Genomic DNA, 288,358 nt, shown 5'->3' with positions numbered 1-288,358 from the left:
ATATTTAATTTTATTTTTGTGTATATATATATATATATATATATATATATGGTTTTTTTTTTTTCTTTGCAATTTTGAGATGTAGTTTCTTCTAACAAACTGACCAAAATACACTCAGGATACAGTGTATTACTCTCTTCTGTTCACCTGTCTGTTTATATCCTTTTTTTTTCTTTTTCTCTTTTAATTTTCATTTTTACAGTTACATTCTATCATCTCATTGTATTTAATTTTATTTTTGTACACATATAAGTTTTTCTTTCATTACAACTTTGGGATCTAGTTTTCCAACAAACAGACCAAAATACACACAGGATCCAGTGTAGTGCTCTATTCTGTTCACCTGTCTGATTAAATTCTCTCCTTTTAAAAAATGTTTTTAAAAAAATTTATTTATTTATTTATTTTCAGTTTCAGGTCTCTTCTGATTTGTTTAGTGTATATTTCTCTGGGGTCCTTGTTGCCATTTTACTATTTTGTTCTCTCATTCATCTATTCTTCTCTGAACAGAAAGACAAGATGGAAAAACTCACCTCAAGAAAGAGAACATGAGTATCATGTCATATATTGACTGCCAGGGACCTAATCAGTATGGACATAAGTAAGATGTCAGAACTAGAGTTCAGAATAATGATTATAAAGATAATAGCTGTGCTTGAAAAAAAGCATAGAAGACACTAGAGAATCCCTTTCTGGAGAAATAAAATAACTAAAATCTAATCAAGTTGAAATCTAAAAGGTTTTTAATGAGATACAATAAAAAATGGAGGCTCTAACTGCTAGGATAAATGAGACAGAAGAGAGAATTAGTAATACAGAAGACAAAACTATGGAGAATAAAGAAGCTGAGAAAAAGAAAGATAAACAACTACTGGATCACGAGGGGAGAATGCGAGAGATAAGTGATACCATAAAGTGAAACAATATTAGAATAACTGGGATCCCAGAAGAAGAGGAAAGAGAGAGAGGGGCAGAAGGTATATTGGAGCAAATTATAGCACAGAACTTCCCTAATCTGAGGAATAAACAGGGATTCAAGTCCAGGAGGCACAGAGAACCCACCCTCAAAATCAATAAAAATAGGTCAACACCCCGACATATAATAGTGAAACTTGCAAATCTCAGAGACAAAAAAAAAATCCTGAGAGCAGCTCGGGACAAGAGGTCATAACCTACAAGTGTTGAAACGTTAGACTGGCAGCAGACCTAGCCACAGAGACCTGACAGGCCAGAAAAGATTGGCATGATATATTCAGGGTGCTAAATGAGAAAAATATGCTGCCAAGGATACTTTATCCAGCTAGGATGTCATTCAAAATAGAAGAGTGATAAAGAGCTTCCAGGTCAAACAGAAGCTAAAAGAATTTGTGATCACCAAACCAGCCTGACAAGAAATATTAAAAGGGATCCTTTAAGTGAAGAGAGAGCCCAAAAGTAACACAAACCACAAAGGAACAGAGACAATATAACAGAAACAGTGACTACAGGTAATACAACAGCACTAAATTCATATTTTTCAATAGTTACTCTGACTGTAAATGGGCTAAATGCCCCAATCCAAAGACACAGGGTATCAGATTAGATAAAAAAGCAAGACCCATTGATATGCTTTCTGCGAAATACTCATTTTAGATCCAAAGACACCTCCAGATTTAAAGTGAGGGGGTGGAAAACCATTTATCATGCTAATGGACATCAAAAGAAAGCTGGGGTGGCAATCCTTATAACAGACAAATTAGATTTTAAACCAAAGACAGTAATAAGAGATGAAGAAGGACACTATATCATAATTAAATGGTCTACAAGAAGACCTAACAATTGTAAATATTTATGCCCCTAACATGGGAGCAGCCAATTATATAACCCAATTAATAATAAAATTAAAGAAACACATTGATAATAATACAATAATAGGGGACTTTAACACCCCCCTCACTGCAATGAACAGATCATCTAAGGAGAAGATCAACAAGGAAACTAGGGCTTTGAATGACACACTGGACCAGATGGACTTAAAAGATATATTCAGAGCATTCCATCCAAAAGCAATAGAATACACATTCTTCTCAAGTGCACATGGAACATTCTCCAGAATAGATCACATACTGGGTCACAAATCAGGTCTCAACCAGTACCAAAAGATTGGGACCATTCTCTGCATATTTTCAGAGCACAGTGCTTTGAAACTGGAACTCAATCACAAGAGGAAATTTGGAAATAACTCAAATTCATGGAGGCTAAAGAGCATCTTACTAAAGAATGAATGGGTCAACCAGGAAATTAAGAATTTAAAAAATTCATGGAAACAAATGAAAATGAAACACAACTGTTCAAAACCTTTGGGATGCAGCAAAGATGATACTAAGAGGGAAGTATATAGCAATACAAGACTTTCTCAAGAAACAAGAAAGTTCTCAAATACACAACCTAACCTTACATCTAAAGGAACTGGAGAAAGAAGAGCAAATAAAGCCTAAACCCAGCAGGAGAAGAGAATTAATAAAGATGAGAGCAGAAATCAATGAAATAGAAACCAATAAAACAGTAGAACAGAGCAGTGAAACGAGGAGCTGGTCCTTTGGAAGAATTAATAAGATTGATAAACCCCTGGCCAGACTTATCAAAAAGAAAAGAGAAAGGACCCAAATAAATAAAATCATGAGTGAAAGAGGAGAGATCACAATGAATATCGAAGAAATACAACTGTAAGAACATATTATGAGCAACTATGTGCCAACAAATTAGGCAATCTGGAAGAAATGGATGCATTCCTAGAGATGTATAAACTACCAAAACTGAACCAGGAAGAAATAGAAAATCTGAACAGACCCATAACCAGCAAGGAAATTGAAGCAGTAATAAAAAATCTCCCAACAAACAGGAGTCCAAGGCTGGATGACTTTCAGGGGAATTCTATCAAACATTTGAAGAAGAATTAATACCTACTCTTCTGAAACTGTTTCAAAAAATAGAAATGGAAGGAAAACTTCCAAACTCTTTCTATGAGGCCAGCATTACCTTGATCCCAAAACCAAAGACCCAGCCAAAATTACAGACCAATATCCCTGATGAATATGAATGCAAAAATTCTCAGTACATTAAAAGGATTACTCACCTTGACCACGTGGGATTTATTCCTGGGCTGCAAAGATGGTTCAACATCTGCAAATCAATCAACGTGATACACTACATAAATAAAAGAAAGGACAAGAACCATATGATCCTCTCAATATATGCAGAAAAAGCATTTGACGAAGCACAGCATCCTTTCTTGATTAAAACTCTTCACTGTGTAAGGATAGAGGAAACATGCCTCAATATCATAAAAGCCATATATGAAAAGCCTACAGTGAATATCATTCTCAATGGGAAAAAACTGAGAGCTTTTCCCCTTAGGTCAGGAACATGGCGGGGATGTCCATTATCACCACTGCTGTTCAACATAGTACTAGAAGTCCTAGCCTCAGCAATCAGACAACAAAAAGAAATAAAAGACACCTAAATCAGCAAAGAAGAAGTCAAACTCTCACTCTTTGCAGATGAAATAATACTCTATGTGGAAAACCCAAAAGACCCCACCCCAAAACTGCTAGAACTCATATAGGAATTCAGCAAAATGGCAGGATATAAAATCAATGCACAGAAATCAATTGCATTTCTATACACCAACAATGAGACAGAAGAAAGAGAAATTAAGGAGTCTATCCCATTTACAACTGCACCCAAACCATAAGATACCTAGGAATAAACCTAACCAAAGAGGCAAAGGATCTGTACTCAGAAAACTACAGAATACTCATGAAAGAAATTGAGGAAGACACAAACAGAAAAACGTTCCATGCTCATGGATTGGAAGAACAAATATTGTGAAGATGTCAATGCTACCTAAAGCAATCTATACATTCAATGCAATCTCTATCAAAATACCATCAACTTTTTTCACAGAGTGGAACAAATAATCCTAAAATTTGTATGGAACCAGAAAATACACTGAATAGCCAAAGGAATGTTGAAAAAGAAAACCAAAGCTGATGGCATCACAATTCCGGACTTCAAGCTCTATTACAAAGCTGTGATCATCAAGACAGTATGGTACTGGCACAAAAACAGACACATAGATCAATGGAACAGAATAGAGAGCCCAGAAATGGACACTCAACTCTATGCTTAACTGACTGAGCCACCCAGGCGTCCCCTCAACTCTATGCTTAACTAATCTTCAACAAAGCAGGAAAGAATACCCAATAAAAAAAGACAGTATCTTCAACAAATGGTGTTGGGAAAATTGGACAGCCACATGCAGAAGAATGAAACTGGACTATTTCCTTGCACCATGCACAAAAATAGACTCAAAATGGATAAAAGACCTAAATGTGAGACAGGAATCTATCAAAATCCCAGAGAACACAGGCAGCAACCTCTGTTACCTTGACCACAGCAACTTCTTGCTAGACACATCTCCAAAAGCAAGGGAAACAAAGGCAAAAATGAACTATTTGGACTTCATCAAGATAAAAAGCTTTTGCACAGCAAAGGAAATATTCAACAAAACCAAAAGACAACTGACAGAATGGGAGAAGATATTTGCAAATGTCTTATCAGTTAAAGGGCTAGTATCCAAAATCTACAAAGAACTTATCAAACTCAAAACCCAAAGAATGAATAATCCAATCAAGAAATGGGCAGAAGACATGAACAGACGTTTCTCCAAAGAAGACATCCAAATGGCCAATAGACACATGAAAAAGTGCTCAACATCACTGGGCATCAGGGAAATACAAATAAAAACCTCAATGAGATACCACCTCACACCAGTCAGAATGGCTAAAATTAACAAGTCAGGAAACGACAGATGTTGGCAAGGATGTGGAGAAAGGGGAACCCTCCTACACTGTTGGTGGGAATGCAAGCTGGTGCAGCCACTCTGGAAAACAGTATGGTGGTTCCTCAAAAAGTTGAAAATATAGCTACCCTATAACCCAGCAATTGTACTACTGAATACTTACCCCAAAGATAAAAATGTAGTGATCAGAAGGGGCGCATGCACCCCAATATTTATAGCAGCAATGTCCACAACAGCCAAACTTTGGAAAGAGCCCAGGTGTCCTTTGACAGATGAATGAATAAAGAAGATGTGGTATATATATACAATGGAATACTACTCAGCCATCAAAGAAAATGAAATCTTGCCATTTGCAATGACATGGATAGAACTAGAGGGTATTATGCTAAGCAAAACAAGTCAATCAGAGAAAGACAAATTTATGATCTCACTCATATGTGGAATTTAAGAAACAAAACAGAGGATCATAGGGGAAAAGAGGAAAAAATAAAACAAGACGAAATCAGAGAGGGAGACAAAACATAAGAGACTCTTAACCATAGGAAACAAATTGAGGGTTGCTGGAGGGGAGGAGGGTGCGTGGATGAGGTAACTGGGTGATGGACATGAAGGAGGGCACGTGATATAATGAGCACTGGGTGTTATACGCAACTGATGAATCATTGATCTCTACCTCTGAAACCAATAATACATTATATGTTAATTAATTGAATTTAAATTAAAAAAATAAAAAAAGGAATAAATCCACTTGTCCACATCCAAAAGCTTTGAAGAGTGACCCACACATTGTGTGTGTGTGTGTGTGTGTGTGTGTGTGCGTAATTGTTACAGGTGACTATGATGATGATCTTTTCATGTAATAGCCCATGGCCCTTGTGCAGAATCCTCATGAATCATCAAGAAACACATTCCAGGAGACTATCTCATCTACTACTTCTGGTGGGAATAATGTAGATTCATCTGAGAAAAAGAAATGAGCTGAGAAAACATAGCCTAACATTTAGAAGATTCAGGAATTCAAGATAAAGTGACAAACTTGAGATAACATAGCAAATATTTCCTTTTAGAAAACGTCCCCAACCAAAAGGAGAAAACTTAAAAAAATCTCCAATTCATGTTCTCTGCAAGTTTCTAGAAGATGTCGAGGTCATGAAAAGGGAAAACATTTTTTTTTTTTTTAAGTAGGCTCTTACCTATTAATAAGGAAAAGTGGAATATCCCAAAAGGAAAATGGGCAAAAGACAAAAACAGTCATTCCATAATAAAAAGAAAATTGCCAATAAACAAGAAAACGGGGTCACCCCCACTACTGACAGAAACGTGGGTAAGACAGCTATGAGATACCATCTTTTGTTGGTCAGCTTTGCAAAGCTGTGTGGGCGGGCAGTGCACGTGTGGGTGGGGAGAGGGGTCTGTGTGTGACAAGGATGCAGAAGAGCTACACTCTGGCAGTGTGTTGGTGGAATTAATTTGTAACATATTCTAAAGGGCAATTTGAAGTACATAGCAAAAGTCTTAAAATGTGCTGGCTAATGGAAAGATCTCTCCAATCTCCACACTATTCATGCTCTTAACCTCCTCCCTCTGCCACCTCAGAAGCTGATTGCAGAGGTGCCAGTGGTAAAGACAACGGGTCCATCTGTCAGGCCTTCCTGATGTCTCTGTGACACGGTCTGACCCCCTCACCTACTCTCTTATCCACCACAGCGCAGGGATTTACCTAGTTTGTTCTGTTTAAGAATCTGTGTAATCGGGATGCCTGGGTGGCTCAGTCGGCTAAGCGTCTGCCTTCAGCTCTGATCATGATCCCAGCGTCCTGGGATCGAGCCCCACGGCGTGCTCCCTGCTCAGTGGGGACCCTGCTTCTCCCTCTCCCTCTGCTGTGCTCTCTCTCTCTCTCTCTCTGACAAATACATAAATAAAGTCTTAAAAAAAAAAGAACCTGTGTAATTGGTTTAATGGGACTTCATTTCATGAGGGACACTTGGCCTTTATTAATCCCTCCTTCTCCGGGATGCTTTAGAAAGAGTTGCTCCCAGAGCCAAATTTAAAGGAAGGGAGGGGGAAATCTCTTCAGAGCTTCCCTGGGTCCTCTCATTAAGTTAATTATTATACCTGCTGCATTTCCCATTGAGCAGCCTTCTCTTATCCCTAAAACAGAGAAAACCTTTATTTTAAAATGTGTTTGAGCGGAGGTAATGACGTGTCAGTATCTGGCACAGGGCGGTCATTTCCTACTTAGGAAAATCAGAGGTGGCCAGGCTTGGCCTTGAGGGAGTCCCCTGAAAGCATCAGGGGCTGATTTCTCTTGAAGACCCACGCATGGATGTTTTCCTGGCCTCCCAACTCACCGTGGCTAAAAGGAAAAAGTGACCTGCACTGTTGGCTTCAAGAAAACCTTTTTGTGCATTTTATGCCAACCCATGTTGGTAAGGGCCCTGAACTGAGACCCTGTGGGGCTGGGTAGAGCATTGGGACTCTCTCTCCCACTAAGTCCTGAGTCTGAGGAGCCCAGCCAAGGGACATGGGACATCGGGAACCCTTCCCAGGGTGGGACCAGTCTCCCAGACGAGAGTTAACCAACATCATGGTCACATATCATGGTTGGTGCTTAGAGTCTAGATGGTTTTTGCCCAAGGACCATTGCAAAACACATCTACACTATAAAATAAAATAATGAGCATGTTTGTGGCTTCTATTGGTATGACTAGACAACTGAAGAAAAATATGATTTATTAAAAAATTTTAAAATAAAAGTCTGCCTTTTCTGGATTGTGTTCCTTGATGATACAAAATGATTCTGTACAAGGTGTGTGAGCTATTAAATAAAAAGTTTATCACCTCAGTCATACACACAAAAATATGGCCATCTAGAAGCTGGACCCTTGTGCGTTATTGGTGGGAATGCACCACAGCACAGCTACTGTGGAAAACAGTGAGTCTTCCAAAAAGTAAACGTAGAATTACCATAAGATCCAGCAATTCCACTTCTGGGTATATATTCCAGAGAATTGAAAGCAGGGTCTTGAAGAGATATTTGCACACTCACGTTCATAGCAACATTATTCACAAACAATATTTGGTTGGATATTGTTTAGCCAAAAATGGAAACAACTCAAGTGTCTATTGATGGATGAATGGATACACAAAATGTGATATACGTATATAGTGGAATATTATTCTGACTTAAAAAGGAAGGAAATTATGGCATTTGTGACAACACGGATGGACCTTGAGGACATTATGCTAAGCAAAATAAACCAGTCACAACAAGACAAATACTCTACGATTGCACTCACATGAGGTGCCTAGGGTCGTCAAATTTACAGAGACAAAAAGGAGAAAGGTGGGCACCAGGGGTGGGGGGATGGAGAACGGGGAGTTCGCGTTTAGTGGGTATGGAGTTTCAGTTTGGCAAGCTGGAAAGAGTTCTGGAGACGGATGGTGGTGGCTGCACAGCAGTGGGAATGTACTCCGTGACTCTGAACTTACAAATGCTGAAGATGGTAAGCATTTTGTGTATTTTACCACAATTTTAAAAAAGCGTGTCCAGTAAATACACCATGCACAGGTGTCTTTTCTCCACCTAGGGCAAAATAGTCCCAAGTGACCCAAGTGCTGGATGGAGTTAGGTTGTCTTGCACACATTTGACTCCTGTCTGGGCATTTTGCATTCACCCTTGATCTCAGCGGAAGTCCCTCTGGGCTCCCAGACTAGGTCAGACCGCTCTGTGACGCTGGTGCCTCCCTCTGGGCTACCCTTCGTTAAGAACATTCTCTGTTCAAATCACCGAGCTAAGCTAGATGAGTGTGTTGGGTGACAACGTTGTAACCTGGGACTGTAACTCCCTGCTAAATGTTGTCTCTTCTGCTACAACATGAATTCCATGATCTAAGAATAGCATCTCTTGTTGCACGTAGCATCTGCCAGGACAGAACTTGCACGTAGCAGACACCCCATAAGTGTGGGTCAAATAAACACGACTGAATGCCAGTAAAATGTCTATTATTGCTTTTACCTTGTAGCTTTTAATACTTTTTTTCTTGTGCATTGTGATTGGCAGATGCTTTTCAAAAATTCCTAGAGACCACATTGAGAGTAGCAGTCCCCACACCAGAAGCTGTTAAAATTATTCATGACAAATTGGGGCGCCTGGGTGGCTCAGTCGTTAAGCGTCTGCCTTCAGCTCAGGTCACGATCCCAGGGTCCTGGGATCGAGTCCCACATCGGGCTCCCTGCTCTGCGGGAAGCCTGCTTCTCCCTCTGCCGCTCCCTGCCTCTCTGCCTGCTTGTGATTCCTCTCTCTCTCCCTCTGTGTCAAATAAATAAATAAAATCTTTTAAAATTATTCATGACAAATCCCATTTAGCCACTCTTGGTACCTGCTGGAATCCCCAACGTGCATCTCTTGTAGGTTCTAGTGTTTTTAAGCATTGGCCCTGCTGTGTTTCCTCCAGGCTTCCCAGGACCTAAATAAATAGCAAATGACCACTGATGTCCTTCCAGATGTTTTGTTACAATATCCCTCTCCAAGGAGAGAAAAGGCTCAAATCTTGGATTTCATGATAGCCAAAGGTCGGTTGTGTTAATTTAGATTGATCCCTAGAGAGTGCCGTGAAGTCTGGGGTTCACCAAAGGTCTATAAATTAGGCAGACTTGATGTTTCTCCCTGTGTATTTCTTTCACTTTACTCTTGTACCTACTCCATCAGATCCCATTCAGATGACAGCTTACTCTCCCCCCACAGAGCAGCGCTGCAATGCATCTAGTATTTAAGGGAGTTTATCTTCTTGTGGCTTTCACCCCACAGTCAGCTGTCAAAATATTTATTAGTTTAGTCCATCAAAGCCGGCGATTTAAAACTTTGTTGGCTAATGCTTGTTTTTTTTAAGAGTTTCTGAGGTTAGGGAGAAACATTCTTACCCTCTGGTTTAATCTCGCTGACGTGGTTAGGTTGCAACATATACAAGAGATAGTTCCTTTCTATTCTAGATACTAGAACTTTTGTTTTTTAAAAGCATGTCAAAAAAATCAGATATTATTCAAAGCCACATTTTCAAGTAATTATTACCAGATTTTTATTGTCATCATCCGGTCTGAATGAATAAAAACAAATAGTCCACTTAATCTGATTGCTTTCAAATTTTTAAGGATTACTGGGTCAAATGAATTAACATTGTTTGAATCTTCAATGACCAAAGAAACCTCAAGTACACCCATGCGTTTCTGTTTCCAGATTAACATTAAGTTACCATGGTTTATTTGTTTTTATAGAACAGAGACTTGTAAGATCTTTCCTTGGCTACCACCTGGCTCGATTAGTAACTAAATCATATTTTATCCTGGTTAAGAAAGTACATTTTCCTTTAACAGAATGGATTGGCAGCTACTTGCCATAATTACTGGATCAAATATGGTCAAGAAAGGCTCGCAGCTATGTATAAATACGGTTACATATGAGCTACAAAGTATACAACTTGAGAAATAGTGCTTTAGGGATTTAAAACTCCACGTGATGAATTCTAATGGAAAGATAAATTTTGTAAGTATTAGAGCTATTGAATTAAAAATGAAATCTTTTTCTTTTGCAACGTGTTCTATTTTTCTGATCATAAATAAATGATACACAGGAAGACTTCCACTTCTGTTTGGAGTAGAGAGTTAGAAAGGAACCACAGAATAAACCCACATAAGAAAAATGGAGATAACAGAAGAGCAGAAAATAATTAAATATAAAACAGAAATGAAAACAAAGTAGAGGTGCACACTTGTATACTTGAGTGTGTGTGTTAAACATAAAGGCAAGGAAATGAGATAGACAAAAGGGAGCCCTCATGCACTGTTGGTGGGAGTATAAATTGGTGGGGCCACTGTGGAGAATAGAGTGGAGGTTTCCTTTAAAAGTTAAAACTAGAAGGGCACCTGGGTGGCTCAGTTGTTAAGCGTCTGCCTTTGGCTCAGGTCATGATCCCGGGCTCCTGGGATCGAGCCCCGCGTCGGGCTCCCTGCTCAGCGGGAAGCTTGCTTCTCCCTCTCCCACTCCCCCTGCTTGTGTTCCCTCTCTTGCTGTGTCTCTCTCTGTCAAATAAATAAATAAAATCTTAAAAAAAAAAAAGTTAAAACTAGAACTACCATGCTTTCCAGCAACTTCACTTCTAGATATTTATCTGAAGAAAACAAAAACACCAATTCAAAGAGATCTGTGTGCCCACTCTGTTCGTTGTAGCACTGAAACTGTCAGGACACGGAGGCAAACTGTGTCTATTGATAGATGAGAGGCTGTGGAAGCTGTGGTTCACACGCACACACACACACGCGGGAATATTACTCATCCTTAAAAAAGAATGAAATCTTGCCATTTGTGACAACATAGAGGGCATTAGGCTAAGGGAAATCACTCACAGAAAGACAAATACCGTATGATTACACTTAATGTGGAATCTAAAAAACAAAACAAATGAACAAACATAACAAAAAGGAAACAGACTCAGATACAGGAAACAAAATGCTGGTTACTAGAGTGGGGGAGTGGTTGGGGCGGGTGAAACTGGTGAAGGGGATTAAGAGGTACAAACATCCAGTTATAAAGTAAGTAAGTCAAGGAGATGTAATGTATAGCATAAGAAATACAGTCAATGATACTGTAATAACTTTGTGTAGTTACAGATGGTAATAATGAGACTTATTGTGGGGACCATTTCATAATGTACAAAAATGTTGAAACATTGTGATGTACCTGAAACTAATCAGATATTGTATGTCAATTATACTCCAATTTAAAAACAAGAAAAATATCACACACACATACACACACACACACACACACACACACACACAAAACAAACCTGGAATAGTTGTTGCCTTTGGTGTGGTGGAGGTGGACCAGGGAGTAATTAAGGAAAGAAGGCTTACAGATGACTCCTATACCACCTCTGTGCCTTTGTATGCACCAAATATTGCCTAACAAATATATATGATGTATTTATTTACTTATTTGAGAGACGGAGTGTGAGCCCGGGGGGTGGGATGGGGGGAGGGACAGAGGGAGAGAGAGTCTCAAGTAGACTCTCCACTGAGCATGAAGCCAGACGTGGGGCTCAATCTCACACCTGAGCTGAAATCAAGAGTTTTGATGTTTAACCGACTGAGCCACCCAGGTTCCCCTTAACAAATACATTTTTAAAAATATGTGCATTACAGAAAATTGGGGAAATGCTAAAATTATGAAGAAGAAAATTAAAAATTACTCCTGCTCTCAATTGTCACTCTGTTTCTCTTAACCATTTTGGGTGAAACTATTTCTGAAATGTCTTTTTTTTTTTCTTTCTGAAAGGACTTTTAATGTACTCAAAACTGGTTTAATGAATTTGGGTTATTTTGTGTACAAAAACTACTGTTTTGTGCTTGAAGTTACTGATGGTCTCAGGACCCCTATAACCGCCCCTTGATATTTGCCCCCATGTGAAATATGACGGCTGAGGATTTGATGAGTTTCTAGTTTGTTTTCTTTTAGATTGTTACAGGACAATTCTCCTTGCTATACGCACTTTAGATTCCTCCCTTACCCTAAGGCCCCACATCGAATCAGTCTCTATATTGTTTCTCTCCCTAAATCCCCCTCTCATCCCCTTCTCATGGCCCATTGAGGCTCAGCCTGGGCTACTCTTCATCTCCTGCTGCCCGTCCCGCCCTTCCCAGCCCTCTTCCCACAATGTCAAGGGTCAAGGCCGTGCACCTGATGCTCTCCCTGACTTTCCCCCTCCTGCGTATGCAGTACCTCAACCACACAGTAGCTCCCAAACCTGCTGCGATCTCCACTCTCCCTCCTCTGTCTAGCGAATCCTGCTGATTCCTAGAATTGTAGCTAAGTAGCAGCTCCCCAGGGAAAATGGTCTCCGCTCAGCAAGCAGGACCCAGTGACTGTGAGGCCAGCGGCTTCCTTCCTATTCCCAGGCTCACTTTTCACACTGTGCTGTCATTGCGTCCTTTACCTCCTGTGACAACAAAACCCACATCCGTCTTATTCACCGTGTCCCAATGCCTAGCGTGATGCTGACATTATTAGTCAGTAGCCAATAGTTACTGAGTAGAGAAGGTCCTACACGCTCGGCTCTATGGCTAGTGGCGTGGGAGACATTGCACGCACACCCCAGTCTAGTGACACACCCCAGTCTGTGTGTCACTATGTTACCATGCAGGTAGCTTGATGTGATCAACTGTGGCAACAGTTAGATTGTGAGCTCCAGGGGCTCAGGGACTGGGCTTTACTCTTCCTGGTGTCCCTGACCCTAGTAGTTCTGCCTGACATGGAAATAGTCACGAATGGTGACATTCCTCAAGTTCTCCTGGGGACGAGAGATGGCTTAGGAAACAGGCACACAGGATATGAATATGGGTTTTTCCAGAATTCTTCTTCTCAAGATCTAAAGATAATATCATTTCAGTACTGGCAGAAAAATCTCAGTAAGAATTGCTGTCTACAAGAAGCCCTCCGGACGAGTAAGTGGCAATGTCTGGAGCTGGCAGAGAGGTCTGGGCTGGAGCCATTGACGTGGGAGTCCTAGCTGGTCCCTGGTGGTGGGAGCCAGTGCTGTTAGGAGCCTCTGGGTACACAAGCACTTAAGTGATTGAAGGCCGGGCACAGGGATGGAGGGGTTCCCAGAGCACAGCCAGACTGGTTTCCAGGACTGATGTCCTCTGCCCCCACACATCATTCAGTAGCTGAGTCCTAAGATTCTGGGTCATAGAGTGGGTTTCTCCAGATGGGGGACCAGGAGAGGAGATTGCTTGGTTTCAAGGGACCCTGGATTAGCCAGTAGTGGGGTGGTGGGGAGAAGAGAGGCAGCCCAGGGACAGGGGAACCTGGAAGGTAGAGCTTCAGTTTTGCCAGGACTAGTCCTGATAGAAGGCAATCCTTGTGTGCTCTACACTTGAGGAAAAGCGTTCATGGTATAGGATTTGTTATATTCTAGGCTTGGCAGGGAGGACATGGAGTGAGGGCACACTGATTCATACAATCATGTCATACATGGATATCATACATCAATACCTTGCTCTACATCTTCCTGCCTTGAAGAAATTGTTGCTCGAGATGTCTAAATGTGAACTTGAGCCCAAGACCTATTTGTCTGTTGACATAAAGTAGAGTTATTGCCACAAAGAGGTCTTGGCCAAGTCACTTTGGATTCCAGAACTTAATGGGGGTCACTCAGGCTCCCAGTTTTATAGTCCTTGTTATAGAGCTTATGCTAAGATTTACCAAACAAGGAAAAGGGAAGAGTTTTATTCTTGGCATTTGCTCAGGGTGGTTCTTACACTCATCGTCTTATTCATTGAGGCTTGTGTGAGAAAAATAAAGATAATTCTATGTTTTCTTTAAAATATCAGCCTTTGGGCTTAGGAGAAGCTTGAAACCAGCCTCTACTTAACTGGCTCACAGGATTTCACCTCCATGATGATGGTTAATTTTGTGCATCAGATTGACAGGGCCCTGGGATGCCCAGATTACACATTATTTCTGATTGTGTCTGCGAGGGTGTTTCTGGGTGACATTAGCATGTGAATCAGTGAACTCAGTAGACTGCCCCCTCCCCAACATGGGTGGGCATCATCCAATCTGTCAGGGGCCTGAAGAGAACAAAAAGTGGAGGAAGGGAGCATTCTTTCCTTCCTGTCATCTTCTTCCTGCCTGCAGGAGCTGAGACATGTCTTCTTCCGCTATCGTGCCAGGAGGGACACCATCAGCTCCCCTCATTCTCAGACCAGCAGACTTGGACTGAATAAATGACATGGACTTTTCTGGGCCTCTTGTTTGCAGACAGCAGGTCGTGGGACTTCTCAGACTCCCTAATGGTATGAGGCCATGTTTCCTTTTCTGTATGGACACATACATATATAATCTTACTGGTTTATCCTACATGCATGCATCCTATTGGTTCTGTTTCTCTGCAGAACATTTCCTGCAGATACATTTCCCTCTGTAAAACCAGCTGACGACCCCTCAACTCTGGCTAGGTGGCAACATTCTAGAATGTTCACCCATCTGCATCTATCAGCTGAGTTATAGGCTCACCAAGGGTCAGTTACATTTGTTCCTACCTCTGTTTTTTGTCATTGAACTTGGTATTATAATTACCTAATTTGATGACATCATGCAACTTGATAAAATAGGAGTGTAAAAAATGAATTATATTTTTATTATAATTTGATTAAAGTAAGTCAATGCTTTCTGGATATTCAATAAAAATGAGTCACTAAAAATGGCTAAATGTGGTGATTTAAATGTAAAAGAAAAAATATGGTAAAAATCCTGGACTTTGGATTCAGATTGTTTCAAAGTGTTCTGAGCGTTGGCTCTACTTTAAAGAAATCAGAACTGCAAATTATAAACAAATATAAAATGTGATTTATGCAAGAAGAGCATGGGGAACTCCCATCAGGAGACATACTTTTAAAGAACAGTTTTTCACTCTTCATTAAAGAGATGTAAATATATTCTTTTTATTAAAGGCTAAATTAAATAAAATTTCTTTTTACTAAATAGGCATTAGGTAATGGAGATTCTACTGAGCATAGACACTGAGCGTGTCTTGAACAATATGGATAGAGGCGTCTGCCAGCCCTCCATTTGCAAGTCGCCTCTCAGAGTCTGCATAGCCAACCCCTTTCTTTTCTTGAGTGTTGGGGCCTGAAGGCGTCACCATGCCCTGAGCACACCCTGAGGCCCCTGGTCCTAGAAGGTGGCAGCCCAGCCACACAAGAGGGAGGAATCCACACAAGAGGCCATGTCCCCAAGAGTGCTGAGCACAGCCCACACACAAAGGTGCTCCATAAATGTTAGCTGTTCTTCCTTCCAAATCACTACCTTTCTATCTGACTACTTGTCTGACTGCCTACAGAAAATGGGGTTTAATTCCAGGCACACAGAAAAAGAAACACAGAGTCTGGAGTGTTAATAGTATTGCCTTCTCTGTGCTCTTATTATTTTTTTCTTCCAATATTCCTTCTGGCTTCCAGAGGTGGAGTTCCACCCAGAGGTCACCAAACTTTCTCCATAAAGGGCCAGGTAGTAAATATTTTAAGATTTGTGGGCCAGAGAATATGGCAACTATTCACTCTGTTACAATGGCTATGAAGCAGCCACAGACAGTATAGAAATGAATGGGCTTGGTTGTATGTCAATAAAACTTTACTTAAAAAATGGGCTGCAGGCTGGATCTGCCTATAGACCATAGTTGGCTGAACCTTGTGTCTATGACAAGAGTTCTGAACTGAATGAGGGATCAGTAAAACCTCGGAAAGCGTATGCAGATTTTGGTAATGTGTTTTTCTGGACAGAGGAATCGTAATTTTCTTCCGATTTCAAAAGCATTTTGATCAATCTTTAAGAAACATTGCTATAAAGAAATGGTCTCTTCTAAGCCCCCATGGCATTTACTTTTTAAAACACTGTAATTTTCATGACCTATTTTTAAAACTTTATTTTGAAATAACTATAGATTCACAAAAAGTTGCAAAGTTAGTACAGAGAGGTCCTGGGTCCCCTTCACCTAGTTTCTCCCATGGTTACGTCTTACATAATTATAGTATATTATTGAGACCAGGAAATTGACGTTGGTACAATATGTGAGTATAGTTCTCTTACATTTTATAACATGTGTAGATTTATGTAACCACTACTGTAATCAACCACTAATCTATTTTCCATCTCTATAGATATTTTTCCTTTCATGAATGACCTTTCATCACTCTGCATAGTACCCTTGAGATCAGCTCAAATTGTGTATCCTTAATTTGTTTCTTTTTCTTGCTGAGTCATATTCCTTGGTATGGATACACCACACAGGTTGTTTAACCATTCACTCATTGAGGAACGTTTTGGTTATTTCCAGATTTTGGCGATTATACATAAAGCTGCCATGAACAATTGTGTATAAGATTTTGTGTAGACATATATTTTCCTACCACTGGGATAAATGCCTAGGAGTACAATTGCTGGGTCATATGGTAATTGCATATTTAGCTTTTTAAGAAAGTGTTGAAGTGTTTTCCAGAGTTAATAATTTATTTTTAAAAAATGGCATGAACATATGCCATGAACATGCATAAGAAAACATGCATAAGAAAACATAAAAATGCAAGAACTACAAAAAAATCTAAAATCTCTCCTTATGCACTGCCCAGTCCCAGACTTCCTCCTCCTAGGTCATTAGTTAGGTGTACCTCCATTATTCCTACATTATTATTCCAAAAGTCCTTGGTTGTGGGGGTCTTTCTATGGAGTAGCTATAAATTGTTTTCAGTCCTTTTTAACTGATGAGTAGATACACCATAATTTATTTAAGCATTCCTCATATTTAAAGACTCTGGTTATTTCCAATTTTCACTGTCATCAAGAAATGATGAAACAAGTATCTCTCAGATGCTTCTGTGTATGCATTTATATTTCTCAAAGACATACATTTCTGATATTTATGGACACTACCAAATTGCCTTCCTAAAGAATGTATCAATCAATACTCCTGCCAGCAATGTATCAGTTTCTTCACACCCACATCCAACTTGATATTGACTTTATTAATTTTATTGATTAATCTGAGTGCAAATATTTTATTGTTATTTGTATTTCCCTGGTTAACAACGAGGCTGCACAGTTTTTCTTTATAACTTAATCAACCATTTTTATGTTACTTCTGTAAATAACTATTTGTATTCTTAGACCATTATTTTTTCTCTTTTACTATCTTTTTCTTATTGATTTTTAGTAGCTCTTTATTTCTTTTGGATATTAACCTTTTGGAAATTTTATATATATTGCAAATATTTCCCCAAATCTGTCACTCATTTATTGAATTTGCTTTTGGGGTGTGTGTGTGTGTGTTTGAGTTACACAGCTAGCAACATTTAGTTTAGTCTTGTGTTGTGTAGTCACATTGATCAATCTTTCACTTTATGTCTCTTAGATTTTATTTTTGCCTAAGAAGTCCTTATTTCAAATTATGGAAATAGTCTCTTATATCTTTTCTAATGTTTCTGGTCTGCAAACTACTGGAACTAATGCTAGGTGTTTCACCTGGCACATTAAATCTGGAATCTTAGATTAGAACACTGATCTCGACAAATTGGACCTGATTCAACATGTTTCATCCTCCTGGGCCTAGTATCATTACAATTCATTCCTAAATTACTCCCCATATTTATGCAGATATGTTACAAATCTTGAAATTCTTTTCATGTGTAAGGTGTCTCTTCCCCAAACTTCTTATTTCTCCCCTTGAGACATGCTGGAATCTACTCTAGGCATACCTGGGTACAACATGGGGGGTGGGTCTTAAGGAGTCTTATCATTCCCTCTTAAGTAACTGTGTAAGATGAGGTCATTAAAACTCTTCAAACAAGGGAAAGTGTTTTTGTTTTTGTTTTACAAAAAGGAAGAGAAGGGCTGCTTCTTTTGGCCAAGGAGGTTCAGGGGATTTGGGGTTCAGGATTTTCAGATTCATCTGAGTCCACTTACAGTCTCCATTTCATTTCTCAGGAGTCCACTCCTTCCCATCCATTCTGTAATTTAAATTTCAGAGGCATGGCTAGGCTATGAGTTTAATCTATGATGTAATTCTTAACCCATAGGTTCAAATTTGAGCCTGCTTTTCAGTGGTAGCAGCCTTGCTTCCACAAAACTGAAGGTCTTTTAGGGCCGTCACAAGGAGCTCTCAGTTCTCCAGCAGTACCTCAACCCGACACTTGAAAGCCTAAAGCTTTTATGTTCTTTTTGTAATTTCTCCAATGGAGTCAGAAGCAGTGAGCTCTACACCAGAGATTCTGTGGCCATAGTTTCCACTGCGGCGATCAAATTCAACAGTCCCTTGGCCTCCCAAAGCCTTGCTTTATTTTTTATTTTATTTTATTTTTTTTAAAGATTTTATTTATTTATTTGACAGAGAGAGACACAGCAGAAGAGGGAACAGAAGCAGGGGAAGCGGGAGAGGGAGAAGCAGGCTTCCTGCAGAGCAGGGAGCCTGATGCGGGACTCGATCCCAGGACCCTGGGATCATGACCTGAGCCGAAGGCAGATGCTTAACGACTGAGCCACCCAGGCGCCCCCCCAAAGTCTTGCTTTAAATAGATACTTCATTTCAGGTAGTCACAGCTTAAATTTAAGTAACTGTTTTGTGACTGAATGTCATAGGGAGATACTGTTAGTATCTCACTTATCCCTGGCAATAATGTCATCAATGTGTTCAATCCCAATCACATCGTTTAACAAAGTGCACATTTTCCTATTTGGGCATCTATTCCCTGGGTGTGGTCCCAAGTATGAATTCATGTTAATATTAATTCATGTTGAATCAGCAAAACAAAAACCACTGTAGGTATTTCAGAGAGAGGCAATTTAATACAGGCACTCGTTTACAAAACTGTTGAGCAAAAGGGAGAAAGGTATGCTAGAGAGAGAAGAGGGTGTTTACATAAGACCAGGAAACAGCGATTGCTCCTGGCTGGGGCCTGAGATCCTGTTCTTGCCGTGAAGTCAATGAGCCATTGATGTTGCTGCTGCTACTGCTGTTAAAACTGCACCCATGCCATCGAGCAGTGACCAGGAACCCGCATTCCTTTGGTTCAGGTTGCCAGCAACTGTTACTGCCGCTGCCCAAGACACCTTCATGATACAGGGGAAAAGAAACGTCTCTCTTGCTCCTATCTTCCTATCTGGCCAATGCTACCCATTGGTAGAGCCTTATAAGAAGCCAGGTGGCAAAGGGCCGGGAATGTGTAGTTGTAACTCCTGGTGTTACAGAAGAGAATTTAGAAGGACAAGTATGTGCTCTTTCTCAGGACAATACTGGGAGATGTGCTTCTTCAAAATGAGGGAGAAAGCCAAGAATGAGGAAGACTTCTGACCTACGAGACAGGGAATCCCTCACAAGAAAGAGGCACTGGAATGCTCAGGAAGGTGGAGAAAGGAGAGCCCAGGGCAACCACTGTGCCATAGGCCTTAATATCAGCCAGGCTACACTGGACCAGGAAGGCTGCAGGCTCCAGGTTGGAGGGCTCCCTGGAAGAAGGAGCTGTGTTTGAATGCAGTGAGAGACTTCTTGTTTTATCAGAGAGTTGGGGGAAAATTGATGGTGCATATATAGAAAACAAGCAATAAAAACCAAGGCTCAAGAGAAACAAAATGCTGTGAAAGAGTAAAAGTGTGATCATAGTACACTATGTGGCTTAGCTGTTAAAAATAGTTACACAGCCATAACAATGTGAATGTCAACTTTTGATTGAATAAAAATGTGATAACACGGAGTCTGAAGAGAAGAGAGAAGTTGTGGTTTGGGATGAGGAGAGAGTTGAAGAGAGCTAAATCTTTATATTTTATATCAAAAAGTCAACAGGTAATGAAAAAGTCAAGAAGTGTCCATTTAAAGCAAGTTATTCAGCTATATAAAGATAAATCACAAGGGGAAAAAAAATCCAGCTAAAATAGTTGAAAATTATTCCAGAGGCACTGATAGAAGTGGAATGGGGTAAGGAACTTTTGTTTTTCATTATAGGCTTTGAGATATTTAGCTTCTAAAAGCTTTTATTTACTATATTAACATGGTAAAATATTAATATAATTTTTAAACCACAAATTTAGAGCAATTTTTGTTGGAGTGAAACATTACCATGTTGGGTTTATTAAGCCAACTTCAATACTGCTCTTTATCAACTCTTCTCAAGATTTTTTGTAAAAAGTACACATTTGTTCTCATTCAGTCTAAATAGGGGAGATTTAGTGATTAATCAGGTTGTAGTTCTGATTCTTTTATTTTAGGTTCCTTTAAAGTCTAACCCAGATAATAATGAAGGTATTTAAAATTTTTTTCACATATGACACTGAAAGGCCAATTTAAAGTTCCTGACATACATTCCAGACACCTTGATCTTGTTTAACTGTAGTATATCTTTAAGAAAACAGGGTCTCTGCTCCCACTTAATTGTTTTTCAGATCTTTTCTATTTTGTTTCCCTGGCCCACAATTCCCCTATGTATTTTGGTTTGATATCATTGTGGAGAAAGGAATAAAATAAAGAAATACAAAGATGAAAACAATTCCCAGCACACCAATAGCATTGTCCTAGGAATGCTGGGAATGGAGTGAGCTGGTGGGCTTTGGTGGGATCTGGTCCCATGGGAAGATTTTAATACAGTAGGACAACAAACTCTATTTGGCTATAGATTTAAGTTTGTAGGGTTCAAAGGGGAGTGAAGTTGAGTTGCATGGGCTTTGTGGTGGATGGAGGAATCTCTGGTCTGGACTTGTATCATCACAGCAAGGCCGTGGCAAGAGTGGTCTCTCTTCTTAGTTTAAGGGACTGTCTAGTTTCTTGACTTGGAGGTAAATCATCTTTTCTTTATTTTTTCTTGGTCTGCAGTAATAAAAAACATGGAGAGGGGATAAAGTGTGAGGAGGCTGAAAACCAAAATCAAGTGGGTAAGAAATAAATGGAACAATGAATGGATGTAAGCTTTGACCAGGCACAGTCTTGCAGTGTGTTCTGAGTGGTGATTCCTAAAAAGAAAATTGACAGAGCTTGGTGAATAACTTATGTGATGGAACAGTTCCAAAAATGCTCTTCTGGGAATGGGACTTGCCTATGTTCCTTATTTAAGGTGGTCACTTTTCTATGTAATAGAGGATGCGGGTAATGATGACATTAATCTTGTATCAATTAAAAATGATGATTGCAAAATCTAGACACCATTGTCATTAGTTCTTGTAAATACAATTTTAGAAATTATTCTTACCAATGCTTATTTATTTTTCAACAGTTGGGCAAGTGAAAAATCAAATTGCAAATTTTCTCAATCATCCTATCTTTATGAATACTGGGAAGTTGCTGATACTCATGATAGAAATTCTGCTTTCTTCATCCTGCTGTTCCCAGACATGCCTTTTGGACATGCTCTGTCTGATAATAATATTGAAATCTGGAGTGGGGCTGCCCCCGTGTCCCCCAGCTCCTCACAAAATTTCCCTCGCCTCGGGGTGTTTAGTCCTGCCTCAGCTTCTGGGCCAGTCTGAGACAGGGAGTATAGCAGAAGCCCACCTGAACCCCCTGGCGGTGCTGGGGTTCTCTCAGCCTCCAGATGTAGGGGCCCAAGGAAGTCGGTGGTGCTCCCAGGGTCTCTATGCCAACAACAGTAACAACAAAAGCAGCAGCAGCAACAACAGAAACAACAATAGCAATAGGAACACCAGCAACAACAGGAATAACACCAACAGCAATAATAGTAACAACAGCAACAACAGCAGCAGCAATAGTAACAATGGCAACAACAGCAACAACAACAGTAACCACAGAAACAACAGGAAAAACAACAGCAACAATAATAATAACACCAGGAACCACAGCAGCAACAACAGGAACAACAGCAGCAACAATAGTGACAACTACAGGAACCACAGCCGCAGCAGCAGTAACAACAGCAGCAGCAGTAACAAGAGCAACAACAGCAACAACAGCAGCAATAATAGTAACAACAGTAGCAGCAACAATAGTAACCACAGCAACAACAGCAGCAACAACAATAACAACAGCAATGACAATAGTAACCACAGCAACAACAACAGCAGCAACAATAGTAACAACAGCAACAACAGGAACAGTGGCAGCAGTAATAGTAATAACAGCAACCACAGCAGCAACAACAGTAACAACAGCAACACCAGCAGCAGCAACAATAGCAACAATAGCAATAGCAACCATAGTAACCCCAGCAACAACATCAGCAGCAACAGTAACAACAATAGCAACAGCAGCAGCAGTAATAGTAACAACAGCAACAGCAACAACAGCAACAGCAGTAGTCATAGTAACAACCTCAACAATACCAACAACAGCAACAATAGCAGCAACAACAGCAATAATAGCAGCATCAACAACAATAGCAGCAGCAACCATAGTAACCACAGCAGCAACAACAGCAGCAGCAACAGTAACAACAATAGCAAGAACAGCAACAATAGAAACAACAGCAACAATAGTAACCATAGTAACAGCAGGAGGAGCAATGACAGTAACCATAGCAACAGCAGGAGGAGCAATGACAGTAACCACAGCAACAACAGGAGCAGCAGCAGCAACAATAGTAACCGCAGCAACAGCAGCAGCAGCAACAATAGTAACAACAACAGCAACAGCAGCAAGGATAGCAACAGCAACAATAGTAACCGCAGCAACAGCAGCAGCAGCAACAGTAATCGCAGCAACAGCAGCAGCAGCAGCAGTCGTAAGGACAGCCTGATGGGAAGCCTCTTACAAGTAGACGTTTATGTGTCTATCACGGAGCTGCGCTTCCCTATCTCAAAAGCATTCAGAATATATTTTAAAATTTGATTTCCACTCAGTTGCCTAGTTACCTGGTTTACAAAGCAGCTATGAAAACTATGGATAACACGGTGGCTATTGGGCATTTCCAAAGTGCCAGGCACGTTCCATGCATGTATCTCATTACAAAAATCCAGTGAGTAGAAACCATTGTCCCCATTTACAGATGAAAAAACCAAGGCTTACAAGAGTTAAGGCCGCATGATGGGAAATGTCCAGACCTGGCCTATCAGACTCTAGAGCTCATGCCCCTGCCCACCACACCTTACCGCCTTCCCAGCAGGGGAGCTGGCTGCACAAGCCTGGAGAGCCCATGATTAGCGATGCTGTAGAAGGAACTCAGCATTTAGTCCACAGCTATATGGGGAGCACCCGGTCTGTGCGTGCCAGGTACTGTGCTGAGTCCTGGGGAGACGGCAGTAAATGGGGCACAGTCTGTCTTCAAGGGGAGGCTCGTGTGCATGGGAAGCTTCCCTGAGATAGGGGTACGGGGGGGCAGTTGGTCTAGACCAAGGATCTCAAGCTCAAATGTCTGCATGCACCAGGCAGAAAAAACAAATGTGCTAGGCACGAGATAACGGGGAATGTGGCACTGTGGCCTCCTCCAGCAGCCACGCCCTTCCAAACCCTCAGCCCCCTCTCAGCTCCTGCAAGCCATCAGCAAGAGGAAATGCCTGTGCCGGTTACCAAATCCTCTGAATTGTTTTTTCTTTAAGAAATCCTGGAAATCCAGTTTATGTGAAATTTCCCACTTTAAAAATACCACGTGGGTCAAGCAAAGCCCTTGAGGCCCTGATATCCTGTGGCTCGCCAGTTAGTGACCTCTGGCTGAGCTCAAAGGCCTCTTGTAACGCTGAGCTCCAAGCTCTAGGACAAGCCTCAGACCACGGCGATTCTTCTGTAGCCACATCTGCTCGGGTGCTGAGTATGTTAAATGGGAACAATGTGTAGAACGGATAAAATTCAGCTCAGCTCATGGTGCCAGTAGGCTGGAACTGGAGTATAAATAAAATGAATAAAAACATCTAGGCATACTGCATAAAGAAACTTGTGGACAGTGTGTCCTATGTTTCTCTTCATTAGACTTTCTTAGGTTTAATTTTTGAATAGGTTCATATGGTCCAAAGTTTGGAAAGTAGAAAAAGGTATGCACTGGAAATCCCTCCCACCTGTGTTCCAAAGCCTCTCATTCCACAAACAGCCAATGTTCTGGTTCTTGCATATTCTTCCAGAGATACAGGTAAAGATAAATATATATATTTACATACATATATTTATATATATATTTACATATATATATTTATATATATATTTACACATATATATTTATGTATATATATTTACATTTATTTATGTATATGTATTTACATTTAACACATATATATATTTTCATTCCTTTTATAGAAATGGCAGAATATATACTTTCTATATTTTCCTTTTTTTAAATTTTTTAATTTATTTATAAAGTAGGCTCCATACCCAGCATGGAGCCCAACGTAGGGCTTGAACTCATGACCCCAAGATCAAGACCTGAACTGAGATCAAGAGTCAGATGCTTAACAGACTGAGCCACTCAGGCGTCCCCCTTTTTTAAATTAGTAATGTATCTTAGAGGACTTTCCTTATCAGTGTGTATAAAGCTGCCTCATTCTTTTTAATGGCTATATGGTATTTTATTGAATGACATACCATAATTTATATAACTGGTCTCCCAATCCATGGGTATTTAGGTTGTTTCCAATCTTTTGTTACATAAAAAATTGTCTTAAATGGTAATCCTGTACATATGTCATTTTGTACGTGTAAATTCCTGGAAGCGTGGAATTGCTAGGTAAAAAGAAATACACAGGGGCACCTGGATGGCTCAGTTGGTTAAGCGTATACCTTCAGCTCAGGTCATGATCCTGCGGTCCAGGGATCAAGCCCTGCACCAGGCTCCCTGCTCAGCGGGGAAACTGCTTCTCCCTCTCCTTCTGCCCCTTCCCCTGCTCGTGCTCTTTCTCTATCTCTCAAATAAATAAAGTAAAATCTTTAAAAAAAAATAAAAATAAATAGCCATTTCTGATACTCTTGTCATCTTGCCATCATAGAGATTTCAGATGTGTACTCCCATTGGCAACGTAGGACGCTGTTTACCTACATTCTTCCCCAACACAATGTTACCAAGTGGTTTGATCTTCAACAATCTAAGTTGTGAGTAGTACAGTGTTCGTTGGTACTTCTCTCACTATGTAGGAAATGAGAATATTTTCATCTTTAAGAGCTCTTTTTATTTTCCTTTCACTGAATTATGTGTTCAAGTCCTTAACCCATTTTTTCTTTTGTGCGGTTCCTCTTATGGATTTGTTAGAGCTCCTTATATATTCAGAAAATTAGCCCCTTGTAGAGGAGCAAAAATTTTCTCCATGTTTGTTATTATTACTTTTTTTTTTTTTAGCTTATGTTAGTTTTTCAATAGAATTCTTTATTTTTATAAAGGCAAACTTATTGATCTTTTTAAAAATGGGTCCTGGATTTTTTTTGCCGTACTTACAGAGAGACCTTCCCCACTATGAAAGTATAAGGGTATTCTTCTATGGTATGTTCATTATTTTACTGTTTCTTTGTATTTTCTAGTCTTTGATTTTGTGTGACTTGATCTCAATGGATGGTATGAGGTATAAATTCAACCTCATGTTTTTTCCAACTGGCTACAGAATTGGTGCAGACCTGTATGGAGGAATTTCAGTTTCCTACCTCTGCATGTTTTCAGCTTCGTCAATAGTCTCAGGCAAAGCCTTCCCTTTGGTCTCTGGGAGCAGCAACACCAGTCCCCCAGCAACCAAGCCAACCACCGCTGGAAGCCAAACAGATGCAAATTACATTAGGAACTAAAACAGGCAGGCTTTATAATCACAACTCCCCTTACTTCTTAAAAAAAAAAAAAATTATTTTTTGTGATATTCTATACTTACAGATTTCTTTGCTATCTCTGACTGTCCTATAAATATTTTGCTGATTCCAAACTCCGTTGGATTACAACTCCTTATAGGGAGATGAAATACTCAACATTTTGAGTCAAGGTTATTCTAAGCTAGAGAACATTGCCATAATATTAAGATACATTGGAGTTAGAAAATAACTCTGAAAAAAAAAATCAACTCTTAGGAAAGGAAGAACATAACCCTGCCAATATAAAGCACTTAGTAATGAGAATGAGTCAGAAACTTGGAACATGACTAGCACCCGGAAGTAGTGAATCATATATCACTGCATCACAGCATTTAAAAAGTATAGCCAGGCCTACACTTTTAGTGTTTGAGAAATTCCTTTTGTTCCTTTTTCCTTTGTCTCCAGCTGTAATTTTTTGCACATGCTGGGGAGTCATAGTAAACATTAGAGTGTTTATATGTCTTTAAATTCCCATTTACGGTTTGGGATTTTAAGGTTACGTTTTATGTTTTGCGATAATCGAATGCAGGAAGTAGATGTGGGGTCTTCATTGGTTTTGGAGTTCCAAAAAAATGCACACTGGCCTCTGTTTTTACATCTTTACAAAATGACAGGAATCGAGGCCACACAGCTCAGTGGTTCAGGACGCTGGTTGTAGCTCTGGGTGCCTGGGATCCGGTTCTGAGCCCCCACTCACTGGTCTCAGAGCCCTGGGAAGTTCGGTTCCAGACTCTTGGCCATAAAGTGGGGTGATATTCCCACCTCACACGCTTGTTCTGAGACTGAAATGCATTCCTGCTTGTTACGTGGCAGAGTCTGCCACAGAGTTAGGAACAAAGTAGCCACCTTCAGAGTCTCTCTGAACATCTAGAGATTCACTTGGCTGTAACTCACGCAAATAATAACACATATTCCTCTGGCTTTGATTCTCTGCAGTGAGTGAATTAGGAAGAGAATATAATGGATTCATCAAATGATCATCTCTTTAGCTTTTTATATTTGCAAAGATAAGCCTCATTAACCAGGGTATTTCTTATCAGTTTTTTTCCAGTGCTCTTTCAAATGTTCACTTGTTGATTTTCAGCCTCTAGATAATCGCTTCTGGCTATTTCAAGACCACAATCAGTACACCATTATTGCGGGCAAAAGAAAGGGAAAGGAGTAAAAATGGAAAAGTATTTGTTTTGTTTCCTGCTAGCTACTCAGATTGGTAAGAACAGAAGACGGAACTACAAGCATCGATAACAGTGGGAGTAGTCTTTGAGTTTACTTGAAACAGTGAAATGCAATTAAAATCCTTGATCTTTCCCAGGGGAAGGTGAATCCCTGAGGGAGGGTCCACAGAGAGGCTCATCTAGGTCTGGACTTGGCATTGCATTGTTCAATGGTCCTTAGAGAAACACGAAGTCTCTGTTTTCCACCCAGAAATGTCTCACTGACCCATCGATCACTCACTGCCTACCTAAGGGAATGACCAAGGTTGAGGTGTCTCCACCTTCCCCCTTGGAAGGAAGGAGTCCAGAGGGTGTTGTGGTATTTCCCCAGGATGGAAAGAAGGCTCTGCGCAGGTCCCTCAGCCAGTGTTGGGAGAGGAAGATGCCCGGGGTCCCCGAAGTGGTACCAGCCACCCTGTTGCCAAATCATGCTTCTGCCAGGATAAAGAGCTTGTGTTCTATCAACTTTGGCCATCTCGCTGTTGCTAAGTCGCAGCATAGAGAAATTCACTGGGTCTGTTTTGAGGGTGAGTTTTATCAGCAGTGTGGAACATTTGCTGGCTCATCTACAGAAGTGGAAAATTTCCCCCTCACAAATCCCTTGAGAAGAGGAATGAGCAGAGGTACTTGTGTGTGGCAATGAGCGGCATTAGGAGAAAAGCCATCTGGGTGCGCCCCCGGTGTGCAGAGCGTCTTGTCATCCCTCCCCTCAAATTAAGTAAGGGTTGTAGGCCCATGGGGAAAACTGCTATATTTTTGTCAAATTAAAAGCGGCTCCCAGTGGGTCTAAAAGAAGACTGAGCTGGGTGCGTTGAGGCCTTCTGGCTAACACGAGGAGGCGAACGCTGTGTGCATGAATCTGGTCACCCCTCTGCACCCCTCTGTGTGGCGCACAGGAGAGGGTCTGTCCCATCGTCCACAGCTATGGGGAAAGGAATGGACACGAATGAATGGGAATGTCCACGATTCCCGGACCCCTTTCACGGTCTATAGTAGTCATGTTCAACATTGGCCTCTGTGTGTTAATTGCTGATAGTTAGATTTGTCCCTGTCACCTTCCATGCTGCAGGCTGGGCGGTGGGGGGAGGGAGCGGGCTCCGCATTGGTACATTACTTCAGGGTTGGAGGGAAGGGCTGTACCAATCCTCCTTAAATCTAATAGCCCAAGGGATTTGGGGAAGGGGTGCGCGACATTAGCGCCATGACGCTAATGCATTTCCTTAATGATGGTCTTTGTTTCCCCTGAGTTTTGAAATCGCTCTTTGCAACATTTTAACTGCCTTTCTTTGAAGTAATGAAGTGAAAAGTTTTGTATTTTCCCACGTTTGGCCGTCAAGGAGGCAGAAAGAGTGAGCTCCGTGACAAAGAGACCCAAGGAGGGGTGGAGATCGGTGAGGAGAGAGTTAGGGGTGTTCTTCAGGCAAACGGCTTTCCACCTCACTCCTTCTTGAACTTTGTACCGCTAAGGCCAGGAGTCTTAGTGGCTCCCATACTTGGGTCTTAGTAGCTACTAACAGTATTACGTATGCTAGTATTACTAACGCTGAGAGTAGTACTAATTACTAGCTGCATTCGGTAGTTGCCAGTAGGCATGATACCTATTTTGAGATGTAACAAAGGAGGTCCCTAGAAAAATAGGTTTTTGTTCAAAGGTGTGTCTGAGGGTTTCTCACCAAAAACCACCAGCGGAAGCTCATGCCAGATGTCGGTGAGCCGGTAGACCAGGAATGGCGTGATGATACCCCCGATGTCACACAGGGAGGAGCAGACGAGGACACCAAGATTCCTGAAATGCAGGGAACTGCTTTAACTTCCAGCTTCTCACGGTACAGTACTTATCCCCTACCCCACCCAAATAAATCCTTCCCCGAGTCACTGAAACGTCTGCAAACTGAAAAAAAACGGCGTTCACGTTGTTTTCAACACACACAAATGGTGTATGAGTCATAATTCCACTCATATTCTTGTTGTACTTGTTTTATATTAGCTTTTTGGAGGATTTTTAATGGGGGGGCAATTTTCACTTTTTACTTTGGTCATCTGGCTTCCCTGCAGTGTTCTATGTATGGTCTTGTTCGTACGGTTTCCTTTATTTATTTATTTATTTATTTATTTATTTTTTAATTTATTTGAGAGAGAGTGAGTTAAAGAGAGAAAGAGACAGAATGAGCTGGGGGGAGGGAGGGCCCGAGGGAGAGGGAGAAGCAGGGTCCCCGCCAAGCAAGGAGCCCGATGCAGGACTTGATCCCAGGACCAGGGGATCATGACCTGAGCAGAAGGCAGACACCTAACCGACTGAGCCACCAAGGCGCCCCCCTGTTCATACTGTTTCTGATCACTCTGTCCCATGGCCATTTGGTAATCCCTCTCTTGTAATCAGTGTCTTCTGTTCTCACTACACAGTGACTGTATTTCACCCCAGCCTGTAACTGTGAGATGTGGTCTGGCTACTGCCTTTAAATGTTCTTATCCTCTCTCGTCCTGTGGTTTGTTTTGGTTTTTGGTTTTTCTTGCCCCATGTTTTGAAAAGGAAGGTGCCCTCTGCTGGTGCTTGTGGTAGTTCTAGCCCGTAAGCAAATGTCCCACCCACCCTCTTCATGGTGCGGAAAACGTGCTCACCTGATGAATGTGGGGTACAGCTCCGCACTGACCAGGCAAACCATTTCATAGGCCATTGTAATCCCCATTCTACCCAAGCACGCGGCTGTGACTCTTAGCCACCGGAGATCTGTGGGGCAAAAACGCACCACTTACGTTGTACATACTCCCTGGTCTACACAGTGCTCCAGAGGGGAAAGTCCACGTTCCAGAATGGGATGAGAATCAACATTCTTCTTCTCTAAACTCAAGACTTCAGAGCAAAATTTCCCATGTTTGTTAGTTTTAACCTTAGGCATGATTCTAACACTCTCTTTAGAACTCAGTCATTAATGACAACAGGATTGTACCAAAGCTGGGCCAACTCTAGTTTATACAGGCCACCCAAAAGAAACAGCAAAATATGGGCATATTTTAAATAACTGCTAATGACTAAAGGGTTCAAAGAAAGCTTCATGTTGCCAATAGGATTCTGTTGTACAGGTTTTTCTCCTCCTCATTGAGAAAGCACTTGAAAAGGAAAGAAAGGAACTGAATAATTGTGCATTGGTTGCATTTACCTAAGCTTTCTTATTTGTTCTGCAGGATGATGCAGGGAACTCAAGGGAGTTGCCTAAACAGTATCTGGAAAATGCTGGAATAAGACTTCAAGCCTGGGCCGGCTCCACCCCAAAGCCCATGCTCTCTGTTCTGGGCCAGCTCCATGGCCTGTGGCACGTGTCCTCTTAGTCTCTTGTTATAGTACATTAGAGAACAATCAGGTGTGATTATGTTACAGCCGACAACCCTTGGGTACAATTGTTCTTAAAGAGAGCGTGGCCATATGGGTTTGCTCAGGAAGGTCCCAGATACTGTGTTCATTCTTTCCAAATTGACTTGGATGATGAATTACACCGTTTTACTATCAGAGGGTTGTGACATCCCTCTTCGTGCAGCCTTGGCAGACAAGACCCCAGCATGGCTCGACACTCACCCTCAGGGATGAAAGCCGAGGTGAGGCAGGCTGCTCCGGCCACCAGATTTGACACAGCCCATGGAAACCGACGACCTATACGGTCAATGGTGAGGATGATGATGAGCGCGGCTGGGAATTCCACCAGGGCAGAGTAGAAGAAATCCAAGTAGATATTGCTCCCCGCAAGGCCCATGTGCATGATGAGGCCTTGGTAGAGAACAGAGCTTGTGAACCTGAGCAAAGAGGAGAAGCTCAGGTCAAGCCAAGCACCAGAAGCAAGTCATCAAAAAGGAGAGGCTTCTGGAAAAAGAAGAGTTGATCGTGGGTCATCTTTCTTTGTCATCTTCTTATTGCTTTTCCCTTCATTCTACTGCTTTTCCATGATCTGAACCACGGCAGTGGCTGACTGTGACCCCAGAACCAGGAAAGGAGAAGAAAGGAGGACTGCGCTCCCTGGCCAAATTGGAAAGTAGAAAGAAATGTCTTTCTAGGGTGACTTATTTGGTAAAACTGTATCAGGTTATTAGTGATTGTTAATTATTTCTCTCTTTGTGATCCTCTAATGGAATTGGGATCAAAGGGATTGACTACTTAATTCAAATTTTAGGAAACCAGAGACCCAAATGGGTACAGCCTCCCTTCCTGCTGATTTCTCTTCTGACACAATATAGACAACATTCTGACGATGTTTTTTGGTTATGTTTTGTTGACCAGAAGTTATCTGCAATGGCAAATAAGAGGATGCTTGGCAACAGTCACAACTATTCAGAAAAGGAAAGAAGGGTACGAAGCCAACTTTCCCGGCTGTATTTCACAGGTAGTATTGTCAGGGTTGCTAAATGAGTTCCTGAGGAGCCTTGCTTCTGTCCGTGATTCCAAATCTTCGCGTGGCTGGCGTGAACCCCGGGACACACTGAAAGGAAAGTGAGCTGCACTAAGGAAGGCTCGGTGCAGGGTGAACGGCTCACAGCTCTAGGAGCAGGCTGCAGACCGTGGAAACAATCGTGCGTCAGCCACCGGACTGTGGAGCCAGTGGATTATTCCTTGTGGTTTATTCTCCTTCATAAGTTTATTTCTTTCTCCAGTAGACAAGAAAGGGAAAAGACCCTTCCCTTGCTAGCCCCGTACAATAAGGAGAGATCTATACTCATCATAGGTATAGAACCGGTAGTTCTCAGGTTGGGCTATATGTCAGACTCACCTGGAGAATGTTAAAATATTGGTGCCTAGACTTTCCCTGGGCCAATTCCATCAGTATTTTCTGGGGCCAGGGTGGGGGTCCTGGCGTTGTTATTTTATAATCTCACAGGACGTTTTAAGGCAATGCCAAGGTTGAGGACATACTTATCTATGCTTTGAGACTGTAGGCTGACTTCAAACACCTGCCTGAAAAAATGGTATCAGAAAACGCGGCTATAAATGAGTCCCCTTGCTGCCCACTGTCCGTACTTATACTGGAGCTAGGCTGTGACAGTGCTGTCTTGGTCCCTCCCCTAATGTGGATGACGGGGATAAAAAAAAATATACAACAAAAAAAAACGTGGGGCGATTTTAAAGTGAAAAACATTCCTTACCAATTGTACATCAAGATCAAAGTGTGTTTCCTTATCTGAGGGGTTCTGACCAAGTCAAGAAATGAAGGATTCAGCTTCTCGTCAACTTCCTCTTCAGGTCTGAGGCTCTAGGAATGGAAACAGGAGGAACAGCTTTGTGTGGTGAAAGACAGTGTCCCCAGGTAAGACAGGGAATCCCGACAGTACCTGACACCTGCTGAGGGCTTCTAATGAGCCTTTCACACTTATTAGCTCATTTAACCTTGGCTATCCGGGTAGTTCGGTTCCATCTTTTTCAGCCCCTTTCACAGAAGGGGAAGCTGGGCTAGGGGGAGTTAGGTCACTCATGGGCATATGTCCAGTGGCACTGGAGGTCAAGCACAGGGGAGCAGAAGAAGGCCCAGCCCAGGGGCCCTGAGGGCTGGGGGCACCGGGCGTGCTCCCTGCCGGACCAGGTGCGGCCCATTGCTCAGGAGGCTCTGCTCCGGGACCTTGGGACTTGGAGCAGCTCGGTATTGCCTGGAACTTGTTGGAATGAAAGACCCAGGGCCCCTGTCCAGACACGTTGAACTGGAATCTGCATTTCGGCAAGGTCCCCAGGGGCATCCTGGGCACAGGTATTAATTAACGTTTGGGAAGCCCTGCGCTAGAAGAGAACAGTAGGTGGTGGAGTTGAGATTCAATCTCCAGGGCTCAGGAAGCAGAACCTTTGCAAAAACCACTTCTTCCTACAGCCACACGGGAGGGTGTCGCAAGCCCGAGGAACAGGGGAAGAACCTCCTGCAGACTCACCGCTCTCATGTGAATGAACTCTGTACTTTGGCCAGACTGTGACTCACGTGTGCTTTAATCCCTGACCAATTTCTGAAAGGATCTGAAACTTAAGAATCAGTGCTATGCTGGTTATCCGTGGAAAAGGGGATCTACCCCAACCACCCAGAAACCGGAGAGGAAGTGAAAAAAAAAAGGCCTCCGAGTCCCCAAATGCTCACTCTAAAGTCATGTAAATCATAAATGCTTACAGGTAACCTATCTTAGATCCTGGAGCAGAGACGATTACTCTTATTTTTTTTTTTTAAAGATTTTATTTATTTATTTGAGAGAGAGAGAATGAGAGAGAGAGCACATGAGAGGCGGGAGGGTCAGAGGGAGAAGCAGGCTCCCTGCTTGGAGCAGGGAGCCCGATGCGGGACTGGATCCAGCGACTCCAGGATCATGACCTGAGCCGAAGGCAGTCGCTTAACCAACGGACACCCCTGTGTTGTGTTTTATTTTAAAAGACAGGAGACTGCTCACAATGTTTTGGGACAATTTTCTATCCAAAATGTTTAAAATTCTAAGAAATGATTTGTGTCTGAAGACTCTTCCCTCCGGGGAAAAGCCCCCTCCCTGAGCGTGCAGATGGACACCCGGGGAAGGAAAACAGCGGGTACCTGGGTACCAATGCCCGCCACAGCCTGGGTTGCACACGATAGAAGCTTCTCGTTTGCCTTTAAATGATTTTTGGTCTCCTTTTAGTTTTATGTTTTTGATTGATTTAGAATTTTCTTTACCAGGGACCATGAGTCCTAGCACGACAGAAATATCCTGTTACATATGGTGAGCCCCTTCTGCGACTCCCTATTGAGAATGCATGGCTTTCCCAGATCCTCCTGTTCCCTGATCTGATAGTTCAGCTGCTTGCTTACCTGAAGGGAGGCCGGCAGAGATTTTCCATTTTTCTTTGCGATGTACTTAATGACTCTCATGGCTTTAGCACTTTTGTTCTGGGAGATCAGCCACCTTGGAGACTCAGGTATGCACCTAGGGTATAGCAAAATGTTATCAGTGCTGTTCAGTACGGGATGAGGGCGTCTTCCTGAGCCTCCGTCCCCAGTGGTCGTAATCAAATTTCTGCAAGGGATCTTACACAGTGAAGTTCGGTTGGATCTACAAAGGAGATAAAATTGTGCAGGGGCTGCCCAGCAAAAGAAATCAACAAAATGAGAAAGCAGCCTACTGGATGGGAGAAAATATTTACAAATCATATATCAGGTGAGGGATGAATGCCCAAAATATACAAAGAACTCATACAACTCAACTGCAAAAAAAAAAAAAAAAAAAAAAAAAATCTGATTTAAAAATGGGCAGAGACTCTTAATATAAATTTTCCCAAAAAAGACATTCAGATGGCCAATAGGTACATGAAAAGATGCTCAACATCACTCATCACCAGGGAAACACAAATTGAAGCCACAAGGAGATGTCACTTCACATCTGTTAGGATGGCTAGAATCAACAAGATAAGAAATAACATATGCTGACCAGGTGTAGGGAAAGGGAATGCAAACTGGTGCAGCCACTGTGGGAAACAGTGTGGAGGGTCCTCAAAAGATTAAAAATAAAACTACCCTATGATCCAGCCATTCCACTTCTGGGTATTTATTAGAAGGAAAGAGAAATTCTTTTCAAAGAATTCAAATTCTTTGAGTACTAATTCAAAAAGATATACACACCCCTATGTTTCTTGCAGCATTATCTACAAGAGCCAAGTCATGGAAACAACCTAAGGGTGTGTGTATATATATATATATATATATAATGGAATATTATTCAGCCATATAAGAGAATGACGTCTTATCATCTGTGACAACATGGGTGGGCCTAGAAGGTATTATGCTAAGTGAAATAAGTCAGAGAAAGACAAATACCGTACGATCTCACTTATACGTGGAACCTAAAACAAACAAAGCTCATAGATACAGGGAACAGATTGGTGGGGGAGGAGGTGGACAAAATGGGTGAAGGGGTCAAAAGGCACAAACTTCCAGTTACAAAATAAATAAGTCCTGAGGAATTAATATTTAGTATGGTGACTATAGTTAATAATACCATATTTCATGGGGCACCTGGGCAGCTCAGTCAGTTGGATATCTGCCTTCAGCTCAGGTCATGAACCTGGGATCCTGGGATCGAGCCCCGCTTCGGGCTCCCTGCTCCACGGGGAGGGGTTATGGTATATGGGTTTTTCCTCCTTCACCCGCTGACTTCTATTCAGCCTTGTGCAGGAACCTGGCAGGTCCCCTCTTCAGAGAGTTCCCAGTGGGACTCTGCAAAGCAGGGGTCAGCTGAATATCCAGCCAGCCCTGTGCTAGAGGGACGAGAAGCAGGTTGGCTGGGGCTGGGCACGTGCTGAGAGCTGACAGCTGGGCTGTAGGGCTGCTGGTGGCAGGATGCGGTTCCGTCATGGGGGAATGCAAGAACTTTATGTGTATTATTCTGACAGCTGATTTCTCAAAGAAGGAGGTAAGAGTTTGAGGCAAGCTGGTGGATCTGGGCGGACACAGGGAGCCCCTGGAGCTCCTTGAGCAGGACTCCAGCCACTTGGATCTGTGTTTGGAGACCACTCTTGGAGCGGCTGGCTCAGGGTTGATGGGAGGAAGAGGGACTGGCAGGATGGAGGTAGCAGGGCTGGCCTGGTGGGAGCTCTGGCCTAGAGTCATGTGGGCCATCACTCTGGGAGAGAAGGTTGCTCTGAGAGGTGGGGCTTAAAGGAACTCGGGACAGAAGTTTGTGGGAGTGCAATGGAGAGAGGAATCAATGACAACTGATTAAGATTTGACATTAAGAATGGAAATGTGGTGAGCTCAGCCATAATCAATCCACAACTCACAGAGCGCATCCCTTCTGCTATGATACCATAGGGCGATTTTTCTAGATCACATTTGGTGCACAGGTTGAGCCCCGTCACCCACACCTCAGGAAGCAGGGTCAGTTCAGCCAGGTGTCGCATGAGCTGAAGGGCCAAGAAGGTGAAGGACTTGGGAACCAGATCAGAGAAGACAGGAACCATAAATGGCTAGCCTACAGGTGGAAAGTCTGGATGGACTCTCAGAAGCATATCTAGATAGTTCAAGAATTGCCCGGGAGAATAGAAATTAATTTTTTGAAGCTCTAAGTGCAGAATTGGGAGCCCTGGGTACACTTGCCGGGAATGTAAATTCTGGCTCAATGAGAAGTCTCTGGAACGTGAGCTTTGGGTTCTACAGTAAAGTGGCTTGCTTGATGATGAAGTAGGAGATAGCCATTAACAGTGTTCAAGCAGAAGCTGAATAATCATCCCCTGGGGGCGTTGCTATGGGGCTCTGGCCCTGGACAGGAAGCTGAGCCAGAGGGCCCCTAATGGTACCTGCCCTCAAACAGCTGACAGCCTACTGGGACAGACGGACAAGTCCCTCAGTGTCAGGTGAACAGCTGATCTCAACAAGCAGTAAGATGTGAGGGTTACAGAGACGTGTGCGTAATGCCACGGGGCAGGGGACAGTGGCCCCACCAGGGCAGGCTGATCAAGGCCAGCCTGCACAGAGTGCCTCCTCCGGTGACTGCCACATCCCCTCTGCCCCCATAGCTCCTGCCTTCTAATCATGGCACCCCCTCTCTCTTCTTCTGTCCTGGCTCCTCATCCTTAGCTTGCCTTTTCAGATTTGGTGTTTTCTTGTGATCTACCCCATTTCCTTCCTCTCCTGACTCTGCTCATTTTCTCTGAGTGATTGCCTCCATCCCGTAGCTACAACAAAGACGGGAATTTTACTTGAATTCCTGATCCTTACATTCAACCACGCCTGGCTATGCGCACGTTCATGTCCTTTCCGAATCTCCAACTTCGGCATGTCCCAAGCTCGCCTCATCCTCCCACCTTTCAAACCCACTCCTCCTCCTGTGTTCCTTACCTCTGAACGGTGCCCCCAGCACATACGCACAAACCTCTGCTCCACCCACGAGGCACCTCCTCTCTCTAAACCTTCACATTAAGTCTCCACCAACCTCTGTCATTGCTACCTGATGCAATGTGTTTACAGTTTCCTTCATTTGTCTTATTTCAGGCCCTGTCCTCTCTTGCAAGGATTATGGCAATAGTTCCTTGCCTAATCTCTTTATCCCCACTCTTCCCCCCAAACACCTGTTTTCTACTCTACATTGCCAGTGATCTTTTAATGATGGTGGTTGCATCATGGAGGTTATAGATTTGTAAGTAAATAAATTTGATTCTATTGAGTAAAAATGGCAAGAAGGAGGGCTCCAGAGGTGGTCAGAACTTGGATAATAGGTGTGTCTTTTCCGTTGTGCTAAAGCATCAGGGAAACAAAACTTTTGAAAGATTTTGAGGCAGGGGAGGAACACGGTGGAACTGGATTTTAGAAATGAAACTTGGATTGGAGGATGGAAGAGCAAATGTTGAAGAAACCAGGAAGAGTCTATTGCAGGTGTGGCGTCAGAGACATAAAAGAGGAAGAATGGATATGGGAGGGGGGTTAGGGTTAGTCTCAGAGTTTGACCAGCTTTTGGAGGAGAGACAGGCTTCCTGGGAAGGGTTGAGATGCTTAATTCTTAGACAAGACGACTATGGAAAGAACAGATGGATACATCCAGAAAGTGGTTTGTTGCATGGTAGAGGGATTTGCTTGATAACTCAGCATTCCTCTTGCTTTATTTCGGGTAACCTCACATTAGGGATTTCTGATAGTTTCTTCTGTTTCCACTGCTTCCATGGTTCCCTCGGCAGGGGTGACAAACATATTTCGCATGCCCTGGAGACTCTGATTTGCATGGTCTGTCTGGGGTGTCCTATTGGCCTGATCTGGGAATAGGACTGATGGGATTGATTGGAGATACCTGCCTTGGGCAGGGACATGGAGAAGTGGTGACACAGTGCTACACTCCATCTTCTCTTACACTAAAGTCTCCTCTGAGCAGGGAGAGAATAAGAATACTAATATTGTCAATCTCTGCCAAGGGCACCACAGTCACTAGAAGTTAATTTAAACACCACATAAATTGGGGTGCCTGGGTGGCTCAGTGGGGTGAGGGTCAGACTCTTGATTTCGGCTCCAGTGGTGACCTCAGGGTCATGAGATCCAGCCCCTCATTGGGCTCCGAGCTCAGCAGGGAGTCTGCTTGAGATTCTCTCTCTCCTTCTCCCTCTGCCCCTCCCCCACCTCACATGGCCTCTCTCTCTCTCTCTCAAAAATGAATCAATAGATCTTAAAAAAAAATAATAAACACCACATAAATAATGTGAAAAGACATAAATCTAAAACTCTTAAGCCCAAAGTAAAAGGACATTTGATTTCTAGAGAAGAAGACAGATCGAAGCTCATGTTTTTTTTTTTTTTAATCTTGAAACATGGACCTGGACTTTTCATGAAAGGAAAGAGTGAAGGACACCTTGGAATTTGGAAGGATAGTGTGCATTAGGGGAGGCAGCCTTTTCAGAGAAATGAAATAGTTCAAGTTATTTCTTTTTTTGTTCCAAATGGACTTACCAGTAATAGAGCAAGAAGCAGACGTTGGGCAGAGTAACAGTGAGCTGTAGCCACCTCCACTGAGGAAGCACATAGGCCAGCCCAGCCAACGCCAGGAGCCCCGCGGTGAAGGCCACTTGGTAAACAATGCCCACCGTTCTCCGATAGCTTAGCCCGACAAATTCTGTAACTGCAGAGAGAACCCAAATGGTCAATGCAAGTCGGTAGGACGATGGCTTGGCTGTCCAACTTTGGGGAAACGAGCATGCCAACCTTGAAAAAGAGGCCAAATTCTAGAAGTTTTTTAAATAGCTTTCTGAAAGATTCTAAACGTTCCTTAGGGCCTATTTTGTTATAATTATTGCTGTCACATTAATTAATCTAAGATCTTGTAATTCCACATTGGGTGGGGTGAGAGGCCCGCCAGTGTGAGCAAAATGTGTGATTTAGAGAATAATTTCAAGGGCAAATGCAACTGGATTTCAGATACATGCAAAAAATTTTTTGAAGCAATCCAAAGTTGTTTTTATTTTTTTAAATTGTTTTTGCCTTTAAAAAAAAATCCAGTTGTTTTTATTTGCAAAATTTTGATCTAGAGTAGTAAGGCAATGGTAATTTAAGTCCTGAATAAATGGATCAAAGATTAACTTGAGACTGTAGGTGGTTTTTATGTAAATGAACATCTCAATACAGCTCGTTCTCTTATATGAGTTAAATATTTTCTTGGCAATCCCGATAATGTGTGTAAATGGCTTGGAAACCTGGTAGTGGGTTTAGTGGGTTTCCATACTGATTGGTTAACTAGTACTGGCTTGCAAGAACTGATTTTTAAATTTCCAAGAATTTTGCAAGGTGGTTATTAAACCCATTGGTATCTTAAAGTCAGTCATGGTGGGAGTATTTACAATTTAGAAATCAGACAACAGCAAAAATCAGGGCTTTTTGTTTTCTAAAAGCAGGTTATCAGCACACCACTGTATGTGGTAGAATCATCAGCTTTCTCCCATCCCATGACTGCATCTTGACAGATGTGTGAAGTCTGTGGTACATGGATTTAGGGGATAGTCATTTCTATATCACAAACATACTAGAATTTAAATTCCAGCTATTCCATGAGCCACAGACCTTTGGCTTTAAATGTTTAGTAATCATGTTAAAGACTTCAACTATTTATAAACCATATAGAAATGCCCTCAAAAGATATTTCTATATATTACTGCAAATGATCAAAAAGTATTTAAAACAAAGTTAAACGAAAGTCTGTAAGTGCTCAATAAATAGAAATATTTCGAAGTGGCTGGGGTCACGGACGGGGTCTGGGGGTCATGGGGCAGAAAGAGGTCAAGCAGCAAGGTGTACCTCAAGGACAGTCAGAGGGACTGGAGAAGAAATTAATGGGCAGAAGGCTGAAATTTAAATTTATACAATTAAATTATACATATTTCTACATATCATGTGTTCTAAAAACCAAATTACTGATTGAATAACAGTACATTAATAAATTACTTCACTGCCCACATATAGATTAAATGTCTACCAGGACAGCACATAATAGCATCCAGCATCTTTCTTCTGAGTTGCAAATTAACTTTACCAGGTACAATTTTAAACACACATATTCTAGCTCCCATGGGTAACCAGGGTTTTATGATGGTGATGGTTTCAATTTCAAAGCATCCATTTCCTTTCATTGGATGCTATTTGACTGTTGCCAAGGGAAAAGAAAGATGGAGTTCATTCCCAAGATCTGATTAGGATGCTAATTTTTCTTAATATGGCTTTAAAGATGCTATGCTGTTAGGATTCAAATATTCTCCTATACTTCATGGATCTTCCGCATAACTCTGGCTGCTAATGAGTGGGATGGAAAGATATTCCTCGTCAGACAAGTGGCTGGGGAACTTAGAGTCTCCACAGTGCTCATGTTCTCCCTTTCCATGTATATACATTGAGGATAACAAGAGATTTCCTAGAATCCATTTATGCAAAGCAGTAAAGTCCCTTATAAGTCTAACATATCTGTCACCACTGAATTTTCCACGTGTAGGCCTGGTAGGCTAGATCTTCTCTGTGTGTAACACCCCAGGGTACAGAAAACTTTTTCTTAAGAAGTTATATTAGAATCTGGATGGCTTGATGTTTACCCTCATTTCTGTCTTCACTGTTTTCTTTAGAGGAAGAATACAGAATGAGTGGACTGAAAAGATGTTAGAAATCCTTTTGATACAGAAAAAAAAAAAATCTCGCAACATTTTCTTGAAGCTGGGTCCATTTTTTGGCACAGCCCCCTCCCGTCTCCTGAGGATTTTGGCAGCAACGTGGCTTTGTTCTCACAGCCATAGCCACGAGCAATTCTTACTCAGGATGTAGCCTATTAACCAGCCTGCCTTGCTGACCAGCCCCTGGATCAAGCGGAAAATTAACACCCATGTATAGTTTGGGGAAACAGCCATGAGAACTCCAGATGCAGCATTTATGAGGATCGTCACCAAGAGGCAGAGCTTACGGCCAAACCTGCAAGGAGAGAAACAAAGAGAAAACATAGAATAGATTAGATTCATGAAGGTTGTAGAAAATGGCGCGGGAGTTACAGAAATCTTAAGGGGAGGTTAGCTCTGAATTATGCAAACTCAGGAGGCTCGGATTGATGCCCACCAAAAGAATCCCTGACTTCAGGTTAGTTTGCTTCAGCACTTTTCCCCAGGGCACTCTGTGAAAATTCTATGCACAATGAGCCCCATTCACCCCAGGGCTAGAGAACCTTCTCAGTCCCACACTGTGGAGGGTATTCAGGCAGGGGGTGATTCTTCCAGGCCACCCAGTGCTGAATGCCCTAGGGGCCCGTCTGGGTCTTCCATCATCGTAGGAGCAGGGGCCTTTGCACTAACAGTCTCAACCAACTGCCCACCCAAGAGTTTTTGCTTTAGGAAAAAAAATTCAGTGTTTAATGTACTCCCCCATCCATTTTCAACACTGCTTTTGGACTTTGTGGTATTTGCATGTCTCCATGGAAAAGGTCTCTGGTGTCAGCTGTGGGTGGGGGTGGGGCATCTTTGTCCTGGAGTATCCCAGCAAGGTAGCTTCCACACCTTTGGTCTGAGGGACTTGGTTTTCATCAGCTGAGGGACCTAGAGAGTGTCCCAGGACACAGAGGAGGGGAAAACTTAGAGACCTGGTTGAATTTTGGCTTTATCACTTAGTATAATGTCAGCCAGTTACTCAACCTTTCTCAGTTTCCTCATCTGGTAAAGACCTATCTATCTGACCCAGTTGACAAGAGGATTAAATGAGATATTACACGTAAAGAGCTAGACACTTGGTCATCCCCATTTCCTGCCTTCTGTTTGTAAGGCAGGCTCTCTGAAAGTTGACTTGGGACAACTCGTTCATATCGTCATCATGTCATCATGTCCACCTTGTTTTGTTCTAAGAGACACCCTAATTGGCCGTTAATGGGTATTTTAAAGATTCTTCATAGAAAGTAGTGTTTTATTTAATCTTTTCGTATCTACTTCAAACTGAAGAGTCATGAGCACTTTATGTCATTCACTTTGCACATTCGATGGTGGATGAACATTTTTTACCAGCCGTTCTGCTTGTAGGCATCTGTGTTCTAGTGTCCATTTCAATATTAACTGACCATGTAAAAATAATCTGCAACATCATTAACAATTATTTGGGATGTGAATGTTTTAAATCTGAAATTTAGAGATTAAGCAGTCTCATGAGTAATTAATGTAAACTGGTAAAATTCTTAAAACCCTCTTTTGGCTATTCAGTTCTTTTTTTTTTTTTTAAGATTATTTATTTATTTATTTATTTGAGAGAGAGAGAGCATGAGAGCGGGGGGGGGGGGGAGGTCAGAGGGAGAAGCAGACTCCCTGCTGAGCAGGGAGCCCGATGCAGGACTTGATCCTGGGACTTCAGGATCATGACCTGAGCCGAAGGCACTCACTTAACCAACTGAGCCATCCAGGCACCTCTGGCTATTCAGTTCTTAATTCTCAGTTAATGGTTCCCCACTGTAAATATCTGCTTCCTTGGCCTTTTTTTAGAGATAGAAAGAGAGAGAGAGAGAGCGCAAGTGGGGAGAGGAGCAGAGGGAGAGGGACAAGCAGACTCTGCGCTGAGCACAGAGCCCAATGTGGGACTCCATCTTACGACCCTGAGAACATGACCTGAGTCGAAACCAAGAGTTGGATGCTTAACTGACTGAGTCACCCAGACACCCCTACCTCCTTGGCCTTTTATTCAAAGTCTTCTAAAGTCACATCTCAACAAAGTATTTTAGCCTTTCTTCCCATGTTCTCCCACCAAATCCCTTTCTTTACCCCCGAGGAGTTTATAAACATTTGCTCAGGGGATAGCTCTCTAGCTTCCAAAGTTGACTTGGGCATACCATAGTAGTCCTGCTCCTGTAGATGGATAAAATCCTGTGGATAAGAGAGTATATTTACCTTTGGAAACTCAGAGCATGGAAACCTTCAGAAAATCAAAGCTATGATGCAAAAAAACTTCAGTGGGGGATATGTTCCAAATAAGGACATAATGTTATTACAAAAATATGGCATGGCTGGAAGAAGTTTGGGAGATCTAGGATAGTGGTTTGAGACTTCTCCCTGCAACAGAATCATGTAAGTGATTAAATGAAAAATAAAGAGCTAAAACAGCAGAGTTGGGTGGACTCCAGCACTGCTAGCTTCATAAATCCGTTAGCTACTTACTACTCAATGTGGCCCAAGCCTCATCAGCATCACCTGGGAGTGGTTAGAAATGCAGGGCTCACTCTAGGCCCCACTGGATCAGAATCAGAGTTCTAACAAAATCCGGGTGGTTTATATGCACATTAACATTGGGAAGCACTACTTTCATTTCACTGAGTTTCCTCATCTGCAAATTGGGGATAAGAAAATCATTTTTAAAAGGCTGTTTTGAACCTAAATGACATATAACACATCTGGATGCCCAATATGATGCCTGGCTCATAGTTGGTAGTAGAGAGCTTGTTTTGGAAAGTTTCACATAGTTGGGTAAGTTTGACAATGACCCACTGGGACTTTGATTCTGCTCTGATCTAGTTCCATCATGAAATATAGACAGTGGGTGCTGGCACTTGAGAGCTGATTATTAGGCTTTCAGAAAATTTTCGAGCTAATTGTTGAACACAGTCATTGTTAAAAATTACATCATACACTTAAGTAAATTATATTAAAAAGAAGTGTAATAAATATGCAAAAACATTGTTTCCTAATTATTTCACCATGTTTGATGATTATCTATGCTCGTGAGATTATTTACTTGTGTCCTTTGTATCTGTACAGTGGAAATACTGGAAAATGGTGCATATTTCTAGCCAACTCTGTGTTCAGTGACCTCATTTTTTGGTAGCTTGAAATGACCATAGTGGGAGTATGTACACCACAGAAATCAGCAAATGCTATATATCAAGGCTTTATCCCTCAGAAAGCCAGTCATTGAACTTTTATAAGCATGCCACTAAATACAGAGCTTATAATTACTGATCAGTGGAGTAACAAATCTGGAATTGGTGAGAGATTACTTTTTCGTGTCAGGTGATACTAAAAAACATTCTTTAGGAGGTCTGAATGATGACATAAATTAGACATATTATAAAAAGTTTATTTTCAAATTCTCTAACACATGCCCATCCTTCCTTCCTCCAGTCCATTTACAAACTGACCTTCGGAAAGCTGACATGGTGTAAACCTCCGTATCCTCATTTACAACCTTTTCATAATATCCTTCTGGTCTTCTTCTAAAAGCTACCTTAATCAACCGCTGGTTCATATTTTTCAAAAGCATCATAGAAGACAATCTATTTTATTTAATGTTGGTTTAATCTGTAGCATAAAATGAGTTTCCTTGAGATTCTTGTACCCTTGTATAAGATCTGAATATTGTCCAGAAATAGGCACCAAGTATACAAAGATAACTTGCCTTTTCTTTTTCTCCCACTGGCTGTTGTCTTATTACCCACTCTCACATGCATGCCTGAGTAGAACAGAAAGGAAGAGACAACAACCACCCAAACTTCAGACAACTTAAGAAAAAGAAATGGAGGTTTGGATATCGTTTTTGTGGGGAAGAATAATGAGTAATCAACTTTGCATAGGAGATTTCAACAATAGGAACAAAACAATGAGGTCATCCAAGAAGGTGGATAATTGACTCAGGATTATAAATCAGGAATGCACTGTCAGTGGGGAATTATAACCGGTCTCCTACTCCTTGAGTGGGATGAGAGTAATTAACTCATTTATTTAACCAGCTGTGAAGCTCAGCCACCTATTTGCTCACTTCCAGCTGAGTGTTAGTATCTCTGCCTTACAGGGAACGAGGGAGCAGAGAGGGGGTAAGGAGCCGATGGGCCAGACAGACACACTGGAGCAAGGCAGACTCCAGACTGTCCCTTGCCGGCAGCTCTCCTGACTTACAGGGTCTTCTCCAAACCACAGACCTCACTTGTGGGGCAAGAAAAATAAAAGCTGATGACCTTCCTCTTTACCTCACAAGCCTCCCACACAAAGGAAGAACCTTTAAAGGAAGACTAAGCGGACAGTTACGGAAGTGGCGTGAAGGACGGAGCTGCCCTGTGGCTCAGTGGCCTCAACTGCCCTGCCCCCCTCCCTCCTGCTGCCACAGTGGGGGCCCAGGCTATGAAACTGCAGATGCCCCTGGGAGAGGATAGATTAAGTTATTGTTATTAATCTCTAACTCACTTGCAGGTTTTCCTCCAGCCTGACAATACAGCATAGTCAAAGAAAATATTCGATTTACATTTAATATAATGCTCATGGGTTTGGGTTTATTTGCATCACAGATATAGTTGGGGAGGGCAACAAGCATAAAGTGTATTTGGCATTTATTTCAGAATTAAATATGTATTTATATTTTGTAATAAATATAAATTTATTTTGTAATAAACATAAATATAAATTTATTAAACAGATTAGACTACATATATTTATTCTATAGTTCTATATCCTGAGCTCATGGGTGACTGGTTATTAAAGAGAATGATACTGTCCGAACAGTTAAGCATGGTGCCTGGCACATGGACAATACCCAATAAATAGTATTATGAGTGCTAAAGTATCAACTATAAAGCAAATTTTTCTGTTCATTTCCCTTTTGAGGACTCCTGAAAACATCTAATTGGCCATCAACCTGGTAAAGATGCTTGTTATATAGAACTTTCAGCACTGCGAATCTGGGATTACAAAGTGATGGATAAATAAGACATACAGGCACCACTGGATTCATACAACTCCCTGAAGACTAGCTCCCTGAAGACACAGACCATCTAAGAGGACCATTTGCTATATGTTCTATACAGAGAGGTCTTTTCTCTTCTCTCTCCAGGGACACTGACATTATGGAAGTGGATATTTACATCTGTCAGTGTAGATGGACCCAGTTTCCCTTTTACCAGATCATATCCTGGGTTCCACACCTATAATTACATCTGGCCCCAGGACCCCAATTCAGTACTCCTACAATGCCGAGGACCAGACAGGGACAGCCACAGGGAGAGTCTACACTGGTTCTGGGTGTAGGAGAGGCAGGCAGAGGAGGGAGAGCTCAGGGCCCTGCAGGCTCACAGACAGGGGAATGATGATGAGGCCAACGAACTGGGAATCACAAAAAGGATCAAGTCATCTATGACTCTCCCTTCTGACCCTAACCCACAAGGAAAAACTGCTGCCTAAGGTAGAAATGTTCCTCTATGGCCCCAGGGAATTGGAAAATAGTCACATCGGTCGTGCTCATCAAAGCAGCAGAAGAAATCTCAAATTGTCAAAACAACTGACATGAGGCCAGGAAATTGTGGTCTTTGTGCCTGGGGAAAGGTTGCTATTCAAGCAGGGGCAGGTGAATCCAAGTGCTTCCCGGACCTGCAGGACTTCTTAAATTCCACCACATTCGCACGGCACCTACCTGTCTGCTAGGTAGCCGATACTCACAGCACCGATAAAAAATCCTACATTCACAGCCGACTGAAACAGGTCCAGCATCCAGGAATCAGCACACACTAGGTTAAACTGCAGAGAGGCAAAAGGTTTCCCAGGTCAGGAGAGAAAACAACATCCTATTAGACACAACTCAACCCAGGGAAACTCATTGAATATTCCTTGCGTTGAACTGATGTGGCTGAATGGCATGGCGATAAACCAACTGTTTCTTGCTTATATGAATTTTCTTTACACAACTGGAAGACTTGTCCCATAATCTATTTAGCATTCCCTCTGGAAGTATGTCATTAAGCCAAATTCTGTTGTTGGCTAAATCAGCTGAAATCAGGTTTCCCTTTCTTCTTAAATATATATATTTTTAAAAGATTTTATTTATTTGAGAGAGAGAGAGAAGGGGAGCAGAGGCAGAGGGACAAGCAGACTCCCCACTGAGCAGGGAGCGCGATGTGGGCTCTATCCCAGGACCCCGGGATCATGAGCCAAGTGGAAGGCAGACGCTTAACCCACTAAGCCACCCAGTGCACCCCCCTACTTTCCTTTCTAGCTTTAATACACAGAAGCAAATGGGTGTGTAAATAGGATATAAATGCTGCCCCAAGGTAGTTGGGCTGTTTAGCTTCTCTTTGCTGTCTCTTTAACAGTAGGGGAAGCAGGAATGTCTTCGTAGGCTGTTACATTTGCTCTCATTTGGAACAAGAGGCAATGTTGAAGGAAGAACAGGTGCTGGCCTGGAAGTTGGGGTATCTGATTTCCAGAGCGAACTGCTAACTCTCTCACTCTGTGGCCTTGGGCAAAATTTTTCTCAGTTCTGGGCCTCAGCTTCCTCATCTCTGTATGAAGGGATGAGATTAAGCCATGCTATATAGCCTCTTAAAATTGTACGGTGTTATATCTATGACCTGGATCTACGGTTTCACGTAACTATTAGACCATTGGAGAAAAGCTCCTCTGCCTAAAAGTCTGTTCATACAGAATGTCTTCACATTATCCAAGCCGTCCTTTTAAATTAAGCCAGGCAGCTGGCTTTCTCTGGAGTTTTAGAATAATTGCATCCTCCCATTTTGCTTTGTCCCCAATAAAAGCAGGTCTCCACTTTTTTTTGTTTTGTTTTGTTTTCTCTATATTCATTAAGATGAGTCTTCATAATTAGATGCTAATGTCGGAATTTTTAATAAAGGAATAGTGCCTTAACAAAAGCTCCAGCCCCAGAAGGTTTTATGCAAATGTTTTGAGCAAATCAAAGAGAGAAAAACAGCCATCAAGAGAAAAACATATCCTATCACAGTGAGGCAACGTTCAGGTGAGTTCCATGAGCTCCCAGCTGTCCGTCCGTTATGCAGCTGCCAGAATGGAGGGCTTTCAGGAAAAAAGAGGAGGCTTGAAAATTTTCCTTTTCCTGGAATTATTTCGAGGAATCTGCTATGCTTTTGCTTGTTTCTTACCACTGAAACTTGTGTGCATTGGAATCATTCTTGTCAGAATTTGATGAGGTTTAACTACTTCACTCATATTCCAGACAAATAAGAGGCTGCATGTTTTTGTTGGAAACTAGGATTTTATAAGATTCTCTGAGTCCAAAGAGCATGTCCAGACAGTGTAAGAACTGGGCCTTACCGGCTTCTTCCTTAAGAAAAGCTACTCTATTGGCTTTTTCCTAATGCAAGTCTTGCACTCACTTACCTCGGTCACGATGGACGAGCCCTGCGTGTCGTACACCCAGCCGTGGCGACAGGGCCCCAGCGGCAGGTGGCTCCTGTTGGTGGCCAGGCCTGCCAGCGGGTCCACGCAGCTGAGGGCGCTCCGGTTCCAGTCCACCTCGTAGCCGCGGCACTGGCGGGGGAAGGCCTCGCCCATGGCCCCCGGGCCGGGCACCGTGTAGTTCAGCTCGTCCGCCAGGCTCCAGCCACATCGCCGGCTCAGCTCGGCCACCCCGGGGCTCAGGCAGCGGTGATCCGGGGTGAAGCCCAGGAAGACGATGCCCACGTAGATGGGGGTGAATGCTGCAGAGAGTAGAGCTAAGAGGAAAAACGTCTGTTTCTGGAAGAAGTCAAATTCCCCTATGTGCTCTAGAATGTCATCCATGGTTGGCATTATTACGAGAGGCAGGAGGAGTCCCGATGCTTTTCCCTGTGCTGGTACGAGTGTCCCTGAGCCAGGCCGTGGCCAGCTCAGCACAGCTCTTGACCAAGAGTCAAAGGGTGGGAGGGAGTTGACTTTAGAAAGTGACCAGCCTTTGATCCAGACCTTTACTTGCTCGGGCTAATTTCCAACCATGCCCTCCTCCGGGGGATGTGTGTCCCGCTGCTCTCCTGAAATGCCCGGAGCAAGTAACAGGGCCAGATGTTGTGTTCGTTGTAACCCCACTCTCGGCGAATTTGTGCTAGCTCACACCAGCCCCACAAACAAGCCCTGCTCTGTATCACACGGGGAGAAATCGGAGAGCGTTCACGTATCGCAGACCTGCTAATCTCTCCCTAGTTAACTCAGTGTCCAGGAAATTAATATATTCGTATCTCACCCACGCAGCCAACCTTTTCTCTAAGGTGCTATAGAGAACGCACACGCACTTGGCTTTGCTGCCCAGTGCAACGTGAATCATGGTCTTGGGTCAGAGCTCTTGTCTGGATTCAAAACGGTTTGCAAATTCTACCCCTGGCCTCATTCTACAAACAACAGCAAGTTTTTACATTGGGGATCCCATGTTGTGGCTGCTTGTTTTGATTTTTTTTTTTTCTCTAGATTTCGTAATTCTGCTTTTTAAAGATTTTAAAGAATGCCAATCTGGCATTCTTGCTTTACAACCCTGAAGTGTCCTTCCTTGACTGATTTGTGAGGAAAGAAGAAAATGTTCACCCCGCACGTACAGGTCAAGTGCAAATGCAGGCAGGAGTATCTTCATTCTTCTTTGGTCCTAGATATTTCTGCCCGTGGTCAGAGATGCCTCTTTAGAATGGGGTTGGGTGCATCTAAACACAAGACAAACAGCCCGTCTTTCCTGGTGTGCAAAAGGATCCTTACTACAGCGGGAAGCTGCCCAATAGAGAAGGTGACCTGTGGATATACCTGCAAATTAAAATACCAGAAATTTAATCCAGTTTTCTTTCTTCCTTTTCTTCCATTGACCAGCCAGTGGGTATGATAGCCCGGGTCTAAAAGTAGTAGCTCCTAAGGATCCTCTTCCTTGCTGCAGCTTCAAGCCTCTTATTTTCTTGAAAAAGCAAGAAGCAGGTGCCCGTTGGCCTCCTGTCATCCTCTCCTGCACCTTCATTGGCTCACAGGGGTGCTCTGCTTGGTGGCATCAAGCTGGGAGGATCTCTGTCTCCCCCAGCCCCAGTTTGCCACTGGCTAAGGGAGTGGGTTCAGACTCTGTAGAACCAAGAGTTTGGGGGAGTATTTCTGGCACAAAGGTATAATGACAAAGCTTATCCGCAATTACACCCACTGGCTATTCTATAGAAAACAAAACAAAACCAACAAGAAATGGATGACATATCCAAGGCCAGGGGTAGGCTGCAGGGAGCAGGGATCTCATCTTCTGGAAACACGAGACTTCTGGAAAGCTGTGGCTCATTCTGTGGCCATTATAGGTGCCAGGAAGCATTTATTAGAGATGAGGCTGTGGCCCAGTGTGGCCATGAATCTAAGATGTGTTCCAGTCCGTGCCTGAGGAGCTCCCCGGATGCAGAGATAGTTTTCAAATAAAAATTAAAAATCATTGATAAAATAAAGGAAAGATAAAGAAATAGTGCCAACCAGCAAAAAGATAAGGCAATGTTAAACAAGAAAAATGTACATTTAACTTTTGCTTCCATGGAAAATAGAGTACGTGTACTTTTCTTTATTCTTCCCACTGAGTCCAATGAAAATCCCAGGATACTATTTATGAAACAGTTGTAAGAGACGGAGCAGTGGAAAGAAGGCTGACTGGCTAGGGATCTCTGGGACCAAAGACGCAGTGGTGAGTTTCCTCCCTGGGTTTTCTTTCTGCTTCACATAAACCGACTGGGCGCTGGAGAAGCCGGCAAGCCAGAACTACCCATGGGCATGGACATCAAGAGCCCTAGCTAAAGCCTGCTCTAGCTAGATTCCCAGGAATAAGTTCGAGCTTTTTTATGACCACTGTGGGCATCTCGTCCCTCTTTTAAGTGTTAACTTAAAGTTAGTCTCTTGTTAACTTCAAATCCTGTTTGTCTCCTAAATGTCTCTTAAAATCATCTTAAAAGAATGTCAGAACTCCATGCAACACAACATTGCATTAAAAGTTGCTGTCTGCAATCCTGCAGTGTGATCTAGTCATCTGAACAAGGATGCGGAGCACCAAGAACATAATTCCCTAGCTGGGAAGAATAGGCAGGGACCAGCTACCACCTAGACCAGCCTCCGTCAAATGTATGGATCCCTCAATAAGATCTTCAATACACACAGCCACTCAGCCTTGGAGGCTGCCAGCTTCCCTGTCCAACATTTCTAGTTAATAGAAAAGTTCCATCTTAGATAACACTGGTGCCTGTCCCTGTACAACCTCTCCCTACTCAACCTACTTGTCCCCTCCAGGATGACCAGAACCAGGACTCCTTCCTCTTCGAGGTGACACCCATCACATGGCAGAGGTCTGCACTATTGCTATGCCTGATGTGAAGAGGGTGAGGTGGTCTGTGGTTCCTCCTAGGAGTCAAACATGACCAGCTGTGGCTTTGGTCTTAGCATCACGACTTCTGCCTCCGGCCTCTTCTCTGATCCCAGGGAACTGATGACGGAAACCAGAAGTGGACTTATCGAGTGCCATTGCGCGTGGCCGCCAGCATGGCATGGAGGAGGGGGACAAGGGAACTCCATCTCCGGAGCACATGCTCTGCTCCAGGACATCTTTGAGGGACTGTGTTCACGTGACTTCTCTCCTGTGATCCGAAGAACATCTCTGTGTGCTGGATGTGAATGCTCCTTTTTCACAGATGCGGATACTGGGGATCAGAGCATTATAGGAACTTCCTCAGTGTCAGCTAGCCAGTTAAGGATGAGTCAGACCCTGAGGCTAGGGTGCTCCCTTCCTCTGCCTCCCCTCATTCACCAGAAAAGCTGATAGAGTGAACTCTTAAAAAGTGACCAAGGTCATGACACTCGACTCCAATCCCAGGAACCCAGAGGTGGTCCTGACTGCCTCTTACTAGGACATTTTACAAACACCTGCACCCTGGGTTTAACTCATTGACATGATCCACTTCAAGACACCAGATCTTTATGCCCTGAGCAAGAGGGCATCAGGTGAGAGGCAAGATGAGTGTTGTTTGTCAAGGAGAAATGATGTTGAAATTCACTACGAATTACTTACAGTAAACAATCAGATAAGGAGAAGGTAAGAGCTCAGATCCCTTACAGCAATCGGTTTGCCTGTCATCAACAATTTTCCATCGACTATGAGCACAGGGGCAAAGCCCACAGCATGGCCGCCATAACAGTCATCCTTGGCAGGTGACAGGCTAGACTCCTCAGCAAAGACATAGGCAGTTGAACAACTAGATGAGAGAAACCACAGAGGGGGATGTGGGGGCATAAGATAGAGCTAACTCAGAATTTACAATTTGAATCTGGTCTCTTGTGACCCTATCACTTCTGTTTGGGGGGAGTTGGTGCTTACATACTCACAAGTATGATAAAGGCTAATCTGATCCTATGGTGAATGATCATCTAATCCACATGATCTGATGATTATCATAATTAATATCGGAAGTATTTCTCAATCTTTATCAGGTTCCTTTGCAATGTAAATAAATATTGTCCCCAGGCTGCTATTTTCAGGAGGCACAGAGAAAGGTGGTTGTGTCTAGACTAACTTTCTCAGCTCTCCCCACTGGAGGACAAGAACTGGTTCAGGTTAGACTCCTACCCAGCAACAAGCCAGGCCTCCGGTCTTGGAGGATGACAGGGCAGAAGCAGGTAACCCATCAGCAAGGGAGAGGGGTGTCTTTGGTCCCGTGCTACGCAGGATGGCTTTGACATTAGATGTCTGATACAGTGAAAAAGCAGGATGTGGTCTTGGGTCAGTGCTTCCCTTGGGTACGTTGAAGTCTACCCGAGACAAGGATGACTGAAGGCAGATTGTCTCACAGTGACGCGTGTTGTGTGTTCTCTATGTGGCTCACGGGGATAATGGCAGGAGGCCAGGTGGGGCCAGGAGGGGCGAGTCCACATAGCCCGGACTATGGTCTAGCCTTGGCCTAGAGCATCTGTGTCATCTGGGCAGGCTCCTAATTTATAAACTGGTGACTGTACCCATGTCAGAGAGCTGATGAGGAACACACAGGACTACCCAGCATAGTGGCTCACACTGGTCTGTGGTCACTCGTGAGACCTTCCTCCCCATCTCTGTCCCTCCCTTCTCCCTTCTTTCTCTCCTCCTTGTGCCCCACCTTGTCTTGCACTTGCTGGTGTCTTCTGCAATTCCCTGCTTCCCATCTACATCACTGCCAGCTGGTTAGGCAGAGGGCCCTGTGGCTAGGCGTGGTGGCAAAAGATCTGCCTTGACCCAGAACATCCAGGTGGAAAGGACCTCAGAGGACATCAGAACAGCACCATGCTTACATTCCTCACAGACATCTGTCCCAAATAGTTCCACATAAATGCTTCCTATGTCAGGTGAGCCTGGTCTATTATTGGATATTATGGAGAGCTGGAAAGATCTTCCTCATACTGTATCAGAATTTGTCTTCCAGAATCTCCCACGTACTTGGACATTATTCTCCCTTTTGGAGTCAGGTAGGTTAAGTTAAAACTTTCCTACATAGAACTTCAGAGATTTAAAGATAACTTTCTTTGACCTTGGCCTCTTCTCTCTTCTGGAGTAGATCACCCCATTCCCACAGAGCAGGTATTCAATTCTCCCCGCTCCCAGGGACAGCCCTGAAGTGCACTATAGCTCCTTTCTTTCCTTAACATGCTGCCTCAAGGACCCTGCACACAACTCAGTTGGTGGCCGCCTAGTGTGCTACACAGCCAGGTGGTTGCTTTCCAAGCACGGATGGGGCTGATGCCAGCAGAGGAGGTCATTCTTCAATCAACCCACTGTAGTTACCTTCCTGTTGAGGCTGGCTATAGGAGGGCTGGTAGGAATTCCCTTTGGGCTTCCTTCATTGATGACATCTTTTATTTTGTTTACCTTTATTGGTTGTCTTCCCTACAAAATGATGGCCCTGTGCTTACTTCTTTTAAGCACGGAAGTCAGAGTCAGACGGGCATGAGATCAGGAGGACTTTGCCAGGAGGGCTCCCTTCCTCCGGTAGCACCTTCTCGCTCCCCTTGCAGGCTCAGCCTCCACACCCACGCTAGGAGCTGTTGGCTTCACAAAAGGCCTGGACCCTGTGCTCTAAAATATAAGACATACGCTTGACGCCGAGTCACAAAGGCAACCCAACAGACTTCACCGACTTAATTTGAAGAGCCACAGGGAAACTCATTTTTTAAAACACCCAGACAGTTAAGTACTCAGTTTCCTTCCTCACAGACAACACTTGTCTTTAAAGGTTGTTTTATTTCTTGTGTAAAATTAAATGCAGGGTGCTGATTTGGCCTTAGGCTTCCAAGTCAGGTTGAACATGCAGCTTCACGTTTGGGCCTTCAGGATTCAGAGCTCTTTGATCTGGCAGCTCAGGACTCTCACACAGTTTTGTTTGCCAAAGCAAACACCTGATTAATATGCAAATACAATTAAAACTTTCACGGGTGTTTAACCTCTCCAAAATCCAGGAAAGTGTGAACTTGGTTGGACTGCTTTCTTCAAAGAGATAGTGAAACCTGTTGAGATAGAAGGAACACCCTTTAAATGTTACATGGAATACTACTAGAGAATGAGAAGAGGCTTTAAGATTTCATTTCCATAATTCTCAGCTTTTATTTTTTTAAACTTTGGGTTAGTGACAAGTTTCCTCCTTGACCAAGTTATTGTTGCTTAAAACCATTTAACCAGAGCACTGAGGATAACAGCTTTTGTAACCTCTCATTTGCTTATGATGGGGGAATTTGGACACAGATGTACATGCAGAGTCAAAGGGCATACATAATGCTAATGTCAATTAATCCCAAACTGATTAAAAAAACGAACAAACAACACTTCTCAGAAACATCTCTTAACTCAGAGCGAAGCCATAAGCTTTGACCCCGGTGCCTGAGGTCAAAGAAATCTGGTTAGAGAGGACAATATAATGAGTTAAGGTGAGGCATACTGGAGTAAGGGTAGGCCCTTAATCCAATATGACTGATGTCCTCGTAAGAAAAGGAGACCCAGGGAGAAGGCCACCTGGAGTCAGAGGCAGAGACTGGGTGCTGCCGTTGCCAGCCAAGACTGTTAGCTGCCTCCAGAAGCTAGAAGAGGCGAAAAGAATTTTCTCTTACAGGTTTCAGAGACAGCATGACGCTGTTGACACCTTGATTTCAGACTTCTCATCTTCAGGGCTGTGAGGGAATCCATTTCTGTTGGTTCAAGCCACCCAATTTGTGGTACTTTGTTATATTGGCCCTAGCAAACTCATACAGCTAGCCAAAGGGGAGGTATGGGATCCATATGGCAGTTATTCTCGGTCTATTTCATGTACACGAGGACCTGATGGGTTTCTCAGAAGTCTTCTGTACCCTCACAATTACACTGTCTCTGTTTCCAGTGATGGAGCCCAAACTCTTTCCTCCTTGGCTTGCCCCACCGCTTCCCTTAGTCGTGTCTCTGGTTAAAGAATGGAAAGAAACTAGTGGTGCCCAGTGGCCTAGACTGACACAGATGACATATACGTCAGGGGACTTCCTGGGTCATGCTCTCCAGTGTCCTCCAGCACCATGCAGGCCTGCTCTGCCCCACTGTCCTCAGTCTTTCTCCTCCACCGTCCTCCACCTGACCCCCACCCTTACCCCAGAGCATGGAAATGCTCTCCTTCTTTCATTGTACCCAAACCAGTCCTGATGATAACCAGTTTGTTTTGTTTTAAGGAAAGAACTTCCAATGTAGTGTGGAGTGTGGACCTTTCTGATATGTACACTCCATACTCATCAAAGTATCTAATCTCATAGAATTAGGTTGTGAGTCAAAAAGCACAATAATGTTTGGGAGAGGTGACATATCTTATTAGAAAGTGTCGAATGAAACCACAAAAGACTTGAGAATAAGAAAAATAAAAGCCATAGGATCCGTTGACATTTCTTGAAGAACTTCTGTAATTTGTGTTTTTTTTTAAGATTTTATTTATTTATTTGAGTGGGGGTGCAGAGCACAGAGGGAGAGGGAGAAGCAGACTCTCCGCTGAGCAGAGAATTCAATCCTGGGATCCTGAGATCATGACCTGAGCCGAAGGCAGACGCTTAACCAACTGAGCCACTCAGGCACCCCAAGAACTTACATAATTTGGTGTCAACAGTGGGAAGCTAGTCATACTCATTTTCATTTTCCCTGAACCATTCATCTAACTGTTTCATAATGGTAGATTTTGAGAGCAAAAAAGGTTTTACCAAAGCACTTTTATTCTCCAGCATTTCCCAAGGTTTATTAACAACATTTTAAAAACTTCTCTGTGTATTTTTCACTCTGCTGTTTGGTATTCTTGCTAATTTTGCAATCTTGAATTCACTGAATTCTCCAATATAAAAAAAATTCTACAAATTCATAGATCTAATATGATAACTTTATTGCAAAATTAATGAGAGAGACTTTTGCAAAATACATTATCTTTATGTGAGGTCATGTACATAACCCAAGGGTCATACAGTAAGGGTTCAGTAAATGTTTATTGACTGACTAACTGAATAAAAGCCCAAAGTCCAGAGAGCTTGAACACAAAGCCACCAGTTGGAGAGCACATGCTAAATGTGGGACTTTAATTTCCAGCTAGTGGGGCACCTGGGTGGCTCAGTCGTTAAGCATCTGTCTTCGGTTCAGGTCATGATCCCGGGTCCTGGGATCGAGCCTCGCATGGAGCTCTCTGCTCAGTGGGAGACCTGCTTCTCCCTCTTCCACTCCTCCTGGTTGTGTTCCCTCTCTCGCTGTCTCTCTCTCTGTCAAATGAATAAATAAAATCTTAAAAAAAAAAAAAATTTCCAGCTAGTGTTCTCTCCACTATAGCATAGTGCTCTTGCTCTCAGACACCTTTTGGTATTAAAACAGAATCTGAAATGGCCAAACATATGCAAGTTAGAAAGATTTTGAGAAGAAGGTCTTTATGGAAACATATTTAAGGTCTTTATAGAAACATATTTATGAGGGTGAGAGCACAAGTGTAAATAGACATTACCCAGGACTCTGAAGCTATGGCAGAGAGGCTGAGACCACAGGTCATTCTTCATTGCCCATGTCTGTCTTCTTGGATAGTAATAGAACTCTTAACTTTTAGCTGGGAACATGGCCGTCTAGAACGTAGACTACACTTGCAGCCACTCTTTCAGCTAAGTGTGGCCCCATGATTAAAGATGGCCAATGAGATCTCTAGGAAATACCAGCTTCTGAGAAGCTTTTATAAAAGACAACTTGTGACAGATGGGGACTACACTCATGGTGACGAGCATGGAGTAATGTATAGACTTGTTGAATCACTATGTTGTACACCTGAAACTAAGATAACATTGTATGTCAGCCATACTTCAATAATAAATAAATAAAAATTCACACATGAAACAAGTCTGTGAAAGAAAGAAAGAAAGAGAGAGAGAAAGAAAGAGAAAGAAAAAGGGGTACCTGGGTGGCTCAGTCAGTTAAGCATCTGCCTTTGGCTCAGGTCATGATCTCAGGGTCCTGGGCTCCCTGCTCAGTGGGGAGTCTGTTTGTCCCTCTCCCTCTGCCCTTCACCCCACTCAATGCTCTCTCTCTCTCACTCTGCTCTCTCTCTCTCTCTCAAATAAATAAAGTCTAGAAAGGAAGGAAGGAAGGAAGGAAGGAAGGAAGGAAGGAAGGAAGGCAGGCAGGAAGGAAGACAACTGGTGCATGTCCTCCTTTGCCCCTTTCTTCTTTATCCTTTCTTGCTTCCTCTCCCCACAGCATTCTGATGCTTTCGCCTCCACTCTGGACCATGAAGTTGAAGGTGAGGGATGCCTGATTCCAAACCAAAGGGGACAAGTTCATGGTGGCTTCGTGGCATAGAGCCATCATGCAGGGCCTGCAATGGCGCCTTTAGGCTTTTTCATGAGAAAATAACATGTCTATTTAAACCATTGTTATTTTGGATCCATGTTACCTTGCCGCCTATCACTTAGAAAATTCCAAATGACTCAGCTACTCATTTATCACGTAAATACCAATTCAGCAGCCCATAGTCTGAATGGCCATTTGAGAAAAAAATTTAAATCAGGTATCAGAGTAATTCATTATAAAGTTTGGGCAATAGGATAAAATTCCACTGGGTTTTGAAGTTATAGAAATGATTTGCTGATGTCCAAATTAGGGATATGAAAGTCAGTACCCAGCTTTGGAGCCAAAAGGAGCCCAGTGAGCATTGTGTGGTACAATAGAACATGTACTAGATGAGAAAAGAATCTGTACTTTGTCTCAGATGGGCTATAACTCAACCAGGTACTTTAATGAGTCTCAATTTCCTCATCCATAAATAGAAGGGAGTGAACCAAATCTCTAGGGATCCTATGAATGCCATAATTTAAGGACTTTGTGATTTGCTAGTGGTAAATCCAGTCTTTTATGTCATGCACAGATAAAGAGCCTTATAACGCTTATTATGCCATAGACCTAACAGCACAGCATAAATATATCTAAATATTTCCCTCTTTCTCTCAAACTTCCACTTTAACATAAGTAGAGCCAAGCTGGTTTGGGCAAGGTGTATGGATCAACAGCTACTCATATCCTCTTCGTTTCCTTGGATTATCACCCTCACTAATTAAGAGAAAAAATTATCAAGCATATCACCGATAAAATTACTTCCTCCAGTAACTCTTCGTTTTTTTTTTAAGAAAGACAAATTCAAGTAGAAGGCTAGGAAAGATCTGTGGACTTCCAGTTGAAACAAGAGAGGATGGCAAGTGATTGCAGTGTTTTGTTTTTATTTGAGATTCCCTCAAGATCAGGTCTCAGAGCTTAGGTTTCTTTGATTCAGAAATAGAAAGAATAGAGAGCCTAAGGCTGTAGTTTTCATAGGATTGGAAGCAAATTAGGGGACCAGCAAGCCAAATTCATTTACCCAGAGCAAGCAAGAAAGGAATACAATGTGAAGTGTATAATTGAGATTTTAAAACATTTTTAATTTTACATCTTTTCTTCATATTAATGGGTAAAATAATTCATTCTTTAAAGAATTAATTTGTAATTGGGGCAAGTGTGAAAATGAACAAAAAACACCCAAATGGGAAGAAGCAAAGGCTATTGATTCAGTGCTTGCTGTAGCAAGGGAGTCAGCCACCATCACTTGCGATTTGGTCCAAAGGCAGGCAGGGTGGGAAGGCTTCTTAGGGAAGAAAGGACCAGCTTCCGGTGTGCACTGATAGAGGCTGTGGGCACGGGGGAGCTGGAAGCAGCTAACTTGGAGCAGGGCATCCATGTGATGGCTTATGGGTGCGTATTTGGCTTTTCCTAAATTGGAAGCAGGGACAAACATTAAGAAAGCTTTCAATTATTAATCAGGTCCTGGCCATTTAGTTTGATTGCTACAGGTTGTTATTTGGCTTCCTGGACTGATGGCTGCAGTCAGAGTCTGTTTGTCCGTCTGTTTGCCTACTCTGTCTTTCACAACTTGTCATTTGTTAGAATAAGCTTTAGTTATTCTACGCAAAGAAATCAAACCAGCATTGGTTGGGGAGACAGAACAATGTGATGGGGTTGTGGTCACAGAAAATAACCTATGATGTCATGTTTGGGGGTGTGGTCATTAGACCTCTTCAGAAAAAGCATCAGGAAAAATATAGATCTCAGAGCAGAGAGAATTTGCATGGAAGCAACTTTCTTCCAGTCTCTCCCAGACTTTAGGTCTCTGAGATTGTAATAATGCAATCAGCAATCAAATTTTCCTGTTTCACTGAAAAAAAGCAGCCCTATCAACATGAGGGGAGAAGTCTGGGAGGGGTCCTTATTCCAGAAAATTCTCTACCCTTTTTCCCTTCAAATATTACTTCTTTTTTCCCCCTTCAAATATTATTTCCATTCCATCTCTCAACTGGAGTCTTTTCATAAATAAGTTGGAGTTTTCATTCTTTCCTTCATTTAAAAAAATTTTTGTTTATTTTTTCTATCTTCTTATTTCTCTGTATTAAAGTCTGTTATGTTCTCAGATATATTTTCTTCTGATTAGTTTCCTCTTCTGCTGTGTTTATTCTACAGTTTAACTTGTGTATGGAATTTTATTTTAATGGCTGAATTTCTGTTTGGTACCTTTTCAATCTCCTTGTTCTTTTTAATGTAATTTTGCATTCTTGCATTATGTATTCAACTATATATATATATATTCACATATTCAAAATTTTAAAACATACTCATTTAAAAATATTTTCCCCTTATTTTTGTGTTTCTGGGGGTGAATTATCTCCCATCTTTAGCTTTATTTTGGGAACTCAGTTTCAGCTGCTCATCACATACATGGCTTAAGTCCACGACTTGTGTTCTTCCTTAGGCAGTAAATTCCAGTGCCAAGGGGTTTATGGCACCTGATGCACTCAATTCATGTTGAAACTCAAGAGCCACCTCTTTGATTTCGAATTCCTTCTGTGACTCAGGCCTCTAAGGATATCCTTTCCTTGCTTTTGAGTTTGGCTTTCTATCCAACAATTCTATCCAACATTTCTCTGTGCGAGGAGCAGTGAGATCCACTAAGTCTGCCATATTGACCACTGTCAACTAATATTTATGCTGTGTCTGCCATATATCTACTGTCGCTAGGTGCAGAGGATGAGAAATAACAAAGCACAGGCTTCTTCCTCGGGGTAAGTAGAGTCCAGAGAGCCAGACAGACAAATGAAGCATTTATAATAAATACAGGAAGTTTAATGCTGCAAATATCCTGGGGTACACCTGGGTGACTTGGGCTTTAGGGGAAGGGCGGGGGTCAGCAAAGAAAATGCATATTCTTCTAAACAAAGCCTCCATTGGAAAAGATGAATGTGTAGGACATTTGGTGGGGAAAACATTTTGGGCTTTATTTTATTTTAGAATCTCTGTATGGGCCCAACACCCACAATCACAGACAGAAGGTCTTGCCTCCCTCAATCCCACAGTCTGGATGTTCACAAACTTCCTGTTTCTTTCAGCACCAAAGATATTATTTGATGAATCATTTATTTGGCAAACATCATCTCAACAACTATTAAGGTTACTTCCCAAAAGATTAATTTTACTGCTGGGATATAGATTGTATCCTGGAAGACTTTGAATCATTGCCAACTGTCATTGTAAATATTTATTAGGAGGATGTTCCCAGTGATTAGGAAGCTTTATTCTGTTGTTGTTAAACATCAAAAAAGCACTTTTTATGCACACATTTTTGGTAATATGTGAAATGTATCATTTATATTGAAGATAAAGAATTTGGGACAATTTAAAAATAAGGGGTCTGGAATGAAAGAAATATATTGAACTGTCTCTAGAACCATGGGATGTTTGCACTGGATATTACTTTGTTGGAAAATCCAGTCCAGTCTGGTGGAAACCAGGGTTTCTCAGTCTAGCAGCACCCCTGGGCTCTTACCCACTTGATGCCCTTAGCGCCACCCCCACCCTACGTCACGACAAAATGTTCCAGGCATTGCTGTATGTCTCCAGATGTCCCTAGAATCCCAATTCTCTATTTTAGAGATGAGAAATGGAGGCCCAGAGAGGGTAAGTGGTGAGCCTTAGATCTTGCAGCTAGTTGGGAACAGACCCTGGGAGAGCCACCCTGGTCTTCCACTGCCTCTCCTCAGGCTGTTACCACAGAAATTGCAACAAGAGCTGCTGTCTAATATTTTGTTAACCAAGCCATTCTGTCTGTATCAGAGCCTTGGGTTTAGACCCTCAAAATAATGTCACTTCTATTAAAAAACTCAGGCTTGGCAAGTTTGTACTATGTGAGTTGTCTCTGATTCACTTAAGAACCAAGATTTTTGTGAAGTTTCAATGATACTCATTGAGTTGATTCTAAGTAACCAGGATGTTCCTTCCAAGTTTACATTTTCTTTGTGACAAAGGATCTCTTCCCTCCTCCTTTACTTGTGAAAAAACAAATGCCCCGAGCCCGTCTCAGAGGACTTTTGTGTACCTGATCATTTTCCGCGGGACTGGTGATTGGGTGACCCTTTGCTTGCCAAACAGTAAATAAATGCATACACAGCTTTTGTTCATCTGATAACTGGTTGTAATAAATGCAAAGTTAAAGTTTGCTTCATGAAAACATCCAGTTTTACTTGAGGTCTTTTCTTCTAGTCAGTACATTCAGATGCCTAGGAAAAAAAAAACAACCACCCCCAAATTCACATTTTGAAACCCTGTGGTCCTGTCATTTGCCTCTTAGTCACCATATTGACAAATAAGGAAAGGAGACGGCAAAGGGTGAATGAAAGCAGGCTCCAGAATGTTCTTCCTTATCCTTAGAGATTGTGAGAAGCTCACTCACTTATAGGTTTCTCCGGGTCACTTGGCACGCCTGGCTTGGATTCTGACACCACAGAGCTGTTGTCATCGACTCCAGAGGCTTGTGGCTGGAAAACACCAGCAGTGAAGTTCTAGCTCCACTCCAGTTTATGTCAGTGTGCCAGTAACAAAATTCACAACTTTTCCTGAGCGCTGCCGGGTATCTGTCTGACAGGGCAAATGCCCACTGACAGTTGGGGCCAGTGGCCGCAGCAGGTGCTTCTTGCCCTTAGCTGAAATGGCCCGCAGCTCTGGGAGACAGTTCAGGAATGCTGCTGACGCCATCCGGGGCTCAGCACCCTTACCTGCTTACACTGCAACTCTGCCCGTCAGTAAGAGGAACTGTGTTTCCATATTGTGAGATGTCCTCATTGCACCAGATGATGACTTCTGTGCTGGCTTTGTGCAGAACCCAGAAATATCCATAGTCAAATTGAAGTCTGGGGGTGGAAACACAATCAGGACAGTGCTGCATGGTCAGCACGTCTAGAGGCCCTACAGAGCACTGATCTCCTTTCCCTGAATTACTACAACTTTGGTGTTGTTTACAGAATCGTGTTGTGTTTTTTAAGTCCGGGTAGGCAAGGTCTCTCTTCATGCATAGCACAATCCCTGATGTGGCAATGTGGCACCGTGGGAGAGCAGAAAGATCACTAATTGAGTCTAAAGATCTGGACTCCATTCATGCTCTGACAGTTTTTATGAGCTTGGGTAAGAAGCTCAGTTGCTGAGGGCCGTGTTTCCTCTCAACTGTCTGGAACTGTGGTTTCTCACTGCTTTTGAAAGTCAAGTGTGCGAGCTCACGGAGCTGTGCACTTCCCTCTAAGAATCTGGCCAACAATTAAAGTCACTTACTTGGCTTCTGAAAATGTGGTTAGTTCAGACATTCCAGTTCCTAAGATTGTAATTTAGCTGCTTTATTTTATGTCCACTCAGGGTCACATCACAAATCTCATGAAGGGCCAGCTCTGCTGTTCCCAGTCCTGCGCCACAGAGCCTTTCCATTTGTACATGACATATACACATATGTATATGTGCATATAGATACGTTAGTAGTGTAGAAACATGAAAATTCTTTGTAATAAAAACTTCATTGTGAACCAAGATTTAGAAAATGTAAACATTTTGGCAAAATGATGTATTTTCTGGGGACTCGTGAGCAGGACTCCTGCCGTGATTTCCGTGAACGTAGGGTGAGGACAATGAGGCCCTGATTGGTAATCTCTTTGATACTCTGGAATTCTCCCTGCATATCCATTGTGATGATGGGTCTTGGCTTGGAGAGCACCTGATCAGATGTCACTGAGGTCACTTAAAAATATGGGGGAGCTGGTCTCTGCCCCATGGAAATTTTTGCAATGACTAAAGTGTTCTGTGTGTTCACACTGTCCAGGATGCTAGCAAATGGCCACCAGTAGCTATCGAGCTTTGAGATGTGACAAATGCAATTGAGGTACTGCACTTTAAATTTTACTTAATTTTAATTAATTTAAATTTAAAGCTATACAGACATGAGTGGTTAGCGATGACCGTATTGGACATGTCTATTATCTTTACTGTTTTCTATTTCATTGATTTTTTGTTCTGATTTGTAGTATTTGCTTTCTTTGGCTTACTTTGGGTTTAGTCTGCTCTATTTTTCCTAGTTTCTTAGGATGAGATCTGACGTTATTGACTTGAGACCTTTAGTCCTTTCATATATAGGCATTTAGTGTTATAAATTTCCCTTTAAGTACAGCATTGGTGTTATTCCACAGAATTTGGTCTGTGATGTTTTCATTTTCATGAAGTTCAAAATAATTTCTAATTTTCCTTTCAATTTCCTTACTGATTCATGGGTTATTGAGAAATATCTTATTTAATTTCCAAATATTTGAGGATTTTTCAGTGATCTTTCTGTTATTGATTTCCAATTTAATTTCATTGTGGTCAAAGAACATACTTTGTGTGAATTGAATCCTTTTAAGTTTACTGAGACATATTTTATGGCCCAGAATATGACTGTCTTGGTAAATGCTTGGTAAACACTTGACAGGAATGTGTATTCCACTATTGTTGTTTAGAGTATTCAATAAATGGTAATTAGGGCAACTTGGCTGTTAGAGTTTTCATGTCTCATATATTCTTTACTTTCTGACTGCTTGTTTAATCAATTATTGAGAAAGTGGTATTTAAATCTCTGACTATAGTTATAGATTTGTCCATTTCTCCTTCTACATCTACCAGATTTTGCTTCATGCTTTTTGAAGTTCTGCTGTCAGGTGTATAAACTTTTAGGATTGTTATATCCTCTTGATAAATTAATCCTTTATCATATTGAAATAACCTTTTAATCTCTGGCAATATTATTTTCTGTATATAAATTTACTTTGTTTGATATTAGTATCCACTCTAGCTTTCTTTTGACTAGTGTTAGCAAGTCATACCCTTTTCTTTTCACCTACTGTTTCTTTATATATAAAGTATACTTCTTGTAAGAGCATTTAGTTGGATGCTGCTTTATTTATGTACTCTGACAGTATGAGCCTTTTAAAACTTTTAACTGAGCTCTTTATATCATTTACACTTAATTTGATTACTTCATAGCTAGATTTAAGTCTATCATCTTGCTATTTATCTCATCTTTTTGTTCTTTTTCCCTATATTCTTTCTTCTTTTGGATTATTTATTATTTTTCAATTTAATCTATTTTGTTGACTTTTTAGCTAAAACTTCTTGTTTTACTATATTAGTGTTTGCTTTAGAGTTTACCGTATACATACTTCAAGAGATATTATGTGACTTCCATATAAGTATATACAGTAGTATACACAGAACTCTATTTTCCCCTTCCTGCTTTCATGATATTGTTGACATATATTTTTACTTAAACCCCACAAACATAAAAGCCACATTTTTTTATGTTTTTGTTGCTATTAAAATGTTAAAAATATTTTTTTTTGTTTTAAAAGTTGAAAACTTAAAATTTAAATTATTTTTGCCTAAAAAGTTAGCTATCTTTTAGAATGATTCTTTTTATTTTAAGTAATCTCTATGACTAACATAGGGTTCAAACTCACAACCCCAAGATCAAGAGTCTCATGCTCTTCCAACTGAGCCAGCTGGGCAACCCCCCAAATTAGCTATCTTTAAAATAGATTTAAATAATAAGAAAAAATCTGACATATTTACCAATGTAATAGCATTTATAGTGCCTCTCATTTTTTTGTGTAAATCAGTGTTCTCAACTGGATGTGATTCTCAACTGGGTGTAATTTTGCCCACTGGGGACATTCAACAATGTCTGGATAAAGAATTATCCAGCCCCAAATGTCACCAGTACCAAGCTTGAAAAAACACTGGTATGAATCCATATTTTCATTTTGTTTCACTTTCCTTTAGCCTGAAGGGCTTCCTTTAACATCTCTTATAATGTGGATCTGCTGGTAAAGAATTCTTTCAACTTGTTCAGAATTTGGTTTTTATTTTGCCTTCATTTTTGAAAAGTCCTGGGTATAGAATTTTAGATTAAGGTGTTTTTTTTTTTTTCCTTTTAGTACCTTAAAGATATTGTTCCACTATTTTCTTGTTTACATTGTTTCCAAAAAGAAATCTGCTGTCATCCTAATCTTTGCGTCTGTGAATCCATTGTGTCTTTTTTCTTTGGCTGCTCTCCAGATTTTATCAGTGGTTTGTGCAATTTGAATATGAAGTGACTTTGTATGATCTTTAAATATTTCTCATTCTCAGGATGAGATAAACATCTTGAATCTGTGAATTTATACTTTTCACCAAATTAGGAAAATTTTCATCTATTACTCTTTGAAATAGTTTTCCTGTTCTCCCCTTCTCTACTTTTCTTTAGGAACTCTAAATATATGTATATTAAGCTATTTGAAATTGTCCATAGTTCAGTGATTTTATAATTTTTTCAAGTTCTTTTTTTCTTTGTATTTTATTTTAGATAGTGTCTATTGCTATGTTTTCAAAGTCACTTATCTTTTCCCTTTGCAATATCTAATCAGCTGTTAATCTCATCCAGTATATTTTTCATTTGATAATTTGTAGTTTTCATCTCTAGAAGTTTGATTTGGGTCTACTTAACTTCTTGAACATCTAGAATGCAGTTATGTAGTTATAATAACTGTTTCGTGTCCTTGTCTCCTAGTTTTAACATTTAATCAGTTCTTGGTTGGTTTGGACTGGTTGGCTTTTCTCCTCATTAAAGATATCTTCCTGTTTCTTTGCCTGCTTGGTGAATTTTACTTTGGTGCTGAGTATTTTTGTCTATCTATAAACATTCTTAAGCTTTGTTTTGGGATGCATTTAAATCACTTGGGAAAAGTTTGATCCTTTTAGATCTTGCTTTTAAGAATTTAGTTGGAACAGAGCAGCATTCAGTCTTAGGCTAATTATTCCACACTATTGATACAAGACTACTTTGAGTAGCCTATCCAATAACCATTAATTATGACGCTTCCAGTCTTGCTGTGGGGACAGGCACTTTTTCTGGCCCTGGGTGAGTGCTTGGCACCCTTCCCTCGAACTCTCTCAGACAGTTCTTTCTCCCACCTCAGAGTTTCCCCATGTGCATGAACCTATCAGTACTCTGTTGTATTCTTGAGGGGTTCCCTCCACAGATCTCAAGAATTCTCTCTCTCTGCAGCTCTCTCCTCTCTGGCACTTTATCCTGCCAACTCAAGACACCTTGGTCTCTTACACTTTCAGCTCCGTTTAGTCAGTAGAGCTGTGTTTACCCCGGGAGTCCACTGGGCACCACCTGGATTCCCCATCGCTGCACTGTGGCCTGCAGACTCTCATAGCAGTGAGCTGGGGTGATCATAGGACTCACCTTTTCTATTTCCCATCCCTCAGAATCACTCCCCTTCATTGTCTGATGTCCAGTGCCTTGAAAACTGCTGCTTGATATATTTCATTTGATTGTTTCAGGAGGCAATCTGGTCTCTGTTACTTCATCTTTGTCAGAAGCAGAAGATGCAAATGAACCAGTTTTTATTTCCTTCTAACAAACATGTATGCATGTGGCTATGATTTTACATTGTACATGTATTTAATAGATATTTTCTTAAGCAAAATTGATCCTAGTTTTTTACTGGAACTGAGCAGTTGAATAATTCTTGGGGTTTGTCTGCTAGGTAAATCACACCTGCCAGGTACTGAATACATTAGAGACTTCCTGCCCTCATGTATCTTCCTGTTGCTATTTGCATTCAGAAACCTCTTTTCCCATGAAGGGAATTATTCTCTTCTCAATGAAATTCTTTGTTCTTATTAACTACCCACTTGAAATTTAGTTAAGTTCACTCTTTAAAATTCCAATTTTCGTTCTCTTGAGAATTTTATGAACTGACTTCTCCTAAAGGGACAAGAGCACATTTCTAGTTTTAAAAATCTAAGCCTAAAGTAGTACAACTTCTCAAAATATACCTACTGTGATAAAATCCTCAGGCAAGGAAATGTCTAGATATTTTACATAGATATTCAGTAAGTAAATGGTTCATATGTAAATGGTGGGATTTCCATGCAAGGTGTTCCTATGTCTCCAGGGGGTACATGGGCACAGAGATCTTGAAAGCAGAAATAGGAGCAGGACAGCCCATACGAACACAGAAATAGTCTGCTCTTTGCAGGAATGGAGAGCAAGGCAAAGCCAGTACATTTTAGGAAGTTGCAGATTTATGCCAATGATTTTTTCCCAGCTTATTTTTGGCCTTTTTATTTTAAGGATCTTTAACTTACAAAGGTGATTAAAATTTAAATAGATTATTTTATTTCTTCCATTGCTTTTGTGCCTTGATGTTCTTTTATTAGGGGTGTGTGATAAGAAAACAATATTTTATTTTCCAAAATGTCAAGAAAATTTCCCAGCACCGTTACTTTAAAAATACTCATCTCCATTAATTTGTGATGCCGTTTTTGTAAAACGTATACTTCTTGGATATACTAAGATCTGTCATATTCTCATTCCTTCAATCTATTTTCCAGGTACAATTTATGTTTAGCTTTTTTAGGTTCGAAAAAGAACCCAATGTTAATATTTTCTTTGGGATTAAATAAAATATCTCATCTCTTTGGGAGAAGAACATTCTTATAATACTTTAATCTTCTCAATCTTCCTATTCAGAAATTTGTGCAACTTGGTTATGTAAATATCTAAAAATGTCTTTATATTTACTGAGATCAGTGTATATTTCCTGTGCATTTCTTACCAGCTTTTTCCCCCTGCGTCGTTTTTGTTATTATTGATATTGCTGCTGGGAACTTTGGGTTTTAAACTGATTTTTGCTGGTTGATAGGAAAGATGTTGATGTCTGTATGTTTTCCATCAGATCACTTTAATCATTTCCTATAGTTTTCAGTAGTTGCTGTATGGTGTTTTCTTTAATCAACAGGCAACTTGAAACTCTTAATATTCTCTTGATTTAGGTTCTGGGTAATGACACCAGGAAGCTCTATGAAATGCTGAGCAGGACAGCAGGGAGCATTAACAGCAAACTTCTGAAACATTGTCACTCTGTGATGCATTTTGCTACAAAATCCTGGACTTCCTCAGGGATGAGTAGAACTTTAGGTATAACGAATGTGTAACAAATGTAACACTTATATTTTCAGAGAATGAAACAGTCACTGATATGTAGCTGTTGTAATGCCAGATGCTGGGGAGGGGGGCATGTTGGAGAAAGAAACATTAGCAACCACCTTATAATGAGCCATCATCACAATTCCAGTACATCCTAGTATGGTTACACTTTTAATGTTACCTGTATTTTTCTCCTTAAGTGATTTCAGCAGAGCCCCCTTTTGTCTCAAAATGACGCACTTTATTTCAGAGCAGAGGCAGAAAGGAAGGTTCCACTAGCCGTTTTTTCTAGGCTGTTTTCTTAGTCCACAGCACGCCCTGGGAAATCCTACTGCACTGGCCTATCTCAGGGAGTGTCTGTAACGGCCAGTACAAACAAACTGAACCTTCAAATAGAAACTCCGTGCTCTAGAGTCACGTTTGTCTGGGGGTTTGTGGAGGGGGGTGCCCCGAACTCAGGGCAGCTCCACAAGAATAGACCCCAATGGAACTTGTATCGTTAAAACCACTAAAAATGCTTTAAGGAGCTCTGCAGGCACATACCCTGAAGGATGTGGTGATTCAGATCCCCTGGAGGGAGCCACTTCGCATAGCGGTTGCTGAGAGCCCTGAGATCTCGCAGACAGATACCAGATACGAAAGACTTTTCTCACAATAATCCTGTCCTCCTCACATCATCTTTGCTCCTGTTGTGGCTTGAAAGGCCTCTGAAGAAAAATTCCCTGGGGGGAGAAATGAGCTGGACCTCAGAGGTCAGGTGCAGCCAGTCTCCCTAGTTGTTCCCGAGGACAACCCATTTTTGCAGCATAACTTCCAAAGTTCACAAAAAAGGGGACAGGAACGGGTTCTCTAGCTTCATAGAAAACATTCATTAACTTATTAATGGATACAGAGTGAATGTGTTAGGTGCCCAAGACTTTGAGTTACACAGGATGCAGAAGACCCGGTGTGGCCAGGAAGTAGGGAGAGATCCGCATTCAACTTCGGAGACTTTATTACTTTGCCCTGTAAGTGTCAAGCACTGAGTTAGGTGTGAAACATGTGGAATAGTTAGAAGGGTGTAGGTTACCCAGGAGTACAGGGGTCCTTGTGTATGCATATCCCATGGGGTGGTTATAACTAGTGGGATCTATCAGAACAACAGGGCTGAAATCTGTCCTCTTATCACTCCTGTGATCTGGAACACACTGAACGTCAGTTTCCTCTTCTGTAAAATGGAATAATTGTATCTATGTCATAAAGTTCTGGAGACGTTTGTTGAGAAAATGTGTGGGTAAGAGTTTTGTAAACAGAAGCTCCCTCACAAATACAAGTCCGAGTGGTAGGTTCTGGCTGAAATAGCTTAGTTCACATACACCAACATTTGCTGTCCCAGAGCTAACAGCAGAGCGAAACTCGTGGAAGTGTATAATGAGCAATTAGTATTACAAGTATTTGTGACAATCTATTTTTCCAACCACAGGGTAAGATTATGATTTAAATGTATGTTTATTTTACGAGCCTACAGAGCCTGTATGTATAACCTCTATTGTGCCAGGCTTAATAAAACTGCCCCCCAAACAGCACACAACAGTTGGGCAAACCTTTGGTTTAAGGGTTTAGAGGGAAGACTGATTATTTTGGTGGCTGGTGGACCTCTGTGAAAGCGTATACAAACCATACGCATGTGTGCCAAGAGGCTCCCAAGTGGGTTATGTAAGGCAGGATGACTCAGGAGACTTGCTGGGAGAGGCGGTTTCAGTGTAGCTGGGGGGGTGCGGGGTGCGGGCAGAGCCAGGAGGGAGCCTGAGACACAGACTCTCACCAGGAGCCTTTCTACTTTTTTCCTGGGGTGGCGGAGCAAGCCGTTGGCACTCTAAGACGGGGTCAGTGTCCTGGTGATGGAGTCATTCCTTAGGCATTCGGCACACAGATTCCCCTTAAAGGTACAGGTACGTGGCCATCTGTGCTGTTGCCATCTTCAATTATTAAGCAGGAAAAAAAGTGTTTTCCAATGAAAACAAAGAATCCATAGTGTGGTTATTAGCCACAACCAGTACTCAGCCCTTCCTACTTACAAACTTGAAAACTTGAGCACATTGTTTCATGGATTATCAGAGACCTGGCCTTGAGCGCTCAAAATCAAGAATTGTCTCCTTCTATGGATCCATTAGATCGGACCATTCTGTAGCCAGTACCGCAAAATACTTTTTTTTTTTTAAGATTTTATTTATTTATTTGACAGAGAGAGACACAGCGAGAGAGGGAACACAAGCAGGGGGAGTGGGAGAGGGAGAAGCAGGCTTCCCGCGGAGCAGGGAGCCCGATGTGGGGCTCGATCCCAGGACCCTGGGATCATGACCTGAGCCGAAGGCAGACGCTTAACGACTGAGCCACGCGGGCGCCCCTGCAAAATATTTTTGATGAATAAGTTAATATTCCACATTAGTGGGGAGGAGCATCTACTGGTTTTATATGTATAAACGCATCAAGTATCTGTTGAAGGTCCATGTCTCCTGTGTGTTCTCCTCTCACTAGGTCATGAGCTGTGCGAGAGCGGGCAAGGGTGATGCTGTTCATGTGTGTGCTCGGTCCGGAGCACTGTGCCCGGAGCAGGGTAGGTTTCAATAAAGGCATGAATGAGTGAATGAAGAGAATGTAAAAGAAACACAGGGCTCATTCCCTGTCCACTGTGAGCTGGTGGGGACTGGGCGGTGCTCGATGTGACAGCTTCACCATGTGGTCTGGGCTGCTGGGGGAGCAGGGCGGGCCTCCCTGCCACCCCACTTCCTGCAGGGTGCTTGAGGGAGGTGATCACACTTGGCAGGGAGACTGCCCTCTGATGAGGGGCAGAGCTGCAAAGCGCTCCTCTTTCTGAGGGAGGCTGAGCTGTTGACTCCACCTTGTGGTGTTTGCAGCAGAGTCTTCGAGGACTCGACGGGAAGCGAAGAGAAGACAGCTGCTGAGCCAGCAACAGAGCAAGAGGCCACCTGGGGACATACTTCCCAGGAAGGAAGAGACCCTCAAGGAGGAGCTGGGGGGCCAAGTGGGATCTGGTTTCAAAAAGCCAGGATCCAAAGCTCCCAGGAGCTGTGGGCTCTGCTCCCCTGATCTCACCTCAGAGAACAGTGTCCCTGGGGAGATGGCCAAACAGGCTAGTAAAGCGTCCTGGGATAATGCTGTCTGATGTCCCCTGGAGAGTCCAGCTGTGGAACCGACAGTCGTGAGGGTGGCTCTTGTATCCTTGTTTTCCCAGGGAGTAAGCTGAGGTTCAGAAGAAAGTGCCGAGGGAGAGACCTGCACCCGGATCCCTGCCCCGCAGCCAGCCCCCACCTCGCCATCACACTAACGCGCCTCTCACCTCCGGTTTGCATGGGGCTCTGCCATCGTCGGGCACATTGGTGTGCGATCCACAGCCTAGCTGGTCGTCCAGTGAAGACTTAAGCGGGAGTGCCCTTGTCCGTGACACAGGTGAGGAGCTGGACAGGTGAGGTCATCCAGCCAGTGAAGAGCTGAGCGGGGCTAGAGCAGGACCAGCACTCTTTGTGCGGCCCCAGAGGCTAAGTGTTCAGAATCCATCCGTTCCTGTGACTGTGTGCCCTTGCAAATCGTCCACACTCCCAACCCGCCATTTGGTTTGAAGAATGAAACAACATGTAACTGATACAACTTGGTCTGCTTAGCAGAGCTATGGGAGGGACTGTATTTCCGTCTACTTTGTGGGTCGCACATCCCATTGGAGAGACTGGAGAAGGGAAAAGGGGAGATCTGCAGGTTCATTGGAGACGTTTCTGGGGTAAGCAAAACACTTCCCACATTTCTGCGGATATGACAAGACAGGGAATTGAGATGCCGTAACACCAAATCCACAATGAGCATTCCAAAATAACGCAGATGTTTTTTGGTTTTTAAATAAATCAGGCTCTGGAAACTGTGTATTTTCTTTCTTTGGGTTGTGTTGGACTATTCATTCAGCTTGGGGGCTTGTAGGACTTCGTTGTGGGAGAAGATAGTTCCAAAGGCATGGAACTGAACTAGGTGAAACCAGAAAGGGCAGTGGAAAGAAATGTAAGTGGGGATGGGGAGCATGAAGTTGTCTTGAAGATAACACGGAGAGATATACAAGACAAAGACATGATAGGAGCGAAGGTATAAACTTCAGGACAAATCGCACCGTTATTGAGTGGCTGGATTGTGATCTCCCACCATTCTGCCCGAACAGAAGAGGACTCTGAGTGTAGTTTCATAAACATCCTGTTAACAGAGAGGACTACCCTAACCCTCATCATTTACTTAGTCTGGATTTACCTAAAATGAAGTAAGAGTCACTGTTGCTTTCAACTGGAATTAAGAAAACTCAGGAAACAACCCTATAAAAATATTTTTTTTAAGACCAAAAGTCACCAAATCTTTTTCAACAAGAAATCCAGACCAAGTCATAATGGATGCTTGCTTGGACTAGGAACACATGGGTTGATCAGGGTCAAGGCTTTTGTGTGAGCGCGTGTGCGCCCACACTCACACGCTCACACATATTTGTACTGATTTGGGCTGGGTCCTGTCCCTCCCAAACTTGTCTGTGGAAGTGCAAACCCTCAGTACCTCAGAATGTGATTGTATTTGGACTTAAAGAAGTAATTAAGTTAGAAAGAGGCTGTTAGGGGTGCCTGGGTGGCTCAGATGGTTAAGCGTCTGCCTTCGGCTCAGGTCATGATCCCAGGGTCCTGGGATCAAGCCTTGCATTGGGCTCCCTGCTTGGCGGGGAGCCTGCTTCTACCTCTCCCTCTACTGTTCCCCCTACTTGTGCTCTCTTGCTCTCTCTGTCAAATAAACAAATAAATAAAAATAGAAAGAGGCTGTTAGGGCGGTGTTTTTATAAGGAGGAAATTTAGACACATACAGAGACCCCGGGGATGCACATGTGTGTGAGGAAGGATGCGTGAGGGGGGACAAGGAGAAGGCAAATATCTGCAGGTCCAGGAGAGCCCTTTGAATGAAACCAACCCTGCCGACACCTCGATCTTGGACTTCCGACTTCCAGAACTATGAGAAAATATGTCCATGTTCAAGCCACTCAGTCTGTGGTGTTTTATTTTGGCAGTAGACAAATATACACACATTATTGTACATTAAGTGCAAGATAACGATGGCTTTACATGGCACATTTTAAATTTTTAATGTAGTCTTTTTTAACTCTTCTTATGCTTGAATCCTTCTCTCTCTGCTCCTGCCTCTACCCAAGGTCACCTGTGTACAACTTATCACGTAGGAGTCTGCATTTCTCTGTATTGTCATGTAATCAAAGAAACACATAGCTATACACAACACACATACTTGTGTCTATTATGTGAGGGCGGGTCATTGTTTTATACAATTAGGATCATATTTCACAGGGTTTTCAACATCTTGCTTTGGATTACTTTTTACAGCTTTTATATTTTGAAACAATTTCAAACTTACCGAAAGTTGCAAGTACAATACAAAATACCTGTCGTATTTTTTGAGCCCTGATCCGTTAGGACTAAGGTGCGGATGTGATGCCTCGTCACCTCTGATTATTTTGGTGCGAACTTCCTGCAAACAGGTTGGTGTCATTGGCAGGAAGATTACAGAAATGATGCGGACTCTTCTTGTGGACCCCGTCTGTGGTGCACAGGTGCACTTACCGTTACTGATGACATTCACTTTGCTTGATTGAGATTGTATCTGCCAGTATATATATATATTTTTTACCACACACTTTTTCCCTTTATAATTAATACTTTGTGGGGAGGCATCTTGACTCTATGTAAATATCTTGTTCCTCATCAAATGTTTAGTTTACTCATGTATATCACAGGGATTCATAGTTTCCTTTTGTATTTAATAGGTTATAATCTGTTAGCTATTGTTATATATTTTGATGTTCCTGTCTGTGTCCATTTGGCATATCCTATCATTATCTGAATACCTTCTTGTTTTCTCATGCAAGGTGTTTCAGGCCCATCTTGCACTTTCCCTGCCCCAGCGTGGAATTCACCATTTCTCTAAGGATCCTCGCTTCCTTTTGCAGAGAAGCCAAGATCTGGGGATGCCTGGGTGGCTCAGTCGGTTAAGCAACCGACTCCTGATTTCAGCTTAGGTCATGATCTCACTGTTGTAAGATTGAGCCCCCCCCCACTGAGCTCTAGGCACTGGGCATGGAAACTGTTTAAGATTCTCTCTCTCCCTCTGCACCTCCCTGCTTGCATGCTCTCTCTCTCTAAAACAAACAAACAAACAAAAACGAAATTAAACAAAAAATAAAAATAAATAAATAAAAGCCAAGATCGGGGTGCTAGATGGTCTTTGCTATGGGTCGATGGCTGTCCGCAGTCAGTAGAGTTAGAGATAGACATGCATACACACATATGTATCTACACATACACACTTTGGAATCCATATTTATCATGTATATTGACAACCATGAACTCACATTGATACCTCTGCTTCCAATTTAAAACTGCTGGGTTTATTCTAGTTTTTGAGTATTCCTATCTGTAAGTCCCATCTCTTACAGGGAGGAATACTCTCAATATGTCTGCTTGTATGACGGATCCCCTTGCATGTTAGCAGTCTCCCATTGTGCCTCTACATCTTCTCCTGTGTGGATGCTCTCCTCACTCACCACCTCCACATTATGCCCCTGCCCCCTCCCCAGCTGGGGCTCCAGCACCTACACGCTGGTCTGTTCCCCCAGGCAGAGTCCCTCTTATCCCACACTGGGACACCTCCATGTGAGCACTTCCTCACCCTTCTGGGGCTCTGAGACCCCAGGCCAAGCTCCCCCTGCTGCAGAACCTCTCTTTTCCACTGAGTCTCTGAAAACACGTTGCCAGGGCAGCCCTGTAAATAGACGTTCTTCTCACTCCCTCAGGCTCTGACCCTCCCATTGGCCCACCCCCTTATGTTTTCACCCTCCTCTCTCTGCTTAGGGTTGCTGGTGCATGGACACCCTCCATGCCCTGTTCAGAATCTGACTTGTCCTACAACGAAGCTCTCCTCCCTCTGACCAGCCCACCCAAGACTTAAGGGCTGAGTTGCTCTGGAAGGGACGAGAGGGACAAGGGAAGGGAGAAGCACATCTTACTACTCTCACTCGGCAAGACATCAGGCAAATCATTCCCAATCACTTCGTGGAGATGGGCAGTCCTCTTCCCAAAAGCACGTGCACTCCATGGTGTGGGTACGTCACAACTGTTCTGCGTGTGCCCCTCGATGGCGTTCTTGTTGTCTCCAGTGTTTTACCACCACGAACAAAGCTGCAACAAACATCCTTGTATATGATCTATGCATTGTTATATACTTTTATTTCTATGGGACAGATTCCCAGGAATGGGATTTCTGGATCAAAGGTAAAGATTTTAATAACATCTGGAGATCCTGTGACAGTCTCTGAGAAGCTGAGTTTTTGGTTCTGCTTGTGGGGACACTGCAGTGCTGAGAGGCGTCCGAGATCGTTAGTAGTCAGTGAGCCTTGGCAGGTGCATAAGGCCAGAGATGTTGGAACTTGTAGCCATGCCAGCCAAAGAGGGTTTGCTCTGACCCTTGTAGGTCCCTATTAGGGGGCAGAGTGTACCCCCTCATGCCTGCAGCATTCAGCAGACTGTGACCCGAAGGCTGACTGAACGCTGGGCATGGAGCCAGGCACTGGGGGGACAAACCTACAGGCTCACTGCCTACTGGGGAGGTTGACCAGCAAGCTAATCTTTGTCCCCACATGTGCCAAGGCTGTGGGGACACAGGACAGGGTTGGCTGGGATACAGATGCTGGCAGCGAGGCCGGCAAGGGCTTCCCAGAAGACTGACACATGATCCTGGCCTTGAAGGTTGGATAAGTGCCAGCTGGGCAAAGGTAGAGGCAGGCTTATGTTCCTTGGAGGAAACAGGTGAGAGGGAGTGGGGGCCCATGGGGTAAACACAGGGCACACACCCTCCACTGAGGTGCCAGGGCCTCGACCTCCTTCTCTATCTCCCTCCACCTGGCCCCTGCTCCTCAATGACCCCCAAAAGCAGCAGCGGGCTCCCCCTAGCCTCAGGTCTTGACTCCCGCCTTTCTTCCCAAGCAAAGCCACTTCCCAAACACTTGGTTCCCCTCTCACATGTGAAGCCTTTCCTGGCTGCTGCAGGTCACACTTATCTCCTGGCCCTGGAACGGCGAGCCCAGTGCTCAGCACATGGTGTTTATCAAATCCCTGCAGCATTTATCGTTGGGAACGCTCCCGTGCTTGAGGTTTCCTGCTCCCCAACTAGACGGCAGCTCATTGAGAGGCCGGCCCTCGCTGTGCACAGATGGGGCTCAGCTGGTTGGGTGCTGAGAAGGAGCAGCCCGGTTCATCAACGTAAACATTACAGAGGCCTCATCTGCTGAGAACCCTCCACATTGTTGGAGCCTTGGCTAGGAATGTGGGCGCACAGGCAAGATCCTCCTCCAGCTTCTGTTGTTTGCAAAGCGGTCCAATGTCCACCTTTCCACCCAGAGGGCTGGGGAGGGGAAGCAGTGTGGCAGCCATGGAAAGAGAAGAGCAGTTTTCCTTCATGGTTTCTCTTCCCACCAAGGCACAAAGAGACCAGATGTTGGTGAGCTGAGGAATCCCTATGTCTTGTGAGCTTGTTAGGGTTTAGCTTAAGTATTTGGCTCAGGGAACTTTCAGGTAGATCAGGAGCATGTTGTGAATACAGCTTGTCAAGGCAGCGCAGCTCCCAACTGGTGGGTGGAAGAAGCCGGGGTCATGAGCAACCCCACTGCTGAGCTCCTCTGGGTTCCAGAGACTTCCCTGTGCTGTGCGGGCAGCCACTGTGCTTCTAACATCTCTTCGTTGTCTGACCAGCCGCTGACCACCTCCCGGCCAGTGATAGCTGAGGACATCTGAGACCTACTCCCACCGCTGAGACAGAGCCTGTCCGGCAGTTTTGAGGTCTTCCCTTTGAAAGAGTTACTAAACTCATCAGTAAAGCTGATTTCTAAAGGCCACTTTCTGTGGTCAGTATTTTATGGTTTAAACAAAAGTCTTAAATTGAAATAACGAAAATAAAGGCCAATTTGGTGGTGGAAGTCATAGCATAATAAGGAATAAGGTGTTTATGCTAAGAAGTACATGCAGCTGGGGCACTGTGGTTTGAAATAAGTGTGTTGGGCTGCTCAAAAGGATTAATGAGCTTTCTGAAATTATTAGACATCGAAGGCCTATTCTATCCATAGGGTAGACCATTTGCAGGTGCAAAGTGTGTGTGTGTGTGTGTGTGTGTGTGTGTGTGTGTGGAGGGGGCTGTGATTTCAAGGATCCAACCAAGGACCTGCCTTAGAAATGGCTAGCTCATGGGGTGCCTGGGTAGCTCAGTCGATTAAGCATCTGCCTTCAGCTCAGGTCATGATCCCAGGGTCTTGGGATTGAGCCCTGCATCCAGATCTCTGCTGAGCAGGGAGACTGCTTCTCCCTCTCCCTCTGCCTGATGCTTCCCTTGCTTGTGCTCTCTCTGTCAAATAAATAAATAAAATCTTTTAAAAAGAGAGAGAGAGAGAAATGGCTAGCTCAGAGAATTTTGATGAGTTCTGGGAAGAAGCAATTTGCAGGAAGCTGCTACGCCTGGTAGCCAATCTCTACGAGGACCCTTTATCTAGAGGTGGCACCTGATTAGATTCTGAAAACACACAGTAGAGGTTAAGTTGGTGCATTGAAACCAGCGGGAGGTTCTCCTGGAAATCGTGATGGGAGAGTGGCATGCCCAACGTCACCAACACTGGCAGGAAGAGATAGGTGGCTGGGTCTAGTCCCTACTCTTCCCTGAACCAGCTTTGCAACCTTGGGCATGTCATTTAGCCTCCAAGACTTTTTTCCAGTCCTAACTGTTCTGATTCATTAACTTTTTGGAGGGGGTTACAGTGGATGGGGTAGGGAAAGGTATTGCTGATGAGAAAAAGAGAAATGCATGTTCAGCACAGGTTTTGCTTTCTATCGTGAGCTGGTCCCATTTCTCTGCATTAATGTTATCAGGCTGTAATCACTTAGATTATGGTGAGTGCAACAGGGTGGAGCAATTCAGGAAAGGTTTGTGATAATAAGCAAATCTTCACTTGAATTTAGAGAGAAGGGAGGAGCCTAGCCTGGAATGGGAGGGATGTTCCAGGAGGGGATTAGCTTATCTGGTGCCTTGGAGAAGCAGTGGCTGGAATGAGGAGTGGGTGCTGGGGTTTGAGTGACAAGAGAAAGATCGAGGGATTGAGATCATAGTAAAAGGGCTTTAATTAATGTGCTGAAATAGATAGCTCACAGACTTGCTGGCAACAGAACAATGGACTTGAATGAGAAATCCACACTCTTATCAGCTCCAGTTGGTTGTACTTATGGACCAGGAAAATACATTTAAAACCTGTAATGACTGAGAAGGGGCTGCTAGCAAGATACTCAAAAGCGAGAAACAAACCCCAGCAACAACAACAAATTTTCTTCTATTGCCCTGATTTATAAAAAGGACACCTGGATACTAGAAACTGTAGGCATCATTTCAAAATTTAGAAAAAGAATGAATGTAGCTTCAAAAAAGTTGAATGATGTTTTTCATATCTTCTCCCTATTTTGACAGAAGTCAGCAAAATTTGTCGGAGGCCAGCACCATGATTCAGCTGACCCGTTTTACAGACGAACTGAGCCTGAGAGATAGAATCCCCCACGACGTACCTTAACTTTCATGGGTTCTCCAACTTACAAAGCAAGATCTCTGAAAAGAAAGGATGTGTCTGGCTTTCATGTGCAGGGGATTGTGGGCGTGGGGGTACTTAGCAAGAGACCTAGACTCCATACTGTCTTGTTAGCTCTAAATCCTGAAGTATCCGATAAAGTTGGAACTTTTACAGTTAGAACTGTATAATTATGGAAATACACAAGCCTCACAGGCTTGGTTTGTCCTCTCATTTAGCGGATGAGTTGATAGAGCCTGTAGAGATGGACTCGTGATTGCTTCCGCTTGGCCAGACCCAGGGCTGGACACGCAGGCCCACACCAGGCCTCAGAAGCCACGTGCTGTCCGCCAGCATTACATTAAAGCGATTACGATTAATAGTTGTGGGGAAGGGGAGCATATCAGATTGGAACTTTTCTATGTGAATGTTTATTGTAGGAACACATTGAATAGGGGATAATTTAAAATCATTACAGCAGCACATTAATATCTGTGGAAGAACTCTTAAGTAAATGTCCCACAATATCGATGTGCTACACTAACTCCCTTTTTAAAAAATAATGTTTAAGAATCTTATTTATTTATTTATTTGAGACACAGAGAGAGAGTGCACAAGCAGGTGGGGGGCAGCGGCAGAAGGAGAAGCAGGATCCCTGCTCAGCAGGGAACCCGAAGTGGGACTCGATCCCAGGACCCCAGGATCATGACCTGAGCTGAAGGCAGATGCTTACCGACTGAGCCACCCAGGTGCCCCAACTTCCTAATGGAGTTGGCTGAGGACTACAGTGAGCGGCTCAAGGGAGCCGGGACACTCTCCAGCTCACCTGCTGTGTGTTCCCTGGGGACAGGACAGGGGCACTGGACAGTAGGGGTGGGCAGGTTGCTCCACCAGGATGCCAGGCTGGATCTGTGCCAGCTCACAGTCAGCCAGACAACACAGTGGGGCTGTTGAGCTTTCATAAGAATGGAATGCAGAAGGATCATTCTAGGTCTCCCCCATGGACTGGAAATCGTTATTCACACCACATGTTGCTAAAGGAAGCCTTGCCTTTAAATAGGAATGCTTTAAAAATAGCAGTCGTACCTCGTGCGTGGAGAGTACCTCTGCTGTACCAGAGGTACCTGCCTTCTTACTTGATCCCCACGATGATCCAACAGAGTTGACGGGGGTGTAGACGCTATCTAGGAGAGCAACTAACTCATTTCTGGGTCACGTATCTGGCAGGAGTTCAGCTAATGCTTGAATAAAGGAAGAAAAGATGGGAGGAAGTGAGGAAGGGAGGGATGGAGGCTGAGGCTGGTGTCTTGATTTTACAGAGGAGGAAACAGCTCAGGGAGAGAGTGATCTACCTGATGTGACACCACTGATTATATGGGGAGGGGGGAGGGGCTGTGGACTCCTGGTCTAGTGCTCCTCCTTCCCAGGACCCCTCCAGGGCCTCTCAGCAATTTGTTGACAGATGCATTTGGGGTGATCTTTTAAAAGTGAATTAGCCCACAGGGTTCCAGGTCTGGCACTGATGGCTGTAAAGGGGTTAAAGCTACCCCACTGTAAAGCACACAGGGGCACAGCAGCTCCCAGGAAATGTCTGAGAGAGAGCAGCAGGGTGGCTGCGTGATGTGACCAAAGGATATTGGGTTATGTCCACTCTATAATATAAGCGCACAGTGTGTCTTGCCAATCTCTGCCCCTCTCCGGACCACAGTTTTCTCAGGGATACAATCAGGGTCTTCATGACCACCATATTCTTTCTTGTATCCATCCTCTGCATCTAAAGTTCATCCTGCGTGCCTTCCAGAAGTTTTCTATCTTGCTGATGGCTGAGTCTCCTTCACTCTGCCCAGCACTGACCTGTGGGGGTGGGGGAGGTGCTGGGGAGAAAAGGCTGCAGGATCCCTGGGGTGCATATCTCCATCACCCCAGAATTGTCCTGCTGCCCTTCCCTCCCCTGTGGCCTTGTTGGCATAGAAGAAGAGATTCTGCAGCCAACAATCAACATCAGTGGTCCCCACAATAAGACTGCTTAGTGTTGGGTTTTTTTTTTTTTTAAAGATTTTATTTATTTATTTGACAGAGAGAGGCACAGCGAGAGAGGGAACACAAGCAGGGGGAGTGGGAGAGAGAGAAGCAGGCTTCCCGCCGAGCAGGGAGCCCAATGTGGGGCTCGATCCCAGGACCCTGAGATCATGACCTGAGCCGAAGGCAGATGCTTAACGACTGAGCCACCCAGGCACCCCAAGACTGCTTAGTGTTTTGTCCTTTTGAGTAGGAAAATGATTCCTTATGACCTTATTGTTTTTATTTTAAATACTATCCTTTCAGAAATCATTCCACAGTAGAGAATTTTTTCTAGGACTCAAGATATTGTGAGGAAAGAGAGGAAGGAGGGATGAATGGAAGGAGATGTCTAAAGCAAGTGGAGAAGAAACTTGCTACTGGTAACTGGGTCAGCCCTGAGCGTCTAATTAATGTAAATCAAGTGTATCCACTCAATAAATCTTTCCTGGAAACTCATTGCATGCAGGGCTCTGGATGGACCCACAGGAAGCCGACATGCATGTGGCAGCCTTCACCCTTACAGAGTCATGAAGACTGTGACCAAACAATAACTTGCTTATGAACAGAGTAGAATCTATCAGGTTAGAGTATGGGCTACTCTAGACTCATCTTAATAAAGTTTCAAATCAAGCCTCATAAGAATCAGCCTGATCTACCAATAAATTAACTGCCTGTTGGCACAAAAATAGATGGTTGCTAGGTGAAGACATCAAAATTTGGAGTCTTAACAATGCAGCATTCATAATTCTAGCATAAAGTCTTAAATCGATGGACATGTGATAAGCAGGAAAATGTGACCCATAATCAAGACAAGAAACGCCAATAGAAAATTAACCTGAAATAACCCAAATGTGATAACTAGAAGGAGACAAGGAATTTTTAAAAGCCATTATAAATATATTAAGGAATTAAAGGAAAAATGCTTAAAATAAAAAGACAGTTATAATGTTTCAGGAGAGTAATGGGAACTGCAAAAAGAACCAAATGGGCATTTTACAACTAAAAAGTAAAATATCCAAAATGAAAATTTAACAGCATATTATGTAAAACAAAATAAATTGTCAATGAACTTGCCAATTGATTAATGAAAATAATCAATTCTAAAAACAATTGAAAAGATACTGACTTGTGAGATGACATCAAGCAATCTAAAAGTGTGTAAGTCCTAGAAGGAGAAAAGTGGGGCAAAAAATATTATTTGAAAAACTAACAATTTAAATTTTTCCAAATTTGATAAAAACCATTACCTTATAGATCCAAATAGTTCAGTGAACCAAAGATGGATAAATACAAAGAAAGCCACACCTCAGCATGTCGTAGTCAAACTGCTGAAAATCAAAGATAAACAGAAAATCTTGGAAATGGTAAAACAAACACAAAAACCAAATAAGCCCACAATAGCTATAGGGAAGCAAAAATATGAATAATGACTGACCTCACAGCAGAAAAAATGGAGACGAGAGTACAATGGAGCAACATCTGGAAAGTACAGAATAAAAATACCTGTCAACCAAGAATGAATGAGTTAATTAATTAATACCCTTCAAAAATGAAAGCAAAGACATTTTCAGATATCTGACAATTGACAGAATCTGTTACCAGCAGATCCACATTATAAGAAATAAAAGACGTTCTTCGGGCAGAGGAGAATTGACCCCAAATAGGAATTTAGAGTTACAGGGAAGAGAGAGAGAGAGAAAGAGAGAGCACTAAGAATAGTAAACATGTCGGCAAGTATAAAGGAATACATAGTTTTTATTCTCTTAATTTCTTTAAAAGACTTAATATGTATAACCCTGTGTGGGGGTTATAAAGGATGTAGCTATGACAAAAATAGAACCAAGGATGGTGACAAATGGAACCGTATTGCTACAAGGTTCTTACATGTTCTAAGAAGTAGTGGAATAGGAACTCTGAGTAGATTGTGAGGAGTTTAGGATTGTATTGTAATCCCTAGGGGAACAGCTGGAAGAGTCAAAACCAATGCAGGACTGGACAGATGCCAAGCTGTGCCTCCTACATGCTCCTTCGATGAGAGACTCATTGCCCCAGGGGCTGGGAGTGCCGTTGGCAGATGTTACCTACAGAGAGCTGACTTGCCCTCCCCTTCCTTGGGCAGCGTACATGAAATGACTGATCAATTGAAAAGTATAAACATCTGGCTATTTTGGCCCAATGAGGACAACTCTGAAGGACCAGTGTAGTTCTAGAAGTTTTTGTGAGGTCTTCTAAGGCTATTGTTGGACCAGCAGTGCAGCTCAGCCTCTCCCTCTGCCCCATTTTCCTTCTTTCTCTTCTCTTCCCCAGCATTGCTGTCAAGGGCATTCCTGGAAAAGCACGGTGCATGCTAAATTTCATCTCAGAGACTTTTCCAGGGAATCCAATCTTCAACAATCGGTAGCAGGAATATACTGAGAAAGCAGGTGGGAAAAAAAATGGAGTTTTGACGTGGGCACACTCACTTGTCTGGCTGGTAATGAGGATCCCATCATAGCCCCTGGCCAAAGACAATAGTCTAATGGTTTAAACCTTCTCTGGTGGTGAACTAGGTTGGGATAACAGGGGAAGAGATGTGCTATAATATAGCTGATGTGATATATCAGGTATTTAAGAGAAAAATACAGCCTGAGATTGCTTAACAAGCAACTGAAAGCTCCCTTGGGTAACATACCAAGATGCCCCCATCTCCTGCAGCAGCAGGGAACACAAAGCTGTGGATGAGTCCCAAACTTAATTATCAGAGTAGCCAAGCTCCAGAGGTTAAATGCAAACCAAGGCAGGATGTAAAGCCAGAGTTGGGATGCTGGAAAGAATATGACCAGGACTCATGGAGTAAGGACAAGAAGTCAATGTTCCTCCAAGTATTTTTTTAAAAATTTTTTGAGATAAAATTCACCATCATAATGATTTTAAGTGTGCAATTCAGCAGTTTTTAGTATATTCAAAATGTGCAACCATCACCACTATCTAATTCCAGAACATTGTCATCAAACCCAAAAGAAACCATGTCCCTCCCTCCCCGCCCCCCATTTCCTCTTCTCCCATGCCCTGGAAACCACTAATTTTCTTTCTGTCTCTATAAATTTGCCTATTCTGGATATTTCATACAAACGGAGTCTTATGAAATGTGGTGTTTTGTATCCAGCTTCTGTCACATAGCATAATGTTTTATAGGCTCATCCATGTTGTGGCATGCATCAGGTCACTAAAAATTACACCTACGTTTCCTTCTAAGAAGTTTATGGTTTTAGGTCTATCATTGAGGTCTCTGATTCATTTTGAGTTAATTTTGTATATGGTGTGAGGTGAGGCTCCAAATCCATTCTTTTGCAAGTAGATATCCAGTTGTTCTAGCACCATGTATTAAAAGATTCTTTTCTCCTTTGAATGGTCTTGGCACCCTTGACAAAAATCAATTAATCAGATGTATGGGCTAATTTCTGGACTTTCACTTCTATTCCATTGGTTTATGCATTTATTTGAAGCCAGTACCACACTGTTTTGAAACTGTAACTTTTTAGTATGTTTTAAAATTGGGAAGTGTGAGTCTTGCTACTTTGTTCTTTTTTTAAACTTCTTTTGGGTAATTGGGGTCACTTGCATTTTCCACGTGAATTTTAGGATCATCCTGTCCATTTCTGCAAAAAAAAAAACATATTGGAATTTTGATAAGGATTGAGTGGAATCTGTAGATCAATTTGAAGAATATTGCCATTCTAACAATATTAAGTCTTCCAATCCACAAAAGAGATATGTTTCCATTTATTTAGTTCTCCTTTAGTATTTTGCAATAATGTTTTACAGTCCTTGATGTACAAGTGTTTTGCACTTTGTTGATTAAATTTATTTCTAAATATTTTATTATTTTTGCTGCTATTGTAAGCAGAATTTTTTAAACTTCATTTTCGGGTTGTTGATTGTTAGTGTATAGAAATACAACCAATAGTTGCATATTGATCTTGTATCCTGCAACTTTTCTGAACTCATTTATTACCTCTTAATTTTTTTTTTTTTTACATTTGCCTGTAAATGTTTTTGACAAATGCTCCTAGAGAGTGGAGGCAAGTTAGGCACCATAAAGGCAAGCGTTTTGAGCTGGTCTTCCAGGGATCCTGCAGACTGATCAAAACAAATAATAAAATTCTTTGTGAATAAGTCTGTTCTGCTCCCTCTGGACTGGTGGCAGGGATACAGGATGGGGTTTTCAAGGCTATCACTGACCTGGGGCATGGTGGTTGGGATTAGTCTAAATTAAAAAGCCAAAAAGCTTGCTTTTCTTACTGAGATTGAACTGTTTTTCTTGAATAAGTGTTCCCATGGTTACTGCAAGCTTTTGGTTAGTTTCCAGAGTTCTGAAAAGCTGATTCTGCTAGTTTTTGCCAGTTTTTTTTCATTGCTTTTATGAAGGGATGGACTTTTGGATGTTTCTGCTCCACCATTTTTTGCAAACATCAATCTCCCGGCCACCCCCCTATTGTCCCCCATCTTGAATCTGGATTCCTGTGGTTTCCTCTGAATTCCTTTGAGCCTATGGAAGTGGCTTACCCCTCCCTCTTATTTGCAAACAATGCGGAGGCTGCTGCCTCATAAGACAACATGAGGCCCCTCAGCTCCACAGCCACCTCCCCTCCTAGCACCAGGTCTATAGCTAAGGTTCAATTACAGGGGACCCAGCCAGGGGTGCACTGATTCTGACAAGGGAGGAAAGGGATTACCCCAAAGAAGAGTGATCAGCCCTGTAAGCATGGGAGCTGGAAGGGGACACATAAGACTGGATTCTGAGGGTGCTGTTTTGAACAAAGAGGCCAAAACATAAGGTTGGTTAAAGGGGAGTTTATTGATTTGAGAGCAGTTTTCCAGGTCACAAGATTTAAGATTCTGGCAAGGACCTCAGAGTATAGTGTGAACTCCCTACTATGGGGGCTCCCAGAAGTCTGGAAATAGTGATGGTCCATGCCAGGTGAGGGGGGCTAGAAATGCCAGAATTACCATGGCTGGTGTTGGAGAAGATGAAAAAGCTCAGAGAAGTGGGTATGCTGGGGTGGACAGACTCAGTAAGACGGGGAACCCACTAAATGCAGTTGTGCCTTGAGGATTTGTCAGGGCCACGAGGAGTGCACTGATGAGGAGCACCAGCATCACTGAGAAACTAGTGATGGATCTCCTCTGCAAGCCAGGGCTGATCTGGGGAGAGGCTGTGACAGAATTTGGCTCTCTGATATCAGTGGGGTAAGACCCAAAACCCAAAAGCCTGTGGAGGTACTTAATCACCCAAAGCCAGATGGGTACAGTCACCACAATAAATGGCAAAGTTGGAGGGTCAGTCAGGGGACCTGACTGTCTGAGAGTTACAGAGATGGTTTGTATACTACAGCATTCTTAGGGGAAAACTAAATGTGCTGCCAACAAGTTTCACTCACTCTATGCATGAATGACTGATCAGGAGATTGAGGGCAATTACTTCAATAAAGTGCCATGATTCTTTAAGAAGTTGCTGAACCTGAGCAAATTTTTTAACCTGAAACTCATCTATTAAAAAGTGATTGGGTCTCCAGGAGGAAGGATTCTGCAACCTCACAGCAAGTGTACACGATGATGATTACCCCAGTCTTTCCCCAAAGGGGCATATGGCCATTTACTCAAGTAACTGTGCACTGGAGAAGGAGAATATCCAACATTTCAAGGATTGTTGAACATTGGGTCAAAGCTGACATAGATATACAATAACTCAAAGCATTATCATGGCCTCCATGCTAGAGAGTGGGCATATTGGGGGTGGGTAATAAATTGAGTCATGGCTAAGATTAGGTTCACAGAGTCCAATGACCATTTCCCTGGTCCCCAAATATATAATTGGGATGGACATCCTTGATGGTTGGTATGACCTCCACATTAGGTCCTTGAGCTATTGGGATAAGAGCCCAAGTGAAAGCCTTCAGAAAGTGGTCTTCCCCCACCTCTTGTCTCCATGAAGATAGTAAATAAAAAACAATAGTTCATCCTCAGAGGGGAGGTGATGGTAATTAGTGTCCCCCTTAAAGATCTGAGGGGTGTAATGATGGTGTTTTCCAACACATCTTTATTTAATTCACCCCTTTGGGCCCTGAAAAAACCTGGGTGAGCCCTGGGAAATGACAGTAGAATACCAAAAACTTAACTGAGGAGTAGTCTGACGTACAGCTCATGCCAAATGTATTATCTTTGATATAATTTGCTAGAACAGATTAACACAGCCACAATGCATGACATGTGGCCACTTACTTGGCAAATATGTTCTCCTTCATCCTATGCAAAAAAGAGGATCAGGAAGATTGTGCATTCACAAGAAATGGTCCATAGTATAAATTTGCAGTTTGTCTCAGACCTAGCTAATTCTCCTACTCTCTGTCATAATATAGTCCAAGGAGATCTGGACTGTTTGAACACCCTGCACATTGATTTTCTTTATCAATGGCATCATGCTAATGGGACTGGATGACAAGACGTCTCAAGCACTTTGAAATCTTTGATAAGGCACGTGTATTCCAGAGGGTGTCACATAAACTCCATGAAGATTCAGGGGCTGGCCCTATCAGTAAAATTTTTAGGGATCCAGTGGCCAGGGATATAAAATCCCATCAAAAGAATAGGACAAATGATCACATGTTATATCGCCCACCATAAAGAAAGAAGCATAATGTCAACCCACATACTGGATGGCACAAAGACTGCCATGTTGGAGTGTCATCTACAGCAGGAGAGGGCTCTAGAGCTGGTCCAAGCTTTGATGCAAGCAGCCCTGCCAGGTGGGCCATACAACCTGACTGATATTGTGGGATTAGGGTTGTCAGTGGTGGGAAAAAGTGCCATGAAGAGTTTAAAACCCATGTCCTAACATCCTAAAGGTCAGTAACACTGACCGCTAAGTTTCTGGGGCGTGGTCATGCCATCTGTAATAAGAACTAGATGCCTTTTGGAGAACAACCAGCATACTCCTGAGCCCTGACCATGAGGTACGAAACGATGGCATGACAATAGTTGCCTACCACAAGCTGGGTTCTGTCAGACCAACCAAGTCATGAGATCGGGCAGCGAGCCCTTGTGTGATGGAGTTAGTACACTTGGGGTTGAATAAGAGCGGAGCCAGAAGACACAAGTAAGCTTACAAGTGTGTGGCCATGTCGATACATAACATTATAGGAACTCTTCACTCCTTTCCTCCTCTGACTTTCAGTTCTGTTCAGGAGAAGCTAAAAGCTTTCTCAGGTCATTTGTGACCATACCTCAAAGCAGACTAATACAAAAGTGAATGATGAGATAACAGTAACTGAAGGTAGAATAAGAGAGTCATCATTTTCAAATGCTAGCAGCCCATTGAAAGATTCGAGTGACAATGGACTTGTGAGGGTGCACACCTCTGAGAGTCAGCGAGATTTATTCCTCACTTAGGAGTTGTCCATGTCATTGTTCACATTGGAGGTCTTTATCACTCTTGACAGAGGGTGGTAAAAAAGGTGGAAAATTAGGGAGGGAGGGATGCCAATATTCTGTGGTTGAGCCAGGAAATGCTGTTTAGGATTCTAGGACAAGAAATAGAGATGAATAACTTTTTTAAATAGGGAAAACTATAAATTATTCTGTAGTCATAAAATACTTAGAGGATTATGGGAAAGGAATACCTTATCTTTTGCAGAAGAGGGTCAATGGATATTGTCAAGATTTGCTAAACAAGAAATGGAAGCATTTTGTAATGAATCATAGTTGCACATTACAGTGGTAATTTCCAGTAGGACCAAAAATGGAAATCATTAAATAACGGTCAGCTCTGGCGGATGTGGAAGAGCCATATGGAAAATTGTTCTTTCCCCATATTCCCTTCTGTATCATTTAATTTTCTTTCAGGTGCATGTATTATTTTAACTAAGTGTTTTGAAATAAAATATTCCAGCAGTCAAGTGTATTTTGGGGGTAGAAGGCGGGGGAGAGTGAAGAAGGTCAGAGGAGGCAGTACGGTCATGGGTCAGGCCCCCCAGCCCTCCCTCCCAGGTCTGGGTATCAGGGGCCTGCCCCCAGAAAGGACAGCTTGTAATGGGCTCAAGAATTCTTGGAAGGTTTCCAGTGTCATAGAGCCCCTGGTTGTACTTATGCCCAAGAACCCACATTTCATAAAGCTACCTTTGGCAGCACCAAGGTACATCTGTGCAAAGCCTGGGCTTGGATCACCAATCTGTGAAGACAGGAACAACAGGAGAATTTACAGATTGACAAAAGCAACACTTGAATGTGGGATGCTTTTAGAGAAGAATAGCTACCCTGGTGATATATAACTGCTCCTGATTTCATTTGAGAAGGTACCACTAGCATTAATATCGGTAGCAAGTGGCATAGCGTGTTTCCAGCATTTATGGGCTTGCAAGACACCCAGAGAACCCTGGATGTTTTGGCCATTGGGAGGGCTTTTAAATTTGTTTAGAGAAGAGTAATTTCCATCCATTTCCATCCAATTTTCTCTCTTTCTCCCCACTCCATTTAGAATTCCTTTCAAAGATGGATTTGGGGACAAAATTTCAATGCACCGGGAACTATGTAGCTGTGCCTATCAAACACTAAAATGAATGGGCCTTTCTACTAGAGGCTGGAGAAGTGTTCGCCCAGAAATGGCAGGAGCTATCTGTTGTGCAACACTTTTTTGGGGTGGAAATTCTACTTTCTATATTCTTGGCCAGGTTGACTCGAGAATTCAGGCAGTAGCGATTTACCATCTAAAGCAGTAAGGAGGGCCTTTTCTGAGACAGACTTGGGAGCCAAACGGAGTGTGGGTGACATCAGCAGTGATCCCTGGGCTTTCCTTGGGGCTCTGCCCAAGTCCCTCTTGGTCAAATGTCAATTACTTTGCAAACGTAGAGTCAGGAACTTGGGAAATTCGTCGTGAATGTTGATAAAGATATAGAATAGACTAATATAAAAAGGACTTAGAACTCTGGTTGCAGGTTTAGAAACCTGGGTCTGAATCTCAACCCTATCTCTTACTGATGGTTGACTTGTTCTTGTTTGAACTTCACTCTTTCTGAAAGAGAAAAAAAGAGCAGCACGACCAGGTGGGAAAGCCATCAGATTTAGAATTTGACAGGCTTGGATTTTAGTTCTGTACTTGCTGTTTTGGGTGAATTAACTCTCTCTCTAAATCTTGGTTTTCTCTATTAAAAATAGCATAACTGTTTAAATGAGATGAAGTGTGTGAAAAATATCTGGAACATTCTAGTTTCTATTCCACCAAAAGAGGTAAGAGCAGAGGAAGTATAAACAAACAAAAATTCTGCCTCCCAAAATGAGGTAGGAGGAGGGAAAGAGGGTGGGAGTAAGAGAATGGCAAATTTGGGGACATGAGGTGATGAGGCTCTGAGTTGCTCCTTGAATGGGCAAAAGCAAGCACCCATTAACTTTGAGACATTATACATTTGGGGTACATTTGCTACTGTAGCCACAACTGCTTTAATATGAATAGCTGGAGCCATGGGGCCATTGAGACTGCCCAAGGAGAGTTTGTAGAATGAGAAGAGGAGAGCAATTTGCAAGGAAGCTTTTGGAATGTCCACGTGGAAGGAGCAGACAGGAGGAAAGGACCCAACAAGAGGTCTGAGGAGTGGGCTTTGGGGCCTTGCAGAATCCAAGGGAAGGAAGTACTTCCGGAATGAGGAAGAATTCAGTAGAATTGAAGGTGGGTGGCTAGGAAGTCAAAGACGAACTGGGTTCTTATCAACTGGATTTAGCCAAAAAGATTTTTTTTTAATTCCAGTGTAGTTAACATACAGTGTTATCTTAGTTTCAGGTGTACAATATAGTGATTCAACACTTCCATACATTACCCAGCACTCATTGTGATAAGTGTCCTCTTAACCCCCTTCACCTATTTTCCCCATCCCCTCCCTCCCCTCTGGTGACCATCTGTTTGTTCTCTAGAGTTAAGAGTCTGTTTCTTGGTTTGTCTCCCTCACCCCCTTTTGTTTGTTTTGTTTCTTAAATTACACATATGAGTCAAATCATAGGGTATTTGCCTTTCTCTGACTGGCTTAATTCGCTTAACATTGTACTTTCTAGATCCACCCACGTTGTTGCAAATGGCAAACCAAAAGGAGGTCCTTAATGATCTTGCCATCATAGTCTTAGTGGAGTGGTGAGTCCAGGTGAAGTGACAGCAGTAGAGGATCGAGGTGGGGAGAAGCAGGCGACCCGGAGAAGGGGTGGGCAGCGCCCCGGAGGAATGGGGTTCTAGGAAACTTGGTTTCTTCCTTCTTCCTCCTCTCTTTTCACCCTTTTTCTTCTCTTTCCCTTAATTCCCTTCCATCTCTCTCCTTTCTTTTCCTTCTTTGAGTAGAGAGACCTAAGCATGCTTAAATAACAATGAAAAGAGAAATTGAAGATACAGGCAAACAATTTCCCAAACTCTGACCTGCTGCCCGGATGGCTTTCTCCTATAACCAGTAAATTGCCAGTCAAACAGCACCATCCGGATGTTCCCTGGAGGCTTGAAGTTCAACATGCCTAAAACAGATTTTCCCCTTTTCTCCTCACTTTCTGCTTTTTTAAGCTCTTGACTGGTACCACCATCCATTCCCCCAGCTGCCAAGTCAGATGCCTGGGGTCACCCTAGATTCTCAGTGCCTTCCTACAATCTCAACATCCCTCCCACCCTTCAGTCTCCTCTGTCTCCAATGTCACTCCTAAGTGCAGCCGCCACTTCCTCTCCCCTCTCTCTCAGACCACCTACATGGCCACCTTGCCTCCAGTCTCATATCCTTAAAGGAATTTTCCTCAATTTAGCAACCTCATCTTTTGAAGGAATTTCTTCATTCTGAATCCCAGCTGTAGGAAGAGTTTTGCAGCCTTCCAAATGTGACATGTGGCTTCCTTGTCTTTGCCTTTGTACATTCATCCTCCTCAGTCTGGAATGCCCTTCACCCCATGTATCAGACCCAGCTGAAGGGGTTGTCTGACTCCCAGGCAGAACTAACTGACCACCCCTCCTTTATGTCCCCAGCGTTCCAGCCTCTGATCTGAGGTCACATGCCTCTCACCCTTCCTCCTGTAGAGAGTAAGCTCTTTAAAGAAAAGAATAGTATTTTATTAATCTCTGTACCTCTAGCACTGGGCCCAACAATGGGACTCAATGAATGAATGAATGAATGAATGAACGAATGAAAATGAAGACAGGGCTAATTGCGATTTTGTGGAACTGGTTCCTTGTTACACTTTTTGGGCTTCGTTCTCTAACTAGCCATAAAGCCACCAAGTCACATTGGCACCGTCCCACCATACTTCTCTTACCCACAGGAGACCATCACAGACCTCATCAAACCATTTGCAGCATTGTGTATGTTTCCCCAAATATGCTGCCAGGATATATCAGTCCTTTAAGATGATCTGTGGTAGAAGGATTCCATGGTCAACATAAGTGGACAAGACCGTGCACACCACACTCCCCTCTTGGAAATATACAATGCACCTTGAGGGCTCTGAGTTTTACAGTAAAAAAGTAAAATTTGGTTGCAAAGATTACCCAAACTTATTTGAATTCTTTCTTCCCTTCAAGTCACACCTTGAAGTTTTAGTATCTTTTAAAGCTTGCCTGAGACAGTCTTACAGTTTACTAACACAGTGGGGTTATTCTAGTAACATCAGACGTGATTCCTATTTGACTCCTAAGCAGTGATTTTTTTTTAGTGCCATCCTCTAAAACAAAATGGAGTCTGACAGTTTTTACAATATCTGTTTTTCAATAAGCAATGTATTTTGAGTTTATGACATGTTTTAGAAATTAATGATTTTTTCCTCCATGGGGAAAAATCTATGCCTATCTGAAAGATTCCACTTATTTTATGAAGTTGGTGTTTGTTTTGTACAAAACTTTTGTTCTTCCTAATGGTTTGGGGATTCAATGAAATAAGATCTATAAAGTTACTATTTTGTTATTTGAAATGTAAGTGGGTTAAAGTCAGGTCTTGCTTCCTTTGGGGCTTCACGCCAGCCTCCATCAGGAAGGGCAAGAATTATTTTCTAACATGTCTGGATGGCAAACTTTAAACCTAAATATTTTAGGTTTTTAAATTTGAGATTTCAGAAACTTAGGGTGTATCTACACATGCTCCCTGGACTAGAATCCATAGTTCCTGTTTAAAAGTTAAAAGCCACTTTATCATGTAAAAAATCCACCTGTCTAGTTGATTTCTACAGGTGATCTTATACCATGTTAAATGGTCTTTCTTTAATGTCACAACACTCTGGACTGTCCACTGTCTGAAGTTTAAGGAACTGCATTGTGAGCAGGGAGTGCTCATGCAGTTCATTCACAGAGCATCTGGAAAAGTCTCCACCGCTCACGAGTTCATGAGCATTGCTTTTCCTGAAAGCATAATGCTAATCTCGAATCCTATCGCAGAGCTGGTATTTAAAGCTCAATTTCACATTTTTTTCCCAAGCCAAATTTCCTAAATATTTGTATTAACAAATACCATGCAGAAGGGACTTGCCATCTGAAAAATCATACTTAGAATTATGATTCCCATGCTGTTTGCGTCATTTAACATCTGAGGGAGGATTAGGCTAATCACTTCAGACAAACATCTGCAGAAATTTGTTTGATGTTCTCCAATGGAGACTTCACAGTCATAAGATAGCCAAGTGGGAAGATTTCTTTAAAAATCAGTTTGTTTATCGTTGTATCTGGTGCATAAAATGCGCTCCTCTCAATGAACGCCTGCCAACAAGGCAAACTGAGGATCTTTTAGACTGGGTCTATATAATAACCTGCAAGGGCACTAAGGCATAAATCACCTGGTGCCCTGCCAAGTTTCCTTTGTAACTTGCTTTTTGGCGTTACCAACTCATGACGGGCAGATCAGAAGCACATCAGAAAACGTCAGTGGAATAATACTTAGGAACTGCGTCGGGCATCTGGGCCCGTTTGGATAATGTGAGATCATGGCTTTCTTGCTCTTGGATGAATGGGGAAGAATCGTTTCTGGAAACCACCGAAGACCTAATTTATTTTTCTCACTTGTATATAGGGGAAGGTATTATTAAACCAAAGCATTAAAAAAAAAAGTGTTTGAGAGAATATGAATATTCTAAACTATTAACCAAATGGGTCATTAAGTTTCCCTTAAAGCGACACAGAGAGCCGATGGATTATTTGTAGAATATCTTGTGAAATGTCCAGCATTACGCTGGGAAACACATACGAGAGAAATACCTAATGCAGTCGTGGTCACTAGGGAGATTAAGAAGACACTCAGTTTGTAGGGCACAGTAGAAACAGTACCTCCTGCTAAGTGGTGTGTATTGAGGGTAGGTGCAATAACATGGCCATAAATACCCAGGAGTTATGAGAAGCAAATGTAGGGAAGAGACATGGGGGAAGTGGGATTGAGTGCAGTCTAAAGATGGGAAACATTTTGAAGAACAGCTAACACTGAACCCTTCTTTTTGTCCAATGTTGTGCTAAGCAGTCAACTTCCACTGTTTTATTTATTTCTCTCTATGATCCTGTGGGCTTAATACTATTATATACCCTCATTTCACTAAAGAAGAAACTGAGATTCAGCGGGGGTCAGTGATGTGTCTAAGACACCCAGCAAATAAGTGACAGCAGAAGAATTCTAGGGCCATTTCCAGAAGTGAACCACCTTGCTATATAGTAGCTGTCTGTGGGTTATAAAAGACATGGGTATGTGAATATAGATATAAGTGTGTATATATATATATATATAGATAGATATAGATATATAGATATATATAGATATAAAGGGACACGATATATATATATACACAATGCACCTTGTACATATATATTGGATGTGTGCATATATATATATATATATATATATATAGGATGTGACATAGGCAGAAGACAGTGATAAGAGAGAGCATTTAAGATATGAGAGAAGGATTAAGCGTAACTAGAAGAGTAGTTGGCATGGGTTTGAGGAGGGGTCTATGAGGATAGACCTTGCAAAGGGTTAGAGGCTAGGGGGTTGGCTTATGGAAGACCCAGTGGGCAGGCCAGTGTTAGCATGTAATAGGGAGTTTGGGCTGAGTCTGGAGCTGAGATTCAGGTATGTACTGGCTGGCCAAATAGGTAGTCATCCTAATTTGTCTCTGGACAGATTATTTAGGGACATATGCCCAGGCATGCCCCCTCATTTGACTGTAGCACAGGAGACCTGTGGAAAAGAGCTTGAACCCTGACTGTTTGGGGGGATAAAACACATGCAGACCTGAGGGATAAACTAGAGGTGGGGAGCAGTGGAAATCAGGGAGGGGGGCTGAGGCTTGAAGAGAAGCCCCATCTAGTTCCCCCCAACTCCCACTCAGGGAACAGAGGCCCTGACCCAGTGCAGTGACTCTTCCCTAGCATTTGCAAGCCTCCCAGGGGCACACATCACCATTCTCCTGCTGTAGTTTCTAGCAGGATGATCTCTCAGTACACACCAGTTCTCCACCTAGTCCCTGACCAGAGAAACCACGATCTGATCTGGTTCTGGAGCACTGAGAAGACTCCCAAGCAAGATTTTTGACCACACATTCTTTTCTCTGTGTTCTCTTTCTTGAGAACTGAACCCACGGGTAAGATGTACTTCTCCGGTGCGCAGAACGCCCACCCCACCCTACTGTCGTTGTAGAGATTCCTGGCGGGGTATAAGAAGGGGGGACATTCCAAAACTGCCAATACAGTCTGTGGGCTGCACATAAAAGACAGCCCCCAGGGATTCCCAGAAGAGCTTGGGGATGGGACCTTCTGCAGAAATGGAGGTGGGGGTGGGGGTGGGGGTGGTTAAGGCTGCTGAGATTCACACAGTAATCCTGAAGTGGCTGCATTGGTGAGCACAGGTGGAAGATGCCCAGGACAGCCAGCTTATCAAATACAAACTGTTCTGGTGTGTCTTCAGGTGAGTTACGAGATGTGCACACAAAACCCTATACACCACGTGTATGTAAGCAAAGACAGCAAGATCATGAACACCAAGGACTGAAACAGTCAAAGAGTAGAAGAAACACAAATAGCTTTTTTTGTTTTTTGTTTTTGGGTTTTTTGGGGGGCGGGTTTTGATCATAGTCTTCTTATAAGACTTTGGCTTTGGCAAAATATAATTGATCACCTATTGGTCACAATTCTTTCTTTGTCCATCCCAAGATGAATGCTTATTTCAAAACAGAAGAAATCCACAGCTTGTGGCTTCAGTTTCACTTGTTCTCTGCACTGAACCCAAGGTCACACTCAAGATAGCACACACATAAAACAATTTACAAATGGGCAGGGACCTGAAAGTACACTTGGGAATTGGGTCCTGGAACGCAGGAGCATTTCCCCAAGGACACATGGTAAGAAGGAGTTCTCCACTCTCAGGCCAGCCTGTAAAACTCTAGTTAACCCCTTGATGTTTGAAGCTGGTTCCTTGGGAGACAGAGGATGGTGCAGGGCCAGGGAGGTGGGGCTGGGTTTGGAGTGCGGCAACTGTCCTGTCCTTGAAAGGAAAAACTCAATGGCATGGTCATTTTGGACACAACATTTTCAGGACCGGTTGTCATAGCAATATATCAATACTTTTTCTAAAATTAACTTTTTATTTTGAAATAGTTTAAGACTCACAAGAAGTTGCAAAAATAGTACAGAGAGTTTCTGTGTACCCTTCACCCAGTTTGTCCCATGATCATACCTTACATAACCGTGGTGTGTTGTCAAAACCAGGAAACTGAGGTTGTCACGATGCTATTAATCCAGGTAGGGAGCTCACTCGCATTTGCCCAGTTATCCTTCGTCCCCACCTAAACAAATATAATGCTTCGGAATTATTAAGGTCATTTTATTTTTCCAGTGTTACAAATGCTAAAAATCTTTATTTTTGCAACAAAATCTCCCATTCTTCACTATAAAAAATTTAACTGATAATGTTATTTCAATGAAGAATGAGGAGGCTTTATATTCATACAAATTAATTTTGACATTGAAAGGCAAAGATTTTCAAAGTTTCTAGAATATGCCATATTTGTAGTCAAAAGAATAATTTATGAAATGACAGCCTCACAAGATAATCTGAGTCAGCACTTGATAATAGAGAGTGGACCTAGGTCCTGCTCCCACTGGGCCACGAACTGAGTGAAGTCCTGTTAGCTGAGTTACTTGATCTTTTTGGTCCTTAATTACTTGATTGCAAAATAAGGAAATTAGACTACACGACTTCTAAAATGTCTCTCAGTTAAAAAAGAACCCCTACAATAGCTTTTGTCAGAAGTATTGTGTAGAGATCATTATAGAAAGCGTAAGATGGTTTTACTTAAAACAAACAAAACAAAAACAGACCCAGGTCTAAAGCAAAAGCAAAAAATGTCTCGTACTCACATGAAGGTCATGGGAAAAGTACGAAAGAAAATGCAAAGGCAGCATCTCCGACGAGGAGACCCGCCCCCCCGCCCCCCGCAGGTGGCTGGGAATGGAGAAATGGTCTGCACTCCCCATAAGCTACTGACACTCGGGGGACATTTGGACGAATGATGTTAATCTTCCCAAGCCTGTGTTTCTCCTCCGTAAAAGGACCATATTCCTGGGGGAGTGTGGTTCTGAGGAGGAGAAAGGTGGTTCTGAGGAGGAGAAAGGATGTAGAGGGGAAAGCGCACAGCATGTCCTGGGCAGAGTCTGGGTCCATGAAGGTTACCAGAGAGCCTGAGTGTCAGGGGTGAAGGGGATAGGAAAGAGGTTGGCAGGAAGTTTTCATTTAGATGAAAAGACTGAAAGGAACAGTAGCCTGCCTTTTGGTGCAGTGAGCTTCCGTGGGGAGCCTCTGCTTTTGAGGACACCTCTCGAGGAGAATGTTATGGGGCTCAGAGGGGGGTGTCACCGTGGCCGCTCACTGAAGCCTGAGACTGAGCTGAGGAAGGTGATGGGGCTTCCCCCATGAGGCACGAGAGAGACCCATGGTCTCAGCGGCCCTGCCTGGCAGAGAGGTAGAAATGAGTAATACAGAGAGCTCTAATCTGTTTTTAGGACAAGTAAACACATCCCACATACTTCTTATCTCACTGTACGTTTGGGATTAGAATTTAGACTCTGGGTTACAGAGTCTAAGGCATCTTAATATGAAAATGAAATAGAGATTTATTATCCTCTCCCTATCTTGCTGCTCATACTAGTTTCCAATCTATAAACATCTTCTTTTCCACCTGGCCTTTTCTCCTAATATTTATAGTGGTGTCTCAAACACAGCCGTCCAATTGCTACACTCAAGATAAATGGTAAAATCACCTAGACCACAATTAATTCAATAAAAATATAGAAAAAATAAAACAGAAGTATTTGTGTATACTCCTGTCCAGTAGCCATAGATCATTGTTATTTATATAAAAATTTCATGCTGGGTATTCTTATACTCATACTATTCCTTCAGGCCACATTTTAAAAAGGTTTCGTTTTGAATTTTTCAGATAGCTTTCACCTTTTCATGTTAAGACGGAGCTTTAAAATCTCACAAAATTGGATATTCCATCTACCAGCATTTCACAACCTGCATTAGAACACCAGTGTTAATACATACATACAAACTGCACTAAAAAGGACCCAGATTACCTCAATTTATACATTTTGTCTTTGTATTTAAAGGAAAGGAGAGGGACGCCTGGGTGGCTCAGTTGGTTAAGCGACTGCCTTCGGCTCAGGTCATGATCCTGGAGTCCCGGGATCGAGTTCCGCATCAGGCTCCCTGCTCAGCAGGGAGTCTGCTTCTCCCTCTGACCCTCCTCCCTCTCATGCTCTCTGTCTCTCATTCTCTCTCTCTCAAATAAATAAATAAAATCTTAAAAAAAAAAAAAATAAAGGAAAGGAGAACTTGAACTCATTGCATCTTATTGCCAGGAAACGATCTAATGATCTTTACTTTATTGTACTTTTTTTTTTTTTTTTAAAGATTTTATTTATTTATTTGAGAGAGAGAGAACGAGAGACAGAGAGCATGAGAGGGAGGAGGGTCAGAGGGAGAAGCAGACTCCCCGCCGAGCAGGGAGCCTGATGTGGGACTCGATCCTGGGACTCCAGGACCATGACCTGAGCCGAAGGCAGTCGCTTAACCAACTGAGCCACCCAGGCGCCCTACTTTATTGTACTTTTAGAAAGAAATTATTTATTGGCCCAACCAGAACTAGAACTTACTTTTTGACTCCAATATAGACTGGGAAAGTAAACATCTGTGATTTACAAAATCAAACAAAAATTAATTCCAAAAGGAGAGTAATCTACAAATTGAAAGACTTTAGCTCATGAAATCAGCTAAACATTCAAACGCCCTTGGTATGACTTTGTGAACATGGAGCTCATCCCTCTAGACCATCTTTCAAGCATATATAGACTCTGGAGAAGTCAGTCAATCCACAAATACTCGTTGAAGGCCTGCAGTGTTAGAACATCTATTTGTGTACCCAGGGTACAATAAAGACTTTTCATGGAAATATAAATATAAATATATGTTATTTTACCAAAAATTGGATTGCATAGAATGCACTATTAGAGCCAGTCTATGAATTGCTGTCCTCTGTTTGCAATCAGATGAGTGCAGAAATTGGGAGTAAGCATATAGAAACTTTTATACAATCTGACATCGCCATGAAGTGAGTGACTGGTGGACAGGCCTCCTTGAACAGAATGTAGACCAGTTCTGATGTTGTTGAGTTCACTTTGGGATTGTATGTGTTGTGAGCTTCAAGCTCTTTATGCCCAGTAAAACCATATATTGGTTTGCAATAGATAGGAAACAGACAAACATGACTCCTTTACCACAGGTAGGTTGAAATGCACTGATATCAAATGCAGTCTTTGTCACCTATTTCTTTTATGGAACAGGTTGTAAGCATCATTCCATTTCAGTAACTATGTTTCTAGAAGGTAATTTTCAATGAAGGTGTTATTCTTCAGTTTTTAAGTTTAATTAATTGAGAGGTGACTCGAGTTTTAATTGATGCCTGCCCCTTTCTCGAGACTGCCTGCTCTCATTCAAAGATTGCATTAATGGGATTTATGTGTGATGGCACTGAGATTCAGAAACAGTGTGTCTCTCTTGAATGTTCAGCCCAGGGGGACCACTCTCAAACTATTGAAGGCACCCCACTAAAAGACAGTTTCATCCACAATGAGGTTCAATAGCAGAAACCTCTGGGCAATATTTTAGCAATAAATCACACAGTGGCTTTTCACCAAGACCTTCACAAATCCCCAAGGTAATAGATGTTCTGAGCCTTGGAGACCCAGAAGGAGTATTATGGCAATTTGGCACTTGCCAGGCTGCACTGACCAATAGAAGGATGACCACTCTTTTACACTCATACTACTATTCCCCCTCCCCACCCCAATCTGACATTACCAATCAATCATGGACTGTTTTGGATTCAACCTCAAAGTTGTTCTCAATAAAGGTATCCTCCAGATAGCTTCTGCCAAAAGATGGGTGGGAGGCATAAAAAGAAACCCACTTGCCATTCCTGAACTGAACCATTTGTGATGAAAAGGTTTCCAAGAGTTGCAATGCACTTCACCTTGCACTTGTGAGAACAGCACAAAACCCACAAGTACTGGAAGGGAAGTGGTGAAGGGCTTGCTGCCATATCATCAGCAGAGTAAACAGGAACTCTACAAGTCTCTTGGGCTTCGCTGAGTTTTTCTACCTTGTCAAAATTCAACTCTGGAATATTTCAACAGGTTTTCGCCAAGGCTACACCTTCTCCAAAGAGGACTTTAAGTCTAAGTTCCTAGATGGTCAAGTATAGAGTGAGCATTGATTACAAAAAGGACAATAGTATGTATAGTGGTTTGCCCCAAACCAGAAACTTTCCTATAGGGATGTCCAAATTGTAATCAAATAGCAAGAGAATGGGTCAGAAAAAGATAATTATGAATACTGGTCCATCTAAATCAATGTTAGGGTCCACAGTTAGGCCATAATAATGGGAGTGACTTGTAGCTTTTACAACATTCACAAACTAAGTTAAAAAATAGCTACTCTGTGCCAAATATGGTAAGAATGAGAGTGTTTCAGATATTCTCACCCATTTATTAAAAAACTAAAAAGAAAATACAATTCCTAATTTTTTTCCTTAGCCCTGAGCACATGTACCAATTCACTTGCTCAATTTTCTTTCAATGGACCTTTTTGAAAAGTTTTATTTCAAGATTTATTATAGTATTCCTAAGCAAACCAATTTTTTTGTGCTTTACAAACAGCATAAATGTCATTATGACATATTTTGGTAACTCAATATGTGGTGAATATACCCGAATATTTGGTATATCCATTCCTAAATGCAATAAAAAATTCCAACTATAAAATTTTATGTGAAAAACCCAAACAATTACCTTTTCAAAAAGAATAAAGTCAGTATGTTTTACAAAGGCTGAAGGTTGTGGGCCAACTGATTCTTATCATGTCTCTTCAGCAAACATTTAATGATCACTATGTCTAGATCAGCACTGTCCAACAGAACTTTCTGTGGCGATGGAAATGTTCTGTATCTGCTTAGTCCAATATTGTAGCCATTAGCCACATTGGCTATTGAGCACTTGAAACATGGCTCATAAGGAACAGAATTTTTTATTTTACTTAATTTTAATTAAATTAAATTTAAATAGTCACATGTGCAGATAGAAAATAGATACCAATGGGTTAGGATAGAAAGATGAATGTGATTTGGCTTTTCTCTCAAAAACCTACAAAGCAATGGGAAAAATAACATGCAAGCAGAGTTCCACATTAAAATCCCAGCCAAATTTTTATGGCACTTAGTAAAGTAGAAATTTTATATGGAAGAAAAAAGCCCCCAAATCACCAAGATAATTCTGAAGAGGAACAAGTTTAGGGAGAGAAGGCGGGACTTACCCTACCAGATAATCAGAATTCTTACAGAGCTGTCATAATTAACAAGGAAATATTGGCATGGAGCTAGCGCAGTAGAACAGAATGAGAATGCAGAAACACATTCATACAGGATTTTCCTTTTTTTTAGCAAAATGCAAAAACCCCAGAGGCTATAAAGAAAATTGATATATTTTACTACATCTGAACTTAAACTTTTTGTAGTCAGCAAGACACTATAAACAAAGTTAACAGACTGAGAAGACAGAACCTATACAGTTGATAAAGGAGTAGAATACACAAATAAACAAATTAACTTCCCAAAAGTTCAATAAGAAAAAACAAATAACAAAGAGAACGCAGGCAGAGGATATGAAGAGGCCTCTCCCAGAAGATGAAACCTGAACGATGAGTAAGCATGAAGAATATGTTCCATCTGACTACATCAGGGACACGTAAATCAGAACAGTGAGACTGCATTTTCTACCCAGAGTATCTGCTAGTGGGCTTGAGTTTAACAAAGCCAAATGTCAGCACAGATGTGAACAACCTCATATGACGCTGGCAGGATGCACGGTGGGACCACCCCTCTGAAAGCAATCTGGCAATGTCTGGCAGAACTCCAAATACATACACTTTACGGCCCTGCTAACCTATTTCTAGGCATTTACCTTCTGCCAGTTCTTACACAAGTGCACAAGGGAATGTGCACAACAGGTTCATTGCAGTGTTATTTGTAATTGTGGAAAATTAAAAATGAGCTAGACGTCTCAGTCAGGGAATGGATAAATTGTAGTACGGTCATTCAAAAGAATGATCCGTAGCAGATGGATTAAATGAAATAGATCCATGTTTATCAAGACTGATGATAGGCTAAAGAGTCTCAAAAATATAATGTGGACTGAAAACGAGAAGTAACAGGAAAATATGGGGAGTATGGGACCACTTATGTAAATGTGAGAGCACCCCAAGTACTATATATTGTTTGTGTGGGATACCTGCATATTAAAAGGATGAAAACTGGACAAGATGAATATTAACAACTTCACGATAGCCACACCTGGGGAAGAGAGGTCTGGTGCCTTTGGGAGTGGAGCTCTGGCCTTCTTCTGCTCCAGCCCCAGGGCCAAGAGGTTGTACCCACCTGAAGCCCATCTCTGCTCTGTCTTTTTGAGGATGCAGTGCATCCCTCCTACCCAAACTCTGGGAGCTGGGACCCCAAGATTCCCTGTCCAGTGGTCCCAAGGCCTCTTCCTGGGCCTGGGTGGGCCTTTTTCCCTGGCCCACCTTCTCAAGAAAGGGTTGGGTGTCTGCCTCGGGGTGGGAGGGAGGGGACAGGGAACAGGATCTGAAGGCATCTGAAGGAGACTTCAACTGTGTCTAGGAATGCTAGTTCTTAATAATAGTATCCCTAAAACAAACATAACAACATGACATTTGCTAATTCTGGGGGTGGGAGCAAAAAAAAGCAATTTTTATGGCACTTAGTAAAGTAGAAATTTTATATGGAAGAAAAAAGGCCCCAAATCACCAAGATAATTCTGAAGAGGAACAAGTTTAGGGAGAGAAGGTGGGACTTACCCTACCAGATAATCAGAATTCTTATTGCTCTTTTTAATAGCTGACTCATATATATCACTTACCATGTTTCAAGTACTATTCTAAGTGATTTGCCTTAAAAATGAGATAGTTTATTCTTACTCAGTTTTATGGAAGACAACTCAATAACTTGCCAAGGTCATTCACTGCAAAAAGTAGAAGGGGATTTGGACCCAGTAGGTCTGGCTCCAAAGTCCGTGATCTTTTTTTTTTTTTTTTTTTTAAAGATTTCATTTATTTATTTGAGAGAGCGAGGATGAGAGAGAGAGAGAGCATATGAGAGGGAGGAGGGTCAGAGGGAGAAGCAGACTCCCTGCTGAGCAGGAAGCCCGATGCGGGACTCGATCCCGGGACTCCAGGATCATGACCTGAGCCGAAGGCAGTCGCTTAACCAACTGAGCCACCCAGGCGCCCCGAAAGTCTGTGATCTTAACAATACTCTAGGTCTACTTGACTGTATACTACATTAAAAAAAATTAAAATACCCAGACAAGTACAATACAAAGAAAAAGGTGGTGAAATTTTGCGAGAAGGTTCTTAGATGTGTGAAGAGCACAGACAAAGAGGGCATTCCCTGGGAAGGAAGGCAGTTGAGGTGGTGGGGGACGCTTTACGAACCAGGTGCCCCCTTTCAGCCCGGGCCTTGCTAGGCCGTGGGCAGGGAGGGGCAGGAGAGTGAAATGGCAGGAAGAGGGAACTTTGTGTATACAGGGATTGATTTAGGAAAGTTCAAGAAGGATTTGAGGATTAGCAAGTAGCTATGTTTGGCTGTCACTTGAGGGGACAACTTGGTGAGGGACATAGGTTGGGATCCTTAAAGGGAGGGTGAGACATAAGAATTTAATCTGGAAGGCAAGGCACTCTCTGCCGAGCTGCACCATGGGCAGCCAGTGAGGAGAGCAGGCTGGATGGCAGGCTGGCTGCAGGTGGGGAGTCCCCAGGGGCACTGGGGGGTGGAGTCAAGAAGCAGCCAGGTATGCACACCTACTGTGAACCGGGCACTGTTCTAGGTAGTCGCAACACAGAGTGAACAAAACAGAAATTTCTGCCCTCATGGAACCTGCATTCTAGTGGAGGAACACAACTAAGATAAATAAGTGAGCTCTACAGCAAACAAAGGGATACGAATATGCATCTGTGAGATGGAGAAAGCAGGGAAGGGGGCAGACTGCACACACACACACATGTGTGTGCATGTATTGGGTGATGTGGGGAGGGCTGAATGGTGGGGGAGGGGAGGAGTGAGCAGAGGTGACATTTGAAGAAAGGCCTGCCAAGTGAGGAGTGTTGAGAAGATCCAGAGATTGAGAGCCTGGGGCTGGGCCATGGTTACACCAAAAGGAGGGGCAGGAGGAAGAGCTGGATGGGAGGAAGACAGATTGAGTCTGGGGCCCAGGGGGGCAGTTAAAAGTATGGGCTAGAGCCTGGAGCGTGAGACATGCCCACACTGGAGTCATTGCTAACTCGGTGATAGATAGGATTTTAGTAGCTGAGATCAAGGAACAAGAGAACAATCAGGGAGCCCCCGCTGTGTGCCCTGCACACTATCAGGTGTTTTATTCCACAAAGGACCTGTAATCCTAAGGACATCCCTGCAGTCTCCAGAGCATGAACTCAGCACAAATAACACCAGCACTAGTAGCCCACACGTCAAATGGTATACACTACATGCATGGGGCACTTTCCTGGCACTTTATATATATTGATACATTCAGTCCTTACAGAGACCCCAGGAGGGTACTAATTAGCCTCATTTGACAGATGAGAACACCAGGCTGGCCAATTAAGTTGCCCAAGGTCACAGGCTGGTGAGGGGGTGAAGCAGGCTGAAGAGAGTGGCCTGGCTCCAGAATCCTTGCTCTGGAAGGAGGTAACCTCTCGGCCCTTCAAGAAAAGCAAGCTGAGGGCCCAGAGCTTTTTTGAGGATGGGGTGGGGGTCTGGAGAGAAGAGCTAGAGAAATCCTCAGAAGACACATGGCAAGAGAGGAGGCCAGGCCAGGGCGGGGACAGCGCTGTCAGCCCTGCAGCCTGCGGGTGGCCCGCGAGCTGGCCGGTGAAGACCCAGCACCGGCCACAGCAGCCCAGAGGGACGGGAGCAGAGGCCTGGAGGCCAGTGCGGACACAGCTCTGCGGACCCGTGGGAGCGGATAAAAGCAGTTAAAAACAACCATCAAACCAACCCAACACCCTTTCCGGGCGATTTCAGGCCGGGAGAGTAGGTCTGAAGGCCTCGGCTGAGGAAACCTGTATCCCGCCCGAGGTCGTTTTTCACTCTGAACTTGAGGAATCTGAACGAGACGCTTAAACTCTGTAGATTGCCCAGCTGCCTTTTTGAAAAAGTCGGGCAATCTCTCAGATGGGACCGACATCGAATCCCGCCCGGATCCGGCTCGGCAATGGGTCCCCAGGCGGCCTCTGCGCACCGAGGGCAGGAGGGCTGGAGGGCGTGTCCCCGGGGCACAGGCGCGGGACCCGGAGCGCACGTCCTTCGTCCCCCCGCGCTGCCCTCGGGACCTCCGAGAGTCGTGGGTGACCCCGGAACTTTCCTCTGGGGCGCGACCCGGGGCCGAGCGCAGAGCAGGCTGGGGGCAGGGGCCGAACGGAGCTCCGCGCGCCCGTCACTCGCAGGCCCGGGCCGGGTGGCCGGCGCGCGGTGGCGCTCAGCCAGACCGCGCCGCCCGGGCCCCGTCGCGCGCCCACCCCGACCCCGCCGCCGCGTCCCCGGGGAGCGCGGCCCGCGCCGCCGCGGGCGCCCGCGGTGGGGAGGCGAGGGCCCCGGGGCCGGAGGGCCGGCGACGGCTGGCGCGGCGCCCAGGGGTGTGAGGCGGGGAGCGCGGTGCGGAGGGAGGGGAGGGGTGGGGTGGGGTGGGGGGGGCGGCGGGGTGAGGCGGCGGCCGGCGGGGCCCGCGCTCACTCGGAGGCCGGGCTGCCGGCGGCAGGACGCGCTCGCGGAGTCGGGCCCGGCGGCGGGCGGCCGCGCGCACCATGCCCTCCTTCGACGAGGCGCTGCAGAGGGCGGGCGAGTTCGGGCGCTTCCAGCGGCGCGTGTTCCTGCTGCTCTGCCTGACGGGCGTCACCTTCGCCTTCCTCTTCGTCGGCGTGGTCTTCCTGGGCAGCCAGCCCGAGCGCTACTGGTGCCGCGGGCCGAGCGCCGCCGCGCTGGCCGAGCGCTGCGGCTGGAGCCCCGAGGAGGAGTGGAACCGCACGGCGCCCCCCGAGCGCCGCGGCGACGGCAGCTGCCGGCGCTACCTCCTGGAGGCGGCCAACGCGAGCGCGGCGCCGGACGCGCTCAGCTGCGCAGACCCGCTCGCCGCCTTCCCCAACCGCTCGGCGCCGCTCGTGCCGTGCCGGGGCGGCTGGCGCTACGCCCAGGCCCACTCCACCATCGTCAGCGAGGTAAGGGCGCCGCGCGCGGGCACGGGCGGGGGGAGTGGCCCCGCGGGACGCGACGGTGCCCTGCTGCCCCCGGCGCGGCGAGGGCGGGGAGGCCGGCACCTGTTGGCTGCCTCTGGGGACCGGCCAGGTGCATCCCACTCTCGGAAGGGCCGCGTCCGAAATGCCCGGAAAACGCCTGTCGTCGATTTCCCCGTGCGAGTGAGCTGACGGAGAGATGCATCTATCCGGGGATCGATGCTGAGTTCGGAGATTGCTTCTCACTCACCTCCTCGGGCATCGGAGCGTCCGGTACGACGTACGTTATGCCGGCGGGGATGGGTTTGTGCCAAAGTGGGAAATGATGGTCCGACTCGCGGTGGAGACCCGCGGCCTCTGGGGCGAGCGACTTGGTTGGGCAGGGCCCGATTGCTCTGTGGTCTTCAGGGGGTAAAGGAAGGGCGAAACGTCAACTGGTTGCCCAAATGATTATCGGAAATGCACGGGGACAGAGGTCAGGGCTCTCCATGGGCATGAGTTTGATAAAACTGCTTTGGGGCAAGGAGCAACATCTGAGATAAATTGGGAAAGCTGAGGTTTTGAATTAAGAGTTTCAACTTTCTTTCTTTCTTTCTTTCTTTTTTTTGTTTCCTGCGAATAACTTACAAGAAGGCAGTAAAAAGGGCTATAAGTCTTACAAAGCAGATTCCCCCCTTCCCAGGGGTGGCCCCTTGGGCCAGGTGCGGCAGCCCCCACATTTTCTTGGGTGTGTGTGGGCAGGCAGTGCATCGGGGGTTAGCTGGCCCCTCAGCCTCGGCCGCAGCACTGTTTCCACGCTGGGCTGGGATGGCAGTTTGCATCTTCATCTCTGTGCCTCAGCTGTGGGAACTGCCTCCACGGAGGCTGGGTCACGGGAATGAGCAGTTTCATTGAACTTTGTGGGCAATCAGAGATCAATTTAATTTCTAAAAAAATGATTGAATGTGCTCTGGCAAATTAGGAAAGAAAAATTTTTGTCTTTACATTGGTTATTGTCATAAACTTTTTTAAGCACCTCCTTGAATAAGGGGGAAAACACTAGATTTGGAGTTAGCCATGCCTCTTCTGTCACTGTTAATGGTGACCTCATCTCTCTGGTCTTGGGATTCTAGATCTTTGAGGTCATGCATGTTCTATAGTGCCATGTGTGTATGGTCCTATGCTAATTGCTGTCGAGATAAAATCCATGGCAGCCCAGCCGGGCAATGTGTCTGTTCCGGGTACTTTAATTTCTATTTAACCTGTGGGTAATGATGACGACTGCTTCGTAAACTATGGTGGTCTTGCCGTTAGGGATTTCATAGATGGAATGGACAGGGTGTGGACTCCGGTGGGACAGGGCATTATCCCTAGTACTTCCTTCCAGCAGCAGCTGTTTGATGGCTGCTTGTATTCCATTTAGCACAGCTGCTTAGTGCTTACTTCCCAGGCAAATCAGATGATACCACTTGGAGAGAAGACACCTGATTTTTGAAGACATTTAGACTTCAAATGAAGAATAAAATGAGCCTTCAAAGCAAAATGCACACGCACTCTAATGGTGATTCTGGGAGCAAACGTGATCACTGGACATCAGAGAAGGGAGACATAGAAATCTGTGAGTGAGTGCCCAGATACTTGAGAAACAGTCTGGGGTTCTGGAGTTGTTTCAGGTGACCTGGGGTTATTTCAAGGAGGGACAGGTGGTCTTATGAAGGTCAGTGGCTCCCAAAAGGCAATGTGGGAAGTGGAAGGTCGGGAGACCTGGTGTGGTCCTGTCTGCAGCTAGCGGTGTGGCTTGGGTGAATCGCTTAACCTCTCTGGGCTTAGCTTTCTCATCTGTAAAATCAGAGGTTGGATTAAGCCCTTCACGGTCTTACAGATGCCATCAGTGTTATAGCTGGATGGCTGCTCAGGGTGCCCACAACAATGATAAAAAAATTTCAAGGAAAAGTAGAATGATATTTGTCATGCACTCCTGAAGGCCACCAACAAATCTTTGAAATATATTGGAGAGATTTTTTTTTTTTTTAATCCAGTTTAGAAGCAGTTTACTTCTTCTGGCTTTTTTGTTATGTTTTAATTTTTAAGAGGGACCCCCTCCCCATCTATTCAGGAAGTCCAGCCATTCAGAGCAACTCATTCTCAGAGTTCTGCCTGGCTAATATTTTGCTGCCTTTGGTTTTGAAGATGATCCATTTAATTTTTGTTTTTTCATATTCTGTCAGGATTAAAGGAACTTTACTTCTGTCTTCGGTTAACACTGTACCCAATGTGTTTTTACAGACTTAAAGTTGAAGATATTAATCATGGAAAAGGGGTGAATTGCGAGAGTTTCGAAGGTGGAAGGGCAGACCCGATTCCAGAATGTCTCCATTTGGCTATTATACTTCCTCCGTGCACCAGTGAGGGGAGATATCGTTGTCCAACTTTGTAGAAGAGGTTTCTGAGTTAGGAGATGTGGAAGGACCTGCCAGAGTCCCAGACCTTTTAAGTGGCCCAGTTGGGTTGAAATCCAAGGGTCATGAGTATAAATCATTCTCTGTTCCTCCGTGTAGTGATCAAAGTCTTGGGGACAAGCCCACGCAACATAACCACTCACACTTTAGAGCAGGAAATCCTGTGGAGCCTTCAAGTTTACTTCATTTTTCTGGCCAGCCTGCCATTGTATTTAATTTCATGGCATCAGGAACACAGTCAGCCATAATCAGCCAGGCCAGCCGATGGGAATGGCTCTCTCGTCTTGACGTGAACATTGCAGAATGAGCACTTGCGTCTCACCCACCGTCTGTCCATCTTACAAAGCGAAACAGCTCGAAGGAGTGAAGTCAGAGTCAATGCCAAGTGCAGGTCTGTTTCAGTCCAGCCCCCTCACTCTTTCTTTTGCTCAAGGTGAGGCAGTAGATTTTTCACTGACTCGTAACTTCCTCAGGGCAGACTTTCTAATGTCTGCATCTCAGCCTTGTCTACTTTTCAGATGCTGCCCAGAATAAAGCGTGATAGAATGCAGAAAAGTCTGAGCCTCCACCACCCACATATTTCAATTCATTGCCTAGGGAGTGAGTCTTTGAAATAGATGTTAGGACTTCTATTTTTTTTTTTTTTTTAAAGATTTTATTTATTTATTTATTTGACGGAAAGAGACACAGTGAGAGAGGGAACACAAGCAAGGGGAGTGGGAGAGGGAGAAGCAGGCTTCCCGCCGAGCAGGAGCCTGATGCGGGGCTCAATGCGGGGCTCGATGCAGGGCTCGATCCCAGGACCCTGGGATCATAACCTGAGCCGAAGGCAGATGCTTAACGACTGAGCCACCGAGGCGCCCCGGATGTTAGGACTTCTAAATGTTTGCTTGTATGCCATAAATGGAAATTAAAAAAAAAGAAGAAGAAGAAAGAAGGAAGGAAAGAAAAAGAGCTTCTCTCTAGTGTCTCAGTGAACCAGGCTTCAGAGCACCTTTTCAAAATAGTCTGAATCACTCTTGTTTTTCCTTTCCAGGTCATTTTTTCCCCACAATAAAAGGAAAGCCCATTTGAGGGAAGTAGGGGCCACACTGAAGAGAGTGGTGGCGGCTTTGCTTTGTGGGGCTTCACGTGTTTCGGCTTTGCCTCTCACACATCTATCCCACAACACAGGGCCAACCCAGTAGGTCAACCCACAGACATCCATGCTGCCAGCATCCTGTCCTCACTGACTATCAAGCATGGAATTGCACTGGTGTGGAAACTGCAGAAAGTCTCTCCAGGCCCACATTTTAGTCTGGGCTCAGTCTCTGATGTGCTCGGGGCACTTTAGAAAGATCTTGCTTCTGCACTGTTTTTATTCCTAATATTATTTGGAATCACTCACCTCCTTGTTTCTTGGTGAGTCAACCTCACCAGGAGGACATCTGCTTTATTATTACTTCAAAGACCCAAATAGGTCACTGTTCATTTTTATTTCATTAATTTCCCCTCTTTATTATTTGTTCTTGTTTCCTGGATAGACTTTTGGTAGGCTTCTTTCGATGGAAATTCGATGCATAGCTCAGTTATTTTCAGCCTTTCTTCTTTCCTAGCATAAATATCGAAAGCTATAGATTTCCTTCTATGTACTTTTTAGACCGTACCTGACAAGTTTTGAAATGCAGGTTTTAATTATTATTCCATTCTCAGTATTTGTCATTTCCATTATTATTTCATTTTTGGCCCATGATGTTTTTATCTTTTTAATTGTTGACTTCTCATTTAACCTTGGTATGGTCAGAGAACATGGTCTGTGTGACACTGCTTCTTTGGATTTCATTAAAGTTTGCTTTTTGGCCTTTAAGAGGTCAATTTTCATAAATGTTCTGTACATGCTCTAGAAGAATGTGCAGTCTTTAGCTATTGGGGGCAGAGTTTGTAGATGTCTCATATTTGAAGCTTGTCACTTATGTTGTTAAAATATTCTAGATTTTAATTAACTTTCCATTTGCTTGGTCTGTCAAGATTAATTAACAAGTATTGAAATTTGCCATTATGTTGGTGGGTTTGTCAGTTCCTCCCTATATTTCCAGCAGACTTAAAAAGTTACATACATGGGGCAATTTTATCGGATGCGTGTATCTACAAATTAGATTTTGCTTGTAACCTACATAGTGAATTGAACCTTTTATTAGTGTGTAGGGACCCTATCTAAAATCTATGATGTGTATTGTCTAGTGTCTATTTTGTCTTGTACTAATGTAGCTACTCCAACTTTCTTTTAGTTAATATTTGCCTGTTGTATCTTTTGTTACTTGTTACTTTCAAACTTCATGTGTTCTAAAAGTTTAGATGTATCTCTTATAAAATGTATAAAACTTGATTTTGTTTTTAGCTGGTAGGCGTAGTCTCTTTACATTTATTGTATTCATTGGTATATTTGAGCTTCTTATACCATATTATTTTTCTTTGTCTTGTTCTTTCTATGCTTTTTTCTCTCCCTTTAAAAAATGATTTTTTTATTTTGTTTTTCTTATTCTATTTTGTTCCTTTATTTGTTCGGAATTTAGATCCTTTATTTCAATTCTTTTAGTGGTTACCCTTGACATTTTACTACGCTTACCTAACAGCGCCTAAATTTAATACTGCAACCTTCTCAACAATTTAGAACTTTCAACACTTTCACTCAGTCACTCACCTCCTGTATTACAAGCATTCGTAGCCAATGTTCTAGCTCTTTCCTCTTCATTCTTAATTTATGGTCTTTGTGTAGATCATGTATGCTTGGGTTTATATTGACACTTTATCTTGTCATCATTTCATACAGTCTCTCATTTTCTCCCTTCCTTTTGACATAAGTCTTTAAAATTTTTTCTTTAATGCATATCCCTAGGTGGTACATGTTCTCAGTTTTTGTTTTTATGGAAATGTCTTTGTTTCCCCATTATTCTTTTTTTAAAAAAGATTTTATTTTTAAGTAATCTCTACACCCAACATGGGGCTCGAACCCACAACCCCGAAATTAAGAGTTTCACACTCCAGTGACCGAGTCAGCCATTATTCACCATTATTCTTGAAAGATGGTTTTGTTGAAAAATAGTTCTATGTTGTCAATTATTTTCCTCAGCCCTGTGAAGATGTTAGTTCTGTCTTACAGCTTTCATTTTGCTTTGGAGAAATCTGCTGTGAGTCTCACCGTCCTTTTCACTCAGGTTGTACGTAAGTAGGTATTTCTTTTATTTGCCCAGATTGGTGTACATTGCCTCTCAAAGGCATGTACATATAATAGGTACCCAATAAATAGTCATTGAATGAACCAATTGTTGTATTTCCTTTAACTGAATTGTGGGAAATTGTCAGCCATTATTTCTTCTATGTTCCCTTTTCCTATTCTCTTCTTTCCTTAATTAGACATAAGTTGGACCTTCGTTTGCTATCCTTCATGACTCTTAATGTCTCCCTCATATTTTCCACTTCCGTATCTATATGTGTCATTGAGATGTTTTTTCAGACCTACCTTCCAGAATACTGCCTTTGTATTTAGCAGTATCAGCTCTGCTATTTAATCCATCCACTGAACTTTGTATTTCAACAATTATCTTTCTCATTTATCAAAGTTATATTTGTTATCTATCAAATATGCCTGGCCATTTATTGATAGTCTCTTATTTCTTGCCCATTTTTCCATTTCTTTAAATGTTTTACAGATGATTACTCTATATTTTGTATCTGCTACTTATACTACCTGAAACCCTTGGTGTTCTAAAGCTTTCATTTGTTGTTTATCATATGTTGTGTGTTTGGTGTTTGTTGACTGTAAGCTCCCAGGTAGTTGATCTCTTTGGGAAACCAGAGAGGATTTTCCTTTGTTTCCCTCTGAGCTGGGGGACAGTACTGATCTGGAATCACTTTCTTCCTTCCAGACTTCCTGGGTGAATCTACAACAGCTGAATCTGTCATTGTTGTTTGTTTATTTTTATCAGAGGCATGTAGTTTTCCCTCACTTCCTGAAACACCAGTAATTCAACACAAATTTTATTTTATGCTGAATCTTATTTTTCATCACCCCTGAGGTGAGGTGATAGGTGTGGTGAAGGGATACCTTTTTCTGATTGAATATAAATCGAGGCAGAATGGACACTGACCTTGACCTCAGCCTCAGAGGACAAGGAGGAATGGAAGAGGAGTATGTGAGCAACAGGATGTTTCATTCTCTCACTCTCTCATCTTCACTATCATTTTCTCTGTGGCCATTTATTAAATGCCCTCTTGAGCACTGGTTGGTGTGCATTCCTGGGACCCACTTACAGAGAGTTGGAATCAAAAGGTTGGAGTGGGGTTTGGGCATCTTCATTTTTCACAAGCATGTAAAGCCCATGCAGGTGGTCCATGGGCAACACATGGAGACATGCTGGGTGTTTCTTTATGAGGAGCATGAAGAGAATGTCGTGAGTGGAACTGCTTTATGTGTGATTGAAGCAAGTGCCAGTTCCCCTGAATACACACTGCAGACTTAGGGACAGAAGCATCATCTCTTTACCTGAAGGCAGGAGTCCCAGATTTTATCTGGTGAAATGCTGCTGTTTATCTACAGAAACCTTGAAGCTATCCAGAGATGGGCAGCTGACCATAAAATCCTGTAATTGATCAGAGTGGGGTGCCCACAGCTGAACCATACTCCCTCCGAGATTTGGCAATCCTTAGAGTGGAGCTTTGGGCAGAGGCAGGGGCGCAACCAAATGGGGTATCTAACACATGAGGCATTAATATCTATACGTTTTGATGTGTATTTGGGATTCAATAGATCTGGGCCTAAATGTCCGCTCCTCTGTATTTCAACTTCAAGGGCAGGTCACAGAACCTGCCTCAGCCTTGGTGTCCTCAGCTCTAGAATGGGAGTAATAACACCTACCATAGTGCTTGGTCTGACATCCGCATCGAAGTGCCTGTCATTGTGTCTGGCCAGAAGTTATGTGCAAAAATATTGTTTTCTGTTAACATGTAAAGACTCTTGAGCTGGGTAGGGGTAGGGGATAAGTGGGGTGCCAGATCTGACCCTGGGGCTGTAGTTTGCTGAACTCAAGTCTAGCAAAATATATCACTAATAAACTTGCCTTAAATATTAAAAAAAACCAACAACAACAAACCAACAACACATCTCTTGGGCACTAATTTGCCCTTAGGGCAGAGAACACCCTGCGTTTTTCCTCCCGGAGCCAGAGCTAGGTTGTATTTCCCAGCTTCCCTAGCAGCTGGTGGGTCATGAGACGGAGTCCTGGTCAGTGAAGATGGGAGAAGTAATATGGGACACTGTCAGGCCTGCAGCCAGACAACCTTCCTTCTGGCAATCCCACTCTCTTCCTTGCTTCCCTCACCTGCCAGCAGAGAATGCTGAAGCCCTAAAATGTGGTGGAGTCCTTAGATGGAAGGAGGTCCATTCCTGAAAGCCTGTGGGGAGGGGAGTCCCCATCCTCCTCCCCTCTAGCTCATCTGCATGGGGATGTGAAATTAATGAGAAATAAACTTTCCTGTATTAAACCACTGAGATTTGGGGGTTGTTTGTTGCAACTCTTAGAGTGAGCCTACCCCAACTAATACAACATTTGAGTATATTTCCTGTAGGCTGCACGTACCTGGTTAAATTGTAGGGAAGCTTGTTCCTTCAAGACAGTCCTCCCCTTGGTCTGCTCACAAGGCCACCCTGTCCCTGCCCATGGGCGTTTACAGCCCTACAGGCCCCTGGCCTCTTCAGCGCCCAGTGCTCCAGCCTGTCCAGGGCATGTCCAGCTGCCTTCCCTAGGCTCTGGAACATGCTGTTTCCTTTTCTCAAAATACCTTTCTTCTTTCTCCATATGGCCATTCCATTTTTTAAAAAGATTTTTTAAAATTTAGAGAGAGAGAGTGTGAGCAGGGGGAAGGGCAGAGGGGGTGGGAAAGGGAGGGAAAAGAATCTCAAGCAGACTCTGCCCTGATTGCAGAGCCTGATGCAGGACTCGATCTCATGACCCTGAGATCATGCCCTTAGTCGAAACCAAGAGTCGGATGCTTCACCGACTGAGCCACGCAGGTGCCCCATGGCCGTTCCATTTTTTATACAGCTAGGAGTTACCTATTCCAGAAGTAACTTCCATAATTTCCACCCACCCCCTACTGCCCCCCCCCCACCTGCTGATTGTGTTCATCATGGTCTCCCTTGTCAGACTGCAGGTTTCTTGAGGGCAGAGACAGTGTCCAGTAACTATTTGTGATGAAATTACGTGGTGTGTAACAATTTTTGTGGCTCAGCTAGTGAGTCAATGAGAAAAAGATTGAGGGACAAACTTGACCACTTTTATAACTTTGGTTAAGCCAACCCTGAAGTTGACCTTCATAGATTAAAATAAGACTTCTCCCCAACAGAGCTGCTGCTTGTTCTTTCTCTTTCACATTATTTTTATGTTTTAATTTAGAGAAAATGGACATTTTAACAACTTTGATATATTGAATGTGATATATTTGATATAATTTGAGTTGATATATTGCTGCATTTTCTGAGGCATAATTCAATTTCTCTCAGCAGTGTTTTCTTGTTCTCAGTGATGATCTTACACAGCTTTCACTAGTTTTATTCCCGGGTGTTTGCTGTTTCATGGATAGCATTGTACATATGGGCTGCCCCTCACACCCATGAGGTCTGACAAATCCCCGGGGGGCCACCGCCCTGCAGAAACTGCCCTCATTCCCCTGACCCCCAGCTGGAGCAGAGGGCCAACAGACCATATCCCTGCCCCTGTCTCTTGTCCCCAGAATCCTAATTTGGAGGATGTGACCTGGAACACGGAAAGAACCAGGAAATAGAACTGCTGGCTTTTGGGGGCCATAATTGTTATGTGCTGACGTTCACTGAGCAGAAAGGGCTATGTGTTCACCTGTCCCAGCACTTTCTGGCACATCTGAGTCTTCAGCCTAGCCACACTCCAGAAGCTACTGGGCACAGGCGCAGGCCTGGGTCAGCAAGGGGTGGACGGGGGCCTGGCTTTCAACAGTTCAGAGACAAAGTGCTGAGCCCTCCAAAGCTGTGGAGGGGCAGGCAATGCCTACCTGTGAGAACAAAGTAAAACCTTTCTAAGACTCTTCCTCCTGTTTTCCTTTCTTGAACCATAGCCAAGGAAGGAAGTTTATTTCTATTCTAGGAGGAAAAGGCAAAGTTCCTTAAGGTTCCTGATACAGCTTTTTTAGAATGACAGATGATGGTCAATGCCATGGGGTCTGGGTGAGAGATCAGTAACATGGCTTTTCAAGGATTGCTGCATTCTAACTGTTCTGTGTTTGGAATAAAACAAAGCAACTTTGGGGCTAGCACTTGTGTAGTAATAGAGAAAAACAGTGAGGGATGCAGTTTAGGGGCTATTCAGAAGGCGAATAATCAATGTGATTTTAACAAATCCTTGTATTTATATTCTGCAGGTAGTGTGGGCCCCGTGCAGCACATCATTCAAAGTATGAATGATTCAGTAACTTAACCTCAAAAACTGTGTTTGGGGGAAATTAAAAATGAAAGTCAGGGAATAAGCATAGTGATCATTGTTGAATATTTTCTAAAAGCTTGGACTGTGATCTCTGATTAATCAATGAAGTTGATGCAAGACTCAGAGCCCCGTCTCAGGTTACTGTGAGCCACTGGGGATAGTGGGTAGCATCTGTAGGACCCCCCTTACTCCTTTTCAGAGTAAGGTCAACTGTCAATGGATTTCCAAGGTTCCTCTATCTCTATCATTCTACAACCAAATGCATTATCAGGTCCCTGATGTATTTAGTTCCTGACACTGAGCTCAGGGTTGTCACATCCACGCAAGAGTGGGAACACATCTTGGAACGAAGCTAACTTAAAGCCTAGAGGTGTTAGTTTCTGGAAATCAGGATGGATTCCCTCCAGGGCACCTTTCTTCCCAGTGGGAATGCTGTGCTGTGTGTGATGTCCACAGGAGCAGAGGGGAGTGGGGTGGATGGGTGTCCCTGCACTCTGGAGCAGGTGCCCATCCTGCCTTCTTTCACTTTGACTTTAGCCCCTAGGGCCTCGTGGAGAATCTGAGGGGGGCATGCCGAAGGCCACCCACGCAATGAAAATGCCCAGGGGGAGGCAGGGTGGGTGCAAGCCTGGACTTCAGAAACAGAGGTGATTATTACACTGTCAGATCCTGTCTTGGGAGGTAGGCGACTCCCTGTAGGATTGTTGTAGGGCAGGAGCAGGGGAGATGACCAAATGACAGCTGGGTCTCTGGCTTTCCATTTTAACAGCGATCACTGGGGCCAGAAGTGAAGACAATAATATGGAAAAACACACCGGAGCTTCACCAGCCTACCCACTCTCACACCCTTTGGCCTTGATTATCGGATCATCAACCATTAAACTTAACATTGAGCTTACACATTAAAGCATTTAAGTATTTTAAAGTAATTCTGACAAGGTTGCATCTGTTTCGCATATAACATTTCTTTTCTGGCCTTTGTTAACTTATGTTGTGCTTATTTGTAATAAGACCTAAAAATAAGTGTGGGAGACTGTGTTTTCTAGAAAGTAGTTCAGAGGTAAACTTTGGAGGCTTCAAATAATGTGAACAGTTAGATGAACACTTCCTCCTCAGTGCATATAACAGCAAACCAGCTCTCTCGCTCTCCTCACCCGAATGATCAGAGTTTTTTTCTTGTTGGGATGCTGTCAGCTGTTTTTGCAGTTTTATTTTGAGATAGAATTGTTTCATTTTTCTTGACTTCATAATGCAGAAACAAGAGTTTCACCCATAAGATTTAAATTAGCATCTCATAGTATGGGATGCCATTTTACTTTCTACGGAATGAAAGTTTATTTTATGACTGCTTGTGCAACACGGAGGCAGATTTTGAAAATGGTGGTTTTCTATGAAATGCTGTCAGTCCAGTGGTGTCCTGCATAAGAGGCCCGAGTAAGGTCTCTATAGAAATTAGAGGAAGCTAGGGCCTTGGCAGGTGAGGAAAGGAAACAGATGACTAGCCCTGATTCTTGGGCAATGGGACCCGAGAGGCTGTTTGGTCTTAATGAAGTCTGATGGTTTTGGAAGTTTTTGCTGGTGATGGTGTCGAGTTTCTGGAATCACTGCCCACCTCCTCATGAGCTAAGGAGGCTGAGGGTCCTGCAACCCTCCCGAGAGAAGACAGAACATCCATTATGAGGCCAGCGTACCTGCATAGTGCTTACCTCAGGCAGCACGGGCCCCCCCCGGGAGCGGGATGGAGACTTCCCCCAGGAGTACAGCTCCTGTCTTGTGTGTTCTCCTCATCCTCTCCGCTTGACAGCGTCTCATGTCTCAGACGCCTTTCTCAGTTGTTGCTTAGGTCCCACGTACGCACAGGGTGGCTCTGATTTCACAGGGCTTCTGCCAGCTGGAAGCGTTGCACGGCCCACGGCACAAGATGAAAGACAGCATGCGTGTCTCCAGCCCCCGGGGAGGGACGCCATAAGCCGAAGCCTCAGAGACATAAACAGAAGGGATGGGCGCCAGGACCTCCTCTTCTGAAGATGGATCGTAGCACATTTATGGGAATTGAAAGAGTGTGGGAGCAAACAGTGTGTACATTTAATACAGAGGATTTTCTAAAAGCAATGTTTTGCAGACATGTATTGAGAAATTCGTTCCCTTCCATTGTTCTCAAGTGAAAGTTTCAAAGCAGACACTCGTATGGAAGTCATGGGGACAATTAAAAATATTAAATATCCAAGGTAGAGGAGAAAATTAAGTTGAAACTAATTAAAGTTAATGTGGCATCAACTTTTAAAAAAGTCAAAGAAAGAAATTTCAGAGTTGCTGTAGTGTAAAGGAAGTTGTCCCAAGATCCTTCCCCACAGAAGTTCTTGATCTCTCTGTGTCTCGGCAACTTGGTAATGATGTGATAGATTGATCTGGGGCCTCCTTTTGTCACCACCCAGCACCCCTGGGATTACTGAGATCTCCTGTCCGGTATGTATGTGTATGAGGCACGCAAAGAAGAATTTTGATTTTAAACGAAACCAAGTCGAATGGGTTACCAAACCACATAAGATTGCCTTTGTATTTACTGCTGGATAGGTAATTAGGTAATGACCATTTATGGTTGCAAAATTCTGTGAAGAAATGATCACATTTCTTACCACATAGCCTTACCAGTTGTGTGAAGATGGGCAAATCGCCTAGAGATGTTTCCAAGCTCAGATTCTTACAAATGGGAATACTAGCTGTTGTGTGCAGTTGATGGGAGGCTTATACACATAATGCATGCAGAGCGCTTGTCACCTTGTCTGCCCCTCCCTCACAAGCACTGAGTGACTGGTGCCGGTGGTAGTTGTTGATTACAGATGCTTAGGAAATTGACGCAGAGAGGCAGCTTGGGTCTGGGAACTAGAAGGGATGGCAAACGCCAGGTCCGAGGGAAGCTTTTGTTGGGCAGGCCACCAAGATTCCAGCACTAAGGGACATGGCAGGGATCCACTGTCTGGAGCTGGTATAGCTGGGGCTTAGTGATAAAGACCAAGAAAAGATCCAGGGTACAAGGTCAGAGCTACTAGCTTTGGCAAAACTTCCCAAGGCTCCTTTTTCCAGTCATGACCTGGAATTAACAATCCCTACCCTCGTCTAGGTGACTTAGAGGGCTACCCAAGACAGCCCTGAGCCCACGCTCATTCCCTCCTTCTTGCTCTTTGTCACTAAATGTGGCCTCCAAGTCCTGAGTGTGCCTGATCTGGGCTGGGGTTGCGAGACCCAGACTGGCTCAGACTCCACGCTCTGCTGCGGACAGAGCAGCGAACCGCTGGGCTGGGGTCTTGAACTTCCCTAAAATAGGGCACGGGCAGAAAACCTGGCAACATCTAAGGAAGCTTTAACTCACATTTTACATAAAAGGGAGCTTTCCTGATTGAAGTTAAGACTGTTTTATTTGCTTCTGTTTGGGAGTAAGAGGCACTGTTGGAGGTAAGTGACTGAGCTGTGTTGTTGGAACTGGTGTGTTCTGTATCCCCAGAGAGCAGGCTGCTGCCGGGGAGAGTCATTGGTGAGTGAAGGCGGACTGCCAGATACACCCACCACAGCCCTCCGGCCCCAGGCTAGAATGTGCTTCCTCTCTTGCCGGGTGGGATGGCAGCCCGGCACCTGCCCACAGCTGCCACTGCTCTAGGTCCCGTATAACTCTGGGGGGGGGGGGGTCACTGTCCATGGTCACTCAGAGTCATGCACATGACTCTGCCCACTGACACCTCCCCTGGCCCCTTTTGGAGGGAGGGATTTTGAGAAGAACGAAAGCATCATCATAACATGCAGCCCTCTCCATCACTTTGCCTTTCACAGGCATCAGATCCTTCAATAAATCTGGACAGCAAAGGTTCCCTAAGGGGGCTGTGTTGGAATGCACCAGGGTGGCTCATGCCTACTTTCTGGTTGGGTCAGTAAGACAAATTTGCCTCATATTTTTGGGCAGTTTTCAGTGGCTGTTTCGTATCACGGTTTGCTCATCCTGTCATGAGAAAGTGGCCTCAGAGAGAAAAGGCCAAAAGAGTACCCCCCCCATCCCCCTGCAGTCTATGAAATGAGCACATGATGGTGGCAGGCAGGGGAGCAATAATCATGACTATTGGGATTCAGGTTGGGGTTGAAGTGAATTTGGGCTAAATTGCTTTATATATTAAGCAATCCAGTCTCTTGACATTGAATAGACACTAAAATTTAATCCATGAAAGTAGCTTAATGCCCAACAGGGACACAAAGCCATACTGTAATATACCTCATATAACCTTATAGTTATTAATGCATCTTCCTGCTTGGAATCTTTTTCTTATTTAATTACCAGAAAACATTAAAACTTGGTAAATAGTCAACTCATTTAATCCTCACACACCCTGTGAGGCATGCAGTATTTTGTAGGGAAGGAAAGTAAGGTACAAGGAGATTAAGTAACTTGTCCCATATCTGGAGCTGCAGGGAGGGGGAATTGGAAAAGATATTTTTGATGTCTGAACCAACAAGAGATTAATTGATGTCTCTAGAAAATAAAAGGGACTTCTGTAAATCAACAAGAAAAAGATAACAAGCCTTATAGAAGAACTGACAAAGGGTATGGATAGTTTTCATGAAAGTAGACCCAAAAGGCCCACTAAGCATAAGAAGCAATGCAGATCCATTCGTAATCAGAGAAACAAAAATGCAAACAAGATAGCGCTTTGCATGCATTAGGCTGGTTAGAAACTACAAAGCCCAGTGATGCCAAGTGTTGGTAGGTTGCAAGGTAACTGCTGGAGGGCGTGTGCGGCTACTTTCCAGACCAGTCCGGAACTACCGATGCCAGTCAGGTGTCCACATATGTGTACTGTGATCCAGCAATTCCACTCCTATGCATAAGTCCTGAAGGAAATTCTCAGATACACCCATCCATCCATCCATCCATCCATCAGGAGGCAGATATCTTCTCTGCAGCATTACTTGGGTGGCAGAGAGTTGGAGGTGATCTGGGAGAGAGGGAATGTCAAATGTAGTGGCTACACCCCATGCAGTAGTCAGAAATGATGGGTTAGATGTTCACATAGCATCACGGATGGCCCATAAAGCATAGGGCAGAGTAAAAAGTAAGAAACAGAGTGAGGTATAGGATACAATACCATTTACATAAAATTAAAAGTATGTGCACACAAAACAAGATCAATTCTACAAGAAGACAAACAAAAAGATACACCTTAACACATCAGGATGATTCCTTTGTGGGGATGGGATAGAAATAGGGATAGCAATAAAATGGAATCAATCTATAAAATAAGATAGGGGTCTTCTATAACCAGTGACTAGAAAACATTATAATTAACTCAACCTTCTTCCCTTAAGGCTTAAAAGACACAAGGGTGTAAAAAGAAAGAAATGGGTTTTTCTGTCAAAGACACTCAGGGGTCTTGTAAAATAGATGCCTTAGAAACCACCTGGCCCTTGGCCTGTTGAATGGATTGGCCTGTAACCTAGAAATCTAGATGGGGTCTTGCTCGGGTTGTTGCAAACTGTGTTTGGCCAATCTTTGGCTTTGCCATGCCCACCCCTTTCAGCAGAGTAATTCTACTTTTATCAGTTTTATTTTGGTGTTAAGATTGTTTTGTTTTCTAAGAGGGGAGCCAGAGTTCTTCTAAAATAATGTTCTAAAAACACTGGATAAGTATTCCCCAGGATCCCTTCCAGATCTAAAATTCTGTATTTTAATCAAAACAACCAACTTAACTAAAAATGTCTTAAAACTCAGAGTCTGAAATGTCAGCCCCGCATGTGTTTGTATAGAAGACATTTTCTTGGGACAGTGTTGGGCACTTGCTGTTCCTAAAGCTCGTTCAGCTTCTCTCTGTTAAATTTCAGGACACCATGGAACATCATTGAAAGTAAACCTATGCATAGATTCGCACCTTAGAAACTAAGTATATCTCAAGTGTCCTGATACTGCAGGTCTCTTTATTCTCTGTGATAGCTGGCCTGAGACGTCCCCCAGAGCTATCTACCTGTGGGGATCAGGGACAGCACTGCTGAAGGACAGAGGGGATTCAGTGGTCACCTGCAGATGCTGTGTCCCCAGATGCAGACCACTGGGGCACAGATGGAAGGCCTTTCCTGAGCACGTCACATGGAAGATGTCTCTCAGTGTCCATCTCAAAAGCCTAATATAAAATGTAATAGTTCAACCAAGTCCTCCCGTAGTGCATTCCTAGTATTCTTTTTTAGTTAATCCACAGGTTTTATTATGCTTTTATGTGTTCTCAGGTATAGAATTCCAGGTGTTGCTTTTGTCTTCCAAGATCATATAATCTTCCTATTTAGGAAGACAAAGGGAGAAGATATTGTTCAAAATCTTCAGGAGAATTAGGTTCTTGAAGTCCTATGACTTGGCAAATCTGCAGGTCTTCCAGAAACAAGATGCTCTGGCCTGTCATTGCTTTCCTTTTTAATTTGCCCTCTTGCATTGTCTTTTGGTTCTTCAGTGAGGTACTGTCTTCAGCTGAGTTGCCCAGAAAGCAGAGTCTGAGACAAGGGTTTGTGTATGTGCTATTAAATGCCAGGGAACAGAAGTGGGGGAAGGAGGGTGAAGTAGGGAAGGGAGTACACCACCTCACCATTACATCCTTGAAGCCAAGTGCCACCTGTCCCCAAGAACCAGGCCAAGGAGGGGGGAACAGAGAGCAGGGAAGGAGAAAAGGGGAAGAACTTATCCAGTGGCTCCTGCCTCCCAGTGGTCAAAGTTTCCCTCCGCCGGCATTAACTTGCTCACGCTTTAAGGTTACCAGGCAGAGGGCTTGTGGTTGCTCTGAGGTGGAAGGCCAGAGGCACAGGGCAAGGGCAGGAGGCCAGGAGCTGGGAGGGGGAGCCTGCAGCAGGCAGTCAGAGCTTCCACGAGGCTCCATCAGGAGGCAAGTGAGCCTAGAAGATTGGAGGGATGCAGAGAGAGTCCAATCCTGGGACCCATAGATCATTAGGTCCTGCACAGACTCTGTCCCGAAATCTTAGTAGGGCCCTACTCACTGGATTGTTGCCTCTCTCTTCCCAAACTTGCGTATGGTGGAAACCGGCCACCATATATTGCCCAACTTCCTATTACACTCCCTTGACTCCCTCCCACCCCCTGGCCTCCTTGCAGAGAGCTGCCTTGGGTCCCCCAGTTTTCCCGTGGAAACTCCTGTGGAGTTTTCCCCTTATGATACTATGTTCTGCGTTCCAGCCCCAACTTTCTCCTACCGCTTGCAGCTGGGGCTCTCTTAGGGTGACCAGCTGTCCCAGTTTGCCTGGCATTGAGGGGGTTTCCTGTGACATAGGACTTTCAGGGCTGGATCTGGCAGAGTCCCGGGCAAGCTGGGACAGTTAGTCACCTTGAGTGCCTACAAGCAGAAAAAGTGATTCACAAGATGTATAAAAAATGAAAAGCTGTGAACAACTTGGTTGTGTAATAGAGGGGAATATGGTTAAATAAACACAGTGTACCCATTTGATACACTATGACAGAGATGATAAAACTGTGTTTACAATGTAATAATGTGGAAATGCTTATGATACAATATCAAGTTAAAACAAAAGGCTGGGATATCAGTATATGCATATTGCATGATTTCAATCATATATTTAAAATCTCTGCCTGGAAAATCAGTTGTTGAAAAGCGGGACTGCCTTACACAAAGGCCTTGAAAGGAGAGACCTTTACTGCTCCTTACATTTTTTCTTAACTAATTGAGATATTCTTTTGCCAAAGTCAGTGCAAAAGCAGAGGTAGAGCCAAGTTAACATTGTGGTCATGCTACATTTAAAATTGATGAGAAAATGCACATAGATTGTTCAAATTAACCGTAATTGTTTTGTTCAACTTGATAGGATTGCTGAGAAACAAGTCAACCCTACAAAACTTAGAGCATGCAAGTAAGGCTGGATTCTCAGCAAAGGAAAAAACACTAGATTCCTTCCCAGTAAGGCCCAGTTACTAGAGATTGTGAAATCCTATAGCTAGTGAAAGAACACTATTCATAATTTCTTACCAAAACAATTACTTTGTTGCTTACATGAAAGCCTCCAGAAAAGATGGGGCTGTTCAGAGAAAATAGCCTGGAGAGAATGAGCCTCTGGCACCAAGTGAAGCCAGTCTGGAAACTGTCATAAGGTGACAAGAGGATTTTTCTTCACCCAACACAAGATCAGAAAACAAAGCTGGACCTATATTTGCCTCGCTTGCTCTGAATAATCAAAAAGGCGATTGCTTCACTTAACAGGAATTAAGGTTTGAATCTGACCTAGCTTTAATAGCTAACCTGTTTACATGTGTTAGAGACCATATTATATATATATGCATTGTCCAGTTTATATTGTTTTATATTAGTGATTTTTCTTTTTTTTTTTTTTTTTTTAGCTGTGTGACAAGCCTCCCTTGATTCATGAACCATTTATTCATGTGTTTGAGATTGTGTACTATTTGGGGTTATTTTGATTACCAAATTTTATTTTCATCATGAAAACTTAGTAGCTAGATATGTTCTGGAGGTTTTGAATATATTATGTTAGCATCAAAATAGTCTTATGATGGAAGTAGTTATTTTCCTGTTTTCCAAAGGGTGGAGTTGAGGCTGTGAAGATAGGCCAGTGTGAGTTGGATTCCTTCTGAGGGCAGCCTCACCCAAACCAATGACATGTCCCTACCCACCTGTCTCCAGAACAGTGGCTCTCAAAGTCTAGAACCACCTAGAAGGTGTGTGAGGACTGAGATTGCTGGGCCTCACCCCCAGAGTTTCTGAGTCAGTCGGGCTCAGGTGGGCCTGAGAATTTGCATTTCCAAGTCTCCATGTATTGCTGATGCTGTGGGTCCCAGGTCACATTTTGAGAACCACTTGGTCTAGAAGGAGGTTGGCTTTAGCTCATGATTTTTCATTAGGTGATGATTGGCTAACATTACACTTGAATGGAAAACATGACTCTCTTCAAGTAAGCTTCATATGAGGTTTGGTTCTTCCTGAAAATGCAGCTTACTGCTCCTTGATGTGGGTTCGTTCTTGGTCGTGTTCCCTTTTAGCCCAACATGCATGTCACCAGATGGGTCTTATGCACACAGCATATTGGTCACAGCACGGTTCTAGTCACAGAACAACCAAGGCTCCCTTTTGTCCATGAAACGAAGTGCGGGTCCCTCAGTCTGGCATTGATCTCACGTGCCTGTGAGCGGACTGTCGAATGTAACGGAAGCTTCCTCTGCTCTGCACAAAGACCCTGTCCAGACCAGCTGCTGCTCCACCCACAAGCCACCCCCGAAGGTGTTGCCGGGAGCCCTGTCATCCTCTGGAATGTGGTTCTGGAGGAGGTATGTATGGAGCGGCCAGTGTGGGCCAGAAATGTCCTAGGTGCTGGGCGCCCCGTGGGCAGGATGTGTGGACCCCTCACCTGCACCCCCGTAGCCTCAGACTCCAGCTTCCGCTGGTTCTTGGGCCTCTGGTCCTGCCTGGCCTCCCTCACTCTGGAAACTCCTTCTCCACAGTCTGTCTTCTCTAAAAGAGAGGACGTGCCCTCCCCACACCCACCCTTGCCTCTCACTCCCCTCACTTTCCACTTCCCGGATATAGAAGACTTGGAACAAGAAGCTTCTTGAGTATCCTGCCGCCAGTGTAAGAACTTACCGATGTCTGCTCCCAGCCTTTCCTCCTGACGCCCCTCCCCAAGGAAGGCTGTCTGGGTATCACACAAAGTGTCACCTGTGCTCAGGGGAGGGGCATGATTCGTACTCTTAGTGACACTGCTGTCACGGTCACCCGTTCATATTTCACTGTTGTGCTCATCCTGTACCCCCCAGTACCTCTGTCTTGTCTCTGCCCGCTCAGCCCACTGGCTGCTGAGGCCGAGCACATCCAAACAGATCAGATGGGCACAGCCAGGCGGGGGCCCCCATCTGCTGGTTCCTGAATACTTCCAGGAACTACGATCCAAAATCTGGAGACAGTCTGCAGAAAATACAGAAAATATTCAATTTAGTCGAAGTAGTTTAGGTTAACTATCATGGATCTCATTATCTCCACCATTGCTGATATTTCTGAGTGCCTGCTTGGAACGTGGATGCTCTTAAGAGATTTTCTTACTGATGATTTCATTTTCCCATTGTTCTTTACTTTTTCATTAACATTCCATCTATAAACAGCCCAAGCCACAATGGCTGACTTAGTGTATTAGCGAATTATCCCCAAATGCCTGTGTTTACTTGTTTAACCTTCTCAACGAAGCCAAAATCCATTAGCATTTCAAAAAAATCTTGTAAATAATGGTGCTGTAGCATGTTAACATTTTCCAGACTATTATGGAACTCTTCCACTCATGTATAAGGAATGAGAACCATAGGAATGCTTACTGCATGGGGCCCTTATCTGAACAGTTCCAACGACAGGTGCTCGGGACTCTCATGGGCTACTTTGCAGACATTTTCATCTCCGTCTTTGAGTCCTTAAGAGCATAAAATAAAATACAAAGAGCCTTACATGTGAATCTTTTGGAATTTCTTTGTTTTTTAACATTAGCCCTTAGAAATTTACTGGAAATTTTGGCAATTTGTATTTCATGTAAACTTTTCAATGAAAAAAATACAAAACTTCTCTAAGAACAACTTAAACATTCACATACCACTGCCCAAAATGAACAAATGCTAGCATTTTGTCATATTTACTTTAGATTTTTTTTAAAGATTTTATTTATTTATTTACCAGAGAGAGAGGGAGAGAGAACACGGAAGTACAAGCAGGGGGAGTGGCAGGCAGAGGGAGAAGCAGGCTCCGATGCGGGACTCGATCCCAGGACCCTGGGATCGTGACCTGAGCCGAAGGCAGATGCTTAACTGACTGAGCCACCCAGGTGTCCCTAGATTTTTTTTTTAAAGAAACAAACCGTTACAGATCAACTTGAGATCCCACTTAATATTGCTGTGTAAGAAATTACACTAAAACCTAGTGACTTATGACGACCGTTGTCTTGGCGTCACAGGTTCTGTGGGTCAGGGATTCAGAGCAGGCCCAACAGGGAATACTCGTCTCTGCTCCATGGTGCACGGCCTCAGATAGGAGGGCTCATGGACTGAGATGACCCCATGGCCAGCGGCAGGAACTGTCTGGCAGGTGGCACTCCTGTCAGCTGGGATGTCACCCGGGCCTGTCTGCACCTGACCTCTCCATGCAGCTTAGGCTTCCTGCTTGAGGCTTCCTGCAGCCTCAGACCTCTCACGTGGCAGCTCACAGTGCCTTGCATGTTCCAGCTCACGAGGCAGAAAGAAGCTGCATCTCCGCTCGTGACCTACCTGTGGAAGTCACACGGCCTCACTTCTGCTGCATTCTGTTGGTTCCAGGAGGGTCCCATGCCCGGTCTGGATTCCAGGGAAGGAGAGTTAGATTCTGCCTCCTGATGGCAGCATGGCAGGGTTGTGGGGTGGGAACTCTGGTTCAGCAATCCTTAGGTAGGCTGCAAGTCCCCAGGGGCATCCTCTGTTGGGGTGGGTTTCTGGTCCATTTGTAATAATTGTCCAACATAAGTGGGCATCCACGTGAACTTCTTCTTGTCGTATCTCTGTCTTTCTAAAAACGAATCACTGAGAGCCGTGGATAGCCAATGTAGAGCCAGGCGTTGTTAGTGCTCTTACATGACTATTTATCAAGCTAGGGCAGGGGGAACATGGCATTAATCAGGTCATATATACATCTGATTGAATTACACTATACTCTCTACTTCCCCACACTCTCTAACCATTAGTAAAAGTATTCATATCTTACTTAGTGTAAGTATTTTACAATGTTTACATGACATTCACATTTATCTCTTCAGTTGAGGCCTCATGAAAACAAACATAATTAGAATCTTAAGGCTTATGTTTGAAACAAAATAATGGAGGATAAAGTGCTTTGGGAACTCTAGAGAGCTATGAAGACGTCCCTTGCTATTCCGTCTCGAGGTCACGCTTTCTGGAGAGTGAGTTCTATGCTCCGGTCCAGCCCGACGCTTGCCCTCCTGTATCTCCCTGCTGGCCTCACCTGCTTCGCTCCCACCTCATCTCTGTGTGTCCAGATACAACCAGCTCTTCAGGGCCTGGCTCAAATGCTCCCTCCTCCAAATCGCCTCTGCTGACATGTGTGTCCCAGCTGGAACTCATCTCTGCGCTGTGCTTACGCAGCATTCTGTGGGCCTCTTATGGCATTAAACACATTCCACTTTGTATCCTCCTTCACATACAACATCACTGATGCTGCACTGGAAGCTTCTGGTAAACCAGAGCCCAGCGGTAATCCCCTGTCAGCGCACAGCAACATGCATCACGGCCAGGAGCCGTCGGTAGACGTCTTTTGAATGAATGAGTGAAAGAATGAATGAACGAACCCTCTTTATGCCAGGCTTAGCTCCCTTGTACCTGTATCTCAGGCTTGGACCACACGAGGTCTGGGAGTACTCTAACTGTGGCAGGATCTGGTGGACAGAGGAATCTTCCCTGGCTTACCCTGGATCCCACAGCTCTAGTGAGAAGAGGCTGGCTTTTCTGACCCTGGCCTTTTCCACAACTCACGCCTTCCTGGCAACAGGGCGCTCATATCTGGGGGCTCTGCTTTCCACTTTGGAGCAGATGTGGATTGGGAAAGGCCACAAAAAAGAAAAAAAACTTGGCAGCAGGGAGGTCATTTAGACTTTCTCTAGGATGGGTGTCAACCTCTGGTTTAAGCACTAAGTTATTAAAGTAAATGAATGTGTGTCTTGTCTCCTTGCACTTGTCAGCCCTGCAGGGCATAGCCCCTCTGCGGCATCTCCGCATCCCAGGTACAGCCAAAGTGTAGACCCAGGGTGGGTGCCGAGTGGCTAGCTTTGGAAGTCCGACACCTACCGCTTTTCCAAGTGGGTAGGTGCAAGCACCACAGGAAAGACCTTCAACCTTGGTGGCGGCGTCTCTTTCCAGGAATGTATCAGACCAAATCTGAACCAGATCTGGCTCACAGACAGCCAGATCTACCTCAGTGCCCAAAACTAGCATGACTGCCTCGCTAAGTTTCAACATAATAATTACAGCCGTAGCAATGGTCTATTTTCTTGTTTCTTGAGCCAAGAAAAAGATATAAACAGCCAAGGTTACACTCTACTCTAGAACCTTCTCTCCTTTTCAAAACAAACATAATTTTAAGACCAAGATGCATAACTCTTGTAGTCAAGGGCTTGCACCTTGGTTCTAAGAGCAATATATACGAAGCTGCTAGAGCACAATTTGAAGACAATGAGAAACCAGACTAGTATGATACCAACTTTTTTTTTTTCATTATACCAGTTGCAGAAAATTTTAGAGCAACTATGAGGCAATATTCAATTGGCAAAAATATGATGGCAGTAGCTCACTTACTAAAAAGAGATAATTTAATGAAGTCAGTGTAATTATTAATGCTTATTTATTTAAAGGAAAATGACAAGAGTTTTAAAAACTCCCCCAAACAAGAGAATTTGGGGTATTTGCTGCAGTATACATCGATCCAAGTAAAAGCAGTTTAAGAAGGATCTGTGGCACCTGCTTAAATGAAGAATGTATATTTCAGCAATTTTTAAAAACTGCATTTCTTTGTATAGGGCTGCAGGAGCAGGGGGATGGCTATAGGTTGGGGTGTACTCGGGCATGAAGTGGTGGATTTGATAATCAGCCTACTGATGAGTATGAAACTGCTAACTTGCTCCCTGATCTCTAATCTCAGTTTCCTCGGCTGTAAAATGATGATAATAATCATGTCTAGCTCACAGGGTTGCTGGAGGGCTTCAAGGTGGCAGTGTGTACAAGCTAGCTGAAGGCCTGGAGGGCTTCAAGGTGGCAGTGTGTACAAGCTAGCCGAAGGCCTGGAGGGCTTCAAGGTGGCAGTGTGTACAAGCTAGCCGAAGGCCTGGAGGGCTCCAAGGTGGCAGTGTGTACAAGCTAGCCGAAGGCCTGGAGGGCTCCAAGGTGGCAGTGTGTACAAGCTAGCCGAAGGCCTGGAGGGCTCCAAGGTGGCAGTGTGTACAAGCTAGCCGAAGGCCTGGAGGGCTCCAAGGTGGCAGTGTGTACAAGCTAGCCGAAGGCCTGGAGGGCTCCAAGGTGGCAGTGTGTACAAGCTAGCCGAAGGCCTGGAGGGCTTCAAGGTGGCAGTGTGTACAAGCTAGCCGAAGGCCTGGAGGGCTTCAAGGTGGCAGTGTGTACAAGCTAGTCGAAGGCCTGGCATGCCGTGAATGGTAGGTGTCGATGGCCATCAGTTTCAGCCCCTGGATTCCAGATGTGAAGCTGCCCCGGTACATAGTCAGGTATCATCTGTGTCCTTATTCCCTGGCCCCTGGATATGAGGAATCACGGGTCCAGATCGTTGATGCTGCTCTGTAGTTTCATCTTGCTTACTTGGTTATTGTGTGTTTGGAGGCTCTCCTCAGTGACTCCTCCGTTAAGGGGCCTTAAAACAGGGTCTTTGTGAACTCCATCTATATTTTTGGTTTCAATAACTCCAAGTACTCCTAATGAAAACAATTTGTTTTAAAAATGAATTAAGAAGGGGCGCCTGGGTGGCTCAGTTGGTTAAGCGACTGCCTTCAGCTCAGGTCATGATCCCAGAGTCCCGGGATCGAGTCCCACATCGGGCTCCCTGCTCAGCGAGGAGCCTGCTTCTCCCTCTGACCCTCCCCCCCCCATGTACTCTCTCTCTCTCTCATTCTCGCTCTCTCAAATAAATAAATAAATCTTTAAAAAAAAATGAATTAAGAAGGAAATATTTTCTTTCTTTTTTTTTTTTAAAGATTTTTGTTTATTTATTTGAAAGAGACTGAGGAGGGGGGAGGGGTAGAGGCAGAGGGAGAAGCAGACTCCCCACTGAGCTGGGAGCCCAATGCGGGACTCGATTCCAGGACCCTGGGATCATGACCTGAGCCAAAGGCAGACCCTTAACCAACTGAGCCACCCAGGCATTTCAAGAAGGAAATATTTTCAATTCAGGGCCTTGTACCACTAAACATAATGTTGTCTTAGGTCCTGTGACATACTAGCATGGCTATCCTGAAGGAATCAGGGTCAAAGAGCATCCCAGGCCCGGAGAGGGAGCTGGGATGCCTTTCATACCTTCCTTCTAACCCACTCAACACCTGGGCAAGGACAGTGCAGGGCATCCTCAGGATTTGGGGACAGACACTGTTGGGCACGGAGGGTGCGTGTGAGCTAGAACACTATTCGGCTAGATAGATAACCAAGTTGGGTCTGCACCTCAGGTCAAATAATTCTAAACTTTACAGTCACAACAAGGAAATGTTGGCAGAGCTGGGCTCTCCAGTAGGAGTTCAGTCAATGATCCCATTGTCCCAGGACTTCCCCAGAGCTCTCTACCAAAATTCCTGGCCAAAACTCTCCCAAGATTAAGCATTTCTCAAATCTCTTTCCTGATTCCAAGCAATTGGAAATGTTATAAAAATAAATCTGTTGTCAAGTCCCATTTATTCTTGCTTTCAAATACAAACCACCAAGAGAACAAAAAACAAAGTAGAAGTGAACACAAGACACAGAATGAGGCAGAGGCCATCCACACAGGATGCTGAGAAGCTCAGGTTTGGCTCAAAGAGTTCTGTTTGTTTGAATCGGTTTTAACCTTGTGGGAATTTGCCGACTTAACACTGACAACAGCTTTTGCTTTTCTTGTTGGTTTATTTAATGCTGTGTTTCTCCTCGAAAACTTTTCATGGTCGGTTTGTTTCTCTCCTAATCAAATAGCAGTTATTTTAAGGGTGTGACTAACCTGGTGTTTCTGTCCTGATGCTCACTCCATGTGCACAGAATCAGAAACTATCTGAATAGGAAAGCTTGGACCTTCAAGACTATCTGTTCAATGTCTCTAATGGGAGGTGTGAACAAAATGAAGGCCTAGATGATTCTAGAATGGGGTGTCAAAGTCAGAAAAGTGGTAATAGGATATTCACAACAAAATCCAGTGATTTTTAGAAGTTTAAGAAAGACACGTGTTAAACTGGGAAAACACCAGAGATTTAAAATCTGTGAGCTACTTTTCATATTCGATTTTTTGTGGCACTGTTGCTGTGTTTCATCAGCATGGCTGACTATGTCATAAGAGTGTGTTCTTAGAAAACACAGGCTTTTGCAGACTTTAGAAGGTGTATATATTACTCCATGTTCAGACTAGATTATGAAAATCTTTGGCAACCGTGGTTTCCAAGTGGAGAAAACGTGGTGCCAGTGATTTTGAAACACAAACTAAAATCTAGTAAAATGTGATGGGTCTCCTTCTCCCCCCTGGAATTCCTCTGCAAGCAACATCTGATGGGCTTAATACATATTGGGAAATCTTTGACATATCAAAATGGCAGATTTCTAAAAGGGATTGGAGTCTAGCTGTGCTGGGAGAGGCCCCCGTAGTTAACAGAACCCACATCACATCCTCATATGGGAGGTGGGTAAGGGGAGTCTGTCCTTCTTTCCAAAGGACAGATAGAAAATATTATGTGTTTATGTTTCTCAAAAGGGATGGTTAAGCTCATTGTGGGATTTATCATTATCATTATTATTATTATTATTATTATTATTATTTAGTTTTCTTCTATCAGTTTCACCCAACCTGCAATCAGATGGCTTATGACATCCTTCCTGCACATTCCATTGGCTCTTACAGCCCAGAAAGCTGCCCAAATGTCACTTTTGTCTGTATTTGAGAAAATTTCCAGTAGCAAAATATTCCTTGGTTCTGTTTTCAAAATTCCAAGTAGATGTGATAGAACTACTTTTGGTACCCGTAAATGCCCCAGATCTCTTGCTGCATAATAGGTTCATTTGGTACCTTCTTTTCCTGAAACCAAAGAATCATAAAAGGCAGCGAAACTTTATTGTTATGATTACTTTTAAACCTTACAATGTTTCTAAAGGTAAATCCTGTGTGTTTTTTCCCCTTTAGTACTTACAGTTATCAAACAATTGGCCTATTTTTGTGCTAATCGTTGTGAGATTTCAAAGACAAGTCAACCCTCGTGTATAATTGCAGTTAGAGTTTATGAGCAAGGAACTATGACTCATGCTGTACACTTGCCATTGATTCTGAGTTGTAGCTCATTATTTATTACCCGCGCTCACAAATCATATGCAGATAAATGCATCAAAAGTGTATGTGCTGGGGCGCCTGGGTGGTTCAGTCGTTAAGCGTCTGCCTTTGGCTCAGGTGATGATCCCAGGGTCCTGGGATCGAGCCCCGCATCGGGCTCCCTGCTCGGCAGGAAGCCTGCTTCTCCCTCTCCCACTCCCCCTGCTTGTGTTCCCTCTCTTGCTGTGTCTCTCTCTGTCAAATAAATAAATAAAATCTTTAAAAAAAAAGGATATGTGCTGACCATGACACCTGTTTTTATTTTTCCCATCATCTAGCCTGGAGAGCCTTGTTTCCAAAACATGGAGTCATTTTATATATACTGATCATGTCCTTTACATGTCTTCATATCTCCTGATTATTTTAGAGGACTATTCTCAGGGAAGAGTTACAAAATCAGTTCCAGGAAGAACATGTGGTAACTTTCACTAACACTGGGGCTAATCTAGACAGATCCTATATTTATTTTTTAAAAAAAAACAGGGGTTGAAAAACCTTGGGCGGGGGGGAAATGGATTTCTATGGAAGATCATGCATATTTTATTTTAGGGGGTTAATGTTAAGAGTTTTACTGAAGAATCCATATAACTTAGCAAGTTGCTTTACATATTTTTTTAAAAAAACTTGTTTTGTAATAAGTTGGGATATGGGAATATATTTTATTTTCTCTAGCTTTTATTTTATTGTAAGAATTTTTATTTTATTAGAATTTTATTTGTAAGAATAAATTGTAAGAATATAGTGTAAGAATTTTATTTTAGAATTTTATTGTAAGAATATAGTATATAATACATTTTATTGTAAGAATTTTATTGTAAGAATATAGTATATAATACATAAACATACAAAATAGATGTTAAATGACTGTTTATGTTATTGGTAGAGTTTCCAGTCAACAGTAATAGGCTGTTAGTAGTTCATTCTGGGGGGAGTCAAATGAACATGAATTTTTAACTGCACAGGGGATTGTGTCCCAAACCCCTGTGTTGTTAGGGGTCAACCGGACATTCAGATGCTAGGATTCATGCTTTTCATGGGGAAGCTCACTCACTTAATTTCTAGCTGGTCCCCCAGTTTGAGGCTCTGGTCTCTTACATCCTTAGCCAATAGGGTTTTTGCTTTCTCTCACCCAAGCTATACGGAGGTTGGCAAATGCACTCAATGAATAAATGAAAAAGTGAATCTGGATTTTTATTTTCTTTTTCTAAGGTGAATTAAATTGGATAAAATTGGGATTTATCATACTTCGGCCCTAATAACATAATACCTACATGATAATATTGAATTTTCCACATTTAAAGGCCACAGGAAATGAGCTTTCAGACTATAAAATAATTGTAAAATGAGTATTTTCTTTCATAAGAAGACTAGATAGCTCCTACTGATAGAAATATGTCCTTCACAATTTTTGATTTTAAAAATTGTCTCCATCCCACTGGACTCATGGGAGATAGAACTGAATGAAGTTCAATGTCATTATGTGCAATGTTGGAATCGTGGAGTAAGAGATTTCTAACCACCAGAGGACCAGGCTAAAAGAGGCGGCTGTAAAATTGAGCTGTTTTCAGTGGCTCTATATCACAGGGGTGTCAGAGTTTGCAGTGTGAGCCCAGATAAGTTAACTTCCTGACAGCACAAGAGCCTACAATCTCTGGAAGAACACAAAGGATTCAGAGAGGCTGAAGTGACTATTACCTGCCAGCCTTAGGCCCTGTCCTTTGACATCTCGAGCCAGTAGGACATGCAAAGAAACAGGAAATGTAATTGTGCTGGGAGTGGTAGTGGGTGGAGAAGGGCAGTCAATAGAGACTGACTCTGGGTGGTACTGGGCGTTGGATTTAGCAGGCAAGGACTTCAATATTATTATCAGTAACTACATTCAACCAATTATATGATGTTCAAAGAACTAAAGGAAAAGGGGTCTTAATGAACGAGTTGATAATCTCAACAGAGAAATGGAAACTATTTTTAAAAAGGAAATTCTAGAGCTGAAAAGTATAATAACTGAGATGAGAAGTTCACTAAATGGGCTCAGTAGCAGATTGGAGATGGCAGAAGGAAGAATAAGTGATTTTGAAGGTGGATCAATAGAGATGACCCAATCCTAAGAAGAGAAAGAAAAAAGATTGAAGACAAACAGTGCCCCAGAGACCTGAAGGATATTATCAAAGTGTCCGGTACATAAAATCCCACTTCTGCCTGAGCATTAGGCTTCAGACCAAATAGGAATGGCAAATTCCGCCATGAAAGCTCACTTACCAGAACTGGATTTGCCAGGAGAAAGAGTGGACTTGCCTTAAGCATCAGGGCTTTAGCTGTACCTTGAGAGAGGTTCTTGATTTGTGTTTCTGCATTTTTAATTATTTCTTATATTTCATGTGAAAATAAATATTATTGAGAGACTTGTTTTTCCTAAATAGGCTCCATGCCCAACGTGGGTCTTGAACTCATAATCCTGAGAACAAGAGTCACATGCTCTACCCACTGAGCCAGCCAGGTGCCCCTACTGAGAGAGTTTTAAGAAAATAATCTTCCCACCTGACCCTCACTCATCTCTAATTCTGTACTAGAAATTATCTCAAACATAATTGCCAGGAAGAGCTCGCCACTCCACCCCATATCAACTTTTGATAGATAGTTGCATCCAACTCTTGAGGTCCCTTCTCCCTTCTTCCCCTTGCCATGCTTACATTATTTCCCTCAATCAATCTCCTTCCCCACCCTTCTAATATATGACTTTCCAGTCAGTATAGAATTTTTCCAAAGTGGACATAACTTTATGTTTTTCTAATAAAATACATAAAAATAGTACATACCCAATTCAAAAACAATTTAAAAAACACACACAAAAAAGTATGAAAAAAAAATTACCTATCATCCAACCACACAGAATCTTTTGATTAGCTTAATGAGTGCCCTTCCCTCTGACATTTCTGTATATTTACATAAATACAGATTATTTTATGTGCACTTTATATATTTTGTTAGACAAGGAAGTTCAGAGAGACTCAAAGCATGAGAAGGTCTTGATACACCATCGCAGGCTTTGAAGGTGGAGAGGGCCACATAGAAAGGGCCTGATAGTAGACACAAGTTGCTGAGAACAACTCTTGGCCTGCAACAGCAGGAAAACGGGACCCCAATCCCACAACCACAAAGAACTGGATTTTCCCAACAGCCTGGATGAGCTTGGAAGATTCTTCCCAGAGCTTGTATGTGGGAGCCCAGCCTGGCTGATACCATACGTATGAGAGACTGAGCAGGGAACACATCCAAGCCTGCCCAGACCTCTGACCTACAGAGCTATGAGATAATGAATGGGCGTTGACCTAAGCTGCTCGGTTTGTAGTAATTAGTCACACAGCAACTGAAGACTAATGCACTGAGCAAAACTAATACAGTGCCTGTGCATTCTTTCAAGAAGCCTGTAGCGATATCCCTCGGCTTCCCTGAAGGTGGCCAACAGTCGACGTTAGAGTGTCCAATTTGAAAAATTACTAATGTAAACAGTGTGTTAGATTCTGTGTTTCTCCAACTTGAATGTGTAGCAGAATCCCCTGGAGGACTAGGTCAAACACAGATTTTGGAGCCCCACCCCAGAGTTTCTGATTCAGTGGGTCTAAGGTAGACCCCAAGAATCTGCATTTCTCACCAGTTTCCAGATGATGCTGTTGCTGCTGGTCCAAACACGTTGAGAACCACTGTGTTAATTCAGTTAATATTATGAAAAGAATGATTTACCAAGATGCTGTATATTTCTAAAGCTCTACTTTAATGGCTTATTTTCTAGTAAAAAGAATATTTCTAGTAAACTGCTCAGAAAGATGCATTTCACTGTGAGCCTAATCCCCATTTAGCTGTCGCTTTATGTTATTCTTCTGAATTTAGTCATCTTTCCCTTTGAGGACTATAATCCCCCTTCTTCATTATTTTTATTTTCTTAGAAATCAGCTTTATCAGAAAACGTGGCTATGTTATTTTGGGACATAGCTTAAGAAGTCAACAGCAATTATCTGCAATAAGAATAAACACCAGTAGAATAAAGATTTACCTGATTGCAGTTATTTACTAAAGACCAAAGGTAAAAAGAAAGAATAAGTGCAGGGCCTCACTGTGTCTGAACAGTAAAGGTATGAGACCTGCATTGGAAAATATAAGAATCCAGCAAAATGGAGCTACAGGGCACTGGCTGTCAGTCATCCCAGGTCAAGAAGCAACAGGCCCCCACCCTTAGCCTCTCACAAAAGTTAACGTATTAGTCACTAGTTAGTGCATCATTTTGTTCATCTTCCCAGAACATTCATTGTCAAGTGATGTAATGAAGTATCTGAGATTGTAGACACTCACTTGGTTAAGAAGTCATGTGACTGGGTTCTATACAGTTGATCTTCAATCATGAGCCATTTTCTTTAAGTCTTGTACTAATATTGATCACCTTATACCTTTTTTTTGGAATAACTGACTGACTGAATCAGTCAGTGAACAAACATCTATTGAGTGTCTGCAAAGTGTCAAGCAAGTAAATATCGATTCCATCATTTGATCCTGAGTTCAGTCCAACTCAGGCCATGTGGTAGCTTTGGCAAGGGAGGGCAGAGCATCTTGACTGATGGTCCCCATTGCTGTTCACAGTGTGTGTGTGTGGGGGGGGTAATTCCCCAGAAGTCAGTCTGGCAGTCCTACTACAGAGATTTGAGTGGATGCTGGGCGACAGAACAGCTAATGTGTCCTGCATGTGGGATCCAAGACGCTTCTCTGTAATTCTGCTAAGGGTCTCTTCTAACCCATGGGTCTAGTAGGTCAGATACGTGTTCTTTTTGACCATTCTTGCTCCTAGTGTGGAAGGTGCTCGTACGCAGATGGTCAAAGCCTGGCTGGAGGCTCAGTTCCTAAATCATGTCCTGGTTCAGCTCAGGACCACCCTTCTAGAAAGGGGCACACCTGGTAACACCAGGTTTGTGGCCACAGGATCCTCTGGAAAGCCTGGCATCTGGGGATATACTCCTGAATCTCCAGAATTGGCTCCAACATGGAAGGCCAAGAGTCCAGAGAGTGAAGTCTAAACTAGCTGCTCCTGGATGAGACTTTGCATGGGTCTTTCCTTCTAGATGGAATTGCATTAAATCAAAGTGGCAATTAATATTTGTTTCCTCAGTAATTCAAAACTGATGACTCACCTATTAAAATGTATCATTTTGAATAGACTCCTCCACACACAGAATCATGAATTTAAAATAGAGTAGTGCTTGCTGAAAGGATCATGAGCTACTTCTTCACCATTCCTTTACCTGGGTTCCCTGAATAATAGAGCCCGGGACAAGAGCTTGCATACTAATTCTTTATCACGACCTGCAACCCCAGGGAAAGGAGAGTGAAGGAGGAAAGAGAAGAAGCAGGGATGTAGGGAGGGCAAACCAAGGGGGTGGAACCCCACACTAGCCACAGGTCCACCGCAAACACTGCCCGGTGCTCAGCCTTCAGGCATCTCCCCTGAGGCCATGTAGACCATTGGCATCTCAGAGTAGCCACAGTAGGGTAGGACTCCTTTGTTCTCCCATTGTCCACCTCCTGTTGGTCAGTCTGAACCACGAGGCTTCAGTTCCTCCCCACGTCTGTGTTGTCAGGCCCTCTCTGCCTGGGCAGCCAGCACATTTGAGGGTCCAGGCTGGCCCCTGGGTGGGTGTACCACGTTGTAAACAGGTCTTCGTGCTGAATTCCTCAGTCCAGGCAGTGTGGTGGCTGGCCTTTCCAGTGAGAGAAGGATCCGTGCTTTCTCCAGGATGCTACACTGGGGAAGCAAGATGCACCACTGAGGGAAATGCAGCTGTGCAGATCTGGATCCAGTATGGAGTTCACCCTGAATTCCAAGGGGCTGGAACCAGGAAGGGAAAGCTGTCTTTTTTTTTTTTTTTTCCCCAATAATGCTTCATTTTATACAGAAACTTTGAAAATATCCCGATTGATACGTGTATTAGTTTCTTAGGGCTGGCATCACAAATTACTACAAACTGGGTTGTGTTAACAGCAGAAATTCATTCTTTCATCATTCTGGAGGCCGTAAGTTTGAAGTCTGATATCAGAGGCCTGCTCCCTCCAAAAGCTCTAGGGGAGAATCTGCTCCTTGCCTCTATTCTATTCTATTCTATTCTATTCTATTCTCCTCTCCTCTCCTCTATTCTATTACCTTCTGGTGTTGGTGGCTATTATGGGCTGAGATATATTCATCCCCACTCCCAATTCATATGTACCTCAGACTGTGACTGTATTTGGAGATAGAATCTTCAAGTGGAAAGCAAGCTGAAATGAAGTCATCAGGGTGGGCTCTAATCCAAATGGCCAGTGACCTTATTAGAAGAGGAGGTCAGGACATAAACACACACACAGACAGAGCCCATGCAAAGGCATGGGGAGAAGGTGGCCTACAAGTCAAGACTTTTCTACAGGTCAAGGGGAGAGGCCCGGCACCAACCCTATTGACACCTCGATCTCAGACTTTCAGCCTCCAGAATGCTGACAAAATAAATTTAAATTTCTGTTGTTTTAGCCGCAGCCTGAGGTACTTTGTCATGGTAGGCCCTCAGATGAATACGCAGGTGATCCTTGGAGTGGCTTAGTGGGCACCTCCTATGCCTTCCCTTGCTGTTCTCCCCCTGTGTGTGTCTGTGTCTCTGTTTTCTCTCCTTGTAAGGACACCAGTCATGGGATTAGGGCCCACCCTGATCCAGTATAACCTCATTCTAGTTACATTTGCAAAGACCCTATTTCTAAATTAGGTCATATTCTGAAGATCTAGACAGACAAAAATTAAGGAAGGACACTATTCAATCCAGTATAATATGCAAAATATGCAAAAATTAACTATCCCCAGGCAGGTATTTACATAGCTGAGAACCTCTACACCAGTGGGTTTCAGTTTCAGCTGTTCATTGGACTAGATTCTGATTGAATTGGGTCAGGAGGGGGTTAGACATTTTTTCCCTATTATCCCAGTAATTCTAATGAGTAACCAGTGTGGAAAACCACATTTTAAAACCACCAGTAAAAAACAAAAAACAAAACAAAACAAACCACCAGTAATGTCATTTACTATTATCATTATGTCACTAATCCTAATGCAATTGGTAACATTTATCAGACATTTAATATATCTTAGGCATTGGGTAAAATACTCTATATATTTTATTTCAGTGATATCGTCAGTCCAATCCTTACCCTCATTTTATAGATGGGGACACAGAGGGTCGAAGAGGTTCAGGACACAGGGCTAGCCGTGTTAGACCACCAGATGGCTGACCCCAGCACTGTGGCTTCTCTGCCCTTAGATGTGCACAAATGCAGAACCTCTCATCATCCTCTCGTCTGTAGACATCCTCAGTTATGCAGGGAAATCATAAACACTTTAAGATGAGTAACTGCATGTCTTCTCTACAAAGAAACAGAATGGTCTGAGCACCTAAGATTGGAGGGTGAGTGGTAGAGCATAAGTTAATACACAACCAGGCACTATTACTATTATAGTAAATTCAGTTTTGCATTTCTCCTAATTTCACAAGCCCACAGAAAAAGCCATGCACTTAAAGAACATCTTTCCATTATATTTTGAGGTTTATCTGCTTAGCCATACCTGGAGGCATGGCTAATATCACCCTTGGAGGACAGCTTAAGTGAGAGCTTATATGAGCCTTTTCTCACCTATGGCGCCTCTTCGTGCCAAGCGACATGGCGTGCCGGGTGTTCTAAGCGACAATGGCAGACGTTAGGTTTCTTCTCCTGGTCTTGCTCTCATCTCCCTGGAATCTTGTTCTGTCCTGGGGTCAGGACATCTGTTCTGGGTCTTTCCATTTACAACCTTGCAGATTCTTCCTCTGTCTTCTAGAACTTTCTCCTCCCTCTGTTCTGAACTCTCTTGATGTCTCTGGTTTCCTGAGAAAGAAACTGTCCTACCCATGGGACACACACTGCATTCCTGTTGAGTGGAATAGAGACCAGCGGTTCCTCAGCTTCAAATCAGAGCTTGACACCCCCACATGCTGCAGGCAGACCTGAACCTCGTTAGCATTCACGCTCCTGTGACTTGGGCTGCCCATCACTCTGCTCGAATACCTTTCTTGTCCCCCTTTTTTCCTTCTAAATCCAGCTCATTGTTGAAGAACCAGATTATGTCCCACCTTCTCCACAAATCTGACTGCTTTGGACCCACCAGTCATTCCTTTCTCTGAGGCCCTCCTGCATTTTATAGTCAACCCTTTTCAGTTCTGATCTCAAGTGCTCCACATTTGCTTCACATACGTTGACCTTGGCTCTCAAAGCCATGTAATAAGCTCCTCACAAAGGCAGAAACCAAGTGTGCAGATCACTGGTACTTCTCCCAGCCTCCTCTGTATAAGCACACCACTGGAAGCTTCTGTAAATGCCTGATGTTTAGTTCTTACAGCTGCAGTTTATTGTGATGGTTTGTACATATCAGAAAATCATTAGCTGTTTGATAGTAAGATGCCCATATAGGAGTGCCTGGTGGCTCAGTTGATTAAGTGTCTGACTCTTGATTTCAGCTCAGGTCATGATCTCAGGGTCGTGAGATCGAGCCCCGCATTAGGCTCCATGCTCAGCACAGAGTCTGCTTGAGATTCTCTTTCTCTCCTTCTGCCTCTGCCTGCCCTGCTCACACTCTGTCTCTCTCTCTAAAAAAAAAAAAAAAAAGATGCCCGTATAAGTGATCAGATCATGTTAAAGAAATTTTCATTATGACTAGAATTACTAATGATATCCTTTCCCCTCACGGAAGCCCAGCCCATATTATCTTCTTTATGATGACAATAATTTTTAACCATTATTAGGCTCTGTTACAGTGGCTTGGTGTTGATTAGCAATGGAACCTGCCCATGGAGGTCAGAGTGTAATTGGCCGATGCTAAATGTAGCCAGGGCACCCCACACCTGATGTCAAACCAAAGGCACACATGCTGATTTGATTACCAATGAAGAGTTTAATGGCCACTGGTTTCGAACTGAAAGCTGATTCGGAATTGTTCAATTGATAACTCATCCTTGGAAGATGGAAACCGAGGCACGTATGGTCATTTGACGTCAGCAGTACAAACAACTCCCACATCAGAACAAACAACTAATGAGTACTATTCCTCACAGACGTGACCGAGGTCAGACAATGTGATGTCCTCTAACCTTAGACCCTCTTACCTGACAGTTTGTTCCAGAGACATCTGTGGAAAAGCCAGCCTCTAGTCATCTGGGTCCACTCTCTGTGGCTTAAGGAGCAGTCAAGTCCCCTCCTGAGTTTCTAAGTCTTTTGCACACCTGCATTATTTTTACCTTACTTATCACCTCTGACCTTTATATGCTGGAGATGTTCTGTTGCTCTAGTCTTAAGGATGATTTAGAAATCAAAACTTTAACATGTATCTAACAGTAACTTGTCCCAGCATTTTTTATCATTGTAGCTCAAATTAACATAATGTCTATTTGGATTGTAACAACTAGGAAAAGCTGAGAAATACCCCTGGTTAGAAGCCCTTCAAAAGTATCTAATTAGGCTGGAGTTGTGCTTTCTGCAAAATGAAGCAGCGTAAATCTTCCTGCATTACATGAAGAATTACTTGAGTGTTTTATCAGATTGGCTTTGTGCTCATGCCAAGGGGAGTAATTCTCTTTGTGTAAAAGTGATTTTGAAGATTAGTAAAACAGAATGGGTACACATGGATTTATGAGTTTTTAAAAATAATTTTTAAATGTCTTTGCATGTGTACACTTAAAAAATAAAAAGGAGATATCTCACTTGTTCTTGATAAATGGCCTTAGGAGAAAGACATAAATGCTTGTGTCCTTGATTCAGACTTTGGTGAGCTTGACAAGAGGTAGGTTTTAGGTCTCCTTGGGAACTACAACAAACTTTTAGTACTTTATTTCAGGAAAAAGTCCTTAGGGGCGCCTGGATGGCTCAGTCGTTAAGCGTCTGCCTTCGGCTCAGGTCATGATCCCAGGATCCTGGGATCGAGCCCCGCATCGGGCTCCCTGCTCGGCGGGAAGCCTGCTTCTCCCTCTCCCACTCCCCCTGCTTGTGTTCCCTCTCTCGCTGTCTCTCTCTCTGTCAAATAAATAAATAAAATCTTTAAAAAAAAAAAAGTCCTTACCCTATGAAGCTCATGGGCTTCATTGCCTGGTAACCTCTCTTTAAACATGAAAACAGACCCAGAGCTGTTACCCTTACCGTAGCAGGCAGCGAGCTCTGAGCTGCTCAGGAAGTGCTGGGCCCAGGAGGCAGGGGTCTGCCTCCTGCATGTATGAGTAAGAGCCAAAACCAAGCCCCTGAATCCTTGTGTCTGCTGTGTTGGTCCCTGTACTGGAAACACAAGCGTGTGTGTGTGTGTGTGTGTGTGTGTGTATTTCCTTACATAACTTAAGTTACTTTATTTTGTACTTTTGATAGATAGCAGGCTCCCAGTCTTCAAGGCAGAAATCAGGCTAGGTATTTCAAGCAGGAAGGGATTTAGTAAAAGGATTTGGATTTGAGTTGTTCTGGAAGGGCTAGAAAAGCACAGAGGGGAGAGATTAGGAAGGTCAGCACCTGCAGAGCGCTTGCCCTGCTCCCAGGCATCATGGAGCCTGTGGGCCAGCATCTCTGGGCCCCCATGTGGAAGGGGATGGTTAGAAACGCTGATTGACCTCTAAGCCCCCAGCCACTGTTGTCACTGCCACGATTAAAACTGGCACTGCTGCCACATCCAGAAGCAGAATCACCACGACCTCCTTCCTGTTTTCTGATCTTGCACTTACTCTCCCCTCCCCCACTGGCAGAACCTAAATAGAACCTGCTGGCAAGGGGTTCTGGGAAATGTGGTTTCCACACCACCAGCCCGTGGGATGCAGAACAATAGGTAGCCCAGATGGCATCATAGTACTTTAGAGAATGTTATCGCAGAACTTTAACCACTTAGATGTTTATTTTCAGTTAAAATATGAAAAAGTATTTATTTTAATATGAAATATGAAAAAATCCTTTTTGACAGTTTCTCTTAAGGTCGAGTGAAAAAGATAATTTTATTTTAAAGAATATTTTGTGGATTTAAAGACCATGGGGAGGATATTTTAATTCATACAATTCAAAAGCAGCTGAACAAATTCATTGAAAGGATAGCTCTTGCTGGGCCTTGCTATGTCATCTTTGAAAAGCTTGCCTGCATCCCTAGCTAATCCAGTTATCTGAAGTACAGCTGGAGGAGGCCAAGTCTACTCTTTGGGAATTTCTGTTTGACCCTGGCCGCTACTTTTCTGAAGCAAAATGTTTTCTCTGGCAGTTAAATTGCCTGTTTGATTTCTGAAATCTGATATACTTTTATTCTTGGTGCATTCTTTTGTTTGTTTGTTTTTATTTTAATTCCAGTGTAGTTAACATACAGTATTATTTTTTTCTCTTTCATACATTTATTTTTTTATAATTTCTTTATTACGTTATGTTAGTCACCACACAGTACATCATTAGTTTTTGATGTAGTGTTCCATACAGTATTATGTTACTGTCAGGTGTACAGTATAGTTCCATACATCACTGGTGCTCATCACAAGTGCCCTCCTTCATCCCCATCACCTTCACCCACCTCCCCTCTGGTAACCACCAGTTTGTTCTCTGTAGTTAAGAGTTTGTTTGTTTCTTGATTTGTCTCTCTCTCTCTCTTTTTGTTTTGTTTCTTAAATTCCATATATGAGTGAAATCATATGGTATTTGTCTTTCTCTGACTGACATATTTTGCTTACCATTATACTCTCTAGCTCCATCCATGTTGTTGCAAATGGCAAGATTTCATTCTTTTTTATGGCTGAATAATATTCCATTGTGTATATATGTATATACCACATCTTCTTTATTCATTCACCTATTGATGGGCACTTGGGCTGCTTCCATAGTTTGGCTATTATAAATAATGCTGCAATAAACATAGGGGTGCATATATCCTTTTGAGTTAGTGTTTTTGGACTTTTTAGGTAGATACCTTGTAGTGCAATTACTAGATCATAGAGTAGTTCTATTTTTAACTTTTTGAGGAACATCCATATTGTTTTCCACAGTGGCTGCACCAGTTTGCATTCCCACCAAGAGGGTTCCTTTTTCTCCACATCCTTGCCAACACTTGTTTCTTGTATTTTTGATTTTAGCCATCCTTATAGGTGTGAGGTGATATCTCATTGTAGTTTTGATTTGCATTTCCCTGATGATGAGTGATGTTGAGCATCTTTTCATGTGTCTGTTGGTCATCTGGATGTCTTCTTTAGAGAAATGTCTGTTCATGTCTTCTCATTTTTGTAATTTGAAAAAATTTTTTAAAGATTTATTTATTTGAGAGAGAGAGAGAGAGCAGAGGGAGAGAGAGAAGCAGACTCCCCGCTGAACATGGAACCTGACACGGGCTTGATCCCACAACCCTGAGATCATGACCTGAGCCGAAGGCAGACACTTAACCAACTGATCTACCCAGGTGCCCCTCATGTCTTCTGCTCATTTTTTAAATTGGATTATTTGTTTTTGGGTTTTGAGTTTTGTAAGTTCTTTATATATTTTGGGTACTAACCCTTTATTGGATATGTCATTTGCAAATATCTTCTCCCAATCTGTAGGTTGCCTTTTAGTTTTGTTTATTGTTTCCTTTGTGGTTCAGAAGCTTTTTATTTTGCTGTAGTCCCAATAGTTTATTTTTGCTTTTATTTCCCTTGCCTCAGGAGACACATCTAGAAAAATATTGTTACAGCTGATGTCAGAGAAATTACTGCCTGTGTTTTCTTCTAGGATTTTTATCGTTTCAGGTCTCACATTTAGGTCCTTTATCCATTTTGAGTTTATTTTTGTATATGGTGTAAATAAGCCGTCCAGTTTCATACTTCCGCATGTGGCTGTCCTCTAATTGCATTCTCTATATGTTTAATTCCAATGGGAAATTATTTCAGATAATTAATTGTCTGCAATTTTACTTAAAATAAAATTGTTGTGCCCTGAGAAAGCAGTACCTAAATGGAGAACTTAAATGGCCTGTTGGTTAATAGAAAAGTAAAACTAATTTTGATGGTAGATTGCTATGTGAGTCTCAGCATGTAACTGAGAAGGAGCCAGAAGAATTGAATGATGTTGCTCTAACACAACTCTCTCCATTCTCATTAATTTACTTATACAAACAAGTTTTCCTGGCACATAAACTTTTAAAAATGAAAAAAGGGAGCAGAATTGATGTTTAGCCTTAACTGGTTCTGGTAATAAACAATCTTCCTCCACAGATTACATGAACCAGCTGGAAAACCCCAGGCTTTCTTAGCATTCTTCTAGAAATACAGAGGTGCATTTCCAACAAAATGTTATTCTGTGTAATAAATCTTCTTCAAAATTCATCATATTTTCTGTTTTCATCCGTTGTGGTCTACTAACTGTAATTATAACTCAATGGGAAAGAATGTGAATCTTTAGAGACATTGTCACAGGAAAAAATTTTTTAATTAAATGTCAATTTATATAGATAATTTTTACACACAGAACTATTTATTTACCTCACCATTAATGCAATACACATTAAGGCAAAACACAATAAAACATTTTCTACTTATAATATTAGGATATAAGTATGTGGGAACAAAAATAAGAATTCAAAGAGAAAAAAAGATTGACTTCAGATTGAGACTATTGAAGAGCTTGTTTTTACTGGGTGATGGTAGGTGGCCAATGGCTCCAGTATTTAGACTATTGGATACAGTGAATTACATCTTTGGCAGTTATTGAAACTGACAAAACATTTATGCATCAATATAAAATATGCATGTGATACATTTAAAAATTTTAAGGAGTGGGTTTGGGCAAAAATGTTTAATGATCGCTGATTTGGACAGAAGACCAGGTGTCTTGAGGATAAGCAGGGTCATATGTCTCCCATGTATTTGCTTTGTTTCCCCAGTTTGACCTCGTGTGTGTCAATGCTTGGATGCTGGACCTCACACAAGCCGTCCTAAACCTGGGCTTCTTGGCTGGAGCCTTCACCTTGGGCTATGCAGCAGACAGGTAGGCACGGAGGTGACAGCGGCTGACAGCACTAAAATATGATGCATACGTGTGGAGATGAAAATGATGTTAGCCATTAGAAAACAATTTTTGCTAAACTTGGAAAAAATCTTAATCTCTCTACTTGCGACATTCATGCTTATTTGGTTGGACTAATTCTCTCCTTGCTCACCTCCATCTCCTTACTCCTTGAACTGCACAAATGGATGGGGCTGCTCCCAGTGGGTCTGCAAGCATCTCAGTGGAAACGCAAACACCAGAAATGCAGTAACTTCATCGTGGGGCCGATGGATGGCTGGCTGAACACAGCAGAGGCGATTCCATGTTCTTCTGTAACTCACTGGTTGTGGTCTGATTAATTTAGTCAGAGTCAGCTCCTTCCAAATATGTTTCATTTAATTTTTTTAAGAAATCCTTGTATTTTATTCTCTAAGTTAAAAATTCTGCAGAAAAGAGTTTTTTCCGAAGACTGTTAAAAGAACTTTATCATTTAACATTCATAAATATACCAGTTAATGGCAGACGTGGTGAGTGTGTATATTGAGGATAGTCATGCTTTCTATTCAAATATTCCTGTTTGAACCATTATTGATGTTGGTTATTGTATTCATGTTGAACTATTCCTTTATCCCAATTCTAACTATGAAAATATGTGCAGTAATTTAATTATTCTTTCTATACCCCTTAGGACAGGAGTAGAAAAGCTTTGGCCATTGGCCGTGTCTGGCTGAACATCACTCTGGTCACTCTAGCCCAGCCTGGGTGGGTCCTTGTGACCATGCTCATGGTGCACAGTGCTGAGCGTACCTCTTGGAGAACTGCCCAATGCCATTAATTAGCTAATTGTAGATGATAAAATGCCCCAAATGCTTTCACCAATAGATGGTCTGCGTTTGACCAGACCAGGACTTCAAAGTGGGTAGAACCCTTGGTTTCTTTTTCTGCTCCTTCATCTGTCTCTTAGTTCTCTCTTGCAGTCCCCTGACACCCTCTTCTGCGTATGACTTTCTCCTTAATCCTTGTGTCTGATGCTCTTTCCCTGTCTTTTATCCATGTCTTTGTCTGTGGTTTCTTCTTATAGCCCTTCCCATGCATCTTTCTTTTCTTAATCTCCCCACACATCACTAGGGGAGAACCCTAGCTGGCTACAACTCGCAATGGAGTCACGTCTTTTCAACACGTATTTCTGATTTAAACATTAGGTTTTGCTGCTTCTGCATGTTTCTCTCTCACAATCAGTAAACATATCTCCAAATAAAAGTAACTCAACTAAAGGAGGGGGCTCTTTCTACCTATGTTCTAGCAAGGGACTGAGTGGCTATCCTCAGAGATGACTCAACGCTTTGGAGAGGAAGACAGCCGTGAATGAGTCTGCCTCACCGCAGGGCCAGCCATCTGTCGGCTCTTCTCCTTTGCATCATTGAAGGAAAGGACAAGAAACAGTGTAATAGGCCACCTATCTATGAGAGGACAGTGTAGGAAGAACAGGCAGTGAATTTCAAAACCTCGATAAACCAGGACTACTTCTGTCTCCACTCCGCTGACGGGAGCAAGATGCTGCATATGTGAATTTGGTGGGAATTTCTACGGGAAAATGTTTTTGAATCAAATCTCTGAAAGGTCATGGATGACAGATTTCCACCAGCCAATAATTTGGCACACCTATACCGAACCACTTAACATCAGAATCCCAGAATATGGCACACAATAACGTGTGCCCTTTGCCTACCCTTCTAATCATAGTTATGTAAATGGTGAGGATAAAATGCAGAACTTAAGAACAGCTCACACTGGTTGTGAACTTCATAGTTTGTAAGGATCTTTCACATCAGCTTCTCATTTGAGCCTCTACAACCTCACCATAGAAAGGGAGGGGGGAGAAAACAACCCACAAGCAAACAAACAAAATCTGAGTCTTGGATTGCTGAAGACATGGACCCAAGGTCGCACGGCTGGCTGATGGTTGAGCCAAAACTGAAGCCTGGGGCCTTTTCCCTTCCCCCTTCCCACTCCACTCACAAAAATGCTATAAAGTGTCCAAGCTGTGCCACCAGGGAGACAAGACGTGATAGAGAGCGTTATCTTTTTGGAAACTGCAATCCCAAAGAATGTATTCTGTGCTTTACATTTTGTCATGTCATTTCAGAGGCACATGTTCTTATTTGCCCTGGTTTTGCTATAAAACAAAATGTAGAATTTTCAACAATCCTGTACCTGGTAGTAATGCAGTCTTAAAAACAAAATTTCTATACTTAAACCTCTTTTAACAATACTTCTAATGATAGTCTTTCTCATTGTGTCGAAGGAAACGTTGAAGGTGACTTCTTCCTCTCTCTTTCTCAAAAAGGTACGGCAGACTAGTCATTTATCTAATATCCTGTTTCGGTGTCGGCGTCACCGGTGTCGTGGTGGCATTTGCACCCAATTTCCCTGTGTTTGTGGTCTTCCGCTTCCTACAAGGTGTGTTTGGAAAGGGGACATGGATGACCTGCTACGTAATTGGTAAGACATTGCTACGCCTCCGTGTCTCTGACAGCCAGGGACAGGTGGCTGGGCGGTGCCGGCCAGTCAGCCCTCCTGGGGCTCCTATGCGGAGGCTTGGCGGCTGCCACAGTAATGATCTCTGCAAATAGGAAGGTGCGGGGGTGAGATTCTGACTCTTGGGAAACTAAAACGCCACCTTGCCAAATATGGACTATCACAAAGTACTTGGGTGAACCACTTTCTAGCACAGCCATACCACTAGCACGTAATATTGCTTTGCTTTATCAGAGATTAATTTTTATAAAAATTTCAGCAGTTCTTGAAACATTTTTAACGCATTTTCTGTGTATATCTGTGATAGGGTTTGAGATGACATCCCTGTGTTCTCAAATATTATTTCTTAATTCTATTCCTTTTGTTCAAGTGGAGAACTTTTTACCGTGGAGGAGATCTGACCTAAAAATGAGAAGCTCATTTGTGAACCTTTGCTCTCTTCCGTAACTAGAAAGTTTGACCTTCTGGGTATGAAAGAAAGAAAACTTTCCTGTTGTTCTTTGTTCATTTTACTGGGAGAAGTCCTGGCTGCTACTTTGGTTCTGTCTCTAGTGATATCCAGAACCAGCTACCTACTCTAAGAGTCACAGTGGATTTGTGAGCAGGGAGATGCAAAAGCTCCTTTTCGATTATTGCTCCAGATCGTTAAGCTTCTAGTCCCTTCCATTACTGCTACACAATCTCTCCCCAAGCAGTGCCCACTTTGGGGACACTTTGAAGATCTTTTTATGGGCGGGGAAGGAGAGAGTACTGGGAGGTTGCCTGTCGCTGGCTGGGGCAGAAGGGATAATTTTGGAATATGAAGCGTTTTTAAGGAGATCTGAGTCTAGGTGAATTTTCAAAGTTGTGATCTTAGGGCACAACTAAGATAGCATATCGGAATAGAATTAATGACAAATAGAAATGGATGAGTTGGGGGGGTGGAGGGGGGAAGGATGCCAGCGGTAAAATTCTCCATGTGATTTTTAAAGAAATATCACATAAATGGAAAGTCCAACACCGTGGAGAGAATTATCACTTGATAGAAACCATGTGGTGATCTTGAAAAAATTATTTGTAGAATTATAATGCTCATAAATAATCTCCTAAAGAGACTATAATATGTACATCTTTAGAAATACCGTGATAGAAATCTAGCCAATTTATTCTAGTTCTGTGTTGATAAAATAGTCATCATTTAAGCTTTCCTAAAACCAACACATATGTTCTTTGTATACCCAGAAGAGTGCTGGGCTAGGTGTGTGGGATGAGCGTGGTACGTGCTTGCCAATTAACTGGCAGAGAAGAGAGTGAGCAGAAAGCATGGCTCCAGCATGTATGGAAGACTTGGTACCTTTAAGAGTTCTGTAGCATTCTAGCAATGCCGATGGATATGACAGATGTAACATCTCTGTTTGTTTATTTTGGAACTGATCTCGACCTTCCCTAACCTCTGTGTTTGTTTTCCTTCAGTAACGGAAATAGTAGGTTCAAAGCAAAGGAGAATTGTGGGAATAGTGGTCCAAATGTTCTTCACCCTTGGAATCATAATTCTCCCTGGAATTGCCTACTTTATCCCAAATTGGCAAGGGATCCAGCTAGCCATAACGCTGCCCAGCTTTCTCTTCCTCCTTTATTACTGGTAAAGTGGTTTTGGTCATATTGAATTTATTCTTATTCCACAGAAATGTAGAATCTGCACTTCTAAACCACCATAAAAATGAAAGCAACTAAGGAGATTTCCTAACATCTCCAGAGTGACTATGGGCTTTGAGTATTTCTAGAGAATTTGAGAATTTATAGAGATTATTGTTAGACTAATAGTTGTTATTAACATAAATTAATAAAGTACCCAAACAGAAAATCTAAATAGAGTATTAATTATGTTTTGTTATTTTGTAATATCTTCATGAACACTAGAAGGCAACAAACCATATCTGCCAATATTTCAACATGCAAATTAAATGCAATGAAATAGATTTGCTTCTCTGTGTGTTCTATTAAGCAAATTAATATTATTTAGGAATCTTCTGAGGAATAAAGAAATGTTAAGAGCATGAGAAAATTAAGTTATCAAAAAACTACAGGTTATGTGCTTTTGACTCTTATTGTAGTGAATGTATTTTGATCATTCCTCTAATTTAATTTTAATATATGGGACAATCAGTTTACATGAATTGGATCTTCACCTCTTCCTAAATGCTCATTATACCCCAGTTCTCTTCATATGTGTAATCGAGGACACTGTGTTCTAGGACAGCCTGGGTTTACAAGAGCAATGCATTATTGATTATTTTTATTATGACCAATGATCTAGTTATCAAGGGAGCACTTTTCCCTTCCATTATAAATTTTCTGAGATAATCTATGTTGCAGAGAGCCTAAACTCTCAATCTCCTAAACTTGTACCTAATTGCAAGATCCATTTTGATAGAGAAACTCAAGTCGTTAACTTTTACGTTTTGAAATTACTAGATAAAACTCAAAAAAAGTCCTCTTCTTGCCAGGGTGGTTCCTGAGTCTCCCCGCTGGCTGATTACTCGGAAGAAAGGAGATAAAGCATTAAAAATCCTGAGGAGCATTGCCAAGTGCAATGGGAAATATCTCTCACCAAATTACTCAGAGGTAATCTTATTTATTACTAGTAACAAGCATTGTTGAAGTGGGTGAATTGATTTGTCTCTTATGTACATATTATCAAAGAGCTGACTAAATCGTTTTTAGTTTGACTTTAAAAAGGGAGGGGAAAAAAAACGCTTGGGGAGAATCACAAGGTGCATTAAAGAAGACATGGTTATGGAATTGTGATAGCACCAGAGTGAAGGTCAACTGGTCCCTTGGTCCATGTTTCAATAGTTGCACCACGTTCCTTGAATTATTATACTTTACTTACCATAGCCCCGTACTATGAAGTCATTCATTCATCTTAATTTGCACAAACTATAAATCTTTTCTTGACATTCAGGGTAGTCTAAAGATTTGTCTTTAAATGTAGTCTTGGAAATACTAGTTATTTGAGAACATGAGCAACGATGTAATATTCAGCCTTTAGACTTACATGTGCTGCTAGCCTACCTTCCCTCCCTCCCTCATTTTCTTCCTCCATTTTTTCTTCTTCTTTTTTCCAGCAAGGCTTTTTGGGTGCTTCTGTATCACTATACTGAGAGAAATGGTAGGGACTCAAGTTCATTCTTTGCTCTTTGGAAGATTTGCTATGCCTTTGGAGACATACAGATATATCTGAAGCAACACCTGAATAATTAGAGAATAATAGATAAAAATACATAGCAATGCTTTATGCAAAGACAAAGTAACAGAGGGATTATTATAAAATGAATATTAGAGAATAATTTTTGGAAGATATGAATTTTTGATAAAAACCTTGAAGAGTATTAGGTTGCTAACATCAATTTTTTTTTTTTTGTAGCACTCATTTGGTTTTGATAGAACATTCTGATAAAAAACAAGCTTTGTTGGTTTTCTTGTCACATCCCCAACCTCCCAGAACTTGGCCAGAGATATTTGGATTTCTACCTTTTTCCTTCACTCTTACATTCAGTGGCAAGCAGTAGCCTCTGTGTTTATAGAGGTTTCAACTGACCAGTCAACTATTGGATTATAATGATGTACCTTGGGGTTTACAGATCATACACAATGTGGTAAAGATAAAACATGACCTGTTTTAACCATGAAGATGAGTTGATCCTTGTTCTTTGAGCACATATGGGCTGTGGATTCCTTTTAGAGAAAAAATATCCTGCTGCCCTCTCCTCTTGCTCTCATCACATAAACCTTGTCTTCACAACTGGATCAGATGTATGATAATCTGCACTCAGTTTTAATAGTCAAATAAATATTTTTGCTCTTTGTTCAGCAGTATCGCAAAGACGTTGCACATGTAGTCCCAAAGCTAAGTATATGTCAGATTGACATCAAGTTTTTAAAAATAAAGAAAAAACAGTGTGTGCTGATGGCTTATGAAGGCAAATGCCACTTAACTAGGCATGTGGTATATTATTGTGAGTATTGCTGAGAGGCCATGGGATGATTCCCAGAAGCAGCTGCTCTTACATGTCCGCTGGTGTCTAGTTCAACGCTGCTCCTCTAGACCCACAGACCCGCTTTGAATTCATGAGCACTGTGGAGACATTTCAATGGGGAAGCAGTTCAAGGCTCTACATGGTTGTTCTTGTGAAAGATCATGAACGGTGGATCCTGTGGCTTCCAAGACGTGTTAACTCTGGTTTTAAGCAGTTAGATGATCCCCATTTGAAAGTCAGGTTTGAAGCCAGACATGAGTTTAGCACCTGAGCCACCACTATCCATGATGATTCCATACTGTGATTGGCTGATAAGTCTCTTTGGTCTTTAGTCTATAGGTTCCTGTTCTGTTCTTTTCTTTTCCTTGAAACCTTGGGGGTAAAGAATACTAGGGTTTCTTTCTGGCTTTTTTTCTGTAGAATTTTCTGCAGTCTAAATTTGGTTGATTACATCCTTAGGATCCTTTAACATGACCCTCTGTCTCTTGTATTCCCTGTCAATCGGTAGGTAGATCTAGAGCTAAATCAGGTTTAGGTTTGATACTTTTGGCAATCCTCCTTTGTAAATGGCTTAGTACTCTTCCATTAAGAGACCCCTCCTATCTGCCCGTCTCTTCTTTTGTGGCGTTAGCTACCATTGATCATCATTGCCTGCATATATTAATTCACCAGAGGTTGTAAATGACAATATTGATAACATTCCCATTTTATCATTATGTCTTCGTTTGTTACTGGAACACTTACATAAAGACTAACTTCTCCCATCAATTATTTGGTGACTCTGAGATACAGTTCTTACAGCTTCTTTGCTCCTTAGTACAATGAGATTTTCCAGGCTCATCTTGTAGGGTCTCACTCTTGGAATCACCTACTTCTCAAAGGGTGCTTTGAGTTTTGAAACAAATGTCTTCAAACTGAACCTATCCATCTTCAGCCTTTTAAGATTGTACAACATAAGCAGAAAAGCAAAGTATTATCTTCAAAAAGAGAAGGAATTAACATTTCAGTTTAAAGCCCCTTGCTAATAGCAGAATTCAGTCAAATTATAGGCCAAATCATAATTTTCTATTTCAGAGATCCCAGTGTTCCCACAAAGAATAATAACGTGCAAATTACCTCTTTACAGTACTCAGAAGTACTGACCAATAGTGCGGGAATTTTTCTTGAGCCCCAACTCCAAAATCAATCCTATTATGGTTTCTGTGCGTCACTATCAATTACTCATGTTTTGGTGACTCAACTAACTAACTAATTGACCAAATCGCTATTAGGGTCATCTTGAAACCTTATGCTTACATAGTCACTTCAACCCTTTTGCAACCTTTTGCTGCCTTAGCTGGTATCCCCCCTCTCTGAATATAACCTCAAGGGCCCCCATGCTCAAGTCTGATTGTCCAGTGCTCTGCCTTCACTTTTCAGAGAACCTCTTTTCAGTAAATCCTGACTTTTGGAAGAAGTTATTATCATGTAAGTTACCGCATCCTCTAAGACTGGTCCAAATTCCCATCTCATCCTAAGGGTGCACATCACAGGTTGCAGTGAAGCTAGAATGAATTGGAAAGAATCTACCTGATGCACATGGGAGGCCTGGCAGTGATGCTGTCTTCCTTAGCCACCTCCCAAACCCAGCCTGTTCCATCCCTGGCACCAGAGAGCCTAGTCTATTTTAGGGGGGATCGAAAGACCTAGCTTAAAATGATGTTCTATATTATAGAAGAGTACCTAAATTCACCATAAAATAGGGCTACACCAGTCCCCTGGGCTTTGTGAATGGAAGGAGGATGTGGGAAGAAATAGGTGGATTTCATCACAATATTCAACCAGGTGGGTTATTCTGAGGGTTGGCTGTCCAGTAAATAATCTCAGTTATATTTCATATGGATGTTACTCATTTTGTGGGCAAATAAATTCTGGCTTTCTGTCTCACTGGTCCCTAGGCTTCCATTTGCCAAAATTCCCAGCTAGCTTCTGACTTTGTTGAAGCCACAGCTAGAAGCTAGAAACACAGGTGATGAGAACATCAGGTTCTCTGAATATACCAACAGTGTAACTATTAGTCACTGATAAGAAAAGTCCAAAAACGTAAAACCAATGCAAATGAGGCAAGTGGGTGGGACTTAGAGTAAGTTGAAGAAATGTAGAAAATGGAAAGAATCAAAGTATATAGAAACCAGAGAGAATCAAAGGATGGGCTGGGTGTCAAACACTAGGCAGTGACCCAATGCAGAAGGATACTTAGCTTAGACTCGTTCACGGGTGCCTTTGCAATGTTTAGGGCACACTTGAAAAAATAAAACCAAACTATTGGCAAGTCTACAGTCCTTACAGCCCAAGCACAACTGTAGTGCAGCAGTGTGTCCTGATGCCTCCAGAGCGTCCACAGGCGTCCTTTGACCCGGGGAGCGTGTCGGTGATTACACTGCTTCCTGCCTTGGCCATCTCCGCAGTTTTGTTCATAAGGCAAAGTTGTTTCATGTTGCACTTAAATTTCTCTTTGGCTTCGGTTTGATGTTACTTCCTGGTACCTGCAGTGCACGTGTTCTTGCCTCACACCTGGTAAGATACCAATCAATCCAACTTTCCACGCTCATCCAGTAGACACATAGCAGCACCGTGTGTATGACTGAACGGTGCACTGAATGGCAATGCTGGTCTGAAGAGATGGCCATTGCCCTAAAAACTGAATGTGTATTTCTCAAAATAAATGAGAAAGTGGGCAAGTATTTAAGAGTGCTTAGACTTTTGCTTGTAGTAGACTAGGTCTATGGGTAAGTAGTGGAGAGCCGGGATTGTTGCTCAGTGAACTTTTCTCATCACGAAGTGGTACTATCTGTGATAGATGCGTTCTTGTTCCCAGCTCTTCACCCCTCTCTGTGGGAGGATCCCATACACACCCCCACCCCCGTGGCCGTGGGACTTGCAGCAATGCTCCTCTGGAGGTGGATAGATTCCCCCCACTGAGTCAGGCTGGGCCTTCTGAATTGATGGCCCGAGGTACCAGTTTAGAGCAGAAGCTGTAAATGCATTTCTGACAGCTCTCTTGCCCTTTCCATTTGCCACAAGAACAGCATATCCTAAATTGGTGGTGTTCCTTCAGTGTGGGACTCAGAATGAGAAGAGCCACAACTTGGAACAGAGCTGCAGAAGCTGACCTATAGCCGCCATATGGAATATGGCCAAGAAATAACTGTTTTCTCAGTAAACTAGTCTGCTAAATGTGTCTCAGCATGCTGCAGAGATTGGAGGGTGTTTGTTTTTGCAGCCAAAGCTAACTAATGTAGCTGATCATAATGGCATTGTTTTGATTGCCAGGGTAGGGTTTAGTGATTCAACACATTTTTGGTTGTTGAGATGACAGAGGAAGGGGGTCGTTTAGATTATTGTTTAAAATATACACATCCTCCCCCTCATCTCCATTGGACGAAAATACTTCTGGGTTCAAATGAGATTAGGCATGCCAATGTAACTTGCTTTGGTCCCATGGTAGATGGAACATCTGTCCTGCCCTTTGATTTTGAGCTTGACCATGTGAGTTGCTTTGGCTGATGGTGAGTTACCACCAGACGTGATGCAGTAGAATCTTGAAATGTGCTGTGTGGTTGGGCTTGCTCTCTGCACTTCAGCCATCACCATGAGAAGAATATTCCCAGGCTTGCCTCCTGGCCCCAGAGGAGGCTGAGAGGCATTTGGAGTAAGCTTATTTAGCAAAACTTCCCCAAACCTAGATCAGCAGTCTCTCAGCCAACCCACAAACGTATGAGCTAAATGAATGTCTATTACTTTATGTCACTAAGATTGATGGTTGTTATGCAGCATTATTTAATTAATATACTGGCTAAATAGCTTTTGTCGCTTACTGATCCAGGTTATACAACTACATAGGTAATAACTGTGGCTGTGGTTTTGCTTTCATTTTTTTTTCCAAAGGATTTTACAAGCCCTTATCCTAAAGATCCCTCTCCTCCGCTACCCTCCACTTCTTGTCTTTGTGTGGGATATGTTCATGGAAAAGAGTATGTTGCAACTCAAACAAAGAGCCTCTAACAGGATAGAACTGAGTAGGTCCATATTTGTTGGTGATATTGTTGTTCTCTGTTGGCCTAACAAACCTATAAGGCTTGACCATAACTTCCCTATTTTGATGATATACCTATATTGTTCATAGCTAATCTATAACTTATTAAAATATAAGTACTGGGTGTTATGTTGGTACCAGTAATGCATAAACACACTCGTGGGTGGTTTCCCTGGTGGCATGTTTAGATAACATCAAGAACTGACATTTGAGCTTTCTAATCCCAAAGGGTCATCATCCATGATCCCACTTTTAGATAAATATATAAGAAATAGAAAATAGAAAAAGATTAAACCTCATTAGATAGTGTTAGGCTAAGTTTTAGATTACCTCACTTACCAGAGAGACGTCCAACTCTTAATAGCTGCCATCTTTATTATACTATAACGAACTGTCATGCAGACACCAATATGTCTATAGAGAGGGACTTTCCAGCTTTGGGAATGTCTGTTTATGACATTCCCTTTTAAGGGGAGATTTTTATAAACATAATTTTTGTTCTTCCAAAGAAGGAACCACACCATGATTCTGGCTGTCATGAAGCCCATCTGGGGTGTGGTTTTCAGTCCAATTATTGTACTGTCTTTGTTAATGCTATGTTTAATTACCATCTCAGGCTTGGGATAGAACACTGTCTTCACTGAATTTATTTCAAAAGATCCAGAAAAAGTAACTCAGGCCCAGGCAGTGCCCAAGGGTGGCTCCAGTCCAGTTCCCGTGTCAAGAGCTGGAAAGGTGTGAGTCTAGAAACTAGTGAAGGATATTGGACAGAAAGTCACTGGAAACTCATACAGTGCTTTCCCTTAATAGGATTAAATCTTCATTCTTTGACATCACACAGAATAAATGGTGCTAATCCTCCCAGCAAAGCCATCATCCTCAAAAATGACATATAAAAAATTATTACTGTCTTATGCATGCTACCACATTAGCTTTCACGTAGAATATTCTTGAATGCATAAAAAATGACAGGACATGGGGCATCTGGGTGGCTCAGTTGGTTAAGTGCTCAACTCTTGATTTCAGCTCAGGGTTGTGAGATCGAGCCCCATGTCAGGCTCCGCACTCAGTGCTGAGTCTGCTTGGGATTCTCTCTCTCCCTCTCCCTTTGCCCCTACCCCTACTCATGCACGTGCCCATGCTCTCTCTCTCTCTCTCTCTCTCATAAATAAATAAATAAAATCTTTAAAAATGACAGGACACTTCATATAGCTAAAACGAACCTTTGGAGCTGAGAGTTAATAGTACTCTACCTAAATATATTTTCGTAAATAGCCTGAGTGCTACAAATGGTCTATATTTAAATGGATTATTTGTTTAGTTCCCACATCTTTAACTTTTAAAGAATGTTACAATATTACATAAAACGGGAAATAATGCTACAATTAAAAAGCCATAAAAACAGTACTGATGGACTTTTGAATCCAGAGTCAGCTCCTTTGCCAAGCTGGTGATTAAATAGCAAGTTCCTTCCACTAAAGGAAATTCTGCCTAAAATCTTCCAGGTCAGTGGACTCTCATTTAACCCATACAAATACTGAGGGGAAGATGTTCCAGGGCATCATGTGGCTTTAATTGAACTAGGAATCCAAGTGACCTATCTCTTGCGGAATGAGATTACAGCCTTGGAGTGGGTGAGGCAGATTTTCAGGGCACCTCGCCCAAAGAGCAGCATCTCGAGTGAGGAACCTTGGAGAGACAGGGTCTTCCTCCTCTCCCAGTCCCTCACGCCCACCTTCCGGAGTCCCTCTTAAAATAATTGGGCCATATACCTTTGTCAGAATCCTAATTACTTCACTTAAATACAAGTTAAAGCTTGAAAACATCCATCAGAAGTGTGAGAGGAAAGCACGCCACATTACTGTGACATACACTCCGTGTGTTCAATCCCACCCATCAGTCCTGGTGTCTGATGACCTATCACTCATGTGTAATGGGATCTACAGAACCCAGGACCCTGGACTCGGGTGGTGACTTGTAGGGAGACTAGCTGTCCCCGTATGCCCAGAACTGGGGGGATTCCTGGGAACTGGGAGTTTCAGAGCTGAATCTGAGAAAGTCTCAGGCAAACTGGGACAAGCTGCTCAGTCCTCACCTTCCTGGCTGTGCTCAGAGGAAGAGGCAAAGGTTTACATTTGTGAGTGCCACATTTGCCTGCTTGCCCATGGACCCTGATGCCTGTGAGGGATTCCTAGTCTCACTAGAGGATGGGCTCCTGTCCTTGTGCAAAGTCTGATGCAGGCTGCCCCCCCTGGGGCCTCTCTCTTCCTAACCCCTTCTTCAATCCCTAGTTTCTTTTCTCTGTCTATATTTTTTTAACTTTTAACTTTTACAGTCTTTATTTGAAGTCCCAACATGAAATGATATTCCTTAAAAAAAACACGCCGCTTTATTGACATCTGATAAACACACAAAACATGCACATATTTGATTTATTCAACTTGCTCACACCCCAGCTTCTATTCTAATTCTTAATCTGATCTTGAACCCTAGCCTGTTTGACTGGGGCCCCGGCCCCTGCTTAATTTCTGCCCTTTTTTCTCCTGAAAATAGGATCCTACAGCTTATCCCTTCACTCATCCACTGTCTGAAAGCTAGATGCTGCATTCTCTTGATGACTGGTACCTGCTCTTTCTAGAGACTGCTGCTCCTAAGAACCCCTTCTCCAGATGTGTCCCAGCCCACAGATAGCAGTGCTGGCCCATGGACCACCCACGTGTGCCCTCCCCTGCACTGGCCTCTCCACCTGCAGGCCCTAGTCTCATTCATGGCCAGGTGCAGAGCCACAGCCCCTTCCATTCACACTTGACCTGCTCTCCCTACTGCTGAGATTCCAGCAAACCTTCCAGGCAAGGTTCTGTGGATGATGATACTGGGGGAGAGCTCCAAGCTTTACCTGGTGACATTCAGAGTCATATCAACTAGCCATTCATTAGTTATATAATCTGGGAATCATGGTCTCCTCCCTTTTTCCTTCTCAAAGGCTGATCCTTGCCCTTGAGAGCAATGGTCCTCCCCTTCCAGCCCCAGCACCCTGTGGGATGCAGAGGAGTATTTGCCTCCTTCTGTCTAGCCCAAGCCCCAGTGGCATTACAAACAAAATTAATTAAAATATAAAACAAGATGAATAAACCGCACAGGCTTATTCTGTTCTGTTAATATTGGTAACCCTCTTTTGTGGGCATTGTGGCAATGCTTAATTCAATTATTTTAATTCTGGATCTCTCTCTCATAGAATAAGGGAGTGGGTTTGCTTTTGCTTTTTCTTTTTCAAGCATTTGCCAAGGGAATGGCCCTCTAATACTGTCTTTGAAATGTTCATGCTCTATCTGGGCAAGAGAGAAAGATGGTCAGCTTTTCCAAGTGTTTTGTTCCTTGGCCATTTGGCCCATTCTTGTGTTTTTGGCAAAATCAGTTTCTGCAATCCAAATTGCTGTGCTTCCCTGCTGTGAATAAATGAGAAAATACTAGCTCTTTGTGAAAGTGCTTGCTGCCTCGGAGGCGATGATGAGTACAATGTGCAGAACCCTGCGTATCCAGCTCCTTGGCAGGGATTCCTGGACGCTATTCCTAATCCAGAGCTGCTGTTACCATGACAAAACTGCTTGCTCCATCTTCGTCCCACCAGGAAGATTGCCCTTGTTTATGAAATAATCCTAAGAAAAGAGATGCAGCCTGGGGAGCAGGTGAAATCACTTAAACTCTGCAGGGCCACATTGATGTACACAGATGTGCTCCTTTACTACAGAGAAACACTCAGGAAATGGGGCTGAATAGTAAAGGAGAGAGCACACAGATCCCTTTGTCTCTACCCCTCGAGGTCCCACCCAGGAAGATGGTAATAAAGATATCAGGTGCTAGATTTTTCATGGGATAACTCCTCCCTCTCCTGAGAGGGCACCCAGATGGCCGGATGATGAACACTGGTCATGTTGCCATAGCAACACTTCTTCATGTGGGTGCAGATGCAAAGGGGACTAGGTCCACACACTCCAGAGATGGCTAGATTTCTTGTTTTGGAACAAATAATATGGGCCTGTGCTGTTTTCTCTTTTTCTTTGAATTTGGTGCTATTGAAGGGGGACCTGATTGAGAAGAAGCCTTCCTTCTCCACATGGTGAACACACCCTTCTTAAGGTCTTAAGGTGGCTGGGTAAAGGAAGACTCAGAGAGTGGAGAAGTCTTTATGTCCTCCCCAGGAGACACACAAGGGGAATGTTGACGAAAATGGCCAGAACCAAGGACACTTTTTCTGCTAGAGGAAACTTTCCTGTTAAAAGCAAAACTTTGTTACCTTGTCTAGTAATAGGCATAGAGGGCGACCAGATAGAAAATCTTGATGAGCAGGGTTGCTAACACACTCCTGTCACCCAGCAGCTGTAACTTTAACCCCATAGTTGATGGGATGATCATATGGCAGTCTGTCCCAATGGGTCACAGATCCTTGGGGACCATGGAGTTACTGCGAAAGTCCTCAAACCATTTGCAACCAAGCCTTGTCTGTAGAGTGAGTTAATAGGTCTTGGATAAATATGTATTATTTTTTCAGAATGAAGGTAGATGCGATTGTTATTAATAATGACTAATGAGTTGAAATGTGTTATTAAGTTCATAGTAAATTTATGTCATTATGTAGTCTCAATGAACAGAAATTAAAAGCACAATTCCTATAATGTGGGCAACTGTTATATTATTTGGCATTAACCAGAAGTCCTCATACTCAAGAAAGGTAAGAGTCACTGATCTGTCAGCACATGTAGGATTAGTCTCCATCTGTTTAACAACTATTGCCTGAGAGTGCCTGGGTGGCTCAGTTGGTTAAGCGACTGCCTTCGGCTCAGGTCATGATCCTGGAGTCCTGGGATGGAGTCCCACATTGGGCTCCCGCTTCTCCCTCTGACCCTCTCCCCTCTCATGCTATTTCTCTCTCTCTCTCAAATAAATAAATAAATAAATAAATAAATAAAATCTTAAAAAAAAAAACTATTGCCTGAGCTTTCACAGTTAAAGTTGTATGATGTTCTCAGGAAAAGCCCAAGGACCTCTTCACAAACAGAATTCTTGACAACTTCCAAGATTCATTCATTTTTTTGATTCAATAAAGTAAACTCAAGTTCATTATATTCTACTCTTTCACTGACCTATGGACAAGTCCTACATGTTAAGTAGGAAGAATTGAGTAACTGGGTGTACAACTGCCTTACTACCTCTCAAAGGTGAATTCTTTTTTTCTTTCCTGCTTACATTTCTGAACCAATACACCACTAAGGGTTTAGATCTTGAGGAAGACTGAGGAAGGCTTATTGAGTGAATGCTCAGCATGATTATTTTTGTGGCACAGAGTGCAATAGAGCATAAGTACTTACCCTCATGTTTTGATCATTATGTGTAGTATCCAGGCTTAAATAGTTGTCTTTGAGAACTTAGACAAATTTTACTAAAGATAATTGAAGTATTCACTCTGCCATTTATGACAGTTTATGTGCTGTATTTATACAGGCTGCTCTAAAATTATCAAGGGACAGAATTTTTGATGGCAGTTGAGTGAACTAGAGGGTCTACTTCATGTAGTATTTTTTTACCATATCATTTCTTCCTAAGTTCTGTAAACTATTTGGTAGGCTTTGTTCCCTAAAAATAACCAGCTTCTTAAGTTTAACAAGTCATCGATCATATCAATGAAAATATTTTTCACATTACAAAGTGAATCACAGAATGTTGTATTTGGTGGTCATATGTTTAGAAAAATCATTTAAGGTTAATTGATGTGAAGCTGGCCCAGAAACAAAAGGGCACTGACTCACCTGGTGTAGCAGGGGCTCATTTTCATTTGTACATCCATTAGTTGGCAAACAGTTACTGAGTGCTGTGTTCAAAACATCTGCTTTTAAACAACCTATGTATAATATTCACTTTCAAAAATGTCTCTTGACATGCATTTAAGATGCTTTGTATTTTTTCCAATTCTTTGTGGTTGCTTTTCTTTTTCTTTTTTCTTTTATGAGCTGGCAGTTTCCTCTACTAGTTTCCTCTACTAGTTCCCCACAATTTCCTCTACTAGTTCCCTAAGTGTACAACTATACTCACTTTCATCATATAGGAAAGAACTAAATCTAAGTTCTTACCATTTAAAGTTGAAGAACAGCTTAGATCTCATGTGCAGTATTTGGAAACCATTTCACTGTGTTTTCGTTTTGATTGCATTTGTTTATAAGTACACAGGTATTCTAATTGGATCTCAATCAGTTCATCTGTTAATGATGAAAACTAACCTGTATATTTGTTGGCATATAATAAAGCAATTCATAGTTAAAATTAGGGTAAATAGTGAATGCAATCTAACATTAATGCACCTTACTATGGTCCAGAGTCAATCCATGAGACTGAACATACTTCACTATCGAAAACCTCCAGAAACAGAATTCCAGGGATGGCATGTGCCACCTGTTCATGGCTCGTACATAGAAGCATCTCATCCCTCTCTAAAGATTGTTCTGTCTTGAACAATAAAGGACATACCAATGATAAATAAGTAACTGTATGCAAAAATATTTTGCAAATCAAGAAAGGGGAGCTGCCTGCAAATTCCAGAACACACCAAGGATCGTGATATTTATTAAGGTGCAATTCAACTAGTCTTTTAACTGCTCAGTTGTACTTGACATTCATCAGAGAAGTTTCTCAGCATTCCCTGATGCAAGCAAATAAACATGAAACTAAGGATTTTCTGAGGTATAGAAGGAAGGCAGAATTTGGATATTGGGAAATGTGGAAGCACTGAAAATGCACAAAATTCCAAAATGGCCTCAACATGACTCTGCTGGAGATTGTTTTGGTTATTGTCATTTCTCTTTGAGTACAGAGTTGACTTAATCATGCCTCTCTGTGCATGGCACAGCCATCACTGGGCTGTGCAAGGCTCCTCTGGTGTTTCATTTTATTTTCCCTTCCTTCTCTCTCCCATGTCCCTTCTCAACAGGTTCCCAACAGAATGTGCTTTGATATTTATGTGCCCTTAAAAACTAGAGCTTGTTGTATGTGTGTGTTTAGGTAACATAAATGGAATTGTGCTGCTCTAGATCTTGCTTTATTTCTGAATTTTTCATGCAGCAATATGTTTTAAAACATGTTGATCTAATTAGATCCAGTCAGAATATCTTTCCACCGTCTTGCTCACATGTGAGTGCTGTGTGGTTTTCATCAGTACCATCTGCTGTGTTTCTTGTCTCCATCCTTCTAATGACAAGCACCTGGGTTGTTTCCAATCATCATCATACGTGTCCCTTTGGAATCTTTGTGAGGTTCCTCAGGGAGTTTAATACCTAGAAGTGGAACTGCTGGGTCCTGGGATGCATGCAGGCTTAGTGTGCTGAGTAATGCCAGATTACTTTCTGTGTACACCCTGTGAGCATCCCATTTGTCCACATACACATTTGGTATTTTCCGATCTTCTAATTGGGCCAGGCTCCTGAATGTTTTAAGTTGCACATCTGCTTACTAGTAAAATTCAGCATATCTTCGTGCATCTTACTTTACTGTTTGGCTCCTTCTCTGTGGATTGCCTTGCCACATCCTTGCCCATGTATATTGGATTTTCTGGTATTTGTCTCCTTCAATTTATAGAACCTCCTTTCATGTTTTGAATACCACCCCCTTGTTGGTTCTAGACATTGCAAGTACATTCTCCTCAGTGTTTCAGCTACTCTTTGACTTTGCCTATTTTTTTCTTCATTGAACAGAAATTCTTAAAGCCTAAACTTATTCAGTATAGGCAAATCAGTGTATATTTTTGCCTATTGATTGTATTTTGGGTTTTGTTTAAGAAATATTCTTCTACATCCAAGGGCCACAAAGATATTTCCCTATTAGCCTCGGCGTTAGCTGTCACAGTCATGCCTGAATTCATCAGGAGCCCTCCACCTTTCTGGCTGGGAAGCAGAGATCCACCTTGAATTGTTTCAATGTTGAGCCAGTTTTTTGTTTTTTGATTTGCTAATAAGTAGAGTTATCATTTATCAAGTTCCTGTTTCAGAGCCTGAATTAGTTGACCACTTAAAGCGGTCTACTATTTTTAAGGAACCCAATAATTAGTAACTCAAATATGTGCTTCTGTGCTTCAAACCTGAGCTAGGACACAGGCAGGTTGCAGGTGACCAGTGAGAATAGCACTCTTGCAAAGCTCCATATGGATGAAGAAATGGGTAATAAACCACAGCATTTAGACCACAGATTCATATACGGCTACCAGTCATCTTAAAAGATAAATATGTTTTTGTTAGTAAATGCCCCGAAGACTTATCCTCCTCTACAGCACACTTTATGATTCTGTTCATCCCTGACATGAAGCAGAAGTACTCTTCAGAGCCTGAACATCAGTAATGCAAAGGCGGGAGTGTATGATTGTTCCTCCAAATACTTCTTATTTCTTTAAGTAATGAGGTTTGCTCTCTGTGACAATAATGCCTGTTCTCTGTCTCTCTTAAAAGGAGGTGATATGTATGAGCACACTTCATAAATGTAAAAAGAGATCATGATTTTCAGACCCACCAACACCTTCATGAGATCTACCTGGGCTGAAATTTGATTTGTTAACTTTTTCTTTACCTGGGTGGCTACATAAGCTCTTAGCCTTCAACAGGATGGTCATTCTACCCAGGGTTCTCTCTGCTTCAATGTTATACTTTTTTGATTATTTCTGTGATAAATTGATTAGTGCCTATAAATTGAAAATGCAGAAGAAATAGCCCTCATTTCTTTTTAGGAGTTTTAATGGTGTGATTTTGTCAAAAGGAGTTATTGACTATAAGTAACAAACAACATCATAAAAATTGCATTTTTTCCAAATTTAAGTTGAACAGTCTAAGTTTAATTACTTCAAATAGAAATTTAGTACTTAGCATAATAAATTCCTATGAAGAGGAGGTGTGGACCAGAGGTTTTCTGGGTAAACTTGAAACTCTTTATCACTCAGGATAAGCTAGGCATTTGTGTAACAAACATTACCAAAATCTCAGTCCCTTGAGATAATAAAGGACTGTTGTCTGTGCCCCATAGGTTCACTGGGGGCTCCTCTCCTTGGAGCAGGGTCCTCACCCTATAATCCAGGCTGTTTTAGCAGCTGCTGCCTGGACTATCAGAGAAAAGAGAATTCTAGGGATTCTTGCTTTGGCAATGAAATGCTTACAAGTCCTTGGTACATTTGAGTAGGTGGCCCCACCCAATCACAAGGGGCCAAGAAGTGCAATCTTATCATGCCCCCATAATGGGGTAAGGAGGGAGGTAGGGAAGCAAAAATATTTGGCAAACAGTGCCAGCGAGTGCCACCCCATAGACCTCTTTTAAAAGAGAACAAATGATTAAGAATATGGGATTCAATCTGAGAAACACTGACTAGGGAAGATAAATGCTTTTCAATTCAAATTATTGCTGCAAAGTAGGTTTCACCTTCATCACTGGTAAAAAAATAATAATAATTTGGCCAAAGCGTAAACACAATTTTAGAAGTTGTTATGGAAAAATATAGTGGAAATTATGAAGACCCGTTTTCTGTCAGAGACACCTCAGCCGCAGGGCCCCCGGGGAGTGGAAGGAAGGCCATGCCCAGGGGAACAAACTCCAGGAGCCCAGGGACATCAAGGCAGTGGAAGGGCAGTCAGGCCTCTCCTGGGGCCAGTTCAGGGCAGGGAGTCAGACAGATGCCCTGAAGAGATCCTGAGAACCAAGTGGTTGGGGAGCACCCAGGGGCTGTGCGGGGACCCCAATCTCAACTTGCGGAGAGGCTGAGAAGGGCGGAAGGAGGGAAAAGAGGAGAGGAACACAGTCCCCTGGCACAAATACAGGAGGCTCTCTGAGAACACTGTCCTGGATATGCCCCATCGCCGTGGCCCTGGGCTCTTACGTGACAGAGCCTGATGTTGCCTGGCTGTCCTTGGCCCATACAGAAAGGGCTGCCAAGCCAGAGGAGGGGCGGGAGTGAACGCCTTACACTCACAGGCCCGGGCAGAAAGACACCTGCCAGGATATCTAACTGGGCAAAGTTGCTTTTTTACTGGCAACCTGCAAACACCTGAATGCCTGGGAAAGAGCTGGTGTAGGCAACAGCTAAGAGAACCTAGTGGCCAACATCCCCCAGCCGGTGAGGAGAAAGGCCATCTCCTAAGTCTATATCCTGTTATTGTCATGTTCAAGACCTCGTTCTGATTAAAACCATTTCTGAAGCATCCAGGAGACCCAAAGAAGTGATGCTAAGAATACGATGAGTGGAAACTTGTTGTTTGGGCTTTTATTTGTGACATATCACATGATTTCCTTTAATTCACTCATTAGCTTTTTCCCTCTCTTAAAAAAAAATCCTTGGCTACCTACTGACTTACAGATACTCAATTTGTATATTCATAGAACTAAAAATCTTGTGTATCTGAGCATGCTACTATAATGTGAGACTCTGGACATCCTTTAAAATGTGATATTTGGAACTTTTCTTTTTCAGTAATTGTCACTGACGTTTATGCCGTCGGCGGAGAGTTCCCTGACATTTTAATTCAGTCCCCTAACAGCGCATTTTGGTGTCCCCCCACCCCCCCCCCCAGGTTCTGAGCCTTTAGGGTTAGAGTTTTAGATCTGAAAGTGTATTTTCTTCTTTCTTTCTCTTTCTCTGACTTTAACACCTCTCCCCCCGCAAAAAAAAAAAACCTCTCTCAGTTTGTTTTTAAGAAATGAAGAAATGTTCCAACATGTGACCCACAGCTGCAACCCGTTAACCTTTGCTAATATTAAGTCTGCACTTTGGCTCTCTCCTGGGGCCTCTAGATGGATGCACTTTTCCTGTGTTGGGCAGTGTGCCTGCTTGGGGAGCGGCAGGGAGGGACGCTCTCCAGCCAACTCAAACGGATGGAATAAATATCTTCTCTGCAGAGCATCTTAACAGAAGACCTGGCTGGGCCTGAGGTGCTCTGGACTCACTCTGTCCAATACAGTAGCCACTAGCCTTGAACTGTGGTTAGTCTGAACTGAAATGAACTGTAAGAGCAGGTTTTATAGTGATTTCATAGAGCACATAAAAGATCTCGTTCACAGTTTCATATTAATTGCATGTTGAAATGGTAGTATTTTGGATAGAGTGGATTCAATGGAACATTTTATTGAAATTAATTTTGCCTGTTTATTTTTACCCTTTTTAATGTGGCTTCTGGAAAATTTAAATTGAACTCTGTAACTCGGCTATATTTTTATTGGACGGCACTGGTCTAGGTGACTGAGATTTGTTTTTAACTACTTTACTAAGCAGCAAATATTCGTCATAATTTTAATATGGACTTTTCTTTATAACATGAACTCTGTATGGTAAATATTTTATCTACTCTTGTTTCAAAGTATAATGAGGTTTTTTAGCAATTCCCAAAGCACTATGGGTTATCTGACAAATTCTCTTTTATGGATACTGGGTAGCGCTCCTGCTACCCAGAAGCTAGCCTAGGCTTTATAATGTGAAACACTTACCCTTGGACCTTCTGGTGCCGACCTTCATCTCACTGATGGGGGCGTCCATGATGTGGTGGGGTGGGGGCATGGGTACCCCAGCAGTCACCAGTGGACTTCCTCCTGCCCATCCACGTCTTCCAGCCCCTGATGCTTGTATGAAAGACCTGCAGATAGTTGAACTTTGAAGATGGGCCCTGGTCCTCCAGATCAGTGAGCCCCAAATCCCCAAGTCATATTTTATTCTCACTGGTTTCTGGAAGATTAAAGACTTCTAGAGAACAGAGCCATAGGGAACTGGTGAAACTGATTACATCACAGGGTTGGACTCAAGAACAGAGACGTGCCCCCTTCTCGTCCATGGCTTTGCTTTCCCTTGTGAAATATGGCAATGGATGAAAAACCCACCTCTTGGGAACAGCTGCAAGGCTAGAAATCCAGCCACCTGACATTGTCCCCTGCGCCCGCCCCCCTCTCCCCAGTGCCCTGGCTGGCCCTGTGGAACGTAGTCTTTCCTCTAAAACCTGAGGGACTCGTATTACCTCTCAGCCCAGGAAGAGTAAACACTAGGAGTCAGGTCTGAGGCACTACAATTCATTGACCATCAGTGCTTCTCACACGAGTCTCCTTGGATGTTGTAAAAAGGAAGATTCTGATTCCCTAATCTGGGCTAGGGTGTGTGTAATGAGCTCCCAGGTGATAGCCATCCTGCTGATTCATGGACTGTGCACATTTTGAGGAGCACGTTCGCTAAGTGTCATTTGCTTGTGGGTACATTCACGAAAAATTATCCAGCCTAAGGCCTGGGAGATCAACAGTGCTAAATTGACATTAAATATACCTGGTATACTTTAAAAAATTCAGTATAACAAGAAATCCATTCCTTAAAAAAAAAAAAAGTCACAATGAACATTCTTCTCTTTACAGAGGGACTCATGTCAGGGTATCTTTAAAAGTATCTCCCCTTAGGCATGGTAGCATCAGCTACACTTTACTAACTAAAAAGATAAAAAAGTGCCAAGTGAATCATCATCTGGAAGCAACATATCTCTGAAATGATATAAAAAAGCAATAGTAATGCTGACTGCTTCCATTATTGAGCTCTCACTGTGTGTGACAGGTGTGTGTGGATGTATAGGGGTTATCCAGTGGAATCTTCACAGTACTAGTGAAGTAAGTGTTGCTATCCTCAGGCTCCTGATGAGAGAAATAAGGTTCACAGAGTTGAAGTCATGTGCCAGTAAGAAAACATTCTAAGGAAAACCCCGTGACTCTCACCTGATCCTGGCTGGTTGTCCTTCTTGACCAGAAACCAATCCCACATCAGGGGAGCTCTTGAACACCATATTTAGAACAGATGGTAATTTATAATGTCTTTCTCTTCCTTGGCAATTTAAATGAAAATGTCAACTTGAAAAAAGGTTTCAGAAAGGCACCAAGAAGAATGGTACATGCAGCTAGATTAATCACAGAAAGATGAACAAAGTACATTTTCAACATGGGCAACATCACTGTTAACGTAACATAAAAGTCTTGGGAAAGTTAAAAGACCATTAAGAGACAGCTAGAACAAATAGCAATCAGCTCAGTTGATAAACAACAGGAAACTGACGTGCAGCTTACCTGTGAGCAACACCTTTTCCTATGAGTGGCATAACTAGGCAACAAGACTCCAAACACACAAATGTTACCATGAGCCTTTCCAGTCTTCCTTTGCTCCAAACTGAAGCAGGGAGACACCATTTAGATGACATAAACATGACAAAATATCATACCAGGCTAGATACAAAAGACAACATTCTGTATGGTTCCATTTACATGAAATTCTGGGAAAGGCAAAACTGTAATGACAGAAAGCAGATGAGGGGTTCCCAGGGGCTAAGAGTGGGGGGAGAGGGTGACTGTAGAGTCAGGAGGACACTTTCTGAGGATAATGGAGATGGTCCGTATCATGATGGTGGTGGTTCATTGACTCTACACATTAGTCAAAATTCACTTAAGTGTACGCTTGAAATTGCTGAATTCTGTTGTATGAAGGTTATATCTCAATAAAGCAAAGGGAAGTATGTATATATAATAACCTGATCTAGCCTTTCTACTCTTTTGTATCTGACTCAGAGTAAGCGAAATTTGGTAACGCTTTGGCAACAGAAAATAAACACAGCTTAATTTCAAAATACAGAGCTAGAAGTTGTTGTAGAAGAAGAATAGCTTCAGCAGCCACTGCAAATGAGATGCCAAGACTTTACTGGAGGCATTCCATCCCCAGATACGGCGTTTAGTCTCTCAAGGTCTTTGGACACCCAGAAAGTGGGTCGTCTTTCAGGATATCTGCGTCACTGTGGAGAACATGTCAGTAAATCATAAACCAGCTGGATTTATTCTTAAATTGGCAAAATACATACTTGCTTGGAAGTACTATTAATCCTTTAATTCGCTGGACAGGGAAGATTGGTTTTATGGTCTTGATTACCTTTGGTTTTATCAGTACCTCATATTCTTTGGTAGAGGGTATGTGTTAGGCATTAAACTTGTGCTTTGGGAAAACAGAGATCATGTGACTGCTTGATTCTAAATCTTAAAAGTTTGAAATTAAGACTGATAATAAATATTTTTACTGAGTAAGTTGGAACACTCAAGCAATTATTTTCATTATTTAATACAAAATTATTTTGCCTAAAATAATTGATTATTAGTGCAAAAGCATTGTTCTGGACTGAATTCTCCAGATAATTCTGCTTTTGGCAACAAGTTACAACTTAAATGGGCTTAAACAATAAGCTCATTTCCCGGCTCATGTATCTGGAATTCTAGAGTTATAGCAGCATTTGGGGTTGGCTAGACCTGAGTCTCAACAGTCCCATCAAGCCATGGTTTTCTCCCTCTCCACTCTGCAGACAGAGTGGCTTCTTCTTCGTACTGGTTCCCTCCTGGGTATAGGATGGCTGCTAAATTCTACTTGAGCCCACCATTTTCTCATTAATTCCCTGAGGGTAGAGAGAGAAGATTCTTTCGGGAAACTTTGACTTAAGGTCAGTGAAGGACTTTCTCTTTTTTTGTTTATTTAAAGATTTTAATTATTAGAGAGAGAGAGCACAGAGGGAGAGTGAGAGGGAGAAGCAGACTCCTCGCAGAGCAGAGAGCCCGATGCAGGACTGGATCCCAGGATTCTGAGATCATGACCTGAGCCGAAGGCAGATGCTTAACTGACTGAGCCATCCAGGTGCCCCCCGTGAAGGACTTTCTCAAGACCATTTCTCATTGGTTCAAACTGGGTCTCATGCCCATTTATTAGTGGCTCAAATTGGGTCACATTCCCAGTCACATGCCCAATCTAAGGGTAGAATTACCCTGAGGTAATGAGGTCTCCCCTACAACTGGAAACAGAATCAGCTCCCCTGAGAATGGGAATTGATGAAGTTGGGGGGGATGGCGCAGTGGGGCTTCTATTAAGAATGAGAAAGAGAGAATGACACAGAGCCAACAACAAAAAAGGTACACTAAGGTCTCATTTAAATCCATTACTTTAAAGGTGAGCTATAGTTCTTCTTGTTAGGAAAAGTACTTTAAGTTTAAATTTTATTTTTAAGAGAATATTTATAGCAAAAAGGAAGAAAGTAAAAACCAGCATAATCCTACTACCCTGTGAGAACTATTAATGATACAAGCATATTTTCAAACATTAAAATAAATATTATACTCTGCCTATTGCAGACACAGTAGAGCATAATGGTTAGCAATATACAGAGTTAGCTATCCACCTCCTGGTTCATCTACTTACTGTCTGCGTGTCCTCAGTGGGTAAGCTACTTATCTTTCCTGTGCCTCAACTTCTTCCTCCCTGTGATGGATATAAGAACAGCATTTATAAGTTCCAACAGCACTAATCCTCTAGTTCAGAAGTCAGCATTCTGCAGCCTGTGGGCCAGACCTGGCTTGCTGCCTGTTTTTGTACAGTTGTATTGGAAACCAGCCATTGTCATCCATTTGTGTATCCATCTATGGCTACTTTCACACTATAATGGCAAAGTTAAGTAGCTCCAACAGAGACTATATCGCCCACAAAACCAAAAGTACTTATAATCTGGTCCTTCGCAGAAAAAGTTTGCTGACCTCTCGGTCAGACCAGTAGACCTCTATTGTCTTATCAAAATCTAGCATGTCATAATTCTGTGGTCGTGTAGTAACTTAACCAGCCTGGAGAAAACGATCAAGAAAAAGTGACATCTGCAGAGCTAACATGAAAGCAAGAGATGCTCAGTTATTTTATCAGTTAGTTAAGAATTGTAAGTAATTGAAAAATCTACAGCAGTGCTTAAATGTCAAGTTATCTTCCTGAATTGACTAGAGATCTTGAAATACATGATACATGAACTCCCTTGAACTCTGGGGTGTTGACACTGGGACATGAATGAAAGTGAATTTGTACAGAGTATCTAGTCGATAGAAGTCATAGCTATGGGGAGAAGATAAGAAGACTGAAGAGGGAATGAAAGAGAACCCATAGCAAATTGTGGCAATATTGCTTTAGAAAAGAAAAGATTGTTGCCATCTGTGTGCTCTGGGGGAGCAGTGGTACAGATATGTGGATGGGCAGAGCGACCAGGGACTCCCTAGAGAAAAGGGAGTAGTCTGAATGAGCACAGGCAACCTGACCCAAGTCTGAGCTGTGGAAGACCGTAAGTGAAAAGAAAAGCGTTGGAAAAAGTGATACATCCATGGAGGACAACTTCCCTCACAGTATGGGTAGTTTTGATCTTGAATTTAAAGATCCTCAAGCTCTAAATTATTTTAGTCAAATCCAACTTTTCCATAAAATAGTGTTTTAACTAAAGGTTAGATTTTGGCCAGGTGTGTAATGTCCTTCTTTAAAAATGAAGCGACCATCAGCTACACAGAAGTTTTCTAAAATAAAAAGCCTTGGGGCACCTGGGTGGCTCAGTCGCTAAGCGTCTGCCTTCAGCTCAGGTCATGGTCCCAGGGTCCTGGGATCGAGCCCCGCATTGGTCTCCCTGCTCCGCGGGAAGCCTGCTTCTCCCTCTCCCACTCCCCCTGCTTGTGTTCCTGCTCTCGCTATCTCTCTCTCTGTCAAATAAATAAATAAAATCTTTTAAAAATAAATAAATAAATAAATAAATAAATAAATAAATAAATAAATAAATAAAATAAAAAAAAAAGCCTTGGATACATTCAGCAGTGCAATGTGACCATTAAGAATAAAGGATTTCTATCAATTGCCTAATTTCAAATCCTGGCTCAACCACTGTCCCTTTAATCCTTCAAGTCCTAAGCCTTGTTTTTCTTATTTTTATTATAAAACAGGATTGATAAAAGTACTAACTTCGGAGGGTTTTAATGAGAATCAAATTAAATACACATCAGACAAATATTACAGGCTCCTTAGAAGTGAACCATTTTGACGTGGACAAGATAGAGAAACTAATTGTGGAAAACATTTTGATAACCAATCATATAATGATACATTGTTGTAATATACTAAGTTCTTTCATTTTTGGTATTCCTGCCTTACTTTTGGAGCAGCAAAGGTGAAGATAGGTCTTAAAAATCCTTAGAATTTAGAAAAGTAGATCAGGGAATATTTTCATAAGCATTGTGTTCGTTTAGAGTACAGGTCAACTTGCTGCTGAAACAGAGACCCAAAAAATATAATGACAAAAAAAAGAAAGAAAGAAAGAAAGAAAGAAAAGCGTCTTTCTCTCGTACGTGCCCACCCAGAGGTAAGCAGCCCAGCACTAGAAGGCGGCTCTGTTTCCTGAGCGCCTCTAGGACCCAGGTTCCAGTTTTCTTGTTTCTCCACTGTCACCTGCAGCAGGTGGTCTAGGAGAAGCTGGTTCACCAGCATCTCCTTCCATCTCTTAGGAGAGGGAAGGCAGTCAATAAAGAGCAAAGCCATTTCTTTTTAAAGGATTGGATCTAGAACTTGCATACCTGGCTTCTATTCCCACCTCACTGCTGAGATCTTAATCAAAAGGCTACCCATAGTTGAAAAAGAGGCTAGAAAATGTGACTGTAGTGACATGCCCAACTAAAATTCGGTGGATTCTGTTATCAAAATGGAGGAGGAAAGAATGGATGGTAGAATCAATTAGCAGTCTCCCATAGGCATTGTCATGGAAACTAGTATTGTGTCACTGACTCTAAGACCCTATTGATTGTAAGACCCATCATTTTATGTACCACTAAGTAAGAAAAACCATGTTATGAAATGTATTATTAAACGTATGTTTTCTTATCAGCTCAGTTGTAGGACACGTCCCAATTTAGGAGTGTTAAAATGTGAAAATTATGTGTCTTGAGATAGAAGAAATACAGTATTGGAAGGACATAGGAAGAGAAGGTGATCCAAAGACATCAATTTTGCAGTCTTCTTTTGCTTGTGTGTGTTTCCTTGGAACAAGCATAGACAGGAGATATCAAGCTTTGTTCGACTCATCAAGTGTCATGCTTAGCCTCGGTGACGGACAAAGTACCTGCTCTTTGGCTTTGTTTCCTTTATAGTGCCTTATACATAGTAGGCGAACAGCAGTATTTGTTTCATGCAATGAAAGAAAAGACCAACTTCTTGGATGGCCAAATAGAGATGAGCTGAATTTTCCAGGATCGAAAAGATGCTAGATTCAAATAAATGGACCAAAGCAAATTGATACCTTTGGGGCCGTACTTGCTCTTGAATTTAAAATAATCTTATTTGTTAACATCAGGTTGATAATTTAATAAAGAAACATTCATTTGGACCCACCTGCTTTTGCCACTCCTACGTTTCTTTTCTCCAATTTAATAAAGGCGCAAATGTATTTTACTTTAAAACACACCTTTTTTTCCTTGGTGAGTCAGAGCAGATTGGCACACAGGCCTGCTGATACTCGCCTGAGAACAGCCTCTCGTGCAGCAACCACATCTTTGTGAATTTGTCCTTTTTTAACAGCTAGGGGATCACACTCTCCATTCTCAGGTTTTAAGACGGAGTCGTGAAAGACCCTGGTCAATTCAGTCAGATCATTTGACTTGGTGGCTTTGAATCTGGTCAATGAAAATCTATAATATGCAGGTGTGTCTTGCTGTATTTGCTACTGAAATCTGCTTCTCTTATATAGATCACTGTTACAGATGAGGAAGTTAGTAACCCATCCTTTTTAGATCTGGTGAGGACTCCCCAAATGAGGAAGTGCACACTTATTCTTATGTTTGCTTGGTAAGTTTGACTTGTGATGGGCTCAAAAGCTTGTATCGAATTTACAACGCGCCCCTTCCTTCAGAGCAGGCTGAAGTTATGTCTTACTCGGTCTCCGTTGTCTTTCAACGCCCCTCCAGGTTCACAAGTGCGGTGGTATATCAAGGCCTCGTCATGCGCCTAGGAATTATAGGAGGCAACCTCTATATCGACTTTTTCATCTCAGGAGTTGTGGAGCTGCCCGCGGCCCTGCTGATCTTACTGACCATTGAGCGTTTCGGACGACGCCTTCCCTTTGCAGGAAGCAATCTAGTGGCAGGGGTGGCCTGCCTTGTCACTGCATTCTTACCCGAAGGTAATAGTCCCCCAAATCTGTCTGGCACTCAAGAACATGAAATAGTCTTAAATCAAAATGCTCAAGGATGGGGAACTTCTTGTCCTTAGAAAATGTACCACCGCCTCAAAATCCTGGTACTAGGCAACCTATAGTGATGTCACCCAATTTTCTGCTTACGCAGTGTTAACGACTCTGAGTACAGGGATCGGTTCTACAGTTTTTCTGTTTTCTCCATTTTAGGTTCATTGTGCAGAGTCTAGCTTGTGGCCATGTAGTTTAGTATTGATCACCTTTATTTGACTGACTTTCATGCTCTCATTGACCATGGTTACCATACTTCCTGATTACCAGCCGCGTCACTGGCCCCATGCAAAATGCCAGGGTTACAAAAGGAAGAAAGGAAGACACTTGTTGACTTCAGAAGGTTCACAACCTAGTAAGGGATATGGATACTTAGTTTTTTAAATTTACTTTTCTTCCAAGTTTTTATTTAAATTCTAGTTAGTTAAAACAAAAAAAAATAAAATAAATTCTAGTTAGTTAACATGCAGTGTAATATTAGTTGCAGGTGTAGAATTTTGTGATTTATCACTTACATTGGACACCCAGTGCTCATCACAACAAGTGTCCTCCTTAATGCCCATCACCCATCTACCCCATCCCCTGCCCACCTCCCCTCCAGCAACCCTCAGTTTGTTCTCTATAGTTAACAGTCTGTTTCTTGTTTTGCCTCTTCCCCCTCCCCACGTTCAACTGTTATGTTTCTTAAATTCTACATATGAGTGAGATCATATGGTATTTGCCTTTTTCTGACTGACTTATTCCACTTAGTGTTATGCTCTCTAGCTCTATCCACATCATTGCAAATGGCAAGAATTCATTCTTTCATTCTTTTATATGGCTGAGTAATATTCCATTACACACACAGATACACATACCCCACATCTTCTTTATCCATTTATCAGTCGATGGACATACGGATATTTGGGCTCTTTCCATAATTTGGATTTTGTTGATAATGCTGCTCTAAACATTGGGGTGCATGATATAGATACTTTAATGCTTTCACAACTCACTGTGATAAATGAAATAATAGAATTAGTTACAGTTAAACCTTGTTATAGGAGTGGGGCTGCTGACTCTCTGCATGGTCGAAAACCTGCATATAACTTTTGACTCCCCAGAAATTGAACTGCTAATAGCCTACTGTTATTTAGAAGCCTTACCTGTAACAAAAGAGTCGATAAACACATACTTTGTATGTTATATGCATTATATACTGTATTCTTACAATAAAGTAAGTTAGAGCAAAGAAAATGTTATTAAGAAAATCATAAGAAAAGATACATTTATAGTACTGTAGTGTAAATAATGTCCGCACATACGTGGACCCACTCAGTTTAAACGTCTTGTTCAAGAGCCAACTGTACCAGATTTAGAAAAATAAAGCTCTCTGAAGACTCTATGTGATTTAGAAAAATAGGTACAAGGAGTGATATGCATGGAGTGGTCAGGAAAAGCTTCCCAGAGGTGAGAACTAGGCATGAATGAAAAAGGAAGAGAGATATACTAGACAGGAGTGCCTGGCTGACTCAGTCAGAAGAGCATGCGACTCTTGATCTCAAGGTCATGAGTTTGAGCCCCACATTGGGTGTAGAGATTACTAAAAAAAATAAATAAATAAACTTTAAAAAGGAAAAAAGAAATGTACTAGACAGAAGGGAAAGGTAGGAGAGATTTTTCCACAGTAGAGCACGGCTCTCAGAAGTGTGAACCATCGTTGAGGGATCTGGGACCACACGTTCTCTGTTATCACTCGAATATCCCCAAAAAAGGGCTGAGGATCGCCTGCCACCAGCAGTGACTGGCCTCACAGGCCAGACCGGGAGCTTGGGTATGGCCCTGCGAGCTTACTTGTAGCCGCGTCAGGTTGGATGGTGGCAGTGAGGAGGGAGAGATGCCCAGAGCAGGAATGAAGGTCATGGTAGTCGGCCCGGATGGGAGAAGGTGATTTCAGGGATGTCAGAGGTCGGGGGGCTCAATGACCAGGTGGCAGTTGTAGAGCTGTAGAGGTGGCAGTTGCCCCCAGATACATGGTTAACACAACCCACATTATCTCTGCCACAGGACACAGCAGACCCTGGACAGGGAAGCCCTTCAAAGTCCCAGGGAACATGCGAATTAGAGCAAGCTCCTTATTTCCATGTGCCAGGGCATGGGGCGTGGGGGTTACTGAGAGACCGGATTCTCTGGTAGTCCTTGTGTCGGCCCCAGAGAGGCTGTCTTTTCTTCTGAGAATCATCGGAGGATCAAGAAAGAAGGGATAATATTATAGAAGTGAAAATAGACATTTACAGAGTTTATTAGTTATATGAAGGTTTATGAAGTCCCAAAACCCTATTTAAATAAAATTATAGAAATGTCCATCTTCAGACCAGAAAATTTAAAAAAGATGTAAAGTCTTCTGTCCTTTTGGAATGGTTGATGATAAATAGAACTGTATTTACACGGATCTCATTTTCCTCAAGTATACTAGTTTTGTAGGGCTACAGTAACAAAGTACCACACCCTGGGTGCCTTGGAACAACAGAAATGTATTCTCTCACAGTCTCGCAGGCTGGAGGTCTGAAATCCCCATGTGGGCAGGGCCAGGCTTTCTCTGAAGGCTCTAGGTGAGCATCCTTCCAGGCCTCTTCCTAACTTCTGGTGGTTGCTGGTAACCCCAGGCGTTCCTTATTGTCCCAATGTCTGCCTCCATCTTCATAGGACCCTCTCTTCTCTGCATCTTAACTATCATATCTGCAAAGACCCGTTTAGAAATATGGTCACATTCTGGGTTCTGGGTGGACATGAACTTTGGGGAACACTATTCAACCCACTACATTGAGTTGAAACATTTTTCTAAGAGTTGGGGAATCTATGTAACACCTGTTGGCCAATACATGTCTTTTTAGTTTCTATTAATGGCCACCACTAAACTAGGAGTGGGAACAGAGCAGTAAACAAGATAGATGTAACTCTTGTCCTTGAGAATAATGCACAATTTAAGTAGAAGGGGGACAAATGGGGAACATTGGAGATTTCACTCTTGTTTCCATTTTGCTTTAACACTGTATCATTTTGCGAGGTCTTCTGTTCTTGTGGCATGTGGAATAAGAATTAAGTATTTGTTGCACATGAAATTAGGGACTCGGTTAATGTCTTATGGGTGGAGAAAGGTTAAAGACTTATGGGTAGCCCATCATTTCATGGTATAACGTTCCCCTGGAAGATTCTCTCTGGCCCCAGACTGATTGGGGTGATTTTGATGTGCGCCACCTTCTACATGATCCCAGAGAGCATTCTAGACCATATGTCCACACCAATGTTGGAGAAACTAGATGAGTGGGAATCAAATGATTTTGTAGAGGATACTTTCCTATATGGAAAAACATAAGGCAAAGAGCAGACTTTTCTGTTTGGTCTGATCAGTTTTATTTTGAAGATATAATTTCCTGATTTCAGCTTTAGAATTGTTCTCAGGGATACTGAAAAATAATTATTATGCTCCTACTCTAGACACACCTTATTTGTGTATTCCCAGATTCGGCTGCTTGGATAGTCATATGTCAGTCATGATTGGCAAGAATAAATTCACATCCCTAATGCTCCTTGTGAGTAACCACATTTTGAGAGCTGTTCCTTACTTCATTGGCAGCCCTTCTCCTTAAGGGAGCTTTTGGACTTGGTTCCTTGGGCTGATGAATTAACATTAGAAAGACTTCTCCTCTCAGTCATTCTTGACGTCAGGAACAGAAGGACAGCCCCTGCGGAGAATGCTGATTAGCCTTTTAGAGGACGCAGCTCTAAAATTATCGAGAACAATTTAACTGGCTTTCCCTCCGCTAAGCACAACTTTTTATGGTCTGAAGAATGAGATTCTGGAAAAAGAAAGTCTTTCTGGCTGTATCTTCACTTAAACCTCACTGCTTTTGACCCAAATTTTTGAACTCTGATTAAAGTCTGAAAACTAGAAGGTTTTCTTTGTCCGTAGCGGTCTGGTCTGCGTCTTTCATTCGGATTTGTTTCGGATGGCTACGGACCTAGCCGCTTGGTTCATTACTCTTTTTGAAGCCAGAGAGCTGCCTTTTACTTTTATTTCTCTTTTAAGTGAAAAGCCAGCAAATGTATCTTAATTTACATATCTCTAGTACAAATTTTCACTACATTTTATTTCGGAACTCAAAGCAGATGGTACATTCAGAGATGTCAGAGAGTGTTTCTTTAAAATCCTGCATCCTGGGGCGCCTGGGTGGCTCAGTCGTTGAGCGTCTGCCTTCAGCTCAGGTCATGATCCCAGGGTCCTGGGATCGAGTTCCGCATCCAGCTCCCTGTTCAGCGGGAAGCCTGCTTCTCCCTCTCCCGCTCCCCCTGCTTGTGTTCCCGCTCTCACTGTCTCTCTGTAAAATAAATAAAATCTTTAAAAAAACAAAAGAATGCAGTCACGGTGGGGCGCCTGGGTGGCTCAGTCGGTTAAGTGTCTGACTCTTGGTTTCAGCTCAGGTCATGATCTCAGGGTCGTGAGATCAAGCCCTGCATCTGGCTCCTTGCTCATCCTGGGGAGTCTGCTTGAGATTCTGCCCTCTCCCTCTGCCTGCCCCTCACCCTGTTTGTGCTCTCTCTCTCTCTGCCAAATAAATAAATAAAATATAAAAAAAAAATCCTGTATCCTCTTCTTCAAAAATTGAGGTATTATTCCCAGTAATCTCCAGTCCCTTGACCAAACCCCTGTTCGGAGGGACCGTCTTTCTCTGTGTTCTCGGGGCTCCATGGAGAGAGTTCCAGCGTTTGTACTCATTTGTAAATTGTCTTGTGTTCTTTTGTCATTGCTACTAAAAGTGTCTTCTGCCGCCCCAAGAGGAACACAGCTTATCACTGGGATGATCAGAAGTTTCTGTTTGCATACATAATATTCACACATCATTTACACTTCCTAAAAAACTGCTTTCATTTCACTCCTAGTGAATCAACAGCACAGTGCCTCTGGAACTTGTGTTTTATTAAACATTTCACCAAAATCTCTAGCTCAGTGTGGTTAGACAGGGACTCTGCTGCTCAGAAGGAGTTGAGAGGCTTTCAGAGTCCAGTCAGCATGTAGGATAAACCACATCTCCTCAAGGGTGTCCGCTTGACAGCGTTTTCTGAACATTTTACTCACTTGACCGGTTATTTATCTGTATCCGCTGAGCTAATCACATGTTGTGTGTGTGTGTGTGTGTGTGTGTGTGTGTGTGTGTGTGTGTGTGTGTGTGTGTTTTCATTTGGTTTCTTGCTTTTTGTTTGGTTCTCTCCAGCAAACAGTTCTAGCCTCTGTTGTAAACTTAAACTGGCATTGAAGTTGTCCGCGGGACTCACTTACAGAGTCGTTTTGATTCAGTAGAAAAAAACCTATAACTTAAGAACTTAACCTGGGTAATCAAGCTATTTCCACAGTAGCAGGCGACATTCTTTGCAGCCCGAGAGCAGCAAAAGGTTGCCCGGTCGGGCTGGGACCCAGGGAATCTGGGCGAGAGCTCCCACGTTCCGTTCCCTGGCACCTGGCACTGTACCACCTGCTCATTGAAGGCTGGGGTGGAATGCATTTCCTGGTCCCCCTCCCTGGCCTTCATGAAAAGGCAAAGCCTAAATAAAACACATGTTTACAACCTTCCATGCCAGAGCAGATGGCAGCCCGGCACATCAGTGCAACACTGATATTCCTCACCCCCTGATGTAACTGTTGATGGGAGAGCTACAGGTGTTCTCATCCGGGAAAAACGTCAAGTACGCCAGGACGTCCTCGGCCGGTGTGCAAGCAAAATGTAATTTTGTAGTAATAAACTGGAGCCTCCCAGCAACGATCTTAAACTATCTTTTTCTGTGCTCGCCCTCCTAGGCAATTGTATTATTTAGTGAGTTTTAGCTTTTTTTATTTGTTGACTCTTCTGTAGAGAATACACATACATCTACTGAGCTTGATTCTCTTCTGTCCTCCTCCGCATTCATGTCTACTTTTCTAACAAAAAATCATTTTTCAGGAAGGGGCAATAATTCTTCTCAGAGATAAGAGCATTGTTTAGTGCTGGGTGAGCATAAATAAATATGAGTATAAAAGGGAAAGGTTTCCTTTTCAAAGACGAAAATCAGAACGCCCTTAGCTTTGGAGAGCAGATAGGTGCTTACCCATGCAGTCATATGTCCTCATCCCCATGTCCACTAAGGAAGGCTGGCATAAATTGTACTCTTAAGAGATTTAGAGCACTGACTTTGTAGGACAAAAATGGTTTACTCCTTCTTCCTTTAAAACTCAAAAGAAAGAAAATATTTAATGAAGAACATTTGTTTTTTTGCACTAGTCACTGTGGAGGCAAGGAGAATTTCCTCATATAACCAATGCAGCCCTAACGTAGTTCATTTTTAAATGAAGGAACCAACTAATCTTTAAGAATCTGGCTCCTTCTGGATGATTTCTTGGGGGAAGTAGCAAGATGGGGGACATACACTCTAGTGATAACACAAGGCTTAGATGTCCCCTTCCAAAGGTTCTGGTCCTCAAAGCCTTTGCTACCTTCCAGAAACCAACATCAGCTTCATGTCGATTTCTCCTGGTCGGCTAGGAACAGCTATTCTGTGCGCTATCACTAGGGGAGGGAACAGAGAGAGGACAAATGGGTACCAGGCGTCGGTAATGGTTCTCAAGGGCTCAAGTGAAGACCACCTTCCAGAGAAACAGCCAGTGCACTCAGGCCCTCTAGGAAAACAGTGCCTGGAACACTGTCTTTTCAGTCTGGTGGCTGCTCAACAAATGGTTCTTGAATCGTATTCCCATCCTCTAGCCCTGCTCAGAAAGGTGACTAATACCCTAAATATTAGCTATCATCCTGGTGGTTGTTGCTGTTAAAATTTGGCTACGATATTAGGAGGTATCTGTCATTCGTGCTTAAAATTAGCAAAGACTTAGGGCCCAGGAGAACACTAAGCAAATGCCTTTTGTTGTTTTGTGATATTTTGTTGAAAGCAGACCCCTAACTCTTTGCTTCCAAATTTTCTGTGTTCGCAGGAATACCCTGGTTGAGAACCACAGTTGCGACCCTGGGAAGACTAGGGATAACCATGGCCTTTGAAATTGTTTATTTGGTAAATTCAGAATTGTACCCAACAACATTACGGTAATTCCAACCTATATGTCTGGTTTCTCCTAAGTAATTCTGCAGCCAAATGTTTTGATGTAAAAGCCATGAAATAATTTCCTTAACTTGGTGATATATTAGCCTGGGCTGAATTTAGTCAGGAAAGAAGAGGTGCTTTGAGTTATGGCTGCTTTCTGCATTGCTACCTTCCGCATTTTTTGAAAGAAGTATTTCTCATACCAGTATCTTTATACACAGCTGTGGTTTTGTGGGATCAGATAATCTGATTAGAGTACTCGCTTAGATGTGGGTTAAAACTGTCTTCATCAGCATCACCCCGTTTAAAGGCTACAGCCTCTGTTCTGACCACACTCCACATCTTGCCGCTGTGCGCAGCTGATGAATGCAGGACAGAGTGAAACAGTGTGCATGGGCTGCAAATTGGCCTCCTTTCCTGGGGGAATATTTGTGGGCACACCTTGCCGTCAGGTGAGGGTGCCAAGGCACCACATCAGCATCGTGGAGTGGGCTGCAGAGTGAGCCACCGGTGGGATGATGTCCCCCTCACCGTCCTCACTGTGATTCAGCTTTGCCCAGGTGTGAAATGGGGCAGAATGGAAGTGATTTGCTTAGAATATGGGAGTCGTAGCAGTTTTCAGAGGTAGAAACTATAGAAATGGGAAATATTGCTAAAATGTCTTTGTTACTTATGTAGCTGAATATTTTACTTATCTTGAATATAGTTAAATATTTTTTATTTAAAACAATTTTTTTACTCTACAGAAACTTTGGAGTTTCTCTTTGCTCAGGTTTATGTGATTTTGGGGGAATCATAGCCCCGTTTCTGCTCTTCCGGCTAGCGGCCATTTGGCTAGAACTACCTCTTATCATCTTTGGTAAGAACTCGTTTTATACATTATTCCTAAATCCTTTCATCCATATTCTTTGTATTGATAGAACTCTATAGTGATTATTCGGTTTGCTATTAATGAGATCATTTAATTTTTTAATGACAACCACTTGAGTTTTGAGTAGCCCATCCGATTGCGAAGAAATGTGAAACACTAAATGCTTTTAATTTATTTTATTTTAAAGTGTCCCGATAAGTCATGTTCAATTTAGCTTTCTTTGTTTAGGTTCTGAGTTAAATCCCAGTACTATAAAAGTCTTATGATATTGGGGAACAGAGCCAATAATTTTCGGGGGACCAATTTGGACCTTCAGTTTGTTTCAAAATAAGCCTAAAAACTAATTACATTTTTAAATGTTCTGTATCTGTTGAGATCATATCTTCATTTGCTTTGATGGGAGCATGCTGTGCTGAAGGAACAGAGGACACAGAATCCCTTGCCTGAGTACCCAGTAACCTCTGTGCTGGCCCTCAGGTTCATACCCTGCTTCCTACTTCAATCTCCACGGGCCTCATGAGGGGATAGAACCATAGCTTAGGGGCAGGGGGCTTAAGATAATTCCATCCAGCGCTTCTCAAGTGCTGTTCCAACCTTTCTGCCTGGGTCGCACACCCGCCTCTACCCTCCTCAGCAAGGAAGAACACAGGTGGGCCCCTTTCTCACATACTCTTCCTCCACCTCTGCGTCCTTACTCCCGGTAGAGAAGTTTTTCACGTATTGCCCTGTAGTTTAAATTATAATGAAAATATTGAGTCCATGAGGACATACACGCTGAGTAATGCAAAATCCCTAACAGTGCTAGCTAGGGATAGTAAAGCTTCTAACCACTTGACACCACCGAACTCAGTACAAGATTATTTCAAATTATTTCATGGGATCTGATAAACAAGCTCAGTGTTGATTCTGTGGCCAGCATGAAAAAGCAAAGAGAGTGCCATTGTTGGACCAAAAGCGGTCCGGGGGCCATGTTTCAAGGTCTCGGCCTGGCCTCCAGGGAGCGCTGGGAGAGCCGGCCCTTCCTGCAGAGTCTGGCTGCGGAGAGAGCCACACTTCCGAGCCATCGGTCACATCACAGTGTGATTAATCCAGAAAGCAGAAGGTGCCGGGGGGAGCACAGCACAGGGCCACCTGACCTGCCTGAGTCAAGGAGGAAGGAAGAATGTGTAGTTGAGATCTGAGACGAGTAGAAATTCCCCACGTGGGGAGTGTGGGCTGGGGCTCTGGGCAGCGGGAAGGCCAGTTAGAGGACAGAGACTGTGTGTGCTGGGGCAGGGAGGGAGGTGAAGCTGGGAGGCAGGCATGGGCCAGATCAGGAAGGGTCTTCCCTGCCCTGCGGTTTGCTCTCTTTCCAAACAGCAGTGGAAGCTAAGAGCTCTAAGCTGGGATCGACAGTGCTAGGTTTGCATTTTAGAAGTCCGATCTGCAAATAGGTTGCAGGGGGACAGTGCTGGTGGTGAGCCAGTTTCATCAGGGAGGGGCTCCTGGCAGCTGGGGTGAGGGCGATGACACACGGAGTGTTGAGCGTGGAGAGATTCGAGAAATACATTAAAGTAAAACCGGCGAGAGGGATGAGTGAGTGGGCTTGCTAGAGCCAGAGGCGGGTGGGAGGGCGGGATTCCTGGCTGGCAAAGGGGGAGACCCGGGCCCCAGAAGCAGAGCCAGTGGGTCTGGAGCTGGAGGGAGCAGGGCAGGTGCTCAGGGGCAGATCCGAGAGAGAGCAGGCGGACGTGAGGCCTGACTCGCAGGGGTGAGTGCTGGTGCTGGAGCTGGCCGGCACCCACCTGCCAAGGCCGGCACCCACCTGCCAAGGCCGGCACCCACCTGCCAAGGCCGGCACCCACCTGCCAAGGCCGGCTGTGGCGTTTTCAGGGATGTTTGAGCCCAGTTGTTAACCTGGCCGTTATTAAAACACATATATCAAATAGATTAAAAACAGAGGTAATAAATGCTCAAAACCCATTTACATCTCCTGGTTACGGGTGTCCTTCAGGTTACTTTTGTCTCGTGTATCCTTCTGGGGGAAATGCTCTATGCAGGGTGTCACCGCGCAGCCCTCCCCAGCGCCCCGTGCGGTCATGTCGTGGCACTCGCATGAAATGCCCACGGCGAGCGTCCTTACACCATGGAAATCGGCAAACGTTACAAGTCAGGGCTTTATTTTCTGGACAGTTGGTTGGTAAACATTCACCAGCATAAGTGGACAGAATAGGGAAGGATGGTGTTTCCAGAATTTCGGCTCTAAAGACCAGCAAAGGCGGGGATGGTGACTGGAGGATCCCGTGAGGTGGCTAGAAGGGTCCCTACGATGAGAGGCTTGCGTCCGGTTCAGTGCTTCCACCAACTGGAGTGAGGGGGTTCATGGCTACACGGAGCAGCCCGGAAAGCCTCCAAGAGATGGCCGGTGGGCTGCAGTGGCCACAAGTCTGACCGTGTGACATGGCCCAATAAGGAAAGGGACGGAGAGCATGCAGTAAAGCTCTTGGTCAGTAAAAGGAAGCTGAGGGGATTCCTGTCTGGTGGCTGCTATTTTCCCTGAGAGGCGGGAGGTGAGGTCTTCTGTGAGGGGTCGGCCCTTAGGCACCCATTAAATAATTGTTTGGGGGGTGAAGGAACGGATGTGTGCAAGAGTACTGGGGTGATGGGGCTGCACAGCGTCCGAGGAAAGTAGGAAACACTTCAAATAGTGGCAGAGGAAAACTGGAGAGCTGGTTAGGGTAACCCGAGGGCTGCTGCTGGTGAGGGCTGGTTAAGGGGGGTGAGCAAACTGCTCCGGGGTGAGCAGGGAGGGGCGACAGGGGCTGGCTGTGCCTTCCTGAGGCTCTACTGCTGTTCCCGATTCCGTAGGTATCCTGGCATCGGTCTGCGGTGGTCTCGTGATGCTTTTGCCCGAAACCAAGGGTATTGCCTTGCCAGAAACAGTGGATGATGTAGAAAAACTTGACAGGTATTGTATGAATTTCAGTGCATCTTAAATAAAAGCAGCATTTCAAACTACTGAGGAAAAAATACCACGGAGAAAATTGAACACTCACAGGGGGGAAATGATATTAATTCCCATCTCACATCCTAGGGAGAAAATTCACATTTGATTTAGAAGGCTAATATAAGGGGCGCCTGGGTGGCTCAGTCGTTAAGCATCTGCCCTCAGCTCAGGTCATGATCCCAGGGTCCTGGGATGGAGCCCCACATCGGGCTCCCTGCTCGGCGGGGAGTCTGCTTCTGCCTCTGCCCCTCCCCTCTGCTCGTGCTCGCTCTCTGGCTCCTGCTCTCTCTCTCAAATAAATAAACAAAAAAAAGAAAGGTTAATATAAAAAAAGCAAAACTATAAAAGAATGTGTGTTATTTTTTAAATGAGGTTATGAAGAGGGAAACATGTCTAAGTAAGATGCTAAAACTCAGAAACAATCTAAAGGAAAGTAGAAATAACTTATATGTGCATCAGTAAGAAACTGATTATGAAAATGCTAAGGTGTTCATGGTGTGGATTACTATATAGAGATTAAAAGAATTGAGATATATCTGTGTGGAATGACATGGTAAGATCTTCAAGATTGATCACAAAGTGAAAAGTTGCTGAACAGTGTGTTATAGTATTTATTAAAAAATCAAAACAATAGCAACCCCTCTCTGTAGCTAGATGGGAAGATGGAGGATGGAAAAAGAGAGAGAGATGATGGATAGACGGATGGTAGGTGGGTGGGTGGGTGGATGGATGGGTGGATGGGTGGCTGGATGAGTGGATGGGTGGATGGGTGAATGGATGGGTGGGTGGATGGATGGGTGGATGGATGGATAAAAGTAGATAGAAGATTGGGAAGGAGAGAAAGAGAGAGGGATTACAAGAGAGAGAGAAGAGCATCTAACTCATGTGCAAGGAAAGTTAATATCCAACCAATACATAAATATGAAGAATTATATCAACAAAAATTCACACAACACAAATTCTTTCTAATTTCCTCTGCTTAAAAATTTTCATAATAAAAAGAGGATATGAATATGAGAATGTGTAGCAAAAGATCTAATATTATAATATAGACCCTTTAAGGTTAGAAATGAATGGGGAAGAAGACATCACTTTTACACTCTGTAACTTTTGTATTATTTGATTTATTTTCTAATTACAACCCATGGCCTTATATTATCTGCATAATTCAAAAAATAACATAACAACTAATTTTTAAAATAAAATCAGCTGTCTAAATAAAGACCTAGAAATTGAGGATGTGGATCCCTAAATATTAAAAAATTTTGCATCAAAAATATTTATAAGAAGACTGAAATGTGATAACCTCCTGGCACTGTTCACTCATAGATGGGGAACAGGGGAGAAGCTGACAATTTTTAAGTGCCTGTATGATCGGTGGTTTCACATAAGTCTTTTCACTTAATACTCAAAATGATTTGGGGCAATTACAATTCTTATCCTCACTCTTTTAAATACTAGGAAATTTGTGCTGAGAAAGATTCACAACTTTTCCATGCCAGGAGTGGCATTGACGCTGTCCAGGGGGCACGTGTGACTTGGTTGTTTGTGTGCCTTTCTTGTTTTATGCTGTATACTACTTGATGTTTTCAAGTTCTCCTTTAATGTGGTGTCATCACCTCCCCAGAGGTAGGCAACCATTGCTTAGAGTCTCATGAGTCTTTTACCAAACCTTTAAAACTTATATACTGATTTCATTGGATTTTATTGTACTGTTTCTTGATGTTATTTTGAAAAATATGATTGCTTAAATCATCCCAAAACTTGCCTAAGAAAGACTTATCAGTGTATTTAAAATAAAACTATCAGCTCATGTCTCAGCAGCTGACTTATAATAGGACTGGCCAGTCAGAGGACTGGGGGACATTTGCCCCATGAAGTCATCCAAACAGATTCTTAAGCTTGTTTGGAAATCAAGTGAGGAGTAATGGCTTATTTCTCACCCAAAGCTCTTCCTAGTTTTCACCCTAGAGCAATGCTACCTGAAATTTGGAGTGAGATGGAAGATTTTCTTTAAGATCTTGCCATTTTGTCAATCAAAATTAAGAAATTTATAAAAGGTGTTAAAACTGTGTGAAATCCTCTTGAGCGTTATGCCATTGTAAGTTCCTGCCTCATCCAGAACAGAGGAACATTTTGCTGACTGTGTCTTCCTAGACAATTGCTTGGTTTGTATTCGAGTTTGGGGGCCACGTCAGGGTGGGTGGCATCCCGTCCTGTCACATAAAGAACTTAAATGCTATAATGCTACTTAACCCCTGCCTAGGGACCGGAACAGGTAAAAACAAACAAAAACTCCAGGAGACAGTCATTTTCATTACCTTTGAATTAGGTTTTTATGAGAAGTTATGCATGAGTGTGTTTGATGAAAACCAGTTTTATTAGTGAGTAGTAGCAAGAAAACTCTGTTGGAACTAGTTGTATAATATTTCATAAGGACTTTCTCTTTTCTCCTTGTTTTGTTAGTCCATATACCTATAAATGTGGCAGGAAAAAGAAAACTCAAGTTTCCAGTTCTCACCTTTGAGGCCCCCTACCAAAGACAAAAGGAAGGAGCTCTTTAGGTTGACCCCTCCCAAGGAACCGATGTGCCTTGCAGACAGGTGTGTGTGTCCATTTCAGCTACGTTATGCTCCAAGTGTTTGTCATACTGTACAAAGACATTCAAACTATCCAGAGTATTTTTATATAATGTGGGATGAATTAGGATTTAGAGTGCTATTGACATTTCTGGGAACACAGTATGTGGCTGCTTTAGCGAAGAGCCTGTTGTGTGGACAGCTCCCCCTGAGTTTTTTTCTGAAGCTGGAGCAGTGTCTCCCACCCATTCAGTGATAGAGGGACAAGAGAAGCCTTCCCCAAATTCTCACGACTGCTCGCTCCATCACAGAGGTAGGATGTGCCAAGTGGGCATCTGGGAACAGGATGCAGAAATGGGTTCATCAGACCTGAGCAGAACTGAAGCTCTGACCGGAGGGCTCTGAAGATTGCAGGGAGGATGAAGATCTGGAAATCCTATTCATGAAGAGGCAGAATTGGGCCACATGATACCGAGCCTTTCCTTTCTCTTCTCGTTTTGAGCTCTGTAAGCCGCTGCAGCATCTGGGCTTGCTGGCATGTTCAGGATTGATTCCATCATTAGGAACAAATCCGCTGTCCAATTTGAGGATTTGGCTCTATTATTTCGTCAGTCGGTTTTGGGCCTGCGATGATTCGGGATAGTTTGGGTCCTCCTTTAGTGAACATCTAAAGCCACACACTCAGTTCTTTTTTGAACAAAACCCATGGATAATGATTTCATGGGTCTTAATTTTGATCTTAAAGGGATATTTATCTTATATTTGTGAGTTCAGTTCTAGGATGTGGTCAAGAGTGAAAAACATGGACTGTTCGATCTTGACCTTTTCAATCTTGACCTTTTTAACTTGTCTTGAGAAAAAGCTTACATTTTAATTTAAAAGGAAGGTCAATTATATCCATGCATAAAAGAATTAGCAGAAGCTTTATAAGTGATCTCATAGACACTAATAAGGGATTTGATCTTTCTTTTTTGTTACTGAGACTTTTGAAATACGGAGTTTAAATGCAAATATGCTCTCATTTTTCTGTTGTTCTGCTTTATCTGTTATATTTGTTGTATTTCCAGATTCAGTATATATCTTATGCAGAATTTTTTAATGAACTATTTTGTGTGGACAGACAAAATGGGCACCAAGGGAAATCTTGCCAACGAAGAAGAAAATTCCACGTGAACACGTGACAATATGTACCATGTGTGCTAACTGTAAGCTAAGCTTTTTAATCCTTAAAGCACAACAGAATTGAATATGAATGTTTGGTTTTTCAATGAAATAAGCACCGCTCTTTGAGGACTTAATGCTGCAGTCACCCCTTATTCATGCACACATGCATTTTTGCTCTCTTCGCATCTCTCTTTGCTGTAAGGTGACTGTTCCTCCTTGATACGCTCACCTTGGAATTGTACTTTGAGTTGATATTTTGGTTCTGGTAACAATAAAGAATTTTAAATTGTCAAGTAACATCGGTGTCTCTTCTCTCTCTTCCTTGTGAACGTTGTCACTGTAAAACTCTATCCCCATGTGACAGTGTATATTTCCTATCTGGGCAGCCAATTAGCAATGGAAATTAAGCGGTCCACTTTCAGTATATGTTCGTTGTTCCTTCATGGGCTCTTGGTACCATTCCTAGACTCAGATGTGACCCAGAATAGCATTCAGCCTCCCTACTGGTCTTGTGTTACACTTGCAATGCCCATTCCCTTCACGCGTGCGGCTCTCTGCCCAGTATCCCCTGTGCTGGGCTAACGTCAAGTTGTCAGTAACAGATTTCATTCCCAAGAATAGAATTTGTTCTCATGACTACCCATACATGCTGCAGCTTTGAAAACATTCATCTCAGTGTCAGGAATAAAGACCTTAAAAGATGTATGTCAAGCCATCTTTTGCAGATAAGATAAATATACGAATGACTTACTGGGACTGCCCTGCTCTCTTCTCTATGATCTTAAAGGCTTCTTGGTCCTTTTTGGCAACTACGCCTTATGAGAAAGAGAGAAATCACCTAAGTCTGTGAGAGTTACACTATTTAAAATTGGTAGGATAAACGAAGAACACGAAAACAATGAAGCTCAAAAAAAAAATTAAATCAAAGGAAGGACAGGGTTTATTTTCAACAAATGTTATAGATGTGTTACTTTATTATTACAGAGTGCAACAGTCCACGGACGGGAAAAATTTATCCACGATAATACTAAAAAACGTTGAGGTTTATCAGTGGATGGTGTAAGTACAGTGTCTTAGTTTGATTACTGTCAGTTATTTCTGAGCACGCTGACTTCCCTACCCGTGTTCCAGCTTCTAGATATGTTGAGGAATCACTCTGTCTCCCATCCGCTTAATTATTTCTCATTATTCCTTCAATCCAAGTAACAAACTTTGACACACGAACATAGACACCAGGCTTATTGGGGCGGGCACAGCCAAGACCCCAAGAAGTGACTCCCTGTAAAATGTACTTGTCCTTCTCGAAGCAAACCAGAGGCCCTCCACTGTCACCCTATACAGAGAGAGGGAAAAAGAAAAAGACCATGTGAGGATTAAACCACCATCCTTTTATTATGGGGTATCATCCTTCTATTATCCAAATGTAAGTTTTCCCAGTATTTGAACATTCTATTCCAATTAGAAAGGAACTTATTAATAGATCATTTGAATATCTGCTGTATTCAGTACTTAACAAAGTATATTTATCAAAACCACACCATTTAGTGTTCCTGGGGAAAAACTCCCTTGTGAATGCTGTACTCATCCCTTCCTGCCTTGGGGCTTCTCTTAGGCAGAGGAGACCCCAAAAGCAATTGCAAAGGGGGTGCAGCTGGTCTTCGGCTCACACGCTCCCTGGCTTCCCTGCTAGAGAGGCCACCCCTGGGCCCCCTCCAGCAGGATGCCCCCCAGAGGATGGGTGGCCTGTGGCAGTGATGGTACGTTAACCCCTCCCTCACCACCGATCTGGAACTCAGGGCCCAAGCAATCCCCTTCCGTGATCTCAACCTGAATGCAGGGACAGACCTAAAATCTTTCTGGGGAGCATTTGGAAGGCGGCCTGCAGCTGACAAAGCCTTCCGGAATTTGCTGTTTGGGGGCTGAAATATCTAAGGGGCCAAGACCGAAGATTGACTCGGTTCTTACCTGACAACTGTCGGCGCCTCCAGCCAAATTCCCAGCACACAGCTCTGTCGACTTGACTCTTCCATTCAGATACTCATAGCGATTGCACACCTTGTTCTCGATCACAGGCAGCTGGGCTTCCTTGAGGAGACCTGCGCCGAAGGTGCCTGTGTTTAAAGAGATCAAAGAAATGGTTATACTGGATCCCAAACATGCCCGCAAGAACAACACAGCGCGGTGACAGATCCCTTGTTTGTCCGTGAGGTTGTATAAAGCAAGAGGTCAGTTCCTGATACGACTGGAATGCTTTTCCTTTTAACCCTTGAGGGTATAGATATTATATAAGAGTTCATGTTCCCAAGACCTGGATTTAATAATCTGGGTTTCTTGACGGTGTTTGGGGGTACATGTTGTTATCTTTGTTTCTTTTTTTAACTATAAAGAAATATTTTGGGGGGCGCCTGGGTGGCTCAGATGGTTAAGCGTCTGTCTTCAGCTCAGGTCATGATCCCGGGGTCCTGGGATCGAGCCCCGTGTCGGGCTCCCTGCTCAGTGGGAGCCTGCTTCTTCCTCTCCCTCTGCTGTTCCCCCTGCTTGTGCTCTCTCGCTCTCTCTGTCAAATAAATAAAATCTTTTTAAAAAAAGAAATATTTTTCAATATATCAAGAGAGACTGAGAAATACAAGTGTTACTATAACATCTATTCACTTTCAGTTTCTTTTAGATGCTTTTTTATTCTACTTACATCATATTGCACGATTTTATACCTTGATTGTTTTCACACAACATTATATAATAAGGGCTTTCTTAGAACACTGCAGTCTTCATAATTAGTATTTTAATGGGGAGTGACTGCTTCAGGGGTGGGGGTTTCCTTTTAAGGTCAGGAAAGTGTTCTGCAAACAGGGGTGGTGGTTGCAGAACACTGTGACTATACTAAATGCCACTGAGTCATACTCTTCAAAACAATTAAAATAGCAAATTTTACGTTATATAGATACTTGACCACAATATAAAAATGAAGAATAGCTGTCATGTACTGGAATTAGCCTTTTCAGGCACAGGCTCGTGAGGTGGTGTATCTCATTTAACCCTTGCAATAGTCCCATGAAACAGGCGCTTCTGTCATTCCTGTCTCACCAAGAAGGTAGCGGAGGCTGGGAGGGGGGCCGTGCAGTTTGCCCAAGATTACCCAGCCAGTTGGTGGAGGAGCTGGGATTTGAACTTGGGTCTGTGATGTCATTGCTCCAATTCTTCACTCCCCTGCTCCCGGGCTCCTATAGTAGCCTCCAACTTTCCACTTCTTTGTTCATGCATTTTATTTATATTCCTTAATATTTTCTTAGCTCTGAGTTCCCAGAAATTATGTAGACATGTTTATGGCTCTCAGTTAACATTGCCAAATTATTTCCTAAAAGGGGATGACTGCGTAAAATTTCACTAGGAAAATAAAAGGCCACTTCACCCCATACTTCTGAGTATTTACTATTTTTAAAATACTTGCTAATAGTTGGAAATTGTCCTCGTTCATTTCCTAATTTGCATTTCTTTTCCAATTAGGAAGAGTAAACATTATCCCCTGTGCTTGTTTTACTTGTGGTATTTCTTCTTTTGTGAAAAACTGCTTTTTTCTTTTTTCCACTTTGGTAAATCAAAGTGGGACACTTGCAAAATAGCCAGAGGAAACGCTGCTTTCCCAGATAGAAACTCCCGGGCATGTCTCCGTGTTTTCACAAATAATCAATTTTCCAATTTTGCAAGCCCAACGTTAACGCGTTCTGCAAAAAAAAAAAAAAACCTTTGCTAGCACGGAACAGCCAAGGGATGAGGTGCTATTCCTTCTCCAAAGACTTTGAATACGTTTGGATAACCATCTTGAGTTTGGGAAGCTTGGCACTGGATCCAGAGTTGACAGGAGCCACGTAAGAGGACCAGCATTTGGGAAGGAGAGGCTTGTCCCAGCCCTGGCTGGGCAGGGCTGCCGTGGAGGAAGCGCCTGAGGAAGCATTGGGTAGGGGGCGCATTACCTGAGTTGAGTAGATGTGTGGAGGGACGAGCCTTCTCAGAATCTTTTGCTGAGAGTTAATGTATCCAAGTGTCTTGCTCTTGAATCTGCTTTCTGAGCAAGATACATCCTGATGCTGGTGACAAAATCCACCACTGGTGGACTGGAAAGTGATGTGGTCTGTGCAGAAGTGCTGCCATCTTGTGGCCACAGTCAAGATGGCACCTCTGAGGGCCGGCAGGCTGAAGGTGACCCCTAGGGAGGAAGCCCTGATTTCAGGGCCTGTGGGGAGAAGGAAGCAGGAGCTTCGAGAGCACCCCGCGATTGCTGACGAGGGGCTAACCTGAATGAGCCCCTGGGCCTGAACGCTTACCTTGCTTGGAAATATCAAAGTCAAGGAAAGTCTGGAGACCAAAGGGGAGAACTGGTGAGTTTTGACCTCACACTGAGAAGCTAAGAACACTGATCTGATGTGATTATTGACATAAGAAAATCTATAAACAGGACTGACTTCTGTTTTGGGACTCTCCTGGTTCAGTGAATGTACTGAGAATGGGCTTTTCTCCCCGTGGCCGCGAGGGTGAGGCCAGGGTCGATGGGGGACCCTAGCACAGGTCGGCAGTTAGGAAAGTGTGGGTGGTGAGTGGAACAGAAGAAACAGCAGATGGGCTTTGAGGGGTCAGGCCGCCCGGGTTCAAGGTCCAGCTACACAGGGCTGTGTGCTTGCGCTTCCCAGGACACGGCCCTGCCCTCCTTGCAGCCTCGGATTCCTCATTTGCAAAACGGGAACAAACACATCGAAGTCATAGGGGTTTGCGGGTCTGTGGGTTTGCAGTGTTTAAATTTTTTTAAATGCAAAACGCTGGAAAGGCCTGTCACACCCATTGTGACAGCGTCATTTGTGACGTTTCCCTTTCCTTCTCGATGCTCACAGACCCCAAAGTATGGAAAGTGGGAGGACGTGCAAAATTCAGGAGGTGAGGTTTTACAAATGTAGGAAAAGTGCAGAAAGAAGGAAGACAAATTTGAAGTGATTTAGACCAGTAGTTTTTAACTTTTTTTAAAAAAACCCACAAAACCTGTCTTGAAATGAAAGCAAATGCAAAAGAATAACGTGCAAAGCACAATTTGAAAACCCAGGTTTTACAGATGAGGTTCTTCCAGGCCAAGTGCACAAGGAAGTAAGGGGACTTGTCCAGTTTGCCCAGCGAGTGGCAGAGCCAGATCTACTTTGCAGGGCTCCTGACTCCCCTTCTGTGCCCTCACCAACACTTCTGAGAAAGCGAGGCAGAGATTGAAGACATCCTCACAATGTTTCGAGGCCTGAGTCTGATGGGTGTAATTACTCTCAGGGCCTACCACAAAGAGAAGACGGAGTCCCCAAAATGTAGTATGGGGTGCTGATAGAGGACCTGCATAAACGTCTCCCCTCTCATGCACACCCCAGCAACCAATACCAAATACCATTCCAGGGCCAGGACCTTTCTTCCTCTCCCCTAGCTGTCAGTCCATCCCACCACCAACAGACTCTCCACACATACAACAGGATTGTGGGTATTTGGGGAGACCAGCTTTGCTGTAATTTTTGTTGTTGTTCTACACTGTGTTTGGGAGCTCGGTTTGGCTAACTTCACATGGAAAATAATTGAACAGCCTCAATTCGTAGGCTTGCTTCAAAACCCTACTGACCTGGGGATGTGATATTAACGTTGAATTTATGGGCCAGGAGACTCAGAGAAACACTACCCCGTCCCTCACCCATGTCCCTTAATGACAGATTATGGAGACTGAGGCAGGAACCCAGCCAAAATCAGGAAAGGTGGACCTCACTCACCAGTAGACATTTGCACAAATGGACATGTTCTCATGGAAACTAGAGGTCTAAACCTGTTCCTGTGGGGATTTCGGGATTTCTCTCACCTTGGGTTTCTCCCCAGCCAGTGATGTAGCACAATGTCCGGTCAGCAACCACATAATTTGGGGATGGCAGACAAGCTGGGATCACCTTTGAGGTGATGATGGCCGGGCTGAAAGAAAACCATCCAAAGTTACATGTGCCTGCCCCACGAGGGCACTTCGGCCATCCATCCTCTGGTCGTTCACAACAAGATGCCACCTGCCCAGAGCCCCAGAATCCTCTGAGCTGGCATTTCATTGCTTGGCTGACACAGTGCAATGCAGAAAACAACTTTTTCCCTTGTGCTGGCCTGGCCCACCCTCACCACGGTCGTCATTGTCGTCATCCCACCACCATCTGGAAACCACCCAACATGGCGCCTGTGTTCTCTGCGCCTTGTTGACTCGCCCAAATGTGACCGTTCTCAAAATAGCTGTTCATTTAGCTTTCTCTATTGAGACCTGTTTCCAAATATCACTAACTTTAAGTAACAAAAGCAAATTTATCATTTTGTCAGGCTTAATAAAATTCTATTTCAACGGGGAAAATAAAACCAAGGATGGGAAGAAGAATTTGCATTTGTGAGTTGTGTGTGTATGTGTCCATGTGTGTTTATACTGGAGCTTTTTAAGTGCTTTGAAATACATCATTTCATTTGATTTCCCCCAAACATATTATCGTCTTGAGAGGAGAACTGTCAACCTGGAAGCATTGAAGAATTCTCTGATTATGAATGTATATTTGCTGACTGGCGAACATTAAGCGAGAGTTCGGAAGTAACCATGTACTTCATGCTTCAGTTTATTCTTTTTCCACACGAAGAAACTGAATCCTGATGCCTTTTTTCCAGAGCACAGCCAGTGTGGCAGAATGGGGCTGAGCCCAGATTTTCTCTGTTCCCCAAAGCCCTTGTGCCTTCCATGTCCTAGACGGTGTGCCCCCCCACATTTTTTCTCCCCCACAACCCTGTTACGCTCATGAAATCCAGACATAAACAAATGTCTTCACTGATCTCAGGGTCAAGACCATGGGTGAGCTAGTACCTGCTCAGCTTTATCAAGGCAATGTCTGCACGTGTGGGCTCCAAGAACAGCTTGGACGCTTCTATTTCCTGAACATCTGATCCAAGAATGGATTCTTGGTGTGCACCCAGGATGACCTTATATGCTGCAGGGTTTGAGGATCTAGGAAAGACAGTGACATTAAGAGCAAAATAATGTGCCAGCACCTTCATCAAGTGCCCTTCTGAGTCATAAACATGGCGTCTTCTCCCTCCTTGGCTACCCACAACCAGTGACCTCTGAGTGGCAAGAAACAAAGTTCACTGTTTACCTAAATCTGGCCATGAAGGAATGCTCTTGGGGTGCTTTTGGGTTAACCACAGAGGAAGAATGAAATCAATAATGGAGTCAGTACGAGGACAGACACCCATCTCAGGAGAACCAATGCATGTCACAATGAGTGGGTCTTCCTGCCATTGACCCAGGCCTACAAACCCACCTGAACCGGGTCTTCCTTCTTTGTTTCTCTCTAGAAACACTCCCCTCCTCCCTCATCCAATGGGCTTGGCAATTCTGCCTCAGCCTTCACATCTGCTCCCTGGTCCCTAGTGTCACTGCCATGGAGGGAAGGGGAGGGAAGGGAAGGGAAGGGGAGGGGAGGGGAAGGGGAGGGAAAGGGAGGGGAGGGGAAGGAGGGGAGGGAGGGGAGGGGGAAGGGAGTAGGGAGGGGGAGTGAGAAAGGAGAGGGGGAGGGAGGCAGGGACTCTACGACAAGTTCTCATCCCCATTGTCCCCCAGACATACCTCTCCAGGCAGTGGGCAGCTGTCAGCACCCACTCTGGGGATATTAAAGTCCCTCCACAGAAGTGCTTTCTAAATCTAGAAGGAAAACATGCCAGAATTTTAGTTCAAACCTGATGATATGTTCTACAGAAAGCCAGAAAGAAGAGTTCACTCGATTGTGATCATGTTGATGTTCCCAAAGGAAAAGCCTACCAGCCCATCATCAGTATGGCCAGAACTTTGAGTTGGGCTTCAGTAGTGGATTTTCCAGGTCTCATCCTCACCACACTTCAGATGGTGGGGGGAGGCTCAGGCACAGCCTGTCCACAGGAGAGCAAAGCCACGTGGCAGCAACAGGAAGCCCACGTCAACGGTTTGGACTTGTTGGCCTTGGACTCCAACAAAAGTGACCAGCCAAAGATCATCCCCTTGAGGCCTCTTATTTCTTTATGACAAGATCTCTACAAGGCTCAACAAGTCATTCTTCAGGGAGCCAAATGTGACCCTAAACAGTTGTGATTCCTTGGAGTCTGCTCATTTTACCCTCTTGGTGTGAGCCACTCCGAACAAAGCCCACCATAATGACAGCAGGCATGGAAATAATCGGTCAGGAGATGGAGCACAACACAGTTTGGGAAAGAAAGAATTTGAAATATGTGAAAGGTGAAGGTTTGTAGAGCAAGGGGTTCATAAATGAGAAGGCAAAGAAAGGAAAAGCCAACTCAACAAAAGAATGAAATATACTGAAGTCAAGTTTATCAATAGAATCTCACATGCATAGGGAAGGAAGGCAATTGAGAGCGAGAACTGAGTGTGCACGTGGGCCCTGGTGTGGAAATGAGGTGACGAAGCAACACGAAAAACAGATTAGCCTGTTTCACACATGTGCTTTATATGAGACACCCGGGAAAACTGGACCTATTAGAAGCCCATGCCACTGAAACAATCACCCAAACTTTCTGGGTCCCATAGTATCAGAACCCATCACTCTTAAATTATGGTGATCCTGAACTATCATCCTACACAGAAGGCGAGGTGCTTGGGAATCGGTGAGCACCCTCTGATTAAATTCAATAATTCAAGAAAGTGTAAAAAAAAAAAAAAGAATCTTTATTGGTGAAAGACTCTAGATAATTTTGTCCATGCCTCCCCCAACATCCCACATTTCCAAAAATATCCCAATCCCTTTGTCCTACAAAGAGACAATCAACATCTATAAGACCCTCCGGGCATCTTCAATACTTTTCCAGCAATATTGGAACATGGTGTAAATCGCTACATCTGCACATTTTGACAATAGCCGCCCAGATCAAGGAAAATATTCCAATTCGGGCCATTTTCAAAGTAGAGAACCTAGGAAAACAGAATTTTTAAAATTTTTGCAGTTTTCCTTCTTCCTAAGAAGATGATAAAGGCTGGTACAGATCCCCGAGTTGCGTGGATCGAGTGTGAACATAGAAAGGTTTTTTGGGGCTTACACAGAAGAATGGAACTAATTGTTTCTGGAAATACCATCACCTTGTTCTCAGACTGATTTGCCAGGGCCAGGAATGGGGTTTGGCCACACACCCGCCGACAACCCTTCCAGGACATTTCTTTGGTTCCACCTTGGGCTTCCCACAATCGAATGAACGGGACGCTGTGGCACGAAGTGGAAACAAGAGTGACATTTCAAGAAGGGAAAGCAATTCTGTCACACAACTCAAGAAAAATCAGCGGGTCATGGCCAAAGCTCTGAAGTTTTGACCTTTCAAAGCCCAAACTAAATCACGAGATCATAAGCATCTTTGGGGATATTTTTTTCTAAGTTTCGGAAGTGACAGTAGACAACAGAGAACCTTCTCCTTTCAGGAAAGTCTAAGGACTTCTGTATTATGGGGGGGGGGGTTAAGTAGATTGGTGGAGTTGGGTGGTAGAGTGAGAGCTTTGCTGAGAGGACCTGACTGACACCAATTATTATTCTGACTTGATGTGGTAGATTCTAGGTTCCCATCTTCATCTTCATCATCATCCTCATCTTCTTTGTCATCATCATCACCCTCTGAACCACATAAAGTTTACTGAAAATCATAGTTGTCATCCCCGTTGCAAGGCACTGTGGGTAGTTTTTTAATGTGAAGCTCTGTGTGTGCATTACGTACACGTGTGTGTGTGTGTGTGTGTGTGTGTGTGTGTGTGTGTGTGTGATCGTATGGAACAGAGCTAATTGTCCTGAACCTCTCTCAGCCAGCTTCTGGACAGGACTTCCAGGAGCTTCCCAAGACTAATCCAACACCCTGGGGATGACTGACATTCACTTGCCCGTATGCTCTATCTACCTCCTACCTTTCCACCTAGACAATAGGGGTCGTGCCCCATCTTTGGTACCACCCACTAATGCCCAAACAGCTCCAGCCTCTAGAAGGCTAGAGCATCTGTTGGTGGCCAAGGGCTGCACCTGGAAAGTTACTGTACTTCTCCTCCCTGGGAATCGAGGAGCATTATCCCAGCTGTGGCGCCCATGGCAGGAATGTCAGGCTGATAGGACAACTTAAAGGCAATCCTGTCAAGTAGGCAGCCTGTCCAACATGGAGAACCTGGCCCATAGGCAGCCTGTCCAACATGGAGAACCTGGCCCATAGGCAGCCTGTCCAACATGGAGCACCTGGCCCATAGGCAGCCTGTCCAACATGGAGAACCTGGCCCATAGGCAGCCTGTCCAACATGGAGAACCTGGCCCATAGGCAGCCTGTCCAACATGAAGAACATGGCCCATAGGCAGCCTGTCCAACATGAAGAACATGGCCCATAGGCAGCCTGTCCAACATGGAGAACCTGGCCCAGACGAGGCAGCAAGGTGCTCCAGAAGGGGCAGAGCTGAGGATCGGGAGTGACCAGCTGAAGGGAAGGCACTCACCCCATTCAGGGCCTTTCAGATGAAGGGGCCGCCAAGAGAGTGTCTACAGAACAGAGAAAACAGCCACGCGAGAAAGATTCAGCTGTAAACTCACCCTAAATCCAGACAAGGAGCCCAAGTGGAACCTTGCCCATCACCCTGGCCTCCCCTTCCTCCCTGCTGCTTTACCCAGGGGTGGCTTAGGCGCAAACCCCAGCAAAGTGGCTCCCGTGCTCTACCCCATACCCCAAACTCCTCCCCAACCACCTCTGCATGCTTGTCTTCGCTGCCTTGGCAGCTGGAGCTTCTCCCCCTCCAGCTCTAGCCCCTGTACATGGCAGATGCAAGCACCTGCAATCAAGCCATGCAAAGGTGAAGCCCAGCCTGGTTTTCTGGAACCAAGACAAATTCTGTTTGCAAAGACAGGTCAGCAGAAAGTAATACAGGGTCCAAATCGAAGCGGCTCACATTGTTCTCCAGACCTACCCATGGATTTGTTATTCCAAACTTTTCCCCTTTCCCTGATCCAAGCTTCTTGCTCCCTAGAAAATCTCACGGAAATGAGGAAAGAACCCAGACACGTTTTTCTCTAAATTATGTGGCTAAGGTATGGGTAATGAATAGTAATCTTAGGATAAAGGAGATTTGGGGCTTAGTAAAAATCTACGTTCCTTCTCATTGAATTCTCAGGATGACAATTTATAGCTTTACAGTGTACATTATATGCTTAGCTGTTTCATGGTGCTTGTATATTTTTTTTACTTCTCAGCTGCTGAAAGGGAGAGCTTCCTATCTGGGGACCAGATTTAAAATTTGTTTTTCAGGCATCCCAAGCGGGAGAGTTCGGTGAGAGCATTCTGAGGCTGATGGGATCACCTGTTTGCTCTTTTGGAGGATTGTGTATTTACTTTATTTAAGGTGTCAGGGAAGGGGGACTCCCTAACAAATAGGGCCACCAGAAGGACAGATTCAAGAGGCCCATGATGAAGAGAGGGCAGCCCACTTGAAGTGCTCAGCTTCAAGCCCTCCTTTTGCAAATCCGTATCTGGGAGGTGGCACTGCATTTATCTGAGAAGCCATCTCCTTACAAAAAGGAAAGCAACTTACTACACTGAGGGATATCACAGTAGTCAAAAAGTTTTCTTGGATTCGTCGTGTAGCACCAAGGACCGTTGACATCACCATCAGGATTACGGCAGTACTAAAAAAAAAAAAAAAAAAGGACAGGTGTGTTGGGGACCAGGCAGAGTGGGACAGAGAAGGGCAGAGAAGGTGTTCTGACACACGTCACTGCTGTCCTTGGAAGATGGAAGGTCGTGCTCCTAGTTTTTTGTGGCAGGGGGCAAAGTTATTCCTTTGGCACATCCTAGGGTGTTATAAAGTTTTGACTCAGCTTCTTCAAAGAAGCTGTGAGTGACTCCCCTGGAAGGAGGGGACCTGAGGAGTCCTGAGGTAGAGACGCCATAAAGGGGCCTCCCCTCCAGCAGCCTGTGTCAGGGGACCTCTGAGAGAGCAAGCTAGAGAGGACCATGGGACTTGGCTGACTCATCTTGTCCCTGGTTCACGTCAGCGATCTACTACCCGATGACACCTGTTTGCTCTTGGTTCAGAAATTGTTCCCAAGAACTGTGCACGTTTCACGGGTCAAGCCATAGGAAGGCAATGTCTTCCTTTTCCTTTCCTATATGTACCTCCAAAGTAAACCAACCCACAGTCTGTGAGACTAGAGGAAACCCTACTGCGTGGAGTCCTCATGGCCTAACCACATTTTTTTTTTCTGGAAAGATTTGACTAAAAGGTCATGAAGTTCATCCTTGACCACCAGAACGTAGAAGACAAACACTAGAAACTAGAAACAGCACACAGTACTAAAAGCAAGCAGGAAACATCCCAAACACAAACGAAATGAGGAGCCCGAGGACAGTGGTCACAGGCACGGAGGTCTGCTTGGACACCGGAGTCGCCATGTGGATGCTGGTTACAGGGAGGCTTGTTCCCGAGATCTCTCACAATGCCCTCTGCCACCACCAAGGACCAGTCCGGGCTGACTTGCCGTAACACAGGGTCAATTCTGTTTGCGAAGATTGGTCAGCAAAAGGCAAAATAGAGCTCAAATCAAAGTGGCTTACGTTTCTTTCCAGACCTGCCCGTGGATTTGTCTGTGGAGTGAAGATACTGTGTCTGTGGGGCTCCTGGGCAGTCCATTCCTGGCATGGGACGCCCAAAACAGTGGTTGCCTTCTTGCCCCGGTACCCTTTGCCATTCCCAAACATGCAGTCTGTAAGAGGAAGAAGAAATGGGTGGTTACGTGTCCCTGCACAGATCCAGGACGCTAGGGAATATAGGCAGCCCCGCGAGGACTCTCCAATATGACAGTTTCTGTGGTCACATCCTCAGAGCACTGGAATGTTGACAATTACAGCAAACACTGCCTATTTTAACAAGTTACTGGAAACGCTGTTGCCTGGGAAATAATCACAAGCCAAGATGTTGGCATGGAAATGTTGGCCAGGACACGAAGATAAGTCAATTCTATAACAAGCTGAGTGGTAAGACAGAGCCCCTGGAGGATTCGCATCAAACAGATGCAACTGTGAACTGTCAGAAGACCCTCGAACACCTCATTCTCAACCAGGATGGGGGAAAAAAAGAATGTAAATTGAACAGGATTTTTATAAAAGATACTATTTTGTCTGGAGCTGTGCTGTGAGTTCCCACCCTTTGGGGTGAAGAGGTTCATAAAGAGATGACTTGGGCCCCTTCTCCAAGCTCATCTCTTGCCCCAGCCTAGGGACAGGGGGCTTCCACAAGACCCCTCAGAGAACGTGGTGAGTGTCCCATAGGGGGACCCAGGGCACCAGTGCTCTGACGGCCATTTGGAAAATCCAAAATGTAAAAGCTGGGCCACCTAGCGTCTCTGCCAAGGAAGGGGGCTGTGCTGGGCAGCCTGCAACCCCAAAGTTTGCCAGGACTGGGGTAGGGGAGTTACCCATGCACCAAATGGGAGGCAGGCACAGGGGGGAACCACGGCAGGTCGTCTCAAGTCTTATCTAGGAGGGAGATCCAGATGGGCACAGAGCCCACAGTCTCACCAAGAAAGAGGAAAGAGAGATGTGCTCAGCCTGTTCAAGGGAAGAGTAGGTGAGGTTCTCCAGCTTTGCGGGGAAGCCAAGCCCACCTCAGGATGGAGAGGGCTCTCAACTTGAAACCAAGTTCTTGTTTAAATCATTACCTTCTGGAGGATCTTGAATTACCTGAAAGTGGCCAGACAAGTCATGGACCCTGAGCTCTCATGCCAGGGCTGGGGTTGCAGGGTGGGGCAAGGGGCAGGAGACAAGCCCAGAAGCAGGTGCTAAGCACTCAGAGCTGCACTCCGATGGCCAGGGAAGCGCAGAAGGGTCTTGCCTCCCACCTCAGATGACAACCACATCCCTGCGCTGAGCCCCGGTGACCCTGCAAGCTTTGTATCCACCCTTCCAGGTTTGTGTTGGAGAGCCTCACTTGATTGTCTTGCTAGCACTCCTAATTCAGTCTATTCAAAACCAAATCCATCATTTCTATTTCTCCATGGAGGGAGCAAGGATTTGGTGTCCTAGCAGGTCCCATCCTGGCCAGCGCTGCCAACATCAACCCCTCGATCCACTCAGGCTCAAATTTTATCCATTGCTCAGAACCAACTAGTTTTCAAGTCCTAAAACCACAGGCCACCCATGTGACACGAGCAATAGCAGCTCTGGCTGCCCCGAGGGCTCCCTGAGGCTTGCGCCCACATGGCAGACCCTCGGCCAGCGCTCAGTGCCCGCGGCAAGAACGCGCTCTGCCTCTGCAAGGTGGTCCGCCTCGTATCATCCTGACGCCCGCGTACGGAGAGGTCTGGCCACGGACTTCCCACCTGGTTCGGAAGGGTCCTCTCCACTCGCAACTTGGGGCACAGTCGGGGAGTTGGTCCCGCTCTCTTCTGTGGCTAAGCATTTTTCCAAGTTACAGAACTCCCAGCGGACAGACGGGTCCGTGGTGTAACACCAAGGGCTCTTGTCACCGTCTGGATTTCTGCAGTAGTTCATGGTCAAGCCGCTGTAAATTCCACAACACAGGTCATGAGAGGTGGAGAATCTTCCGGGGCACTTCTGCACCCTCCACTTTTTGTTGTAACAGAGTACTAATAAGTGACTTTGAAATATTTCCATTAAAGACACCACAAGTATGAACTATTATGATAATGTGACAAGCACAGATGGCTCTCAGCTTCTAAACAACTGGGTACATTTAAAACATAGATTCTAATATTATTTAAAAAATCAAAAGTAATATGTGCTCCATATAAAAACTGAGATGATATGAAAATGTGTAAATAAAAGTACCTGAATGTCTCCCTTTTCCTGGGAATGGGACTACATTCCCCAGGGATAGCCAATATTGAATAGAAAGTGCACGTTTTAGATTTTTTTTCCTATGCACGTACAGCTCTCTCTCTCTCTCTGTAAGAATACATAGAGCTGTGTAAGTTAGAACTCAGATTTATTTCCCTGAGGAGGAGTGACATTGTGACGACACTCTCAGGCCAGTCCCCTCCATCCACTGACCCACAATGTTGCTAAAATGCTGTGCACTTAGCATGAAAATACTCTAAGTATCCCATCAGGTAGATCAAGTGGGTTTGGGCTTTGAAAGACTTACGGAAGCTTGCCTGGGAAACTAGCTCCCAGGCAGGATGTGTTTCTAAAGGATGCCTTCTGGGGAAATGCGGGGGCAGGGGAGAGAGGTCACGGGGACCCCAGCCTTCCCTCATACCACACCCGCTGCAACCATGTAGGATGGAGGGATGCAGATGACACTAAAGGAGTGACAGGAGATGTGTGGGTGCACGAAGGGCGCTGAGGGCTTATGGGAGAGTTAGGAACAATTGGGAAAGAGGCACAGCAGGTGAGGAGCCTGGGGACACTGAGCAATTCAGTCCCCAGGCCTCCCCTAAAAGCTGCCCCAGGCTTTCGGACTTCTCAGCCTTGCATTCCTCTTTATAGTTTAGACCCATGACCTGTGGCTGTCTGAGAAAATCTGAAAGATACTATGTATTATGGGAATCCAGCACTATGTCTGCGGATACCACAGGCAGGGGGCTGACTCAGAGCCTGGCCCACAATTCGAGAAAGCCCTTCAGCGGGTCTCCAAGCAACTGGATGTGTCAAAAGGCCTATCTTTTGAAATCAGAGAGGGAGACAAACTTAATCATAGGAAACAAACTGAGGGTTGCAGGAGGGGAGGTGGGTTGGGGGGTGGGATAACTGGGTGATGGACATTAAGGAGGGCACGTGATGGAAAGAGCACTTGGTGTTATATAAGACTGATGAATCACTGACCTCTACCTCTGAAACCAGTAATACATTACATGTTAATTAATTGAACTTAAATTAAAAAATTAAAAAAAAACAATTGTTTAAAAAAAAAAAAAGAAAGAAATGAAGTCCTGCTTTTTTTTTTTAGAATTGAGCTATCCTTGACATAGTGTGAAATGCATGATCTTAAAGGTAGTTTGAGGAGTTTTGATTACTACATACACCTGTATGACCCACACCCCTATCCTGATACAGGACATTTCCATCCCCCGCCGAGAAAGCTCCCCAGGGTCACCACTCAATCTCTGCTGCCCCCCTGGGAGCAAATACTATTGATTTCTCTCACCAGAAACTAGATTTCCTCTTCTAGAACATCGTATAAATGGACTCAGTGTATACTCTTCTGGGCCTGGCTTCTTTCCTTAGTGTGACTTTTGAGCTTCATCTGTGCTATTTGAGAGTGTCAGTAGCTTGTTCCCTTTTATTGCTGAATAGTATTCCATTGTATGACTGTACCCCCAATGACTGCTTTCTCTATTTGTGTATCTTTCTGCCAGTACCACTGTGGTCTTGAACACTGTACTTTTATAGTAAGTCTTTAAATCAGGGTGGGTAAGTCCTCCAACTTGGGTATTCTTCTATAGATTGTTTAGATTTGTATAGATTGTTTGGTGATTCTAGGTCCTTTGCATATAGATTTTGTCTCTTTTTCCAAAAAAAGGGGGGAAAAAAGCTGCAGGAATTTTGCTTGAATGTAGGTTGAACCCAAAATCCAATTTGGTAAGAATTAATATTGACTCTTAAATCCATAAACAGTATATCTTTATTTAGATCTTTTAAATTTCTCTCAACAACATTTTGTAGTATGTAGCATATAGTTCTTGTACACACTTTGTTAAATTTATCATTAAATATTTTGGTTTTGATACCATTGTCAGGGATATTGTTTTAAAATTTTGTCTTTTCCAACTGGTTATTTCTGGTATATAGAAATACAATAGAGTTTTGTATATTGACATTGTATATACTTTTGTATCTTTTGATTTTGCAAAATTCACTTATTTGTCCTTAGGATTCTATATCTACTAATCTAGTTTTCTGTGAATAAAGACAGATGTACTGATTCCTTTCTAAACTTTAGGCTCTTTATTTCTTTTTCGTGTTCCCAATCTTATAGAGAAAGCATTAATCTTTCCTCATTAATATATTAGCTGGAAGATTTTTGTAGATGTCCTTGAGCAAATTGAGGAGGTTCCCTTCTATTCTTAGTTTGCTAAGACTTTTTGAAATCATGGATGAGTGTTAAATTTTGTCTAAAGTTTTTCTATATCTATTGTTATAATCATACGATTTATCACTTTTATTCTGTTAACATGTTGTATTATGTTGATTGTTGGTAAATGTTAAACCAACCCTGCATTCAATTTATTAATTTTTGTTAAGTCTTTTTGTCTATGTTCACAACAGAAAATGTTCAGTAGTTTCTTGCAATATTCTTGTTTACTTTTTGTATCTCAGTTTTTTGGGCCTCACAAACTGAGTTGAGAAGTGTTCCCTCCTCCTCTATTTTCTGTAAGAGATTATAAAGGATCACTATTATTTCTCCTTAAATATTCGATAAAATTTGATAAAATTTTAAAATTCTACTTACGGTTCATTGAACTTCTTGAAACTATAAGTTTATAATCTTCTTCATCTTTGGAAAAATTTCAGCCATCATTGCTTCAAGTATTTTTTTGTTTCAATATCTTTTTCCTCTCCTGGGACTTGATTTAAACATATGGTAGACCTCTTGATATTTTTCTAGAGATCCTTGAGGTTCTGTTTATTCTCTTTCAGTCTTTGTTTTGACATTGTGCGCAGGTTTGATAGCTTATACTGCATTATTTTCAAGTTAACCCTTTCTTCTTTCATGCCCAACCTGATGGTAAGGCCATACAATGAATTTTTCATTTAAGATATATATTTTTAAGTCCTGTCTTTTCCATTTGGCTCTTTTATAGCTTTCTTTTCTCTTCAGAACATCCAATTTTCCTCTTATATATTCATATTTTCCTTTAAATCCTTGAACATAATTATAATATTTTTTAAAATTTCTGCCTGCTAATTCCATCATTTCTATCATTGACTGGTTTTTCCCCTGGCTCTGGATCACGTTTAATGATTTTGGATGTCTGGTAATTTTTAAATGTGTGCCAAACATTGTAGATGCCACATGACTGAGTGACTGGATTTTGTTGTTTTTCTCTAAAGACAGTTGAGTTTATGTGTGGCAAACAGTTAATTTACTTACAGATTATTCTGATCCTTTTAGGATTGCTTTTAAGCTTTGCTGGGGTGTTTCTAGAATTGCCCTTATTTTAAGAATACATTAATTCTACTCCTAAAGTGTGACTTTTCTAGAATTGCTACTGAATGCTTATGGTGTCCCATGAGGTCTCTCTGTCAGAATCTCAAATCTCTGAACACAGAATCTCTCAATGTTGTGTGGGTTCTGTAATCCCCGTTTATCTCATCACTCTCAGTTGTTCTTTCCTCAGTAGTTGTTCTTTGTTCTGTGAACTTTGTGGAATCTCTCCCTGTGCATGTGCACTTTTATATTCAGCCAAAGATTTAAGGAGAGCTGTGTCTATTCTTTGAGCTCCTTCTCTGCACAGATCCTTTCTTATTATTACCCAGCCTACAAAACCCCAGCTGTCTTGGTAAGCCCAATTGCTAATTTACTACTAATAAGTTATTTCCCCTTTTAAAAGTTCTCAGTCCTGTGATACCTGTTGTCCATCATGTGAAAAAAGTTTTATCCCCTACATTTTATAAATGTTCATGGCAGAAATGCTGGTCTTTGTCCGTCTACCAGTCTATTTTGCCTGTCAGCATCTGTATACTTCCTGCTTTGCTCTTCAAGTCCTGGCAACTCCTACCGCTGCTGACCACTGACGCTCAAGATCCAGGTGTCAGTACAGCTTAAGTGATATATATTAGATGATATATGAAAATATATATATTCAAGTATATAGGTATCTGTGATACAATGACAAACACAAACTTCACTTCAGAGGTTGCAGTTTGGAATGATAAAATTCCATAGTTGAAAGATTGCATTGATCTTTACCAGGTGCTGTGGAATGGAACTGTTTCTAAGTTTCTGGTCGTTTGTTCTCCTGAGCTTTCCACTAGCGTGAACTCAACACCTCTATACATCTCCTCTTTCTCTCACAAAAGTGCTCAGGAAAGATAGCCAGTCTCTAACTTCTCTTTTTTCAGAGCTTTTGTTCAAAAGCAAAGCACCTAAGACATTTTGCCTCACATTCTGGAGCCAAGAGAAATTTGGTTCTAAGAAGTTAGTTTATAGCATGGACCTTCTAACAGAAATATAAGTTGGTTATTGTTCCTCTCATGGTTAAAAGCAAAGACATACGCATTTGGGAAGTGTTCTGGGGTCTTCTCATGTCTGTGTGGTGTCATAGACGACCAAGACTGGCATTTCTTTCCTGTGATAGTAGTGGATGACATGCCTCGATAACTCTGTCCATTGCCCTGGTAGCACTCCCGGACCACAGGAGTTTGTTCAGGTGGTACTAAAGCTGAAATAGAAGATAATCAACTAAGTAATGACTAGAACAGAGATATGTGAAGCAATTGAAGACACAAACAGAACAGTAGTCTCTGGGAATTCACTCTGCTTTCTTTTCATATTGGCCAGGAAATGGACTTGCAAAGAAAACAATAGATCAATCACACTGTAGAACTTTAGTGACCTAACTTTTCTTGTAAATATTTAATTTAAAACTCAGGGGAAAACACATGGGTCAGAGTGTTTATAATTGGAAATTGCACTCATGTGCAAGTTCCTGTTTATGGATGTCTACTGAGTGTTCATGAGAACTGGGTAGGAGCTCAGAGGTACATTCAGTGGTGCAGGCTGCATGTGGCAATTGGTTTCCAGTGGGGGCAGAAATGAGATCCTTGTGTGTTTCCCCAGACATTTTCTTTACACAAAGCCAAACCCTTAAGCCGTTGGGCGACGGGGCAGGAAACAGTTCTGCATTCAAGAGTGCAGGCAAAATATCCTTTGCTTCTCAGAGAAGGGTAGAGGCAAAAATCTATTCCCCTAGAGGAGGGACCGGGAATTCTTTTGTGCCAGGATCCTTCACTGACACAGAGCAGAAGTCTGCTACTCTTCTACTTAAGAACCACCACAGATACAAGTTAGAATTTAGTTCCATGGAAAGAAGGGGGAAGAACATTAAGATAACACTACCTTCAAAGCTCAGGTGCATAGAGCCCATCTAAGACGGGGGTGGGGGGAGATCAGGAAGGTAGAGAATGCCTACCTCCATCAAAAGCTTAGCATTGAGAAACAAGAAACAGCAGTCTGTCACGAAAGTCTGGTTTAGAGCAAGACCCCTTTGTGGTGCAAGCATGCAGTGACTGCTAAAAATTGAGACTGAATTAAGAATCCTAAGAAAACTCTTGAGCACCCCCAAACAGTATGCTAAGGAATGTGAAGGAGTGTGAAGGGGATATGAGGAATGTGAGGCCTGCTTAAAGTAAAAGCAGCAACAATAACCCAAATGCAGTTCATCCACTGACTAGATTGACTTAATTACCCACACAGCATGCTTACAAAAGAGGGCATCCATTTCAAAGTGGAAGGAACTGCAATCTCTACTATTCTGCCACACATTATATCCAGCAATTGATGAAAAATCACAAGACATACCAAAAAAAGAAAGAGAAATCAACAGAGCCAGACCCAGAGATGACTAGAGCAGACTATTAGAGACCGTGAGGTAGCTATGAATAATATGCTGAAGCGTTTTATACCAGAGGTGAATGATATACATGGATAGGTGAAGAATTTCAGCAGAGATGGAAACTATAAAAAAAAAAAAGGAAAAAATGCAAATGCTAGAAATAAAAACCATGATATTAGAGATGAAGAATTCCTTTGATGGGCTGATCAGCAGACTAGACACAACTGAAAAGAGAATCAGTGAACTTGAAAATAAGTTAATAGAAATGATCTAAACTGACACTCAAAGAGAGAAAAAAAGGGGGGGGAAAGGCAGAACAAACATACAAGAGGTATGAGATAATATGAAAGGGTAATTGGAGTCTAAAAAAAGGAAAACAGAAAAAGAGAGAGAAAGCAGGAAAAAATATTTGCATAATAATGGCTGAGAACTTTACAAAAGTAATGAAAATCAACAATCCACAAATTCAAGAAGCTCAGAGAACCTCAAGCAAGATAAACACAAAAAATAAATAAATAAACAATACATGAGGACACATCACAATCAAACTGCTGAAAACCAAAGATGAGAGAAAGTCTTAAAGGCAGTCAGAGAAGAAAAATATGAAATACATAGGAACAAAGATAAGATTTCTGGTCAGAAGTTATTCAGAACAGAATATAATGGAGTAACATGTTTAAAGTGGTAAAAGGAAAAAAACTTCAGCCCAGAATTCTACCCCCAACAAAATTATTTTTTTAAACTGAAGGCAAAATAAAGACTTTTTCAGACATACAAGTCTGAAATAAGCAGCAGATCTGTACTACAAAAAATGTTAAAGGTTAAGGGATACGATACCAGATAGAAATTTGAATCTTCAAAAGAAAGTGAAGAGCACCAGAAATGGTATACATGGATAGATGATTGATAGATAGATAGATAGATAGATAGATAGATAGATAGATAGATAGATAATTTTTAATTTACAATCGCTTTGAAATGTGACTATTCAAGCAAAAATAATACCAATATATTGTGAGATTTATAACATAGTAGAAATAAGCTCTTTGAGAACAGTGGCAAAACACTTTGGAAGGAGGAAATAGAAATACAATGTCTTAAGTTTCTTACATTTTACATCAAATAAAGTAGTATCATTTGAAGGTAGAATGTGGTAAGTTAAATATGTATATTCTAAATATTAGAAAAAAATACTAAAAACACCAAAAATGGTTTAACTAATAAGGAAATAGTGGTGATAGAAGAGAATCAAAAAATATTGAATGAACAAACAAAGGGAGAAAAAGATTTCAAAAGGAACAAAGTTCAAACAGGACAAGTCGAAACAACTTTTAAATCCAACCATGTTAACAATTACATTAAATGTAAATGTTAAACATCTCAATTAAAAGGCTGACCAAAAAAAAGATCTCCTACAAACACAAGTGAACATAGAGTTGCAAGGGCTGTATTCCTATCAGTAAAAGTAGACCAGAGCAGGAAGTATTCCAAACACATTACCTAATGATAAAGTCGTCATTTCTTCAAGAAGCCACAACAATCCTAAATGTCTACATGCCTGACAGAGAGTTCAAGAATAGATAAAGCAAAGACCAGAAAGATATGGACGAATCAACAGCTCAAGTTGGAGATGTCACTGTTCAGCTCTCAGTAATCAGTGGAACAGAGACAAAAAATAAAATAAAAAGAGTAAGGATTCAGAAGAGCTAAACAATACTAACCCACTTGTCCTACTTGGCCTTTATAGGACACTCTACCCAACACCAGCAGGGCTACACTCTTCCAATATTCTGAACCATGTTCTGAACCTTAAAATAAGCCTCAACAAATTAACAGAATTGAAATCACAGAGCACGTCCTCTGACCAGAACAGAATTAAACTATAAGCAAAGCTACTGTGTATTGTGATTCCACCTGAGTGGAAAAGCACAGAGCACACTGGGGCCCTCGGTCGGCTCTCACTGCCCTTTCTTACCAGGGGTGTCCAAAGCTTCCGAGGTTAATGGAGAGGACTCGCAGGACGGAATATTGCAGGGTTCCCACCTCACCTCACTGTTGGTCGTATAGCACCATGGAGCTGACTCTCCATCAGGGTTGCGACAGTAGTTTTCATCCAAATCTCTGAAAAAGATGCGATAGTGAGTTCGGCTTTCCAAAAAGGCTAAATGAATAATGGTGTACGCATGCTTATTAATGGTAACATTGGGGATGTACCCAGCTAATTCTCCAGATTTAAACAAACCAAATGACAGGTAGAAACCGAAGCAGAGCTGGATTCCACAGGGTCCACAGAATTATGGCACTGATGCTGCTCGCTGGTAAATGGTGGGAATATATGTCTTGACTGCAGATAGTCAAACAAAATCGGTCTTTTGCTGTGTGCTAGGCGCTACGGTCAATGCTGGAAACACAATGGGTATTTTCCACACAGTTCCTGCCTCATGAAGGACACATCAGAGCCGTGGGATTTAAGTGTTACAGCCATAGAGTTTAAGTGTTCTCAAACCTCACTGTGCATTTAGTGGAGGGCTTCTCAGAACATATTACTGGGGCCCACTCCCAAGTTTCTGATTTAGTAGATCTGGACAGGGCCCAAGAATTTGCATTTCTAACAAATTCTGCTGGTGCCAATGCTGCTGGTCTGGGGAGCCACTTTGAGAACAAGTGTTAGAGGAAAATCAGTGCAAAATTTCACTTCCCTTGCTGATGGCTTGGCCAGTTTTCATTGTAGAATATTTTAGCGTAGGTTCCTCCAGGAACAAAACCAAGACCACGTCGGTGGGATTTCACATTCCACTCAGCAGACAGGGATTGGGACCAGAGGCAGACTTACTTGCACGGGAAGTTTTCCGGGGTCCTGTTGTGCTTGTGAGGGGTCTGCTCGCTCCAGCGTTGACAAGTATGTCCAGATACAGTGACGGACACCTTCCCCCGGTAGTTCTCCCCTTTGCCCTTCAGACACTGATACGTTGGGCCAGAAGAGGGTGGCGGTGTTGCTTGAATGGGGGTAATACATTACAATGAATATTTTTACAATTAAGAGTGCACAGACAGATGTTATAGGGGAATGGATGCAGGGAACATCTTCTGCTCATCCTCTCTTAGAATCTGGCACTTGAAAATTGTCTACCATTTTCAAAAGAAGTTAACTTGGTAGAATCTATGTTTATGAGATCATCTTATGAGGAACTCCTCCCAGGACAAGACCTTGGGAGCAGACGCTTCTTTCTATTTTTTTCTCTGCTCAGTTCATCATACATGGTCAGGGTCACATATACCGATGATATGACTCCCTCTGTGATGAGTCAATGATTCTCTGAGGAAACCTAACTGGGTGCCACCTGGCATTCCATAAAGCCAAACAACAGAGTCCACTGAAAAAAGGCAAAAATTATCTCCAAGGAAAAGCGTAGGCATACAGAAATCAAGAAATTCTTGAGAGAAAAAAAAGATGACAGAAAGAAAATTTGATATTCATAAAGGATAGTACCAGGTAACCTTCAGAGTCCCAAAGGATGATTGTCAGATCAAAGAACAGGAAGCCACCATCAGGGTCTCCTGCATCTTTTTTAACTTTTGATGCCTGCTCTCATCTAAATGTTTAGTCCTTTGCTACAAATTCTCACAGAAGGAAAATATAAAATTGTTCCTTCTGAGTCATTCCTTCCAAGTCTCCCCTTAACGCTATTCTCCTGCTGCTTTCTCACAAGTTTGGCTCACTGAAAAACTGCACATCCAGAGAAATCTCTTTGTTTATAAAGCATCAGTTACAAGGAACTCTGATACTGAAGTCCACGTACCAGAAAACATGGGTCTGTTGCCCTTTAGCGCTAGAGAAAAGTAGGATTTAAGGGATACTTCCCCCAAACCTACATTCAACTGTACTCCGAAGAGGTAGGAAAAACAGCAACAAAAACATAGTCAGTAGAAGCTCTGATCAATTACCTAGAGTAAACAATAAATTGTTTTAGAAGAGAAATTACATCCCTCAGGACTTGGAGGGCACGTTTTAGGCACAGCACTCAAGCACTGATACGAAGTTTTTATTTGTTTGTTTTTTGGGTTTTTGTTGGTGTTTGTTTGTTTGTTTGTTTTTATTCCAAGGGCAGAACAGGCGAGGATCCCCGGGCCCTGGGTGTGCAGTATACTTACTGCAGTGCGGGATGTCACAGAATTCCCAGCGTTTGTTGAGATCCATGGTGAAACACCACGGGCGGGGCTCCCCATCAGGGTTGCGGCAATAATTCATCTTCAAGTTCTTGTTTGGAAATCTGAACGGGCAAGAAGGATTTTAATAGCACTGAACATTTACATTTACGGCCGAGAATCTTTTCAAATGAGCAATTATTGAGCACCTGCTGTGTGGGACGCACAGTCAGGCATCCAAGGAAATGACTGGATGCAGGCTGTCCTCAAAGAGATAACAGTCTCATTAGAAAGATTAGCTCAATATCCTGAGGGCTGTTTAACAGTTTACATGTGCAAAAAATCACAGAACTTTATCATTTTAGCCATCCGGAAAATTAATGGAAGCAAACTCCAGTTACTTAGCAGCAAATGATGGCATTTTTACAACACAAAGTACCCACTGACCAGGGATTGTCATCTAATACACAGTACGGTCAAGAAGTTGGCATCTTCATAACTTAAAGGAATGGCCCTTCTTGTCTGCCAGGTCCTGGCCCCGCTAGCCTTCAAGCTTAGAAAAACTGGGAGGGACAATTTTTTAAAATTTTTTAAAATTTAAATTCAATTAATTAACATATAGTGTATTATTAGTTTCAGAGGTAGAGTTCAGGGATTCATTAGTCTTATATAATACCCAGGGCTCATTAATTCTAAACTGGGAGGCACAATTATGCACCTGTGAGCACCTGGCCAAATAGTGCAGCAGGGAACTCAGCAGGGAGCTCAGCAGGGACCCAGTGACTAAGAGTGTGACATGCATGGCAGGTCTGTGGCGTTCTCTGATACTCAGTCGGGATGGAGAGAGCAACCAGCAGTGGCTTGAGCAAACCTCTTCTAGTCTCTGGAAAGTGAATCTACCCAGTCTGGGCCTTGAGGTCCTTACTATGCTTCTTCTTTGAAGGGAAATGGCAAAGCTGTGTTGTAAGCTAGCTATATAGTATGGGAGGTACAGAAATTCAGCGGAGCTGTTTTCCACAGTGAAATCTGTGGCTTGGTCCCATTTCTTACAAGTTTTATAAGCCCCATTATGGTTCTGTAGTTGTCGTAGAATCGAGAGACAGAAGAGAAGCAGCTGCAGAGAGGGAGGCATTTTCCAGTACAATTAATGTGCCGCAGAAGACCTACTCTAGGAATCATCCTTGCTTTCTAGATCATGGATTCTGATTCCTACTATAATTCATGGTCCCCTTTGAAGCTCTGGTGGAAGTTAGGAATCCTCACCCCAGAAGAATGCACTGATACAAATATCCATAAAACGTTGGGGGATTCACAAAATCCCTAAAGCCCATCTGTAGATCACACATTAGAAAGCCTTGAATCTCATCAGTGTAAAGGAAAAAGAAAGGAATAAAGAGAAGAGGGAAATATTCAGAAAATAGAGAAGTGAGATGTATCCTTATTTCTCAAAATTTAATGTGCACACGGATCAGCCAGGAATCTGGTTATAATGCAAATTCAGATTTGGAGGCTCAGAGAATCTGCATTTCTAACAAACTCTCAGATGGTATCCCTCCTCCATGGGCCACGTTTTGAGGAGCAAGAATGTATACCTCACTTGCAGTCATGTGGGAAGATACAAATTTTGAAATTCAAAACTTCAGATGCCTTCGCTTCCTGAGGAATTTGAAAATATCTAAATCACATGAAATGCCCCGTAGAGCCGCAGAGTTGTAAACATCTCATTTCTTTCCCAGTGAGACTTACTTGGAAGGAATATATCCATGAGCATGTGGGGTTTGAGAGTTCCAGGCTTGGCACTCGAGTCCAGACTTGGTCTTGGAAATTTTGCCCTCATAATTTTCCCCACTGCAATGCATGCATTCATCTGCACAGAATAGAGAAGGAAGAGAAGAAGGATGAAAAATGGAAATGGATGAATCACAAAAGTGTAAACCTAGAAATGTCTCAAATACCACCTGCTACTTATTCATTTGTCCTTTCCAACAATCGTTTGGGAACCAAATTGGCTGTAAAGACTCTTCTAATACAATCTAAAATGTTGTTCCCTCTTCAAATGGTAAAATCAGTGTATTTTGGTCAATACCCTCTCTTATAGTCATGACAGCATCCAGAAATTCCATAATGCCCTGTCCTCAACCTGGGATGCATTGGCCCTTGGTGGGTGGGAGGGGGTTGGGGGAGAAGGTGCATATAGTCTCAGAAATCTGTAAGTTCTCTATTAGGATTTTTAAACATTGGTAGGCCAATGTTTATTAATGTCCCCAATGTTAATTAAATGTCCCCATGACATTCCCCTCACTTCATCTCAACACATAGGCATTTTATCATGTCACATCGTCACAAGAGAAAGAAGGGAGAATATAGTCCAATAAGACATGGAGGTGGGGAGACCACATTCACATAAGTTCCATTATAGTACATTGTCATGATTGTTCTCCTTTACCCTCAGTTATTGTTGTTAATCTCTTTCTATGCCTAATTTGTAAATTAAACTTTGTTGTAGGGGCGCCTGGGTGGCTCAGTTGGTTAAGCGACTGCCTTCGGCTCAGGTCACGATCCTGGAGTCCCTGGATCGAGTCCCGCATCGGGCTCCCTGCTCGGCAGGGAGTCTGCTTCTCCCTCTGACCCTCCCCCCTCTCATGTGCTCTCTCTCATTCTCTCTCTCTCAAATAAATAAATAAAATCTTAAAAAAAAAAAAAAACTTTGTTGTATGCACATACAGGGAAAAGAAACCATAGTATCTAAAGGGTTCTGTACTGTCATTCACAGGGGGTCTTGGAAGGCGTCCCTTGCGGATAACGGGGGACCCCTGTACTGAGAAGCATGCCTGGTTGTTTTTTGCTTTCTTACATTATTTAAAAACTGCAACTTTGGTTTGGAATTATTGAAATAACATGGTGCAGCAGAGTAATAAATGATTTTCATTTTTTTAGGTACTAATAAAGAAAACCAAGGGGGACTTGATATAAAACTGATGCTTTTGTGTGGATTAAAGACCAGATGACCTCACAACATCGCATACCAATAAAGCATCTCTGCGGTTGGAACAGATAGGAGACCTGCGCTGTCGCATGGTGCAAAAGCTATCCGCATTGTTGCACAAATTCTGCCCTCATCCATTCCCCTTTTCCACCAATAAATGTAGCAGAAAATAGGAAACGAAGAAAATTTTTTCAATAGGAGGTCTTAAACTTTTTTAGCATTTACTCTTTTTTTTTTTAAAGATTTTATTTATTTATTTGACAAAGAGAGAGAGAGAGAGAGACAGTGAGAGAGGGAACACAAGCAGGGGGAGTGGGAGAGGGAGAAGCAGGCTTCCCGCGGAGCAGGGAGCCCGATGCGAGGCTCGATCCCAGGACCCTGGGATCATGACCTGAGCCGAAGGCAGACGCTTAACGACTGAGTCACCCTAGCCTTAACGACTGAGTCACCTAGTCACCCTAGTAAATGCCCCTAGCATTTACTCTTGAGGTACACTATTAAATTGGTTTTTCCATGAAGACAATGGGTTGCTGGTTTAAAAACTGGTTCATTGTTTAGCTTTGATGAAACAACAAAGTCTACCACATTAAATTAATACATTTATTTGGATTTTATTTTTGTGGTTTCATTTAAAAAAAAAAAAGACTTTATTTATTTGGGACAGAGAGAAAGAAAGAGAGAGAGTGGGGCAGGAGGGCAGAGGGAGAGAAAAGTCCCAAGCAGGTTCTCCACCTGTGTGCCCTGATTCTGTGGTTTCATTTTAACTATTTAATTACAAGTCTGTTTTTTGGCTTTATGCCGTGTAAGCGCTTTAAGCATAAGAAGTTGTATCTAGAATTTACATCTAGTTTGATTATTTGTACATATCGACGTAACATTTTAATTAAATAATTAAGCTCAAAAAGGAGGAGGGTCTGAGCAAATTTTTGGTCTTCCCAAGAGGTACATACCTTACTTGATTTTGTCAAACATGCCACTAGTTGGTTTTTAATTAAATCCCTGTAAGGGAATCCTTTGCAGCAAATTACAGGTAAAGGGCAGATGTGAAAGCATTTTCTAGAGGCATGCCTGACCTTCACACTCGGGAATGTTGCAGTAGTCGAACCTCTGGCCCGGGTCTGTGGTGTAGCACCAGGGCCCTTTCTCGTCGTTGTCCGGGTTCCTGCAGTAGTTCTCCTCCAGTCCCTCCAGGGGGTGCTTCTGGGGCGTGTATCTGTGCAGGGCGGAAAAGAATCCCTCACTATCCAGTGGACCCTTGAACAGCATGGGCTGGAGCTGCATGGCTCCACTTATAGGTGAATTTTTTTCAATAAATACGGTACAGTGCTGTAATGTTTTTTTTCTCTTCCCTGTGATTTTCTTAGGAACATTGTCTTTTCTCTAGCTTACTTTATTCTAAGAATACAGCACATAATACATGAAACATACAAAATACGTGTTCATTGACTGGTTATGCTCTCGGGAAGGCTGCCAGTCAACAGTACGCTATTAGTAGTTAAGTTTTGGAGGAGTCAAAAATTATACACGGATTTTCAACTGCACAGGGGGTCAGTGGCCCTAATTCCGTGTTGTTCAAGGGTCAAATGTATTTTAAAAATCAGTATGCTATTAGGAAGGCAGAATGAGAGGCTATTCCCATGGGGTTCATGCATTTCAGCTCCGTTGTCTGATTTCCGATTCTCTACTGGTAGGCTGTTTCCATACAGTAGCTAATATTACCATTATCACTATATTGACAGCCGAGTCTTAGAAGTAGAGCCAAAGTGTTTTTATGCACAGTCACTAGAAATACAAAGGCCTCAAAGCCTGCCAACTTCTTGATTCCTTCCAAACACCTGCTTTTGTCAGTTGCCCTTCTCCCTGAAAAAGTAGTTGTAGTTAATGCCGTTCTGTCTGTGTGAACTCTGCACAAGGCGATATTGAAATCTTTCTACACATTCTCTCATTTAGCCTTAGTAAAACCCCTCTCGGGAAGGTCTTATTATCCCTATTTTACAGATGAGAAAATTGAGGCCCAATGTCAAACATAATATATCTTGCCTCAGGGCAAACACCTAATAAGTAGCATCTCAAGTTAAAATCTGTCTGTCTGATTCCAGATGTGTGGGGGTAGGTAGTTAAGCTCACTTCCAGTTCTAGAAATGAGTTGCCGTGTAGAGATGAAAATTTGATCGAACCCCGAGACTTAGAATCTAAATGGCAAATTTCGTTTCTGTGCTTCTCTGCACCTGTTTTTGGTAAAGTGCACCTCCCAGGGCCTCAATGTCCTCCTCTGCAGGGGTCGAGATGGCCTAGACTATCTCTAAAGCCCCTGACACTCCATGATTTGGCCATTTGGTTTAATCATTTTTTCTCTATAAGCCGTATGTCTTGGGAATATTATATCTGCCCATCTCATAGAGGTATAATAAAGGCAGTTTGATGGGGGAGGGGGGTAGCAGACAATAAATGCCTACTTGATAAGCATTGTCACTGAGAATGGGTGAGAAGTGTTACTGTTAATGCCGCCTAATGCCATCCTGCAGGAAGCACAAAAAGAACGACACTAAAATAATTAGTAGGCAAGTTACGAGATCATCTGGTTTTCATTTATATTCTAGTTGCTCCTTTGCTCCGCCATGTTGAGGCGAGCAAGTGGTGAGGGTTTTGACTCGGTATGTTTGACTTAGGCTCATTCAGCCCTAAACATGATCATCTTTGCTCTTTTCTCAGACTCCCCCTGGCATTCATGGCTTTATTGCTCTTTTTCCTAAGAGTCCTTCCACATCCTTGGTCTTCCACAACAGGATATACACAAGAGCAAATGGAAAGCAACCATTTTCTGCTTTTGTGCTATAAGTAACTGAACCGGTCTACCTCGACATCAATAAAGCTCTCCCCGTACCTGCTTATTCACATCATCTGGTTTGATTGAGAAGTAATGGGATGATCATTCTAAGTATCATAGGTGAATACGGAGATGAAAGTCTTACTTAGGTTTGTGCGGAGAAGTGTCACTCCATTTTTGACAGGCAACGCCGTCCTTTGTTTTGGACATCGTCCCCCTGTAGGTCTTCCCATTGCCAGTCTTGCACTCTGAAAGATAGACTGAAGGGGGATCCACACAGTGGGCAAGCCCTCCGCAAGAAACACCACGAAGAAGCTTTGTTGAAAGGACTCGCATAGGAGACACCGTTTTCCCAGTCTCCGAAAAGACAGACTTTTGCATCTCCCATCTGTGTAAAAGCTATAGTTCACTGAGCCGTTTGGTGCTTTGATTTATTTATTCAAAGCTACAGCCCCCCTGTGTCCCAGGTACCGTGCTGGGTGCTGGAGACACATGGAGTCTAGAATGGAGTCCCTACCATCATGGAGCTTATGTTCTAGTGGACTCAGGGGGCTGGTTACAGAAAGTAATCGAGGTAACCCTGCGGGGAAATACGTAACAGAGAAAACAAATAGCGCGAGGACAGAGTGACAGGGAAGAGGGACAGGGGCTTTTCAGGCAGTGGGGGAAGCAGACTTTTCAGAGGTAGAAAGAGATGCAAGCCACTTTTTTTTTTTTTTTTGAGGCTCCTGGTATTTTAAATATGAAAAACTGCCAAACAGAGTTATACATTTTAAATGTGGACAGTAGACCCTCTCAGCTGGCCTCCACTTTGCCAACTCACTGGTTAGCCAAGAGGCTCCAAGCTGTTTTTAAAAACACACGGTCAGACGCCCACCTATGTCCCACATGTGCTGAGGTGGGCACCTGGGGCTGGCGGGGTCACCTTCCAGTGTGCCCCCCAATTCTGTCCCCACCAGGTGGGGTTTTTGTTTACAAGAGTCAACTATTTTCATCGTCAAAACTTTTTACCCAGCTATATTTGATTAAGGATGATCTAAACTGAGAAATGAATGTGAAAAAAAATTGCTTTAAAAAAAACCAAGATGAATGTTTTTAAGGACTGGAAAGACTTGAATAGTTTTTTAAAAGGCTATCAAGCCCACTGAGCGTAGTCCACTCATATGGTTGGCTATAGAATTTTGGGTGGGAAATCCTAAAAATATAAAGATATTTCACAGTCAGATTAATAGATGTCTCTAGACCTTGCTCCACTTCAAAGAGAAGGAAACCAATTCTCCTAGGCAATGTGCTTAGAGGATAGTTTATGCAAGGAATGAGCCAGGTAACTGCTGTCGGTAGCCCCATATTCAAAGAAAGAAACCTCTACTCTACATCAAAAGGTGCCAATGTAAATTGCGTTTTCTATGAAAATATAAAATATTGAAGGTATATGTGTGTCATCTTTCATGATTGCCCACCTTAGCCAAGTTTTTTAATTAATCGATCAATTATCTCGGGAAAGTTCTTTTAACACACCAATAGCAAACAGATGCTTTTAAACCCAAGACTATGTATAAAGACTGCAAATGCATCTTCACTGAGAGCGATTATTACAGTAGACCTATTACACTGATCAAAAGTGTAAATTCAAGGTACTTTGGAGGCCCGGGGTGAGGGGAGGCTTTTCAAAAAAGGTGATGCTTGAGTTGAGACGTAGGAGGTGAGAACAAGCGAGGGGCCTTGACCGCAGGGTGTGTGGGAGGAACAGACACAAGCCCGGTGTAGAAAAGCCTCGTGAACCAAGCAAATGGGGTGGGCTTAAATAACACAGGCCCTGGTAGCTTTCAGATAAGTATCTGGATTTTATTCTAAGGGCACGAGGAGTTTCAAGCAGGGAAGTCACAGCCCGTCACTGGCCAGGCCATGGTCATGGTGACCAGTGACGGTGACCACCTAGACCTTGGTGGCAGCAACAGCCGTGCTGGCCAGGGGCAGATGTGGGTGTGATCTGACACTGAGTGTTCCCAGAAAAGCCCAGGCAGGTAATTTAGCGGTGGGTCGATGAGCTACAGTAAAGAAACAAGAGCTGCAGAATGCCTGACTTTTGACTTTTTACCTCTCTTTTGTTTGTATGTACCCACCAGAGTTTATATAACCTTTTGCTCCTTTCCATCACCTTGAAAACAAGCAACTATTCGACTATTCAAACTAAGCCTAGCGGTCACCCTCCTCTTCTTTCTGGTTAACAATTTACAAATGATTTATTTAAATGTTAGCATTTTGCAGGGAAAATCACACCAGCCCCCCCCCCCTTTTTTAATCTAGTAGGTAACCGTAAAAAACTCATCCTTTACTATTTGTAAAAACGAATAACTTCAACAGATAAACTTTAGGTTTGCTCTGCACTTTAACCTCAAGAGTTAGGGATAAACAGTGATAAGAAAAGGAGTATGGCAGGTACACAGCTAATTCAACCTCAGAAGATGAACCGATGCATAGAAATAATCCTAACCTAAAGAAATACTTCAAAAAAACATATTTACATATTTAGAGTTTTGTGTTGAGACTAGAGAGAATGTTGCAGGTTATTGTGAAGAACAAGTGAAAGAGGATGTTTCTTTAACATCCGTGATACAGAATATTTGGAGAGCCGCATAGTTACTATAAATGGTCCCAATCCCAGCCAACAACAGACTACAGGGTTGTTTTTAAAGGGTCATATATTCACTTAAATCTTCAGACATACTTAATGGAATTTTGCATCTCGAAAAAGTCATACAATTTCCATAGGAATCAAGGCCATCTGTTATCCTAAACAATGGGAATATTGACCCAGAATTTTCAAGGAAACTATGGAAAAGGAACTGCAGCTCTTGCACATTTTCAAAAGATCACATTTCCGAGTCTGAGGGAAATCGAGACCATGACCGAAAAACATTGGAAATGTTAAAAAATGAAAGTAAAGATTTTGTCTGTATCCAAATGTTACTGAGGATTTAAGACACCTCAGTTTTTCTATTTCCGCAGGCTTCAGTCCAGAAGCTAGGGCCCAGGGACCGTGGTCCCTGCAGCCAAAAAGCCAAGATCATAAGGAATGCTTAGATTCCCCTCTCCTCAGAAATAAAATAAAATAGTGACTTATTTCCCGGGCCCTAGAAGTAGACATGATTTTCAGTCCAATTCCTTCCTTTTTAAAGCAATAAAAATGAAATCTAAAAGGTGAAGTCATATGCTCAACTTGACCAATGGGATTAGTGACCAAATCTTATCCTGAGTCTGAATTCAATTTTGCTGCATGATATTGCCTCGGTTCTCTGGTCTGATAAACTACAGAGATAAAAGAGGAGGTGGGGAGGGGAGGAGAAAGGGGAACAGAAGGGAGATGGGTGGGGAGGAAAAGAAGAAGGAGGCGACCAGGATAAGGACGAAGAAGAAAACATTGTACGCACTTCTCTTTTCGAATAAAATCACATCTCTCATCCTGAAGACTATAGAAGACTTGCTGTTTTCAGCCATGATCACACATTGTTGCTCTTTACTGTGATACTGGAATGACCTGCAGAAGAAAATCAGGAAACCCCCCCCCCAAAAAAAATGATTTCCCCTATTTAAGGAAAGTAAACTTTCGTTAATAATTAAGAGACTCAAAAGATAACTGTATCTCTTGATGGCTCAAGGAGTTTGGAATGGTTACTTCCCATTAAATTTGGCCTCGTATCAAGGAAGTGCTGGAAAAGGATACCTCAACAGGTAGTTCCTCTTGTTTCCTTCTCCCTTTACCTTCTCCTCCTCCAAATGTTCTCTCTTTCTATTTCAACTACTTTGCTCTTTCTTCACTTATGTGCTAGAATATTTGCTTTTGTGTTGGAAAGAAGCAACTCTGATTGCTTTGAACCCCTATCCAAGATCGTCTATGTGACTTCTGGACTCCTAGAATTTCCCCTTCCTATAAAGTCCCCTTGACTTTAGCCTCTACATGTCATCTCCTTTCCCTTCACCTCACCCCACCTTGCCCATCCCCGTGGCCCTGCTGTGGACATCCAGTCTGGCATTCAAAGCCATCCACGACTGTCTTTCCAGCTCCATCTCCTCTATGAGCCCTTCTGTCACCGATGTGGTCCATTCGGGCCTGTTCACAGGGCCACGTGGCTCCCTGGGACCAGAATGCCTCCTGCCTGTCACCCACCCTTCAAAGCCCTGCTCAGTGCCTCCTCCTCCCCAGGCTTTCTCCAGCCCTCTCAACCCTTAAGAATTGTTCTTTCCTCTGAATCTTTATAGAGCACACATTGATTATGTCACTTATCGACACCTTGCCTCACATGTATTTTTAAAAAATTTTTACATTTATCCAGCTTCTGTGACAACACCACAAATACAAAAAGGCAAGCACTGGATCTTGCAACTATACAAAGATCTATCATAAACTGATAGAGATCATATATATCAAATATGTTGGATCACTGCATCTCTGCTTTTTTGTTCGTTAGGCTGGGACATGTCCAGTCACAGGAACCTCATTAAATATTTACTGATGATGATGTCAAAAACTAGAGCTCAGAATGCTAGCTGGTGATGTCATGTGTAGAAATAACATCTTTTGGGGGCATTTTTTCTAAAGGGGACATGAATAAACTCTAACAAGGAAATGTTCGGATGGCTTCCTGATCCAGGGAGCAAACACAGATCCCAAACTCCAATCCCATGAAATGCCTCATGCCTCTTAAATCCTGTTTTTGTTAATAAATCCCGGAGCAAACTCCTCGTTATCAAAATAATAGTGTCTCAAATGGCAACCTTTCCACCAGTGAGCAACCGCCAAGAGATACCTGCAAATGAATTCTGTTTCCTCCTCACATTTCCTTGAGCATTCTTCTATGCTTCCTGATGATAACTGCTTCTTAGTGAGGCTGAGTATTGAAGCCCCCTGCGTGTTCACATAGTCATCCAGGGGGTCTCCGTGACCTGCAAACGGAAGGTGGAAGTGGGATAACCGGGTAAGATCCATCATCAGGCCTTTGTAATCCTCTATTTGCTGTGCATCAATCACATAAAACTTGCTGTTTTCTTGGAAAGCAGAACAGGTGTCACGAGTAAAAAATGTTGAGGCAGGAAAACGGTTCCACTATTAGGTCGCATTATATTAAAAGAGCAAGTGGATTGATAGATTGATAGATTAGGATTCTTTAACAACTTCTGTTACTACTTTAATGGCCATGAAACCTTAAATAAGAATAAATTTGGTTTATTTGCTATGGATTGCCGTGCCGTGATGGAACAGGAAGAGGCCACCAGCACCCCCCATGTTGGCAATTACTGATGTTGGTTTGTCCATCCCTGGCTGTAAACCCAACTTGGAGGCCATTACTTGATTGCCAACAGTGTAAGCTTTGGTTTTGACTGTTACTTAGGCTGATGTGACATTCTCTGAATGGTTCCACCGCGAGATATAAAAATGTTGGTGAGTTGATGATTTTAATAAATAAGACCTGAACTAAATCTCAACTACTCTCCAAGATCATTCTTAAACTGGGCTTCGTACGGTGACAGCTCACTATGAATTAAATAAGAGAAATCATTTTCTTCCACAATGTTTCTGGCATTTCTGAGGAAATGATAAAAAAGCAGAGCCTGGGATAAATACTGGCTTTAATTTTTCTGGGAGCTAAAATCGGAGTCAAAGAATCTGTCCGAGGGTTTCTCTGCCCCTTGCTAGGGTAGAGTGTGTTCCCGCAAGAGCTACTACAAGGAGTGTTCTCTGTTCCGAGGCCCCAGGCAGCGCCCGAGCTGGCTTTGACGGCTCTACTCCAGGCCTGGAGATGGTGGCTTCCCTGTTTTTGGTGTGGAACCCTAATGATTCTCCCAGGGTGAGAGGCCAGATGAGGTTAATGAAATGAAGACAGCTAAGCTGCCTAAAGTTTGCCTAAATGGGATTAGGCAACATGGCAGCCTTGACCACCTCCAGGGGAGTGGCAGGGACCAAAGCCAGGCTGAGCGGGTTGAAGAGTGACCAGAAGTCATGGACCCACATGAGAAGACAAGTCTTCAGGAGCCTAGCTGTGAAAGGAGCTCTTCCCAGACAGCTTGTGCTGTCACAGAATTTTTTTTAAAGATAAGACATTCTGGAGCATGTTTAGATACTGATGAAAATTATCCAGTAGGAAGGATCATTAGAGGTCAGCCCCTCATTCTCAGAAAGGCCCTCCCTGCCCACCTGCGAACACATGGGACACAGAGCCGATGCATTCTAAAGACAGAGACGAGTCATCTTCTGGAGGCCATGCTCCCCTCCCTCTGCTATCTGTCCTCCCCCAACTTGTCCTCCCTCCAAACTGGAAGGTGGCTCTTGAACAGGAAGTTGGCTGATGTAATTTAAACTTAAGGTACCAGAAAGCACTAGAAAAAGGTTTCAAAGGATTATGGAGAAGGAGAGGTTTTAAACCCAGGTCCATTCCTTCATCCTGTATTTCTCCTGATTTGAACTCTTATTTCCAAGAAGAGGTATGCTTGGGTAAATTCTATAGATCAGGCACCTGGGTGGCTCAGTCGGTTAAGCATCTGCCTTCGGCTCAGGTCATGATCCCGGGGTCCTGGGATGGAGTCCCGCATCAGGCTCCCTACTCAGCGGGGAGCCTGTATCTCCCTCTCCCTCTGCCCCTCCCCTGCTTGTGCTCTCTCTCTCTGTCTCTCTCTCTCTGTCAAATACATACATACATACATACATAAAATAGTAAAAAAAAAAAACGACGGCAAACAGTAACTCTGGAAAGCGTATCCTATAAAGACTCAAATTAGACTTTCTGAAGAGTTCTTAGAAAGTTGAGCAGGCTGGGGTATAAATGATAACAAGACAAGAAAATTTCCATTTATATCACTCTTTAATTAAGTTACCTTTGATTATGTTATTATATTTCATAGCAAAAAGCTGCTGAGACCACCTTAGGAGCTGATGTCCCAAAGAAATATCCCAAAAAAGAATACATTTTTTTCTTTTGTGCTTGAAAAGTTCTCCCGCATTATTTTCTTTTCTTCAACTTCAGGGCTCTATGGCAGTGGGGTGTCGTACAATGTATTGGTTGACCAAGAAATATTAAACACACCCTTTTAGTAAGAAATTATTTTTAGGGCACCTGGGTGGCTCAGTCGGTTAAGCGTCTACGTTTGGCTCAGGTCATGATCCTGGGGTCCTGGGATCGAGCCCCGCATTGGGCTCCCTGCTCAGTGGGGAGTCTGCTTCTCCCCCTCCAACTCTCCCCTGCTCACGCTTTCTTTTTCTCTCTTTCTCAAATAAATAAATAAAATCTTAAAAAAAAAAGAAAAGTATTTGTATATTCGAGGCCAAATGTAGATGTATGTTGTTCCAAAACATATGTATTACATTAATAATGTGGGTTTATTTTTTTTATCACTGTGGTGTGTATATTTACACCCATGCTCATGTGTTTGAAAAAAAAAAAAGACTTAGTGGTTTATGAAACCATGAAGAACAGCTGTAAAAGGATAGTATTTTTCCTCTCCCCAGTCACGTTTGTGCCCTGGAAAGATGAAACGCGTCCACAGAAACAGAGAGTAAATGCCTTCCTTTCAAAAAGAGCTTATGAAAGTCTCCCCACAAGGTTGGCGAAAACCTATGTTAATCTTATTGCAGAAGAGTTTGCTCTCCCATCTTGGTGCGAGCCACTGAGTCAGCTCCTGGCGTTCCAATCCCGTTGCCCGTAGGCTAACATAGAATACGCATACCTATGCCCCCACACACCACCATTTCCCACAGAAATCTCTGTGCAATCTTCTGCTCTGTATTTTCTTTGGTATTTCTTTAAACGGCTCCACTGACTTCAAACATATTTAACTCTAATTTAAAGTACAGCTTACAAAATTTTATCTGGCAATTCATAAATTGAATTTTAAGTATCCATACATTGTTTATGGGAAGAACTACCAGCATCATGTATGATTCCATTTAGAAGAAATGTCCAAAAGAGGCAAATCAGAGACAGAAAGTAGATTGGTGATTGCCAGGAGCTAGGCAGGGATGGAGGTGGGGGGAGGGGGTTTGGGGGTGACGGCTAAGAGATGTGGAATTTCTTCCTGGGGTAATGGAAATGTTCAAAAATGTATTGTGGTGATGGTTGCACAACTCTGCAAACCACTGCATTGTATGCTTGAAATGGGTAAATTGTATGTGAATTATATTTCAATAAAGCTGTCAAAAAAAAACACAAAACTATAAGGACATGCTTAGAATATTTTAAAGGAAGTTTAAACTAAGCTGAAAAGCGAGAAGAGCACCAGATTCCTCCTAGAAAAGTCTTGGCTTAAATTCTGCTTTCTTCACTCTCTGGATTTGGGAGTTTGGTCAAAAGAGAAATAACCTCATTTTCCTAAGTACGGATTTCCTCCTCTGTAAAATGGGGATGAATATACTACCCTACCTACCGCATCAGCTAAATAAGCAAGTATTATCTAAGGACACACACACACACATATGTATAAAAATGTGCCTAGCTTCTCTCAAGCACTATGTGAAGGTTTATGGAATTCCTACATGCATACTTCATTTGGCAAACCGACGCGCGTGGTTTCTCCAGGCAAAAGGAGCAAATCCTAGACATATGGAAGGCTCACGTCAAGCCTCAGCAGGCAGGGAACCCCCACAGACTGGTCAGAAAACACAAAGAAGTATTTCACTGCTTACATTTGAAAGTGAAGAGAATACGACACACTAACAAAAATGGTCTCAGTTAATGGAACTGAGAGCCAGGCAAGGGCGCCAAGAACTTTTTGGGCTGCTGGCTATGCAAGCTATTGTTTCAACTACAACAACCATCACTGGCGAGCAATCTTGTCGATTTAAAAAGTCATTCATCATTTCCCCTGCCCACTGGTCTTTAGCATGCATGGGGAAATTAAGCTCAGTTCTTAAAGAATTTTTCTTTTTTTTTTTAATGTTTATATATTTTTTAAAGATTTTATTTATTTATTTGAGAGAGAGAGAGGGAGAGGGCCCAAGCAGGGAGAAGGAGCAGAGGGAGCAGGAGAAGCAGGCTCCCCGCTGAGCAGGGAGCCCGACGTGGGGCTCGATCCCAGGACCCTGGCATCATGACCCGTGCTGAAGGCAGACGCTTAACCGACTGAGCCACCCAGGCGCCCCCTCAAAGAATTTTTCAATCATACGTGTAGATTTTGGTTTGGGATGCTCGTGAATCAAAAGCTAAATTAAACAAGCTGCACAGAAAGCCATCATGTGATCTATTTTTAGGACATTGCTAGGAAAAACATTTTAATTAAAATTTTAAAAAATCCTTTGTCTTACCTGATTTCAGAAATAAAAGAAGTAGAAGGACCACTTCCTTATGTTCCATTTTTGGGACTGGGTTGCCAGCAATGCCCAGAAAACTGGGTGTCCCAATCCCGAGATGTTATTGACTTACCTGAGAGGAAACACATCCACAAATAAGATAATCACATGGAGTTAATTATTTTCTGAGACGCCCATTGCCACTGTGCTCTGAAGGGTTCAAACATTACCTCGGCTGGCGGATCTTACAAAATCCAAATCTGTAATAGATGCTGGGAAGTGGTGAAAGCAGCCCCCCCCCCCACCACTGCCCCAGGCTGCCTTCTTATCTCCTGATTCCTCTCCCCCCCGCAACCCGCAGCCCACCATCTTTCCCACTCGGTCTTGTGTCCTTCGTCCTCTCCTTCCCTGGCTTAACATAGAAAGAAAAATCACACTAATAGCCAACCTTTGCTGAGAACTGGCCTAGGCCAGACACTGTGCTGAGAGGTGCATATGCATAGTTTCATTCAACCTTCAACACAAGCAATATTAATATTTCCACTTTAATGAGGGCACTCAGGCTAAGATAGTTTAAGTTTCTCAAGGTTACTCAGCCACCGATGGTTGAGACCGTGGAGGCCTTAGATTATAAACATAAGCTAAGGGCCTTGTCATTCACATCCCCACATCTTACCAAACAACGTAGAAATTACTAGAAAGTTAAAATATTTATTATTACCAAAATGTCTTTATGTCCAGTGGACTCACATGTTTTCCATGATTATAAATTATGTTGTAAAAATACTGGTCTTTTCCCCAAATAATTCACAGTGAGTTACATTCTCATCCTCAGAAAATAAAGCAAGAGGGGTAAAACTAAGTTTAAAGAGTCTGTCTCAAGTTTAATTGTTGGTTCTGTACTTTTCCTCTGACTTAAGGCCACAATCACCAGGTAGTACATGCTTTAAAACTATTTCAGATTTCAAAAATATTTAGGAGTAGTTCAGTGGATTTTATTTTACTTGTGAAGTAAGAACAAGAAATACTCCTGTCTCTAGGCTATGAAATTTCTTTCTATAAATTAACTAGCGAGGTGTAGAGGTCGGCACCAAGCCTCCTGCAGAATTTCCTGGGATGGAAGTACTGTGCAGAATTCTCAAGAACAAAACATGTTGGAGAACAAGAAGGTAGACTATTGTGAGCAGAGGTGTGAGTTAATCACATTTCCTGGTTTTCTACTTTATCCTAGCTTTCTTCTCTCCTCAAATTCTTCGGCCTCCCTCACCCCTCCCTGTCCCCAATTGGCCTGGTTTACTAAAGGGGACGCAATGTGGAAGCAAGTTGAGGAGTCAGAACTGGGAAGACTCTTTTTCTTAAAATATTCAAAATGCCTTTTAGGGGGATTATGTTGATGTGTTTGAGAAAGTTCTTTGGGGGGGAAAAAACAGACTTTACTAATATGTAATGATTCCCATATGCATTTATTTCCATTTAAAATATTTTAGTGTTGGGGCACCTGGTGGCTCAGTTGGTTAAGCATTCGACTCTAGATCTCAGCTCAGTCTTGATTTCAGGGTCGTGGAGCCTACTTTAAAAAAAAAAAAAGGAAAGAAAGAAAGAAGGAAAAGAAAGAAAGAAAGAAAGAAAGAAAGAAAGAAAGAAAGAAAGAAAGAAAGAAAGAAAGAAAAAGAAAAGAAAGAAAGAAAGGAAGGAAGGAAGGAAGGAAGGAAGGAAGGAAGGAAGGAAGGAAGGAAGAAAGGAAGAAGAAAGAAAGAAAGAAAGAAAGAAAGAAAGAAAGAAAGAAAGAAAGAAAGGAGAAAGAAAATGAAAATATTTTAGTCCTGCCTCGTGGATGAAGCATCTCAGGAACAATGTGCTCAGAAATTCTACATCCATGTAATGTTCCTTTTCCTGTTTTATTTTTTTATTTGGGTGGTGGCGGTATGCCTTTTGCCCCCTTTCCTTCTGGAAGCTTTTAGAACGATTTGATTCTACAAATGTTATCTTGTAAATCAAGTTGCCCTGCTATGGTCTTTTGACGATACGTTCTTCACCACCTTCATAATATATCAGTACCATGAGAGCACAGATAGACATGAAGCCGAATTTGGCGATTGTGCCATCAGATACTATAGTGTGTAAGGGAAGAGCAAAGAGGAATGGATCACACAGGTGTATGCTGGAGTGGGGGCATAAAGACTTCCATTATGGCGCGGCCCTCCATGATTTAGCTCCAGAGGCACAGGGTAGGCCTGAAGCAATGGACTATTCTAGATAGTTCATAGGAATCCCACACTGGCACCGTAGAAGGGTATTGGGCAATGGTTTTGTGCAAAGTTGTAAGGATACTTAATTCAAAGTAAGTCATTTTCCACTTGAAAGAGTGGCAAAACCTGAGGAAAGAAAGAAAGAGAGATCATCTCCGCACACTATTAGCAAGTTGAATAACTTCTGAGATGTGTATTCTTATTGAGTTCAATTCATTAAGTATTTACTGACCACCTACTGTGTGTTGGATTCCTTTAAGTTTATATAAAAGGTACATATCACAGTCTCTACCTAAAGGAAGTCCAGGAAATTTCTGCATCTAAGATTTGTGAAGATTTCTGCTGCACTTGTTGCCAACACAAGGACATCAAAGTAAGATGGAAGATAAATCTAATTTCCTCAGCTCTGCCCAGTGTGGGGGCCTGCAGCCGAGATCCACTCAAGTGGATCCACTCAAGTCCCTTAGAGGTAAGTTATGAACACCCCGGGAGGTCCACCTCACCAGGAGAGTGAGGCAGAGATCCCCCGCTCCATGCCACCTGCACCCACCTTGTCTGAAGAAGCTGTGATCAGGTTACAACTTTCCAGGTGACATGCTTTCACAATGCGTGAACCTTATGTTGCTGGCTTAACATTTGCATCTGTCACCTTTCCCTACTGACTGTCCCCCTTCCTCCAACCCCAGCAGAGTTCGTCCCAGCCCAGAATTTCCCCTCCAGGACCAGTCATTCTAAGACAGCTCATTCCTTTTACCATGACCATCGCTGAGTATCCCCAATAAGACCATGTATTTCAAAATGAAACTAGTCAAAAATTAATGAATCCATTAAGGGTTCAAACAAAGTCTACCTTCATGGTTGCAAGGATTCTAAGCAAGTTTTTCCTTGCCCTTGAGGTCAATTTGCAAACTGCTTTTACTGTGTTAATTTATTAGGGCATATCAGCTCGGAAACATTGTCCTCATTAATCTGAAGGTGGTTTTCATTTCTGTATCCGACCTTTTCTTTCAAATTTGTTAGCCTTTGTTCCTTAGTCTCTGGGACTACGGAATGAGCTACTTATCAGCTCTCAGCTCCCGTAAAGAGATAGCAGGGCTACTCAGTTAGCACAGGGGTTAAAATGTAACCTGTCCGGGCGTACTGTCTAAGTAAGACCTCACTAATTCAGTGTTCAGCAAGGTGATATTTTCTTAATTGAATTGTGCTTGCGGAAATCAAGATGCTTATTCATTTTTGAAAAACAAATTAGTCTTTATTGGATACCTCCTCATTAGATTTGTTATCTGCTTAAGAAAATATTAACAGAGAAGAAGATAGTCACTCTCAGATAATTTACCAGCCCCCACTGAGTCAGCACTAGGATTCCCCAGAGATTTAGGCAAGCGTCCTTTCTGCTCTGAGGTCCAGATTCACTACAGATCAAACAAAGAGAGAAACCAGATCGTCTTTCTATCCTTAAAATTCATTATTGTCTAAGCTAATCCTCACAAAAGTCTTTTTTTTCATAGTACTTGAAAGGAACAGGACCTGTAGAAAACACTAAAATATTTTAAGAAAAAATAAGTATATATAAAAACTGGTGAAATCTGAGCTAGGTCTGTGGACTAGTTCATTACACTGTACCAGCAGCAGTTTCCTGGTATTGATAATGAACTTTGGCTATGTTAAGTTCTTACCTTTGGAGGAGCTGGGTGCTGGGTAATGGGGATACCAAACCTCTTAGCATTACTTTTGTAACTTCTTATTGTTTATAATCATTTCAAAATAAAAAGTAAAAATATCTATTTATGCATATACATATATATTAGTATATATGTTGATATATTTGTATACATATGTATATATTTGTATGTACGTTTATATATTTGGCTATATATGTACATATTTGGATACTCGTGCATACATATTTGGGTATGTATGTATATATTTGGATATACGTGTACATATTTGGATATATATATGTATATATTTAAGAGGACTCAGGATGATGTAAATGCTTCCATAATATTAAAAAGAACTCTTGAAGTACAGAAATTTGTCCAGGGAGAATCTAAAGGTATAGAGTTCTAAATAAGAGTACAGAACTCAATCTTTGGCTGATTTCTGTGAGAGCAGGGGAAGTGGAAGTGGGATGGGAGAGGCCCCCTCCTCCAAGGCCAGACAATTATTAAGGCCTGGCTGAGCTACCTGGCTGAAGCAGCCCTGCATGTGGGTTTGGAATGCAGCTGCTGGAGGAGTCTAGCCTCCCAGGTGCTCAAGGGACAGCCACTACCTCTGCACACAGGTAAAACACCACCCAAACAGAATGGACCCCACATAATGACGCCTCCCTCACCTCCCACTCAGCCCCACCAACTCCACAGTCCAGTGGAGGCGAGGCATGGGAAGGTCCCTGAGTGAAGCATGAAGTTGGGGTGGAGGGCTGGGGTTTCAACGAAAGGGAACGTTGCTCTGTGCAATCCTCCTGGGTAAAGCCTTTCCAGTGTCTGCAGTTGCTGAGAGCAGGGCAAACGAGGGAATAAGACAGGAGCCCTGCTCTCAGGGAGTTGTCCACCTAATGGACACGGGGCCAATGTGCATCTGTAAGTTGGATCGTAGAGTAGTGTGGTGGGTGCTCAGACCTGCTGAGGTCCAGTTTCCCTGGAGCAGGCAGAGCGACACCTCGCCTCGTCTTGAAGTGTGAGCTCACACTTCCCAGAGGGAGTGACCTGGAGGACAAGTAGGAGGGATGAGAACCGGGGAGAAGGAATGAATGTGCCAAGTCCCAGAGGCAAGAGGTCCAGGCAGCCAAAAATAATTTAGGCTGGAAGGGGGAACTGGTGGCTAGTTGAGGGGGGTCCAATCCTGCTGGCCTCTTACACTGCACAAGGGGTTCCGTAGCCGACAGACAGCAGGGACCACTGTAGGGTTTTAGATTGGAAGAGTGGCACCCTCCTGCGTGCACCGTGGCAGAGGATTGTAAGAAGCACGGGGGCCCGAGTGGGGGGACAGAGGGGTCTGAAAGAAGGCAGCGGAGAAAGAGAAAAGCGACTGGATTAGGGAGATAATTAGAAAGCAGAATGGAAGGGATTTTGTGACTGACTGACTGAGTCTGGGTATGAAATCACGGCTGGTGCCCGCATTTCTGTGCTGGGCATCTGGTAGACAGCAGTATCACTCATTGAGTAGGCACTCGGAGCGGGGAGTGAGACGAGTTTGTTCGCAGACATGTTGCATTTGGGAACTTGCGAAAGTCCAAGGGGAAATTTCCATAAGTAACTGGGTATTTGGGTCGAGAGCAAGCATTGTCACACTGTACCCCGCGCTTTTGTAAATAATGTGACATTGACAGACAGCCACGCCCACCACTTGACTGTTGGCTATGGCCTCATTTGCATGACAACAACGCGTGAGTCAGAAGGAGGCGGGAAAGAGCTGGGCTGGGGATGTAAGATCTGGGATTGCAGCAGATGCATGGCATTGACGTGAGGGGAGCGGGGTGAGAGCGCCCTGAAAGATGAAAGCGGGCCTGGACAGACCCCTGAACCGCGCCAGTACCCAGAGATAGAGACGTCTCTCCAGGTAACCGGGACCGGTTAGCTGGAGAGAACCGACCGGAGGTTCCGAGAAGCCAAGGGAAGGGAGGGCTTCTAAAGGTGGGAGTGGCCAACTGTGCTGAGCTCACGGTCCGGCCCCCCCCAAAGTTCACTCTGTCCACTGCTGCCACCAGATAGGTAAGAAACCCAGGAAAACAGCATATTTTTATCAAATTCATGAGCCCCCTCTGTAATACTCTTTCCCTGTGTATTTTTTGATTGAATCCTGACACAGTAATGGTTTTAGAACATCAGATTCTATGACAGAATAAAAAAATAATTCATTCTTTCCCTTACATTTTATTATTGATAGACTGTAAAAGTTTCAGCTTCCATAGCTTATTATTAATAATAAAAGATAAATTTTCAGGATGACAGTCAAATTTAGGAAAGCCTCTGTTGAACTATTTTTAGGTATGAGCTGTAAGATTTGGAACAATTCCCACAGACGCTCTTCTAGTTTTGCATTTCACATCTGCATATCATATAGCACATTGTCCTGATACAATCCACGTCCTGCACATTCCTGTTGCACCACCAAACCAGCACAGTGGTTGTTTGGAATATTCTGGAAGCTATTTACACTGGGACAGCCAGTACCAACATACACAGAAGGGACTCCATAGCACACAAATACACCACACTGAGCCCAAGTTAAATAAACCCCAGCTAAGTTTGTCTTAGCTGAATCCCCAAAATGCCCACAGCCACTCTAATGCCATTTAACTTGAAGAGACGGAGGGGAAGTTAGGGTGGAAAGAGATAGAAATTTTAACCAATTGTGGCCAAAATAGCTTACTTTTGCGAATTTTACAAAAGCATATGATCACATGAATACATTGCTAGGGCCCTTCCAGAGCCTTCTAGGGGCCTGCTAAAATTATTTATTGCTGTGGAATGAATCACCCCCAAGCATGGCAACTGACAATAACAGCAATTATTTTATCATCTCTTATAGTTATGTAAGTTGACTGGGCTCAGCCAGGGGGTCCTCTCACTTGGGGTCGCCCCAACATTGCAGTCAGATGGTGGCTAGGGCCATCTCAACGGTGTCCTCACTCCCCTGTCTTCTAGTGCATCCTGCCTGTCACTGGGACCTTAGCTGGGACTAGGGGCCAGAGCACCTGTAGCTTCTCCATGTATCCTGGGCTTCCCGGCTGTATGGCAGCTGGGTTCCAAGAGAATCAGGCAGAAGTTTTATCTCCTTTAGGACCTAGCTTGGAAAGTCACATGCGTCACCACCATCATGGTCACAGGCCTGCCCAGACTCAAGGGGGGGAACACATAGACCCTACCTGTCAATGGGAAAAGTGTCCACCTCACACTGTAAGAAGAGCGTATGTGATGGGCAGTCCTGTTGCCGCCATCTTGGAAAACACGGTTTGCTGCAGGGGCGCACAGAAGTATGGGACCCTGCAGCTTGAGCTTTGTTGGTTTCATTGTCAATCTGGATCTATTTACTTGTGCTGCCTAATTTAGCTCTTTCTATAGCTTATCAAAAGTGCTTTGCTAAAACTCTTCCCTCTCCCACCTAGACACAGATCAAATTCTTACAGTTTGCCCAAATAGCTTCAGGCACATCTGCTTCTACTGAAGATAGAGCTAGGGCTTTGTCCTCACCCACCCCCTGCTAAGTGATGTCAAAACACCCAATATCATTGTGTCTTTGTTAGGTAAAGGGGCTTGTTTACTGTGAGTGACCCACAGGGAAGAAGTTCCAATCTGTCATTGCACACAGAAAGGGAGGCTTTTGCTCATTACGAAGAGAACACCCCACACGCATTACATTAAGTCAGGGTTATAACAACACAAAGTTTCTTGGGGGATCCAAAATGTTGCAATCTTTAATTATCATAAACATGAAATCCTTTCACAAAGCATACTGAAGTATGTGCTTTTTGGCACTGTTCAGGGTTGGAATGGACTTCTGGCATTAGCCCCTGATTCTGTCTTGTCAAAAGTCCCTCCAACCTGACATCATGGTGTTGGGGTAGACCTCTGGTATAAGGTCCTTTCCCCCTTTATGGTACATTCTCTCTCAGGCAGCCTGAGTGATTTCCCACAAATTGGTCACCCCTTTATATCCTTAAACTTCAACAGGCATTAGAGTGTGGATGTCCCAGTATTTTTCTCTCAGGGAGCTCCTCTGTCCCCAGGTCAATCGGTGACGACAGGGTAGGAGGTGAGGACAGGGTAGGAGGGTCTCCCGGCTCCCCATTTGTATTCAAGTCCCAGTTGTAAATCCTTTGGAGGACACCCAAATTCTCTTCCTCAGTGCTGTGGACACCCAAATTCTCTTCCTCAGTGCTGTCCAATTCCTACCCAACCTAAATGTCCCTTTATAAGGATAAGGACTGAAAAATGTTCATTGAGCTTAGCAACGAGGGGGTCATCAGAGTGGTGGGAGCAGAAGCTAGGCCACAGCTGAAGCGCTGGTGGCAGATAAAATGGAAACGACGTGCAGACAGCTCTTTCAGGAACTAGGGCCATGATGAATTGTGGGGGAACATGCAGCGTGGGAGCTGGAGGGAGCCGTGGGGCGAAGGCCTCATTGCAGGGCTGACGGGAGAGCACGTGGGTAATGAGGAGGCCAGAGCAGAGGGCGCTGACTGGAAGTACCAGAAGAGGCTGGGAGCCAAGCGCCAGCAGAGGGAGAATCGTGACCTGGTGGCGGGGAGTTTGCTGTCTCCACCACAGGAAGCACAGTGAGCCCCTTCAGGGTCCTAGTTCCTTCCCAGAGGAGAAGGAGCATGAAGGGGCAGGCCGAGGCAGGAGATGAGAAGAGGTCAGAAGTCTTGAGCCAGTCAGTCCATGAGGAGGTTCGCGGAGAGGAACCCCAGGGCTGGCCGCCCAGAGATGTGGTCTGGACTCTGGAGACTGCGACCCCTCGCACCTCTCAGGAGGATGTAGCATCGCTTCTTTGGATCACATCCTCATGGGTGCCCTAGCCCAGTGGGCAGGTCAGTTATCTGGTTTCCAGCACCTTCATCCCTGCTGGAAACGTCTCCTGGGCCTGCCTGAGCTGCTCTGATTGAATCTGGGTTGGGGGAGTGGAAGCAGCTCAGAGGAAAGTGACAGTAAATTTGGTTTTGTGTGGTTGGCAGGAGTGACAATGATTTAGTTTGCTAATGACTATGTTGTCTTTGGCTCTCCTCAGGACTCGTTTCTCGGCCTGGCCCTTGAAGGCATCTGCACAGCAAGCCCTGGCGGGAGGGACGATAAGGTGGAGAATTAGATTGGGGTCAGATGATTGGGGAGGGTGTTTGCTAAATACCGTGAGTTTCCACCTCAGGGCCGTGACTTAAGGTAGGGCACGCTACGAACGTGGGGAGTTCTGGGTTCCTCGAAAAAGAAAAGGTTATCATGTGTGGAGAAAAGGAATTAGGGTCCTTCCCTTTGTAGGCTCATCTGACCTTCATAAAAGAATAGTTTCTCTGGTGCTTAGTCTTAGAGCGTGCATCAAAAAGTAGTTCCCTGGATTTTTAACCCTTTTCTGAGTCACTCCAACCTGGCTTCCTGAGTCCCTAAGGGTGGCCAGAGAGAAAAAGAAATCTGCTACGTTGGCATTCCAATTCAGTAACTTGTATGGATATTGTCTTGAAAGGATATATATACATAAGGGATCGCTACCCAGTATCTCAACGGCAGTCCTCCCATCAGGCGTCTCTAGCCCAGTTCCTTCCAGAATCCTTCCCTGTCACCAAGGAGTGCCAGATGATTGCAAACACTGTTCAGTTTTATTTGACCAATTTTACAAGGCCAAGTGCCATATCTGAATAGCTCTAAGTGCTAAAAGGTTCTTGCATTTGGTTTCTCTGAGAAGCCTTTCCACCTGCCCAGGCCATAATCCACAGTGATCACCACTGATAGTCCTTGAGACCCTTCCTCAGAAATGACTGAGGACGCAGACAAAGTGTTATAGACAGTCGCCGACCTTCCTATCACAGAGTTCGGACACTGGCAGTTTGCTAACAATTAACCTTCTGCTAAGCGAATAGCTGGAAAAGTGAAATAAGACAAAGAGGTTAATATTACCTCAGGGGACAATGAAGCATTGGCGGGTGGTCTAAACATATCCTTTAAAAACATTTATTTTACTAGTAGCTACCACTTACTGCAGACTTGTCCACTCCGCACTGGGCACAAACAACTCTGTGAATTAAATACAGTATGACCCCACATCATGAAACGATCCCCATATTTTTCTCTATTATAATTATTGCCATTTTGCAGATCAGGGCATTGAAACTCACTTGCCCAGCCTTAGGCCGGTGGAAATAGGCAGAGCCAGGTTCCCACCCAAGTATGTGGGTCTCAAGTGACTGCTTTTAATTCCTGCATCACAATGTATTTGGGGGAAGAAGGAACAGCAGTGGTAACAACAAGGATACTAACAACACCGAGTCCTGGCTCTGTCCTAAACACTCTGCAAACGGTATTTCATTTACTCTTCATTCTGACCCTAAGAAGGAGGGACTGTTATTATCATTTGCATTTTGCTGACAAAGAAATGAGGAGAGGTTCCCAAGCGGTCCGGTGTCACACCGCTAGTGAGGCTGGATGGGGCAGGGACTGACAGGGCCTTGAATGCCGTAGCCAGACCCTTCCGCCTCACCGCCGCAGAAAGCCTCCAGCTGCTCATCATCACACAGCCATCGAGCACAGCGCCCAGAATAAGCATTTATGGAGCCCCTACTGCATTTGCTGAATTCTGTGACCATCCCGGAAGGCCTAGCCATGAGGCAAAGCCAAGGACTGGTAGACAAAGCAGAATCCGAACCAGGGTCCACTGCCTAAAGCATGCTGCCTAGACCGACTTACTCTTGGGCCACCGCCCGGGGACTGTCTGCCTGGGTCGGCACATTTCAGTTTCTTGTATTGACTTTGCCACTTGGTTGTGCAGAGCTCGGTTTGCTTTCCGTTTTTAGGATGAACATCCCCAGGCCAAGTTTAACTCCTGGAGGACACACGCTGCTCATTTTATTTCTATTTTATATCCCCAAACCGACAGAGGGCGTGTTGGTGCTCAAGTGAAAACCTGATCAGTCGAATGAAACGTGCCTTTTTCCATCTCCTTCCTTATTGATTGCTCATCTCCATAAATGCCTTTAAGGGCCATCATCAGTTCGATGCGGCCAACGACTACTAGGCAAGGAATCAGCCTATATTTTCTTTTCCTAAGAAAACTTTGTAAGCCTGATTTTGCAGAGGCTTGCTCGCCGGGAGAGCCGGTAAACCATAGGAGGTAAAGTATATTATGTTGCATGCCCCATGTGGAAAGTCGGCTTCCCGCTAGAGCTTGGAATTTCCAGAGACGCAGCACGGACCCTGGCTCCCCCTGGGCGCTCCCGGCGCCTGGGGCCACAGCTCTGCCGCCTGGAGACTTCGCTCCAACCCCCAGAAGCGCAGCCCGCCTTCACTCTCCGCGCGCCTTGGAAGCGCCCTGCTTTCTGGAACGCTGCTGAGCAAATTCCGCAAAAGCGCGCACCGACGAGGGCCGGCAGGGGGCAGCAGACCCCACCGTTTCCTGCCGCGGAGGCTGAGCGTCGCGCCTCCCAGGGCCGAGTCTCCAGGTCACCAAACCTGTCGCAGGTTTTATCCCCAGTGACTCCGCCAGCAGATGGGTTAATTCCCTTCTGAGGCTGCAGACCCCGCGGTGGGGGGGTGGGGGGGTGGCTGGTGCGGGCCCGGGGTCGTTCCTGTGGACGGTTCGTGCCGGGGATCAAGGCGGAAGCCCCTGCCAGGACCGGGGAAGCGGGCCGGGGCGCAGCTGCCAGCATTCCGGCGAAGTCACGCGGCGGCGGCGGGAGCCCTTGTCCCCGAGGATGCGCGGGCGGGGAGCCCAGGTAGGAGCCCTCCGCCCGGCTGCGGGGCTGGGGTGTTCTGGGCATCGCCGGCCCGGCCCTCCGGCCCCCCCCCGCCCCGCCCCCGCGCAGTCCGAGAGCTGGCCCAGGGTCTGACCGCACAGGGTGGGTGTGTGCACCCTCCGTGTGCAAGAGGAGTGCAGTTCCCAGCGAGGGAGTGGGATTTTCACTTTGCACGTGTGTCGATGCAGAGCCTTGATGCTCTAGACACGGAAGCTTGCGCTGAGAGACGGCGAGCCTAGCAGGTGTCTGCGGGAGGGCAGCGCTCTGCCTTTCTCTGCTTTGATGTCCTTGTGGTGAAGGCGTGTGCGGAGACTGGAGCAGGCTGAGTCAGGAAGAAGGGGTCAGGGAGTTAGCCCCTGTATTTTTGGCCACAGAAATTCAAACACCAGAAAAGCCAGTTCTGTCTCCTTAACATGCCCGATGTGACTCGGTTATCGTCCTTCTACATATATACCTTGTTTTGTGGGAAAGCTGTATTCCTGAAAAGCTATGCAAAAACAATTTTTGTTATTGAATCTGAGTAAAAGGAAAGAAGTAGCTTACCATAGGGGCATATTGATCCCAGGTAAAAGGGATTTATGTACCCTTAATTAAATATGGGTATTTATATGCTCTGTCTGCTTCATGTTCTGTAGAACTACAGATGAGACGATTTTTTTCTAAGTGATTTTCAGAATTGTGAGCTGGTTACTTCATGGTTATATGGGGGGGGGCTTACTATTTTCTCTTTAAATCTCTCTCTCCTCGTTTACAGAAGAGGGAATAAAGGAGAAACCTTTTTACTTCTATCAGTTTAACATTTATCCCCCACTATTCTGAAGTTTAAGCTTCAATAAATTAATATAATATGTAGAGTAAAAACTAATACTCTAATAATTAATACTCTAAAATAAAGACTCTAAATCAGAAAACATTCCAATTCCTAAAAATTTTATTCTATCTAGTAATTTGACCCATTTGATATACATGTGTATGTGTGTATAATTACACAGATATCTTTTTATGAAAAGGTCCATTGTACTAAGTTTATACTTTTACTGCCCATCACTAAACCCTTTTTAAATGAAAAAAAGTGGACTATATAGATCTGTGAAATAAGCAACAAGAACAAAAACATTGCACGTTTTTGTGATTACATAAACACACTAAAACGGTGAAAGCAATCATCTATACTGGTGATCAAGAATTAAGTTGCCCTTATCAGCAATCAGTAATTAAAATGCAGATAAATGCAGAAGACCGAATCCAAATACCCTCTATGTCATACCTTGGAAATAGCTCTTTTGAACAGATTACTGGTATTTGTTATTTGTCTTTCGTACAAAAGTAGAAAACAAGTGTAAAAAATTGCAGTTAGGAAAGTGGAAATTTAATGCAGTCACAGCGTCCTACTCATAGAAGGTGATCAAAAAATGTTTCAGTGATAAGGACCACTTCGGCTGGGCCAGTCATCCCTCACTCTCTCGTAGATGACAGTCTTCCAGACATCTGCATGCAGCTCCCAGACCAAGCATCCCCCAGGGGCTGTAGATCTCCCATGTCCCTTATCAACATGCCCCGAAAATGCACCACCTTAGAGAACACCGCAGCCTCTAGGCATTGTCCGGAGAACTAAGACAGAGCCCCAGGGGTCTTTATTATGCATGCCATGATCGGGATACACAATTTCTATTAATTCTGCAGATATTTTTTTAAAAGACCATTCATTTTAAAGATTGTATTTATTTATTTGATAGAGAGAGCGAGAGAGCCCAAGCAAGGGGAACAGTAGAGGGAGAGGGAGAAGCAGGCTCCCCGCAGAGCGGGGAGCCCAATGCGGGGCTCGATCCCAGGACCCTGGGATCATGACCTGAGCTGAAGGCAGCCACTTAACCATCTGAGCCACCCAGGCGCCCAAAGACCATTCATTTTAAACTAGTAACTCAGCTGTCCTGTATGTAAACTGCACTGAAGCTGGCTCTTCATCCTCAATTGTGTAGCTAATTACAGAGTGCATTATAATATGTTAATTTAAGAAATGTTAACCATACAGAAGAGTACAGATTAAACAAATACCAAAGCAATTTACTGACTTTCCCACAATCTAGAATGAACAATTGTGAACATTTCATCCTTTGAACATTATTTAAAAAAGCAAAAGATGAGATCCTCTCCATTCTCCTACCCCGTCCCTGGGCCCTGGGCTCAGGTCTCCTCTTGTCCCCAGCCCAAGCCCCACAGTGCTGTCAGCATGCAGTGTGTACCCAACCAATCTATTTTGGCATGAAAATTTTTCTTTTTATTTAGTTTTTAAAAACTCAACTTTTATATATGCAGATAGTTTAGAGAGTCAAAAAGTTCTGAAAAAAAATGCCTACATTCCCCTCTTCCCAAAGGAAACCCCTTTGAACTCCTTAAACTGATTCTATGGGCATTTACCTTCAAATCTCTAAATAACATTCCAATCCTGGTACTTCTAGATTTTTTTCAGTTTTAATCATTATCTATTGACTTCCCACTTTGCAACATTAGGATTTAACTCCCTTTAACTCACTTATCAACATCACAACACACCACACGCGCATACACACGCGTGCACATGTCTCTTTTTCCCATATACTCCCAATGTAATTATATAATTATATTGTAATTTTGGTTATATAAATCTTCAATGTTCCTGTCTTTAATGACTAGGAAAATGCTATTTATAACTGGGTCATGTAGGATACTTTTATGTTTCTCCCTAGAATTAATAATTGTTTTTTGGTAAGCTTTTTATGTATTTTCACTAATTCCACTCTAAATTCTCTACGAATTTTACAAATCTTTCTTGTATACACCCGAATCCATCAGGCAGTCTAGCGATTTTCTCTTCCTAGAGATCTCTTCTCTGGACCTTCTATCTTGCTCCCACCTGGACTGGTGGCATGGGGCCTGCTGCACACTTGTCCTGTAATCTCTATATCTTGTCATCCAGTAGCTCCCTTTGCCTCTTTGATTTGATCCCCTGTTTTCTGGACCCCATATCTTCCTCCTTTTTTAATTACTTCTTCATTTTATTGGAGCAAATCTTCCAGTATCATCCTTAGAAAAGATACATGGAATTTTTTTTAATTGAGGTAAAATTCACGTAACAAAATTGACCATCTTAAAGTGAAAACTTCATTGTCACGTAGGATATCGTAGTATATCTCTAATGCTGTGCAACCACACCCTCTATCTAGTTGTAAAGCATTTCTGTCACCCCAAGATAAACTTCCGTACTCATTGAGCAGCTGCTGTCCATTTCCCGCTCCCCCAGCCTCAGCAACCAGCAACCACTTAGGACAATGTTTTCCAGGGTCAGCCGTCTTGGAGCGTGTATCAGTCCTTCATTCTTTTGTATGGCTTAATGATATTCTATTGTGTGTATATGCATCACAATTTGTTTATTCATTTATCCATTGACAAATATTTGGATTGTTTCTACCTTTTGGCTATTGTAATAGTGTTGCTCTGAACATTTGTGCACAATTACTTGTTTGAGTACCTGTTGTCGGTTATTTGAGGTATATACCTGAGAGTAGAATTGCTGAGTCATATGGTAATTCTATTTAACCTTTTGAGGAACTGTCAAGCTATTTCTCATGGCAGCTGAAACATCTTACATTCCTACCAGCAATGAACAAGAGTTCTAACTTCTCTGTCTTCTCACTAACACTTGTTATTTTCCATTTTTTTAAGTTATAGGCATCCTAGTGGGTGTGAAGTAATAGTTCATTGTGATTTTGATTCGCGTTTCCTTCATGACCAATGATATTGAACATTGTTTCATGTACTTGTTAGCTATTTGTATATCTTCTTTGGAGAACTGTCTATTCAAATCCTGTGCTTATTTTTAAATTGGGTTGTTTGTCTTTTTGTTGTTGAGTTGTAAAAGTTCTTTTTTTTAAGATTTATTTATTTGTCAGAGAGAGAGAGAGCACAAGCAGTAATCTCTTTAACATCAGATCTCTGCATAGAAAGGACTCCAGAAGTCTCTCTGGCCACCCTACCCTCCATCAATGTTGGATTCAGTACCTCCTATGGATAACATAACATCCTATACTTCCTCATCATGAGTTTTACCACCACGGAGTGCAATTGCTTCTTTTTTGTCTGTATCCCCCACTTACCTGTAAGTTCAGGGTGTACAATGACCATGTTCACCTGTTCATGGCTTTCATTGCACCCCAGGGCCTAAGGCATGGTGCACAATCCATATACACTTGCAGCATGAATACATGAAAGAATAACCAAAATTTTATTGACTTTCATTTTAATCTTTGCTTTCCTAATAACTTTCGATTTCTAATGTAAAACATTCAAAAGGCAATGTGGCAGAAACAAGAAGTGGGGCTGATGTCACAGGCTGGAGGATGCCCACCAATGGGGATGCCAAAGAAAGGGGAGCAGGAGTTCTGGAGAAGCTCCAGAGGCAGATGCAGCCAAGGAGGACCCAGGACAGAAGGGTGTACTTAAAATTTTGTCTGTGGGGAACACAGCTTCCCCCAGAATTCCCAGCCTTCCCACCCTGCCCCCTGAGATCAGAGGTGTATCTCTGGAGAGGGAAGGGCCCAGAGACAAACCTCTCTGCACTGACATGTGGGCTCACGCCAAGAAGAATGGAGCTCCCTCCCAGAGCTCCCGAAGGGACAAAATCTATTTGGGTTGGTTCTGGGGGTCCGAGGCCAGCTTGGGGAGATTGTTCTGTTGGCTGACTGGACTGTGGTACTGATGAATGGGTCAGAGGACCAAAAGAATTGGGGTACCTCGGGTTGGATGTCTGAGGCTATCCCACTAGAAGAGCCAGGAAGCCAGATCACCGGAATTAGGGCAACTGCGAAGCTATTTAATTAACCGCTTTATAACTGGATCTTGAAGTTGAAAATGGAAATCAACCTCAAAATGGTCAGTTCGTGGGGTAGGTGTAGACCTTTGCTTGTTTGTTTTTCCTTTGATTCGGGGTCTCATATGCTTCTGCTTGCGTGTCCCGCTGTACTGGCCACCCACCATGCGGCCCCAACCCTTTCAAGGAGGGCTTCTGCGGGGTTGACTCAGGCCACCTCATCCTGACGAAACCCTTTCTCCCCCGACTGTACATTGTCTCCCTCTGCCTCTTCTTCGTCTTCCAGTGCTCATCCCAGTGCTTCTCTTCTGAAGCAGAACTTAGCATTTGTTCCGTTAGAATGAAGAGGTGTAACACATTACGGCAGTTTACTTCTCTTGCAATTTCTCCTTTAGAAAATCCCCCCATTTATTTCCTTCAAAATGATTTATGAGTGATTACTTTGTTCCGCTCCCCTGGGACACCTTGGTTTGTTTATTTTATCTTTCTTTTGTCGAAATACCTTGAGCTGTTCGTCACACTGACTCCTTATTTAGGTATGATTGATGCTTCTCTCTTCCCCGGACTACTTTTCCATGTGACCTTTTGATAGCCTTTCCAGAAAGATTTTCTTTCAATACGTGCTTAATATGGCCTCTTGTTCCTTTGTAAATTTTTTTTTGTACTACCTCTATTTTGACACATTCCCCCACACCCACCCACCCGTGCCCCATAGAAGGGAATGTTTTGGTAATAAAAAGAGACCTTAAAATAAAATCAACAAGAAGTCGGCCTTCCCCACTTCAATAAGAAAACTGAGGGCAGCAGATTCTCTGAAGGTGTATAGAAAATGCTATGGGGGAACATTTTATATACTTTTTTTTTTTTTAAGAAAGAGAGAGAGAGAGCATGTGTGTGTGTGTGGAGGGGGGCAGAGGGAGAGGGAGAGAGAGAGTCAAGCTGGGCATGGAGCTCGTCTCGGGGCTCGATCTTACCACTCTGACACCATGATCTGTGCCGAAATCAAGAGTTAGATGCTTAACCAACTGAGCCACCCAGGCGCCCCATATATAATTTTGATTAAAGTGATTTGAGGCATTACTGCCATAAACTATTGACTATTTACTGCTTTGCCTATTTGGGTCAATATAACTATCAGTATGTTTTGAATATCAGAAGTTTATGTGGCCTTAAGTACGCATCGGAGCAACTCTTAAAACCATATGTAATCTAAGTCAGTCAGAGAAAGACAAAAACCATATATTTCACTCATATGTGCAATTTAAGAAACAAAACAAACAAGGAAAGGGAGAAAAAAAAGAGAGAGGCAAACCAAGACACAGACTCTTAACTGTAGAGAACAGACTGAAGGTTACCAGAGGGGAGAGGGGGTGGGCGAATGGGTGAAAAAGGTGATGGGGATGAAGGAAGGCACTTTTTGTGATGAGCCCCGGGTGTTGTATGGAATTGTTGAATCACTATATTGTACACCTGAAATCAATATTACACTATGTTAACTATACTGGAATTAAAATGAAAACAATTTAAAAAAGCAAACTGGAAAAATAATAAAATAAAATTGTTCTCAAACACTTCAAAAAAAAAAAAACTCAACAGCAAACCATATGTAATCTATCGGATATCTCACAAGTGCATTTCCCAAAGCAAAAGAATTTTATCTCACTAGTCTATGTCCAGATATTGTCTTACCTTGCATGGACCTACAGCTCAAAGATCACTTATAACTGTGTCAACCTGCCAATATTCAGGAGAAAGGTAAAAATTTTTATCAGTATTTCTAATACATGACTGTTATAGATCAAATAGCAGGATTTTTTTTTTCATTCATATCTTTGATGAAGCCACTTTCCCTTGCATCACCAAATTTGTTTCCAGTCAGAAAGAGAGGACTGGACCTCACTTGTTGAAACTCCCGCAAAGGTTAATTTACCTGATTTGTTTTTAGGGATCTACGACATCTAAAAATTTCAGATTATTCCCAGTTTTTACTTTCATGGATTGAATAGTTATTGCCCAGTAGTTATGGGATAAATAAGTATAGTTTCAATTTTTGTTCATTAGCCAGACTGTGAAAATGATTAGTTAAATCTGAGAGATACTTTTACAGCTATTTTTGATGGTGGCCTTCTGGCTAATTGCATTATTACTAAGTGGTATCTTAATTTGGGGAGGAATTTTAATTCACAGATACAGGACTAACTAAACTGGAAAGACACATTTATGGATCATCATGGTCTATTCTTTTTATTTGACATACAAATCAGGTTTTATATTACACCATCGTTATACCTACAGTGGAATAGCCCATAAGCCCTCCATGGATAGTTTTTTTTTTTGTTTTTTTTTTAACGTCTTAGCTATTTTTGTATTTTGTTTGAAAGAAAAATACTAACAAAATTACATAAAAGATTTATTTCTGTTATTTAATGATCCTAGCCAAAGTCACTAACAAAGAAACTCATTATAGCTAAAATCGTACTGCAAATATCTCTTCCCCCACTTATGTCATACCACTCCTACAACACATATATGTACCTGGGTACTCCCCTCTCCCTTTCCTTAAGACAAAAGGATCTCCTCAATTAATCTACAACAAAGGAGGCAAGAATATACAATGGGGAAAAAACATCCCTCCAATAAATGATGCTGGGAAAATTGGACAGCTACATGCAAAAGAATGAAACTAGACCACTTCCTTTTACCACACACCAAAATAAACTCAAAATGGATTAAAGACCTAAATGTGAAACCATAAAACTCCTAGAAGAAAACATAGGCAGTAATCTCTTTAACATCAGCCTTATCAACATTTTTCTAGATAGGTCTCCTCAGAGAAGGGAAACAAAAGCAAAGATAAACTATTAGGACTAAACCAAAACAAACAGCTTTTGCACAATGAGGGGAACCATCAACAAAATGAAGTCAGCCTGCTGAGTGGGAGAAGATATTTATAAATGACATATCTGATAGGGGTTAATATCCAAAATATATAAAGAACATATACAGCTCAACACCAAAAAAAACCCACAAAAAACAAAAAACAAATAATCTGATTAAAAATGGGCAGAAGAGCTGAATAAACATTTTTCCAGAGAAAATTCGCAGAGAGCCAAGAGATGCATGAAAAGATGCTCAACACTACTAATAATCAGAGAAATACAAATCAAAACCACAATGAGATATCACCTTATACCCATCAGAATGTCTAGTATGGAAAAGACAAGAAAGAACAAATGTTCATGAGGATGTGAAGGAAAATGAGCCCTCATGCACTATTGGTAGGAATGTAAATTTATACAGCTATTGTGGAAAACAGAATGGAGTTTCCTTTAAAAATTAAAAATAGAAATACCATCCCATCCAGTAATTCCACTAGGGGTATTATACCCAAAGAAAATGAAAACACTAATTTGGAAAGTTATATATAAATTCAGAAAGCTATATGTAACATTATTTACAGTAGCCAAGATATGGAAGCAATTTAAGTGTTTGTCAATAGATGAATGGGTAAAGAATATGTGGTGTATTTTACACATATATATATGTGTGTGTAACACACACACACACACACATATATACATATAATGGAATATTACTCAGCCATTAAAAAGGAATGAGATCTTGCCATTTGTGACAACATGGATGGACCTAGAAGGTGTTATGTAAGTGAAATAAGTCAGACAGAGAAAGATAAATACTGTATGATTTCACTTATATGTGGGATCTAAAAAAAACAACAAAAATAAAAAGCAGATACAGACCCCAAAATACAGAGAACAAACTGGTGGCTGCCAGAGGGGAGAGGATGTGGTAATGGGCAAAATGGATGAAAGGAAGTGAGAGGTACAGGCTTCCAGTTATGGAATGAATAAGTCATGGAGATGAAAGGTATTGGAATAGCAATTTATGGTGACAGATGGTGGCTACAGTTGTGGTGAGCACAGCGTAACTATGGAGTTGTCCAATCACTATGTTGTGCACCTGAAGCTAGTTAACTATACTTCAATAAAACAAACAAATACAAAACAAAACAAAAAAGGACCATCCCAGGGCAAAGTAAAACCCTGGCCAGGTAGAAATGAAACAGCAAGGGAACATCTGGAAATCTGGAGTTAGATGCCACAGAGCACAAGATAATCCATAATTTAAAAAGAACAGAGATTTAGGTTTCACAAAACGTTTAAAAATACTTTTATTTTAGATATAAAAAAATCAGATTCATTTTTCTTGATATTTTGTATATTTTTTGAAGTTTTACATTTATGTAACAAAATCAGTATTTACTATGTCTACAATTTCTTGAAAGCATTTCAATGAAAATTTACATTTTAGTTTTTGTTGAAGAACTCAGTAAAGCCTTCTTTCTGTCTCTCTCTTTTTTTTTTTTTGAGCCAAAGTTACCATTTTGCAACCATGTGGTACAACACACGTGTAGGTAAGTACACACCAACACACAATCACACAGCCTTAATATTTAAGGATATTTAAGGGCAGAAAGCTTTTTTCTTTTTCTTTTTTTTTTTTTGCCAAAGACCTATTTTTAGATGAGTTCTGCACCAAACTATACTATTTTTTTTTAAGTTAAAAGCAATACTTCATTTAAAAATGTTTTTTATTAGATGTTTGAGCCTTCTTGGGACTAATCCAACTGTTTTGCTGACTACCCCTCCCCCTCTTTTTTTCAAGTTTACAGAGGTACAAAGAGTAGATTCAGTTTGTTACATAAAGGATGTACTTAGAGAAGACTGGAGTTACTTCTAGTTAGCAAGTTCTTTGCTATTCAGGTAACAATTTATCACAATTTGACAAGATACATTTTTTAAATTTGGGCTTGAGAAGGAAGGTAGAAATAGATCTGGGCAGAAAGGAAAGGCTCACATGGAAGCATATAATGTGTTGCGATGTGATAGTACACGCCATACTCATATTATAAATAAACACCACTGGAGTACAATATTATAAATAAACATCACTGGAGTACAGTATTATAAATAAACACCACTGGAGTATGGTATAAAAGTCCTCCAAACACCCACTGTGCTGAAACTAAAGCAAATGTGCTATATATATTAAGAGAAATGGTATGCATGTTTGCATTTGTAGCGATTGGCTGGTCATACATACTCTTCATACTGATTGTATAATTTGCAATTTGAAGTTCAGATGACATCTGGTTAGAGAACAGTCACTTTTCATTTATAAAATTTGCAGATGATCAGTAGATAGTTCACTATCCTTGGTAATCATTTAAAAGTCTAGCTGGCCTGTTTTCTCTCTAAACACTTTCTAAGGTTTCTCTCCTTCCAGAGACCTCCTTCAGGGTCCCAGCAGTGTTTACAAAATAGGTACTAATTTTGAAGATGGGTAAACCTACTCAGAGAAAGGAAGGTAAATGTGTGTCGTATTGGTTATCTGCTATTTGGGATGCTGACATCCACAGGCAGTGTGTCACTTACGGAGCCCTGCCCAGGTGCCCGGCTCCTACCTCACAATATTTGAGAAACAATGAGGGTGTGACCTGGAACTAGGGCTGTGCTAGTTTTTAGCACTTAAAATAATTCACCGGAGTACATACTGATTTTATATCTCTTTAGTAAAGAAACAGTTGTCTTTTGATAACGTGGACAGCTTTCTGTGTTATGATCTGTCTAGCCAAAACCAGTAAGTTTGAGGAAACTTAAATCAATTATTCCACTTTTGGGAAACCAGAACCCCAATCTTTCACTTCCACATATAATAGTATCATTTTGGACTGCCACTGGGCTGAGCATTGCCCACATGTAATATCTGCAACAATCGTTCCTGTGTTAAACAAACATGTGTTGACATCCCATTGTGTATCAGGACTGTGCTAGGTGCTGAGCGTGCAAAGGTGAGCGAGGCAATCCTTGTCCTCCAGGAGGTGAAAAGCTAGACACGGAAACTGAGCCATAGACAAATGACCATAATTCCATGTGGACGATGCCGGGTATTATGTGACAGAGAGAAGCATTCCTAACACAGCTTTTGGGAAGGGGGAGCCAGGGAAGGTTTCCTGAGAGATGCCTGAATTGAGTCAAAGAGGATGAACCAGGATGGGAGGGGGGAGGAGTGACAGCAGAGACAGCCCTGGTGAGTGACAACAAAGATGCATAAAAGAGCAGGCTGCATTCCGGGGAGGTCAGAGCAGCCGGCATTGTTGGCCTATCCAGCGAAGGAGCTGAAGGTGGGGAGAAAGCTGGACAAGTAGGCCAGGCTGACTCCTGGGCGCTTTGGGGCCATGTTAATAAGCTTGGACTTCATCCTTAGTTAGCCAACAGGGAGCCGTCAAAAGTTTTCAGCAGGAGAGTCACACAGTCCAAATTGCATTTTAGATAGATTATTGGACAGAAGACCGAATTGAAGAGAGCAAGACTGAACCCCAGAAGTGCTATGAGACTCTGCTAGGAGTCAGGGTGAGACACGGACTAGATGGTGTTAGGGATGGGGGAGGGAGACAGCCTCAAGGATGACAAGCATCCAAATGCCAGAACATGACGATTTCCTGGATATGAGGGTGAAGGAGCAAGAGAAGTCAAGGTGACTCCCAGCATCCTAGCTCAGGAGTTCAGATGGATGGCAAGATCGAGGATAAAGTAGGGTTTGTTCTGAGGGCAGGTGATGAGTGAGTCTTTGCCAACACCTGTCACCCTCCCAAGCACGCATGCATGCACACACACACACACGTGCATGTGCACACGCATGCGTGATTTTTATTTATTTTTTATTTTTTTAAAGATTTTATTTATTTATTCATGAGAGACAGAGAGAGAGAGAGACAGAGGCAGAGGGAGAAGCAGGGACTCGATCCCAGGACCCTGGGATCATGATCTGAGCCGAAGGCAGACGCTTAAACGACTGAGCCACCCAGGCGTCCCACACGCGATTTTTAAATCTCCCACAGTGAGCACGACTTCTGCTTCCACAGGGTACCATGCTTCCCCTATGGGAACGTCATTGTGCTTCATTTTTATTACTTGTTTAATTGTCTTCTCACTAGACTGCGGGCTCCTTGAGGACAGGGATTGTGCTGGCCTTCTTCACTGTCATTCCCACAGTTAGCAGGCTGCCTGGCACATAGAGGTATATGTAGAAAAGGAATGAGTTCAGTTTTTAGATCATAATTAAGTGTTAGCCGTACATTTTCAGTTGGTTTTCTACAGCCTTTTTTTTTTTTTTTTTTTTTAAATGATAGCCCTGCTGAAGTTAGTCAGAGAGACCGGAGCTACACAAACCAGTGAGCCTGGGGTCCAGCCCCAGCCCTGCCCTCAGCAGCTTTGTGATACTGGGCAAGGGACTTAACCTCTCCTGGGTATTGTTTCTTCATGAAAATACTCAGGAATTTGAACAGGTATGATGGATGAAGTCCTGCCCAATCCTAATGTTTTACAAGAAAGGGAGACGTTTTATTGAACTGGTTAAAAAGAGAAAAATAGTAATACATTAAACCTTTTATTGAGCAGGAAAAAAAAAAACCCTCAGGAAAACAGAAAGCCCATGCTGTGAGTACACTTGCCATTAAATTGTTCACTCTTCTCCAATCTTTTTGATGTATATGGACTTACTAAATGAAAGAGAAATCAACCCTTTGGTGTTTGTTCTGTTTCTATGTGCTGTAGTCTTTGCCTCAAGGTCTTAAGGTTTCAGTGACTGATCAGGTTAAGGAATCGTTTCGACGACGCCATCGACGTTCATGGTGTGCCTGACCCTCCCCACAGCATCTCCATGTGTGCTGCAAACCCTCTTTGTCACCAATGTCTCTCTGTCCGTAAGAAGCCCTGCATTGATTCCGCCTCTAAATGGTTTCCCCTTCTTGCAAAGCATCATTATACTCCGTAGGAAAGAATGTGAGCTCAGAGGCGTCTTTGTCCAAAAAAACTTTTAAGGCAAATTCCTTGAACTTTTGAGACATTCAGTAGACAGTAGCTCCTTTCCTCATGGATGCATGTGTTTGACTCTGGCAGGAACCTTTGGCATATTTTTCCATAGTTTCATTTATTGGGACTTCCTAGGGACATTTGACTTTTGAAAATTTAACTAGATAAGGAAGTATGGTTTTAAACAAGCTTGAAAAACCCTTTTGTCTTTACACTATATATTTGATGATAACCTTCTTAAGGCAACCATGGGTATACCTTGCTTACATAGAAATGTGTGCCGAAGTGAGGTGCACAGTTTCTGTGAATGGAAGCATACTAGGCGATATGGTTAGTTACAGGAATTTGTCATGCTCTATCTACCTTGGGGCACCAGTCCATTAAGTGTCTGACTTCGGCTCAGGTCATGATCTCGGGATCCTGGGATTGAGCACTGAGTAGGGCTCCCCGCTCAGTGGGGAGTCTGCTTCTCCCTCTCCTTCTGCCTCTCTTCCCTGCTCATGTTTGCTCTCTCTCTCTCTCTCAAATAAATAAATAAAATCTTTAGAAAAATCTACTTTAAGGGCAGTCTCCTAACCTACCTATTTGCTAATCCTATACATTATTACATCAGAACAACTGCTTCTCTTGACCTTGACTCTGATCCACGGCATCTCTATTTCTCCATCTGGACTATTGCTTTGACCCCCTAACTGGCCCCTTACTTCGGTCCTGGTTCCCATTCCAGCAGCCAGAGTGATCCTTACATTGTCCCTACAATCCAGGAGCACTCATCTTTCTGAGCACACCAGGCACACTTCTCTCTCTCGGGGTCTCTGTGCTGGTGGGTCCTTCTACCTGGAGCCTCTTCCCAGACACTACGTAACTGCTGCCTCGTCTGTCCTTCAGGATTTTCCCCCACTCTGACCAGCACAGAGAGGCCAGCCGAGACCACCCAGTTTAAAACCAAAATCTTCACTCCCACCCTGCACACTTCATGCTCTTTCCCTGTTCTATTTGGGGCCTTATCACCTTCTGACGTACCATATATTTGCTTATTGATTGTGCTTATTGTTTTCATTAATAAACCGTAAGCTAAATGAAAGCAAAATTTTGTTTTTGTTGGATGCTGTATCTCCAGGGCCTCGCATGGTGCCAGCACATTGTAGGGGCTCTAACCATTTGTGGAATGAATGAATGAATGAGTTATTTGGGTGTTTTTTATGTTTACTCTAAATGGAGTTAAATTTTTATTTTCTGTTTAGTTTAAATCTCTGTGGTAAGGGTGAAGTGTATCAACGTGTATGTTTTTCAAATTATTTGTAACTAGCTAACACGGACATTCTTTATGACATAAAGAATCATGAGGACGAGGTCTGAACTCAGGGAGGCATAGAAGATCGTAGAAGGAGAGCGCAGACTTAGCGCTTAGCCAGAGCATTTGCTTTCAGTGTTTGCCTCGGGAAAATGTGCATAATGATACTTGGCTTTGTTGTAAGGATTAGAGGTAATGTATATCGAGTGCCTGGTCCACAGTGATGATTACTACATAAGTGGAATAATCATAAGCTTTATGTCATTCTTTGGAGCATCCTGGAGATTGCCTCAGCTGTTCCAATGTTCCAATGACTTAAGGCTTCTCAGAAAACAAACAAACAAGGCAGTCTCCCGGCTGGAAGCCCTCAGCCCACCACACCCCTGAGGGGGCCCCTTTGGGACTGGAGCAGGGCACAGCACCAAACTCTGCACCCAGACGGCTCTTAAGAATGGAAAATGAGTGAAGGAACAGATGCTGGATAAAGCCCCAGGATAGAGCAAAAGCTTCCTTTTGTCCTTTTTATATGTCTAGCATTTTCCAAGTGTGCAGTGCGTCTGACGTTTGGGAGATAAGGCAGCGACAGTCCCTCAGTACCAAGTTCCCAATAGCTTGCCTGTGGGCACAAGGTGTCCTGAGCTCCTTTCTACCATTTATGGCTTTCATCCACTTAGGCAATGAGTATTTGACTGCTTATTACATGCCAGACACTGTTCCCGGCCCTGGGAATACAGTGGGGCCTCTGTCCTCATGGAGCACACATTCTAGTGAAGGGGAAAAAGACAATAAACAAACAGCAAGTAAACATGCAGCATGCCAGGTAGAGATTGCTGCTCTACAGAGGAGTGAAGCAGGGTGAGAGGCATTGGGTGTTGGGGACAGCTCTCTGATGTCGGGTAACCAGGTAAGGCGTCGCGGAGAAGATGGCATTTGGGCAGAAGCTGCCTTGAGCTTGCAGACATCTGGAGAGTGTTGCCGAGAAGGAACAGCATGCACACAGCTCCCGAAGCAGGGCCAGGTTTGGACGCTGGAAGCGTGGCAAGGAGGCCAGGGTGGCCAGAGCAGGTGGGAGAGCCGGCAGAGGGCAGGCCATCGTAGAACTTTCCAGGCTATCATAGAACTTTGACTTATAGTCCGGGTGAGATGCAAGTAGTGAGGGTTTTGGGGAGAGGGGTTTATTCTGTTGCTACGTCAAGGAGACTGAAGGGGGGCAGGCGGAGCCAGGAGAGCAGAACTCACCCCAGACCCAGCTGGGAGGGAGGAGTAGGCAGCGGGGCCCAGAGCTGTCACCATGGAGGTGCGGAGAGTGGTTCATTCTGGATGTACTTTGCAGGTAGAACTGGAAAATCTTGCTGAGAGTTTGGAAGTGGGGTTCAAGGGAAATAGAGAATTCCAATTTCCAGAAGAATGGCGTTGCCGTATCCCCCAAAGGGAGAGACGGCAGGTGTAGCAGCTCTGTGTCGGTTGGAGTGCTCCCTGGAGGGATGCAGGTGAAATCAGGAGTTGACATGTAAAGTCTCTTAGATAAAAGCAGAGAGGTCCACTCACACATTGATTGCTAAGTCTGATAGGAGCCAAGGGCCTGTCTGGGTTGGAGACATGCACTCGGATACATCGGCGTAGAGATGCTGTTTAAACCCGTGAAAGAAGATGGAATTATCAGGAAAGAGGGTGTAAATAAGGAAGTGGCCGAGGTCAGAGACCTGTAGCCCTCCAACATTTGCCAGTTAGGGGATGGCAAGGAATCAGCAAAGGGGGATGAGAGTGTGACCTGTGGGGAGGGGAGCAGGGAGCCGGGGAAGAAAGTGAAGGGTGACATCACCTCTGTCAGAGGCTGCCAGTAGGTCAAGTGTCCGGAGGTCCGAGATGTGAACAATTCTGGCAATGTGGAAGTAACATCAGTGGGCGGACGGTCTGTTCTTTCTCTTTCTCGGTGTAAAAAGTAATGTTAAAACACGGTAAAAATAGCAGGAGCTTGGTCTTTTTATTTTTGCATTGTACTTTTTAAAAAGTTTGACTTCTAGAAATATATGCTCGATGTAAAAACATAGAAGTATGAAAAGCAAAGAAACAAATAAAATTGCCCATAATCCAACCATTCATAGACAGTTTTTAATGCATTTTTCTTGTATATTTGAGACCATGTTATGAATATGTATTTGTGAATATGTGTACATTTTGATAAGCTTAGTATTACATCATATATTCCCAGGTCATTGTAAGTGCTGTGTAAACATTATTTTCAGTGACTGGACTGCACAGTACTTTATTGTAGATCATAAATTAATTATTCCTCTACTTCTGGACATTTAAGTTTCCAAATTTTTACTATTATAAATAACATTGAAAATAACGTCTTGGGGGCACCTGGGTAGCTCAGTCGGTTAAAACGTCTGCCTTCGGTTCAGGTCATGATCCTGGGGTCCTGGGATCAAACCCTGAGTCAGGATCCCTGCTCAGTGGGGAGTCTGCTTCTCCCTCTCCCTGTGCCACTCCCCCTGCTCATGCTCTCTCTCTCTCAAATAAATAAAGAAAATATTTTTTTTTAAAAAAGAAAATCACATCTTAGTTTTCACTGGAGGCTAATTCTTAGGATAGCTAGCCAGAAATGATAGAAGTCAAGGAGAGTCAAGGGCACAAACATTTTAGAGGACTTGCTGCTATTGCCAAGTTGCTTTTGAGGAAGTTTGTAGGAATATACATGCCCACCCAAAATTAGTGAGAGGTGCTTTTTTTTACCAGTCCCTTCTGGCAGTGAGTACTATAATTTGTGTTAGATTTTTTTTCTAATTATTAAAGCAATGTCTTTTAGTGAAGAAAAATCGAATCATCAGAAGTGAATAGAGAATTTTAAAACAAACAAAATAATAAAACATTAATACTTTTGGTGATGTCTCTATGCTTACTCATTTTTCACAAAATGTGTGTGTATGTATGTATTTGTCTTCTCAACTTGATGTTACTTCAGGAAGTGTTTTCCGTCTCGTTATTCTAAATTCTCATATGTGGCTTTTAATGACTGCATAGTATTTCGTGTCATGGGTATGCTCTCCTTTATTTCCTTTCCTCTGATTTTTGGCGTTTGTATCAATTTTTCAGCATCATAAATAGTGCTTGTGTGGGAATCATCGTGTACATCTTTCAATACCTCAGTATAAGCTTCTAGAAATGGAGTTACAAGGCCAAGAGTGAATATGTATTATAAATGTCCCTCCAGAAAGGCCAGACCAATTTTTGCTCCTCCCGGCTTTGTGAAAGAAGAATGCTCATTTTACTGTGGCTTCACCAGCATTGTGTCTCAGTCATTTTTCTTTTATTTTCTTCCCTTTGTTAACAATAGAGTTAAAATTATCAATGATGTTTGCATTTTTTTCATGAGCTTATTATGGCTTTGTATATATTTTGTTCATGTCTTTTGTCAATTTACTTGTTAGAGTCTTACCTTTTTGTTAGTTACTTGATAAGACCACCAGGACAATAAGAATATTGATATTTTGTCATATTTAGTAAATATTTTCCTCAGCTGTCTGCATTTTGGTTTTATAATGGCATTATATGACTGACAAAGTTGTAACATTTTACGTAGTCAAACTGACCAGTGTTTTCCTTTTCTTTTAAATTTAGAAAATGGTTTGCTATCTGAAAGTAATACCTATCTGTAGATGTATACAGTTTAACTCAAGATTTCTAAGTTTTAAATGTTTTCAAGTTATTTATTTGTATGTATAGTTAAAGGTAAGACCCTGAACTGCCTTCTTCCCCAGGAGTAACCAAATCTATTCACCCAGGTCAGGAATTCTATGTTCCACATTCAGCCTCTCTTTGAACACTTCTAGAACAAGGCAGGCAGCGTGAATAGCAAATAATCTGTCCCAACAGTTCAAATTGCTTAGGTTTTTTTGGTCCCAAATCTCCTTCCATGTAATTTCTCTATCAGCTAGGATATGAGAGGATATGCTGCAGTAATAAACAGCCCCCATCTCTTCTCTGCCTTGTCTGGAAGTGATACCTGCCACTGCCTTCCATATCGCATTGACCAGGGCTGGTCACATGGTCCTACCTAACTGCCTGGGGGTGGAGAAGGCCCAGAAGCAAATGAAATGCTCGGGGGAAACCTCTCCTTCTGTCTCAGCTTCCTGCCACATGTTCTGGTGTCGGCCTCAAGAACAAAGCATAAGGCTGTCCCACACCTGCTTTTAAATATTTGAAAAGAGCAGTCACATTACTCTACCCCACATATACATATCCCCATATGCACACGCCCTGTGCCCTTCACAGTCCTCTGGTTTTTAGGAAAACAAAACTCTAATCTTTGGGCCATTCTTTTTTAGATTCTTGTCCTCTCGTCAGCCCAGTTACCCTTTTCTGGATGCATTATGACTCATTAATGTCACTTATTATTACCCTAAAGGTCTTGTCATTTAAAGAAATGTTTATAATACTTATCTTCTGTTTCATTAAATTTGGTGTTCTTGAAGGCAGAGCCGTTATCTTCTTCTTCTTGATATCTTCTACGTACACCTCCCTTCCCAGCTAGCACAGGTGTGGCACAGAGTCACCCAGATTGCTGACTAGATGGTATACTAATAGTTCCTGTTGACTCAAGACCAATTTGAGAAGCCGTATCCTGGAGCCATGACCAATAATCAATTCCTCAAGATACTCTACTTTATGGTGTAATTTGCTCAAGCCATGCAATCACATCCAGTGTCTTTGTTTCTGCCCTTTAGTGCTTTCTGCTGCTACGTGCTTCCCCTCGGCCTGGGGAACCATGGCTGCGAGAAGTAGACAGCCCAGGGAAACAATGTCACTGATCTGATAACGGGCGTGGAAGTCTTCTGTCTCTGTGGATTTAGAATGGGGACGGGAATAGACTTCTGAAGGCTCTATTCTCCAACTCCTTCTATGATGTTTAGATAGGTTAAGTTGCCTTTATGGGTCTTGTGCTTCTTGAACCTAAAAGCTTTCCTTTTTGCCACCCTTCCCCCAGACCCAGGGGTTTCACTGTCCCACAGAGGCAGATGGTGACAGTGGGCCAGAGGGCTCTGCAAGACTTCTTTACAGTGCTTCTGATAAGAAGATTAACTGTGGTGACATTTGAGAAGGTTTACAGGACAATATACAGTGGACTTCTGTATTACCTATTATCTATGCCTTATTTGTGTTCATAACCTATTGAAAATGCTACGCAGAAAGACCTATACCTTATAACCCGTAAGTGCAAAGTGTTAAAAACCTGTGTGGCTTGCTAATCATGTATGTGATTGCTTGTCATACATGAGATAGCTTGTCATACATGAAATAGCTAGTCCTACATGTGATAACTAGTCACACATGTGATAGCTAGTCACACGTGTGATCATGTGATAGCTAGTCATACATGTGATGGCTACTCATACCTGTATATTGAATCCTTGTCTGGACCCAGAGACATGGTTTGTTCTGACAGCCAGTCCAGATTCAGACTTCTATGGGGACACTCAAGGATATTAGAGCCTAAGCTTCATGTGTCCTTTAATGTACCTAGTAGTTTCCAAATACACATTCAGCCACCGCCATCTCCCGCCTCCCTTCACCATCATGATTGAGTAATAAAACTCTTATTTTTCCGGAGTGAAAATGCCACAAAGCCTCTCGAAACCAGTGAAGTCAGACCCGTGTCAAACTACACTCAGTAAACGCACGATGAGCAAATCTTGAAAAGCCAACAACTCCATGCGCTCTCCTAAAGGTATTTTCAAGCATTCTTTCCAAAACATGTTTTTATTCCAAGTAATGTGAGTAGGACTTGCAATTAACTAATTTCTAGCCAAGTCTGAAATATCAAAGGTTGCTCTCCAGTGATGGCAGGGTGTTAAAGAATGGGGGCTCTTGTTTTAAAATTCAGCTGTGTTGATTTTACAATTTCAGGACTGGAAAATGGCCAAAAGCCTGGATTAACCTTGTTTTCAATGTTTCCTAAGAATTCTCTTATTTCTAGGATGCCAATTAGACTCCAAGAACTCATGCTAATTCTGTTGTGCCTGAGGGAGGCATGCTGCTATCAGTAGGGTTAGCTGCAATGGGTAGGAGTTAGGGATGGGAAGAGCCAAAGTCAATGTTTTAACCCAAGGATAAGACATCGGTGTCATCTGGCATCACAGTCAAGTTCAGGATCACCCAGGGGCTTGTGTGAGGCTCAGAAAAGAGGAAGGAAGTGCCAACACACATCTGCTGCTTGGAGTTTAGCCCCTGATTGCTTGGTTTTCAACCCATTCTCTCTCTCTCTCTCTCTTTTTCTGAGAGAGAGCACATATGCAAGTGGTGGTGGGGGACCAGAGGGAGAGGGAGAGACAATTTTTTTTTAGAAACAATTTTTTTTATTATGTTATGTTAATCACCATACATTACGTCATTAGTTTTAGATGTGGTGTTCCATGATTCATTGTTTGTGTATAACACCCAGTGCTCCATGCAGAACGTGCCCTCTTTAATACCCATCACCAGACCAACCCATCCCCCCACCCCCCTCCCCTCTAGAACCGTCAGTTTGTTTATCAGAGTCCATAGTCTCTCATGGCTCGTCTCCCCCTCTGATTTCCCCCCTTCATTCTTCCCCTCCTGCTATCTTCCTCTTCTTCTTTTTTTTTTTAAACATATAATGTATTATTTGTTTCAGAGGTACAGGTCTGTGATTCAATAGTCTTGCACAATTCACAGCGCTCACCATAGCACATACCCTCCCCAATGTCTATCACCCAGCCACCCCATCCCTCCCACCCCCCACCACTCCAGCAACCCTCAGTTTGTTTCCTGAGATTAAGAATTCCTCATATCAGGGTGCCTGGGTGGCTCAGTCATTAAGCGTCTGCGTTCGGCTCAGGTCATGATCCCAGGGTCCTGGATTCGAGCCCAGCATCAGGCGCCCTGCTCAACGGGGAGCCTGCTTCTCCCTCTCTCACTCTGCCTGCTTGTGTTCCCTCTCTCACTGTCTCTCTCTGTCAAATAAATAAGTAAAATCTTTAAAAAAAAAAAAAAAAGAATTCCTCATATCAGTGAGGTCATATGATACATGTCTTTCTCTGATTGACTTATTTCGCTCAGCATAATACCCTCCAGTTCCATCCACGTCGTTGCAAATGGCAAGATTTCATTCTTTTTGATGACTGCATAATATTCCATTGTATATATATACCACATCTTCTTTATCCATTCATCTGTCGATGGACATCTTGGCTCTTTCCACAGTTTGGCTATTGTGGACATTGCTGCTATAAACATCGGGGTGCACGTACCCCTTCGGACCCCTACATTTGTATCTTTGGGGTTAATACTCAGTAGTGCAATTGCTGGATTGTATGATAGCTCTATTTTCAACTTTTTGAAGAACCTCCATACTGTTTTCCAGAGTGGCTGCACCAGCTTGCATTCCCACCAACAGTGGAGGAGGGTTCCCCTTTCTCCACGTCCCCACCAACATCTGTCGTTTCCTGACTTGTTAATTTTAGCCATTCTGACTGGTGTGAGGTGATATCTCATTGAGGTTTTGGTTTGGATTTCCCTGATGCTGAGTGATGTTGAGCACTTTTTCATGTGTCTGTTGGCCGTTTGGATGTCTTCTTTGGAAAAATGTCATTTGTTCTTTGGGTGTTGAGTTTAAGAAGTTCTTTACAGATTTTGGATACTAGCCCTTTATCTGATATGTCGTTTGCAAATATCTTCTCCCATTCTGTCGGTTGTCTTTTGGTTTTGTTGACTGTTTCTTTTGCTGTGCAAAAGCTTTTTATCTTGATGAAGTCCCAATAGTTCATTTTTGCCCTTGCTAGGGAGAGACAATTTTAAGCAGGCTCCATCTCACAACCCTGAGATCATGACTAGAGCCAAAACCAAGAGTCAGACACTTAACCGACTGAGCCACCCAGGCGCCCCTTCAGCCCATTCTCCTGACTGAAATTTTAGTTCCTATTACCTTGGCCTTCAGATGTATAGGTTGGAATCCTAATAGCTGTAGCTTTGCTTCTCCATTCCCATCTCTGGATCCTTCTCTCCTCATGCCACAGGACTCTGTCCCTCATCTGCCCCCCAATTCTGAGGAGGGCTCTTCAGGGCTGCGCTCCCCAAGTTTAAAATGCCTGCTCTCATCACTCAAAACATTGCAAAGAAAACTCAGATACAAGATGTTTATGATATGGTCTAAACCAATCTGAATATACTTTAAGAAAATAAGTACAGGGATGCCTGGGTGGCTCAGTTGGTTAAGCATCTGCCTTTGGCTCAGGTCATGATCCCAGGGTCCTGAGATCAAGTCCCACAAGGGGCTCCTTGCTCAGCGGGGAGCCTGCTTCTCCCTCTGCCTGACACTCCCCCTGCCTGTGCTCTCTCTCCCTCTCTCTGACAAATAAATAAATATAAGCTTTAAAAAAAGGAAAAGAAGTACAATTTTAAATACAAAACTGAAATTTATTCAGAAATGATGTTAGTAAACTTTGGTATGCAATTTCACAGTATATAAAAGTGCAAATAGAATTTTGTAATGACAGTGGTCCCTGCATACTTTTTTTTTTTTGGTAGCACAGCAATAGGCTGAGATTTCAAACAGAGTGGAGGTTGGGATGATACACAGGCTACAAACCTGTAAATCTTTAAAAAGTTATCCAATCACCCATCCCAAAAAGTAGTCTCTTATATTCATTTCTCTGTACCAATATTAAATCTGGTAAAGATTGTATCCATCTTGCCATAATTAAGTCTATATATAAACTAAGAAATTTCCATAAAAACCAACCATCAAAACATATGAAATATCTAAAATGTTGATATAAATATTGCTTCAGTATTTGCTAAATACCTATTTTTCCTACCATGACATTTAATAAATAACTGTATAGTTATGTCTGGGTTTAATATTACAAGACCTGGAGTCAAGGTACTAAAGAAATAGTCACCTCTGGTCTTCTCTGGATTCATGGGTTATTTTTTTTAAAGATTTATTTATTTATTAGAGAGAGAGAGGAGGGGGAGGGGCAGAGGGAGATAGAGATTTTTTTTTTTAAGATTTTATTTATTTATTCATGAGAGACAGAGAGAGAGAGAGGCAGAGGCAGAGGGAGAAGCAGGCTCCCCACGGAGCAGGGAGTCCGATGCGGGACTCGATCCCAGGACCTTGGGATCATGACCTGAGCTGAAGGCAGATGCTTAACCGACTGAGCCACCCAGGTGTCCCAAGAGAGAGAATCTTAAGCAGACCCTTCACTGAGGGCGGAGTCCGAAATGGGGCTCGATCCCCTGACCCTCAGATCATGACCTGAGCCAAAGGCAGATGCTCAACTGACTGAGCCACTCAGGCACCCTTGGATTCATGGGTTATTTTTTAAGATAAATACTAACTACATAACTAATTAAAAAAAATCAAAATGCTGTATCTGGTTCGCTAGTTATTTGATTAAAAAACTTTCCACATGCTAGAAGGCAATAAAAAATTATATACTTCCGGGCGCCTGGGTGGCTCAGTCATTAAGCGTCTGCCTTCGGCTCGGGTCATGGTCCCAGGGTCCTGGGATCGAGCCCCGCATCGGGCTCCCTGCTCCGCGGGAAGCCTGCTTCTCCCTCTCCCACTCCCCGTGCTTGTGTTCCCTCTCTCGCTGTGTCTCTCTCTGTCAAATAAATAAATAAAATTAAAAAAAAAATTATATACTTCCCCTATTCAGGAATTCCAGATAACTTAGGTAGGTTCCCTCATGCAGGCTGCACATGGTGACTTCTGTCCGTAGAGCAGAGAACGCTAAGGGGAAAAGAGAAACTTCACCGTGGGGAAACCTGATGAGCACTAGTCAAGTGGTCAAGGTCAATGTCAACAGTGATAAGGCCTCTTGATGTGATGTGATGAGAAGGGCACTTCACCTCCGTGGTCTTCCTCCCCCAAACACATAACTGAAGTCCAAGCATAGGAAAAATGTCAGACAGACCCAGTTGGTGGCTTTTCTGCAAAATACCTGAGCACTAATCAAAACTGTCATCAAAAACAAGGAGAAGTCTGAGCAATTTTCCAGGCATAAGGTACCTAAGGACACATGAGGACCAAAGGTAGTATGGTACTGGCGATGGGATCCTGAGGTAGAAAAAGGACATTAGGAAATCTGAATAGAGTATGGGCTTCAGTTAATAATAATGCATCAGTGTTTGTTCATTATTTGTGACAAATATACAATACTAATATAAGATGTTCATAAAGAGGGGGAAAGGAGGGATATGGGAACTCTCTGTACTATCTTCACAGCTTTTCTGTCAAGTCTAAAACTATTTTAAAATAAATATTTATTTTTTAAAATGGCCATTAACAGACCATCCAAATGAGCCCATATGGCTTTCTTTACAATCAGTTGTGCCATCCAGCAATCTGATTCCAAGCCACCCCTGCTTCAGATTTCCGACTCAGACCCCTCCCTAGTGACTTTCTCTGGACCTTCCTAAGGACCAAAGCATCTCTTAAAACATCTTTTCTGTTGTTCCGTGTATCTGGTGCCAGGCCTGAAGTTTCCTCGAGTCATTTGAATCAGGGTCTACCCCAGAACAGAGTCCCACGTAGATGTCGTGGAAGACATTTGCCTTCCTGATACCTGCCCAGTTTTTGTCTTTCCTGCCTTTCGCGCCTCCCCCTGGTTTTTCACTACAGGGGTTGAAAATTCTAGACACCAGCCCTACTCATCAGACACAGCCACACCAGCGTTGGCGTCAGGAGGCAGGGTGGTGAGGAAGCTTCGCAGGGGCAGCACTGCGGGGGTGGGGAGGACAGGAAGGGTTAGTGGACCAGTCTACCGTCTGTAGTTGGGTAGTTGAGTAATGGCAGCATCATCCCCGGCCACCCAGTTCTGCAGCCAGCATGACTTCTTCCCAGTTATGAAGCCACGAACCTGGTTTTCCAGCCTTTCTAGCAATACTGAAGCCACTGGTATTATATAAGATTGTTTATTGAAAAAGAACACACACTATTGGCTTTGACACCAATATTTAAAGAAAAATAAACTTTCTTTTCTACTTATATCAGTTAAAATTAACTTTCATTGTTTTTAACTAAGAACTCTGATACCAAGAAATGTTACTGATGTTACGTCTCCAGTTGCTCTGGCCATTTCAAAGCTGAAAGCTAAAGACGCTTTGAACAGTGAAGCGAGAATATGATGATGGTGTTAAATGTGAGGATTCTTTTTATGACAATTCTAAAGTGTTATCTATTCTTTTTTGTATTTTAAGTTTTATTTTAGTTCCAGTATAGTTAACACGCAATGTAGTATTAGTGTCAGGTGTACGATATAGTGATTCAGAAGTTCCATAGATCACCCGGTGCTCATCATGACAAGTGCCCTCCTCATCCCCATCACCTATTTCCCCCATCCCACCACCCCTTTCCTCTCTGGTAACCACCAGTTTGTTCTCTAGAGTTAAGAGTCTGTGTCTTGCTTTATCTCCCTCTCTCTCTCTCTCCCCCTCTTATTTTTTCCCCCTTTGCTCATTTGTTTTGTCTAAAGTATTATATATTCTTATGCTTAAACTTTGAGATTGATTTCAAAGATCATTTTGTATCTGCTCGTGCTTTTCTTTTTTAATCTCACAAAGTTATTTGGCCAAAAGCGATACATTTCTGCCTTGCTCTGACAATGCCAGTTTTTAACAGGCTAAAGAAAAGTTATGAACAACTGTGTCTCTTCTCCCATCTCTACTTAAGGAAAAGTATGTCTTCCTGTTACAGTGTCCATCAGATCAACAGTGGGTATTGTATACATTTTAGATTCCCTTTGTTGTGAATCTTTAATGATTGGGTCTGAATCTTAATGATATTTTATTTCTCAGGGCGCTTGTGTAGCTCAGTCGGTTAACCACCTGACTTCAGCTCAGGTCATGATCTCAGGGTTCTGGGATCGAGCCCCATGTCGGACTCTGTGCTCAGTGGGGAGTCTGCTTCTCCGTCTGCCTCTCCCCCTGCTTTTTCTCTCTCACATAAATAAATAAAATCTTTTCTTAAAAATGCAGTATTTTATTTCTTGAAGAACTTAACACAATGTCTTATTGGTATGATTGATAAACTGATATTTGCGTTATAAAGAAATATAGAAATAAGCTGTGAGAGCTCTTTTAGGACAAGGTATGATTGGGCCGGTACTTTCATTTTCCTTCAGCTCAGCTTGAAAGGCATAAGGGAGAGGAGTTATGATAGCAGACTGGCTCAGTGAGTTATCAGATTGCATTTTGTTGGTAGTGACAAGGATCATTTATATGGTCGATTAAAATGAATTATTTTAAGGGCTTGGTCTTTTTCCCAGTAATAAGTGTTCACATTGTTATAACCCAGCAATTTGTTAATTTTGCAATGCTGTCAAGTCACCTCTGAGTTATTGTTTCTTCATATTATTATGGGTACCGTCTGCAAGGAAATAGTTGTATTTTATAATTTTTTAGCAGGTAGATTAGAATGATGCTAATACTTAGCTCTTTCCCTATGTGTTTTATAGTGGAAAGAACTTTGGAGTCAAGTTTACATGGGTTCAAATCCTGGCTCCCTTACCTTGAGTCACATGGTGACATAGGTAATGTCTCCAAGCCTCAGTTCCTACAAATAAAAATGGGTTAAGGACACTTATTTCCAGGATATTTGGAAGGCTTAGATGAAATAATGCATATAAAATGCTTACACAGTGCTTCGTATGAAGTAGCTAACAAATACTAATTTCGGCAGCTAATCCAGCTGGATTTAATTTATTTATCTTCTGTATTCATCTTCTTTCTCCACGTCAGACATGGTATTTAATTCCTAGATGCTTCTTAGTTGACTCGCCTATTTTGTGATTTTACTTGTCTGCACTGGGCAAGACAAACCTTCAAGTGTCATCCAGGAGAACACTTCTTAGGGATACCGCCCACTCATGGGTCCTTGCTGGCTAGACACACTTGTTAGTACCACATCCTTCCCATCCAGCCCCACCCCCAAAGCCATTACGGATCGGACCAGTGTTGGGCATCCAACTTAAGGTAAACAAATCCATGAACGGGCCGGTGACATATGCTCTTAAAAGTTGGGTTGCGCCCAAACAGTGATCTCTGTAGGGAATGTGAATTGGTGAACGCTGGGGTAGCAGCTGGATGGGTGAGGGTCAGGGCCGTGCAGTCTGAGACCGTAAGTGAGAAAAGCTATGATTAGCAGAGGAAGCTGACCAGGAGACAGAGTGGCGGTAGAGGGGGGAGCGGTCAAGCCTGCGTGGGGCTGTGCTTCAGTCCCTAGACCTGCCTTCTACGTCCTGTTCCACTTCCATTTTCCTTGTGTCCTTATAATAAGCCCTGCTTTTCCTGAGCTGATTCAAGCATGCTTCTGTTCCTTGCAGCCAAAGCAGTCTGAATAGCAACTCTCTGCTAGGCGTACAGAAAACATACGATGTTCCAGTGAAAAGGACTCATCCGTGCCAGGTCTCATGGGAAGGAATTCCTTCAAAATCACTGGCTTTGAGGGGTAATTAAGGACACTATAGCATGAAGAATGAGGTGTCATCTAAAGGTTAGGCTTAAGACTGTGATATTTTTAGAATCAAATATAATGTCAGAATAGAGACTAGGGAGGGGGTTGGAGTGTCGGTGACAGCCCACCGGTTCTTGATGAATGAGCTTTGGTAAGTCACATCTGTACTCACCTGCCTGTGTGGTCACAGGTTCTGAACCTGGGCTACATGATGCCGGCTCAGTGAAAGCATCACAATTTTACGGGGCAATGAGTCGCGTACATTAATTTGTTATCAGTCTGTGTCAGGCCCAGATGTTGGGGGAGAATGGGAAAATGAAGCACCAAACAAAACAAGAGTGCCTCTTGCTCGTGTGTTTGCCAACAGCCCGTGTGTCGAACTTGATAAAATGCATTGACAAGGGCCCTGCCAAACATTAAAGAAAGCAGCTGCGAGTTCTCATCCTGTGAACCCTATCAGCCACCCAAGCAGTTTAGCTGATGGTGCTGAGTATCAGGTTATGCTGAGATAGGGTGTGGGCTGTCTCCTTCCATGGGCATTTGGCCTTTTGGGCAGCTCACGGGGACACGTGTAGAGACACAGAGTGCTTATGGGGCATTTTAGGAGAAGCAGAAGGGTGACAGTCAACACTGACACATTCATGCGTCCACTCAGAGTTCTAAGTGCTTTGAGCTTTTTCTCCTCATTTATTTTACTCATTTCGTCTTCGCTAGATATGTTCATTTGCAAATATGTGCTTAGCACCTGCTTTGCAAAATGCAGCCGAGTATTTCCAGGTAGTATCAGTAACACGCTACTTCACTCTGCATTTCTTCCATTATGAACTCCATATGGTCAGAGGTTCTGTCTTAGTGTTGGAGGTCAGGGAGGCGCAGGGCCTGGCTCATAAAAGGAGCTCAAAATGTAGCTATTGAATGAATAACTTTGTGATGTGTTGGTCTTCAAATGGGATGTGATCCTTTAAAGCCGGTTGTACGTAATTGAAGCAAAGAGCTTTTAGAAAGTGAATGGACTAAGAATCTGAGTTCATCTGCTGGCTCTCGTGTTTATGAACCATTCCTCATCTAGGGAGCTGACCTCTGAGCCTCGATCCTAACCTGAACAATGGGAGCAAGGTGACTGTCCCACAAGTTTCTTCTAAGGATTGAAGGATGGAGTATATGTGAGGTTCCTGGCACAAAGTGGTACTCGTGGGTCATCGTAATAAGCATTACAAGAGCAGACTAGTTGAGAGGGAGGGTTTTGGAATCAGATCGCAGCTCTAGTCTCAGCTCGACTGTTGTCTTGCTGTGAGGCACATGTAAGTCCTATGGCGCTCTGTCTAGCACACAGCGAGTGAGTGATAAATTGGTATTATTATGAACAATAAAAAGCAATTATCATGATGGCTGTTATTAGTATTAAATTACTTCTCTAAAAAGACACACAAAACACCAATATTCAAATCCATTTAGAAGGGAGAGAAATTTTAGAGGAACTCAGGATGAGAAAATCTCTGTAATCGAGCACCAAATTTAGCTTTGGGTTTCCTGGCAACTAGCACAACAAAAAGAAACAAACAGTTTATATAATTATTATTATCAGTTATAATTAGTCAACCGGTGCTGCACTATTTAATATGGTCACCAGGAGCCACATGCTTGAGTCTGAAGACGGGCACATCTGAATTGAGATGTGCTGTAAAAGTAGAATACACGGGGTTTTGAGGACTTAGTATGAAAACGTAATATATCTCATTAATAAAGTTTTATATTGATTACATGTTGAGGTTATGGTATTTTGGTTATTTGGACTAAATAAAATGGTGTTATTAAAATTAATTCCACCTGTTTCTTTTTATTTTTTTTGATGTGGGTGATTAAAAATTTCATATATGGCTCACATTTGTGACTTGCATTATATTGCTATTGGAGGATACTCAACTTTTTTTGCTCTCACTATTTTAAGTGGAACTTATATAATTTGTATCTTTATACTAATATAAAATGTAGAATTATATAACATGTCATTATATTATTATAACATATAATAGCAATATATCGATATATAATATAATGAAATAGATAATAAATATCAAGTATATAGTATTAACATAAATATGTGATTATGTACAATATAGTTAATAGTAATCTAAATATAAAATATGTTATATAGGAACATATTATTATATACTTTATATTATTTATATTTAATACAAATAAGATTTAATATGTAGAAGTTTTGATAATCAAATGGGTATATTATTTATATTTAATTTTATTTATATTATATTATTTATATAATTTAATTTATATTTATATTTAATATATATAAGCTTTAATATATAGAAGCTTTTGATAATCAAATGGGTAATCCTCAATTAAAAATTTTTTATTTTTAATTAAATTTTTTAATAAAATTTAATTAAATTTTAATTAAAAAATTTTATAAGTATCTTGATGGGGAGATATAATGATAATTGTAACAGCTATCATTTATTGAATGCTTGCTTATGGTCTGGGCAGAGATCTGATTTCTTTACATATCTCAATCATTTAAAAGTTCATTGAGTGGTATGATTGTTCTTATTTTAAACCAGAAACCCTTAGTAACTGGTATAAGATATTAAAATCTCTGTCTTCTCTTTTTTATTCCTCTTGGGTATCATTCACAGCATTCCAGACAGGTGGTGAGCACCAAATACTGCTCAATAAATAGGTGTGTGAGTGAATGAATGCATGAACGAATGAATAAGGCCTCCCCTCTCCCTGTGTCAGTCAGCTCACCCGTGACACAGAGTTCTCTTAAATCTCAGTAACAGCAGAACGTACAAAAGTACATGAAATATGGGTATAAATTGTCACCTGAAATTGTGTTGTGGTGTGAAGTCTGCAGGAAGATTTTGGTACAAGAATCGAAAATTGTCGGCTCGCCTAAGCCTGAGCGAGTCAAGGTAAATGGAGTTAAAATAGCTAAAGAATTGGCCATTTCCTGTGGGTAAAAATCATCTCTTAATTTTTTGGAAATGCTTGCGTATTTTGAAGAAATGTATTATAGCTTTTTTTGAATCTGAGTACATTAAAGAAACAAATATTCCAAAGAATAAATGGTTTTTTGTTTTTTTTTACAAGAGGTAGAAGTGTAAAAGAGCAAATGAATCTGATCCCTTATCCCCAATCTGATCTCTGTAGCCCACTGAGTCCAGGAGAAAGAAACTGAAATTTAGGAAGATAAATTTTAAAATTTAACTCCAAGTCAAAAATATAAAGGCATACCCATTGCAAGAAGCGCCAAGACAATGCTGCCTCTCTTGTAGGTTTCTCAACTTGCAGAGAAAGAGAAAACTGAGAAATCATTTGAAAAGAGAGTTACGGAGATGATGACAGGTTTGGGGAACAGGTCTAACGAGCAAAGAATGGGGTTATGTTTTCTGAGGAGAAAAGAGGAAGTTAGTAGTGCTTGAGGGTGTGAGGACATTACTGCGCAGGCTCAAGTACATGGTAGGATTCCCTCTGCACGGATCCTGGGCAGAAGGCACGGTCTGAAGCCTCAATTTCCGTTTAAAGCTAAAAGAATTTCTTCACAGTCTGAGCTGTAAACCAATGGTCTAGGCAGCAGGGGAAGGGAAAGAATCTTTCTGGAAGTCCTCAGCAGGTGGATCCCTCTGCTCCCTGTGATAGTTCAGGGGTGTTCTGGGTTCCCAGACGGTGGAGCAGCAAGGCCAACATACTTGTTGTCCCTAGAGTGATCTGCACCAGATAGTTAGACAACAGCTTTCTGGAATCGGGACACTTCCTCCGTAGCTCATTCTCAAAATACTCATTGAGCAAAGGAGACATAGAGGGTCAGAGGCTGGCTCTTGGTGGCACAGGTGGATTCAGGGTCATGAAGAAAACCCCTCACAGCAGATCCAAGGCTTTTCCTTAAGACCATGAGACCGTTTGCAGAAATACATCTTGGATGTCAAGCGCTCTAAACTGCAGTGTTTATATCCAAATTCAAAACTCCTTGCACTTAACTAGCATAAAGTACTGGTAACGAGGCAGTGTTTCAGATGTCCACGAGGCCACTTTGGAGCAGTTGTTGGAGGCCTAAGAATGTTCTATGTTGACTCATGAGGTCTACAGCCGAGAGGACCCAGGGCCGTCCACACCCTAACGCCACTCAGAATGTGAATCCTTCGGATCATAGCAGCAAGATTGTGCACCTTAAAAGCCACTGTGCTTGATTTCATTTCAACAAACTATAGTATCTTATTCCACTACAAAAATCTCAGGAAAACCGCTGTTGCTCAGAATTGAAAACTGCAAGGCATTGACGTATTTACCACTCAGACTGTGGTGGTTTTTTTTTTTTTTAATTTTTTTTAATTTTTTTTTTTATTTTTTTTTCAGACTGTGGTGGTTTTAAATAGCCGTGTATGTGGAGGCTGGGTAGAATGTAGAAATTCATTTCCAGCAGACCTAAGGGGCTGCCGCTAACACCTCCGGAGCTATGACTCACTTTGATTCCTGGATGGAGAAGTGGCTCGTAGGCACTTTAGAGTGAGATAAACATTGATTTTTTTAGAAAGACATGTTGAATTAAGGAAAAAACATTGTCAACATCAGAGCGTAGAACAAATAACAATTTGAGATAAGCATTAAAGATCTGGCTTTATTGCAGTTATATTCATTGAGACGTTTTGAGGCATATATTAAAGATTTCAAAGGTCCCTCATGTCTCTACCTGCATTGCTCCGCTGGATGGTCTGGAGGCCCTGGGGTTAGTCCCTGAGGTGCTTTTGGTTTGTTTGTTTGTTTGTTTGTCGGAAATTAGCTCTGAACACAAAAAGGCTGGGTATGCCTGGTTTTAGTGTGAAAAGAGATAACCTTTTGACTTTCGCCTTTGCAGACCCCAGCTCATAACTAATCACAGCTGTTGACCCTGATGACTTTTAGATCATTCTCTGTGAGATGCCCAGTAGCTAACAGTTGCCCAGGAGCGGGCCGCATGAAGGCCTGCTCCCTACGCTTTATTACTTGAGTACTTACGGAGTCTCAGCTAGTTGCAGAAGAAATTAAATCTTGGTCCCCCAAAAGATTGCCATCCAGCTTGGGAACAAATGCACCACATACAAGACAATCAAGTCAAAAGTAAAGGCTATGCACCAGGAAGTGACAGAATGAACCTTGAATCTAGGACCCCAGGCAAGGAGAGATGGGCCACCTGGAGAGGCCAAGGACTTCGTCATAGAGGAGGTGGGGCTTGGGCTGGATCCAGAAGGATGGGCAGGGAGCAGAGCAGGGCTTACTGCCTGACATTGTTTCTTAAATATTACCCACACTTGTTTGATCTCCCAACCAGATTGCACACTCCCTGAAGAGAGTGACCTTTCCCTCCATAACCAGCACAGAGATATGCATGCAGTAGGTGAGTTATAATCTCCCCTGGAATGAGGTTGTCATGAAGGTGCTCAAAAATCCAGGGGAGAAGTTTAACTTGCAAGGACTGAAATGGTTAATGTCGCCAATGAGGCATCTCTTTAAAAATCTTTAATAGAATTTTCTGTTATTCTCCTGTAAACATTTCGGTGACGATCATCATGATAAAGCCAGAGATTTCTTTCTAATGCTTAACTTAAATTATTATTTGTTTTATGCTCTGATGTTGACAATGTTCTTTCTTAAACTCAACATGAGTATTTTTTTAAGAAAACAACTTTATCCCAATCTCAAGTGCCTAAGAGCCACTTCTAGGGAGGCTGGTTTGCAAGACATGTCCTAGATAAACTGGCTGAAGAGTTTTTAAAACAAAATTTTAATAATTAGGAGATGACACCATTGAATTTGGAAGCCTGATAGCTGTGGGCAGTGGACTCTGGACACCAGATAGAAGGAGTGGCCCAAGAGCGTGTTGAGATGTGTGCGTGGTGTCCATTCAAGCAGAGAGTAGGCGAGTGATGAGACTCTCTGTCCTACCTACCTCTCTGGACTCAGGGAACAGAGGGGAGATGGGGACCAAGGATCTGCGGAAGCTTGTATCCAGAGGACAAGGGTCATCTTCACACTCATGCATTATTCCTACGTTTTCACTCTAACTAGCTATTTTATCTCCTCTTGCTAAGCACGTTGGTTTCAGTGTTTTCCAAAGAGGAAACCGGAGCAAACCCAGCACGCAGATAAAGTAACCAGAACACTCCCACACATCTGGCCTCGTGTGGCTGAGGTGTTTGGCCAGTTTGTAAACATGCCACGGCGATGACCTAATAATAACAGAAACGTCAGTCCCCGGCAGGCAGGAGGGGACCTGAGGACGTTTGGCCTGAAATCCTCCGACGTGTCCCAGCCTCATGCTCTGGTTCTGTGTTCACCCAGTTCCGAGCACCCAGCGGAGCGGGACCTGGGAAGGCTCTGACTAGGGATCTGGTATGAATGAATCACACCAAAGACTGCCAACTCAGAGGGAGATTTACAGTCTCCAGCCTGAAGTTCTCCGAGTTTCAGACATGGACAGGGGCGCAAACCCACTCCTGACGTGGCGCGGGCTGCAGGCCCAGGCGGACTTCGTCACTCTGTGCTCCTGCCAGGGAACGGCAGCCACTTCCAAAAGCGTTTTAATCTGTGCTCTTATTATGATGCTTTGTATTGTCCCAAGATTCTAAAATTGAGACGCTATAAACTGAGGAGAATCACTTCAGGGCTGTCAAGGAGCCGCTGTGGTTTGCACACGAAATACAGACTGACATTTGAAATCCTGTGCTTTCTATTCCCCAGCCAGGAGCCCACCTTTAGCACCACGTCCTCGTCTGGACTGCGTCTGGGCCCCAACCCTGTGTGCACCTTCGCTCCCTGTCCTTCCTGTCCCTCAGTGCCCTCCACCCTTGCCACCCATGACATCCCATTGGTCTCAAGGTCCTACTCCAAGGCCACCCCCTGCCCCAAGTTGTTGCTCAGTAGCTTCCTTCCAGAAAGGCCCACAGGTAGTGCTTTTTGACAGACGTGTTTGGTAGAATGGACGCTTTGGCCAGTCTCAGTCTGCACTCGGTTGGTCAACACGAGGTCTTAAACTCGCTTTGTGGCACCAGGGCGGAGGGGGGGAGTTTGTTTAAAATGTAGATGCCTGGGTCCTACCCCTCGGGTTCTGATTCAGTGATTCCTGAATAGGGCCCCGTGATTTGCATTTCTATGTGGAGCTTCCAGTGCTGGTGGTATAAGGATCCTGCTCAGAGAAACACAAACCTAAGATGTGCCAACCTGCCCCTACCTCCCCTCCCCTGTTCCCTTCTTTTTTTTAGCCCTCTCTCACTGCTGGACTAGATGAGATCCCTACATGATGGCTAGTTTTATGTGTCAACTTTGCTGGGCTGCAGTATCCAGATATGTGGTTGACATTATTCTGGATGTTTCCATGAAGGTGTTTAGGATGAGATTAATATTAAAATTGGTGGACTTTGATTAAAGCGGCTTGCCTTCCATAGCGTGGGTGGGCCTCGTCTAATCAGTTGTCAGCATGCAGAGATCAAAAGCCTGACCTCCCCTGAGCATGAGAGAATTCTGCCAGAAGACGGCCTTTGAATTTTACTTGCAACATTTGCTATCTGCTGGGTCTCCAGCCTGCCAGCCCATAATGTGGATTTGGGACTTATCAGCCTCCTTAATCTTGGGAGCCAATTTCTTAAAATCTCTCTCTCTCTCTACACACACACACACACACACACACACACACACATACACACACATACACACACACATTTTTCATATTGATTCTGTTTCTCTGGAGAACCCTAATACACCCGGTGAGAATTTGAACTCAGCTCCTTCTCACTGCAAATTCTTTGCAGTCAAACCCCAGACCAGAGTCTCCCCAGTGTGCTGAGCACGGCCTGGACCCATCAGGACAACCCAGGACCCCTGGAAAATGCATGTTCCCCATGTGCATCCCGAGAGACTCTGTCCCAGCAGAGCCTGGTGGGCCTGGTGGACCCGGAAGCCTGCACTTACAGAATACTGGGCTAGTGTTCAGTATGTGACTCTAATTCATGTCCAAGTGTGCGTTGCAATAGTGTAGAGTGTGGTCAAAGGCACAGAGGCACACGAGAACCAATTGTCTGGCAGGGAGTTTGCAATCCAAGTGAGGACTTCTGTTGTGGAGTATTTTGGAGTGACAGGGACCGCACTGACCCGTTGTACTGGGTTTAACAGCATCACCCCAAATTCTCGTCCTTGCCAGAACCTCAGAATGTGACCCTATTAGTGGTAGGGTTGTTGCAGATGTAATGAGTTAAGGTGAGGTCAAACTGGAGTAGAGTGGGTCCTTCATCCAGTATGACTAGTGGTCCTTATAAGAAGAGAAGAGACCACAGGGACAGAGAGAAGACAGCCACGTGATGGCAGAGGCAGGGAAAGCCCAGCCTACGGCAGGCCAAGGAATGCCAGGGATTGCTAGCTACCACCAGAATCCAAGAGAGAGGCGAGATTCTTCCTCTGAGCCCCCAGGAAGGAAGCAACTTGGCCGACCTCTTGAGTTTGGACACCTGGGCCTTCAGAACTGGGACAGAGTAAAGTTCTGTTGTCTTCAGCCACCCTGTCTGTGGTATTTTGTGATGGCAGCCCTGAGAAACTAATATACCCACCCACTATAAACAACTAGAAAATGGATCAAAATATATCAAGCCACTGTTTGCAGACGTCGGACAAGGGGCAGCACAGGTCTGTGATCCATGGGGGAAGGCAAACACATGCGGTGTGAACACCCAACATGGTCTGTTGAGGCTCAGCTGGAAAGTTCTGTGTTTGCAGTGCCTGGGTCCCTTCCAACAGCTGGTTATCCAGCCCCCCGTATTCCCAGGTCTAGGCTACACAGTGTTGTTCAGATTAGGCCCAAAGTACATCACTGAGGAGGAATACTCTCAGACCGTGTTTCCCAAGCCCATCCTGCAGTTGAAGGTTTGGGTCTATAGCAGCGGTTCTGACCCTGGCTAGACATTAGAACCACTGAAGAAATTTCCTCCACCTGTGGATGCTGGGGCCCTAGCCCAGACCACTTAAACTTCGATGTAGAAGAGGGGTGGGACCCAAGCATTAATGTGTTTTTCACAGCTCCCCAGGTAATTCTGCCGTGCAGCCAAAGGGGAGATACCTTACTTTCCAAACCTCTTTTAATAATCCTGCTAAAACCTAATGTAAACAGATTTTTTTCCCACATAGGTGACTTATACGTTACTTGTCTGCTGAGATATAAATGCATTCTGCCCTGAATTATCCCAAGCAGGTGACATTTTGTCTCATGGCTATTGTCATGTGGTGTCATGTTGGTGTCCTCCCACTCATATTAGGCACTTGCCCTCAGCAGGCCACCACACAGATTCCTGATGCTCCCGCAGTGCTTTCCTGGAGGGGCTGTGGGTCCTCCCAGTCACTGTGTGCCACCTCGGTGTATCAGTATCCCAGGGCTGCCCAGCAAAATGCCGCAAACCCAGTGGCTTCAAGTAACAGACTTTTATGCTGTCATAGTTCTGGAGGCCCGAAGTCCAAAATCAAGGTGTCTGCAGGGCCAGGGGCCCTCTGAAGCCCCTAGGGGAGGATCCTTCCCTGCTGCTTCCTAGCTTCTGGTATTTGCCAGAGATCATTGGCTTGTAGATATATCACTCCAATCTCTGTCTCCACTGTCACATTGCCTTGTGTCTGTGCCCTGTGTCTCTTCATGTTTCCTTCCCTCGGTGCCTATCTTTACGTCTATTCTACTCCTCTTATAAGGATGCCACTTGCATTGAATTAAGGGCCAACTGTATTCTGGTATGACTTCATCTTCATTTACATCTTAAATGCATCCAAATAAGGTCACATTCACAGATATCAGGGGTTAGGGCTTCCACATATCTTTCTGAGGGACGCAATTCAACCCACAATACCACGATCATCACATACTTGATGATTGCGCCTGACCGAGGGCTTGGTTATCTTTCCTTGAAATTAACACCTCCATCTTTTTTTCTTTTTTTTTGGTCATTTCTTTTAAGCACAGTTCTGTGATTTATCCAACCAGCCTACTATATCCTTGCAATTCAAAGTATGGCCCACCTTTGGGCAGCATTCACAGCGCTTGGGAACTTGTTAAAAATGCAAACTCTCTGGTCCCACTCTAAACCTACTGATTTGGGAATCTGCAATTTAACAAGCTCTCCTGTTGATTGGTGATGGTTATCGACTTCAAATTTTGAAAAGTGGTGGTCTAAATAATAAAAATCTTCCTTTTTGTTCACCTTCCTTTTATACTGGTAATGATCCTGGTTGCTGTGAACACAAAATGTCCTTTGTTTAAATAGGAGAATTAACCATTATACATTCTTTTCTTAAACATCCTTTGATTATACTTTGTAATGTACGTGAAGTAAAAATATTCTGAAGTTATGATTTCAAATTCTGTGATTAGTTTAATCAAAACAAAACAAAACAAAACAAAAAACAATGCTAATCAAACCTGAATTGTCAAGTAGACCATTGTAAGAAAAATCTTCCAGTGGAGTCATCTCTAGCCTATATTACCCAAGTCTGAGGTGGAGGGGAGAGGATGATTAATCTGGAAAAAAGTTTTTAGAGATTTTTTATTGTTGTTGCCATTTTTGGGGAGAACCACAAAATAGCTGTTCTCAAATGCCGAACATTTATTTTGTGTTGTCTTGGATAGAACATTGGGTGGATGTGTTAAGGAGGCAGTTTTGGAATTATTACAAACATTGATTTCCAAAGAATAAGAGTTGTCAAAATACAGAATAGACTGTCTTATGAAACCAGGAATCACTTCTGTGATTAATGAAGAGAAAAATCTTGCTCTGAGAAGATGGTTAGATTAGGTGGCTTTGAAGAATGTTTTCTCCGTTTTTTTTTAGAGAGGGAGGGGGGGAGGAGCAGAGGAGGAGGGAGAGAGAATCTTAAGCAGGCTCCATGCCCAACATGGAGCCCAACGTGGGGCTCGATCCCATGACTATGAGATCATGACCTGAGCTGAAATCAAGAGTTGGATGCTTAACCGACTGAGCCACCCAGACACCCCTGAAGAATGTTTTTAATTCAAAGATTTCATGTTGTTGCAAAACTATTCTAAAAATGTAAACTTCAGAAGGATTGGTCTTTGACTTTTTGGAACTTCTTTCTGACTTTGGTTAGAAGTCCATTGGCTCCAAATGTTTTCAATGTGCATCAGAGTCATATCTCAGTAAAAATTAGTGTTTTAAATTCCATTTTAATATTTATCAATGACTAATGTTCTTTTACTTCGACCAGAATAAAGTAAGAGCCTTTTTGTTGTTGTTGTGTAAGTGTATATACACAGACAACCAAAGGGGTCATTAAGATTCTTCATTGTCAGTATAAGAATCCAGGTTATTTCTGTTCTAATTTTTTTGTGTGACTTAAAGTTTCACAAAATATGAATTAACATTGCTTTTACCCCTCATGCTGAATGTCTATTTATTATATAACTTTTCTTCCTTACTTGGGTCTACCTTGATTGTCTCTGACCTCTGTTACACTTTTAAAAAATCTGCCTTATGATGCTTCTTAGGGTCTTTGTGTACCTCAGTAATTTTTATCATAGGCTTATTTCCCCAAATAGATCCATTCATCTATCCATCTATCTGTCCATATATTCATTTGTCTATCCAGTTCATTTTTCCAACATTTTACTGAACATGTACTATGTGCTGAAGAGACAGTGATAGCAAGGAATAATGCCTGCTCTCTCTAGAAGGTCATAGGCAAGGAAAGACACATGTAATCAACCAAATATATGGATGCAGTTAGGGAGGTAGACAGTGCTAAAGTAAGGGTTCACCCAAGGTGTTAGGGGGCCAATTGTCAGGTTAGGACAGACTGGTGTTGGAGCTCAGAAGCGTCTTCACAGAGTGGTTGGGAGAACCTGGAACTGCATTTGGAAGGAGTGACTTGGCATGAGAAAGTGAAGAGCAGAAGCCTTGGGGGGAGCTCCTTGCTGGCTCAGTCATCCTTTCTGTGTACCTGGTTCCATGTCATGTGCGAAGTACATGCTTACGGATTGGAGGGATCAGAAAATCATTCAGGAACTGTAGCTTGTGGTTTCATCGTTCTCTAAAGCTCACACCTGGATGTCTGAAAGAGGAAGGGAAGGGAGAGGATCAGGCAAGTTCTGTAGACATGTGAGTGGGGAAATGAGAGAAATTTTTGGCTAGCAAGAAGAGTGGGCTTCCTCAGGGATTTAATTGCTTAACATTGGCAGGACCCTGGAGAGGTGAATTGAGAAGTCAGAGGCGGGATGAAGAAGTGTAGGCTCTCCTGACTTTTACGGCCCGCACTTCCAGAAGGAAAAGGACTGGCGTGCTCTTCATACTGGGGATCTCTGGAGCACCAGCCCCCTTCTCTGGCCTAACTTTTCACGTATTGGAGGACACTGCCTTTCCCCCAGTGGTCTCATTCATACTCTTGTAACCACTGAAAAAGAGAGTGACTTTTTATCCTTTGTTTAATGATTCAGAGGTCTCGGGGGCTCATTTTAGACCCTTTGTTTGTATAGAGGAGAATGTCTGAAATAAGGTATGATTTGGGTCCTGGTGGAGAAATAACAAAAACTGGCAAATCACCTGTCAGAAAAACTGGGGGAGATTTTACCTAACTTCTCACTACTTACCAGACGAGGGTGAAGCTTAAAGTTACAAGGACCATTTAAAAAGTACAGTAACTAATTATCTTTTGTATATATCCAATATTTTTTGTGTTTTACTGGTAGGTAGAAATAGATGTCATTGTGTCATTACAGAAAAAAATATCTATGTGTGTAATGCTCAGTTTAGGTTTTCCTCTAGAGGAGTGAAGTTTTCTCACACACTTTCTTGCTGTGTGCTGGGGTGGAAGTGAGCCAACCGCCGCTGGTCATGAGCAGATTGGGATGTCTGCACTCTTGTCTTTCTGCCTCTGCAGAGCTGGGCAGAACTGCCAAGGAGCCCCTGGAGAGGAGAGGGACTGGCTGGGGACGTCTATCTGAGCTTCGCACAGGAATCTGGGTGGAGAGCTCATGAATACCACAGGGAAGGGAGGAACTCATGCTAAGTAAAGTGTAGCCCCATGCTCCTAATAATTTAAAAAAGCTATAGTCTCAAAATCTCCTGGTTTTGTTTTTTATAACAAAGACATGACCCCATTTATAGCACGGCTTGGCATACAAATTCAGCTTGCAACAGCTTTTTGAATCAGCTTGCAACAAAACCCATGAAGTTGGCTCTCTGCTAATATACTAGCCTTGATAAGATGCTAAGGTATTAAGAGTGGTGATCTTTGAGATCCTGAGGTACCACAGTGGTGCCCTTTACATTGCATGTCTTTGTCATATCTTTGTTATAAAAAACAAAACCAAAAACTCTAAATGTATATATTTAATAATATATTAAAATATATTTCTATTTTATTAATTATAATATATGAGATATATAATATATAATTAATTATATATAACTATATATATAATTAATTATATTAAGTAAATATATATATTTAATATATATTAAATATATAAATATATATAAATATAAATTATATATTAAATATTTATTTACTATATTTTTATATTATATATAAAAATTATATATATAAATATATGTAACATATACATATTAGTTTGAGACTTCATAATAGCATGTGTCAAACTTGGGCCTGAAATTCATGGTTAGGAGTCACCATGGTGGATGCCAGAAGTACGATCCTATCGTGAAGGAGCACACACTCTAGTGGAGAAGGCAGAAAAGGAATCTGAGGGCTGGAGAGGTAGGGTGCTGTGGGGGCCTGGGTTGGGGCAAGCCGTCCCTGCACTTATATGGACTATTTAGCACCAGTTATGTGAGGTTTCTGTACAAGATGCCTTACACCATTGCTTATGTGTAAATCTGTTTGGTTCCTGCTAAAATAGAGAGTACCCTTAAGTGGAAATTAAGGTAACAACAGGAAGTCAGTCCCTGATTTATATCCCTGGAGCACTTTTGTGCATCCGGTGTACGTGTGTGTATGGCAGCTCCATTAAAGTCTGTTGTCACACTTGGTTGGAATACCAATATCGAAGAATATATGGTATAGGGCTGTGCACAGGAGGGGGATTTATCTGATTATATACAATTTAAAACCTCTAATGTGCCTTCCAAGAAGGGTTCTGGCCCAGAAAATTATAAAGGAAAATTAAGAGGAGAACCAGAATTTCGGAAAGCTGGGAAATACTTTGTTGAGCTTTGTTCACACAATGGAAATGAATTAATGACTATATACATACATACATATATATATATATATATATATTTATATATATTTATATATCTCCCTCTTGAACAAATGTTTTTTAATTATCATTTGAATGGATGCCTATTCTTAGCCTGCCAGAGTGCAGGGCTCTTGCTCCTGCCCCAGAAGAGCCCCGGGCCGGTGGAAAGGGTGGTGTGGAACCGCTTAGACACAATCTTAGTCACGGGACCAACTATGGAGCCTTTGAAGAACCCAGGAATGTTCTTTATGGACTTTATTCTGACAGCAAGGAGACGTCAATAAAATGAATTAGGTAAGAGGGTGACATGTTTGGATTGAGATTTGGAAAGATTAGTGTGATTGCCGGGTGAGGACAGATTGGGTTGGGAGGTGAGCCCAGGAGGGGGGCGGGGAGGCCTGGAGGCTTGCACTGATCTCCATGAGACAGGATGGTGGTCTGAACTAGTGAACAGAGACCGGTGTGTGGATTCCACCAGGGAGGTAGAATTTGACAGGATTTGGGACCCACTAGTCAGGGGGCTGAGGGAGTCGTTGTTCAGAACCCTGACTGAGCAGGAGAACACAGGCCACATGCAGGTCTGAGGTGGGTGCAGGTAAGAAGGAAATCAATTCAGATCTTAGAATCTGGAATAGTGAATTGCTGAAATGAGGTGGCACAGAATAGAAGACCACCAGTAACAAGAACAGGTGGATGCCTACCACCAAATTACCTTAAGTGAAGAAAAACTTCCCTGCACTTAAATTGAATATTTAGTACTAGTTAAGTGGGGTTTCTACACATGACACCTTCCGTGACTAGTCAAATGAAAATTCATTTGGCTCACACTAAAATAGGCAGTATCCTCAAGTGGAAATTAAAACAACAAACCCCACATCTCTCAAATGTTGGTCTGTATTTCAAATATAGATTTACAAGCTTAGAGGCCTGATGATAGGCCACAGGCTTAGACAGTCCTCAGGAATTATTTGTGAACCATGACTTATCCAAAATATTAAAATACTTAGATATGAGTTAATGAGGATAAAGTTAACTGATTTTGTCAAACAACTATTTCAAAAGAAAATTTGAAATTCGGTAAGTAGGAATGGTTGTTTAACCAAATCATTTCACCATCTTGACCAACCTGGGTAAAACACTGTATCCCTGTCCAACTCCTTTCCCAGCTGAGGTCTGCATGGCAGTTATCACTGGCTGCTATGCTGTATGTTACTTGTTTGTTTTTCTTTTGTTTTCTTTCTCTTCCCCTTGATTAACTAGGATGTTAGCTCTACCAGGAAAAGATTTAGTCTGTTTTGTTCACTGCTATATCCTCAGCATCTAGTACAGTTCCTGGCACATATTGCATATGCATTTGATAAGGATTTGTTGAATGAATGTTGTTGAATAAATAAAATGAATGTCAATACAGACTATCATGATAAAATAAATTGAAGCATAAGTTTCTGTAAGGCACTTTGAGGGCAATATAGGTAATTTCACAATGGCCTTTAAATATAACGATATTTAAAGTTTTCTGTCTTGACGGGTTTTCTTCCCAACATTTATTCAAAACGTGTATTTTACGTATTCGGGCTCCACTGAAGTAAGTCTTAAAAACCAGCACATTTGAATGATGAGAAATATACTTAATTTTAAATGATGCTATTTTGGAATTACTCTGGCCTTGACTCTGTGGGAAATTCTGTAAACATGTGCAACTTAAAACTGTGAAGCCTCAAGTCCTCTCTAAGGGCACAGGATGCACTGGAATTTCAACAGTATTGCTATAACTCTGAAACAATCTTAAAAACTTTTTCCTCCTTTACCGTAGCAGCTCCCGCCAGAGTTTCTGGAAGATCAAAACCACTTTGTGATACTGAGGTTAGGTTAGATCAGTGTTCTTTCCTGCCCTGTTGATGTTCTGCGTTTCCGGAGACTTTGTTCAGTCTCAGAAATCCGAGTTTCACGTATCTGTCGAAGACAGCATTTTCATCAGCGCACCCCAACGCCCCGGACTCTGGGTCCCCGGAGCCCCCACGCCCGCGTGTGGGCAGCGAGCGTCTGCGTTGCATCCACCTATTTCTGAGGATGG

At 42.8% G+C, this 288,358-nt stretch overlaps 3 protein-coding genes and 1 long non-coding RNA gene across 11 annotated transcripts; 1 reads left to right on the top strand and 3 right to left on the bottom strand.

Annotated features, from left to right (window-relative positions):
- Positions 1-19,214: 19,214 nt before the first annotated feature.
- On the bottom strand, positions 19,215-48,826 carry SLC22A2 (solute carrier family 22 member 2). Its single transcript, XM_036110043.2, has 11 exons — positions 48,416-48,826; positions 46,701-46,804; positions 41,101-41,255; positions 38,763-38,931; positions 34,149-34,263; positions 32,482-32,588; positions 30,926-31,140; positions 29,974-30,082; positions 29,028-29,140; positions 25,946-26,045; positions 19,215-21,247 (listed from the first exon to the last, which is right to left on the bottom strand). The coding sequence occupies exons 1-11, from the start codon at positions 48,824-48,826 to the stop codon at positions 21,181-21,183; spliced, it is 1,665 nt and encodes a 554-aa protein (XP_035965936.1). The 3' UTR covers positions 19,215-21,180.
- Positions 48,827-84,757: 35,931 nt separating this feature from the next.
- Positions 84,758-99,254, bottom strand: LOC118546950 (uncharacterized). 6 transcript variants are annotated; one of them, XR_013441032.1, is made up of 4 exons: positions 97,315-99,254; positions 89,777-89,828; positions 89,017-89,324; positions 84,758-85,260 (listed from the first exon to the last, which is right to left on the bottom strand). It is a non-coding gene; the product is annotated as an uncharacterized LOC118546950 (long non-coding RNA). The 6 variants fall into 6 exon arrangements; XR_004922850.2 differs by lacking the exon at positions 84,758-85,260 and having other exon boundaries at positions 86,441-89,181; positions 89,281-89,324; XR_013441034.1 differs by lacking the exon at positions 89,017-89,324.
- Positions 99,255-106,976: 7,722 nt separating this feature from the next.
- SLC22A3 (solute carrier family 22 member 3) lies at positions 106,977-193,305 on the top strand. 2 transcript variants are annotated; one of them, XM_036110040.2, is made up of 11 exons: positions 106,977-107,481; positions 148,481-148,584; positions 150,932-151,044; positions 152,575-152,743; positions 153,609-153,726; positions 177,810-177,907; positions 178,027-178,241; positions 185,302-185,410; positions 186,155-186,267; positions 189,127-189,226; positions 191,732-193,305. In XM_036110040.2, the coding sequence occupies exons 1-11, from the start codon at positions 107,071-107,073 to the stop codon at positions 191,790-191,792; spliced, it is 1,611 nt and encodes a 536-aa protein (XP_035965933.1). In that variant the 5' UTR covers positions 106,977-107,070; the 3' UTR covers positions 191,793-193,305. The 2 variants fall into 2 exon arrangements, with proteins under 2 accessions (XP_035965933.1, XP_035965931.1); XM_036110038.2 differs by having other exon boundaries at positions 106,978-107,481; positions 150,932-151,086.
- A 620-nt stretch (positions 193,306-193,925) lies between these two features.
- Positions 193,926-232,978, bottom strand: PLG (plasminogen). Of its 2 annotated transcripts, XM_078054501.1 has the most exons (19): positions 232,855-232,978; positions 228,371-228,506; positions 226,994-227,100; positions 223,708-223,822; positions 221,809-221,948; positions 219,496-219,616; positions 217,756-217,874; positions 216,437-216,599; positions 215,579-215,724; positions 212,265-212,430; positions 207,406-207,587; positions 205,643-205,791; positions 204,621-204,714; positions 202,157-202,277; positions 200,660-200,734; positions 199,898-200,038; positions 198,878-198,984; positions 194,974-195,119; positions 193,926-194,341 (listed from the first exon to the last, which is right to left on the bottom strand). In XM_078054501.1, the coding sequence occupies exons 1-19, from the start codon at positions 232,901-232,903 to the stop codon at positions 194,180-194,182; spliced, it is 2,439 nt and encodes an 812-aa protein (XP_077910627.1). In that variant the 5' UTR covers positions 232,904-232,978; the 3' UTR covers positions 193,926-194,179. The 2 variants fall into 2 exon arrangements, 1 of the variants encoding a protein (XP_077910627.1); XR_013441030.1 differs by lacking the exons at positions 193,926-194,341; positions 194,974-195,119; positions 198,878-198,984; ... (1 more) ...; positions 200,660-200,734; positions 207,406-207,587 and having other exon boundaries at positions 202,233-202,277.
- Between the last annotated feature and the right edge of the window lie 55,380 nt (positions 232,979-288,358).

Source organism: Halichoerus grypus, chromosome 9 (genome assembly GCF_964656455.1).
Source record: "Halichoerus grypus chromosome 9, mHalGry1.hap1.1, whole genome shotgun sequence".
Classification (NCBI taxonomy): Eukaryota; Metazoa; Chordata; class Mammalia; order Carnivora; family Phocidae; genus Halichoerus; species Halichoerus grypus.
This window is presented reverse-complemented; position numbering and strand designations above follow the sequence as displayed.

Excerpts from the sequence above, each read along its gene's own strand:
- PLG (XM_078054501.1), bottom strand. The coding sequence starts at position 232,903 with ATGGAACATAAGGAAGTGGTCCTTCTACTTCTTTTATTTCTGAAATCA. Across the intron at positions 215,725-216,436 it reads CCGGAAAACTTCCCGTGCAA|AGATTTGGATGAAAACTACT; the intron begins GTAAGTCTGCCT and ends CATCTTTTTCAG. Across the intron at positions 205,792-207,405 it reads AGAGGACCCTTCCGAACCAG|ACTGCATGTTTGGGAATGGC; the intron begins GTGGGAAGTCCG and ends TTCCTCTTACAG.
- SLC22A2 (XM_036110043.2), bottom strand. The coding sequence starts at position 48,826 with ATGCCAACCATGGATGACATTCTAGAGCACATAGGGGAATTTGACTTC. Across the intron at positions 46,805-48,415 it reads GCTCGTCCATCGTGACCGAG|TTTAACCTAGTGTGTGCTGA; the intron begins GTAAGTGAGTGC and ends GCCTCTCTGCAG. Across the intron at positions 29,141-29,973 it reads CTGTACCCCACATTCATCAG|GAATCTTGGTGTCCTCGTCT; the intron begins GTGAGCACGTTT and ends CCTGCATTTCAG.
- SLC22A3 (XM_036110038.2), top strand. The coding sequence starts at position 107,071 with ATGCCCTCCTTCGACGAGGCGCTGCAGAGGGCGGGCGAGTTCGGGCGC. Across the intron at positions 177,908-178,026 it reads CTTATTCTTATGTTTGCTTG|GTTCACAAGTGCGGTGGTAT; the intron begins GTAAGTTTGACT and ends ACGCCCCTCCAG. Across the intron at positions 186,268-189,126 it reads ACTACCTCTTATCATCTTTG|GTATCCTGGCATCGGTCTGC; the intron begins GTAAGAACTCGT and ends CCGATTCCGTAG.